This window comes from Hemitrygon akajei, chromosome 2, assembly GCF_048418815.1.
Source record: "Hemitrygon akajei chromosome 2, sHemAka1.3, whole genome shotgun sequence".
In the NCBI taxonomy this organism is placed as follows: Eukaryota; Metazoa; Chordata; class Chondrichthyes; order Myliobatiformes; family Dasyatidae; genus Hemitrygon; species Hemitrygon akajei.
This window is the reverse complement of record NC_133125.1, coordinates 30265322-30553679: the sequence shown is the minus strand read 5'-3', so window position 1 is coordinate 30553679 and position 288358 is coordinate 30265322. Positions and strand designations below refer to the sequence as shown.

At 40.0% G+C, this 288358-nt stretch overlaps 2 protein-coding genes across 5 annotated transcripts in view; one reads left to right on the top strand and one right to left on the bottom strand.

Annotated features, from left to right (window-relative positions):
* Nucleotides 1-113325, bottom strand: part of LOC140740356 (casein kinase I) — a 233163-nt gene extending 119838 nt beyond the window's left edge. For all 4 annotated transcript variants that reach the window (XM_073069505.1, XM_073069513.1, XM_073069518.1 and 1 more), the window contains exons 1-4: nucleotides 113148-113325; nucleotides 106019-106431; nucleotides 57391-57431; nucleotides 45086-45155 (exon numbers count right to left, since the gene is read on the bottom strand). In XM_073069505.1, coding sequence (XP_072925606.1) covers nucleotides 45086-45155; nucleotides 57391-57431; nucleotides 106019-106175 — 268 coding nt within the window. In that variant the 5' untranslated portion in view covers nucleotides 106176-106431; nucleotides 113148-113325. The remainder of the gene's footprint in view (nucleotides 1-45085; nucleotides 45156-57390; nucleotides 57432-106018; nucleotides 106432-113147) is intronic.
* A 70129-nt stretch (nucleotides 113326-183454) lies between these two features.
* On the top strand, nucleotides 183455-275933 carry cep120 (centrosomal protein 120). The gene is made up of 21 exons (XM_073069497.1): nucleotides 183455-183646; nucleotides 186775-186931; nucleotides 187382-187496; nucleotides 187819-187960; nucleotides 191230-191390; nucleotides 196355-196552; nucleotides 202853-203077; nucleotides 206274-206520; nucleotides 206799-206879; nucleotides 210382-210550; nucleotides 212206-212355; nucleotides 215664-215846; nucleotides 224009-224105; nucleotides 225700-225861; nucleotides 228348-228437; nucleotides 228976-229068; nucleotides 235938-236099; nucleotides 239258-239380; nucleotides 247234-247332; nucleotides 265993-266138; nucleotides 274051-275933. Exons 1-21 carry the CDS (start codon nucleotides 183598-183600, stop codon nucleotides 274286-274288), a joined length of 3087 nt encoding a protein of 1028 aa, XP_072925598.1. The 5' UTR covers nucleotides 183455-183597; the 3' UTR covers nucleotides 274289-275933.
* The last annotated feature ends 12425 nt before the right edge of the window (nucleotides 275934-288358 follow it).

Here is a 288358-nt window from a genome sequence, read left to right as displayed (position 1 = left end):
GGGCTAAATTTTTTTTTCAGAAAATACTTGGCAGCTACTTTAAAAAAAACACTGTCGTCGGTAGACATCTAGCATTTCCAAACCACCTCTGAAAACCACACTGCAGCATCTCTAGCACTGAAATAGACCCCCTTGAAATCTGCTGTGTGGGACATCTTCCGTTGTAGCTGCCTTCCCCTTTCTCGAACAACAGTAGCAAGTAAGAAGGTTGTTAAAATTCATCCTGGTTCCACTGATACAGAGAAACACATGGATTTGTCCTCTATGAAACTTATAACAGAAAGTAAGCCAGAGAGAGAACCTCAGGACTTTTTCACCACTGAGTGAAATCATGGCAGACCCAACCTGGCATTGCTGCCACTTCCTTCTTCACAATTATCTTGGACCATCCCAACCCTCGCCCTTCAATCCAATAATCTTTCTTCTGGGAATATATTCAATGATAGCATTCTACAGCTAGAATATCCCAAGGATTCTTTTGATCACATTTCCACTTCACTCAAATTTCTAGGTTGAATTCTAACTGCAGATTTTCTCTTGTTTCAATTCTATTTGTTAGTTTTCTGAACACATTACTTTGCTGTCCTAGACAAATAGCTTTCTTTCCAGTGGTGTACTGCATAGCTTCTTTTGTTTTAAAAGCCTCTCATTATCTTATACACCTCTATCGGGTCACCTCTCATCCTCCTTCACTCCAAGGAGAAAAAGCCGAGTTCACTCAACCTGTCTTCATAAAGCATGCTCTCCAATCCAGGCAACATCCTTGTAAATCTCCTCTGCACCTTTTCTATGGCTTCCACATCCTTCCTGCAGTGAGGCAACCAGAAATGAGCACAATACTCCAAGTGAGGTCTGACCGGGGTCCTACATAGCTGCAACATTACCTCTCGGCTCCTAAATTCAATTCCACGGTTAATGAAGGCCAATACACCGTATGCCTTCTTAACCACAGAGTAAAGTTGCGCAGCTGCTTTGAGTGTCCTATGGACTCAGACCCCAAGATCCCTCCGATCATCCACACTACCAAGAGTCTACCATTAATACTATATTCTGCCATCATATTTGACTTAACAAAATGAATCACTTCACAGTCAACTAGGTTGAACTCCATCTGCCACTTCTCAGCCCAGTTTTACATTCTATCAATGTCCCACTGTAATCTCTGACAGCCCTCCACACTATCCACAACACCTCCACCCTTTCTGTCATCAGCAAACTTACTAACCCATCGCACCACTTCCTCATCCAAGTCATTTATAAAAATCACGAAGAGTAAGGGTCCCTGAACAGATCCCTGAGGCACACCACTGGTCACCAACCCCCATGCAGAATATGACGTGTCTACAACCACTCTTTGCCTCCTTTGGGCAAGCCAAAATAGGAAATGTAGCCACTTCCTTCATCTACATCATTAGTACATATATTCTGGCATACCTCAAGGATGGATGCTTAGCACACTGCTCTGCTCTCTTCACACCCACAAATGTGTAGCTAGACACAGCTGAAATTCCATCCATAAATTTGCTAATGGCACAACTATTATTGGCAGAATTTCAGACTGTGACGAGGAGGCATACTGGAGCAAGATAGGTCAGTTGGTTGAGTGGTTTTGCAGCAACAACCTTGCACTAAATGTCAGTAAGACCAAGGAACTGATTGTGGACTTTAGGAAGGGCAAGTCGAAGGAAAACACACCAGTCCTCAAACAAGGGATCAGAAGGTGAGCAGGTTCAAGTTCCTGGATGTCAACATTTCTGAGGATCTATCCTGGGCCCAGCATACTGATGTAATTACAAATAAGGCATGACCGTGGCTACATTTCATTAGGAGTTTGAGAACTGGTATACCACCAAAGACACAAACAATAGGTAGAGCAGCAGACGTAGTGTATATGGATTTCAGCAAGGCATTTGATAAGGTACCCCATGCAAGGCCTATTGAGAAAGTAAAAAGGCATGGGATCCATGGGGACCTTGCTTTGGGGATCCAGAATTAGCTTGCCCACAGAACGCAAAGAGCGGTTGTAAGACAGGTCACATTCTGCATGGAAGCTGGTGACCAGTGGTGTGCCTCAGGGATCTGTTCTGGGACAGCTTCTCTTGGTGATTTTTATAAACGACCTAGATAAGGAAGTGGAGGGATGGGTCAAATATCTTTTAAAAATTCACATATTTTATATCAACGGATTCCCTCTATCCACTCAAGTAGACACTTAAAGAAAGCTAATAAGTTGGCCATTAATAATTTCCCCTACGTGAAGACACATCCACTGCTTGATTAAATGATGATTTTCCAAATATCCTATTATATCCTTAATAATTGATTCCAACAATTTTCTAACCCTAAATGTTAGGCTCATCTGCTTCTAAATATCTTTTTTTTTGCTCCCCTGTTGAAATAGGGTTGCTACACATGGGTATTTTTCCAGAATCTAAGGATTTTTACAAGATGATATCTATTGCATTCTCTATCTCAGTAACTATGATCCTAGCTCATATTGTACAAGTCCAAGCCATCCAGGCTGAGGGACTTCAACCCTATCAGTTTGCCTAGTTCAGTCAACCCTCCTTATCTGCAGATTCAACCAACCGCGGATCGGGAAAACCCAGAAGTTCTCTCTCCAGGACTCGTTGTTTGAGCATGTACAGACTATGGTTTCTTGTCATTTTCCCTAAACAATACAGTATAACAACTATTTACATAGCATTTACATTGTATTAGGTATTATAAGTAATCTAGAGATGATTTAAAAGTACAGGCAGTCCCCGGGTTATGAAGGAGTTCTGTTCCTGAGTCCATCTTTAAGTCGGATTTGAAGTCCGAACAGGTACATCCAGTATTGTGTAGCGTCAGTTAGTAAAACGTTTGTCTTAGTATACAGTATATATTTTACCTTTCTATGCATATAAAACACTTAAGAAACATATGTACTTCAATAATTAAACCACTGCATTGCTTAGTAATAATTGTAGCTTTCATCGGGGCAGGGCCTTTCACATGCTCCATTAAAATTGTTCTGATCGTTGACCGATGTAGCCGAACGCTTTTCCAATGACCGATGGTGTTTCACCTCTTTCCGATCGCTTTATTACTTCCACCTTATTTTCAATCGTGATCGTGATTATTTAAGTGAACAGAAACACTGCGGATTCAGAGATCCGCTGCCACGTCCTAATGTCCACCACACTGAGACACATTAAATAAGGTCTGGGGTTCCGCTGGGTCCTAAAGACCACCACATTAAGACAGGTGAAATAAGGGACTTGAGCATCCGCGTTTTTTGGTATCCGTGGGGGGTTCTGGAACCAATCCCCCTTGGATGAGGAGGGCCGACTATTATTTCTCATATGATGGCGACAGGATTTAATCCTTACGTAGCATTACGTTCATTTATCTTCCACCATAAAAACAAATGATGCACATCACGTGCTGAACATCTCTGCCATTTCTAATTACTCAGTCAGTTCCGTCCTGGGCACTAGCCTCCTCACCATCGAGGATATCTTCAATAGGTGATGCCTCACTAAGAAGGTACCCACTCCCCCCAACCCATCACTCATGACATGCCCTCTTCTCTTTGCTACCATCAAGGTAGTGGTACAGGAGCCTGAAGGCACACACTCAACATTTCAGTAACAGTCTCTACCCCTCTCTATCGGATTTCTGAATGAACCAAAAACCCATGAACACCACCTCACTTTTTGCACTACTTATCGTTTTCTACTTATTGTAACGTATAGTAATTTATGTTTTACACCATACTGCTGTTGCAAAGTGTCAGTGATAATAAACCTGATTCAGATTCTGATCCCATCACTAAGGGTTGATGATCACCTTGACAACTCTCTTACTGTCAGCTTTTATATTTCATGCCAGAATGTCCTCAAAGCTTAATTTCTTTGATCATTTTTAATTCTCCCTTTGCTGGATTTTGAGTGCACCTAGTCTTCAGATCTGCAACCTTTTTGCCATCTTGTTTATTTTCTCCTTCAAATTAATAACTTCCTTAATTTCTTGGCTAATCTTTGTTAGTTCATTCCCCATTCCCATTCCCACCCCAGCCCACACATCAATATCCAGCCTTTTCTCCTTATAGGGGTATTTTCCTTACTAAGAATAGTGAATATTCTCCTTCAATATCTCCCACTGCTTGTCTTTGTTGTTAATCTGAGGATTGTAGAAGGTGGCATGCATGTATTTTGATAATAAATTTACGTTGAACTTGAAACTAAAAGCCCAGTCTTTTCTAACCACCATTCCTTTCTTAAATTTAACTAAGAGGAATTACAAACTTGTTTCAGATCTGAGTTTTTCCACTCTAAAGATGAATGCTGGACTCAGTCATTCTGCAAACACTTCTTTTTATCCTGAGATCATTTATGAAAACTTTATCATTGCATATAACCAGGCTCCCAACATATTGATCTCCTCAACTATCCCAAATGCACTCCACAAATTCCTTCTTGTAGATACCATTTTCAGTTTGATTAACTCAATCCACAGAAAAATTAAAGTCACCCATGACAGACGTGCTAACCTTCTGATTCCCATTATTTCATGATCTACATTCTTTCCTATATTGCAGGCTCTGTTTGAGAGCAGATACCACTCCTGTTACCAGTCTTCATTCATTTGCTTTTTGCCTCTATCTAAATGGACTCTAAATCTTCCAATGGCAGCTCACGTCCCAGAATCACAGATGCTGGGAGTTTTGATGGTGTTTTTGAAATAGCTAAAGGCAAGCGACTGCATTACATCTTGTAGGCTGTTCACACCGTGCACCTGAAGTGTGGCAAATTAATATTTAAAAATAAGAAAGAGGTACATTTTACAGCAAGCTAATATCAGCATGCCAGGAGCAGCACATGATATACCTACAAATGAGAAGGTTCCAACCAAGAGGACCTCCCACACAGAACTACAAGCTTGATAAAAGGCAAAAATAGTGAAACCCCTTTTTACTGGGTGTCTCTAACGATGCGACTCGTTAGCCCGTCACTAACAGCCTCTGGATTTAGTGGTGAGAAAGCCACCCATCTCAAACTCAGTACATCTAGGGTCAGTATGACCTGCGTCCCACCAAAACCAGGAGGCTGGGACATCTTGACCACCTGAGTCCCGAACTCTGTGAGTCCTGTGTAATTATTGCAATTTGCAGTCTGCCAGAATTAACAGATCGTACACTGCATACAATTATAAACAAAGTTTATTTACAAATGTCAGATTTATCCAACAATTAGCAGGAAAAAGGGGAAAAAAATAAAAAGGGCCCATTACCGTTAAACCAGACCAAATGTGCACGCAAGTTGGAGTTCATCTTGAAATTGTCTTTAACTCGATCGCTGGACCCTGGTCTGCCTGAGAGCACGCAACACCTTCCAAAAAAGTTGCTCAAAATCCACTTTGAACAAGTGAGTTCCCCCACGGTAGCACTGGTTCTTCCTCCTTGAAACCATTCATCTGCACCAAGCATCTTCTGCAACAGGGATGGCATCCTCAACCACCTTCCCCCGTCTTCTCCCAGCTCCTGCCAAAAAGACCTCGACCTCGCACGCTTTGAAAAGGAGAACACAACTACAGCTGTGAAAATACCTGCTGCATTTGATAACCCTGTGATCTCCATCTCAGAGGCCTATGTCAGGCTGTCTTTAAAGAGAGTGAACCCTCGCAAGGTGCAAAGTCCCAATGAAGCACCTGGCAAGACTCTGAAAACCTGTGCCAGCCAACTAGTGGAAGTATTCAAAAACACTTTCAACCTCTCACTGCTACGGGCACAAGTTCCCATTTGCTTTAAAAAAGCAACAATTATACCAGTGCCTAAGAATAATAATATGGTCTGCCTTAATGACTATCACCCGGTAGCACTCACATCGACAGTGATGAAATGCTTTGAGTGGTTGGTCATGACCAGACTGAACTCCTGCCTCAGCAAGGACCTGGACCCATTGCAATTTGCCTATCGCCACAATAGGTCAACAGCAGACACAATCTCAATGGCTCTCCACACGGCTTGAGACCACCTGGACAACATAAAACACCTACATCAGGATGCTGCTCATCGATGATAGCTCAGCATTTAATACCATCATTCCCACAATCCCAATTGAGAAGTTGCAGAGCCTGGGCCTCTGTGCCTCCCTCTGCAATTGGATCCTCAACTTCCTAACTGAAAGATCACAATCTATGCGGAATGGTGATAACATATCCTCCTTGCTGACGATCAACACTGAACACTGGTGCACCTCAGGGGTGTGTGCTTAGCCCACTGCTCTACTCTCTGTATATACATGACTGTGTGGCTAGGCATAGCTCAAATACCATCTACAAATTTGCTGACGATACAACCATTGTTGGTAGAATCTCAGGTGGTGACGAGAGGACATACAGGAGTGAGATACGCCAACTAGTGGAATGGTGCCGCAACAACAACCTGGCACTCAACTTTAGTAAGACGGAAGAGCTGATTCTGGACTTCCAGAAGGGTAATATGAAGAAACACATACCAATCCTCAGAGGGATCAGAAGCGGAGAGAGTGAGCAGTTTCAAGTTTCTGGGTGTCAAGATCTCTGAGTATCTAACCTGATCCCAACATATCGATGTAGTTATAAAGAAGGCAAGACAGTGGCTATACTTTATTAGGAGTTTGAACAGATCTGGCACATCAACAAATACACTCAAAAATTTCTATAGTTGTACCGCGGAGAACATTCTGACAGGCTGCATCACTGTCTGGTATGGAGGAGCTACTGCACAGGACCAAAAGAAGCTGCAGAAGGTTGTAAATTTAGTCAGCTCTGTCTTGGGTACTAGCCTACAAAGTACCCAGGACACCTTCAGGGACTGGTGTCTCAGAAAGGCGGTGTGTCCATTATTAAGGACCTCCAATACCCAGAACATGCCCTTTTCTCACTGTTACCATCAGGCAGGCGGTACGGAAGCCTGACGACACACACTCAGTAATTCAGGAACAGCCTGTTCCCCTCTGCCAACCGATTCCTAAATGGACATTGAATCTTTGTGGACACTATCTCACTTTTAAAAAAATCTATTCAATTTACGTAACTGATTTACTTATTTATGATTTTTTTCTCTCTCTCTCTGCTAGATTATGTGTTGCATTGAACTGCTGCTGCCAAGTTTACAAATTTCATGCCACATGCCAGTGATAATAAACCTGATTCTTAACCACACCTGGGTCCCTCACAAATACCTAGCATTCTCTGGAACCTTCTCCCAATTCCACCATCCTGATTGGCTGACACAACATTCCTAAGTTAAACAACAAAGCCCCTTATCTTTAGCTCAAACCCAAACATGCTGAAAGTACAGCAGACTGCTCTTACCTAATTGCCAAAATGAAACACCTACAGCACAGCAGTAAAAATCTTAACCAGTGTGTATGCTGTAGACAAAGCAAAGTGATAGCACAAGCAATAAATCAGATCAAAATTCTGCAGTCCTGCATGAATGGTTCATTGGATACTCCAACAACTGCCCTATCAGAAGCAAAGTTGGGGGCCAGTACAGAAACGCTGAAACATGTGCAACTAGGTTCAGTCTGATGTACCAGGTTTTACAGGATCCACAGGTTATCAAGAAATGGCTGAGATAACAGAGATACATCAAGAGAAGGGGCGAAGCAACACCTCAACTACTGATAACCTAAAATTTTAGTTTTTCAGGTGCCCATAACATACCCTTCTACACTGCTAGAAGCCAGCCTGCTCTCCTGTATGGACTGCACTGGTAGGGTGGGAAGCATACCAGCTCTAGGGTTACAGACTGTGGGAGTATACATTTCTGCTGTTGATGGCCCACAGTGCTTCACAGCTGCCCAGGTTTAAGTTGCCAAAGCTGTTCTCAGTTCATTCCAATCAGCACAATTTTAATGTCACTTGAAACCATGGAGAGAGCTCTGTGTGAAAACAGTTCTTCATCTCCACATGGGATGTGCAGTAGCCATTTTTACTCATTTCTGATGCATCGCCCACAAGCACACTGCTAAGTGGAAGATCAATTAGATTTATTTCTCACACTGGCTCACTCAGTACCTGCCACAGCCCAATCTGGCAACGATATTCCTCAGGACTCAGCTGGCTTGGTCAGTGATGGTGCTCCAAATCACTCTTGGCAATGGACGTTGAAATTCCCAGCCAAAGAACATCCAGTGCCTTTGCTATGCTGTGCCAAGCAACACTAATTAATCAGCTGAGGGAGAATGGTACAAAGTAATCAGAACTTAGCCTATGTTTTTGACCTGGCGTCTTGAGACTTCACATGGTCTGGAGTTCAGATTGACAGTCCCCAGAGGTACTCCCGCCCATCTGTATACCAACATGTTACCACGTCCTGTAATGGATCAGATGCATCCCTCATTTGGAATGGAGTCATCTAACACACGTTGCCTTTTTGTCTATACTCACTAAAATTCAAATGAATGAAGGGAGATCTGATTGAAACCTATTGAGTGTTGAAAGGCCTCAATAGAATAGATTTGGAAGAAGTTGTTTCCTATGGGGTACGGCAGGGGGAAATCTAAGTCCAGAGGACTTCCTTTAGCCAGGAAGTGGTGAATATGTGGAATTCATTGCCACAAGCAGCTGTGAAGGCCAAGTCATTGGGTATATTTAAGGTAGAGGTTAACAGATTCTAGATTAGTCAGGACATGAAGGGTTACAGGGAGAAGGCAGGATATTGGGGCGGAAAGGGAAAATGGATTAGCCACAATAAAATAGCAGAGCAGATTTGATGGACCAAATGGCCTAATTCTGCTCCACATCTTATAGTATGCACAACCACAACACTCAACTAATCTGCCCAACAGTTCTACCACTCCATTCCCCAATTTTGCAATATTATCTCATCCAAGAATGTCAATGTCACATGCAAATTCAGTGTTGGGTAGCGTGCCCCATTCGGTTTTTTCCACCCAGCAGTCATAGTACAAATGAGGGGATTGCTAAGCCAGTTCAGAATCATTTAAGTATCAACCAGATTGGCGAGTCCAGAATCACATACAGGCCAAATTGGGTAAGGATGATAGGTTTCCTTTCCTGGTGTGTATAAGTGAACCTGATTCAATTTTATGAAAATCTAGTAATGTGTGAATATTAATTAGTTTTTTTAAACATCTGAACTTAAACCTCTGGATTGTTCATGACTGAGCCACAACATCTCTACTGTTCCTAGTGAATTTCTTTTTCCATGTGGGCAGATCAGTCCACATTCATGTTTGAGGAGCTCTCAAGTATTTCTGTTACCAACTTCACAACAATGCGAACTGTCACTAGAACCATGATTTTTCTTTGCAGGCTGACACACTAACAGTAATGCATGCAATTGTTTTATGGGTTTGTTCCATCAGATTCTCTCTGACCTATCCCTCGGGCACACCAATATATTTACTTGCTGTAAGAAGCTCCACAGGTTAGACAAGTCGGCAATTATGGCCATTATTCTCATTTCCTGCAGAAAGCATGTACTTCATGCAATTCATACAAGCAAGTTTTACCACCCCAGTTCAACCAGTGATGAATTCATGCCAAAATGTGAGCACATCATCAGATTTCTGACCCCAACATTTAGAAAAGGTTATTCGTGCACGCATTATTAACCATTCATTCTTTGCTACAGATCACTGGAAGATTTCCATATAAAATGTTTAAAACATGAAAATGGATCTGTGAACAAGAATTTTAGATGACTGCGAGTATGGCCTTACTACTCATTCTTTGCATACATATTAACCTCTAAATTCTTCCCTAACACAGGAAAGCACTAAGCCCTACACTTTAACCAAATATGGCTAAATCTAAGCCGTTTTTTAAAAAAAAGTGAAAAGCTAGGAATACTGACAATTCAGAGATAAATACAAGATTGCACATGGGTACAAAAAGTTAAAAGATAATACGTTTGCCTAATGGTTTGATGGTTTAAATAGCTTAAATAAAATTTTGTTTCAGCCTTACCAAGCTCCAGTTCAAGCAAAGTACAAAGTAAATTTGTTATCAAAGTACACATGTCACCATATACAACCTTTCTTGTGAGTGTACTCAATAAATCCATAATTGAATACTAACATAATAGAATCAATGAAAGACCACGTCAACAGGGCGTTCAACTGCTCTGCAAAAGACAACAGTGAAAATATAAAAAAGAAATAATAATAAATGAATAAGCAATAAATATTGAGAACATGAGATGAACAGTCCTTGAAAGTGAGTCCATGGGTTGTGGGAACACTTCGGTGATGGGGGAAGTGAAGTTAAATGAGGCTTTCCCCCTTCATTTGAAGAGCCTGATGGTTGAGGGATAATAACTGTTCCTGAACCTGATGGTGTGGATCCTGAGCCTCCTGTACCTTCTTCCTGATGGCAGAAGTGAGAGGAGAGCATGACCTGGATGGCCTGGGTCCCTGATGATGATGCATGCTAATTTCCTGCAACAATGTTCTCTGCAAACTTTCTCAACGGTAAGGAAGGTTTTACCTGTGATGGACTGGGCTGTATCCACTACTTTTTGTTGGATTTTCCGTTCAAAGGCATTGGTGTTTCCATACCAGACTGTGACTCAGCCAGTCAATTTACTCTCCACGGCACATCTACAGAAGTTTGTCAGAGGGTTAGATGTCACGCTGAATCTTCGCCAGTTCTGAAGGAAATAGAGGCACCGCCATGCTTTTTTTTTTTAGGAATTCCATTCCATGCTCGGTCCAGGACAGGTTCTCCAAAGTGATAACCAGATTGGAAGTACATGACTCAGTCCCTTAGAATGAATTTTGGAAAAATATAAAAGATGCACTGACCTTGAAAAGAATGCAATGCCTCAAGTTAAAGATTTTGGGACTTAACATACAACAGAAGTAAAAAAAAAAGCCTATATTTCTGTAATTTACAGGTTATAAAGTGATCTGATATTTTTCACAATTTGAAAGGTTTGTTTGTTATTCTAGAGAGTAACTGTTTCTACCAGTGAAAGAGCCTAGGACAAGGGGTATAGTTTAAAAATCACAATTATACCATTTCAAAAAGTCATATATGGGAAATAAAATTAGATATTATTTTTAATCTACATTCTTCACACAGGAGGTTAGAAACAGAGATTACTTGAAATAGAGAGTGGTTGAGGGAGTTTAGGAGTAATTTAGCAAATTGGAAACATTTGTCAAGCAGCTTTGGGGAATACATGCTAGCACAAAAGATTAAGCACATACAAGAACAGAGGAGAATGCATATCAGATTGTTTGTGCTTGAAATGTTACTGTGAGGCAGAGACTTCATGGACAGAATATTAGAAAGCAAGGCACAGGATGTGAGAGACATAACATAAAAGAACACAAGCATGTAGAAGTATGTGAGCAAAACAAAACCATAAAGAATGGGAGAATAACGTAGAGCAAAGAACACAATGTGTCAGAGATCAAAAGTAACCAGAATTCTGGGGCCAAGCAAATCACACAACAGAAAGAGCATGTATCAAAGAACATGAGGAACTGAAAGAATGAACAAGAATACAAGTGAAAATAAATGAAGAGAATATACGCAGAATTGGGAAACGTCATTTAGCAGAGAATATTCTGTACAGTTAAAGTTGCCTATGTTTTCTGGTATGATATAAAACAGCACTGCCTCCCACCATGAATAATACCACTAGAGATTTGCTAAAATATATATATTAAATAAACAAGGGTTAGGATAGACCATGATATTCATAGATATAACATTGTCATTTTTAATAGGCTAAAATAAAATCTCCTTTGATCTGGCATAAACCATTCTTACACTATACCAGTGCAGCCTACTGAAAACACGCAGTCCTACCCATTTTAGCAGCAATTCTGAGCAAAAATATTTGACCATCTATTTAAACCAAGTTAAAATTGGGATTGTATTTTATCAAATAGAACAGCTCTGAGTTTTGGCACATTAGAAAATCTAATGAATTAAAATGGTTCTCTATTATCAGAGAAGAAGAGATTGTTCTGCTTTCAAAAGGAGTCCATTTCATGAGAATAATAATGACAGGACACTAGCAGAATTTCCACTAATGCTGAAACAGGACTGGTTCACTCTTCAGCACTGCCTGTAACACTCATTTACAAATACAATTTTAAAAGATCACAAATTGTAGTATACATTGCTCTACACACTACAAAAATCAACGTGCTTGCATCGTCAATATTCTCCACTCCACCACGGCTGTCGGAATATTTTTTAAAATAAGTGGTGCAATTTGGACAATCTGGCAGAAACTTCCGGAAATGCAAAAAGCCGTGTTTATAAACAACAGTAGTGGGATGGAGCACTGGAGTTAATGCTCCAGGCTGATGTTTTTAGTCATCTAGTCATCTCTAATGATACCTTGCTGTATCAAAGGCAGACACCTGAAAGAAGTTAGCTTTCTACCAATCAAAAGAGGAAACTGCCTCCATGAATGCTAAGTGCAGGACAATGGCTGAAGAATGAGCTGGATTTTCACTGCTGGAGTAAATTCAGGGACACTAAGCAATGTTTTCACCCCTTTGCTAAGGTCTATTCCAGCTGTCCACTATCAGGCCATTTGCAAAATAAAGCATTTTCTGTTTAAAGTTTATGATGTGTGTTTTCACTTTAATTTCAGATCCATGTTTTAATCATAACTTTGATCTATGAAATATTTAAAACAGGTTAAAATTGTATTGCTTACAGTTTGGTAGCTATGAGTGAAAAATTTTCAAATTTGTTTCACTTAGAAGATGCAGTGCTCACAGAACCATGTATTTGTTACACAGGTCAACCTAATCCATTTTCAGCTGCAAGTCTATACACATGCTTACATAACTACACAGATATCATTATTCTATTTGGCAAATGACATCAAAATAAATGCAGGCCTCTTCATAAACAATGTAATTTTCAAGCACTCATTTCAAATAACTGTACAATGAATGTTAACCAAAAGCATTTGCATTAGACATCAGAATTAAATTGGATTAACCACAGTACTTCTCAAAAACGCTCAGATCTAGCTACCTAAAAGTAAGCTTCAAGGTAGCTGGACCTCAACGATACAAACAGATAAGCAAGTGAGGTTCAAGTACAGAACAATTCTGCTATAATTAGGAATAGGCATGGCATGAGATCCACTAAGCACAAATATGCAAACCAATTCTAAATTCGTCCTTATGTTGCAATTTCATTAACTGAACCAGTTTCAGATACCATCAAGAAAAGGAGCTGAGCAGGTCAACCTTCAGTTACCAAGACGCTGGAGGAACTCAGCAGGTCAGGCAGCATCCGTGGAAACGAACAGTCAACGTTTCGGACCGAGACCCTTCATCAGGACTGAAGAGGGAGGGGCAGGGGCCCTATAAAGAAGGTGGGAGAGGGTGGGAAGGAGAAGGCTGGTAGGTGCCAAGTGAAAAACCAGTAAGGGGTAAGATCAAGGAGAGGGGGAGGGGAAGAAGGGAGGGGATAGGCAGGAAAGGTGAGGGAGGAATGAAAGGGGAAAGCACTATGGGTAGTAAAAGGAGGCGGAACCATGAGGGAGTTGATAGGCTGCTGGAGGAGGAGGCAGAGTGAAACTGGGATGGAGGAAGGGAGGGGGAAGGAATTAACAGAAGTAACATGAGGGAGGTGATAAGCTGCAACTTCAGTTACCAACAATGTTTCAATTAACTGACACACTGGATTACCCAGGTAACCGAGTGATTGCTAGCTTGAGGATTTTGTTCTTCCACAGCATGATAAACTGACTTTAAGAAGACATTGTACCAAACATATTGTGGGCAGAATTTTATTTAAACAGCTGCAGGCAGTACCACCAATGTTTGAGCAGTTAAATTCAGGGATTACCAACATGTGGAATTGAAGGACTACAAGGATCTCAGAGGCTCATGGTGGTGTAGGAAGTTACAGAGCAACTTTTTGACCTCTCCACTATACTTGTAGCAGATCCACGTATCACTTTCACCATTGGGAAGAGTGGCCAAATACCAAGACCAAACCCATTGTAATGGCTTGTTACACAAGACTATTTACCAAAATGAATATAATAAACGGTGAGAGTGACAAGCACAAAAGAAAACGAGATACCAACCTAGCAAAGTACAGTCATAACGATAAGCAGTATTGCAAAAGTAAATTCATTGGAACAAGACATATTAGTGGATCAAATTAAAGCTCTAAATTCCTACCATATCCATCTACAAATAAATAGATAAAATTAAGCAATTTACAGGAGGTAGCTCCATGAACATTTGCATTCTCAGTGAGAGCAGAACATAGCAGACAAGGTTCAAATATTTTGCAATTCTTGTCAGTCAGACGTATTAAATGGGTAATCCCTCTTAATATTCATAGGTTACGATCACCACTAGCTACTGTAACGCCCTGGTAGAGGTTTCAGTAACGTAATGGTCTTTCTGTAGAAGCAGCGTTTGGGTTGTGGTTAGAGATAACAGGTGCTTTGGGAGTGTGAGCCGTCCGATCTGGGGAGCGGGTTTTTTTTTGTGCCTGACACCGGTGAGAGCCGGGGTCTTTGTTCAGCAGGAGATAAAGAAAAGACGCCAGAGAGAACTGGTCATAGAATTCGACCTGGTGGGGGACCGTGATTCAACGGAGCAAAGTGCAGAGTTCTACTGAGGATTGGTGAATATGACTTTCGGAAGAGTTGAGCTCCACTTTGTGCACATTTGACTGCTTAATTATAATGAGCCCCTTTTGTTTTTCTTCTTTCTTTACTAACCCTTCAGTTAACATTCATGAATATAGCTCCTTTCTGTCTGTTATTTCTCAGCACTGAGTTGGAACAGGGTAGCAAATTACAGAGCATCTACACAAACCGGGGTTTGGGGTGGGAAGCAGTTCCAAACTCATGGATTTGGCAGGACTGGAGTTTGTATTCCCTCGACTTATGCAGCCCAAGGAAACTGGGGGGGTGGGTGTTCACTATGCTCACAGTGCATCACAGAGGGACCCTCACTGAAAAACCTTGTGTAATCTATCTGGCTTGAACAAGATTTCTCCTTCCACTTCACAAATCCACCCCACCCCCACTTCCCCACTCTGACCTTTTACCTCTTCTCACCTGCTTATTACTTCCCCTGGGTCCCCTCCTACTTCCCTTTCTCCTATTGACAACTCTCCAGTCCTATCAGATTCCTTCTTCTCCAGCCCTTGATCTTTCCCACCCACCCACCTCCTGCCTTCCAGCTAGCCTCTTTGCCCTTCCCCTCTGGCATCTTCCCCCTTCCTCTCAGTCCTGAAGAAGGGTCTCGACCTGAAACATCGACTGTTTACTCTTTTCCATAGATGCTGCCTGACCCACTGAGTTCCTCTAGTGTTTTGTGTGTGTTGCCCTCTACCACAGATGCAATTCCCGTTTCTCCTTCAATTGACCAAAATTATTTTTTTATATTAAAAAAAGGACTGTTTGCAAACATAAAACCACGCAGCTTCAAGGCTTCAACTTCATATTCTGAGATCCATTAATTTGAAAACTAATATAACCCATTCGCCATAGCAGACTTAAACAAAATCACAAGCGGAAAAAACCTTAATAAATGTCAGTCTTACCATCCGTAAAGCAGCAGAGATGTAGATTATGAGTGTAAAGTTTAATAAATGTCGGTCTCACCACCCGTAAAGCAGAAGAGATGTAGAGTACGAGAATAAAGTGATGAGATGATTAAGTGTCCATATGACATAATATTTGCACGAGGATACTTGTTTTGTAGAAAAAAATGTACTCTATAATGCTAAAAACTCTTATTTCTAACAAATTATTTCACTGACCTTTCAAGTCGATGCTTATTGTACAGAAATTATTCAGTCTCATCAAAAGGGATAACAGAGAGTCTGAAGTAGGTTTGCAAGAATAGCTGAGGTAAAAAGTTCAAAGGTGAAAGCAAATTTATGATCAAAGAAGATACATGTCACCAGATACAAACCTAAGATTCATTTCAGTCAGAGTCACAAAACATGACAGCAAAGAAAGAAGCCCTCCAGCTCAACTAGTCCTTGCCAAACCATTAATCTGCCTAGTCCTAGCAACCAGCATCCAGACCATAGCCTTCTATATCCCTCTCATCCACAAGCCTATCCCAAATTTCTCTTAGATTTTGAACTAAGCCCTGATTCCACATGCGCTGCAACTCATTCCACTCTCAACACTTTCAGAAAGAAGCTTTCCCCCCCCGCCCCCCCCCCATTCCCCTTAAATCTCATGTCAGTCTCAGAGACCGAAATCACAGGCTCATTGGGGTTGTGGGAGTTCCTGAAGGTGCCGCCAACTTTTGACAGTCAAAGCGGGCATAAAAGGCATTGAGCGGATCTGAAAGTGAAACCTTGTTGTCACCTATGTCGCCTGGTTTCACTTCGTAGGAGGTGATAGCATTCAAGCCCTGCCACCACTGTCAAGCATTATTCAGTGATTCAACTTTGGTGCGGAAATGCCACCTCGCATGTGGGATTGTTCTCCAGAGGTTGTACTTGCACCTTTTTGCATTTTACAAAGTGCACTGGTATATCAGAGCTATGCACTCAACTCTGCACCAGCATTCAATAGTCTCCAACGTATCACGGACATTAACAACATTGCAAGCACAGATACACTTAACAGCCCAGTGATAGTAAATTACACTCAGAATGCTAGAGGAACTCAGCGGACCAGGCAGCATCTATGGAAGAGAGTAAACAGTCAACATTTTGGGCCGAGACCCTTGGATCCAGAATTCTCTGTGTGTTGCTTTGGAGAAGGGTCTCAGCCCAAAACATCAGTTGTTCATTCTTTTCCATAAATGCTCCCTGGCCTGCTGAGTTCAACCAGCACCGAGTGTGTTGATTTGACTTTCCAGTATCTGGAGATTTTCTCCTTTTAGTACACAAAATGCTGGTGGAACGCAGCAGGCCAGGCAGCATCTATAGGGAGAAACACTGTCAGTGTTTCGGGCCGAGACCCTTCGTCAGGATTTCCAGCATCTGCAGATTTCCTCGTGTTTGCTTCTCCTTTTTATAGTCAGTTGCACTACTAGTAGGCAGCAAAATTCCTTTACTAAACTTCTCCACCTTAGATACAGAGACAAAGAAATGTGTTTCCACTGTGGCACTGTAGGTTCCAAGGTGGCTGGTCCTCAGACCCTGCCACAGTAGCACTGGTAATGCTTGACAATCCTTCTCCAATGCTCTGAGGTGCCTACTGCGCTTTGTCCATGTCAACAAAACAACATGGCTTTGGCTAGCCACCTGATTATGAATTGTCCTGCCATATAGGCTCCAAACCACACATATACACAAAGGTTCCCCTATACCATATATGTCAAACTCAAGGCCCGCGGGCCAAATCCGGCCCGCGGTGGAATTATCTTTGGCCCGCGAGATAATATCTAATTACTATTAAAGCTGGCCCCAGTAATCGAAGCGCCTATGGCGTATGATATGGCTAATGCTGAGTTTATTCAGGTACCAAGTTTTCAGGGTTTTTAGTGTTTATTCGGCAGTCTTCTTCATAAGAAACGGAATTTGTAAAGTGAAACATTTTGTAGTTATAGCAGAGACTAAGACACATGAGAGCAGGCTGAAAAAACGGAGGCAACGAAAGCTGCGTTCGCACGCGTCCGACTGATCCGGCCCGCATGAAGCTGCATTTTGCTCAATCCGGCCCGTGACCTAAAATGAGTTTGACACCCCTGCTCTATACAATCACAGTGTATTGTACAATGCCATAGCAATCCAGTTGCATCCAAGTATTTTCCCCCTTCCAGTGAATAAAATAATCTTCAGCACCATCCTTGGCAAAACTCTCAGAAATATAAATTTAATCAACCAACAGTGTTTCTTTGGTTGGCCAGAAGTTCAATCCTAAAGACTTTACCATACTTCAAAGTTCCAAACAAAATTGCTTTTAAGAAGAAATTAACTATTCACTATTTCCAGCTCAGCAGCAAAAGTTACAGTTGCTTACAAAGAAATATCTATGCTCCCCCATTACTAGTCTCCTAACTTCATTATTGGGCAACTCCAAGTATGAAAGTTCTTCAGTTATAATGAAAAAACATCACTGGAACACACTTTGTAATGGAAAGCACATGACACCAAACGATAGATCATTACTGGCAAATCTGTGTTTCATGTGCAAATGCTTTCTTCGCGTCTGCAGGATGTAGCAAATTCACTGAGAGGCAGACTCAGCAAAGACTGAAGAAGCAAGACACCTCACACCCACAGAAATTTTCTGGTATCTGAAAGAGTTCTCACTGTTCATGTTCAAGCCTTGATTGCAATTCCCAAGGCCATCTGTTGTTCTGAACAACAATCAAGCCTTAATCCAAACTTGTTCAGACCAAGAATAGAGAGCAAATTATACCCACCCCACGATCACACAACACAGCACAGATTGCAGACTTGGTATTTTGCATAATTGCTGAGTATTATGCAATCGGGTTTATGCTACCTGCCTCCTTAAACGAACAATGAATGGTGTGGCTTTGTTCCTAAAATGTTGTACTTTAAATCTTCAAAGTGCACAGCAGCATAACATTTAGTTTGTTCATTGAATCAAACAGAACAAAATTAGAAATTAATACCAAACAATTAACTTCTGGTAACTTGCATCTTGCCAACAGTTCAAAATCTTTTAAAAAGTACGAGGTCAAAATATTGATTTTTGTGCTTCTGAAAGAGAAAATTCCACTGATGAAGAACTTTTTTTTCCCCCCTCACACTTAAGATTAACTGCAAGTGGTTACTCTTGTACTGCAGTGTTTCAAAAACCTCTGTGGAATACCACATTATGATGCTACATGATCTGCTTGTGTTTAAAATGAGTCTAAAGTGGGAAAAAGTTATCATGACCACTATCTGTAATATAATAGGAGATGCCAAAGTGCCAAATGTCTCATATGATTAGACATAGCAGAAGATGATTATGATAAATATCACTACAAATAGACTGTAAAATGCTTTGGAACAGGTTGTAGTTGTAAAGATGGATGAGCAGAGAATAAACTAATTCAGAAGGACATAGGGAAGGATTGAAGGATGCGAAAAGACCAAGAGTAAAGGGGAGTAGAATCAATTGGAATTGTGATTTTAGAAATTGATTTTTCCCTTGCCAATGGCTATTGCCCTATCACAAGCCCAAAAGACCCTTCATCCAACTTAACTTCATATCATAGTGAAGCTATGAAGGCTTTGAGGTATCCTGCCCAAGACAATAAGAACGTGACCAATATGCAGAAAGATCGTTAACTATTCCTCTCAAACTGGCTTTGTCTGCCGCTTCCTCAGCTGAGCTGCCTAGCCCTGTTGCTGGATCTGGCGTCCATAGTCCACTGAGTACCAGTATTAACTCTGCTGTTGGCAGACCAGAAGTAATTTTGTCTAAGAGTTCAGTGGTGCTGTATTCACAGAGCTTTGTTTGACTGAATTCCCTGACTCAAAACTTTGAAACACTAAGAATTTACCACTAGCACCATTACTGGGAGCAAGAGAAGCTGGTGCATCCCTATCCACACGCATTTTTCCATTGTTAATATTGAATATGGAGGCTGAGATTCAAAAAGTGACCAGTACCCAACAACACTGTCACCTTCCCAATCAGAAAAAGAAGCATTAAACGAATTACTGCTCATGTAAACGACTTCACGCTTTACAATTTATTTCAATTTATGGATATTCTTTGAAGTAATTCTCCTTTAACTGCCCACACAAAAGGCGTCACAACAAAACGTGCCTTTGTTTAATCCCGCAGACTATTTTGATAATCTGTGGGCCTGTTGCTGATAATACAAACATGAAGAAATTCATTCTCCACTGGCAATAGACACAGTCATACACAGTTGTCTCTTGAACAAAGTATCAAGAAGGCAGTTGGCACATTGAGCAATTTCTCACTGGACAATCCATCACTAACTTCAGGAAAGGAGAAAATTGAAGAGGGATTTGCCTAGTGTTATAAAGCAATGCAGTGGTTTCTGAAGAACATCAATAATGATAAACACAGAAGGCCAACATGTTCAGAGATTTTTTTTAAAGCAATCAGATTGTGACAGAAGATTGAAGGCAAAGGATAATGCAGATTTGAATCATGCTTCATTAATCTTCAATTTGAAACAAGGAGAGCAGATCCAAGAATAGCAACTGAGCTAGGGTAGTCTGTTGTGAACATTACGTCATAATCCAATTTTGGAGCACATGCTCAGCACATCAATGCACTGAATTGGGTCAGATTCAGTGGAGCAGGGGAGCCTTCATTCAGGGAAATAACAAGTTCCAGCTAATATAATATTTATCAGTTTCAGCTGGTAATATATTTACCAGTTTGACTATATATAGATCTCAGCCAGAAGAGTTAATGGCTCAAGAATCAGGTAGTATCAAGAACAAATAAAAAATCTGTTTGGAAACAAATACCAGGATACTAGCAGGAGTAGGCCACCAGTTACCTCAAACTTACTCCACCAACTCAATACAATCATGGCTGATCTATGTTGGCTTCAATTCCTCTTCCACACCAGTTCTCAATATCTCTACCCTTCATAAATTTACCCTTCTCCACTTTAAATATATCTGATGATCTGGCCTCCAGCACCATCAACAGCAGAGAATTCCAGAGCTCCGCCAGCCTCAGAGAAGAAACCTCTAAGCATCAATCAGCTGGCTCCTTACTGTAACTCCCCACTAATGAAAATATCAACATCTATCCTGTTGAGTTCCCCAAGGATCATGAGTGTCTGAAGAAGGTCATCCATCATTCTTTTAAATCCAAGAAAAATAGATAAAGTGTGTCCAGCCACCTCTAATGGGTAACCCTTCCATCCCATGAATTAGACTGGTGAATATCATTGAATTGTTTTTCCGTTATGGGAACTAAGGCCATCAATGTTCCAGGTGTGCCTTCACCAACAGTGATTAACTATAATAAAACCTCCTTGTTCCTGAACTCCAATTCCCTTACAAGCACGGCTATCTATTACAGCACCAGCGACTCGGGTTCAATTTGACCGCTGGCTGTAAGGAATTTGTACTGTCATGACCCCAGCCCCCTCCTTTGTGAGAATCGCAAGAGAGAGAGAGCCTTACGGTGTGGAATGCAGGCTGGCCGCTCAGTCAGACAAAAGCCTTGGACATACATAGCCATTGTCCTGGGAGACACCTTTGTGGAATAAGGAACGGGACTACGTGCAAAACCTCAGGGCAATGTGAGATGGGTGATGGGGGAAAGATCACCCCACCCCCACCCTGATTGACATCTACAACCCTGCCAGTCCAGATAAAAGGTGGGCTGCCGAGGTGGGGCCTCAGACGCACCAGAAGACACGCTAGAAATCCTGCGACAGCGTTTTGATAGCGACAGCCGGTGGTGGGGTTCGTGTGCGTCTTTTCCTTGCCTGGGATTGGCGACCTCACCACGGAAGAACGGCTTAGCTACAGGGGAGGCCACAGATGAGAGTCCATTCCCCAACGAGACTTCCGACGAACCGAACTCCTACAGGTTGGAAAATCTGTCGGGTAACTGTTTCATTCAATCTCTCTCTTTCTAACAAAAGTGCACCAACGCGACACCACAACAGACGGCAGCTGGTGGAACTGCAGTGGCCGCAAGAGACTTTCAGATATACAGCGAACAATATATACATTACCCCTAGACAACGACAGAGCTTATTTCTGATTGATTATTACTATACCTGTGCTTTAGATTGAGTTGTGACGACGTATATGATCTGAATGTTTTGTATTAACCATACGTTTGTGCCCCTTTATAAATAAAAACGTTTGAAAATAGTAGCACCAGGCTTCAGCGGACCTCTCTATCTTTGCTGGTAAGTCACCCGGTTACTGGGGAACGTAACAGTACGTTCTCCCTATGGCCGCGAGGTGTTCTAGTTCTGTTCCACATTCCAGAGATGTACGGGTTAGTCGGCAATTGGTCATATGGGGGCAAAAGGCAGCAACGGCTCATTGGGCTGAAGAGTCAGTCACCACACTGTATGGCTAACTAATGATAAACAGAATAAAAGCCAACATGTTGTTTAACTTTTAAATTACTTGCTGCGTCTGCTTGATAACTTAGTGTGATTCATGTACTATAACCCTCTGAACTTTACTCATTTGTAATACCCCCCCTGAAATGTAATGAATTTTGAAATATTTCAACAGGTTCATCACCTCTGCAGTCAGCCTGGGCACAGGTCATTTGGAACTGCTGATTAGTCCACCTCTCCTTCATTTACTTATTGGGACAGAGAGTGGAACAGGCCCTTCGGCCCCTCAAGCCTCGCCTCTCAGCAATCACCCTATTTAATCCCAGAACAATCACGGGACAATTTACAATGAACAATTAACCTACCAACTGGTATGTCTTTGGACTCTGGGAGGAAACTGGAGTACCCGGCGGAAACCCACATGGTCACAGGGACAATGTACAAACTCCTTATGGGCAGCGGCAGGTAATGAACTTGGGTCACTCATACGTTGTGCTAACCACTCTGCTACCACGCCAGCTAGCTTTAACCATTTCTCTCATAATAAAATTCGTGATTGGGAATTTTATTAAGTACCTCTATGTTATTTGAAATTCGACTGTATTATTTTAGCAATATTTACAGTGACCCCCACCCTTGGGTGAAGACTGATGCTAAAAAGAACACAATGATGGGACATAGCTGCCATTTATTTACTTCTGCGAGTAATTCACCTGCTTTACTCTTTTTTAATCTCTCACTTACCTCAGCTGCCTTCTTCCTGTTTATATATATATACTCAAACCACCCCAGTGGTTGTGTTGCTATTACATGAAAGTTCTCCCTCAAAAATCAATTTTCTTGCTTCCCCCTCCCCCCCTCCCCCCAGGAAGTCGTTCACTGCTAGATCCAAAATACTTCCTAATCCTTTGGCCTACCATCAGCCCTCAGCACTTTGTATGGCTAATATTTCAGTTTAACATTACCCTTGACCTCCTTTGTTTTCTACAGATTGTACCCCTTTCTCATGGCATTCCCCTTTCTAACTGAGATAAATTCCTGCTGAACGGAGTCTTGCAGTTTTGAGGGGTGGAAGCATCTAATTCTACCATATTGTTGTCATTACCTTCCAAGGGGACCTTTAACCAGAAGATCTCTGATTAATCCTTTCTCATTACACATAACCAAAACTAAAATAGCCTGACCTCAGTTAACTTCTGTAGCAGGGAGCAATCCCTAAAGCACTCGACAAATTTTTCTTCCATAACACTGTTGCCAGTTTTGTTCATCAAATCAATATTTAGTCAAAATCTCCTGTGACAATTACAGTTCCCTTCAAACATGCCCTAGATATTTCCTCATTTATGTTCCACTCTATCCTGTGGTCACATTTCAAGAGAACAAAAGTGAGTAACAGAAGTATTTTAATTTTGATACAAGCTAACTAATATTCCATTCACATACACATTATGAAACTGATCAATTTAAGGAAACTTATTTTTGAGAGCCGTATTCCTCATTATTTGAGCAAATTTCTCATTATATGCCTGTGCATACAAACATGCGTGGATAAATATCACCAAGTTACTCAAAGAAAATAGTATGCAAAATCATTCAACACTTGAAGCAGTCATGCTAAATCATTTAAAATTACAGCAACACACGTTCTAGGTCTGGAAAACAGCAAGACTTAACTACAACGCTCTGCTCCCAGGTTGATTTAGCAATTATGAAACACTTGGATACATTTCAGCAATCAACAATGCATACAAATATGTAAACAATCACTTAAATCAAAAATAGAAGTAACCTAATGTCATTGTTTTTCAAAATGTTACTTAAGATCACACAGTTACATGTTTTACACATTTAAACTGACAAATGGTAATGGTTACTTCACGTGAATTCTCATTTTCCCGTTCTTGCAAAAGTTAATCAAAACATGGTCTGCACTTGTGCTAGATTTTTAACATTATATTCCTTCAATTTGCAGGAAATTTGAGCAAGTTGACAAAATGACCTTTTTTATTTTTATATAAAAGTAATTTCATATTTTTTTTGTATTTATAAATATATAATTACAGTAAGAGAATTCATGGATAGATGGAAACCCCTAAAGTTCTTGGAAGGTACAGTTCTGTTGAATTTAAAAGTAGAACTACTTATTTTGAATCTGTTTCTTGGCCAAAATTATGCAGATTAACAGAATGGGCAGGAAAAACCAAAAAGGCAGAAAGGGGCATTCCAGGACCATAGGGGATATTTATGGTAACTGGGAGAGATTGCAATGAGTTTACTGAAAGAGAGGAGCAGGAAGTATCTGTGGATGTCAGGGAGAAAGATTTGGATGATATGAGAAAATAGGTTCACAGGAATGGTGATGGAAGTGCAAATCAAATGCCAGCAAGAGGTATGTAAAGTGTGTCACACACTTCCCAGTCTGTTCTGGTAGCACCTGCCACTTTATTCTGTTGGGGCTCCCAAACACTGCAAAGCTGATCAAGTGTCAAATCATGCACTCAAGTCCAAGGTAACATATCTTGATTTGAATTAAATGATAATCCTACTGCACAAGAATAGGATGGGGGTCATTTGCCACATCGTTAAAAAGTTCGATGGAGTCACACATTGGAATCCTACCTTCCATATCTTTTCCTGTCCAGACAGTATAAGATGGTTACTGCAGCTGGTTATTTATTACTTTATCTGCACACGTCTCAGGTAGGTCAAGCACCATCAAGTACACTCATTCCTTCTGTTTACACTCCACTTGAGAGTACCTCACTTCTGTGAATTCCTGGGCAAGTTCGACACCAAAATAAATTACCAAGAAATTCCATCAACGCATCAGTTCTGTGGATGCAACAAACAATCTTAATTTTCCACTGTCCTATTTAGCCTCCCATGGTGCAGCCTCTGCACAATTTCAAAATATCCATGACACTCTGCTATTCTGTAATACTACCTGTTCTGCTTGGGTCCATATACCCCTGCTGAACTCGTGCTCTGAAGCAGAGTTACTGAAGGATAGGAAGACGAGGGGGCAACAGTGTGTTGTAGAGCACTGCTTTAGGTTGAAGACTAAATACGAGCATGAAGGAGCACTGAAGGAAGGATAAAGAAGACGCTGTAATGAACTGCACTACCCATCAATCTATAATAGTAACAAGCACTAGAGATAAATAATGGCACAAGCCACTGGTGTGTCAATGTGTTAATAAGGAGATAATTTGGCTCATTCTTTCTAGTGGTTCCAAAAAAATCTTCAACATTCTAGAAAGAGGACAAAAAATGTCATGAATTGCAAGAATGGTATCAAGGCAATGAAGAAAGAACAATACATACAGAAATGCGAAATACCAAGTTTCTCTGCTGACTGCAACAAGAAATGTTTGTCGCTCATAAGCATTTGTTTTTTTAATTTGCAAATTACTTGCAATACAGTTTCTATATTTTGTATTTAAATTCTGAGGAAAATTAACAAAATGAGACACAAGAGGACATGTGGGAAAAAAATTAAATTTTTAATAATTATTTCACACACAAAAACTTGAACACAATGGAAACACACTGAAAGCAGGTGCTGGAAATGTGAAATTAAAAACACTGGGGATACTCAGCCGGTCAGGCAGCATATTTGGAGTAAGCAGCAAAATTAACGTTTCAGATAGGTGACCTTTCTTGAGAATCTGAACATGCTTCATAATAGTTGTGTTTTGTCTCATAGCTTCAAAAGATTTACTGCAATGTTAAAGTAGTGAATATTTTATCTACAAGTTATTTAAATTTTAAAACTTTCAAAACCCAAACCATGCTGCAATTAAATCACGCGTCAATCAGTACACATAGCCAAAATATGACAATAATCTTGCAGATACTTACTGAAGTCAATACTATATTTAAAAAAGCTCTAATATGTAATATTAAGTCAGTAAAATAACTTCAATATACACCATAAAACCCAGAAACTACTAATAAAGTGAGGGACAAAGTCAAACTCAAAGCAAATGATCAAGTGAAATCTAACAGCCTCTGGAAAAAAACAAGAGAATAGAAGTGATACAATAGATCGGAAAAGCCACAAAAATGGCTTTGATTAAAGAAATTTACTCATTATCAACTGAACTCAAATTTACAATATGAAAACAGAGTGGAAAGGAATAAAGTGCACACTTTAAAAAAAGACAATGTTGTGAATGAAAATAAATGAATGGCAAACATGCTGAATGCTGAATAAACTCATCTCGGGCTTCAAGCCGGGTACAGGTATCGATTATAACCCGGCTTGAAGCCCGAGAAGAGTGCATTCATCATATACTATGGGAAAGCACAAGAACCTTTTATCATGTTGAATGATAACTTGTCACTTATTGTCCTCATCTATTTGGGCATAGTAGTTTGCTAAGAATGGCTCCAAGGGCAGTGTTTTGTACTCTGTGTGGGATGTGGGAAGGCTGAGAGACAGTCTCCCAGATTAACACATCTGCACCAGGTGCACCGAGTTTCAGCTCCTGAGAGAACGTATTAGGGAACTGGAGCTGCAGCTCAACGACCTTCAGCTCATATGTGAGAATGAGGTGGTAATAGACAGGAGCTATAGGAAGGTAGTCACCCCTAGGTTGCAGGAGACAGGTAACTGGGTGGCTGTCAGGAGAAGGTGTGGGGTGGGGGGGGGGGGGGGAATGCACAGACAGTGCAGAACACACCTGTGGCCATTCCCCTCAAGAATAAGTATATAACTTTAGATACTATTGAGGGGGACAACCTACCAAGGGGGAGCCACAGTGACCGGGTCTCTGGTACAAAACAGCAGAAGGTGAAGAAGAATGTAGTATTAATAGGAGATGCCTTAGAGGAATACAGTCAAGGTTCTGTGGGGGCAATAGAGACATCCAGATGGTATGTTGCCTCCCTGGTGCCAGGATCAGGGATGTCTTGGATCAGATCCTTGGCATTCTCAAGGGCGTGGGTGAGCAGCCAGATGTCTCAACACATAATGGTACTAATGACATGAGTAGACAAAGTGAGAAGGGCCTAAAGAGAGATTTTAGGGAGCAAGGTAAAAAGCTGAGAAACAGGACCTCCAGGGTAGAAATCTCTGGATTGTTGGCTCTGCCACGTTCCAGTGAGGATAAGAATAGAATGATTTGGCAGGTGAATACATGGCTGAGGAACTGGCGCAGGGGCAAGAGTACAGATTTATGGATCATTGAGATCTCTTCTGGGGAAGGAATAATCTGTACAAAAGGGACAGGTTACATCTGAACCTGAAGGGGGCCAATATCCTTGCGGGCAAGTTGGCTAGAGTTGCTCGGGTGTGTTTAAACTAATTTGGTGGGGGATAGGAAACAGAGTGCTTAAGATGAGGTAGTTGGTTTACCTACAGAGGGGCTTATGATAGGGCAAAACTGCAGTCAACAGGATGAGTTGCAATTTAAAAGGTAGACAATCAAAAAGGGTGAACACAGGACTAAAGATGTTTTTTCTGAATGCACACGGTATATAGAATAAAGTCGACGAACTTGTAGCACAGTTACAGATTGGCATGCATGATGTTGTAGGCACTACTGAATCATTGCTGAAAGAATACAGCTGGGGGCTTAATGTCCAAGGATACACATTGCATCAAAAGGACAGGCAACAAGGCAGAGGGTTGCGTTACTCTGTTGGTAAAAAAATGACATTTAATCATTAGAAAGAGGTGACATAGGGTCGGAAAGTGGTGAATCATTGTGGATAGAGCTTAGAAACTACAAGGGTAAAAAGACCTGATGGAGTTGTAAGCAGACCCCAAAACAGCAGATAGGATGTGGTCTACAAATGGCAACGGGAAATAGAAAATGCATGCCAAAGCAGCAATGTTACAATAGTCAATGGGGGATTTCGATGTGCAAGTAGACTGGGAAAATCAGGTTGGTGCTTGATTCCAGAAGGGGAATTTTCTGGAATGCCCATGAGGTGGCTTTTCAGAGCAGCTCATGGTTGAGCACACTAAGGGATCAACTATTCTGGATTGTGCAATGATCCAGGACTGATGAGAGAGATTCTGGTAAAAGAACCCTGAGGAGAAAATGATGATAGTATGATTGAATTCACCCTGAATTTTGAGAAGCTAAAGTCAGATGTATCAGTTTTACAGTGGAGTAAAGGGAATTACAGAGGCATGAATTGTTTGGAAAAGAACGCTGGCAGGGATGATGGAAGGGCAGCAATGGCTGGAATTTCTGGAAGCAATCTGGAAGGCACAGGATATTCGCATCCCAAAGAGGAAGTATTCTAAAGGCAAGATGACACAACCGTGGCTGACAAGAGAAACCAAAGCCAACATAAAAGCCAATGAGGGCAAGTAATAGAGCAAAACTTCATGGAAGTTAGGGGATTGAGAAGCTTTTAAAAACCAACTAAGAAAGTCATTAAGGTAAAGGTGGAATACAAAAGTAAGCTAGCCAATAATATTAAAGAGGATACCAAAAGTTTCTTCCAAGTAAAAGCAAGGCAAGAGTGGATATGGGACTGCTGGTAAACAATGGTGGAGAAGTAGTAATGAAGTCAACAAAATGGACCAACTGGATAGTATTCTGCATTGGACTTTACTGTCTCCACCACAGTATAGTGGAAGTTCCAGGTGTCAGGGATCATGAAGTGTGTGACGTTACCTTTACTAGAGAGTAGATTCTTGGAAAACTGGAAGATCTGCAGGTAGACAAGTCACCTGGACCAGAAGATGTACACGACAGGGTTCTGAAGGAGGTGGCTGAAAAGATTGTGCAGACATTAGTAATGACCTTTCAAGAATCACTAGATTCGGGAATGGTTCTGGAAGTCAGGAAAATTGCAAATGTCACTCCACTCTTCAAGAAGGAAGAGAGGCAGAAGAAAGGAAACTATAGGCCAGTTAGTCTGACCTCAGTGGTTGGGGAGATGTTGGAGTTGATTATTAAGGATTTGGTTTCACGTACTTGGAGGCACATGATAAAATACAGCATAGTCAGCATTGTTTCCTCAGGGGAAAATCTTGCCTGACATCATCAGTTGGAACTCTTTGAAGAAATAACAACCAGGATAAACAAAGGAGAATCAGCTGATGTTTGTGTACTTGGATTTTCAGAAGGTCTTTGACAAGGTGGCACATGAGGCTACTTAACAACCTACAAGCCCATGACATTACAGGAAAAATTCTAGCATGGATAAAGCAGTGGCTGATTGGCGGGAGAGAGAGTGGGAATAAAGGGAGCATTGTCCGGCTGGCTGCCAATGACCAGTAGTGTTCCACAGGTGTCTGTGTTGGGACCGATTCTCTTTATGTTATGTGTTAATGATTTGGGTGATGGAATTGATGGCTAATGCTGCAAAGTTTGCAGACAATATGAAGATAGGTGGAAAGGCAAGTAGTTCTGAGGAAGTAGAGAGGCTACAGAAGTATGGACAGAATAGGCGAATGGGCAAAGAAGTGGCAGATGGAATTGTAGTGTTGGGAAGTGTACAGTCATGCATTTTGGTTGAAGAAATGAACGGGTGGACCATTTTCTCAATGGAATGAAAATACAAAAAACTGAGTGCAAAGGGACTTGGGAGTCCTTGTGCAGGATTTCTTAAAAGTTAATTTGCAGGTTGGGTCTGGTGAGGAAGGCAAATGCAATGTTAACATTCATTTCAAGCGGACTAGAATACAAAAGCAAAGATGTAATATTGAGTCTTTATAAAGCACTGGTGAGGCCTCACTTAAGAGTATTGTGAGCAGTTTTGGGCCACTTATCTTAGAAAGGAAGTACTGAAACCGGAAAGGAAGTACTGAAACCGGAAAGGATTCCAAAGAGGTTCACAAAAATGATTCCAGGTTTGAACGGCTTGTCACATGAAGAACATTTGATGGCTCTGGGCCTGTACTCACTGAAATTCAGAGGAATGAGGGGTGACCTCATTGAAACCTATCAAATGGTGAAAGGCCTTAAGAGAGTGAATATGGAGAGGATGTTTCCAATGGTAGGAGAGGCTAAGACCAAAGGACATAGCCTCCGAATAGAAGGGTGTCTTTTTAGATTGGGATTGAGGAGGAATTTTAGTCAGAGTGGTGAATCTGTGGGCAGAGCTTGATAGATTCTTGATTGGTCAGGGCATGAAGATATACAGGAAGAAGGCAGGAGACTGCGGCTGAGAGGAAAAATGGATCAGCCATAATGAAATGGCGGAGCAGACTCAATGGGCCAAAAAGCCTAACTCTGCTCCTACGTCTTATGGTCTTTTGGATTACTGTTAATGGAGTGGTTATATCTCAGATATCTGAAGAAAATCCATTTTGAGTCAGGGAGAGAATTCAACAAAATTAACAAATAACAGATTTTTTAAAATGAAGGAGAAGCATTAGAAGAATGTCAGATCCCCTTGAAAAAATAGCTTCCATCTTATAATTCTGGTTGGTGAGAATACTACTGTTATTTTAGACATTACTTTTGCAAAATCATGCCAGTGTATCAGCAGGAAAACTACACATAGGACTCTGCTATTTTTGTTAAGATATCATGTCTGTTGGGAGCTGGTGGGACAGTTGGAAGTGAAACCAGGGAGTTTTGGCCGGTGAGTCCAATGTCTGTGGTAGGAAATTTCAGGCCTACAATTGACTTACTGTCTATAAAATTTTCTATGAATCAGACTGTCAGTCAGCATGCTTTTGAAAAGGATAGGTCCCACCAGCACAATTGAATTCATTAGATGAAAACAGTACATGCAAAACAGTGGGTTATGGAATGCCTAAGGGTGGTATTCATAAGAAATTCCAGAAATCATATCAGCTAGTTTCAGTTAAATTGAATAAATGTCAAACATAGAGTCCCTTCCTACAGATATGTTATTCACCCCAGATGGTTCTGCACAAGCCCATTTCGAGAAAGAAAATAAAGGAAATAAAAGTCACGAACCATCTGACGATAATTCACAAGCCAGAATGGGTAGCAATATTTTGTAACATCTAGATGAAACGTTACCTGAACTGAACACCAAGGAGAAAGGATTTTGATTTTAAGTGGGCTCTACTAAAGGAGAAATGTCTGTGCATTAACATTCTCCTTGTGCTTCACGCCCAAAAGCCACAAATTAAAATCCATATGCAGTCGGCCCTCCTTATCCGTGAGGGATTGGTTCCAGGACACCCTCCCACAGATACCAAAAAACGCAGATGCTCAAGTCCCTTATTTAACCTGCCTCAGTGCGGAGGAGTTTAGGACCCGCTGCCCACAGTGTTTCTGTTCCGTTGACGGAAAACGATCACAATTGAAAATAAAGTGAAAATAATAAAGCGATCAGAAAGACGTGAAAAGTCATCAATCACTGGAAAAGCGTTAGGCTATAGTCGGTCAACAATCCGAACAATTTTAAAGGATATAATGAGAATAACGGAGCATGTGAAAGGCCCTGCTCTGATGAAAGCTACAATTATTACTAAGCAACGGAGTGGTTTAATTATTGAAATACATACATTTCTTAAGTGTTTTATATGCATAGAAAAGGTAAAATATATACTAAGACAAACTTTTGACTGACGCTAAATAATAACAGATGTACCTGTTCCGACTTAGAGAACTTGTTTTTTTTCCGAATCCCAATCCGTGATAACCAATGCACATATACTTTAAATCATCTCTAGATTACTTATAACACCTAATACAATGTAAATGCTATGAAAATAGCTGTTATAATGTATTGTTTAGGGAATAATGACAAGGAAGAAAAAGTCTGTACATGCTCAAACAACAAATGCTGGAAAGCAAACTTCCGGGTTTTCCCAATCCGCAGTTGGTTGAATCTGTGCATACAGAACCCGTGGTTAAGGAGGGCCGACTGTATACAAACCAGCATTTGAATTCCAAGTTTTAAATTATGAGATGAGATCTGAGAAACTCAATAGTTCAATACAGTCGGCCCTCCTTATCCGCGAATTCAACCAACCATGGATCACGAAAACCCGGAAGTGCTCTTCCAGCACTTGTTGTTCGAGCATGTACAGACTTTTTTCCTTGTCATTATTCCCTAAACAATGTAGTATAACAACTATTTTACATAGCATTTACATTGTATTAGGTGTTATAAGTAATCTAGAAATGATTTAAAGTATACGGGAGGATGTGCGTGGATTATCATGCATCAGAATCGAAGAAATCGGAAGCTCTCTTACTATAAGTAAGTCGAAACAGGTACAACCAGTATTATTTAGCGTCAGTTGGTCAAACGCTTGCCTGAGTATATAGTATATATTTTACCTTTCTATGCATATAAAACACTTAAGAACGTATGTTTCAGCACCGGGCTTGGGAACGGAAGTTTTCGGGACTCGGGACAGACGACTCCCGAGTGTGCTCTCCACCATGTCGGGTTGACGTGAGGAACAAAACCCCAAAACCCAATAATTAAACCACTGCGTTGCTTAGTAATAATTGTAGCTTTCATCGGGGCAGAGCTTTTCTCACTTTATCCTTTAAAATTGTTCCGATCATTGACCAACGTAGCCTCACGCTTTTCCAATGACCGACGGCATTTCACCTCTTTCCGATCACTATTATTTCCTCTTTATTTTCAATCGTGATCGTGATTATTTTCGTGAACAGAAACACTGCGCATTCAGAGCTCTGGCGCCAGGTCTTAAATTCACCGCACTGACACAGGTTAAATAAGGCCTGGAGTTCCGCTGGGTCCTGAGGTCCACCGGATTGAGACAGGTTGCATAAGGGACTTGAGCATCCGCGAATTTTGGTATCCACGAGAGGTCCCGGAACCAATCCCCCGCGGATGAGCAGGGCCGACTGTAGTTTCATTTAACATCAGAAAAATGTATACAATACACATCCTGAGATTCTTGTTCTTCGCAGACATCCATGAAAACAGAAGAGGGCCACAAAAGAATGAGCGGCAGCAAAAACATCAGAACACCAAAGCCCCCCAACTCCCCCTCCTGCACACCAGCGGCAAAACAACCCCCCTTCCCCACTTACTTCAGCAAATAAAAGCATCAGCACCCTCCACCCACCATGCAAGCAATAACAAAACCCCCAAGAAAGACCATGATCTGCAGTACAACAAAAACTAATCATTCACCTGACAATTCAACATGCCACAGGCCCTCCCACCCCCCCAAATAAAGGATCTGTACTCCTAATAGTTTACAAATGGGCGACACAACTAAAGGATACAAAGGCTGACTCAGAAGATTGCAGTAAAGATTTACAGATACCGGAAATGTAAGTGTATAACATATCAGGAAATGAAGAAAAGACTGGGAATCTTTTCTCAGGGAATCTGAGGTAGTGGCCAAATATATTTCTTTAAAGTTATTCACCTTTTTCATGCAGTTGAGTCAAATTTGAAGTATGGCCTAACAAGTGGACATCAATTGAAGATAGTCACCAAAATAATCAAACCAGGAATTCAAAGGAAATTGTCTTATGCAAATAATGGTGATAAAGTAAAGGAAATGGTTGATGTCAACAGTGTTAATGCACTTAAAAGAGAAGCCAAGTACAGGAAATGGGGTGGAACAGGGGTGGTTAGGTCACCAGGCCTTCTTCTCTGCCATGCATCTCAAGACCAATAAGACACTAGCAAAATGCAGGTAGAACTTCAAATGACTTGTGGCTTCATAGAGCAAGTTGTAGAAAAGTAACAGAACACGACAAAATATGCTCCTTCAGAAGAGTAACAGCATTTTAAACACGCAGTTACACAAAAAGAATCTAGTATCACCCAAGATCCTGAGGGTCACATCCTGTAAATTGATGATGCATAGACGCTGTTGGCAAGAACGAGCCTGAAGACGAGCAGTCTAGCTCACCTCCCACCAAGCAAATGATGGAGGGCAGCACCAACAGGAGCAGCCAGCCCCACCACGCCACACTGTCTCTACAACTTTCTCGCCTGGGCAGCTGCAACAGGCGACCCCGCGGCATAAAGCCAAGTCCACGCTACAACCAAGGCCAAGCAGGCCCCCCCCACCCCCCCCCCCCCCCGCTGTAGATCTCGCCAATAAACCAGTGAACTGGACTTGCAGCATTCTGTATTACCAATGCACAACAGAGTCTTGTAATCACAACAAAAATGTTCAAAACCAGCTCTTGCCATTAGATTGCACACCACCTTCACAGAACGACTCCAACGCCTTTCTGCACCAAGTCCTCCATTACCCACACTATCGAGCAACTCACTGATGTGGTAGATATGCAGCACTTGAAGTTCTTAATATCCAGCAGGGCGTTGTGATTCTAAGAAATGCTTAAAAAAAGACACTAACACCTTTGGTCGTTAGGAGAGGCTGCTGCATCCAAGCGGCAGCCGTCTTTCCAGAAGGTCTAGGACCATTCTAGAAATTTTCTTCCGAAGCCACTTTTAAAGCTTTGACATCTTTCCATGTTCAAAAATGGACCCAAAAAAAGTGCTTCAAAAAAGGGGTGGACGTTTTTGTTTAAAACAGCCACCTATTTTAGAACTGAACATAAACCCAAGATTTAATTTATTTTAATAAACGTTTTGCTCAACTGTCTTATGTTTTTCAAACACTGAAATGTCCTTAGATATCACTGTTTTTTCTTGTACCCTTATCAAAATTGTAGAATTTGGCTTCCTTACTGCTTATTTTTCCTAGCTTTATGTCAAATTTTGAAATTCTGCTTTACACCAGCCTATGTGTAATAATGAACAGAAGAACTTTAAAATCGATTTTAAGAGATACAGATAACCAATGCAGAGTAGTTAGGGCAGGATTGATATGCTTCCTCATCCGGGTTTTAGTTTAAAAATCTAGCAGCTGTGTTCTGAATGAGTTGAAGTTTGTCGGTAGATTGCTTTGGAAGGCCAGTTAGAAAGTGCATTGAGTAATCTTGTCTATTTGGTATAAAGGTGTGAATTAGTTTTTCAGTATCATTACGTGACAGAAGCGGATTATTACACATCAAAATCAGCTCTGAAAACTCCGAGAAACAGAGGGGAAACTAACATATACTTCCCTGCTCTCTGAAAAACACCCATTTCTTATAGGCTTGTGATTTTCTATTCCTCAGTTATTCCCCCACCCCCATCACAATAGGTTTTAAATCCTATCACAACAGGGGCAAAGTATTACAGAGGTCAAGTTGAAAAGTACAAAGCTGAAGAAGCAGGAAAACTGAAATAAAACAGGAGATACTCAGGAGTCAGGTAGCTCCTGTTGAGAGGGTGGGGGGGAAAAAAGAGTTAACATTCCAGTGATCTTGCAACCAAACATTTTCACCTCCTCCTCTCCCTCCCCCACTCTGCTCTCCACAGGGATTGGCCCCCCTCTGTAATCCCCTTTTCCATTTGCCATGGTAATACCCCTCCTGGCACCTATCCTGCAAGTGGGCAATGTGCTACACCTGCCCATTCACCTCGCCTAACTTCCATTCAGGGCTCAGAAGAGACCTTTCAAGTGAGGCAACACTTGCTGAGAATGGCAAGAACAAGTCATCCGTTCTTACCAGGAGATGATAATGCCCCATCATCTCTGACTTCTGGTATGGCTGCAATAAATAAGTGGATGAACAATAATCTCCTGATATTAAATGAAGATAAAACTGAAATAAATTTATTTGCTCACAAAGCCAAAAGAGATTAACTTCTTGATAAACTTGATAACTTTGCATCCCTTGTAAAATCAGAAGTAACGAGCCTGGGTGTTATCCTTAATTCAAATGTGCATTTTAAATCCCACGTAAACTGATCAGAGCAGCATTTCTACATAGAAGAAATATTGCAAAGATACGTCCGCTTCTGTCACGTAATGATACTGAAAAACTAATTCACACCTTTATACCAAATAGACAAGATTACTCAATGCACTTTCTAACTGGCCTTCCAAAGCAATCTACTGACAAACTTCAACTCATTCAGAACACAGCTGCTAGATTTTTACACTAAAACCCGGATGAGGAAGCATATCAATTCTGCCCTAACTACTCTGCATTGGTTATCTGTATCTCTTAAAATCGATTTTAAAGTTCTTCTGTTCATTATTAAAGCTCTCAATGGCCTTTGACCCGAGGACATCACAGAATCACTTTCATTCTATAATCCTGCTCAAGCTCTCAGGTCTTCTTCCGACGGTCTCTTAAATATAAACAATCTCCCTCAGAAAATAATTGAGAGATCAGCTTTATTGAACTCCACTCTTAAACTTTGGAACTCAATACCTAAAACTATAAGAGGTGCAATCAGTTGAAACTTCTAAACACCTGCTCAAAAACAATTTATTTAACATTGCTTTAAACATTTTTTTGTCTTTTATTTACATGTTTTCACATTATTCTATTATAAAGCACACTGAACTATATCATTTGTATGAAAAGTGTTTAATAAATTAGTTATTATTAAAAGTAGCAGATTTTTGTAAAAGTTATTTGGTACAATTTCAGAGCCACAAATTTGTAATCACTTCCCAGCCTGACCTACACGTGACTCCCAATACAAGCAGTTTGGGCAATTCTTCACTGTACCGTCAATTTGGAAGCAATTAGGAATAGGCGACAAATGCTTGTTTTGCCAGCAATATCCACTTCTGAATTAATAATCTTTTGAGCAGGAAGAACCTGCTTTAACAAACACCTCAGATTGTCTTCTGCACAAATTGAGTGATTCCCTAACTTGCTATACTCATGAAAGACAAACTTTCATTCCTTTTTATAATCTTCATGTTTTAAGTACTCAATGTGACTACTGTAATTCACCTGAACATTACAAGATTGCTGTCAGAAGCTAATCTACTACCTACAGCTGCAAAATAACATCAGCATTGTATTATTCATATGCAGAGAACAGTTCAGTCTTCATTGGTTTATAGAAAGACAACAAATTTATCTTCCTTTTTAAACTAATGGATTAAAAACTGTCAATGAGAGAAGATCATGAATGAAGAGCATATACTTATGCCAAGAACAACTCCACAGATGATTAATAAAGGTATTCTTTTCAATGCAGGCAATTTTTATTTCGAATACCAATCTGAATCCAGAACAGAGAGGAAGTGGAGATACCTTCGACGTGCTTAGTTTATACATAACCCAGTCTTGGTAAATGGCTATGCAGTAAGCTTAAGTGAAATATTGTTGTGGTTTGTTCCTAAAAGCTCTTCTTTTATTGCACATATATTGGACCTTGAGTAACCAAAGCACAAACATTAAACTTCTTTCACAAGTAGACTAGAAATATTTTGCTAAACTACATACATTCCTGGCACATCCAACAAAGTGGAAACACTGAAAGGTAACCAATCTTTGACCAAGCTGTATTGGAAGCCCCACTGAGGCAATTATTTAGCCAAGCAGTTCTGAATGTTCTTAATCAAATTTGCAGAATAGTTGAGCTCTCATTCCAGCTAGGATGCTCTGAGGGTTCCCCAACCTGGAGCCCACGGACCCATTGCTTAATGGCATTGGTCCAGGGCATTAAAAAAGCTGGGAACCCCCGCTCCAGATTGTGTTTGTCCATCTGGCATTTACGTAGCTTCGGCAGATGAGAAATGAAAACACGTGCCAATCATTGCCCAAACCAAAAAAAAGTGAGAACAAATTGAATGATCTCATCACAAAAAAAACCACTTTACAAAAACAAGATAACAATAATTGTAGAGCCAAAACCATGCGGAATTATTATTTTTTAACCAAAAAAAACAGCCCTCAGAACTGCAAAAAGGCATCTGACATGTTTCTCATGAACCATCCAAGATACTGCCACTTGCACGATTCCTTCTGAGAATACTCTTGCAGTACCACACTCTTGATAAATCCATATCTAAATGCATCCATCAAACATGAAAAATCACCAGGGAGGATAATAAAAATTTTTATCTTCCCTGATCATGTGGCTGATATAGAGCCAATGAGGTTGCACTCTGACATAGCAGGAAAAAAAGCAATCAGATTAAATTCTCCAAAACTGTTCCTTGTGAACATGAATGTTACCGATAAAGCAAACGCTTCGGACACACAGAAAAGTTCAGCTAGCGGAGAAAATAGTTGAATTTAAATTGTAACACACATGCACTGAAATAGTATTACTTGAGTTGCCAGAATTTATTTCTCATACAGATTTTTTTTGAAGTATTTCAACTCTTTATCCAACTTCCATGTCCAATGCCTTGTGGGAGCCAGAGACAAGATGTCCAGATCACCCTGTTCAACAGGCTAAGTGTTAATATTCTACAATGGAGTAACTTTTTCCACCCAGTCAACCAATATATCACTCAAATGACAAGTGGATTAATATTATTTTGTCATACAAACTTAGAAGAGTATTTTCTACCAACAGAGAATAAGCTTTTTCGTCCCCACATCAGCTTCTCCCTAAATGAGATCACCAGCTATTGTTAACAACAAACACATGGGACTTCAGCTTGTGAACTTAGATAAAACATTTTCAATCATGTTCTTGGTGCGCAGTCAATGATCCCTTAATAAACAAGATAATCATGCAAATATAAAATTAAACACTCAATATTTTACTTGAACTTTTTAGTTCTGTCCTCCCAAAGACATATTTGTCTATCTATTTGTCCAAATCCAAGTAAACACGAAGCGATTCTGGAAATACCTAATCTGGGCATCACTAAGCACATTGTTGATGGGTAATTTGGGTAGCTTCCAACTGATGGCATGAACATCAATTTCAAACACATGAAAATCTGCAGATGCTGGAAATCCAAGTAACACACACAAAATGCTGGAGGAACTCAGCAGGCCAGGCAGCATCTATAGGGAGAAGCACTGTCGACGTTTCGGGCCGAGACCCTTCGTCAGCACTGGGAAAAAAGAAAATGAGAAATCAGAGTAAGAAGGTGGGGAGGAGAGAAGGAAGTAGTACAAGGTGGTAGGTGATAAGTGAAATCAGAGACAAGGGAAAGGGTGAAGCAAGGAGCTGGGAAGTCGATTGGTGAAAGAGATAAAGGACTAGAGAAGGGGGAATCTGATAGCAGAGGGTAGAAGACCATGGAAAAAAAGGGAAGAAGGAACACCAGAGGGCAGGTAAGGAGATAAGTTGAGAGGCAGAAAAATGGGAATGGAGAATAGTGAGGAGGGGGGCAAATGCCAGAAATTCAAGATTATTGATTTGATGAGCACTGATTTCTCCTTCTGGTAAAAATTTATCCCCCCTCTCTCCTCTTTCCCACTCTGGCCTCTTCTCACTTGCCTATCTCCTCCCCCCGGATCCCCTCATCCTTCTGCTATGGTCCATTCTCCCACACCTCTTTATTCTGGTGTTTTCTCCCTTCCTTTCCATTCCTTCAGAAAGGTCTCAGCCCAAACTGTCAACTGTTTATTCAATTCCATATATGTTGCCTGACCTGCTGAGTTCCTCCAGCATTTTATATGTGTTGCTCTGGATTTCCAGCATCTAGTTAATTTCTTGTGTTTGTTATTGGTAGATGCATTTGATTATAATATCAATAATTCCTTCCATATTTCAATGATGGTGGTAAAGAGGTTAATCATCTAAAAATTAGACACATCTTAGGATTTGGACATGTAGATAAATTTTTACACCAGATATCAAATCACAGCTCTACTGGAACATAATGGTTAATGAAGGGAGACCTGAAGCAGTACATCTATAGAAAATTGCTGACACATTCAAACACTTCTGAATGGTACATGAACCGAACCAAATTAGCTTTTCTGAACAAGAGCACCAAACCAGGTTCCATGGGTGAAAGTCAACTGTCCATTTCTCACCAATGATGCCCCGTGACCTACTGAGTTCCTCCAGCAGTTTGCTTGTGCTTCACAGATGCTGCCTGACAGGCTGAGATCTTCCAATGTTTTGTGCTTTTGTGCCAGATTCGAGCTTCTGCAGTTTTATTTGTTGACTATTAGCATTCACTCTTTCTTTCCCTCTCCAAATGTGTTGCCTGACCTCCTGACATTTTGATTCCCCGCCCCCGCCCCCCCCCCCCCCGATATCTAGCATCTGCATTAGTTAGCTAATGGGTGACTACTCAGTACATCCAATAATTTCTGTAGTTAAGAGTGGTCTCCAAGCTAGATAGTGACAAAGAAATGGTTGATGTACCAGTTCCTGGATTACAGATTGTGAATATTCTGTTGCATTTGATTATCAGAGAAAATTAGAAAAGCCTCATTTTGGAATGTACAATTCAACCTTGGCCACCCCATTTGGCACAGTTGTATTTCACAAAATGAAGGTGTGGACTTTCCTGCAAAAAGCTAGACAGTGGTTAAATGAGCCACGTTGTGTAATCAAATAAACTACAACATAGTCTTCCAACAACTTAATCGACAAAGTGAGGAAGATCCAAGTCCCTGCTCTGGCCATCTGATAACCTTGGCAATATAGACAGTAAAATTTCACCAGCAAATGAAGGGTGCCTATTGATCATCATTATGAGGCCATTTGTCCAGGCTGTACGTACTGTCATGAAACACTATGATTCATTGTGGAGGTCTCCAATGCACATTTCCACCTACCTTGAAAACACTATGCCTCGTTTGTCCCACTGTGAAACTGAACATCAACCTAAGACAAGCTCTGTAAATATACCGACTAAAGCACCATACACAGTTTGGATTTACACAATGGCAAGTCGTATTCCTGTTAACCTTTTCAGAAGCAATAATTAATCCATGAGGTGCAAGTAATATAAAGCAGACAAAATATTGATAGAATAAAATATCAGAATCCCTTCCCCAAGAGTCTAAAACTAGAGGGCACAGGTTTAAGAGGATAATGGAAAGATTTAAAAGGGTCCTGAGGGACAGATTTTTCACTGAGAGCGGTGGGTATATTAATCAAGCTGCCAGAAGAGGTGGTGGAGACAAGGGCAATAACAATGCTTAAGACGATAGGAAAATTTTAGAGGAATATGGGTCAAATAGAGGTAAAAGAGACTGGTTTAGGTGAACACCTGATGGATGATTTGGGCTGAAGGGCCGTTTACTGTGCTCTACAACTCAATACCTCTATATATCCATCAATGAATAAATTGAATACACAATCAACAGGAAGAAAGCTTCCAGTTAGTAGTTTAATTGGACATTGTAAATTGTCCTGTGATTATGCTAGGGTTAAATAGATGGGTTATCTGGCTGGAAGGGCTTAGTCCATTCCATATCTCTGAATTAAATAATACTATACCGTCTAACATAAACATGCACCTCAAACTCTGTCTATCTGTCAGTCTTTAAGCTATGCTTCTCAGGGACTTGTGCCGTTATTTTGTGACTGTGTGCTGGATCGTAACTATGTGTGCTGAGTGTGACTGCAAATGTACTGAGTTTTGCACCCTGGCCCCAGAAGAATGATGTTTTGTTTAGCCATTTACATGTGCATGATTGAATGACAATACACTTGAACTTGAATTTACAGTTGAGTTATCTAACAGGAACAAGCTATTACTACTTTTATTTTAATAATATTGCAGAAGGGAATCCCATTACTTTATATTTGCTTCTGAAGGATTTTACTTTTCCCAATTGGGAATATAATTTGTGGCGCTCTTTGGAGTGTTTCTCAAAGCCTCTTTTTTGTTTTTGGCCACAAAACAGAAACCTGGTTTAAATTAGACAAGTCAAATATACAGTTTCACTACAGCTTTTGTTTATTTTAAATTACTGAATATTATTCCAGGAGTCAGTGGTGGTAAGGGTGAGCAGCTTCAAGTACCTGAGCGTCAACATCTCCAAGGATCTATATTAGGCCCAACAGTTTGAAGCAATCAGGAAAGAGGCTTCCTATAACTCTATAGTTATAAGTTTGAGGAAACTTGGTCAGTCACCAAAGACTCTTGCAGATTTTTACAGATGTACAGGAACATAAGACATGAGCAGAGTTATACCATTCAGTCCATCAAGTCTTCTCAACTATCAACTTCTGCCTTAAATATACCCATAGACTTGGCCTCCACTGCAGTCTGTGGCAGCGCATTCCACAGATTCACTGCTCTGGCAAAAAAAAATCCTCCTTACCTCCATTCTAAAAGGTCACCCCTCAATTTTGAGGCTGTGCCCTCTAGTTCTGGATAGCCCACCATGTACGGTGGAGAGCCTTTCCACTGGTTGCATCACCGCCTGTTATGGAAGCTCTAATGCACAGGATCACAAGGGGCTGATTCAGTTACTGATTCAGCCAACTCAACTATTCTCCCCACCAAAGGACTCATTCATGAGATGATGCCTCAAGAAGGCAGCGTCCATAATTGAGGACTTAGACAAACTTCTACAGATGTGTAGCTGAGAGTATATTGACTGGCTGGATCACAGCCTGGTATAGAAACACCCATGCCCTTGAATGGAAAATCATACAAAAAAAAGTAATAGATATGCCCCAGTCTATCACAGGCAAAATCCTCCCAATCATTGAGCACATCTACATGCATGCAGTCGCAGGAAAGCAGCATCCATCATCAGGTATCCCCACCACCCAACTCATGCTCCCTTCTCCCTGTTGTGATTAAAAGCGCAAGAGCCTCAGGACTTGCCCTACCAGGTTCAGGAACAGTTACTACCCCTCAGCCATTAGGCTCTTGAATCAGAGGGGACAAATTCACTCGCCCCATCACTGAAATGTTCCCACAACCTATGGCCTCATTTTCAAGGATTCTCAATACTTATTGCTTATTTCTCTCATTTCTTCTTTTAGCATTTCTACAGTTTGTTGTCTTCTGCACTCTGGTTGAACGCCCTTACTGGGCAGTCTTTCATTGATTCTGTTATAGCTACTATTCTAAAGACTTGCTGAGTATGCCCACAAGAAAATGAGTTGTATATAGTGTCATACATGCAGTTTGATAATAACATTTGCTTTGAACTTTAAGGACCACCACCATCCAGGATATGGCCACTTCTCATTACTACTGTTAGGCAGGCCTGTAAATCCACACTGAATAGCCATGAACATTATTCCCTTTTTATTCACTATTTACTTATTTTGAAATTTACAGTAATTTTTGGTCTTTGCACCGTAATGCACTGCAGCAAAACAACAAGTTTCATGTCATGTATCAGTGATAATGATTCTGAGGAATATAATGTAGCTGATTTCATTTGCAGCAACTTCAACAGCTACATCACAACTGAAAGCAAACTTGCAATATTCTCTGTTAGTGGTTAACACTGATAGAAGATCAGACCAAGCTGCCCTTTGTCAGTATTTGCAACTATTCAATAAACCTGGGTACAGAACTGAAGATCATCTGAAAAGATAAACTTTGCTTGCTTTCACATAATTAGTAACCCCGCTGCTCACCATTTTCTATGGTAAGGTATTTGAAACAAATTAGATTTGAGTTAACCTTGAATAGTTAATGCATCGTATATTTCTAGAAATAATCTAGAAATTTTACAAAATGTTCGTTTATTGCTGTAATTTCAATGCATTCTCCTCTGCACCAGCCAGTAATGTTACTGGTAATTTCCTTTATTCAATTCATTGTCTGCACCGATCAACTACTGTTATGTATTAATCTTAAAAGAAATGTGTTATGACAAGATCTAAACTTCATACTAATTGAATTTCTACGGTATTTGAAATTGAATTTCAAGGGTATTTGAAGTGCATAAAAAAATCCTGAGCCCTTCTCCACACCCATTCTTAACCATGTTTCATCCATCTCAACTGGTCTTCCCTGCTGCTGTTGGACCACAGACATTATGATTATTTTCAATTTTTTTTAAACTACAAATTTCCATTTCAGTTGCTTCACTGTATACTTTATGTGCTTCAAAGATCCTCTCCAGGAATCATACTGTCTTAAGTGAAATCAAAATAAGCTTGGTCAAATTGCTGCAAACTGTGAGGAGATGCGAACAAAATGCTTCCTTGTATAAGAGAAGAGGCTGATGAGAAAGGTAACGTGCTCAGTGAGAAGCAAATTGAAGAATTCAAACATCCAAAAGAGAAACAAACTGCAGCTTTAAATGTATGCCTTGTGGGAGCAAGGCACAAGGACAAAGGTAACAAAAGTAAAAGCAAACACAATATCCTGAAAAAGAAACGCTGAAAGTGCTCACAAAGAGGTAAGAAGATGACTATCTGACATCCAGATGTGAAAGTCGAAAGTGCACCCACAAGCGTTTAGTGTTGCTCTGCTGCACTCCCACGTTAAGCTTCATCTTTCAAACACCATTAATCCAAATCCACTTGTGCTACACCTTTCTGCAATTTCTTCACTTAAACAATTCTGCACATTTGTTCTTCTCTCCAAATTGAAGAACTTCACATTTTCTCACTGTTTTTCATTTGCCAACGTTTTGTCCATTCAATTTACCCATCAGTAAATTGGACAGTGTTTGAATCCCACTTGAAACACGCCTGTTATCTCAGAAGTTGGTTACCATACATTTCCCTTCTTCTCCCAGGACAGTAGCCTACAATATAAGCAGCTGTGCCTCCAGTACCGACTCGTGTTCCCCCTTTGGTCACAGGTCAGTGTCAATGAATTGACCCCACCCCATCCCCACGCATTGATTCTCATCTCCAACGCTGTTAGCTCGTATTGTGTGAGCTAACATATTGTGAGAAATCTTGTTGAACACCACTTGATAAAAATGCATCTAATGATTCCTTTCCATCCACTCTTAACAAAGCTCCCTGAAAAAAAAGCTCAATTGTTGCTGCTTTTGTAACTGTTTTAAACAATCACTGGGAAAGAAAGTTGCAACAACAGGGCTTCAAGATTTAATCAGAGTATTTTTTTTCTTAATACTAAGTGACAATGACATTATACTGAGGTTCTCTTGAAAGAATACTTCCTCCCTATTTCAAGGGTTAGTAACTGTCAGAACTGTTTGGCCCCCAATTAGCTCAATTCCACTAACAAATTCCATCACGACTGAAATACAGGCAGAAAACACCGTTGCTATGTCACCTCCATTTTTCAAATTACTGATTTGAACAAGGGGTATATTTAGTTTGTAACACGGCTCCAAGCTAAATGATTTGAGCTGCACAAAGTAAATTGTGTAACTTTCATTGTTGTAAAATGCAGTATTGAGCAATTTCTCTTTAAGCACAATTCAAATGACAGCCACTCTATTAAATCAAACACCACAGTCACCATCATTTTTACCAATATCATCAAGATCACTTATCAAGTAACAATACTGAATGAATATTTATATGGAAATAGAACATTAATTTACCTCCAGATCCCAGCTGTTTGTAGAATCTATATTCCAAGTGAAGTTGTGGTGCCCTGGACTTCATTGGTTCCTAAGTGCAAAAAGGATGGGCTTATTTAAACACACAAGAAACATTACAGTGAACTTTGGTAATATTAGTACTGAAATTTTGCTTTGACACATAAATGAATCCGAGACGTTTACACACAACAAAATGCAATGAGCGAAAAATAATGTTGGGATGCTTTACTATGTTAAAGATCACTGTTTCAATGAGGTTAAGCACAGCACAGTGTTTAAAGTAAAAACATCTGCACATGGAATTTAACATTTCCCAGGTTGCAAGTCCCAGGTACCAGATTACAGAAAAGATGCCCCACAAGAGGCTGCAGCACACAGAAAATATTGCATGAGTAGCTTCTAACACACTGCAAGGTACTACTTTTCAGTAACTGGGTGGCAAAGTAGATTAGATACAATAGCATAGGATGCATAAAATCTACGTTCAACAACAGAGCCTCTCACATTTAAGAGGGAACAAGTCAACTGCTATTTCATTTTGTTTTTGATGCTGGAGTGTACTTCAAATGGTCAACAGAATAGCACAAGTACAGGCCATTCAGCCCATCATTTCTGTACCAACTATGATGTCAGTTTAAACTGCACACATGCGAGCAAGCAATCCACATCTTTCAATTCCCTGCCCACGTGTGTCTAAAGGCCAAAGACATTGCTATCATATCTGCATCTACCACTTCCCCAGCAACATATTTTCAGCACCTACCAGTGTGTAAAATAAAGAGCTTGCTCCTAACATCTCTTAAAATTTTACCCTCTCACCTTAAAACTATGCCTTTAGTGTTTGATACTTCCACCCTGGGTTAAAGACTAACTAACCCTATGCCTTACATAATTTAATACACTTCTATCAGGCTGACTCTCAGCCTCCAATGATCTAGAGAAAAAAAAAATACAAGTTTGTCTAGCCTCTCCTTGCAGCTTACACTTTCTAATCTAAGCAGCATCTTGGGAAAAAGTCTCCTGCATCTTCTCTAAGCCTCCATATCCTTCCCATAAGCTGTACACAATATAAAGAATTTGGCTGAACCGAAGTTTTATACAGCTACGACCATATTTCAAGTTTATAACCCACACTCGAGCCAAGAAAGGCAGGCATATCCTACGCCCATGTCATACCCTATTTACTTCCAGTCAAGATGGCACCAGCAGGCAATGCCTTCCAGAAAGCCAATCTCTTCAATTATTTAACTTTCTCTACATCTTCTGCTTGTTCATTTTGTCTTGACCTTGTTTCCAGGAATGAAAGGGTTATCATATGAGAAACATTTGATGTCTCTAGACTCGCTGGAATTTAGAAGAATGGAGGGGGGAAATCTCATTGAAATCTTTTGAATATCGAAAGGCCTGGACAGAGTAGATATGAAAAGGATGTTTCCCCATCATGAGCGAGTCCAGAACAAGACAGCACACCCTCAGGATAGAGCGGTGTTCATTTAAAACAGAGTTGCGAAGAAATTTATCTTGCCACAGGGTGGTAAATTTGTGGAATTTGTTACCACAGGCAACTGTGAAGGCCAGGTCATTGGGTGTATTTAAGCTGGAGACTGATAGGTTCTTGAATGGTCATGACATCAAAGGTTATGGGGAGAAGGCTAGGGAGTGGGGCTAAGGAGGAGCAGGGGGAGAATCAGAATCAAGTTTATTATTACCTGCATGTGTCATGAAATTTGTTAACTTAGCAGCAGCAGTTCAATGCAATACATAATATAGAAGAAAAATAAATAAATTTACAGTCTACGTATATTGAACAGATTAAAATTGTGCAAAAACCAGAAATAATTGTATATTAAAAAACTGAGGTAGTGTTCATGAGTTGAATGCTCATTTAGGAAATGGATTGCAGAGGGAAAGAAGCTGTTCCTGAATCGCTATGATTAGACGGCAGAGCAGACTCAATGGGCTGAATGGCCTAGTTCTGCTCCTTTGTCCTACGATCTTGTAGGATCTTATGGTTATAAGAGCCTTTGACATGAAGTTTGGAACTTGATCGAATGTTCCAGCACTCTGACCCCGGAGAGGACCAAGATTACCAGCTGCCTTGTGAAGAAAACGAGAGACTGGGTCATGATCAACTCTCGGAAGCAAATACAGAGGTTGCTCGACGGTGGTCAGCATTTTTATGGAAGGACTGAGCTCCTGTGTCTGCTCTCCTCCTCAGTGCTGTCGGGAGGATGTCTTCAACATTGAGATTTATGTAATATTTGGACTGTAGTTGCTATCAGTCTTTTTCAGTTTTCTGTGTTTTCTTTCTCAGTGCTGATTGGCGGGTGGGTGATACGTTACTTTTTGTGCAAAGAAGATGCTGGGGATTTGGGGTCTGATGTTCCTGTTGGTGCTTTCTCTGTGTCAGCGATCTGTTAGTTTTTGTGTGCGAGAGCGCGGTTTTGGGGGTTCGATGTAATTTTTTTTCCGCGAGGGAAGGGGTTGGAGGTTTGTGGTTTTTGTGCGAGGGAGGTGGTTGGGGGTTTGCAGTTTGACATTCTAGATGCCATTTTCCATGTGGGCGATCTGTCGCTTTTTTTTGCGAGGGAGGGGGTTAGAGGTTTGTGGTTTTTGATGTTTTCGCTGTTGCTTTCTGGGTGGGTGATCTACCAGCTTTTGTACAAGTGAGGAGGTGGGGCTTGGGGTTTGCAAGTTTTGATTCTTTTTCATGGGGGAGGGGGAACTGACATCCTTTCTTTCAACACCCATGATTTTTCTGTATTTCTTGGCTATCTGGAGAAGACGAAAATCACAGTTGTATTGTACGTGTATGCTTTGACTGTAAAATGAACCTTTGAACTTGAATGTTGCTACTCTCAGGGAGTTACAGACTTGCACCCCACAATCCTGCTGTACTTCAGTCCAAAGAGTACTGCCATATATTACATACTTTCCTTAACTTGACCTCCTAAAGTGCGACAAATCACAAGTGTCCAGATTAAACTTCATTTTGCCATTTCTCTGCCCCACATTTCCAACTGTTCCAACTCGATGAATCCTTCGACAACTTCCTTCAGTTTTTTTGTTTTTCCCACACCATTCTCTGTAAACTCCAGAGACCGTTGTGTGTGAAAATCCTAAGAGATCAGCAGTTTGCAAGATACTCAGATCATCCCATTTGGCACCAACTATCATTCCACAGTCAAAGTCACTTAGATCACATTTCTTTCCCCATCCTTAAGCTTGATCTGAACAACAGCTGAATGTCTGGACTATGTCTACTTGCTTTTATGCATTGAGTTGCTGTTACACGATTAGCAGATTAGATACCTGCATTAACGAGCAGATCTACAGGTGTGCCCAATAGCTACTGAGCGCACAGCACAAACAACAGAGAACCAAGCAGTGACCCTTGAGGAACACCCCCAGGTCACAACTCTCCAAGTCAGAATAATATTGCATGGCTAGAATTGAACAGGACCTGAAATGTTATCTTCAGATTTTTGAGGTTATTTTTGAAATATCCATCAGTAAATCTAATCAGACCTGGATGATGTGCCATTATCAATTCAATGCACTGAACGTTTCTTTACAAGAAGGTTTGTTCAGACATTAAAGGCAATCACTTTTAGCTTATTTCACAATAGTACTACAGAAGGTTTTATTTGGCCTTGCATCACATAATGAAGACTTAAATTAGCAAGGCACTGATGAAAGCCATAGTGATTGCATCTGTATTGGTTAAATTGCACTGGCTGTTGCATTGTGCTTAAATTATGAGAATAACAGTAAATGATCCACACTTCAAATCCCATCATGGCATCGGAGGCATTTAAGGAATCAAAATTTTAAAAATTGATACTTGAGAAAGCTGTATCTATGAAACTGTTTTTGTCCTTCAGGAGAGGAAATCTGCTGACTTTACAAACTTGTAACAAGATTCCAGACCTGCCAATGTGCCTCAACAGCCTCCTCAAGTTCAGGAGTTTCGGATGGACAAACTCACCGTCAAAGCATTGCTAACAAAATGCAATGCTTAAAGAGAAAACAAACTGATTCAGCTTCTCTCCACAGTTCAGCTGTTCGCACAATGAGGGCCAATGTAGCACAATGGTTAGCACAGCTGTTACAGCTGGGGCGTTCTTGAGTTCAATCCAACACCATTCTGTAAGGAGTCTCTATGCCCTCCTCGTGGAATGTGTGGCTTTTCACCAGGTGCTCCAGTTCCCTCCCACAGTCCAAAGACGTACCCGTGGGTGAACTGGTCATTGTAAATTGTCCTGTGATGTGGTTAGGGTTAACTGGGGCTTTGGGGTTGCTGGTGCAGCATAGTTTGAAGGGCCGTCTCCACACTGATTCACTAAATAAAAGTTAAGGGTGCCTCAAACAACGCCATCAAACTGGCTATCTGAAAAATGCATTAGCCTTCTCCGGGCCAGAACTTCAACTTGCCCTTAATTATCTACTCCCATTCAATCACATGTAATGTGAAGGACTTTAAGTTGGCCCAAGTTGTTACTTCAGTGCCAATCTTAATACTGCAGTGAGAGAAAATTTCTGAAAAACACACAACTTGGGTTAAATTATGACCCTACTGTAAACAATTTGGGAGGTGGCTTACAATCATTACCATTCACCTCTCTATTTGCTTCAAATACTCAGTAAGAGAAAATATTTAAACATTAGTGAACATCAACAAATAGTTAAACTGTATTTTTAGTTTTGGGGAGTAGATTTAGGATGGGGAGGAAGAGGAACTGCTTTTCCCAGAGTATAGCGAGTCTGTCAAATTCTCTGCCCAATGAAGCAGTGGAGGCTACCTCAGTAAATGTATTTAAGACATATTTAGATAGATACTTGCATAGTAGGCAAATTAAGGGTTTTGGGGGGAAAAGCAGGTAGGTGAAGATGAGTCCACGGCCAGATCAGCCATGATCTTATTGAATGGTGGAGCAGGCTTGATGGGCAAGATAGCCTACTCCTGCTCCTATTTCTTCTGTTCTTATGTTCATTAAATTCTGATTTTATAGCAATAACCATTGTGCTCCTCTTATGCTGTGTTGGGTTGGGTTATTTAAATCATAAAATAAATTTCATTTGGCCACTTTGCACAAGGGAATTTACCCCAAACAATGATCTGAATTTCAACAATTCATTCGAACTGAACGTAAATTTTAGCAATACAGTTCATTGACCCAGCAAGTTTCTATCTGGAGTAACAAAGGACAACCTCAAACCACTGTCTGCCGTATCCTCATGATCTGCGGGCTTACGCTGACCCACAGACCTGTGTATTCATGAGGTCAGCCATGTACTGCTGGGAACGTTGGTAAATATAGGGCTTGCCTGCAGGGTCATTTTCTGTGGTGCCTGAAGAATGAAATGGATTTGATTTTGAGGTATTGTGCTGGAAAATAGTAAATTATCGACAGTTGTTCTGCAGCTGGGTTGGGGCCTGAGGACGCAAATCCAGAAGTCAGCAACATAGATAGCCTTGCAGTCACAGCTGAAGTCCAGAACGGGGGCCAGAGGCGCTTAGAAGGTGAAACTCGGGTAGAAGTTCTTACATCCATGGAGGGATTAGCTGCTGTATGTCATTACAGTCTTCATGGGAGGTGTTTTTGCTATCCACAGGAAGTGCTTGCCCCTACCCCACACAACTATTAAGAAAGCAGTTTATTTATATGATTTGTGTGAGCAACTCAATTACAGTCAATACTGGATTTGGCTCAAAACAATTACAATATCGGAATTTTGAAACCACCTTCTTCGTTCCAGTTAGAATAAATTAATGAAGTGTTGGCACAATGAATACTCTATTCAGCTGGGGGCGAAACTAATCAACTAGAAATCCAACTGAAAATAATAACAACATTTGAAAACCAAGTTTTCAATAAGATGGTGAAATCATCTTAAAACTACCAGATGAAAATAAAAGTATCAGACTCATGAGTGTTATAATGAATTGTACCTACCTAGCACACCACTTAGTCATGCCAAGATACAACAGAATTTAAGATTAAAAGTTGTTTTGAACATAACAAATTCAAGATTAACTTCAGTTCAATTCTCATTCAACCATACAGATGAAGAGAGGCAAACAAATCAGCATTCCTCTGGGGCCAAGGTGCAAAACGCAGTACCAACAGCACATAGTTAGGATAGCAGAAAAACACATGGTTACAACAAGTATAAGTCCACGAGTGGCAAAATAATTGAACCAGGCGGAGACGCATTTGGTTCCAAAACCAAGCCACAGGTCAAGTACTGTACACAAAGTAACTTCCTTCCCACCATTCACAAAAGTTGAAATCTGGGGCACGGTAAAATATTCCGCATGCACCTGGAAGAAAGCAGCTTCGACAGCGCACACCACCTGGCCCAGTTGACTGCCATCGCATCCACCATTTCCAACGTTCATTCTTTCCACCACTGTATCCTCAGTGCATCCATCACAAGCAGCACGGCCGCAACATCTCCCAGCTCTCTCAATCTGAACCCTCAAATGATACTTAATTGAACTTGAGGAGGCTGTTGAGGCACAATGTGCATTTACACTGGAATTTGACATGTATCGGAGGGATAGGAAGGTAGACAGAGGGGGTGGTGTGGCTCTGCTGGTAAAGAGTGGCATCAAATCAGTAGAAAGATGTGACATAGGATCGGAAGATGTTGAATCCTTGTGGGTTGAGTTAAGAAACTGCAAGGGGAAGAAGGACCCTGATGGCAGTTATATACAGGCCTTCCAGCAGTAGTTGGGATACGGACCGTAGACTACAACGGGAAACAGAAAAGGCATGTCAAAAGGGCAATGTTACAATACTCATGGAAGATTATAAAACTAAGGTAGATTTAGGAAAAATCATGTTTGAAATGGATCTCAAGAGAGCGAGTTTGTTGAATGCCGACAAGATGGATTTTAGAGCAGTTTGTCGTTGAGCCTGCTAGGGAATCAGCTATACTGGACTGAGTGTTATGTCATGAACTGGAGGTGATTAGCCAAGGGAAAAGAACCCTTGGGAACCAGTGATCACAATATGATTGAGTTCAACTTGAAATCTGATAGGGAGAAAGTCTGATGTAGCAGTATTTCAGTGGAGTAAAGGAAATCACAGTAGTGTGAGAGAGGAATTGGCCAAAGTAAGTCAGAAGGAGATGCTGGCAGCGATGACAGAGCAGCAATGGTGTCAGTTTCTAGAGAAAATGAGGAAGGTACAGGACATATTGTATTCCAAAAATAAAGAAATACTCAAACGCAAAATAATACAATTGTGGCTGACAAGGGAAGACAAAGCTAACGTAAAAGCAAAAAAGAGGGCATACAACAAAGCAAAAATTAGCAGGAAGATAGAGGATTTTGAAGCTTTTGAAAACCTACAGAGAGCAACTAAAAGAATCATTAGGCAGGAAAAGATGAATTATGAAAGCAAGGTAGCAAACAATTATCAAAGTGAACAGTAAAAGCTTTTTCAAAGTATGTAAAAAAAACAAGAGATAAGAGTGGATAAAGGACCACAAGAAAATGAGGCTGGAGAAATAATAACAGGGGACAAGGAGATGGCAAATGAATACTTTGCATCAGTCTTCACTGTGGAAGACACTAGCAGTCTGACCGATGTTGAAGGGTGTGAGGGAAAAGAAGCCCAAAAAGCTGAAAGACCCATGGGTACACAAGTCATCCAGACCAGATGAACTGTAACCTAGGGTTCTGAAAGAAGTAGCAGTAGAGACTATGGAGGCATTATTTATAACCTTTCAAAAATCAAGTTCACTTTGAAATTTGAGAAGGAGAAACTAAATTCCAATGTGTCAGTATTTCAGTGGAATAAAGGAAACTTCAACGGCATGAGACAGAAATTGGCCAAATCTGAATGGAAAGGGACACTAGCAGGAAGAGCAGCAGAACAGCAATGGCCGAAGTTCCTGTGAAAAATTAGAGAAGTGCAAGACATATATTCCAAATAAGAACTTTGTGAATGGAAGAAAGACACTACTGTGGCTGACAAGTGAAGTCAGAGCCAAAATAGAAACAAAAGAGAGGGCATACAAAGAAGCCAGAGCAAGTGGGAAGATAGAAGATTGGGAAGCTTTTAAAAACTTGCAGAAGGTCATTAGGAAGAAAAAGTTGAATGATGAAAGGAAGCTGGCGACTAATATCAAAGAAGGTACTAAAAGCTATTTTTAAGTATATAAAGTGTAAAAGAGATGAGGGTAGATATAGGACCAAAGGAAAATGATGCTGGAGACATTGTAATGAGAGACGCAGAGATGGCAGAGGAACTGAATGCATATTTTGCACTGGTCTTCACAGTGGAAGACATCTGCCGTATACAAGACATTCAAGAGTGTCAGGGAATTGAAGTAGGTGCAGTGAAAATTATGACTGAGAAGGTGCTCAGGAAGCTTAATGGTCTGAGGGTGGATAAATCTCCTGGACCTGATGGAATGCACCCTCAGGTTCTGAAGGAAGTAGCTGAAGAGAATGTGGAGGCATTACCAATGATCTTTCAAGAATCCATAGATTCTGGCATTGTACCAGATGACTAGAAAATTGCAACTGTTACTCCACCACTATTTAAGAAGGGTGGGAGACAGCAGAAAGTAAACTATAGACCTGTAAGCCTGACATCAGTGGTTGGAATTGATTGTTAGCAATGAGATTACAGAGTACCTGGAGTCACATGACAAGATAGGCCAAAGCCAGCATGGTTTCCTGAAAGGAAAATCCTGCCTGACTAACCTACTGCAATTTTTTGAGGAAATTACAAGCAGGGTAGACAAAGGAGATGCAGTGGATGTGGTGTTCTTGGATTTTCAGAAGGCCTTTTGGCAAGGTAACGCACATGAGGCTGCTTAGCAAGATAAGAGCCCATGGAATTACAGGGGAGTTACTAGCATGGATGGAGCTTTGGCTGATTGGCAGAAAACAGAGAGTGGGAATAAAGGGACCCTATTCTAGCTGGCTGCCGGTTACCAGTGGAGTTCCACAGGGGTGGGTGTTGGGACTGCTGCTTTTTACAATGTATATCAACTATTTGGACAACAGATTAATGGATTTGTGGCTAAATTTGCCGACGATACAAAGATAGGTGGAGGAGCAGGTAGTGTTGAGGAAAGAGCCTGCAGAGAGATTTAGGTAGTTTAGGGGAATGGGCAAAGAAGTGTCAAATGAAATACGATGTTGGAAAGTGAACGGTCAGGCACTTTGGTGGAAGAAATAAACGGGCGGACTATTAGTTAGATGGGGGGAGAATTCAAAATGCAGAGATACAAAAGGATTTGGCAATCCTTGTGCAGGATACCGGAAAGGTTAACCTCCAGGTTGAGTTGGTGATGAAGGTGGCAAATGCAATGTTGGCATTAATTTCTAGAGGTATGGAATATAAGAGCAGGAATGTGATGTTGAGATTCTATAAGGTACTTGTGAGACCACATTTGGAGTATTATGTGCAGTTTTGGGCTCCTTATTTTAGAAAGGATATTCTGACATTGGAGGGGGTTCAGAGAAGATTCACGAAAATGATTCCAGGAATGAAAGGGTTACCATATGAGGAATGTCTGGCTGCTATTGGGCTGTATTCCCTGGAGTTCAGGAGAATTGGGGGGGGGGGGGGGGGGGAATCTCAAACATTCCAAATGTTAAAAGGCCTGAACTGATTATTTCCCACAGTAGCGGATTCTAGCACAAGAGGGCACGAATTCAGGGTTGAAGGATCACCATTTGGAACAGAGATGCGGAGAAATTACTTTAGTCAGAGGGGGGTAAATCTGTGGAATTTGTTGCCACGAACGGCTGTGGAGGCCAAGTCATTGGGTGCACTTAAGGCAGAGATATATAATTTCTTGATCAGCCAGGGCATCAAAGGCTATGAGGAGAAGGCAGGGGAGTGGGGATGACTGGAAGAATTGGACCAGCCAAGAGCTCAGCCCTTTCAGTGCACTCAACATGCGTATCCCTCTCTGATTTCCAAAAAGCCTTTCGACAAGGATACCAATAAACACAAAAAGTATCATGAGCACTTGGCACCTCAATTGTTCACTAACCTTCGACTTCTGTAGCCTAGGTTTGTAAAGCAGAGTTGCAAGCTTAAACTCCCAAGAAATGAATGAGGGGCCATACTGCTCCCAGTGATTACTAGCATGACCCTTAGTAGTATTTTTTCTCTTCCACATGGATGGAATGCTAGCATGGTCTAGCAGAGGTGCTAGTTTTTAAAATAGTCACATTTGGAGTGGAGCAGGAAACTGGAGCTTATCCCAATTACGATGGCTGTACCTAATCATCATAAGCTACACAATCAAATTACATTCACGATTGCAACAGTTTAATCACAAAGAAAAGCTTCTCATATTTTGATCTGCAAATATCAATATGTAACAAAATAATCTCAATAGATCACACTAAACACAGGACCCATAAAAACTCAACAGTTACTGCCATTGTTCATTAAATTCAGTCTTCTTTTCTAGTTCCAACCTTCATTCCAACTGTGGCTGTGCTCATTTGAGCATTTTCAATTGATAACTGCAATCCCATCAGAAAGAACCTATTAAGTATTCAACAGTTTATTCACCTTAAACTTAAGAATCAGATGAAGGGGTAGGTCATTAAATTAACCAGTAACTTTGCTATAAAATGCTTCCACCCAAAAAGGCAACAAACATAGAAAATAGGTGCAGGAGTAGGCCATTCGGCCCTTTGAGCCTGCACCGCCATTCAGTATGATCATGGCTGATCATTCAACTTAGAACCCTGTACCTGCTTTCTCTCCATACCCCCTGATCCCTTTAGCCGCAAGGGCCATATCTAACTTCCTCTTAAATATAGCCAATGAACCGGCCTCAACTGTTTCCTGTGGCAGAGAATTCCACAGATTCACCACTCTCTGTGTGAAGAAGTTTTTCCTCATCTCGGTCCTAAAAGGCTTCCCCTTTATCCTTAAACTGTGACCCCTCATTCTGGACTCCCCCAACATCGGAAACAATCTACCTGCATCTAGCCTGTCCAATCCCTTTAGAATTTTATACGTTTCAATAAGATCCCCCCTCAATCTTCTAAATTCCAGCGAGTATAAACCTAGTTGATCCAGTCTTTCTTCATATGAAAGTCCTGCCATCCCAGGAATCAATCTGGTGAACCTTCTTTGTACTCCCTCTATGGCAAGAATGTCTTTCCTCAGATTAGGGGACCAAAACTGCACACAATACTCCAGCTGTGGTCTCACCAAGGCCTTGTACAACTGCAGTAGAACCTCCCTGCTCCTGTACTCAAATCCTCTTGCTATGAATGCCAACATACCATTTGCCTTTTTCACCACCTGCTGTACCTGCATGCCCACCTTCAATGACTGGTGTACAATGACACCCAGGTCTCAATGCACCTCCCCTTTTCCTAATCGGCCACCATTCAGATAATAATGGGTTTTGTTTTATATATCTGTTTTTATATTTTTGTTTTAAAATCACAAATAATAACATTAACATTGCAACTTCATACATAGTAAAACATCCCTACATACTTCAAATAAAAAACTGCCATTAAGTTATACAAGTATGTTGGTTTAGGAAACTAAAACCTTGCTCAAAGAGGTAAAAGATGGAGAGGAAACTGCTGTATAGAGAAGGAGGAGAAATTCTGGACAAGAATATTAGTTTGAGCACAGTGGTGATGAAAACTGGAGTTCCTGAAAAAGCTGGAAAAATCTCAAGACGTTGCATGTTAGCAGAGATCACCAAAATCGGTGAGGAGAACCCGCAAAGCATTTGAGAAGAAGGGTAAAATTGTGAAGACTGTGAGCCAATGTCAATCAACAAGCATAGGGATGATGAATGTCTCGGAATATGTTGTGGAAAATTTATTAAAAATTTCAAAGCAAACCATTTAGTCTTGAAACAAGCAAACCAACCATTTGAGTTAAACGAAAGAGGTTTTCTGAAATATGCTGCAGCAACTCAAGGCAAATCCATTTATTTGGTCACACTGATTTACCACATCACAGTTTCAGTTTAGTCCTCTCCTGGCTCACATTTGCTAGGATGCTGCCTCTTAAAAAATAAGTAGGAATGCAAGCAAAATTTACATACTCAAAATGTAACTGAGATGCAAGAATCTAACGTCTTTTACCCAAACCACAGTTTTGTCAGAATACTGAGGTTTGAGTGCAGAGGGAAAAATCATTCATGCTAAAACTTGACTTTTAAATCAAGTGATTTTTAAACAAAAGATCAGGAAGAGTAATACACAATATTAAAATAAAGACAAGCAGGAAATTAATCAGGGCCCAGTGCCTGCAGCAGCAGAGTAATAATTATTATCAACTTACCAATTTAATTGCCACATATTCATTTGTGTATAAGTTTTTACCTTGAAGAAAACAAAGGAACAAGAATTAGACACATTTAATATTTTGTTTGGAATATGACATTTCAATATCACAAATAAAATTTGCAAGTAACTCAAGGCCCTATGCATTCATTAATGACACTTCGGAAGTACCGTCCCCATTTGAAAAGATAGCAAGTATTAGTGTGCATCGTCAGAAAACCCATCACACTAGACCAGAGCTCCCAAACTGGGGTCCATGGTCCCTTCAGTTAATGTTAGGGGTCTATGGCATAAAAATGGTTGGGAGCATCTGTCCTAGACCAAATGCATTCTGAAAATCTATTTATCAAGGCCGGTTACACAGAAGTGATGATGAGAACATGATTCTAGAATCTCTTCCCTGTTTGCACAATTATCAAATATCACCAAAAAGCACAAGGGATAAGAACAGAATTTAGAAGCAGAATCAGGTTTAATATCACCAGCATACATCACGAAATTCATTAACTTTATGAAATATACATTAAATATAGAGAAAAATTGAATTTCATTAAGTATTTGTGTCTATTAAACAATTAAGTTAAAATAAGTAGTGAAAAAAATAACAGAAATAACAAAGTAGTGAGGTGGTGCTCATGGGTTCAATGACCATTCAGAAATCAGACGGTAGCGGGGAAGAAGCTGTTCCTGAATCGCTGAGTGTGTGCCTTCAGGCTTCTGTGTCACCTTTCTAACGGTAATAATGAGAAGAGGGCATGCCCTGGCTGGTGGGAGTCGTTAATGATGGATGCCACCTTCCTAAGGCACCGCTCCTTGAAGATGTTCCTACAGAGGCTAGCACCCACAATGGAGCTGACTCATTTTACAAGTTTCAGCAACTTACTTCGATTCTGTGCAGTAGCCTCCCCCCGCCCCACCCCTTCCCCATACCAGACAGTGTCGCAGCCAGTCAGGATGCTCTCCAAAGTACATTTGTAGAAATTTGAGTGTTTTAGTTGACAAATGAAATCTCCTCAAATAACAAAATATTAGTGGTAAATAATGTAAATATTAGTAGTGATGGGTTTCAGTGGAAGGATTAATGCAATTATTTGCACTTTGCTGTAACATACTGCAATGTTTTGAAAGCTGGAGATGTTAGGTAAAAAAATGCATTATTTCAACTCAAAATAATAGTTGGGACAGAAAAGCAACTAGCAGTCAGATGATAAGAATGTTACAATTAATCTGTAGCTGTGGAAAATAACTTTAAAGCCAAACATCACTGTTGGTTAACTTCTCAGTCATGTGCTTGAAAAGGAGCAGGTGGATTATATAAATGAAGCCACAGTTAGTCAGGAAAATAAGAATTGAAAGAAAAACTGAAAGCACTCTTGAGGAATGGTAGCACATAAAAAGCAATGGATTGTTGATCAGGAATAATCAGTATGGATTTGTGCATGGGAGGTCATGCCTGATGATTTTTTTTTAAAATGGAGTTTTTCCAAAGCAAAATGGGCCGAGGAAAGGCTGATGGATATGTGTGGGGTGATGCATTTTGGACAGTCAAAACAGACCAGTACTTATAGAGGGTACGGCAGGGCCCTGATGAGTGTTGTGGAACATAGATTCTGGGAGGACAGTGCACAGTTCACTCAAAGTGGCCATACTGTAGACAAGCCTTTAGCTTGCTGGCTTTCGTCAGTCAGGGCAGAGTTATGCTGCACTTCTACAAGTCATTGGTGAGGCCACACTTGCAGTATTGTTATAGGAAAGACATTGTCAAGGTGGGAAGAATGTAGAAGAGACTTAAAAGGATGTTGCCTGGACGAGAGGTCTAGAGTACAGGGAGAGGTTGGCAACCCTGCATCTTTATTCCATGGAGAGTAGGAGAATGAGGGGGCGATGTCACGTCAACATCTTGGAAAATAAGCCCTGAGTCAAACACATTGATACAATCGTGAAGAAGGCACATCAGCAGCTCTGTTTTGTTACAAGCTTGAGGAAATTGTCCGTCATCCAAGACATAGAAATTTCTATAGATTGGGAAGTCCAAAAGTAAAGGACACAGGTCCAAGATAGGAGAGAAGAGATTTAAAAGGGTAACGTTTTATTTTCTCCTCGCAATACCTGGAATGAGCTGCCAGAGGAAATGCTAAAGGCAGGTACAATTGCAACAGTTCAGAGGTATTTGAAGAGGTAGTTTGAAGGGTTTTGGGCCAAATATGCACAACTGGGACAAGCAGGAAGGATGCTGAAGCCAGGCTGGAGCAGCTGGGTCTGTTTCCATGTTGTGTGACTCAACAAGCTCAACAATTCAAATAAAAAAAAATCTAGTGCTTTTCTCCCCAGCATATATGAAAAATAAACTCTTCTCGGGCTTCCAGCAGGTACAGGTATCAATTATAAACAACGTTTTGATGACAAACTAAGAAAATAGCAGAGTTTGTCATCGAAACGTTGGTTATAATTGATATCTGTAAACAGCTGGAAGCCCAAGAAGAGTTTTATTGTAATTCAAATAAAACTTTTTAAATACTTAGATTATGAAGAGTGAAGAAGGGGTGTAAGGCAGGAAACTCAGTACTATTAGTTCACACTGAATGGAGGAAAAGACAAGTTTATCAATTTAGCAAGGGATATAGAGCATGAAAAGATGAGTTACTTATAAACAGAAATACAAATAAAGAGCAAGCAACACAAAACGTGGGAATACGCAAATCACCAAGGAAATAAAAGATGAGAACACAATAATTAGCTTTTTAATCCTTTCATTGAAGTAGGTGCCAGAGGCAAGACTAGCAATAGTTACACCCTATCCTCATTATATGCATCTTCAGACTATGCGACTTCAGAGTCAGAGTTATGCGAGGAACCTATTTCTACCAACGTCTCTAAAACTCAGTTATGCGAGGAGCACTGCTTTCCTGCCAGTACAAGTCACATGCACACCCCTCACAGTGGGACGAGAAGCACCACTTTTCCGCCAATACAAGTCAGGTGCACACGCCTCAGTCTCACTCCCGCCAGTCTCACATAGGTTTTGGTAACGTATGGATGTGTGATCTTACGCTCTTAAACTTTTGTTGGTTTTACCTACAGTGCAGTGATTTTGTACTTGACTACGCCTCCTAAGCGTCCGATTTCATGTCCTGGGCCATCAGCCAAGCTTCAGAGAACCGCTTTAACATTTGAAAAAAAGTTGGAAATTATGAACAGCGCGGCATCAGGTAAAGGTAACACAGCTCTGGGATGCTACTGCCGGGAACAGAATCTTGCCTTTAAAGTTCTTCTGTTACTTGACAATGCGCCAGCCCATCTTAAACATTTGGGCAGCATTCATCGTAATATAACAGTGCGTTTCCTGCCGCCTAACACAACATCGATGATTCAACCTCTCAACCAACGTGTGATCCACATTCAAGGCGTTTTTTTTTAAATAGTGAACTATCTCTCAGATGCTACAAGCAACAGACGATTTTGAAAATCCCGGGAGTTTACCAACGGTGAGGGAATGGTGGAAGTCGGAACACTTGGCACAAATGGCGATGGACATGGACCCAAATTTAGAAATGGAGTCAGCATTTCAGTCGTTCCCTGCTGTCAACCCTTCTTCCCTACAAGCAAATTTATGCTGAAAAACAAAATGCTGCCAAGCAAACAACCCTCACCACTTTCTTCAAACCGGTGTCAAATCCTGCTGCCATTCTGTGAGTCTTCCTTCACCCCTTGCTGTGCTCGATGTCCACCTTATCCATGTAAAGCTGCCGACACCACAACAACCATTCAACTCCCGGAGTGAACATACCTGCCACTGTTGGTGAGTGCCGTATGTAGAAAGTATGTTAACTTTCTATGATTTATTACATTGAATATTACCTTAAATTGATTAAATATAATATAAATGTTGCCTTGTGGTACTGCTTTTGTGTCGTACTGGTATGAAATTGTGAATAAATTACAGATAAAACATTTTGGAAGCCCTCTGGAACACATCCCTATTTTCTCCATTTAAATAATTATTCACATTATGTGATTTCGTATTATGCGCCGACTCCGAGGACGGATTCCCCCGCATATAACGAGGATAGGGTGTACCTGTATTTCTTTACACTCCAACCAAGAGCTTTGACAGGCTGTTTCACAGAGTAACAAAATGTTCAGTAATATTGCTGTGGGTCTCATAGGTTGGAAACGGGTAAAAGTGAAAGTATGCCAGGGAATCAAGGAGGCATTAATACCAATCCAGTACTTTCGTGGTTTCTGCTACTGATACCATGTTTTCTTTTCCACCCAACTCTAGAATTATTTAATTTAACTAAATTTAAATTATCCAGCTGCCAGGTTGGCATTTCCCCGGATCATTAATCTAGGACACTGTCTGCTAATCCGCTCACATAACCACAAGCAGCACACACAAAATGCTAGAGGAACTCAGCAGGCCAGACTGCGTCTATAGAAAAGAGTAAACTGTCGATGTTTCAGGCTAAGACCCTTTGATGCCACTTTATCTTTTCATTTTGCAGGGAGGTGCAAATTTAAGAGTGTTAACAAGCAGTAGATTAGACAAGAATGGAAAATATGTACTGAAATGTAATGTACCAAGATGTTTTTTTAAAAAAAGGTAATTTGGTAAGGAGGCAGAATATATTGTTTAAATAAAAGGAACACATCTAAGAATGAAAAAAAGTGTACAAAAGAGGACTTTAGAATCATTAATGGTGCATTCTGAGTTGCACAAAAATAAGCTTGATGCAGCATTTTATAATGCCTCTAACTTTAGGATACACACTCTGCAATCAGATTAAAAAGCGAATGAAGCTAATGATACTTTTTACCAAGGGACACTTAAATTATAATCTCAATACAATTCATCGAGAGATGTAAATGGAATTTTTAAAAATATCCATCTTTAATCAGTGCATTAGCTGATTTTATAAGGCTGAAGTACTGATGGATTCGATTAAGAGTTGTGACGCAGATCAGCCGATGAGTTTTAACGTGTGACGTGTCTACGTGACCTGAGCACAAGGATTAAGATTCAACCAAAGACAAAAAAGAGCTAGCATGTCAAACTGGATTAGCTAAGGGTTTTTTTTGAGAGAGGGAAGCAGTGATCTGACTGAGAAGAAATCAAGCTGGATATATGACATTGTGGGTAAAGATGCTTCTGGACTGAAAGAGTCAGGGGGAGACAGTACATGGGGTAAGGGGAAACGGGTTTGGTGAGCGCTGACAAAAGGTAGATGCATCCAGGTCAGGAGGGTTTGATTGGCAGATGGAGTCAACAGGTTAAGGTGAAGATACTACAGTCGGCCCTCCTTATCCACGAGGGATTGGTTCCGGGGACCCCTCGCAGATACCAAAATTCATGGATGCTCAAGTCCCTTATTCAACATGTCTCAATGCGGTGGATCTTAGGACCCAGCGGAATCCCAGACCTTATTTGACCTGTCTCAGTGTGGTGGACATTAGGACCCGGCAGCAGAGATCTGAATCTGCAGTGTTTCTGTTCACAAAAATAATCATGATAACGATTGAAAATAAAGTGGAAATAATAAAGCGATTGGAAAGAGGTGAAACGCCATCGGTCATTGGAAAAGCGTTTGGCTATGTCGGTCAACAATCGGAACAATTTTAAAGGATAAAGTGAGAAAGGCCCTGCCCCGATGAAAGCTGAAATTATTACTAAGCAACGCAGTGGTTTAATTATTGGGTTTTGGGTTTTTGATCCTCCACATCAACCTGGCAGGGTGCAGAGCGCATTCGGGAGCAATCTGTCACTAGATCGAACTCGGGAACTTCCCGGCACTGAAACATACATTCTTAAGTGTTTTATATGCATAGAAAGGTAAAATATACACTATGTACGAAGACAAACATTTGACTAACTGATGTTAAATAATACCGGATGTACCTGTTCTGACTTACTTAGTAAGAACTTGCGATTTTTTCGATCCCGATCCACAATAACCCACGCACATCCTTCCGTATACTTTAAATCATCTCCAGATTACTTATAATACCTAATACAATGTAAATGCTATGTAAAATAGTTGTTATACTGCATTGTTTAGGGAGTAATGACAAGAAAAGAAGTCTTTACATGCTCGAACAACAAGTGCTGGAAGAGCACTTCCGGGTTTTCGCGATTCACAGTTGGTTGAATTTACGCATGCGGAATTCGCGGATGAGGAGGGCTGGCTGTAACAGATAGCTAGGGGGTGGTATGTGTGGACAACAAAGAACAGGAGATTATGGAATCTGATATCAGCTGAAAGTTAAGAGTGGAAACAAATGAGAGAGCGATGGTGGGCAGATGTCAAAGAATTATGTGCAAGTTCCAGGGGATGCTGCGATGAGCAAGAGTTCTATCCACGTTCAGTCAGTGGGGAGGCAAGGTGAGACCAGAAGTTCAGGTAATGGACAAGATACACATGTTAAGGAATGAAGTGCTGCATGCAAAGGCGAGTGGAGTAAAAAAGTATCTCCAAGGAATAAAAGAAAGCAGTATATAAGAATTGAGAACAATACAAAATGAGATAGCAAATGTGCAGCATATGCTATAAGAGAAAATAAACAATAACTATTTATTAGGATAATTCGAGCAATGTAAAACCTACTGAAATAAAAAAAAACTACAAAAATGTTAAAAATTGAATAAGCAGAAAGCAAAGCATGTAAATACTTAAGAGTAAGGATTAGCGGGCAAGATTAAAGAGAAAAGATAAATTATTTGACAAGTATGGAACTAAGAGGAGGAGACGGGTTCCACAAGGAAAAATCTCAATTTCTGAGAAATATTCATGAAGGTGACTAGTTAGCATTTACAAAATATGGCAAAAGATGTATTTACGAGAACTTTCAATCTGTCTCCATCTCAGGCAACAGTCCCCAGGTGCCTGAGGTCAGCCATCATAGTGCCTGTCCTGAAGAAAACAAACATCAACAATTTGAATGACTATCGTCCAGTTGCCCTCACACCAATAGTAATGAAGTGCTTTGAGAGACTGGTCCTCTCCCACATCAAAGTCACTATCCCTGCTACACTGGACTCACACCAGTTTGCCTATAAAGCAAACAGGTCCGCAGAAGATGCCATCTCATTAGCTCTTCACGCTGTCCTGACACATCTGGAGGGAAAGGGCACTTACATGAGGATGCTGTTTGTTGATTATAGCTCTGCTTTTAATACTGTCATCCCCAGCAAGCTCATCTCCTAACTCCACCAGCTAGGCCTCAGCTCATCACTCTGCAACTGGATCCTGAATTTCTTGTCAGAGCGTTCACAGGCAGTGAGACTGGGCCCTCACCTGTCCTCCACTACTATCTTGAACACTGGTACACCACAAGGTTGTGTATTGAGTCCCATACTCTACTCTCTCTTCACTTACGACTGTGTACCTGCATTTAACACCAATACCATCATCAAATTCGCAGACGACACAACAGTGATTGGGTTGATCTCCAACAGAGATGAATCAGCGTACAGAGCGGAAGTACAGAACTTAGTGAGCTGGTTCTCAGAGAACAACCTGTCTCTTAATACAGCAAAGGCTAAGGAGCTAATTATCAACTTCGGAAAGTCTCGGGATGACGAGTACGCTCCAGTCTACATTAGCAGAGTGTCCAGTTTCAGGTTTCTGGGAATACACATCTCAGAAGACCTTACATGGTCCACTAACACCACAACAATAGTTAAGAAAGCACTGCAACACTTGTTCTTCCTCAGGACACTGAAGACAGCTGGTCTACCTGAACAGATGCTGGTGACCTTTTACCGCTGCACCATAGAGAGCATCTTAACATATTGCATCTCTGTGTGGTATCTCAGTTGTACAGCAGCTGACGGGAAAGCACTTCAGCGGGTCGTCTCTAGCGCACAGAAGATCATCGGGACACAGCTCCCAGCCCTGGAGAACACCTACAGCTTATGCTGCCTAAGGAAAGCTACAAGCATCTGTAAGGACAATACACACCCATGCAATCATCTGTCTGAACTTCTTCCATCTGGCAGACGTTATAAGATTTTCTATGCCTGCACTTCCAGACTGAAAAATAGCTTTTTCCCCAGAGCTATAATTGCTCTGAACCAATCGATCAAGCATCATCCATAAATTTGTTATATTGCTACTTTTAATACTGGTTTTATGGCTGTCATGCATCTGAGTTGCACTTTGGTACTGCTGGACATTGCTTGTACTGGCTAGTTACTTGGTTTTATTTATTGTTTATTTATTTTATTTGTTGTTTTATAGCACTGAGTACGAGAGTTGCAAACTCATTTTCGCTGTATTGGTGCATGACAAATTGTACTATGCAATGACAATAAAGATATTTCATTTCATTTCAAATCCTGCAGTATACTGTGAGTAAGCCAATCAGTGCCACACTACAGGACAAAAAGGAAACGTTAGTTATTTGCTCGGCTATAGAAATACCCAAGTCCTAAGCCCAACAAATTATATCCAAGAATAAACAGATAAATGGGGCAGGAAAATTTGCTTAGGCTCCAAGAATTATATTTTACACTACAAAAGATAATATGCCAGAGGAGTGACGAGTAGAGAATGTCATATGCATTTTTACAAATACAGGCAGTGTATATCTGGATAATTTAAGTCTAATTATCTTAGTATCTGAGTTAAAGATGTGTCCTTTGGGTGTCCTTTGTTTCAAGTGAAATTACCACTATCTTTATGAAGTGCACTTGAAAAGAGAATCATGCCTCATGTCTTCCAATGGATGCAATGCACATTGACTGAGAATGCTGTAGCATATGAAATATTCTGTGGAAGCTCTTAGGCTATGAAATTCAGAAGGAGGATTGTAAACTTTGTCTGCATAGGAAACATTGAATAACAGCAACACAGTGGAGTGGTGTCTCATGATTAATTTCTGGCTCCATTTTGGTTCATTGGACATGTATTCAAAACATTAATAATATGGGTTATAGCAATATCAAAATTTCCATTTAACATTAAGTGAAGAGGAACAGATATTTTCATTAAAGAGCAAATGAAAATGTAAAGTTTAAGAACATCAAAGTAAAAGAAATCACTCAAATACTGACACATTTTATCTGAGTTCGCTCGCTGCAGAACAATAAGGAACTCTGAGGGACATGCTTGAGGAATAAAGAAAATGAGGACATGGTAAGAAAAACTCTAATGGTCTTCTATATTTTGTCACAACAAGTGTGGAATATAAAAGAGACAATGATGTGCCCATGATAAAATCTTAATAGGAATAACTAAGAATTAAATGCAAATATGTCTCCGGGTTTTCTGGAAAGCAATGAGTTCCGATTTACAGAAAATGCATTCAGGTTTTGAAAAGGGTTGGAAACGGGTGTGAAGATCAGAAGAAATACAAATGCAAAAGAAGTAGTACAAATTATGGCTTAATCCACACGAAAACAATGAAAGAATGGGATAAGCTGAAAAGCAGCACACCACTTAAAGTACCGGTAATTATACGATCAATAAAGAGAGATCATGGATACCCAATTTTTATGCAAGTCATTAATAACAAAAAGTAACAAACTTTTTGACACAGTTATTTAGTTTCCTAACACAAGAACTAAATTGAGGTTACTTAAGTATTTATTTTAATGCCATCACCTGGATTTAAGTAATTTTGAGACTAAAGTATTCTTTTCATGGAACCTGTCAAGTTTGAACAGATGCAGATCATTCCAACAAAATTATCAGGAAGTAACGCACATTGGTTATCCACTGTGTCAGATCACTGTTTACTATCAGTGACACAACTATCCAGGCCAACAAGTTCAAAAGTATCAATAAAAGCAAATAAAATTACTCCAGAACTGGAAAACAAACTTCTGGCCCTAATTCATCATTTCACAGCTCCAGCATCTCCTCATCTATTTCTAGTATTTCACCTCCAAGCAGATTTGTTCAAAATGCCCTCTCCCTATTTGGAAAGACACTACATTGTGCATCTACTTCCCAATTCTCCACTCAGTTAACCAACATCTCCACTTTTGCACTTTCTTTTCCAGATAATACAGCAAATTTTTAGTTCACATGATATTGTGAACTTTTCCATTCAAATCGTTTCTCAGTTAATGACTGCGATGATAACATACTTGTTAAGTGAATACACAAACTTTACTATTGCCCAAATTAACAAAGAATAAATAATATCACCATTGAACATTTCCCCAACTATCATCCTGCTAAAAATGGCTTGTTCCTTTTGTTTTTTTAATTCTTTAGTCCAGAGTCAATTTCTGTTATAGACTTAGTAAAGTGCATTGTTTGTCCAAAGTTCAAAGAAAATTTATTATTAAAGTACATATAGATCACCAAATACAACCCCGAAATTCATATTCCTGTGGGTATATTCAATAAATACATAGAGTAAATAATTGTAACAGAATCAATAAGGCACCGCCCTAACTTGTGCAAATGGCACAAAATGTGCAAATACAAAAGGATATAAATAATTAGTAAATACACAATAAATAAAGAACACGAGATAAAGAGTCCTTGAAAATTAGTCCATGGGTTGTGGGCATATTTCAGTGATGGGGTAAGTGAAGTTATCCCTTTGGTTCAAGGACCTGACGGTTGAGGGGTAATAACTGTCCCTGAACCTGGTGGTGAGAGTCCTGAGGCTCCTGTACCTTCTACCTGATGGCAGCAGCGAGAAGAGACCATGACCTGGGCGGTGGGGGTTCCTGATGATGGATGCTACTTGCCTGCAAGAGCATTTCATGCAGTTGTGTTCAATGGTGGGGAGGGCTTTACCCATGATGGACTTGGCCATACACTCCTTGTAGGATTTTCCAGTCAGGGCATTGACATTTCCATACCAGGCTGTAATGTAGCCAGTCAATGTACTCTCCACCACACATCTATGGAAGTCAAGCTGAATTTTCACAATCGCCTAAGGAAGTCGAGGTACTGCTGTGCTTTCTTCATAATTGCTTTTACATGCTTGGCCCAGGACAGGTTCTCCAAAATGATAACACCAAGAAATTTAAAGCTGCGACCCTCTCCACCTCTGTTTCTCCAACAAGGGCTGGCTCATGGACCTCTGGTTTCCCTCTCCTAAAGTCAATAATTCACTGTAAAAATGTGAACTTTCCTTTTATTAAATGACTCTATTTTTGTGCAGCCACATAAAACAACAATGGGTGACTACTTGAGCAAAGAAATTACTAAGTCTTTCCTCCAACAATCCATATTTCCAGTTCTAAGTAAATTGGCAATGTAGGAGCGAGCCAGCCAGTCTATTGAGATTATGCAGTTTCCCCATAGTCTATCCTGTCCACAATGGTCCTATGCCCCTCTCCCCATACCAAGCTGTCCTACCAATTACCTATACATTGGGGACAAATGGCATATAAACCTAATCTCTTGGAGGTGAGGGGAAACTGGAGCACCTAGAGGGCATCTACGCAGTTACCAGGAGGGTGTGCAGACTCTCAAATATCACCCAAGGTCAGAACTGATCTCAGGTTGCTGCAAGTGCAAGCCAGCAACTCCACCAGCTACCCCACAGTGTTGCCCATCGGTCCAGTAACCACACTGCAGCAAAGTAGTAATTCTATGCACACAATTGATATGTAACCATTACTCACCAACCGTATGCTTCTGTGGAAACTGCCCAACTGCAGGTCCAACCCATGACACAAACGCCCAACTTGCGTACAGCCTTTACATATGAGCAAGCATTTGGGAGACTGATGGGATCGATTTGCCTGCTGCTGTGAAGCTGTGGACATCTTCTGTCATGTGGGAACCCATGACACTATCTGAATGGCTTAAATGCACGTGGCCTAGTTCGTCAAAGTTTGACCTAAATACGCAGCCTTTAACTTACTCGAGTTACAAGCAGTTCTCAGGAATGGAACTCTATCATAACCTGGGGAGGATACACAGGTAGTTTCTGCACCTCCTGGAATAAATGCTGCTGTGTTCTGTGTAAATTGACTACGTTTGATGCGCAGCAGTCTATTTGTTTCAAATCATCCACATTTCTTCAGCTCTTTGGTTGGCACGGTGCTATTAATAAACACTCCATTCTTGTACTTTAACTAAACCTCGTTGAGCTGTCTCTGTCTCATATCTGCCTCTCCTGGACCCAGCTACATTAGCTGCAGTCTCCAGTGGGCTTTGTAAGACTGCAGCTCCATCAGTTTGAGCAGAGGGGAAAAAGGAGACTTGACAGATGAAAAGGCAGCAATTGACTCAAATGGTCTTTTGCAACATCAAATTGCTCAGCTCTTGCTCTCAGATGGTAATTAGCCATCTGATTTATTCCACCCCCATTCATTCCACCAATGAACCACTCAATGGAAAGTGCTCACATTGAGAGCTTGTTCAAAGAGAAAGAGAACGGCCAGAGGACAGGCAGCGAGGCTGAGCTGCAAAAAAACCTGTTATTTGCTCATCCATCAATAATGTCACATCTGCAATAACAAACATGCTCTGTCTCGAGCAGATGTGTGTTCATTGAGAACCTTCAGCGCTCAAAATAGATGGCATCAGGCCTGATGGTGCTGTTGTATGTAAACCTAAATATGTGTTGTTTTAACCTAGAAATACAGCAAACAAGGTTATTGATACATATATCAATTTTTATTCCGTGCGACATGAAATAAGAAAGGTATAACAGGCCTGAATATCATTCTTTCCCAGGACATTGTAATTTGTATTCAAAGGCATTACCACAGCAATTTGGCAAGTACCTTGAGGAATCACTCTGAAGTCTGTCCGCAGATAGCTAAAGCATCTCTCCCTGCAGCTGACAGTCACTACAAAGCTATCTAGCCAATGACAACAAAGGCCAATTATAGATGGGCAGACTTAACATACAGAGTTGCTATAATAAAGCAGCCACTAAAGCCACAATCTCACTTCAGCAGATCAAACACAGGCTCAGACAACACCAGCTTACGTTACAAGATTCTTAAACTTCTTTCTGAACAGACACCAGCGAAATTCAAAGTTTATTGCTTCAGAAAATTGTATGACTGGCAACTTCCCGAACAAATACACAAAAAATCTTGGGTTTTCACTTCATATGCAAATCCCACCTTTCATAATTCAGAATACTTGACCATTGATGTGGGATAGGAAAACAAACACTGGTGTGAATTTGTACATACAATGGCAAACCCTCACAATCTGGACATCAAGTGGAGCCATATTGAGCCTGGAATGTTACCCCAGCCTTGGATTTCAGATTTCACCCCACCACCGCCATTTGGACTATTTCCCAAACCTTGGGACGAACATTTCAAATCCCATTGCTGCAATCTTAGGCTTACAGCTACTCTGCAACATCCAAGAGCTGCTATTTCACTGTTTTCTTTTTTCCCCAAATTTCCAATCTAGGAATTAAGATTTTTCTATTCACATTTTGTACTATCGGCAAAGTGAGAAATGTTCCAGCACGTGGACAGTCAACACTTCGCTGAAAGATGAACAGGACTTTTCAAGAGAGGTAGCTACCGAAATGTGAAGTTGTCTCCAAAAAAAGGGTTAAGTGAAAGGATAGCAACTTATACACGGGAGCAACACAAACACCAAATTTTATGGCATTGTCCTAGATCCAATATTCACTCCTTTAACCAGCAGCATGCTAACTGCACAGCTCGTTAACACATTAAAATGAGCAAACAGGAATGGGATAGCATTCACAAAGCACCAGTCCTGATTTCTATCTTAAAAAATATATATATTTCCAGAGCAACGAGAAATGGAATTGGCAGGACTGCTCCACCAGGAATCTCTGTAATGTCGAGATGGTCAAACACTGAAATATCTTCTCTAAGACACACGATTGGTCCTCCTTTCTTCTTCTACCTGACTCTTCACGTTTTTTAAAAATATATTTATATACAGCCCAGAATGAAGCTGATCTTTTATGGCAAAAGTTAGTTTGATATTTCAGTTTGATGATATGATGAACTGACACTACAGAAACATCAAAATGCATGCACAGACAAGTATACACAGTACATGTCTGCACATGCCCACACTTACAGCTCTCCCTTTGGAACAACCCCATATTCCTTACAGATTAAATACTTACAGGGAAAGGCAAAAGGCACAGTTATTTAAAAAAAACACACACACACACAAGCAGAAATTTATTTTAAGTTTCAACAATTTATTTCAAACATTGTTATTTTGCTCCAGTTTCCCTCATCAAACTAAAGGCAATACAAGAACAAGTACAGCAGTTTGTAGAGCTAGTGGACTCATGAACTGGGTTGTGAGTACAAGAGCAAACGAGAAAAGAACAGGAGGAAAAGAAAAAAGACGTAATGGGGTGGACATGATAATGTTAGGGCACAGACCACCAGGATTGGGTTGGAGAGTCTAGGAATTTCATATTTATCTCCAGGAATCTGCAGCAAACAAGACTGAAGAGATAAAAAAGTCAAGGAACATGAAATGCAATTTTTTTCATAATTACCTATTTGTTATTTTTTTAAACTGAAGTCTGTGGAGAAAGCTCTACTTTGCACTGAGCATTCATTATTCAACTAAATAAATCTCAGCCAAGTTTTGAAGACACTATTTCTAGTATGAGTATGCTGGGCAACCAATGCCAAGAAAGCTAATAGTTATACAATTAAATCGTCAAATACACATACAAACAGAAACAGCAACATGGAGATGAAAGAAAACAAGACAGAAATAGATTTTAATTAGCGCTGAATCCCAAAGAGAGACCTGTTTTCTGCAGTTTGCTATGGGCTCTATGTTCACTGCCTTCTACTACCATCCTGCACACTCAGTTTCTCCTCTACGTTGGGAGAGTTCACTCAACACCAAGCTTATTGAAACAACCTACTCAGTCACATACTGAATAGTTTTTGCTGTAAAACACATGGTACTTGGAGCAACCAAAAGTATTCTTACAAAACTTTTGCAACTTTCATTAAGAACTGAACCAGCTGCTCCAGGTACTAGTCACCATTTCTCACTCACATCATCCCATCTCCCAATTCCTTTCACTGATACTAACTGCAAAGCAGTTTGGAACACACCAAGTTCACAAAGGCTAGCACATCAACATACTTTATTATCGCTTGCAGCAACACCAAGGGGATTAACTGGATCCACAAAAAAAACTTCAACATTCAGGCCTAACAATCTACCATATGAATATGGTGCTAAAAAAAAGGCCTACATCATCCTCCTCATGGTTCCCAACATGAATGAAATGAAGGAAGAAGATGCAAGTTTACAGCACTGTGGAACAGTCATTTAATACAACAAAGAATGTGAGAGGGAGTCAATATGTAAGGAATTTGTTGGGTTCTGGGGGTGAAGATGTGGCCAAGTGGTGGCAAAGGTGCCAGGAGAAGAGATGGTTTTACAAAGTGTTGGACCTGGAGACGATTTGGCCCAAGTCTTGCGAACGCTTGGGTATTTAAAATTCTCCAAAAGTCATGTGCATGAATTATCCTTTTGAGCACAGCTCAAGGAATAAATCATTCAACTAGCCTTTTTCATAAGACCTTTCACAAGTCATGATCAACTGAAAATCTTGAATAACTTTTTTTTTAATTTTACAGAATAGGTTATTTTCAGGGCGTTTAAAAATATGCACCTTATGATTATAATAGATTACTGAAGAATCAGCAGATGATCATCAGCGTAGAAAGTGTGCAATTAGCCACAAGCAGTGACATTCACTGCTGACCTTGAAGGAAACTGCCGACAAAGACCTAATGGTCATGTCTGGAGGATACCCTCTTACCTACATTGGTGGCCATCAGCCATCAAAGTTCCAGCTGTCCAAAAGTGGCATCATCAAATAGTCCAAACAGATATCAAAGAATTTTTCAACCAAAAGCAAACTGGGTACAACTATTCATAATTTTTATCTTACATTATAAATGTTTGCAGATGCAACTTAATATTCTGGAATGAGGCAAAATTAAAACCTTTTTAAAAGTAATGTTAAGCATTTTTAATATTTTTAAATCAATTCAATGTCAAAAAATTATCTGAGTACCACAAATCTGGTGACCATTATAGGTGCTTTGAGTCAAATACCCATGGCCACCTCCAAAAAATACACTAGTGTTCCTCTTGCACCGATGTCCATTCCAAAGGTTCACGATCTTGTTTCCAGCTTCAGCAAAGTGAGTAAATATGCACAGCACTGTTTGGTAACAGTGCTGGATTTTCAGATGATTAAACTCAAACAAATCTGAGGGAACACAGATGGGACTTATTAACCTGATTTATGTCCAAGGATTCTAGGTACGTTGCTTCAGTAACCAACACTGATGATTAGGGAATATTTATCAGAATTATTAACATGGACTTCCATTAGGCAATCTATTAAATTCTATACAACCGAAATGAATGAGCACATAGGGAACCAAAAATAAAATTGACAGTAAGGTCAAGAAATGATCAGAATGCAAGTTAGCAAATCAAGTACTGGGATTCAAAGTGCATTTTTTTTTATTGAATACAACACTTGAGATTCAACCTCCCGCAGAGAGCCATGCAACAAAGAAATACCATGGAACACGTTCGGAGAAAACATCAAACATTCAGCACGTGAAAAGAAGAACGGCAAAAAGCGAGTGAACAACACAGAGTATCAATATCAAACCAAAATTCCTGGATTGTTCAGTTTCGTTCATATCAGCCTCACGCTGTAGAGCCAGCCTTGGCTGTCGCGGAGGTGCTTCAGTCCACACTGATTGCCCCGATCGAACCACTCAAAAACAGCAAAAACAAAAACAGAGCAAACGGAATCTAGAAATACATGCAGAATAAACCTCAAAAGTTCCCCAAAATGAGTCCACCCAAGAGCCTCACCGATCGATCCTTGCGACGTGGACACAAGACATCTGCACTTTCCTCCAACAGCAGTGAGAGGGGGCGGACAGACGCAGGCAGATAGTGCTGGCAATTCATCCACACTCCGCTCTCATCTTGATCAACTTTGTTCGACGCCTCAGTCGGGGAGAAGAAATGGATTCAATCCTGGGCTTCCAGGCCACCAAACTCCCTCAGAGACAGCCAAGAGCCAGATTGCTCAATCAGCCCCAAAATACAACTTCAAAATGTAAACCACAGGTTCCAATCACATGCAGCTTTGTAGTAGAATCATATTTGAAAGTAGTAGTAAAGGTAGTTTTGTGAACTGTTAGCAGGACGTCACCGTTAGTCGTGTTGTTTGCTCGTGCTATCTTGATGCTGATGCAACTGATTCTTTTTGTTCAGTACTGAGGTGTCAGATTTTATTTATTTGGAGACACAGTGTAGCACAGGCCCTTCTGTCCCTCCAAGACACCCATTTTAACCCTAGCTGAATCAGGGAACAATTTACAATAACAAATTAACCTACTAACTGGTATATCTTTAGGACTGAAAGACGAATCCAGAGCATCTGGACTCTGCTTTCCATGAGTTGGACATACAGACCCCTTACAGATAATAAGACCATTTGGCCATCAGATATAGGAGCAGAATTAGGCCATTTGACCCAACATCAACTGATTCTCCTTTGTCTATCCTGCTTGTTATTTGTTCAATGAATTCCAACAGATTTGCAGACAAGATTTTCCCTTGAGGAAACCATGGTGACTACACCCTATTTTAACATGTGACTCCAAATGTCCTGAGGCCTCATCCTTAATAATCAACTCCAACATCTTCCCAACCACTGAGGTCAGACTAACAGGCCTATAAGTTTCCTTTGTTCTGCCTCTCTTCCTTCTTGAAGAGTGGAGTGACACTTGCAATTTTCCAGTCTTCCAGAACCATTCCAAAATCTAGTGATTCTTGAAAATTCATTACTAATCCCTCCATAATCTCTTCAACCACCTTCTTCAGAACTCTGGAGTATGCATCTGGTCCTAGTGACTTATCTACCTTTAGACCTTCCAGTTTCCTAACAACCTTCTCTCTAGAAATGGTAACTTCACACACTTCATGACCCCTGACACCAGGAACTTCCACAATACTGCTAGAGTCTTCCACAGTGAAGACTGATGCAAAATACTTATTCAGTTCATCCACCATTTCCTTGTCCCCCATTATACCTCTCCAACTGTCCAATATCCACTCTCACCTCTCTTTTACACTTTATGTATCTGAAGAAACTTTTAGTATCCTCTTCAACATTATTGGTTAGCTTATTATATATTCTATCTTAATCTTCTTAATGACTTTTTTGGTTGACATCTGCTGGTTTTTAAAAGCTTCCCTCTTGACCTCTCTTCAGTCTTTACGTTGGCTTTGACTTCTCTTGTTAACTTACCTTCAGAATACTTCTTCCTCTTTGGGATGAAAATATCCTGTGCCTTCAGAATTGCTTCCAGAAATTCCAGCTATTGCTGCTCTGCCATCATTCCTGCTAGTGTTCTTTCCAATCAATTCTGGCCAACACCCCCTCAGAGGAATAATGTTGGAATTGAACTCTGAACTCCGAAGCTCCAAGCTGTAATAACGCAATGCTAACCCGCGACACTACCATGGATTTTAGAGTTCATTTGTCTTTCACCAAGCACATCTACAAGTCTGTTGATAATAACAGGTTGGGGGGGGGGGGGACTGTAGAATGTGTTGAAAAGAGCAGAAAGTATCTTGTTAAGCTCTGCATCTGGAATTATCTGGCACATGCAAACTAATAGGGGGGTCCATTCACAGTGGATCACAGAAAAACAGATGTGTGCATATTCAATAGAAAAGCTGAAACATTTAGAAATCCTAGTATTAAAATTATTTTAAAATAAATTTTAAAGGCTCATGGAACATTAACTTTTATCTCAGGGAGGCTGAAACACAAAAGGGTAGAAAATATGCTAGAAATACAAGGTCAAACAAGAGAAAATCTGCAGATGCTGGAAATCCAACCCACACACACAAAATGCTGGAGGAACTCAGTAAGCCAGGCAACATCTATGGAAGAGAGTAAACAGTCGACATTTTGGTTGAGATGTGGAAAATATACCACTCAGTCATTTTGTGTCACCTCTCAAGAACGCATCTTCAAGAGGCCATGCCTCAAGGAAGTGGCATCAATCGCTAAGCGTCCTCAATATCCAGGCCACATTTCTTCTCACTACTACCACAAACACTCCCTCATTATTATTTCTGCACGATTCATTTATTTTAGCAACTTGCCATAAGACAATAGATTTCTTGTCATACAAGTCAGCAATAATAAACTGTTTCTGATATACCAAGCTCAGAGCAGACAAGCACAGGTCTACTGCAGTGATGTCAGGTCTGAATGGATTACCTTTAGAGGAATTGGTACAAGACCTGGCTTGTACCTTCCTGAGCATGGAAAACCATGAAGTGATCTAATCAAACCAATCAAGATGTTCAATGGTCTTAATACTATAACAACTCCTCTGTTTATTCAGGGGTGAAGATGTCTTCAAGTTCAAGGGATAATATCAGGAACCATTCCATGCAAACAGATGCAGAGATCTGGAATACCCTTGTCCTTGCTTACAGCAGAATGCTACAGAACCTATTTGAGGTCAGGCCATTTTAGATTTGCTTACGTATACTAAGTTAAGATTAATACGAGATCTAGTCAAAAAGGATCTAGTGGTTTCCCAGTGTATATAAATAAATTCTTCTCAGGCTTCCTGCCAGGTACAGATATTGATTATAATCAACCTTTCAATGACAAATTCTGCCATCATTTTCAAGGATCATTCCTGGGCAAAGTCTCGTCCAGTGGCTTTTATGCCCCATAGTCCATCCCTTGTGATTGGTTAGCCCTCATCCAATCAGGTCTCCTACCTTGTTTACAATCGAACTCCAGTTCTTACTTAGAGCGAGACCTTAGTCTTTATTAAAATTCTTTTCCCTTAGTTTTATTTCAATGGCTTCCTTTACCAGGCAGTCCCAAAAGCCTATGGTGCAGTACAGTATTTTGTGCCAAAGTCAATCCCATGGCCACTGCGACCTACCACCGATTTTTCCGGGTAACCCAAACGGATACACCTCCTGTGCTCCTTGAAGCATGTTTCCACCATGCATCCTGTCTGGGCAGTATATGCTACTCTGTTTTCACAGAGAATCCTGTAAATGCCAACTGACCCAAGTCCCAGGTCATCTTTTGACCCACATAAGCTGTGACTTGAGCTTCCTTGTGGTAGTATTAATCCTGTCTTTCTTCAAGAGCCTGGCGATCCTTCCAGAAACTAGAAATAGGAAAGACAGGTGGTAGCAATAGGTTCCTCTTTGTTGTGAGGTTTCCTGATTTTTCTGTCAGTCCTTTTAAGGGCCCAATTGATTTCCTTCACCTTGTAGCCATTCTGTAATTGTCTTATTTCCTCGGGGAGACTCTCCTGGTCTGAAATAGATTTCACACAGTTAATCAAAGTAGAAAGAACTGCGCTATGTTGGGAGGCGTGACTGTGGCTGGTATTGTTGAGGTACAAGTCCATGTGAGTGGGTTTCCTATAGATTCAAAGTCAGAGGCTATCATCCAGCTTCCGACATATTCAAATGTTCAGGAATGGGAGGCAATCATTCTTCTCCATCTCTATCGTAAACTGAAAGCTTGAATGTACTGTTCAGATGGTCATAGAACTGTTGGGAGGGCCTGGAGTCCATGAGGCCTCACTACAAAGGTATCATCGACGTAGATATGAGGTAGTATTTGGGGTATCAGGGCTATGAATTCAGAACCCTCTCCCCAAAGTCCACCATGTAGAAATTAGCAATAACTGATGATAAGGGCAATCCCATGGCCACTCTGCCCGTTTATTCATAGTAGTTGCCCTTATGGTGGAAGTACAGTCAGGTAAGGGTGTGTTCAACAAAGGTCAACGGTACCCTTATCAAACATTGACTGAGGACCACGCTGTCCATAATGGAAGCTACGATCCTGAAGAATTGCCAGAAATACCAGATTAACACCATCTACAAACCAGTAAGGGATCTCAAATCACAGCAAAGATGAGCTGGGACTCAGGACAGCTGGCATTTACAGGGCTCCCTGCAAGATGGCAGAGTTTGTCATGGAAACGTCAGTCATAATTGATAAGTGCACCCTGCCTGAAGCCCAAGATGAGATTATGAGATCTAGTGTTTAAGAGTAACCTAGGAAGTAGAGATCACAAGGTGGGAAAATTCCAGATGCTTTGAAGGTGAACACTCTGGATCCAAAACCATTGCTCTCAACATAAATAAGGGAAATAAATAAAGCTGTGAGGTACCATTGCCTAGTGTGGACTAGTTAGATAGACAAAGGGATAGGTCAGTGGATAACCTATGGCAGATAATTAAACAGCTAATTCATAACTCACAGCAGATATTTAAGTCAATTAGGAAGAACTTCACTAATTAATGATCCATGTTTAATAATTGAGGTCAAGAAAAATATTCAACTGCAAACTAGATCTTACAGTGTGGCAAGGGGAAATGGCAGACCAGAGGACTAAGATTTGTTTCAGGAACCAGCAGTGACAGACAGAAAAGCAAATAAAGTGGGAGAAAATTAATTATGATTTTAAAAAAGCAAGGACTCTGGTTACATTTATTTGAGGAAGTAACTAAAATGTGTGATGAGGGAACGTTCATGGAGATTATTAACACAGACTTCCAGTAAATTCTACACAAGAGATGGCCAACAAGAATGAGTGCACAGGAGCAGAGAATATATCATTATTGACAGTGAACTGATCAAGATGCAAGATAGTGGTTAAGAATAATAGGGACACAATTCAAGAAACAGGATACAACTAATCCCTTTTGTCTCAATATTGATGTCTCAGATTTTCATTTTATTGAAGATTAGCTTGATAAAAGTGAGTAATGCACAAAATTAATTAATAATACCAAGTTAGATGGGACTGTAAGTGGTACTGTAAGTGTCACATGGTGTGAGCAGAATCATCTGCAGCTTAATGTGAAAAAGACTAAGGAGCTGGTGGTGGACCTGAGGAGGGCTAAGGCACCGGTGACCTGTTTCCATTTAAGGCGTCAGTGTGGACATGGTGGAGGATTACAAATACCTGGGGATATGAATGGACAATAAACTGGACTGGTCAAAGAACACTGAGGCTGTCTACAAGAAGGGACAGAGACGTATCTATTTCCTGAGGAGACTGAGGTCCTTTAACATCTGCCAGACGATGCTGAGGATGTTCTACGAGTCTGTGGTGGCCAGTGCTGTCATGTTTGCTGTTGTGTGCTGGGGCAGCAGGCTGAGGGTAGCAGACACCAACAGAATCAACAAACTCATTTGCAAGGCGAGTGATGTTGTGGGGGTTGGAACTGGACTCCCTGACAGTAATGTCTGAAAAGAGGATGCTGTCCAAGTTGCATGCCATCTTGAACAATGTCTCCCATCCACTCCATAATGTATTGGTTAGGCACAGGAGTACATTCAGCCAGAGACTCATTCCACTGAGATGCAAAAGTAAGCATCATAAGAAGTCATTCCTACCTGTGGCCATCAAACTTTACAACTTCTCCCTTGGAGCGTCAGACACCCTGAGCCAATAGGCTGGTCCTGGACTTATTTCCACTTGGAATAACTTACTTAATTATTTATTTATGGTTTTATATCGCTATATTTCTACACTATTCTTGGTTGGTACGACTGTAACGAAACCCAAATTCCCTCGGGATCAATAAAAAATATGTCTGTCTGTATAGGAAGTGATATCAAAACAAACATTAACAGCTTCTATGAACACATAAAAAGAGTGGGCAGCTGGGGTAAATGTGGGACCATTGAACACTGGAGAATTAATAAAAGGAAACCAGAAAATTGACAACTAAATTAAATCAATTAACTGTGTCAGAATTCAAGTGGAAGCCACTGCAAATATCCAAACGATAACCTCCAAGCTATCTTCAAACAGCATGGAAAAAAGTATCATCACAAACAAGATACTGGAAACTCAAATGACGTCACAGCAAATCGATATACCAAGTCCCAATGATGCACCAAATAGTTTTAAGTGCTGGAAACAGAATTAGGCCATTCAGCTCATCGAAACTGCTTCACCATTCCATCATTGCTGATTTCTCAACCCTAAACACCTGCCTACTCCCCACAGCCTTTGAAGCCCTGACTAATCAAGAACTTCAAATATACCTAATGACTTGGCCTCCACAGGAATCTGTGGCAGTGAATTGCACAGAACCACAGCCTTCTGGTTAAAAAAATTCCTCATCTCTGTTCTAAATGGACATTCCTCTATTCTAAGGCTGGTCCCTCTGGTCCTAGACTCACTCATGATAGGAAACATCCTCCCCACATCCACTCTATCTAGACCTTTCAATTATTCAACAGGCCCACAGCGATCAAAAGCTCTTCAAACGATAAGCGTTTCATTCCCAGAATCATTTTCCTGAACCTCCTTTGAATTCTCCCCAACACCAGCACATTCTTTCTTAAGATAAATTAGAATCATTAGCATATGTTGTGAAACTTGCTAACTTTATGGTAGCAATACAATGAAATACATAAATATATAGAAAAAACTGAGTTACATTAAGTATATATTAAATAGTTAAGTTATAACAAGTAATGCAAAATAACAGAAATAAAACAGATAGTGAGTTAATGTTACTGCGTTCAATGTCCATTTGGAAAATGGTTGGCAGAGAGGAAGAAGCTGTTCCTGAATCACCAAGTGTGTGCCTTCAGGCTTCTGTACCTCTACCCATGGGTAACGGTGTGAAGTCAGCATGTCCTACATGGTAGGATCCTTAAAGATGGATGACACTGACACCTTCCTAAGGCACCACCTTCTTGATGCCTCCCCCTCCCCACCCCCCTCAATACCAGACGGTAACGCAGCCAGTAAGAATGCTCCCCATGGTACATCTGTGTGAAAACCAAATCTCCTCAAACTCCTAATGAGATATAGCCGCCATCTTGCCTTCTTTATGGTGGCATCAGTATGTTGCATCCAGATTAGGTCATCAGAGATATTGACACACAGGAACTTGAAATTGCTCACTCTCTTCACTTCTGATCCCTCGATGAGGATTGGTTTGTGTTCCCTCATCTTATCCTTCCTGAAGTCCACAATCAGCTCTTTCGTCTTACTGACACTGAGTGCAAAACTGTTGCTACGACACCACTCAACTAACCGGTATATTGCATTCCTATATGCCTGCTCGTCAGCATCTGATATTCTGCCGACAGCATTTGTATCATCAGCAAATTTATAGGTGCTGTTTGAGCTACGCCTAACCGCACAGTCAATGGATATAGAGTAGAGCAGTGGGCTAAGCACACATTCCTGTAGAGCGCCAGTGTTAATTGTCAGTGAAGTGGAGCCGTTATTTCCAGCCCGCGTAGATTGTGGCCTGCCGGGTCGGAAGTCAAAAATCCAGTTGCAGAGGGAGATACAGAGGCCTGGGTTCTGAGCTTTTCTCCCTGGGCTGTAGGAATGGTGTGAATATGCTGAGATATGTCAGGATGCTGTTCATTGACCATAGGTATTTGCATTGTCCAAGTGACCCAAGGCTGCGTGAAGAGACACTGAGATGACATCTGCTGTAGACTTATTGTGACAAGAGGCAAACTGCAATGGGTTCATGTTCCTTCCTGAGGCAGGAGTTGATTCCAGCCATGACCAACCTCTCTAAGCATTTCATCACCGTAGACGTGAGTGCTACTGTATGAGAGGCAGCTCACACTGCTCTACTTGGGCACTGGTATAATTGAGGCCCTTTTGAAGCATGTGGGAACTTGCGACTGTAGCAGTTGGAAATGTCTTTGAATACTCCTGCCAATTAGTTGCCACAGGTTTTCAGAACCTTACCATATATAGCTTTCCCCCATTAAATGAAGGTAGAGCATTCCTATAAAACTGTTTGTAAGCCAAAATGTGGTAAAGTGAAGAAGCAATTACCATCCATTTATATGGGATAATTTTTTGAGCATTTCCAGACCCAAAAAATAACCAACTAAATAACACATAAAACCTAAAATAACACTAACATATAGTAAAAGCAGGAATATGATAAATATACAGCCTACATTGTATTACAATGTAGTTTCACTTATCAAAATGTGGAAGACAGTGAGCCAAAATCGATTTGGAGGGAATTTTTTTTTTAAATCGGCACGTACACGCATGCACGCACAACTGCCCGCACAAGGTTTCACAGTCATGGTTGTCTTTCTCGGGGTAAGGGGGGGGGGGGGGGGGGTCTTTTTTTTCGTAAAAGCAAAAATCATCTTTGGTTAGCAAAAACAAGTACTAATGTAGGTCTTTCATAACAGCAAACTGTCGTAAAGCAAACGTTCGAAAAACGGGGACCACCTGTACTCTATCGGGCCCTGCTGCCTCGTGAGGGTTCACCCTCTTGAAAGGCAGCCTGACATTGGTGATGCTGCAGGGATCCTTATAGCTGGGGTTTTATTCTCCCTTTCAAAGCGAACATAAAAGACATTGAGCTCATCAGGTAGAAAAGCCTCGCTGCCATTTATGAAGTTGGGTTTTGCTTTGTACGAAGTAATGTCCTGGAAACCATGCCAGAGTTGACATGCATCCGATATTGCCTCCAACCTCTCCCTGATTTGCTTCTTGGTTCTTGAAATGGCCCTCTGCAAGTCGTACCTAGATTTTTTTTAATATACAGACCTCGATCGCCAGACTTAAATGCTACAGAGACTACAAACTTCCTAGTTCATCCACGGCTTTTGGTTTGGGAACGTAAAGTAAGTTTTTATAGGCACACACTCATCCACGCAGTTTTTAAATGAAGTTGGTGACAACTGTGACATACTCATCCAGACTCGAGTACGACTCCTTGAACACAGTCCAATCCACGGATTCAAAGCAGTCCCGGGAGTATTCCTGCATCTTCCTTATCAATACCTTCTTGGTTCTCACGACGTGTGCTGCAGTCTTAGGTCTCTGCCTATATGCAGGGAGTACAGCCAGGTGATCAGACTTACTCAAAGTGTGGGCGTGGAATAGGGCTCAAATCTACTCATAACACTCGGTGTGGTCTGACCAATGCCTTATAAAACCTCAAAATTACATACTTGATTGTATATTCTAGCCCTCGCAAAATGAAAGCTAACATTGCATCTGTCTTCACTCAACCTGCAAGTTAACCTTTAGGGACTCCTGCACAAAGGTTCCCAAGTCCCTTTGCATCTCAGATTTTTAAATTTTTTTCCTATTTGGAAAATTCTATGCCCTTATTTCTTTTACCAAAGTACAGGACCATATATTTCCCTACACTATATTCCATCTGCCATTTCTTTTCCCATTCTCTCAATCTGTCTGAATCCTTCTACAGATTCCTCGCTTCCTCAACGCTACCTGTTCCGCCACCCATCTTCATATCCTCTGCAAACTTAGCCACAAAGCCATCAAATTCCATCATCCAAACCATTGGCATAGAACGCGAGAAGCAGCAGTCCCAACAACAACCTCTGTGGAACACCATTAGTCACTGAAAGCCATGGGTAATAACATGGGTTGGTAATACAGGAAAGGTATCAGGATATCAAGGTGTCAAAGAACCCAAGGTATCATGAGTTGTATAGATTTTGTGAACTGGATTTCCAAAAGACATTTGGCAAGGAGCCACAGTCCTCCCAATAAGGACATGAGGATGCTTTGGAAACTGATATTCAAATTGTCTGCATAAAGGCTGATTTATACTTCTGCGTCAAATGAACGCCGTAGGTACGGCGTAGCCATGTAACCTACGCTGTACCCTATGCCCTACCCTACGCCATAGCCTGATGCGCACCTCTCCAAAAATGTAACTGCGTGTCACGGCGATGTAGACCGCAATAACTGTGATTGGTCCGCTTAGTAGCATCGCATTTCCTCCTGTCTATAGGCGTACTGTGCGTACACTGATGCGAAATAAATGGTTGGAGACGATGAACCAAATCGTCAAATCTGCCTGCCATCATTCTAAAATATTTGAAATGCATTTCCTCGTCCATGTCTCTCAGTGGCCGGACAAGCACAGAAAATTCACCCTCCTTCTGCCTCAATCCGTTCAATGGTTGTATACACCATCTCCTCCGACGTCTTCTCTTTTTGTCTGCGTTACAGTAATTTCAATAAAAGTAACCCTTGTTCAACATTTATTAGCTCCAACTACAACACGATGTGCTCAGTCGCCATTAGAAACCCCACCGCCAACTAGCGTTTTGGCGGTGAATTGCAGAGCGACACAGACACACCAACACACAGGTATAAATGCTCACAGCGGCGCAGGCCACTTACGAAGGCTGCGGCATAGGCTACTACGCAGAGGTATAAATCAGCCTTAAGAGTCCTTTTAAGTCTAAAAGGCTATAACTACTGGGAGTGACCAAGTTATTGACCCTTAATTATTTACTATTATCTCAATGACCCAGAGCACAAAGAAAGGTATCCAAGTTTGCAAATGACCCTAAAAGAGGTGGAAAGGCAGGTTGTGGTGAAAGTTTTTAAATATATGACAGGGTAGAGATAAATTGACCATGGCTGAAAATTTGGCAAATAATATGAGATCATGCACTCCAGCAGTTGGGCAAGTGTGACAAGTCATCAGGAAGGAAAACTGCATACTAGCCTTTATTGCAAGGGGACAGGAATTTAGAAAGAGGGAAATACTAATGAGTTGCTTTATTGGTAAGCACACACCTGTTGAACTGTGCACAGTTCTGGACTTGAAGAAAAAAATATTAATGATGATGAAGGCAGTCGAAAAGAGAATTGGTAGGCTAACCCCTGAGGTGAGATGGTCACCCTTTCATGAATAGCTTAAGGCGAGTCTATTTTTGTTCGCAGAGTAGAAAATGAAGGGCGAATTTAAGGAAATATTTAAGATCCTAAACAAACACAATAGAGGAGATGTCAAGGCATTTCCAGTGAGAGAGTTTTGAACAAGAGGACTTAATGATGAGTTAAGGGAGCAGTGATTTCAAACTGAGCTGCAAAGAAACCTCTTCTCACCTAAGGCTATAAGCTTCTGAAATCCTCTATCCTGGAGGGTTATGGAGACTGTATCATTGAAGTATTTAATGATACAAGGTAGATAATTTTTTCTTAAAAATCAGGGAATTAAGAGCGATGGGGAGAAAAGCAGTTGAGGCCCAATCAATGAATGGTGGAAGAGTCCTGAGGAGCCATGTGGGCAGCTCCTGTTACTATTTCCTTACATTCTTAGACACAGAATGTAGCTGAGCCTCGATCATGTGAAAAATCCACATAAAATCCATATTTTATGAGCAGACCTCATAAAATAATACTCAGGGTCACTAAACCAAAGAGAATAGGGGAATCCAATTTACAGATAGGCAATGTTCCACCAAACTTGAGAGCCTGAGTGGTGTGCTCCCGATTCTATCATGTTTTGGGACTGTTCTGAATGAACCAAGGAGCAAGTATTCTTACTAACCCAGAATTACTGTGTAACTTTACCTTGTGTGAAATTCTTACATTTCACATTTGCCAGAAAACTACAAGCTCTGAATTCCAATGGAAAATACCAACTCCAAAGTTTATTTTGATATACCATATAATTCTAATAGCATTGAGAAAATAGGATGACAGATACAGGTGTTCTTTTTCTACAACTACCGCAAGGCAAAACATGTTTAAATATTTCATTAAAAAAATCAATTTAAACTTCTGCAGGAAACGGCAGCAAAAGCGAGATATGCATGAGGTTTCCAGCACCAGTAAATGTGATCACTACAGGAAATTTCTAAAAATAAAGTGCATTTCAGACAAAGTTTAGCCTTCAGATTTAAAAGAAACTTCTGCAAAATGGAAACCACCCTGCGGCACTGTTCAAGATTTACATCTACTCTTAAAATTAGGTTCTTAAAATGTTTTTTAAAAATCAAGAACTATTTGACTGGCTCTTCCCCAGACAATATACAGTCTGTTCTATCACAGATAAAACCTAATTCAGAATCAGACAAAAACGTGCAGATCTATTTTTTTTAAAAAAGAGCCATGTAATAGCTCTACAGCTATATATCACACTTTATAACAGTATTACAGAAAACACTGGAGCATCTCCAAAGACAGTTAACTTCGTAAGCCTCAAATCATTCACCAAACAGCTTACTAATCAGATCTTTATGAAAATATTAATCAATACTATTGTTTGTTTTGTTGGGAACCTTGTATCATTGGAGAAAAAACTCTTCGTATTGGACATGCTACAGAATTTTACATTCATTTTAATTTACACATAACCATTACCTACAGTTTAGATACAGTAAACAGCCTTTTACAGTAATCTTATTCCTTTAAATTTTGCTCAGTTTTAGACTTCAATTTTTTTTAATACAGAAAATGACAAGATGCATAGGGAAATTAGAACAGAACGGATATTTGCTCCCAAACTGGTGAGTCAACTGAAATACCGGAGAAAAACTCTCCCAACTCAAAGCAAATTTGACCCAAATTTTCCCAAAAGTTGTAAATAAAACAGAACACGGTGGAAATGCTTCTCAGCTCAATTTGCAAGAGAAAATTCCATGTAGCTTGGGTAAAATTTCAGGGAATTGGAAGCAGCATCTACTAAATCTTTGCTACTATTTGTGCATTACAGCACTTCCTGCCTTTATTTCAGATTTCCAGCAGTCGTGACTTCACTGCTGGGGACCAAGCAGCATTGTATTTAATGAAAATTCAGGAAATTGGCAAAAATAATGCCACAGGATCAAGAGGTCTCAATTCTCCCAATCTAGTGCTCAGATTTATTTTGGCTCAGACTCCCAAACTCCCTAGTTTTATTCTCCTCCCCATCCCAGTCTCAAATTCAGTAGAAATGCATGAACTACCAATCCTTCCATTCAACAACTTCTGACTGGGGGGATAAAAGTCAGGACCTCCCTATCTTTAAAACAATATCCAAGCAAGACGGCTTCCCACGTACTCAATGTGATTTTAATCAACATTTCAATTAGGTTTGCAATTAAACAAATCACATAATCATGAATGAATTAATACAGAAACTATTTCATTTGCACAGTAAACATTCAGCATAAATACTGTATTCTTCTACCCAATAGGGAATTGCCAGCAATTATTTCTGAGGTTTAAAATACCATTTTGACTTCCTAACTCAACAGCTATGTGAAACAAACATTCAGTGAATAACTTTAAGCATTTATTAAAAGTGCTATCTGTGCCTTGTCACACTTTGCCATTAGATCCCATCAGTTACTGATGAGAATTTAACTCCAACCTGTACTGAGCATTTTGTTGCTTTTTTTTTTAATTAAATTCATACAAGGGACATGGGCACCACAGACGCTAATATTCACATGCAAAACCTCCCTCAAGAAAGTGGCAATGAGCTGCCTTCTTGAACCACTTCTGTCCTTCAGATGTGAGTACACCCAGAATACTGTTAGAGAGTCAGCGCCTGGGGAAGGAATTCAAATTGCTGTTGGCAGGTAACAGAAGCGGTGCCAAGCCCTGCAACGTGGCATAAGTACAGCGTGGAAACGATCTAAACATTATGGCAAATATCTGAAGCCTCAATGGTGGCCAAGTTACAAAAATCAATGTGAGCTTTCATATTATCACACACTTAAACGATGAAGAAATCTCACCACTCATTATCCCAGCAAGCCGTAGACGATGGTTCATTCCTTGACCATTCACTTAAAAACCATTTCCTGCACTTTCACTCAACTAATGCAAAATATATTTTTTAGCCATATCCAAATTATTGAGAATTCTGAAACAGCTCCCAATCAATTTGCTGATAAGAGTCATAGAAACATACAGCAAAGAAACAGACCCTTCAGCTCATCCAGTCCATGCCAAACTATTTGAACTGCCTCCTCCCATGGACCTGCACTAGGACAACAACCCTCCATACCCCTACCATCCATGTACCTATCCAAATCTCAAACGTTGAAATCGAGCTCACATGCACCACTTGTGCTGGTAACTCGTTCCACACTCTCATAACCCTCTGAGTGAAGAAGTTTTCCCTCATGTTCCCCTTAAACTTTTCACCTTTCACCCTTAACCCATGACCTCTAGTTGTAGACTCACCCATCCTCAGAGGAAAAAGCCCGCTTGCATTTACCCTATCTATACCCCTCAATTTCGTATACCTCTATCAAATCTCCCCTTACACCCCTACATTCCAAGGAACTAACTACCAACTAATTTGCTGATAGTCAGAGGCATAGAAAAATACAGCACAGAAACAGACCCTGATTTTAGTACTGGTTTCTGTTCATCAACAACAAAAAATCCAAACCACTTGAGAATAGTTAATTTGTCTAGTCACCTTCAAATATTTCCTTGCTTCCAATAAATTATCTTCAATGTTATTTATCTTCATTAGGTTTCTAGTTCGGTGTCTGGACTAGAAGTTCTAGACATGCAAGTATGTTTTGTAGTCTGGGAGACTCACCAAGCTTGTTCAGGATGTGCTCAAGACTCCAGGACAGCAATGTTTGTTGGATAACAACTTCCATGGTCCAGTATATTTGGATCTGTAGTACAGCTCTGTACTAATTAAGTAATTCAAATCAAGAACTAATTAAATTTAAAACTAACTGATCTCTCTACCAATCTATGCTTAATTAACCTACCAGTGCCCAATTTGCATTCTTAGCCAACAACGCTCAGCTACCAGTTTTACTAATATACATAAACAATCAGGTTACCTATTAATCTCAGGAATAGAATCATCACGTAACCCATGGGGTGTCCTCTAATTAAAAAAACAATTCTCCTGCTCGGAGAAAGATATCAAGGCAATAACTGTGGGCAAGCACTGGTCAGGTCTCAAGCATGCCAGACAAGAATTATAACCTGTACTTATTTTGCTACTTGGAAGGTCTGAAACAAAACTTTGACTCTGCAATCTCCCAAGACAAGTAGAAGTCTCAAGCTGTCAGCTCCTAAGCAGTGAAAACTGTTCAGTGCAAGTTTGCCTCAAGCGGAGGCAGTGGCGTAAACCTCCAGCAGCAGAGATGGCAAGGGTTGGAACTTCCTGAGATACAAGCTAGAGGAGCTTTTTTTTAAAAAATAAAAAATTACCTCATTACTATCCTGAAGGAATGGGCATTACTCATTTTCAGTTCCCTAACAGCAGACCTCACAGGAGCAAGCTTTCAGGGTCTGGTTAAGACCTGCTCCTGCAGTTGTGGCCGGTGCTTTCCTGAACCAAACCCATATGAGTAAATCACAAGTGCATCACCAATCTTGTATTACAAGCATACTAACGTCACTCAAAATTTCCCTGCAGCATCCAGGCACAAGACTATTAAACTACAGCCTACAATTTTCATAAGTATAATATGTGAGCACAACATCCAATCACACAGAGCCAATTCCAGATTATATGCTGCAACATACAGAAAAAAATAACATGATATTTCCTGTTTATTTTTTCTCATTTCTCAAAAGACATGATTTTGCAATGTCCAAGTTTCCATCAGACTCTTAAAAGTAGCAATATCCACCTCACCCTCCACAAAATTATAAAAGAAAATTACCAAATACAGTGTATTCCAGTTAACTGCGACACATTGGGGCCAGTACATTTGGCCTAATTAAGCGGCTGCCGCAATTAACCAAAGTTTCATGGAAATAGTTTTAAAAAGGTATAAAAAAGACGAGCCACCATTCAACTGAGTAACAACGTGTATATTTAAATGAAATGCAGAACACATCAGAACACTACCAATACTACTGTTGGTTGTCATATGACAGGAAAACCGTGAGGGAGAGTTTTTAAAGTGGAAAAGCCGAGGTACTGGGGCAGTTCCACTCTCTCGAACTCAGAAGTCTGGGTCCAGTGGGACGAGTAGATGTCACTACAGGGATCTTCCCAGGTCGCAGTAGATGACCATGACATCTTCTGTGGCTCCTCATGCCCTTCACCCTCAATGTAGTGTTGCAGAACCGCCTTCCTGTCCGTTGAATCTCACTGCCGATCTCATCCGTTTAGCCCACAGGAGCTGACTTTACGTCCTAGGAAAGGCTTGCCCCTATCTCAGAGGCATGAGATCCAGCAGCTACCCTTTTTCCAGCAGGGACCAAAGGGTAAGATTCAAGATGATTCTCGATACCTTCAAATTCCTTGTAGGTCGTAACCTGAAGTAGTGAAATAATTCCATTTTCATTCCTGGCTGGTTCCAGCATCTCGGAGCCTGAATGCTTGAAACCATGGCAAGCAGAACAATGCTAAATTGTCTTATTATTTATTTCTCATCAGCTGTCAGTGACAAGGGTCACTTTTTAGCAAAAACTCACTCAACAGACACCAGTTACAAACTGTTAGCTCAAAGCCTGATGGTGCACGCAGCTGACGGTAGTTAGAGACTGTTTGGTAACAGTCTCCTGAACAAATTAAGCGGCACATTGCCCCAAATAAACAAAGGGAATCCCAGCTATTTTCAATATGTTTTTATTCTTTAACAAGTTGTTCCAAATAAGCAGCTGCCACAATTAACTGAAGCTCAATTAACTCGAATCCACTGTAACATATCTCACTAGACCAGGGGTTCCCAATCTTTTTTTCAAAAAAAAACACCATGGACCAATACTATTAAGTTAGGGATCCATGGACCCCAGGTTGGGAACCCCTGCTCTAGACCATACGACCATAAGATATTGGAGAAAAATTAGGCCATTTGGTCCAGAGCCAGCTCTGTCATTTGATCATGGCTGATCCATTTCCTACTCAACTCCATTCTCTTGCCTTCTCCTCGTAACCTTTAATGTCTTGATTTATCGCTAATCTAACAATCTCTGCTTTAAATACACTCAATGACTTGGACTCCACAGCTGCCAGCAGCAATGAATTCTACAGATTTACCACCTTCCAGGTGAAGAAATTCCTCCTCATCTCCATTCTAAATGGATACTCCTCTCTTCTGAGGAAACATCCTCTCCACATCTATTCTAAACAGGCCTTTCAATATTCGAGAGGTTTCAATGGAATTCTCCCCCCCCCCCCCCCCTCCATTCTTCTGAGTTCCAGTGAGTACAGGCCCAGAGCCATCAAACACTATTCACATGATTAGCCTTTCAATCCCAGAATCGTTTTCGTGAACAGCCTTTGAACCCTCTCCAACGTCAGCACACCCTTACTTAGGTACAAGTTAACCGTTAGGAAATCCTGCACGAGGACTCCCAGGTCCCTTTGCACCTCTAATCTCTCAATTTTTTTTCCATTTAGAAAGCAGTCTGCACTTTCATTCTCCTCGTAACCTTTAATGTCTTGATTTATCGCTAATCTAACAATCTCTGCTTTAAATACACTCAATGACTTGGACTCCACAGCTGCCAGCAGCAATGAATTCTACAGATTTACCACCTTCCAGGTGAAGAAATTCCTCCTCATCTCCATTCTAAATGGATACTCCTCTCTTCTGAGGAAACATCCTCTCCACATCTATTCTAAACAGGCCTTTCAATATTCGAGAGGTTTCAATGGAATTCTCCCCCCCCCCCCCCCTCCATTCTTCTGAGTTCCAGTGAGTACAGGCCCAGAGCCATCAAACACTATTCACATGATTAGCCTTTCAATCCCAGAATCGTTTTCGTGAACAGCCTTTGAACCCTCTCCAACGTCAGCACACCCTTACTTAGGTACAAGTTAACCGTTAGGAAATCCTGCACGAGGACTCCCAGGTCCCTTTGCACCTCTAATCTCTCAATTTTTTTTTCCATTTAGAAAGCAGTCTGCACTTTCATTCCTTCTTCCAAAGTGTATGATGATACACTTCATGACACTGTACTCCAACTTTCCCATTCTCCTCATCCAAATCCTTCTGCAACCTTTCTGCTTCCTCAACACTACCTGCCCCTCCACCTACCTTCATATTGTCTGCAAACTTGACCACAATGTCAGCAATTCCGTCATCCAAATCATTGGCACACAATATAAAAAGAAGCAGTACCAATATCGACCCCTGCTGAACACCGTGAGTCACCGGCAGCCAATTAGAAAAAGCTCCCCTTATTCCCACTCCTTGCCTCCTGCCAATCACTCAATGCTCTATCCATACTGGTATCTTTCCTGGAATAACATAGCTCTTTACTTGTTAAACAGCTTCGTGTGTGGCACCTTGTCAAAGGCCTTTTGAAAATCCAAGTACACAATATCCATCAATTCTTCCTTGGTATTTCTGCGAAGAATGCCAACAGATTTTCCTTTAAGGAAACTATGCTGACAATACCCCAAAACCTCATTCTTAACAATCAACTCCAACATGTTCCCAACCACGGCAGTCAAGCTAACTACTCCCATGTAGGAACTTCAAATTTGAAGAAACTACCTTGTCTTGATCAAGTTCCCAGCATCTAATCAAACATATTGATGTGATGGGGATCAACTTACTTTACAGACATGGTATGGGAAAACTTGCTGTTAAAATCACAAGGTTTAAAATGCTTACAAAGCACAGCTCTGTAACAAAGTATGTTAGCATTGTTGACCTCCATTGCTGAGGCAGCAGCAGATACCCCAGGAATTAGGTACAGAAATCTTGGAAGGGAAAGAAAGCAAGCAACAGTAAAAGCAAAAATTGGTAACAATGATAGATTCAAAATAAGAAAACTGAAATATACACAGCAGGTCACATAGCATCCGAGGAGAGAGCAGCCAAGATAACATTCCAAATCAGTGATCCTTCCAAGAAAATAAGTATGTCTTAAGTAAAAGTGAATTATTAACTATTTCAAGTACTGAATTAAGGTTATTGATCTGTTCCTCTTCTCTCTCCTAACAGATGTTACCCGACCTGAGTACTTCCAACATCTTGCGTTTCCACTTCCGTTTTCAATTTCTGCAGTTTTCTGTGGGGGGGGGGGGGGGGGGTATATTCAAGGAAAAGGAAAACGATGAACAAAATGAGTCAGAAGAGGAAACAGATAAAGCTTTTTTCCCTTAAAGAAAGACCTTAATCACACCTGCAAGGAGAGTTAAAAAAAAAAGGGGATGTACAGGTAGTTAGATGATTAATAAGCAGTTATGGTTAGGCTAACCCATTGCCAGCAATCCTGAATCCTTCTGATTCGGAGTGGATTCCAGTCCCATAGAGCTCTCGACTGACATTACAGTGGAAAAACTGAATCACCGCTTGGTGAAACCTGCTACCTCTTCAACGAGGTATTAAATAGAGAGCCCACATTTTCCTTCAGGAAGATTCCACAACACGAGTCTGAAAAAAAAGAACAGCAGAGCTCTATCTACAGTATTCTGTCTAATATTTAACCCTGAACCAATAGGTGGCCTCACAGCCTCAGAAATGTTGGTTCAATACAGACCTCCATTCCAGTCTGTGTGAAATTTGCATTCTTCCCCATGACTGCATGGATTTCCTCCAGTTACTCCAGCATCCTCAACCTACTACATCCAAAGACAGGTCTGTTGGCAGGTTAACTTGCTCCAAAAAGCTAACCCCAATGACAGATTCTTGCAGGGTCGGGGAGGGAGAAAATCAATGAGAACATGGGGAGAATTAAATGGGATTAGAGCAGGATTTGTCCTGAGGAAGTGTCTCGACGTGAAGCATCAGCTATGTATTAATCTGACCTAATGAGTTCCTTCAGCATTTTGCGTGTGTGCTGCTTAAGATTTGAAAAAATTTATCTATGTTCAGCAAGCACTTGATGGGCCAAAAGGTCTCTTTCTGTGCTGTATTCTTCTTTGAGGGGGCTTTAAAATAAGATAGTGTGGCGACCCACTTCCCAGCGCACTCGAACTGGCTCACAAAGCGGTGCGCGCCGGCACTGAGGCTGGTCCCAAAGAGGGCGCCAAGCCTGCTTCACCAACAAGGGGAAAAGCCCACGCGTGGGACGGGACTGTGAATACGCGCCTCCTACAGCATTCCCGCCCGGGGAGGGCGGGATCAGGAAGGCTTTAAAGCGAGGCCGCGAAGTTTGAATAAACCTCTTTTGCAACTGCAGCTCACCGACGCGTCGTTATTTCAGCGCTGTGTGTAGCACACCGCTACAATAGGTCATCATCACCATACTGTGGATTTGAAAACTAACAGCAAAACTGAGGAACTGCCTTTCCTACATGATAATGCTGACTATATTTTTAAAGTCTGAAAGGCATTATATTTCAAAGGAAGGCATCACAATAGAAAAATACTGACATTTCCATTTTGCTCTAAGAATACAAAACAATAGTGCAGCTAAATCACTGAAAAAAGTGGCAGTTTTTAAAATTCAACCCAAATGGCAACAAACATTTCAGTGATATCCTACATTTGTACAAGGTTGTAACTTAGAATTTTATTTCCTACAGTGTAACAAGCGTATGCATTTCTTCATGGTCAGGACTACATTTCTCTTACCTGTGAGATCAGTTCACAATTTGCCGGCGTACAAGCCATAAGCAGTGACAGTTATCAGCAAATACAAGTTGAGCACCCCTTATCTGAAAATCCAAAATTCGAAAGCATCCAAAATCTTCTTGGGCACTGACATGACAGCGCAAATGGAAACTTCCACAAGACGCCGGGAAGGTTCCTAGATAATGAGCAGATCTCTCTGTGCAACACAGACAATTCTGAGAAGTGACCTCACATGCCCTGAATGGGGCCCCGCTGGCACCAGTTGGTTTAGCCAGATCTTCGGGCACTACTCACCATGAGTTTTGTGCATATTCTGTGCTCTGTGCTGCGAAGAGGTTGTTGAAAATCTCAAAAAGGCCTGCAGTTACGCCAATGGGCAAGAGTGAAAAGAAAAAGAGGAAGGATTTATGTTCATCAGGAAAGTAAAGTTGCTGGAAAAACTTGACAGCGGTGTAAGTGTGAAGCGTTTAACAGAGGAGTATGGTGTTGGAGCAACCACTATCTACAACCTGAAGAAACACAAGGTCAAATGACTAAAGTTCTATGCTGACAGTAATGAACAACAGTTATGAAAAAGAGAGAAACACTACATAACATGAAAAATGAAAATCTCATCAGCGGAGTGAACATGTGTTTAACGGTAACAAAGATCTATCAGGATGAACTGAAAACTGACGGCAATTGTGAATATTCAGCAGACTGGTTGCAGAAATTTAAGAAAAGGCATGGCACTAATTTTTTTTTAAAAATGGTTTGCAATGATAAAGTGTCTGCTGACCACAATGCAGCAGAGAAATTGAAGGGCTCTAGCAACGTGCGTTCATTAACAGAACAAGAAATCATGTCAGTTTATAAAATCTTAGGAAGATTCCTACAAGAAAAACCCTGTTAACTGGACGGACAACACTGGAAGAAACACAACGCACAATCCAGCAGGAAAGCCTCCTCATCCCGATAGCATCTGCTTCCTGGTTTCCGAACCCCTTCCGATGTTCCTCTCAATTATGTCAACGACAATGTACCCTCTCCCTCAAGTTTCTCTGACCTGACGTAGCTGTAGTGTTTGGTGTCACATCTATCTTCTTTTGTAAGCAAAAACCATCACTATTTTTGGCAATTGAAAAACACTATTTTTGGCAATTGAAAAACATTATTTTTGCATGAAATCCGAATTTTATCTCCAACTAAAATCCCATCTTTGAGTGTAACATGACCAGTGTCAATATTACGTTAAAAATTAAACGTTGACTTTTTCGCAGTTTTCATTGAATTTCTTTACAGATAATGTAATCTTACATAAAATCTTAAAAAATACAAATATATTGTACTGTAATCTTTTAATCAAATATAGCATTGTAGATGGAGACTGAAAACCTGCTGTTGTTTGCTGATTCAGGTGTTGTCTTCTCATTCTGCTGTGTTGCTTTTGTTACCCTGCACACATTATATTTTCATTATATTAATTGTTGTTCCTCTCCACGCCTCGTGACGCATCAGGCAATAACCTTGCCGTTTTGTTAGCATTTGTCTGTTTTTTTCTTACAAGGACGAGTTGCTAGCTCAACACTCAACCGAGCACAGATGGAAAGTGTAGGAGCTGGTCAGATTCAAATCTGGAACCATTCACCTCAGTCTGGCGCTGATGCCACTACACCACCGGCCGGCTCAAAAAAAATTAATAGTTTGTAATAATTTTTAGTTAAGTACACAAGTGTAACGAACAAGTGCAAGACAAAGACTGCTTACTAACAGCGCACAAGTTCAGAGTCAAAAATTATGACAATGCCAAACAGCCAATGACTGTCCATCTGAGCAGCAGAGATAGTTAATTGCTTAACTTTCTTATGGTTCAATGTACACATTATTGTTTCATACACAAAATTATTAAATATTATAAAACTATATATAAGCTATATATGTAAGGTAAGTGGGTTTTGGGTTTAGACTTGGGTCCCAGCCACAAGATTATATTGTATCATTATACAGATGTAAATATTCCAAAATCAAAAGAAATCCTAAATCCATAACACTTCCGACCCAAAGCATTTTGGATAAGGAGTACTGACCTGTACCACATTTTAAAATCATTTGCATTTTGTTTGAAAATGGTCTATTAACATGGAATTACACAAACATTGCAAAAATGGCAGAAGGACACAAATGTATTTAAATACTCTCAATTTATAACTTTGGAATGTTCCATGCAAAAAAATAACCAAAAAATGAAAACTCCTGCACGTTTCCGTGAGATTTTAAAATCAAGCAGTACTAGCAGTCTTGCATTCCCAGGGAAGGTTGTGGTAATGTTTGAAGTCGGGCACAACAATAAACTAATCATTCAATCCTTCAAATTAGAGCAGAGAGTTGAGTGGGGAGTTGAACAAGAAAGTAAACTCAAATGGATTATACATAAATAAAGTGGGGACTGTCTGCGTTCAGTGCTGCATTCTCTCTTCTCCCACTCCCAAGAGTCAGAAGATACAAAGCTTGGAAACATGGACAACTTTGGTTCTGCTCTCATAAAACAAGGCATTGAAGTTGCATCAGCAAACTCGGTAATACACAATGATGTTTCTCACAACAGAAATGCATCAAAGCTGTACTATTTGTTATGAAGTGGCGGAAACCTAGCTGTTGTCACCTAATGAAAATAGTTCAATACCTGTAAACCAGTCACTGTCAGTTTAATTCTCATGTATAAAAATGTTACAGTGCTAACCCAAGCTAATGATCACTCTCCTATTAACTTCTCTGGATTAGTGTCAGGTTTTCCCTGATTATGCTCCAAGGAACCTTAAATCGTTTCAGTGCATTGAAAACATACTGCACAAATACAAACAAGAGAAAATCTGCAGAAGCTGGAAATCCAGAGCAATATAAATACAAAGCTGTTCCTGCTCAGATGACTGGGTGATTGGTATTTAAAATTATTCTGGAACATGAACTGTTTCATTTTAATCAGTTTCACAAAAGTAGGAGACAACTACATTTTTAAAATTATTCTGGAACATGAACTGTTTCATTTTAATCAGTTTCACAAAAGTAGGAGACAACTACATTTTGTTTTCATCGCTAGTGCCTGTGTATTTTGCTCCTGTTGTCTGTGCACAGAGATTACCAAGTTATCTCATTCTGTCCTGCACTTCATTCTAGCCCTTCAGTTTCAGCTGTATTCCCTTCTCCAATCCTCATGATTTCCCATTCCACCCTCTCAAAAAAAAGCACGTTAAGCAATAAGAGCCTGATTTAAACACATTAGCCCATGCTATTATGTGTGAAATAGACCAGATTTCCTACCCAAAAGATTAGCTTTCACATAGTATACAACATAGTACCTTCTGTACCTAATAACGTGGCCATTGAGAGTACTTTTTTGGTTGTCTGCTGTAGCCCATGCACTTAAAGGTTCCACATGCTGCAAGTTCAGAGATGCTGTTCTACACACCACTGTTCGAATGCATGGTCTGTTGAATTACAATTGCCTTCCAGTCTGGCCATTCTCCTCTGACCTCTTCCATTAACAAAGTGTTCTTGCCCACAGAACTGCGCTCACTTGATTTTTTTAAATCTTATCCACACCATTCTCTGTAAACTCTGGAGACTGTCGAGTGTGAAAACCTCAAGAGATCATCATTGTCTGAGATAATCAAACTGCCCTGTCGGGCACCAGCAATCTCTCTGTGGTTAAAGTCACTTAAGTCATACTTCATCCCCATTCCACTGTTTAGTTTGAACAACAGAACTTTGTGACCATGTTGGCATGCTTTTATGTATTAACTTGCTGCTACATGGTTGGCTGATTAAATATCTGCATTACCAGGGTGTTCCTAATAAAATGGCCACTGAGTGTATGTGTTACAAATAAAAAGGAGGTCTTTCAAAGTTTACTTAGATGATCTCATCTTCCCAACATAGCTTTTCCAATAACCTAACCACAATGTCACTTCGTGGACTATTTGAAAGTGATGAGGAAGTTGTGCATAAAGGCAATTCAAACTTAAAAATTCCACTACCTGAAGCACTTTTTAATAAAGTCATGGTCAACAGGTCCAGGAGATTAACGCCCATGGATCCACAGCAATTTGGTAGCTCAGAAACACAAATGGCTTGCCCATTAAAACAGAATGTAGTGGAAGAAGGGTGTTTTTCTGACTAGAGATCTATGATTTGGTGCCACAGGAATTAGTACTACAACCCCTAATAATCCTGTGTATGGCAGGTGGAACTTAACCTGGAGAGGTGTGAGGTGTTGCATTCCAGGAGATCAAATGTTCGGGAAAATATACTTTTAAAGGCAGAACTCCGAACAGCTTTGAAGTGCAGAGGGACCTTGGAGTCCAAGTCCACAGCTCCCTGAAAGAGCCAACACAAGCAGACGGAACACTTGAAATGGAATATGGCATGGTTGACTTCATTGGTACGGGAACTGTGAAGAACAGCCAAGAAGCGATAGCGCAGCTTTGGTTAGGCCACAAAGTACAGTGTGCATTTCTGATCACACTATTGCAAGCTGGACATGGAGGCTTTGGGGAAGTTTATAAGGATACTGACAGGATTTGAGGGTATTAGCCACAAGGGGGGACTGGACAATTGTGCTGTTTCCTGTCAAGCATGAGAGCCAAGAGGAGACCGAACAGGATGGACAATTAAAGTCTCCACCACCACACCCTGCCACCAAGAGTAGAAATATCAAAAACTAGAGAACATAGACTTGGGGCAAGAGGGGAAACGCTTCAAGATATGCGGAGTAGTTTATATACAAAACACTGGTAAACTCATGACATTTAAAAGAGGCTTTGATATATGCACATGAATATGCAGAGAATGGAGGTAGAAGGGATTCTGAGTCTTGTTCAGCACAAACCATGGATCAAATGGTATGCTCCTGTGCTGCCCACAAGATACAATTTGTACATTCAGACATTGAGCTTTCAGTGTTTTGTTATTTTTAAATTATGTCAACCTTGTCAGTGTCCGGCCCAGTTCATTTTACAAACCCTATTTCCAGAAAAGTTGGGATATTTTCCAAAATGCAATAAAAACAAAAATCTGTGATATGTTAATTCATGTGAACCTTTATTTAACTGACAAAAGTACAAAGATTTTCAATAGTTTTACTGACCAACTTAATTGTATTTTGCTAATATACAAAAATTTAGAATTTGATGGCTGCAACATGTTTACCATTGTGTTACATCACCTTTCCTTTTAATAACACTTTTTAATCGTTTTGGAACTGAGGATACTAATTGTAGTAGATTTGCAATTGGAAATTTTGTCCATTCTTGCTTGATATAAGACTTCAGCTGCTCAACAGTCCGTGGTCTCCGTTGTCTGATTCTCCTCTTCATGGTGCACCATACATTTTCAATAGGAGATAGATCTGGACTGGCAGCAGGCCAGTTAAGCACACGCACTCTGTGTCTACAAAGCCACGCTGTTGTAGCCCGTCCAGAATGTGGTCTGGCATTGTCCTGCTGAAATAAGCATGGACGTCCCGGGAAGAGACGTCGCCTTGATGGCAACATATGTCTCTCTAAAATCCTAATATACGCCTCAGAGTCAATGGTACCTTCACATACATGCAACTCACCCATGCCGTGGGCACTGATGCACCCCCATACCATCACAGATGCTGGCTTTTGCACCTTTCCCTGATAACAATCAGGGTGGTCGTTTTCATCTTTGGCACGGAGAACTCGACGCCCGTTTTTTCCGAAAACTAGCTGAAATTTGGACTCATCTGACCACAGCACACGGTTCCACAGTCTTTCGGTCCATCTGAGATAAGCTCAGGCCCAGAGAACTCGCCGGCGTTTCTGCATAGAGTTGATGTATGGCTTCCTCCTTGCGTAATACAGTTTCAAGTTGCATTTCTGGATGCAGCGACGGACTGTGTTAAGTGACAATGGTTTTCCAAAGTACTCCCGAGCCCAGGTGGCTATAATTGCCACAGTAGCATGACGGTTTCTTAGGCAGTGCCGCCTGAGGGCTCAAAGATCACGCGCATTCAACAGTGGTTTCCGACCTTGCCCTTTACGCACTGAGATGTCTCTGAATTCTCTGAATCTTTTCACAATATTGTGTACTGTAGATGTTGAAAGGCCTAAATTCTCTGCAATCTTGCGTTGGGAGATGTTCCTTTTGAACTGACTAACAATTCTCTCACAAATTTTGGCACAAAGGGGTGAGCCACAACCCATCCTTGCTTGCAGAGACTGAGCCTTTGATGGACGCTACTTTTATACCCAGTCATGATACCTCACCTGCTATCAATTAGCCTGCTTAATGTGGAGTCTTCCAAACCGGTGTTACTTGAATATTCTGTGCACTTTTCAATCTTATTTTAACTCTGTCCCAACTTTTGTTGAGTGTGTTGCAGCCATCAAATTCTAAATTTGTGTATATTTACAAAATACAATTAAGTTGGTCAGTAAAACTATTGAAAATCTTTTCTTTGTACTTTTGCCAGTTAAAAAAAAGGTTCACGTGAATTAACATATCATAGATTTTTGTTTTTATTGCATTTTGGAAAATATCCCAACTTTTCTGGAAATGGGGTTTGTAATTCTAAGTCCGAGACTTGCATGGCTAACAGTAGTGAAAACTGAGAAGAAGCTACTGACATGATGAAGGAAGCCCTGAACACCAACAAATAGAGAACCTTCATTGCTGCCCTAAATGCCAGCAGCATAACAGGAAGTAAAAATGGAACAACCTCTCTCCTGAGTGAAGTCTACGGTAATTCTCTTCAATAATTATTCATTATTTTCCAATATGTAAAAGAGAAAAAATATTTATTTGTAGCTCGCTGCGCATTCCAGTGACCTTTTAAGAGCCATTAAAAAATGAAACATGAGTATTAAGAACATTTTCATGAGCTTCTAATGTTCCTCAATTAATACTGTAGCTACATTTCTAAATAGTACTTGATTGGCATAACGCCCCTCAGAATGCCCCAGGTTGTGAAACAACTACACAAATGGAAGGTCTCTCTTTGGTTCTTGGCTGTCCTTGAAAATAGCCCTTTAACAGCTGAAAATCAGAAGTTAATTGACAAGAGATTTAACACAATCACCCAGAGGCTTATTTTAGAAACTCAAAACTAATCTATAGCACAAGTGCTTTCCACCAAACCCTTCAAGGAAGAGATTGACAAGATCCACGTGAGTACCAGGAGAGCAGTGGAAAAGTGCAACATGTCTTTTGGTCTCCTGAAATAGTTTGTGGCACAGGACAAACAGATGCAAAGTTTTTTGCAGCATTATACTTGTGAAAACTTGTTAACGGGGCAGGGATTTGAAAATAAAACAGAAACAGTCCCAAAGGTAATCTCATAAAATGTTGTTCCTCACTGCCTCTAGCACTTTCAAATGCTCATCTTCTTTGAAACTTGATATTAGAAGAGCAACTCTTAATAGAGAGTGAAGTTAGGGAGCCACCTGACAGGAGCCCGATTCAGGATTAGGTTTTGCAAGCTCCTTCTAGCCCACAATGACAATGCTTTCCTGCTCTGCTCATTTGTGAGATAAAGCTGATTAGGGACATCCCCCGATAGACGGTACCTTCATCCTGATCTTTAGGCTCTGCCTGAAGAGTCTTGTTGTTCTTCCTCAACCATCTTCATTTGCAAAATAAATCTCTGCATCTGTTTGTCCTGCACTGCAGACTATTTAAGGAGACCAAAAGACATTTCCTATTGCGTTCCTAGTACTTAACATAAATCTTGGTTGTATCAGAGCTTGGTTATTTATGATTGGAGAGCACACGAATAATGAGGCAGGAAAGAATTGCACTTATCATACCATAAAAACACTACACTGTCAGTGATGTTAACAAAGAATTCATGGATTGGGCATCTTTGTGAATAAGAAAGCAGTCCCTGGTAGTTTAAGCATGCTCCTTGATAGTTGGAAGGCTGAGTAATCTGCAATTAGTTCAGAAGATGCATGTGCAGGTGTCTCAAAATCAGCATAATCTCCCAGGAAGTGCAACAGACCAGCTTGAAACTACTGATTCAACTGAGATTCCTCCACAATGACTACAACATGGAGCTTTGAGTTCCAGTTCATTTTGGCAAGTCAAGAAATAGGCACAATAATGAAGCATATAAAAGGTTTAGGTATAACACCTAGGAATTACCTCGTCAAATTCTGCTATTTCACTTGGAAATTATCAGCAGTGCAAAATAAAATAAATTATGTGCTACTACTATCTATAAAATTAAATTCTAGGTGATCCAAGTTCAAGACATACTGCCAAATTGTCCACTCACAAGAATGAGATTCAAATTTGCCAAACCGCAAAGCAGAAGTTTAATCATTTAAATTTGCTTTGTAACCCAAATATAGCGCAGAATACAAAGAAAAAAAGTTCTCAGTAAGCTTCCTAGCCTCAAGAATACTTCTGCCTAATGCGCACTGGCATGAGATTTACGACTACCAAAAGCAAATACCACTGACTCTCAAGGCTGGAATTGTGGGCCCAAATCTACAAACAATTAGATCCTGATTGCCTATACAAGTTTTACACTAGGTTTCTTCTCACCAACCAATCTTCACACTGGCATTTTAAGTTTGTTTGAATAGCCAATCTATCAGTTTATACCGTTGAAGACCAAGTTGCTATCTCATAAGAGAAAACCTGTTTCTATCAACAGTTCCTCAGATCTGGTACTGTAAGAGCTCCTGTCTCCCTTTTAGTTATTCCAAAAGCATGACTCCATTCTAAAGCATTTTGTTGAACAGATAGTGTTCCACCAGTATTACTGCCTTGTAACTGAATATTTTCCCTTGATTATCAAAAGAGCTAAGCCATTTAGCCCCAGATTCATTGCACCATTCACTAAGACAATGGGTGATCCGAACTTACTTCAAGTCCACTTTCCTGCCCTACCCCATAACTCTTGGTAATTGAAGGATGTTTGACTGTATCCAAGATTTCAGCCTCCACAGTTTTCTAGAACAGAATTCCAAAGTTTCACAACCCTCAGACAGAACAATTCTTCTTCAATCTTACCTGAATAGCCCCTTATCCTGAAACTATGGCCTCTGTTCCCAGTTCTCCCATTCACTCTTGATGGGGAAATATCCTCTCAGCACTTACCATATAAAATCCCTAAAAATTTTATGTTTTGATGATTAACTCATTTTTTTCAACTCCAGAGAGTCCAGGCATAACCTGCTCAACTTTTCCTCTTCAACCTTTCATTCAAGATCATCTTTCCACAGCGAGGACCACCTTTATGACACCTCAATAATATATCTTTCCTTAAATAAGGGCCCCAAATCTGTACACCGTATTCTAGATATAGCCTTGCTGTTATCCTGTACAGTTGTAGCAAACCCTCTTGAAACAAAAGTCAGTATTCCACAATTTCTCCTATTACCTGCTGTAACTTGGTGCGGTTTCTCCATTTAATATTCTGCGTTACAATCATTCTTTGTTCCAAAAGTGAACATTACATTTCACACATTAATACCGAGGGTAGAAAGTTGGGGTATGAACAATTAATCTTGACGTACACCACTTGCATCTTCCCTCCCAATCCCCACCCTTCTTTGTAATATAAATAAAGATCCATAAATGCCACTTTACCCTCATTTCACTCCAGTAAACCCTACAGGTCTGCACGACCAACACTGATCTTTGTAGCATCCCACTGGTCACCAGCTGCCAAGCTGGAAGTGCTTGGCAGCTTGGAAGTCTCCAACCTCTCTTGCGGCTTCCTGCTAGCTAGCCAGTTGGGAATATTATCCCCAACACTGTGATTACTCATCTTGCAAACTTCTTTTTTTGTTGTCACTTTGGACGCCTTTTGAAAATGCAAATATAATCACACCTGTGGCTCCAGCTGATCTTCCCTCAAAAGATCTCTAATCAGTTTGTCTTCCCTTCTTGAAACCACGCTGAATCTGTTTACGCAGATTATGACTTTCCATATGTTTTACTATTACATCAAATATTTTTCTACTACTAGATAATGGGTTAATTAGTTTATAATCACCCACTTTTTGAATCAAGAGCAACACATTGGCAGTTTTCCAAACCTTCATACCTCTGCAGAATTCAGAGATTTTGGAAGATTAGTGCTGAATTAACAATTACCCCTTCTAGGAGTCTATCATACAAATCCTCACATCCAAGAAACTTGGATCCCATTAGTTTGCCTCAGTGATTCTCTGATTTTGGTGATGGTATTTAATTCCTCCCCTATTATTTATTAGTGGGATTTTGGTGGCACCTTCTACCATAAAAAGCAATGCCAAATATTTAAGTCTGCTATTACCTTTTACCTATAATTATTTCTCCTGCCTCAATCTCCAAAAAGTCCAAGTTCACTTCACTCTGTCACTTGCTTTATATTTCCTGATTATCTGAAATTCATTGACAGACTTCACACTTCTTGCGAGTTTGCGTACACTGTTTATATTCTCCTTCTTTACAACCTGATGGAACGCAATTTACCAACTTAATATTGAATAAAATGTCCCTCCGAGATTACAGTTATCTGAGAGAGGAGTTAACAAATTCTGATGTTCCAAGCATTAGGATTTATCTACTAATAAAGACAAAAAAAAAACACTCAGTACAGCCTTTTCCGAACATCAGGATGAAGCAAATAAATTACAAAAGCAGCTGAAGTGCTTGAACTTAATGAGATTGCCAAACACTTTCAGCCTGGTGAACTCAAGAGATGCTGTTAAAATTTAGCTCCAAAGAGGCACCATCTCAGAAACTCATGCCCGTGTATCACACAGTGAATTCCCACCCCAGAAACATTGATTTCAACATTGAGATTGATACTTCAAACTCAAACAGACAGAATGTTACACTGATAATCCAGTGTCCTCTCTTAGCAGGATGGGAACAAACAAGAATAGATGAGTTCAGTCAAGTGGCCTCAAGTGATGTTTATCAATCAAAAGGTAATGAAACTCAGGAGGAACCATTCTATTCATTTGATTTCACAAGATGAATTTCCAAATGTACTCAAATTTTCTTTTGATGAGATCTTCCCTAAACTCCAACTTCAGAGGGGTTTTTGAATTGTTTCATCTTTTAACCTACACCGCTGAGCTCACATTTGCAGAGAACCCTTTTCCGAATGTTGAAAACATTTGGTCTCTATTGGGTGTTGATTAACACTGGGTTTAAGTTAGTACAGGAGAAACAAAAGATAAAATGTCATCAAAAAGACAGAATCCCAAACCTGCCCGATACAAGAAATTTCCCAGTTTTGTTCATAATCTTATCAGCTCGCCAAAGCTTAATAAAGTAAATTTGGTGTCTTGGAAATCAGAAAATATATGAAACACTTCAGTAATTGCAGAAAAATTCAGACAATTTTCAGTGATATGAGTAATGGAGTTTCTTACCTAATCTAAGTTCTCCAAAATTGCCACATCCTATCTTCTTTCCAACCCTGAAGTTGGGTCCAACCATTAAAACACCAGAATTATGGGCACTTCTTCCACCACTCCTTGTCATTCTAGACCTTTCATCAATTTTATCTTTATCTTTAGTTTTCTCCATAATGAGCTCCGACTTATGGCGATTTTCTGTATGTACTCGGTTATGCAACTTCAGATTGTATAGTTCCACAGCGGAAGCATCATCCGCCACCAAATCAGTGAAGCAGCTCAGCCTGTTCAATCGCTGGCAGAGAATTCAAAAGTCATTTTCATCCCATTCGCAAAATCTTCCTTGGTATTGACAACAGTAATGAACAAGTTCCAACATTTGTACAAGATGGCTGCCCCAACTAACAGTTCACAGAGTCGCTGCAGCCCTGCAAAATTAAAAAAAAAATCAATCATTTGCTGTTGTCACTTTGCAATCTGACTTAATGACACATAAGCATGAATATCTACACTATTAGCTTCTTAAAGCACAAAATGCAGACTATCTCAAATTGACAAATATCAGTTTTATATGGCATTCAAGATATATTAAGAGAACGTGGCATTCTATACACCAGGACGAGTAGCGTAGTGGTTAACTCGATGCTATTACAACTCAGGACACCCTGGAGTTCAGAATTCAATTTCGGCGCCACCTGTAAGGAGTTTGTACGTTCTTCTGAACCTCGTGGGTGTCCTCCCACAATCTGAAGACGTATCGGTTAGTAGGTTAATTGGTCATTGTAAACTGTCCCGTGATTAGACTCGTGTTAAATAGGTGGGTTGCTGGGTGGCGCAGCGCGTTGGACCAGAAGTGCCTGTTCCACACCGAATCTTTAAATAGAAAAAATACATTTTTTAAAATTCTGAATGGAGTAACCGATGTTCTCTCCATAGCAAGTCCACGTACAGCATCAAAAAAAAGCCTGAAAGTTATTTACATACATATTCTTTTAGCTGCAAATGCAATCTTTTTTTTAAATGTCCTATTCTTCGCAGACAACCCTGGTAACTGCTGTAGGTCAATTTTACAGGACAAAACCAATTTCACTTCTCGGAATGCTATAATCTGAGTAATAGAGCAGTTAAGATATTGTTTTACATTCATTTTTACGCATACCCAAATAATTTGCTTGGTGAATGTACTGTGTACAATGGCATCAAGACAGACCGGCCAGACAGATTCCGGGTTCAGTTCCAAACTCAGGAAAACAAGGTCAGGCCACAGCTGCACTGGTTCTACAGCAGTTAGCATTGTTTCCAAAATGGGATTGGGGAAGAATTCTTGTTCTTGAAGGGTATACACTCTGAAATAAAGACTGTCCAGATCAGTGAAGCACCAGAACTTCTAGGGGAAAAAAACTGAAGTCAAAGATATAATTTATGGTAATTTTCCATCACAATCTTTCAACATATTTAACAGTTGGCTGAAATCAGAGAATTCAACTGTGTACTTGCAATAACTTCAGATGACAGAAAACTAAAAAATAATGACAGTAAACCTTCTCCACTTGTGTTTATTTGCCCATTTTTACTCTTCAAATTGAAGAAACCGGCTCTAAAAGTAAGAATTTTTTTTATATAAAAGAGTGAGTGAAGAAACATACCTATAGACACGAAGGACAAATATTTGGAATTTCATTTCTACAGTGCTCCAGCTAATTGAAACTGGTAAAATGCTTTCAAAATTAAAAACTAATTATAACTCAAACAATTGGAAATAATAAATGTGCCTTTTAGAATAATTAAAATGGAAAAACTGCACAATTTTATTATTAAATGAAAAATGCTTTTTATAAGACAATGCCATGCATTGGAACCCTCCAAATTCTCAAAATGGTCTAAAAAGGATTGCAGGATACAAGTTGCTGCTCCAATCAAACTGATTGTAGTCAAAGTCTGTCAGAATGTCAAGTTTAAAAAAAACAATAAAAAAGATCCCTCACTCAGAAGAGATACATTTCCTTTGGGAGAACCTACTGATTCATACACTACAAGATTTGATCTTACCAAATTTTCTAATACATGACTTGGTTCCCAAAACTCACCAGTTTCTGAAACTGATTGTCGTTCAAATAAATTGAAGAATAAAAACTAGAAGTTTACAATCCACTGAGGAAACGGATCTGACAGGATCAAAGTAATTGAATCAAAATTGAAATTTCTTGCTGCAATTCTATCAATGAGTACTCAGACTTGGGTTGAGTTGAAACAGAGAGTTACTGGCAAAAATAAAGCTCAGTTCAAAAGCTATGCATGGTTACCCTGATCTGCTGTCAGGATATTTGCATTTTCTTTCCTTGTTTTCCCCCCTCATCTGAACAGTGGCTGAAAGGAAAATCTCCAACACAAAATGAACACCTTCTGCAGTATCGTCCAAAGCCAAAATAACTTCCAATGCTGAATTTCACAATAGCTTAAGAATTCTTCCATTACAAGGCAATTTTGTACTTTGCTTAATCTTTCCGTAACACGCAAACAAACAAGGTGATCAACTCATAGCTGTTACTAGAGTTCACTCACTTCCTATTGTATGCGTTGATCTGACATTTCAATGATAAGCAACTTTCTTATGAGAAAAGTAAAATTAATTGCAACTACTTGTGATTCACTTTAAAAAAAAACAACTTGGCAAGTAACTCAGCAGTGAAAAATTTATTCGAACTTCAAATAACTTCCAACCCAAAAAAAAAGCATGATTCAGAAAAGAAGTGGGGGGGGGGGGGGGGGAGCAAGGCTATAAAAACCAGTCAGGATGGATTGCCTTCTCTTTAGATCTTTAATTGCATGTGCAACTGCAGCTCCATGTTCACTTCCTCTTCACTGGTGTCCAATTACCTGCCACAAACAGTTTCCCACTGTTGTACTACCTGCCAAAAAACGAACTCTTTCACATAGAACCACAATCCATACAGCACAAAGCCAAATGCATCAGCACAACCACAGAGCATTCAATACTCCAGCCACTGCATCTTGTTCCTCCATCACTATAATCAATTAGATTACTTGAAATATATACACACACACACACCAGATTCAGTTTATATTTTGAAATAGGTTTTTCATTATTTTCATGTTTTGTGATTTTAATTTTAGCCAATGCCTTTTCGGAAAATAACTGAAGAAATAAGAATAATGGAGGAAAGTGTAGAATCAACTAGACTTTAATTTCTCAAGCGCAAACACGAGGAAATCTGCAAACACTGGAAATTAAAGCCACGCACACAAAATGCTGGTGGAACGCAGCAGGCCAGGCAGCATCTACAGGAAGAAGTACTGACAAAGGGTCTCAGCCCGAAACGTCAACTGTACTTCTTCCTATAGATGCTGCCTGGCCTGCTGCGTTCCACCAGCATTTTGTGTGTGTTGCTTTAATTTCTCAAGTACAGGTTTAAGTAATAAAATCCTATTATGAAAGAGCAGATGGCAGTGAGATGGCACTTGTGTCCAAAACTCACGCACAGCTGAAGAATGGAGAAAGAAAAATAGATAATATAATCATTACCACTTTACAGAATCAATGGCCTGTTCAGAGAGGAAATCTCCTGCTGCAAGACAAAGTAAATGCCTCAACATGAAAATGAGTTGACAATGATTCAATCTATCTCACTGCCCGAGGCCAGGCAAATGAGCTAGGATCTGGGAAATTCACAGAAACACCAAGGGCAGGCCTCTGCAATGTTCCCCTTGATTCAAGTGTCCCACCGACACAGAGCATGCAAATTCACTTAGAAATAGACCACAAAAGCACTGGCAGAATCATTTCTTAGTGCAATTCAATTTCTTCAGGAGAGAAAAAGAGAAAACTCCAGGAGATAATTTTAGCCGAAATATACTTGACCCTGTGATTAACTACAGGAGCAAAAGAAAGCGACAGGACACAAAAAAAAACTGAAAATATCCACTTACCAAGTCCACAACTTTAGTAAAAGCAGTATTTTTAAGCTTTAATTTAAAACTTGTCTTTACTCTTTTTTTACACACAATATACCGCTAGTCCCTCTAGCTTGGCATTAGATGCATCAGTATCTACAAGTTAAAAGGCCACAAATTCATTATATTTACAAGTCGAAGAATATACTAGCAAGCTAATTAACCCAGTGTCAGCAAAACAAAAAGAATCCAAATCCCCATGACACAAGGTTCAAAGACAAATCTCTGCCTAAAATCCAGATCCCTTTCTTCGAGACAAACATTTAAACTCACAAGACAACAGCTTAGTTAATTTTCTCTGCAGACTCTTTTGAACTAAATGTGTCAAATGCACATGGATTCAACAAACATCAGTCCACCAAACTCAACAGATGACCACCAATCTCAAAAATGGCACAAGGCAAGTGGAAGAGAAAATGGGAAAAGGGATACGGTAATCATCCTTCATAGGGCAGAAGTTTTATAGCAACTAATTCAAACATAAGACTCATTTAATCCCAATCCAGGCTTTATAAACTTTAAGATTTAAACAAAGTAATCCTCAAGTTAAATTACAGAAGCATGAGTGTACTTACAAAATATCACAGATGGAATACATTTTCAATTGTGGCAGAAGTCATTAAATCATGAACATATAAATATATCTGCTCCACCATAGGAAAAATATTATCCATAATTCTCACAACCTTTCTATTGGTAAAATGTCTTCAATGTTCTTCACAATACAACTTCTGCAGCTTTCTCAAATACAAAGATTCATTATCATCCGCAGAAAGGAATTGTGCTTTGATCTCAGTCCGCAAATGACTTGGACAATTTCCTGACGCAATGTTCCCTAATTATACAATTTCCAGAGGGATCAGAATCTTAACATACACCCTGTGTAGCCCTCACAGTTCCAAAAATTCTTCCATGATATATAAGCAACGTACACAAAATGCTGGAGGAACTCAGCAGGCCAGGAAGCATCTATGGAAAAGAGAAAATAGTCAATGTTTCAGCCTGAAACATCATCTGTACTCTTTTCCATCGGTGCTGCCTGGCCTGCTGAGTTCCTCCAGCATTTTGTGTGTTGCTTGGATTTCCAGCATCAGCAGATTTTCTCTTGTCCATTGATATGTAAACTTATTCTTGTCAACATTCCACTCAAACCTTTCTTCTTCAAACAGCTGCTCTTTTTGACACTGTACTACAAGTACTAACTTAAAGCAAGGTTCCTTTAGCCTGTACTCCAGCTTTCAGGCAAGAATACAGGCAATTACTTAATGTGCTTGTGTTAATTTTCTAAATTCTGTGTACAGGTCTCCCCACATCTCCTCTCAATATTAACATTACTATTTTATTTAGTCAAAACAGGTTGTTCACACTATACATCGAATAACTTCCCATTAGACCTGCCCCTTTTTTGTTCACTCATCTCTCCGTTACCATTATTTCCATTCCCTATACCATTTAGTTCCCCATTTTGTTTTGCGTCGTCGGAAAACCGAGAAACGCGCCTGGGTTTCCTGTCCATTTGTTGCCTGCAGTGGAATATTTTCGAACTACCTCAATGTTTTCTGATCTACTGGTGCATTGGATTAAAGGAAGTACAAATACTCAACGATGCTGACTTTGCCTCTACGAATTCTTGTAGCGTGTATGTTTAAAAAAAAAATTACAGAAGAATGAAGAACTGCCTTGGTCCACAACGCTCGCAGGTCACCAAGACCGCCTGGACCTGCCTCACCAGCCGTGCATCACTGCCGAGGACAGTAAACCTCATCACTCTAGCAGAATGGTAAGGGATTGCAAAAATAATCCGGTGTGCCGCTTTATGTTCCTGCTTCAAATTAACTGCACAGCATACGAGGAAGCAACTGATAAACAGGAGACGTTGCAAAACGATCATTTCTCTCAAACAGCAAAACCAAGACTATGGTCACTGAGCTAGTAACTTCTGTGAGTTAAAAGGAAAGGCCTTGGTTAGCCACAATCAAATGCGCGGCGGGCCTCTTGTCCTTTGCAACTCAGTTCACTTGTTGAATGGGAGAAATCACAATTCGCAGCGGGCCAAGCATCTTCTGTTTGCATTGTCCGGCACTTCCACAACTCGGATGGCTCGCTTTGGGAATCAGCTCCAACAAACTTAATCCAGGCCAATAAAAAAAAAACAGGCTCATAAAAATAATAGAAAGCGACACATAGAAATTCCAACATTCCTACAACGAAGGTCCCTATTAATGCAAGCGCACAGAAATTATGGGGGGGGGGGGGGGAGAACAACTTCCAGGCCTCACTGAGAAAAGGCTATTTAAATACTGCGATTACCAGCCTCACATTAAATAAGACTGCAGTGTAAGAAACCCGTTCGCCAAATGCAATCTCGTTTCCTAAATCGTATTTACAAACATTGTGAAATCATCGGCTCTGACGATTCTGTTTGGAAACTGCCACTTTAACGTCATCGTACAGTAAACTGAGTCATCTGCAGGCTTACTCATTAAAACCTGTGAACAGTGCTCTTTATTGCCGGGTAGTTTTCTCACCGGGAGTTCTGCAATAATAAAACGCAAGCTAGCTACGTAAATTCACAGGCTTTGGGCTCAACCCAAAGCAGTGACAAGCTCAGAGACAGGAAGGAGACCAAGGCTGGGGCCAGTAGGTTTTCTTAACATGAAGCAAGATAATGAGCGCTAGCCACAAAGCACTCTGAAGCACAAGATCCAAGATATGATCAACCTATTCTCTGTCTTATAGTTTTGAATGCCGTAAGTAATCCGACACAAACACATAAAGCTAACTCCAATGGGAAGGGTGGAGTGTCCCATCGGTTCCATTCCCAATGCGGGCCTTAAATAATAATCACTTGCCACACAAAAACTGTAAATCAACCAATATTACAATTCCCCTTTTGCCTTCCATAAATGATTCAAGTTGTCAGCGGAAAATAAAATTGATAACCTTCACTGTAACCCCCCCCCCCCAACACCTCTAACAAACCCCCAAACTGGGATTAAAATTGGCGATTTCCATCGTGCAGGAGAAACTACAGGCAAAACTACACACGGCCAAGACTTCGAAAAAGATATAATGTGCTTACGCACACCCTCCGGTAAACACAAATAGGAAAAGACACACACACACACACACTTCCAGGTTGGTATAAAACTAAAGAGAAACGCGCACAGACCTGGATATTTTGCGGGCGCTCGGGTATAAAGTGCGAGGGTTTAACAGAGTCCTAATCTCCCACGGTCCGAACAGGAGGCTGTAATGCAGCTCCGGCTGGGAACTGTGCTCTGCTGGCTCCGAGTCTGACCAGAGGCCGCGCAGCCGCCAACACCAGGCGCTAGGTTGCTTTTTTTTGTTACAAAATGTTCCGAGTCACAGAGCGCGAGAGCGGAAATCCCCGGGAAAACACTCTGATTGACAGCCGGCTCGCCAATCAGCAGAAAGCAAGCCCGAACTGCAACGCCGGCGACCCACACAAGGGGCAGGCCACCGGGCTAAACGTACAGTGCCGGAGTCCCTGCGCGGAATGGTGTGGATTTTATAAACACTCAGACAAACTGCCTGGAAAAATACCGGGAGAAGATAACACCACAGAATTATTGATAATTATTAGCTACTTGCATCGTTTTAAATATTCGCTAATAGTATTGAATGAAATAAAACGTAAAATGCACTACTCCGAAAAAATAAGTTCGTCTGTTTATAGCTTTGAACCACAGAACACGGAAGTTTCAGTTCTTCCTCGTCTATTAAAGTAAAAGGGTGTTTAAATCAATCTATATTGCAATCCAAAAATGTGAATTTCAAAACTCAATTCAGAAACATACTGTAAGAATTCGTGATTGCAGCTACACTTACATGTAATGCACAAAGTTATACTCTATGGCTCCAATCAAGATGAAAGTTTGGCAGAGTGAATATCAATTGTAAAATGTTCGAGATTACAGTGTTCTGAGGTGAAGATGTATTTACAATACAGTATATAATGGACGATTCGTTGCACATGCCTTCAACCAAGCAGGCATTTAGCCCAACAAAAACATTTCCGCAGCAGAGCTTCTCAGTGCAACCCAACACCCTCCAGTACTCTTTATCTTCAAACACCCGCTACTAATTTTTCTTTCAAAATGATTAATGAATTTTACCCAGATCAGAGAATCTCGGGATCTGCATTTCCTCCCACAGCCTCATCATTACAGATTTTGATATTTCATATTTCAATTATCCCACACTTTCTTCCATACTTCCTTCCAGCAGAGAAAGGTTATTTTGTTTTGGGTCTCAGGGCAATATCATTTCCCCCTTTATTTCCCTGTAACATATTCTCTTGCACGCATGCCCATCATCAACCCCTATCCCTTACGCCACAAATCACCCCAGCTCCATTTACTCTCTAGCTATGTACAACGAAGATAAATTATTGCAACCAATAAACCCAATAACTAGTAATTTTTTGGATGTGAAGGCATCCAAACAGCTACATGGAGAAGGTGCAGACACAATGTCAGAGATGAGAGTTAAACCCGGGTAACTAGAGCAGCCGCAGTAACTGCAGAGCACTGTGCACTGAACGCAAGAGTTAAGAGAAAAAAAGAGACACATCACAGCCATCACAACTTCAAAGATATCTCCCAAGCTATCTGTCGGAAGTTCAAACTCAACAACGCAAAACCCTCAAAACCATGGGGTCTACTGCTCTACTCTCTCTGCACTCAGGGCCATGTGGATAAGCACAGCTCCACTGCCATCTACAAATTGCCAATTTGCCACTGCTGTTGGCTGAAGCTCAGACGGTGCTGAGGAGGCATACAGGAGTGGGATGGATCTGCTGTATTAAGTGGTGTCACAACAAGAACCTTGCACTCAAAGGAAATGATTGTGGACTTCAGGAAAGGGACATCCGAAGAACACTCGGTGGTCCTCGTCAAAGGATCTGTGATGGAAAGTGCTGCAGCTTCAAGTTCCTGGTTGTCAATGTCTTTCACGATCTATCCTGGGACCAGCATACTAATGCATTTACAAAGAAGGGCATGCCAGGGGCTATATTTCATTAGGAGTTTGAGGAGATTTTGTATGCTGCCAAAGACGCTAGCAAATTTCTACAGATGCACCAAGGAGAGCATTCTGACTGTTTGCATCATCGCCTGCTTTGGAGATGCCGACGCACTTGATTGCAAAAGCCAGCTCCATCATAGTAACTAGCATCCCTGCTATCGAAGATATCTCCAGAAGACAGTATCCATCATGAAGGACCCTCTTCTCATTATTACCATCAGGAAGGAGGTACAGGAACCTGAAGATACACACTCAATGTTTTAGGAATAGCTTCCACTCCTGGGCTATCAGATTTATGAACAGTTCATGAACCCATGAACCTCACAATTTTGCTCTCATTTTGCACTACTTATTAATTTTTTATGTACAGTATTCTTAAAAATTTATGGTATTTTTATGTATTGCACGGTACTGCTAGAACAAAACAGCACATTTCACAACACATATTACCGATAGTAAACCTGATTCTGATTCTGATTCATCCAAAATATCTCCCAATGGCCACAATGCGTGGAATATTGCAAAAAAAATCACACTGCATTGATTTCATTGTTTCCACAGCACTCATAGCAAGGGATGCCCAAAGCTTCTGATCATACAGCAAGCACAATCCAGCCTATAGCCTGCAAAAGCACAGCACTTCTCCTTTGCCTACCCCTCATATCTGGGAATAAATCAATCCCGAACAAATAAAATAAAATGTCTGCTGGCTGTACGTGTCTTGATGAAATATATTTGTTTCTGTTCAGTTGCCAGTAGTAATGAATTCTACCTCAGAATGCACGTAACTGATACTAAAATAGTCATCCCATGCAGAATAGATCATGTGGTTTTTTTTAAATATCAAAGGGGTTTCTGTTTCTCAGTGTGGCTATAACACTGCATGATCTTAGAACCTAATTGGGATAGGATTTGAATTGTACATACAGCATACTGACAATCGTACAAAAAAATTTATGCTTTTATATGTACAAAATTAACAATTAAACAGCCTCAGTTTCCATTAAAGTGACAATTCGGCCAGACAATTTGAAAGGAAATTTATAAATGTGATAGGCCATTGATTTGAAGTGTTATGCTCTTTTGCCTTATAGGTGCCCTCAAACCTGTTAAATTTCCTCTTAATTATTAACGAAAACTTAATATTGTGGCATTAATGTATGGTTGGATAAATAAGGGCAGGGAAGGCTTGTGAGTACCATGATCCACCAATAATATGAGCTCCACATGAGGTAATTAGCATTCTCAAATTTGCTTTGTCCATACTCGATCTTAATAGTTAGGGCATGCATGCAACACCATCCAAATATGGTCAAATGTCACTTCCTGGCCCTATCCCCGAACGACTGCAAATAACTTGTTACAAGTGACTGTGTGCACCAACACCTTCTATTTGACAAGACTGTTTTCTTTTGCTTCAGTGTAGACAAAATGCACACAGAAAACATCTTTTTTAAAATAAAGATCTATGAACACCAATAATCAAAGTCACGAACTGTCTCAGCTCAGACAGAATTAGGTTTCGTCATTCCGCCATACTGTTATGTTCTGTCTGTATTGTCACCCAGTCTGTTACATTAGCAGCTCTACATGCTACTTCATGTATGAGGTTAGGTCAACAGATAGAATGTGGTTACTGAAATGAAGCATCCACTATTTCAGAAATACTTTAATACTCAGACTTGGTTTGCATGCCATTTTGGAACAACTTTCAGTTCATTGTTGCCAATAATTTGTCAAAATTATATAATAGCTAATTGATCTCCAAAGGAAATGAAAAGAGGCAGTCATGATCATGTGTGAGCTTCCATTGGATAAGAGCTAGAAGCTGATGAAAAATAGAAAAAAAAAAGGGCCAAAGGTGAAGGGGATATTTTTGCAGGCATATGAGGGTAGTAACTTGAAATTCTCTGATCCTTAGAGAGCAGATGAGGTTTATGGAGAGTATTCTGTAAATTTGGGTCTACCGGCTAGTAGGACAAAGGGTCATGTGATTTCTGGCCACATGCCATTAGACCACATAACAATAGACAGCACATAGAATAGTACAGCACTGTCTGGGCTCTTTGGGACAGGATGTTGTGCCAACCAGTATAAACCTACTCCATGATCAACCTAACCCTTCCCTCCTGCATAACCCATTTTTCTTACATCCAAGTGTCTATCTAAGAGTCTTGTGAATGTCACTGCAATTTTTGAAATCCTGTAGTATTTTGTATGTAATACTTCAGCCCAGCATTACTAAGAATCTTCATGTCTGGTTTTACCCCAGCAGCTGCTTCAGAAGTTCCAAAACCAGGAAGTCAGTGGTAAGCTAGTGAAAGGGCAACTGAATACAGCCACTAAGGAGGTCAAGATAGATAGATAGATAGATAGATAATTTATTCATCCCCATGGGGAAATTCAACTTTTTTTTCCAATGTCCCATACACTTGTTGTAGCAAAACTAATTACATACAATACTTAACTCAGTAAAAAATATGATATGCATCTAAATCACTATCTCAAAAAGCATTAATAATAGCTTTTAAAAAAGCAATGTCTCCATTCTTCCCCACATGTTCCTAGTCTCCATCATTTTCATCCTGAGTTCCATATCACAGTTTCCATTACATCGCAACCTGCATTTGTCATCTTTTCACAGAATATTCTTCCATTAACCCTCGAGCACCCAGTTTTCAACTCCTGTGAAGCAACTATATGAACATTTCCTAACTCCCCACCTGCTAACCCCAATGCTAAGAGTGTCGGTAGAGCTCCAAAATTGAATCTGTAGAGTATTCTCAAATTATACGGTGAATCATGTTGAATATAATTGAAGAGCAGTTGCACAGATGGGGTGAACTTCCTTCAGAGGTAGAAACAGAAACTGATGTCGATATTCAGCAGGTCAGGCAACGTTTGTGGAGAGTTCAACTCAAGACATTCTGCACTTGCTGGAAATCCTGAACAACACACACAAAATGCTGAATGAACTCATCAAGTCAAGCATCATTTATAAAGGGGAATAAACAGTCTAAGTTTCCAGCTGAGACCCTTCATCAGGACCACAGAGATTTGTGGAGAGTTCAACAGTTCTAATGTATCAGTTGAACTGTTTCAGGGGTATATGACAAAGCTGGCAGGTGATGAGATCAATTAATGTTTCCACTAATCTATAACGATTAATGTTTCCTGTGAGTCCTGTGGAAGGCTTTTACTGACTCCAATCTTCTTCAGAAAGAAATTGCTCTCAGGAGGTCTATCATGACAGATATTCAGGGCAAAATCCACACAAGCAGCACCAGAGATCAGGTCAATGGAGCTATGAAACAGCAGTATGAATAGCTGTGCCATTGTGCTAGATTGGTGTGTACGCTCATACCCGGCATACTGTTACCTTGTGCTGTTCATTGCCTACAGGCCACATCTGCCAATGCTTCACCACAGGCCGTTGCACCTCAGGTTATATTTCACATCAGATGCTGGTCAGTTTTTAACTGATGGCTGTGGAAGTGAAGTTGAGTAATGAATGGATTGATCATCACTGTTAACTTCCCAGCACTCATCTGTCAGGGCCAGGACAGATTTGGGGTTTCTGAAATTAAAACGGGTCAAGGCTCAATATAAGTACATCACTTTGGACACTGTTGTGGGGAATGACCAGGTTACTGGCACTGAGCACTGGTCCATGGTACAGAAGAGAAAGGGGGAGAAGAGGAGAGCGGTAGTGATAGAGGACTCAGTTGTCAGGGGAACAGACAGGAAATTCTGTGGACGTGAACAGGACGCCCGAATGGTATGTTGTCTCCCAGGTGCCAGGATCAGGGATGTCTCGGATCGCATCCACAGCATTTTGGAGAGGAAGGGAGAGCAGCCAGATGTCTTGTTATATATTGGTACCAATAACATTGGAAGGGAAAAAAAAAGGTCCTGAAAAGAGAATTTATACAGCTAGGTAGAAAGCTGAGAAGCAGGACCTCCGGGGTAGTAATTGCTGCCTGTGCCACACACCAGTGATGGTAGAGACAGGATGATTTGGCAGATTTATGCATAGCTGAGAAGCTGATGGTTCTTGGATCATTGGGATCTGGGATCTCCTCTGGGGCAGGTATGACCTGTTCAAAAGTGATGGGTTGCACCTGAACCCAAGAGGGGCCAATATTCTCATGGGCAGGTTCATGGGCAGGGGAAGGTTTAAACTAACTAGGCAGAGGAGTGGGAACTGGAGTGAAAGGACCCAGGATAAGATGGATGGTAAAAAAGCAAAGATGGCTTGCAGTCAGACTGTCAAGGAGGTCAGACAGATGACAGGACAAAATTGCAGCCAGCAGGGTGAGTATCAGTGCCTTAGGGATGCAGAATCAAAAACGGTAGCAAATACAGCACTCAAACTGTTATATCTCAGTGCATGGAGTATAAGAAATAAGGTGGATGTTGCACTATTGTTGCACTATTATAGATTGTCAAGTATGATGTTGTAGCCATCACTGAATCATGGCTGAAGGATGGTTGTAGTTGGGAGCTGAATGTCCAAGGTCACGCGTTGTATTGGAGGGATAGAAAGGTGGGCAGAGGGGGTGGCATGGTCTGCTGGTAAAGAATGACATCAAATCAGTAGAAAGCTGTGACATACGATCAGAAGATATTGAGACCTTGTGGGTTGAGTTAACAAACTGCAAGGATAAAAGGACCCTGATGACAGTTATATACAGGCCTCCCAACAGGACCAGATCAACTGCACTCTAGGGTTCTAAAAGAGGTAGCAGTAGAGATTGTGGAGGCATTAGTAATGATCTTTCAAAAATCATTAGCATGGTGCCAGAGGACTGGGAAATTGCAAATGTCACCCCACTCTTTAAGAAAGGAGGAAGGAAGCAGAAAGGAAATTTTAGACCAGTTAGCCTGACTTCAGTGGTTGGGAAGATGTTGGAGTCAATTGTTAAGGATGATGTTATGAAGTAATTGGTGACACAGGACAAGATAGGACAAAGTGAGCATGGTTTCCTTAAGGAAAATTCTTGCCTTTTGAACCTATTGGAATTCTTTGAGGAGATTACAAGTGGGATAGATAAAGGGGATGTAGTTGATGTAGTATATTTGGACTTTCAGAAGGCCTTTGACAAAGTGCCACACATGAGGCTGCTTACCAAGTTAAGAGCCCATGCAATAACTGGAAAGCTACTGGCATGATTAGAGCTTTAGCTGATAGGTAGGGGGCAGCAAGTGGGAATAAAAGGATCCTTTTCTGGTTGGCTGCCAGTGACTAGTGGTGTTCCATAGGGTTTGGTGTTGGGATTGCTTCTTTTAATGATGTACTCATGGAGGGGCAAATAGTGTTGAAGAAACAGGTAGGCTGCAGAAGGACTTAGACATTAGAATGGGCAAAAAAGTGGCTAATTAAATACAATGTTGGAAAATGCACGGTCATGCACTTTGGTAGAAGAAATAAATGTGCATAATATTTTCTAAATGGTTTGAAATCAGAGATGCAAAGGGACTTGTGAGTCCTTGTGCAGAACACCCTAAAGGTTAACTTGCAGGTAGAGTCAGTGGTGAGGAAGGCAAATGCAATGTTAGCATTCATTTCAAGAGGTCCAGAGTACAAGAACAGGGATGTGATGCTGACACTTTATAAGGCACAGGTGAGGCCTCACCTTGAGTATTGTGAACAGTTCAGAGCTCTCCATCTAAGAAAAGAGGTGCTGGCAATGGAGAGGATCCAAAGGAGGTTCACAAGGATGATTCCAGAAATGAAAGGGTTATCATATGAGGAATGTTTGATGGTTCTGGGCTGTACTCGCTGGAATTTAGAAGGATGAGGGGGGATCTCATGGAAACCTTTCGAATGTTGAAAGACCTAGACAGAGTAGATGTGGAAAGGTTGCTTCCCATGGTGGGGGAATCTAGAACAGGAGGGCACAGCCTCAGGATAGAAGGGTGTCCATTTAAAACAGAGATGCAGAGAAATTTCTTCAGCCAGACGGTGGTGAATTTGTGGAATTTATTACCACAGGCAGCTGTAAAGGCCAGGTGATTGGGTGTATTTAAGGCAGCACTTGATATGTTTTTGATTAGACACAGCATCAAAGGTTACAGGGAGAAAGCCAAGGAGTGGGGCTGTGGAGGGAAAAAGAACGATCAGCCATTTTTGACTGGCGGAGCAGACTCGATGGGCCAAATGGTCTAATTCTATTCCTATGTCTTATTGTCTTATGGTCTAAGCTGTGTTTCGGGAAGCTGCAGGCACAAGTAGCAAGTACAAGGTTTAACAAGAGGGCAATCCTTCTGCAGGTGATACTCTCATTTTTGAGTCAGAAAGTTGTGAATTCACATCTCACTCCAGATTCCTAAACACATAAAATGAATCTGACACTTCACTGCTGACTGACAGTGTCAGAAGTCTCATCTTTCAAACAAGACTTTAAACCAAGGCAGGAAACGTAGATGACAAAGACAATCATTCCTTGAAGAACAAAGTGATGAAAAATGATGAAGCTGCAATCGCATTGAATAGATGATCAGATTCGATGAGACAAGTGGTCACCTCTTGTTCCTAATTGGTATACCCCAAGTCATTATCTCCACCCCAGCTCAATTCCCCATTTCCAACTCCCCTGAGAATCTTCTTTCATTATACCCATCCTCTCTGCTCACCAAGTTGAGCCCTGTTAATTTTAGGCCCATGTGATTTCTGACCCCCTTACCTGATATCAGCCTTCCCCACCGCGCCACCAAACCTGACCCAGAGATGGACTATACCTCATTTCAGCAATAGTAGCCAGTGTTACGCCATGTGGAATTTTATTTTGGTCCATAATACTCTGAAAGAAGAAATTTTCTCTTCTTCTCATTCTGAAATGGCTCATCCTTATTCACAAACTTTGATTCCCAGTCTGGATTTCTCAGTCGGGGGAAACATCACCCCTGCATCTCGCCTGACAAACCCTTTGAGAAATTTATAATTGTGAAAGGATGATGCATTAATATTGGAGGCAAGCTTCATTCCATACTCCCTTTTGGTAGCCTATATTATCTGTTTTGTCACCACTTGCTGTGCTTTGAAACTTTCACATTTACCAGGATCTGCGCTTTTTATGCATTATCTCATACATTACATTGTCTCTGTCTCTTGCCTCTTTTGTTGCCAAAGCCTACCCTGGGACTCTGGTTTAAATATCAGGAATAATTCAGAAATAATAAACATTGGAGAGTGAATGGATTTACAGATAGATATAAAGATATCAGAATTTCTATCAGGGTAACAGTTTTCAATCACTGTTATGTTGGGAGGATCACATTAAAGGCAGAATGGGTTCTGTATCGCAGAAATTTAGATATTGGAGCTTGTGAAGGACAATAGATGAAAACTGCTGAGGATCATGAGACTGAAAAATGAAAAAGGTAGGGCAAGGCATTTCAGCAGTGGATTGATGACGTAAGGGCAAAAACAGCAAATCACGGAGGGGGATATAAGACCACATATAAGTAGGATCAGAATTAGGCCATTTGGTCCATTGAGTCTGCTCCGCCATTTCATCATCTTCCCTTTCAGCCCCAATCTCCTGTCTTCTCCCTGTATCTATTCATGCCCAGACCAATCAAGAATCTATCAGCCTCTGCCTTAAATATATATAAAGTCCTGGCCTCCACAACTACCTGTGGTAAAGAATTCCATACATTCACTACTTTCTGGCAAAAGAAATTCCTCATATCCATTCTAAAAGGACTCCCCTCAACTCTGAGGTTGTGTCCTCTGATCTCAGACTCTCCCACCATAGGAAGCATCCTCTCCACACCCACTCTATCAAGGCCTTTCACCATTCGATAGGCTTCCATTCAGTCACCTGTGATTTATCTGAATGATCAATCTTGGATGGTTAAGATTTGTGCATTAAGATCTAGCTTTGAGTCAATCTTCACACTGGCACTAGCCACCTTCATAAATAGACCGGAAGCTGCCAATGACTGCTGAGTGCGAGATTGTGAGTTCTTGGTGAAAGCTGAACTAGATGTCTTGCGGATATGCAATGAAGGATTTTCTTGCTCATTCATGTTTGATTTATCATTTGGACATCATTTTGGTCAGGTAGCCAATGGAGATGGCAGTGAGATATAGTGTTGCAGTGTATTATCAAACTGTATTTCAAAGTTAAAAAGAATGCAAACAAATATTTAAATAGTGATTTTTTTCACAGTCGCAGGACATCCTGAAGCACATTACATTGACTGAAATAATACTTGACAAGTATAGTCATTGTCCTAATGGAACAAATTTACCAGGTAGATTTGTGTAAAAAAAAAGTGTATATGATGTAAGGGTTAGCTTTGAAACAGAAACAAGGTCAAAAATGAATTCCAGGGGTATGCTAATTACAGAGCTCACAGAATGAGAGACTCAGCACCTTGCCTTGCAACTGGAGCCTTGACTTCCTGACCAACAGACCACAATCAGCAATGATAGGCAGCAGCACCTCTGCCGCAATTACCCTCAGTTCTGGTGCTCCACAAGGTGTGTCTTCAGCCCCACTCTTCTCCCTGTACACGCAAGACAGCATGGCCAGATTCTGCGTTCTGCTCTAACTCCATCTGCAAGTTTGGTAACAGATGATACCACCGTAATCTCAATTACCTCAATGGGCCATATCTCAATTAATGATGAGCTGCTTTATAGGAAGAGATAGAGGGCCTAGTGATGTGCTGTCATTACAACAATCTTTCCCTCAGTGTCAGCAAAACTAAAGAGCTGGTCATTGGCTTCAGAAGAGGGGTGCAGCACATGTTCCTGTTCACTTCAACAGTGCTGAGGTCAAGAGGGCTCAGAGCTTCAAGTTCCAAGGAATGAACATCACCGATAGCTTGAACTGGTTGGTCACATTCGTGCCACATCCAAGGGAACTCACCAGCAACTCAACTTTTGCAAAAAGCTAAATAATATTGGCGTGCCCCATTTAGTCCTCACCAATTTTTAATTATGCACTGTATTAAAACATACTATGCTATGGTGACTGTTCTGCCTGTGACTGCAAGAAACAGTAGAGATTTGTAGACATATTTCAGCACATCACAAAAACCAGCCTGCCCTCTATAAACTTAGTCTACACTTCCTGTTGCCTCTATAAATCAGCCATTATAATCAGACCCCACCCACTGCAGAATTTCTCTTTTCTCTCCCCTCCCATCAGGTAGAAGATACAAAAGCCTGAAAACACATACCACCATGCTCAAGGACAGCTTCAATCCTGCTGATATAAGATTATTGAAGGGTTCCTTAGTATGTTAACATGGGCTCTTGATCTCACAATCCATCTCATTATGACCTTCCACCTTATTGTCTACCAGCACAGCATTTTTCTGTGACCCTAACACTTCATTCTACACTGTTCTTGCTTTACCATCCACTATCTTAATGCACTGTTGTAATGAACTGATTTGTATGAATGTTATGCAAGACAAGTTGTTTTCACTATTGCTCAGTTTATGTGACAAGAATAAACTAATTTACCAATTTAAGATTAGAGAAGAAAGTAATTAAAGAGGAAATGCTGCACTGTTGGAGATGGCAGCATTGAATGAAACATTAAACTGAGGCCTCTTTGAATGTCTCTGGTTGAAGAAAAAGCTTCCATTCCACCATTTGTAGAACTTCTTCCAAATCCTGGCTGTTATTTAATCATCAACCAATGTAATTTCTTTCACTATTGGTGTTGAATCCAATGGTAGAGAAATTGGCGATTATGTTTCCCCAACATGACACAACAGCTGTACTACAGAAGTTCACCCATGACTAGAAGCACTTTTATTTCTTCTATTTGTCCTCACAGAAACAATTCTTGTCATAACTTGCCCTAGTACTGAACCCAGTCCAACAATGGTACTCCAATGTGTGACATATATTGCTGATTCATCTATTAAGGGAAATAATCTTAACAACTGAAAAGTGTGTACAATTTTAAAATCTTTTTGTTGAATTCACATTTCAGTCGCTATATTACAATGAAAGAAAAAAATCTTAAATGTTTCTTTCTTTCAAAACTGCATTTTTATTGATGCATCTGTGAGACTTCACCATACACATTGCATGGTTCCAGATTTATTTCCAAGCATTACAAACCATTTTTCAACTGCGGCAGAGAGAGAGAGAAAGGCACAAACTCGAGATCAATTGCTTGCTTCTGCTAATTAACACCCATGTACAATATATGAACTTTCAAAAAGGCGTTTGTTTTCTGGTCCTTGTCAAAGATGTTTGCACCTGAACCCCAAAGCCATTTTGACCTTCCTTGCCACAACTGCATGGACTAACTAAAAATTAATCAACTTCAGGCTGTTATAGCTGGAAGACAAATTGAACTGGATCAACTGACAGAAAAAAATAAATAAAAATTATTTTAAATGCTAAATATCTGAAAAACAGAATTACTGGAAATATTTGGCAGATCTATTAGCATTTCACTGTTTGTTGAATTGAGCTGCAGAGAAATTGACAAATTTTTTTCCTTATATTACAACAACATTGGATAAGGTAGATTTCTGTATAATTTATATCAATTCTGAGATTAAACATATCTGGCAGAAAAATTATGCCATGGAAAATATTCTGTAGATATATTTATATTAAATATGATAAGATGTTTTTGTTACATAAATACAGATGCAGATTCAAACTTCTGCTTAACTTGACAAATGCTAAATTGGAATTTGATACTTGGCAGTGGGAATAATGTTTTAGCCAGTCATATTTTATACGTGCATTGTCACTGAATCAAAGCACACAGAGAAGCAGCAAACAAGCTTACGACAAATAGCTAAAGTTCTGTGTTGTCCAGAACTCTGAGTTAATTAGAAAACTGAAGGAAGTATCATTCTTCAAGCTGATTCATTATGAAAAGGAAAATCATTGGTTCTAGTATAGCTCCAGTGCATTCCCTACACACATAGACTCGGACATCAATAGGCATTGCTATTATGAAGTCCAATTAACTTCAAGATAATGGAATCATTATAATGTTCAACATTGCTTACTAAATAATTTATGTAGAATTATATAAATTATTTAGAATTATATAAACTATTTAGAATTGATGTATCACAATTATATTGTTCTACATTAAATTCTTAGGTATCTCTTTATATAGCTGCAGTTAAAAATATTTCTCTGATCAAGGGCTGCTAAGTACAACAGTAATTTTAATTGCATTAAATTTTGTATAAAAACGTTTAACTGCTGAAGAATGCTTTTTGTATTCCAGGTGTTGATTAACATGAATCACAACCCGTGTTATGGCATATTGGGTAACAGAAATTTGCCCTTACAGAATTCACAAATCACTATCAAAAATTCTGAGATTATGGAATAAAAATTCCTTCTTACAATGTTTATATAAAAAAGTAAGGAAATGGATAACAGCAACTCCTCACTAATAATCAACACAGGTGCACCTCAATGATGTGTACTTAGTCCACTGCTTTACTCTCTACATTCATGACTGTGTGGCTAGACACAACTCAACCACCATCTATAAATTTTCCAATGACACCACTTTTATTAGCAGGATCTCAGCTGGCAAACAGGAGGTACACAGGAGCAAGATAGATGAGCTGGTTAAGTGGGTCACCTTGTGCTTAATTTCACCAAGACCAAAGAACTGATTGTCGACTTGAGGAAGTGAAAGTTGGGAGAGCACACCTCATTGAGTGGTCAGTGGTGGAAAAAGTGAATAGCTTCAAGTTTCTGGGTATCAGCATCTCAGTTAATCTATATGGGGCCCAACACATTGATGCAATCATGAACAATGCACACCAGTGGCTATACTTCATTGGGAGTTTGAGGAGATTTGGTATGTCACCAAAGACTCTCTCAAATGTCTCTAGATGTATGGTAGAGAGTAGTCTTACAGTTTGCATAACCACCTGGTCTAAAAGCTCCAATGGGCAGGATCGAAAGAGGCTGCAGAGGGTTTGACACTTTGACAGCTCCATCATGGGCACAACCCACCCCACCATCAAGGACATTTTCAAAAGGCAGTGCCTCAAGAAGGCAGCATTCATCATTAAGAACCTTCACCATCCAGGATATGCCCTCTTTATTTAATGACCCTCTGAGAGGAAGCACAGCAGCCTGACGACCCATATCCAACGTTTTAGAAACAGCCTTTGCCATCAGATTTCTGAATGAACTGATAAACACTACTCACCATTCCTCTTTTGGACTGTTTATTCAATTTTTGTAACATTATAATTTTCATGTCTTTCGCTGTACTGAAAAACAGTAGATTTCATGACATATGTCGGTGATAATAAACCTGATTCTGAACAAACTGTTTTTTCAACTCACATTTCTTGACGCATGGGAATGTGACATGGACTTGCTTTACAGAAAGTCGCAATACAGACCATCTTCTCAGAAAGTAACCACCCCCTCCATAATTGATTGGGGGTGGGGGGGAAATGTCACCTATATTCTGAACAAAACTGTACTCGCAGAGTATTGAACAGCAGAAGAAATATAAATGTAGAATACACAATTGGTATCATAATATACATAAAGGTGGTAGGCAATACAGTTCCCCACATGCAGTATGAAAATTGAACAGTATAAATAAATCAGTACAGAATAAAATCTTACATTGGTACTATATCCATTAATATTTTTTGTGCTGTATCTTACAGGAGACAAGAGTAGAATATAGTTAACATTTTATCTTAAATTAACCACTGTATGTGCTCAAGTAGATGAAAGGATCTGGGCCTCAACATTTAAAATACATTATGCTCTGTTGTTGATTTCAGTCAAACTTTATAAGTTAAACTATTTCATGATAAATATACAGTAATTACTATTAAAATAACACTGTTATATGTTTCTTTCAATCAGCATTTTTGCACATTTCACATTGTTGCAGTCATCTTGGTTTCCCAGTAGTTCAATAAACAGCATAATAAAATATAAAACATAATTATTTGTCATTTTATTATTCATGCATTGTATTTAGTGCTGCTCACAAGGCCTGTATTTATTGCCCACCTTCGGATGCCCTTGAGAAGGCAGAGTGCTGAACAGCTTCCTTGAACTCTGCAGTCCTCGAGGTGAAGGTACTCCCACAAGCTATTTGCAAGATTTTAACGTGCTGACAATGAAGGAAAGGTGAAATATTTCCAAGGCAAAATAATGACTTGATGGGAAACTTGCAGATGATGGCATTCCCTGTTGCTCTTCTCCTTCCTGTGATTACAGTCTTAGGAGGGACTGCCGACAAACCCTCAGCAAGTAACTGCAGTGCACACACAACAGCTGCCGATGAAGGCAGTGAGCAGTTTCGGGGTGACAATCAACATGTCTTTCAGATTGCACTCATCCAAGTAGGTGGAGATCATATTAAGGAGTTAGGAATGCACACATTACATATCTACAGATCAGATTTTGTAGTAATAATATTTATGTGCTCCAGTTGAGTATCTAGTTGTTAATGAGTAAAGTGACAGCATTGTCCTTGAACAGAAGGGAGAATGGTTCGATCCTCAATTGTTCGAAATGTTAATGTGCTCGCATTGGTTCGACACAAACCTCACTTGCCTGTTTTCAGCACAAACCTGAATGTTGCCTGGGCTTGCTGCTTAACATGGCTGGGCTCAGGCTTCATTCATCAAGAATTTGCCATCTATCATCAGCAAACATTCCCACTTATAATGCAAGGAAAGGCAAGAGTGAGGCTGCTTGATGCAGTTGTGCCCAGCACAATATCCTGAAGAAATCCTGCGGTGGTGTCCTGTGGCTGGCATGTTAGGCCAGAGTTTTTTTTTTAAACATTTTATGAGATAAGGCTCAAAGCTTCACTCCCTTTGACTTCTATTTTGCCAGAGCTCCTTGAGGCCAAACTGCGCCGAAAGTTGCCTTGATGTCAGGAGCACTCACCTTGTCTCCGAAATTCAGTTCATAGTTATGCCAAGTCTGAAGAATGATCTGGAACTAGATGACCCTTATGGAACACAAACCGAACAGTAGTGAGCAGCTTCTTTGAGTGTAGATTTATGACACAAGTCATTACCTCACTGATGATTAAGAGTAAACTGGTGGTGTGGTAATTATACGGGCAGATAGTTGTTAAGCAGCAAAATAATTCAGGTATTTGTGCAACGCATACATTTCCAGCCTCTGCAGTATTTTTTCTGTCTTTAGCTACATATGGGTCTGGAATGGCATCTTCACACTTTAGCCATAGTGTGGAGTCCACCATCCTTATTTTATCTGGTAAACTAAACCATTTCCACATGACATGCAGAAATCAATTTACGTAAAAATTAGTGTTAATAATACTATGGCTCTCAGAAGTCTTATATGTATTCAGGAAATTTGACTGAGGATGCTTATAACTGCTTTTGTTTGGTCTCTTGCATTCACATGCTCAACTCTGACATTAACCTGTAACGAGAGAGCTATGGATGGTGGAGAACCCATGAGCAGAGTAAGGTCTAGAATTAACTTCGACTCAGATAGGCCAAAAACATCTCTCTTGCCTTCACCATACAGTAATCATGGTGGCCATAGACTGATTCATCAAGGTCTGCCACTTTGTACCCCTTCCCAAGCTACTATTGGCTTCAGATACCACCAAGCTCATATTACAGCACATCTTCAGGATTCACGGTTTCTTCTAGGACATAGTCTCCGATCGCGGTCCCTAGCTTGCTTCCTGGTTTTGTAAGGCCTTTTGTGAGCTCACTGGGGCCTCCACTAGTCTGTCATCTAGATTCCATCCACAGAACAATGGGCAAATGGAGAGGGTTAATCAGGATCTAGAGAGAACACTCAGATGTCTAGCCTTGGGGAACACTACCACCTGGAGTGACAACCTGATCTGTTTGGATCTTGTGCACAATACACTTCGGTATTCTTCTGTCAGGATATCCTCTTGAATACCAATTTGTGTACCATCCTCCTCAGTTCCTGGAACAAGTGGAGATGGGGGTTCCATCAGCGGACGAACTTGCTCAGAGCTGGATGTGCTCCTTGGCGGACTGGAAGAAAATGAGTATGTTATCGAGGCAGACAAATACAAAGTGGTGAGAAAGTGAGTTTATCATCCAGGTAGGCAAATACAAAGTGGTGAGAAAGTGAGTTTATCATCCAGGTAGGCAAATACAAAGTGGTGAGAAAGTGAGTTTATCATCCAGGTAGGCAAATACAAAGTGGTGAGATGCACTGGAGCACATCAATGATGAAGGCTTGAAATACAGCTGGAACATATTCCAACTGTAAAGGCATGACTTGGTATTCGTAGTGGCCCAAAGATGTGTTGAATGCTGTTTTCCAGCCATCTCCCTCACAAATGTGAATTAGGTTGTGGGTACTATGGGGTCCAATTTGGTAAATATTGTAGCTCCCTGGAGGATCTCAAAGGCCATTTTCATGAGTGAGAGAACGTACTGATTAATAACAGTGATCTTATTTAGCCCCTATAGTCTAAGCAGGACCTTAGGTGACAAAAGAAAACTTGGCCCCAGTAGGCAGTTGAATAAATCTGGACACCAGAACTTCTTGGATGTAGACCTCAGTGACTTTTCGTCCTGGGGCTGACAGAGAGTAGAGCAATTCCCAAGGAGCACAAGTACCTAGCAGTAGATCGACAGTGCAGTGTAGTCTCTGAGGTGGTAGAGCGGTGGCCTTCTTCTTGCTGGAGACCTCCAGCAGGTCTGAATATCTGGACAAATCAGATGCACTGGGGTTAGAGGTGGAAGGTTCAACCGGTAATTCAGGAGGCATCTCAGAAGCTACTTTGGAGACAGTCTAGCAGGTGGTCTCAGAGGTAATTTGGGAGGTAACTCAGAAGGTATCTTAGAGCCTTTTTGAAGGCAATTTTTTTGCACTGGTTTGATCAGTCCAGAATGATGCTAATAGTCTAATATACTCTTAGGTTGTGGGATAACAACCAGGGATGACCCAGAATATGTGGCATTTCTGGAGAGCAAGTTTGATAGATGTGAAATGGTTGCATATGCTGGCCAATCTTGAGCTTGAGTGAGGATGTTCAGTGATTGATCTGTCCCGCCACAAAAAGCCTCCCATCCAGGGCTGTGGCAACAAGCCGCTGGTTGAGACACAGAAAGGGGATCTTCAATATTCTGGTTAGATGTGGCCCACAAAGCTCTCCACTGCATCAGAGTCAATAAAGGCATCTAAAGAACATTTTTTTGTCTCATCAAGAAAGCAAAACAGACAGCACCACTCCAGAGGGAGCTGGACCAGGAGCGAGGTTAGCAACTATCACAGCCCTCCCTACACTGGATAGTCCTAGGTGTTTCCTGGCAGTTTGGGACAAGAGGTCCGATAATGTTTCGCCTCTCCACAGTAAATGCAACACCTCTGCCTCCTCCTTCTATCTCTTTCAGCTTGGGAGAACCTAGTCCAGCATATTCGTATAGGCTCCTCAGAAGCTGGGGTTGGCAGAGGTCGAGTCCTAGCCCAGTCTTGGGCTTGAGTGGGGAGGACAGTGGGGAAGAGTCTCTTCAGAATAATCCCCTTCGTTGATCCCTTCTCCTTTCCATTAATCAGTTATTGAGTCAAATCTCAAAGTCCATAAGACTTTAGATCCTCCAGCAGTTCTCAGGCTGCAAGAGCATCCTTTAGCTCATCACTCAATCCCTTATGGAACAGAGCAGTTGGTGCTTCTAATTTTCCAACCACTCTCTGTGGCCAAGGTGCAAAAATCTATGGAATAAATGGCCACAGACTGAATCTGCCCAGGTATAAGTTGAGAAGCTTTATCAGGAACCCATGTCTGCTGGTAGGGTGACAGAGCACCTTCCTCAAAGTCTCGGAAAAGCAGTCTGCTCTGGCACAGACTGGTGATCTCCCAGAGTGCAACGGCCCTGGCAAGGAGTTCCTCCAGTAAGAAGCGAGATGATATGAGCTACCTTAGTGAATTCCAACAGAAACATTAACGGCTATAACTCAAAGGAACATTGTGCCAGGAATCCTCAGCATACTTCGGGGTAACTGTCGTTCCGCCTTGGAGCTGACAGGTGCAGCAATTCCTCACAAGTATTGTCAGAGTCCCCAGCTTGAACATGCCTGGGACTGGCAGCACTCTGGCCGAACTCAGATCCTGCCTACTGGAGTTAGAGAGCTTCTGGGGAGTGGTGAGGATCTGCCCACCGTTGCTTCCTGGAAGGCCAATGCAGTTCACAGACCTTCATACTCTGCTGGTTTCCTGATGGCTCAATCATTCTGTAATGAGAGAGCTATGGATGGCAGTGAACCCAAGAGCAGAGTAAGGTCAAAAATTAACTCAGACTCAGAATAAACAAAATGACACAAACAAAATCAAAAGGAAGAATCACAAACAATAGTACTAGAAATGGAAATCCTACAATTGAGCACTGAGTGCTCATGATGCCTTTAAGTACAGACTTTCCATGAAGGAATGCGGCAGGCAATAATTGGCAGTCTGAGTCTTAAAGGGGCAGTGGCAATTAACCATACTCCTGGGAATTGAACTGCTGAAACTTGGATGCCTGCCTCTGTTTATCATGGATCTTCCCACTTCTACTCCTACAACCATTCCATTAATTTTCCACCACCATTCATAACTGGGTTGTAAATATTTAACCTGAGCTTTTACTTGCCTGTATCTATAGCATCATAAATTTGACACATTGGCATATCATTTCTGGGGATTGCTAATGCTGCTGCTACACCTCAGCCTTCCTCTTTGAATCATGCTCGAATGCTTAGCTTAGCAGTCACGAAAGAGTGGTGGATGTGTTTGGCCAAGAGTTGCAGACTGTGCTGAAAATCAATTCTGCCATTTCCAATGGCTTACAGCAAGCCAGGGTGATCCAGTTTTAAACTACTGGATATATTTTTAATCTATACTCAATTAGTACTGCCACACAGCAAGATGAAAAGTTTCCTTGCTGTGAAAGCAGACTGCAAGCACTGTACCCTGTTTACTTCATCATCAGTACAATAAGCTACATTGGAGAAGCCTATCTGAGGGCAGGTCCATGGAAAGGTAAAGTGAATCTCTCACTCCCCAGCTGAGAACAAGATGAGGTTGAGACTCACTTGCAAAAGGTTTCCAGTCACTGGTTAAGAGCAGGCCCAATGAGCGCAGAAGGGAAGTGCAGTTAACTTCAAAATGTACGTTACTTGCTGATGCTTGTCTGTTTCTGTGCACCTTACATATAAAGGAGCCAAAAAAGAGCAAAATATCTGTAAGTCTTACCAGAAAGTGTTGCAACAAACAAGCCACTGGGTTTCTGATCAAATTTGATAGGGTGGAACATAAAATCTTTTTATTCAATAGTGTCTAGCTTGACCTATTTTCAGCTTCAATATGGTTCAACTATGTTGCATTTTGGATTATTTAGAGGACAAATAATTGCTGTGGATCTGGAGTCATAGAGAGGTTAAACCATGTAAGGAATGCTTATTTCCTTCCCTAAATGACTAGTGAACCAGATGATAATTGGAAGCTTCATAGTCATCATTACGAATACTAACTACCCTTTAGTTCCGGATTATATTTGCATAGGAGTTTCCCTGGGAAATTTTTGGCATTCCATGCCCCAAAGGCGTGGAAAAGGCTGGATTATCTGTAGTACTGAATGAGAAAGTAAATAAATTTTGGGAAAAAAACAATTGAGGGCCATGGGGAACTGGTTCAGAGTGGGCAAGAAGCCTGTTGCAGGCGAGCCATGATCATATTGGACAGTGGGGCAGACAAAGGATCAGGTGGCCTTCTTCTGCTCCTATTTTCTTATCTTACTCTGTTAATAAATGTAATTTCCCAGCTTCTTTGGTGGGATCGAAACTCATGTGTTGAATTCTGGATTACAAGCACTCAGTGTTCTGACTTCTGCTTCCCAAGATGCTCCTTGACCTGCTGTATTCTGGTTTTGAATTTAGCGGCCCATTTAAACTCACTGGAATTTAGAAGATTGAGGGGGGATCTTACTGAAACGTATAAAATTCTAAAGGGATTGGACAGGCTAGATGCAGGAAGATTGTTTCCGATGTTGGGGAAGTCCAGAACGAGGGGTCACAGTTTAAGGATAAAGGGGAAGCCTTTTAGGACCAAGATGAGGAAAAACTTCTTCACACAGAGAGTGGTGAATCTGTGGAATTCTCTGCCACAGGAAACAGTTGAGGCCGGTTCATTGGCTATATTTAAGAGGAAGTTAGATATGGCCCTTGTGGCTAAAGGGATTAGGGGGTATGGAGAGAAAGCAGGTACAGGGTTCTGAGTTGGATGATCAGCCATGATCATACTGAATGGCGGTGCAGGCTCGAAGGGCCGAATGGCCTACTCCTGCACCTATTTTCTATGTTTCTATGTTTCTATGTCAACATTTTACCAGTGAAGTGAAACCTCATTTTCTAATTTGGCACAAAACAATCATCATGACTCAACAATTAATCCAACAATTTCAGATAACCAGTTTTTCCAGTTTTACCCGTTGTGATTTATGTTGACTCTATTATTTACTTTCCCCAGATTCTGCCTGACCCGCTGAGTGCTTCTAACAGCATTTTTTTACTTCAGATTTCCTGCATCTGCACTGTTTAACTTTTCCATATTTTGCAATGCAGCAATATTTTTTCCTTTTTTTTCTCTCTTCCCTGCCGTTTTCATTCATCTTACTCTCCTTACACCTCATCCAGTCCTGAACCACCCTGCCTAGCATTCTCCACTTTTGTTGTTCAGCCTTGATCTTCAGCCCGATCACAGACATCTTTATTGTTCTCTCCACACCTCGTTCTTAACTAAGAACATGTTTGATTTCTAACTTCTACTGATCAAAGGTCATCAGCCTGAAACATTCAAACTGTTTCTCTCCCCCTTCTTCCCTGACTGTAGTTTGTTGCGTTTATCTGTAGTTTTTTGTGTTTAAGTTGGTTACTGACCCTGTCAAAGAGAAAAGCAATTGCCAAATGCAAACCATAAAAGACAGCCAAATATGCACCTGTTAAAGCTCTTAGATCCTGATACTTTTGTGATTCAAAGGTTCTTTGGAGGTCAAGAATGAGGCATAAAACGTTTTGCAGGATAACAACCAAGAGTGCTATGTTATGAATCAAGACTGCTATCAAAGCTTTCACTGAAGCACAGATTGGCCTTCGTGCCTTTGTCATGGGATTGACTGTCTCTAAATATGTATCAGAAAAAAAATTGACATTGAGTTACAGAGAAGCTATTGGAACCAAATACTTGGTAGCTTATAAATTGACCAGAAGAGCACGAGAGGGGGATTTGAAGGCCAATGTTCCTGTTGCGTCTTGTGTGGGGGTTTGGGTGGGTGAGGCTGATGATCGCATTGCTGCTCTTTTTGTGCAGGGAGGGTGGGTCTGCTGTTTCTCTCTGAACTGACTTCCACGGTCTTTCTTGGTTTCGTAGCAATCTGGAGAAGAAAAGTCTCCAAGTTTTATACTGTGATAATAAATGATACGAATGAATAAACGAAGGTAGAAATGTTATGAGATGGAATCGCAGAGCACAGCCCAGATAATAAAAAGCCATTCTGGACTGAATCAGCACCACACCTCAGTACCGTATTTGGCTTGATTTGATACTTATGAAAGTGGAGATAGATGATCTTGATGACAGAGAGAATATCAGGTCAGATACTCAGCCAAGGTTAAGTACAAATCCATGTCTATGTGGTTCAGCAACAACCAATGACCAAGAACGGGGTTAGAATTTTCAAATGGTGAATGTAACCTGTCAGAGAGGCTGAAGGGAGGACCTTTATTTTTGTTGTTGTTTAAATGGAGAAAATATTTGTTTCATTTAAAGATTTTGACTTAAGTGCAGTGAAGGATTGAGAGGGTGGGTGCTGTCAGAATGCACATGAAATCTAATGCTCTGGTTTCAAAGCCACTATCAAGGGCAGGAATGCAAATCGGAAATGGGATGAGAATAAGGATTGCAACACACACAAAATGCTGGTGGAATGCAGCAGGCCAGGCAGCATCTATAGGAAGAAGTACAGTTGACGTACAGAAGGGGAGGGGGGCATTAACGGAAGTTAGAGAAATAATGTTCATGCCATCAGGTTGGAGGCTACCCAGACGGAATATAAGCTGTTGTTCCTCCAACCTGAGTGTGGCTTCATTTTGACAGTAGAGGAGGCCATGGATAGACATATCAGAATGGGAATGGGATGTGGAATTAAAATGTGTGACCACTGGGAGATCCTGCTTTCTCTCCAGGATCTTTCAGAGGTCACACATTTTAATTCCATGTCCTATTCTCATTCTGATATGTCTATCCATGGCCTCTTCTACTGTCAAGATGAAGCCACACTCCACACTCTGGAGGAACAACACCTTATATTCTGGCTGGGTAACCTCCAACCTGATGGCATGAACATTGATTTCTCTAACTTCCGTTAATGCCCCCTTCTCCTTCTTACCACATCACTTATTTATTTAGTTAACTATCTATCTATCTTTCTATTTATTTATTTATTTATTTATTTATGTATTATTTTAAAACTTTTTTTCATTTTCTCTCTCTCCTTTTTCTCTCTCTGTCCATCTCACAATCATTCCTTTCCTGCTCTCCATCTCTCTCTGGTGCTCCCCTCCCCCTTTCTTTCTCCCTAGGCCTCCCGTCCCATGATCCTTTCCCTTCTCCAGCTGTGTATCCCTTTTGTCAATCAACTTTCCAGCTCTTAGCTTCGTCCCTCCCCCTCCTCTCTTCTCCTATCATTTTGGATCTTCCCCTCCCCCTCCCATTTTCAAATCTCTTACTATCTCTTCTTTCAGTTAGTCCTGACAAAGGGTCTCGGCCCGAAACGTCGACAGCTCTTCTCCCTATAGATGCTGCCTGGCCTGCTGCGTTCCACCAGCATTTTGTGCGTGTTGCTTGAATTTCCAGCATCTGCAGATTTCCTCGTGTTTGCGTGAGAATAAGGATTGATCCATTGGGGAGTAGCAAGAGGATTCCATGTGTTAGTCCAATACAAATTAATGTGTGGGAGAGTAGAAAAAAAACCAAGAAAACAAACATAAGAAGATATAATTAGCCTAACACCTATTCCATAATTCTGATAGTTACTCTCACCTTCCCTCCATGCATCCTCCTTAGAGAGGGTGGGAGACCAGGGTTTTGCCATCACCCCTCTTGCTGGTCTTTCTCTCTTGAAAAAGAAAACAGAAAGGTCCAAATTCTGTTTACATGGTTACATCAATTTGCAGTTCCTTGCATGCGGCCGTAGTGGCTGTGATGACATGTGCATGGACAGGCAGTTGAACATTATGACCTCATAGGATGACTTTACTCTCACATTACTTTTCAGTTGGCTGAAAGCATCTTTGAATATGAACAAAGCAACACAAGTATAGGGCATAGCATGTTTAAAGCACTATGCAATCTTGTAGGCATTGATGGCAAGGTATTAATGGATTGCCTTCACAGAATTGTAAACATTTACTGCTCAATTTGTCCCATATTGAGCATTCTGACTAAAGATGGCTAAACCTATATCCATTATCCTTTTAAAAAGTAGTATTTGCAGCATTTATGCCAATTGTTTACAAGTTTATTGAGCCCATACTTATTACTGATGATGATAAGGCATGATTTTAACAGCAATGTTTTTGAAAATAACTATGAGCTTTAGTTAATAAGTTCAAAGTTATGCTTCTAAGATGAATACACGTGGTGGGCTAGATCTCCAAATTCCAAAGGCTTTCTTCAACACCATTTTGTACATCGTTTCACAGCATGACCATAATTATTCATATGCTCCATAGCGTGGCCAAGTATACAAGTTAAATTTCAAAAGGTTATGATTGTCCTTAAGGCTTCAGGTCCTTGACAAGAACTTGACTCACATCTAATTTAAAAGATCAATGTTCATTCTCCTTCATAGAATCGTACAGCAAAGAACCAGGCCTTTCATCCTAACTGGTCGATGCTGACCATGATTCCTGTTGTCAACATATAGCCCACATCCTTCCAACCCCTTCCTAATCTTGTACCTGTCCAAGTTCCTTTTAAGTGCTCAGGCACCTTCCTCAACTACTTCCTTTTGCAGCTCGTTCCATATATTGACCACTCTTTGGGTGAAAAAGTTGCCCACATTAAATCTCTCCCATCTCGCCCTAAACCTATGTGTGTCCTCTAGTTGATTCCCTAACCCTGAGGAATATAAACTGCCCACTCAGTGTATCTGTACCTCTCATGATTTTATACATGCCTAGATAATCACCAGACATTCTCCTTCTCACCATGGATTGAAGTCCCAACCTGTTCATTTTCTTCTAATCAGCTCCTTAAGTACTGGCAACATCCTCATAAGTCTCCTGTGCATCAATCTTGCAGCAAGGTGACCAGATCTGAATTGAGTGATCCAAATGTAGCCTCAACAACATTGCATATGAGAATGACATAACATCCCAGCTTCTATAGATAGATAGATAGATAGATAGATACTTTATTCATCCCCATGACAACAGCTGTCCTTTCCATCCTGTCTACCTGCGACACCACTTTTAGGGAGCCATGTACTTGTCCTCCTTGGTTCCTCTGTTCTATAGCACTCCCTGGAGACCTACTGTTCACTGTGAAATTCCTACCCTGATTTGTCTTTGAAAAATACAACACCTCACACTGATCTTAATTAAACCATTTGCCAGTCCTCATCCCACTTACCCAGTTGACCTAGATCCCTCTGTAATTCTTGATAATCATTTCACCGTCTATAACACCACCTATTTTAGTGTTCACTGCAGACTTTTTCACCTGACTTTGTACATTCTTATCCAAATCATTGACATTGATGACAAATAGCAATGGACCTAGTACACTCCCCCCAAGGAAACACAACTGATCACGAACCTCCAGACTGTAAAACGACCTTTCACCTTCCTGACCTCATGAGTTCTTCCAGCATTTGTGTGTGAACCTTTCACCTTCACCCTCTACTTCTTATCATCTAGCTAATTACGTGTTCAGCTAACCAGCTCTCCCTGGATCCCATGTGATCTAAACTTCCAAAGCAACCGACCAAGCGGAACTTAACCAAAGGTCTCACTGAAGTCCATTCGGATTACAGGCAACACACACAGAGTGCTGGAGCTCAGCAGGCCAGGCAGCATCTATGGAAAAGAGTAAATAGTCAATGTTTCAGGCTGACCCCCTTCACCAGGACTGATGCAGTGAGATTACATCCAATGTAGACCTATTGTGGTGATAGGCAAATTGTAGTGGGTCCAGATCCTTGCTCAGGCAACAGTTGATTCTGGCCATGATGACCAAGCTCTCAAAGCACTTCATTTCAGTAGATGTGAGTGCAACTGAATGTCAGTTGTTCAGGCAGCTCACCCTGCTCTTCTTGGGCACTGGCATGATTGTCGCCCTTTGGAAGCAGGTGTTAACCTCTGCCTGCAGCAGTGAGAGACTATTGATGTCCTTGAACACTCCTGCCAGCTGGTTGGCACAGGTTTTCAGTGCCCTACCAGGTACACCATCAGGACCTGATGCTTTGTGAGAGTTCACAAAGGTGTCCTGATGGCAGCCTCTGAGAAGGAATCACAGGGTCGCCACATGCTACAGGAATTCTCACAGGTGTAGTTTTATTCTCCCTTTTAAAGCATGCATGAAAGGTATTGAGTTCATCTGGGAATGAAGCATCACAGTCATTCGTGATGTTAGATAATGACCTGCAAACCCTGCCAGAGATGACATGCATCCAATTCTGACTCTAACTTCAACTGGAATTGTTTATTTGCTCTAAAGTAGCCTTCCATAGGTTGTACCTGGACTTCTTGTATAGTTCTGGATCACTGGTCTTGAACGTCACAGATCTAGACCTCAGCAGACTATAAATCCCCTGGTTCCTCCATAGGTTTAGTTTGGGTGTGTCCGATATGTTCTCGAAGGCACACACTCATTCACACAGGTCTTGATGAACTAGATGAACTCTGTGGCTTATTCATTCAGACTCAAGGAGGAATCACAGAATATTGTCCAGTCCACCGATTCAAAGCAGTTCCACAACTGCGCCTCCACCTCTCTTTTTTGTACCTTTTTCGTTCTCACCACTGATGCTACAGTCTTTAATCTCTGCATATATGCCTGGAGTACAGTCAGGTAATCTCAATAATAAATACATGATCAGACTTCCCAAAGTGCAGGTATGGGATGGCATGGTAAGCATTCTTGATGACAGTATAACAGTGGTCAAGGGTGTTGGCTACTATGGTTCTACAGGCAATACGTTGGTGGTAGTTATTCAAAATCTTCTTCTGGCTGAAATTCCCACAATGATAGGGAAGACTGTACATTCACCGGCTGGATAGTTAGGAGTGGGGATCGAAGGTACAGGTACTCTGCATTTTAATCAGACCTGTAGACCAGTGCCCCTTCTCCATTTCCTTTTTCTGAAAGGGGAACTGCACTTGCCACCCAAATCTGCTGTCCAGGTCTGCTGATTTTCAGGATTGATAGATTATTAAAACACCTTACAACGATGATGCTTACTGAAATACCCATGGCTGCTACTGTAGATTTCTGCTGTAGTAGTCCTAAACGGGAATCTTGGACTTTAGTGCAAAAGCATCCAAGTGGGAATTTTTACAGGATTACAGTGAGATAACACTTGGCATACAGATTAGGTTTTTTTTAGGATAGATTATTTTGGAGGCAGTTCAGAGAATCTTCTTTGATTCCTCTGATAAAGGGGGTTATCTAATACTTGTCAATATATAGTGTGAATATATATATTTTTTTTTACAGAAGAGAAAAATGACTTTCATTGATAGTAGAATTAAGGGCTATCATGAATTGGCAGGAAAATGAAGTTGTACCCAAGAAGGGGTCAGCTGTAATATGACTGGAGAAAGCTTGGGGAGCCGAATGCTCCTGCTCCAGTTTATTCTGTTCTTATGCTCAATACCACCTTAACACGGAGGTCTTTTCTGATCTTCTCAGATGAAGTTCACCAGCTGTTTATGCTTTTAATTAACCTGACTCTCAAAATTGGCTCCGTTTTCATTTGTCCAATGGAATTTCACTTAGCAGGCAAAAACAAGCAGTTATTATTACAGGAATATGAAGATTAATTGCTTCATTACAATTACTATTTGAAGCATCTGAACAATGTCTGAGCACCAGCACCTCCCCCAGTCCAGGTCTGCGTGCTGAGCCCACTATTGTTCACACTGCTGATGCACGACTGTACTGTTAAATCCAGCTCCAACCATACCATTAAGTTCGCTGATGCAACAACAGTGGTCGGCCTCATGAGAGACAATGAGGAGTCAGCAGACAGAGAAGAGACAGAGCAGCTTTTGCACAGCTGCAAACACATCTTGAGTTACACCGTGGACAAGACTAAAGAGATGATTGTGGACTTAAAGAGGTTGCAGCTGACCACACCCTGCAGCATATCAACAGCTCCTCTGTGGAGGGAGTCAAGAGCACCAAGTTTCTTGAAGTGCACAACATGGATGTCCTCAGCTGAACCCTCAACACCACCTCTTCAGTGAAGAAAACCATGGCAAAGCTTCCACTTCCTGAGGAGACTGAGGTGAGTGTGCGTCTGCACTTGCATTCTAACCTCATTCTACTGGAACACCAACAAATGTCTTGACCAACAGCATCACCATCTGGAATGGGAATTGCAAGGCATCTGACTGAAAGGCCCTGCAACAGATTGTGAGGACTGCTTATAAAATCAACACGGTCTCTTTTCCCAACATCCAGGACATATACCAGAAGCACTTCATTTGCAGAGCCCTCAGGATTGTCAAGTGCCCCTCCCATTCGTCGTATAATGTCTTTGACCTCCACCCATCAGGCAAAGGTTACTACAGTATAAGAACAAGTATCGTTAGGCTGGGTAACAGCTTCCTCCCTCAGGCTGTGAGACTTCTGAACAACCTGCTACCACCCATTGCATATTATTTATGACGGTGTCAGTAGCAGTATACCATTGTATATTTAACTATATATCATAGATACACTTCATGTCAATTTGTATGTCCACAGAATACTTTTTATCTGTTAGTATTACTGTGTTAAATCTATTTTATGTGCTATATGTGATATTTGTATGTACTGTGTTTTGCACCTTGGTCCCTGAGGAACATTGTTTCATTTCACTGTATACGTGTGTAAACTTGAACGCGATCGTCAAGCTAACTAGTTAGTTTACTTTTCCAGTTATGACATTGGGACTGAGAAAATTGTTTCACTTTTCACATAATCTATTGAGCATTCCCAGAATTTTCTATACTTATTTTGGATTTCCAGCATCTGCAGTTGTTGTTCTGATTTCCAGATCATAAGACAGTAAAATATTGGAGCAGAATTAGGTCATTCAGCCCATCGAGTATATTCTGCCATTTTATCATGGCTGATCCATTTTCTCTCTCAGCCACATTCTTCTGCCTTCTCCCTGTAAGCTTTCATGCCATGACTAAAATAGATCCAATGACCTAATCTTCACAGCTACATGTGGCAACAAATTCCTCAGGTCCACCACCCTCTGGCTGAAGAAATTCCTCTTAATTTCCTATGTACGTGGACATTCCTTTATTCTGAGTCTGTGCCCTCTGGTCCTAGACTCCCCCTATACAGGAAACATCCTCTGTACATCCACTCTGTATAGGCCTTTCAACATTTAATATGTTTAAATGAGATCTCCCCCCTGCCTGCTTCTAAATTCTGGTGAGTACAGGCCCAGAGCCATCAAACACTTCTCACACAATAATCTTTTCATTTCTGGGCTCATTCTCGTGAACCTCCTCTGAACCCTCTCCAATGTTAGCACATCCTTTTTTTGATATGGGCCATAAACTGCTCGCAAGACTCCAAGTGAGGTTTCACCGATGCGTTATACAGCCTCAACATCTTCATTTTCATATTATTGTCCTCTCAAAATGAATGCTAACATTGCATTTGCATTTCTTACAGCTGACTCAACCTGCAAGCCAACCTTTGGGGAATCCAGCAAGAGGACTCCCAAGTAATTTTGCACCTCAGAATTTTGAATTTTCTGCCTCTTTAGAAAATAGTCTATGCCTTTATTTTTTCTGTCAACAAACACAGTTCCCTGCACTATATTCCACCTGCCACTTCTTTGCCCACTCTCCCAATCTATCTAGGTCCTTCTGTAGGCAGCTTATTTCCTGAATGCTACCTGTCCCTCCATCTATTTTCCCATCGTCCACAAACTTGGCCACAAAGCCATCAATTCTGTCATCCAAATCATTGAGATATAATGTAAAGAGAAGCGGTCCCTACGCCACCCCCTGAGGAACGCCACTTGTCACCAGCAGCCAATCAGAAAAGGCTATATTTATTCCCACTCTTTGTTTCTTGTCAATCAGCCAATCCTTTATCCATGCTAGAAAGTTTCCTGTAATATCATGGGCCCTTATCTTGTTAGGTAGTCTCATGTGCAGCACATTGTCAAGGACTTTCTGAAATCCAAGTACACAGCATCCTGTTTGTTATTTCCTTAAAGAATTCCAAGAGATTTGCCAAGCAACATTTCCCCCTGAGGAATGAATTTGGCTTACTTTATCATGTGCCTCCAAGTACCCTGAGACCTCATCCTTAACAATTGACTACAAATTTTTCACAACCGCTGGACAAGCTAACTGGCCTGTAATTTACTTTCTTCTGCCTCCCTCCCTTCTGGAAAAGTGGAGTGACTTTTGTACTTTTTTAGTGCTCTGGAACAATGCCAGAATCTAGTGATTCTTGAAATATCATTACTAATGCATCCACAATTTTTTTCGGAACCTCTTTCAGAACCCTGGGGTGTAGTCCATCTGGTCCAGGTGACTTATCAACCTTCAGACCTTTCAGCTTCTCAAGCACCTTCTTCCTAGTAATAGGAATTCTACTCTCTTCTGCTCCTTGACATTCTTGAACTTCCAGCATACTGAGAGCGTCTTCCACAGTGGAGAACAGGTTGTGGCCAGAACATGTGTGCTGGTGAAAATTGCTACAAGATGGTATATAATGGTCCTGCAACATTTATCAGCATGACTATAATCTTCATGGTTGGTTGCAGCAAGCAATTATGTTCACCTACATCTCCTCATGACCTTTAGTGCTGGGTGAATTAGCCTATTGATAGTGGATTTTATCTAGTTCCCCTAATTATTCCAAAGATCTGATGAAACGCCTGTCTGGAGTTTCTTCTAACCTTCCATTAATAGTGGAATTCCCTATCTGACCAGGAAAATGTCGCAAGGAAATTCCCAGCGACTATGTCACCTGATGTGTGAATTAATGTCCTGGATGCCTAGAAGAGCATTAACCATTAACTTTGGGAGGGACGTCCTTTCAGATGAGATATCCAGTAGAGCAATATATGAGAGATATAATTGTTCACACAGACATTATGATAGTTCACATGGTTGAAGGCAACCTTTGTCCATATTACTGTTCACAATTTTCTGTTCTGTATCTGTTTTAAAAACATAAGAAATAGGAGCAGGAGTAGGCCATCCGGCCCATTGGGCCTGCCCCACCATTCAATAAGATCACCTGTCCATAAACTCAGTTCCATCTACCTGCCTTTTCCCCATAAACCTTAATTCCCCTACTATGTAAAAACCTATCTAACCATTTCTTAAATATATTTAGTGAAGAAGCCTCAACTGCTTCCCTGGGCAGAGAGTTCCACAGATTCACCACTCTCTGGGAAAAACAGTTTCTCCTCTTCTCTGTCCTAAATCTTCTCCCCTGAATCTTGAGGCAATGTCCCCTAGTTCTAGTCTCACCTCCCAATGGAAACAACTTTCCTACTTCTATCTTATCTATCCCTTTCAAAATTTTCCTTCAATTAGAAATGAATACTGTTGAAGGACGTTTTAAAATGCATGTGACGTGTTACCTAAGACGCGTGAGCTATAAAGGTAAGCCTCCGTTGGCTCTCTCAGGTGGGCAATTAAGATCCTTTGGCGCCATTTTGAAGAAGAGCTCGCGAACTGGTTTAATCTGCTTATGCTGCATCCTGTTGGAAAGCCTACCCAATTTATTCCACCACCTCCAGTTACGTGATACCATCCAATACATGCAACTAAAAACACACAATGATCAACGTGTTACTCAGATTATCGAAGATGCATTGTTACGTGGCACTCAGTTCTGGGTTTCAGCAGAGTGAAGTTCTGATAGTTGCACCAACATACCTCCACTTACCCAGCTATTGTGTAAATAGTTCATACCAATTTTTCAGGTTTTTGCAAAAGCACAGAGCACATACATACATTCTTCTATTCTTTTCATATTTTATTTAAAGGAAATCTGCTTTAACATGACATGCAGAGGCAGGGAAAATAAGAACTTAAGATGCAAAATTCCACTTGGTTTATATTTATATCCAGAGGCTCATCTTTTCTCTTCTAAACTTTGGTTTTGGATGAAAGTACGTATATGATTTTTACTTTGTCTACTGCTGGAAGATGTGGTGAGAGTAGACCAACACTGCTCCTGTATTTTTCCCGATAGTACTCCTGATGTTTTTGTTACAGTCAACACTCGAGCTCCCAGGATTTTGGCAGCATTATAGCTGTTTGCAAATCTGCAGATCCTCATGAGGATTTCAGAATCTTGGCCTGCTGACATCATTTGATTGCCTGTGCAGTACAAAGACCCAGATAGTACTTCTCTCCACCTTTCTCCTCGGGCTTCGTCCTCACTGACTGCAATGATGGGGATGGTAGGAGGATGTTGTTGTCCTTAACCACATACTTTATTGCAAATATTCCCTTAAGAGTCCATGGTGATCTTACAGCACCCTGTAATTCTGCTTGTGATTTCTTCAAGCATAATTACCTACTTCATGTAGGAGTTTAAATTCTTATTTGCCCCCGCCTCTGCACGTCATGCTTAGGTTAAAACAGATTTTCCTTTGAATAAGATATATATGATTTCCAACTTGATTTTTAAATTGAAGGCTGGTGTAAGATTGTTGAACTTGTTTTGGTAAAAAAGGATTTAGTGCTTTCTCACCCACGTCAAGGAGCACAGGAGGTGTATCCATTTGGGTTATGCAGAGAAATCGGTGGTAGCAGAACACTGCATTTGCAATGGCCATAGAATTGACTTCAACAGTACAAAACTACTGGGCCACGCCAATGGGATTTGGGACTGCCTGGTAAAGGAAGCCATTGAAATAAAACTAGACGAAAAGAATTTTAACCAAGATGAAGGTCTCACTCTAAGTAAGAACTGGAATTCGATTGCAAACAAGGTGGGAGAACAGAAACCTGATTGGATGAGGACTAGACAATCAGGAAGGATGGATGTCGGGGATATAAATACCACTGAACTAGACATGCTCAGGCATTATCCCTGATGAAGATGGCAGACTTTGCCACTGAAACGTCAGTTAAAATTGATTAACTGAGTTTATAGAAGAGTTTATTTGTTGTGGTATTTTGTTGTTTTTTTTGAAAAGGGGGCATAAATTTGTAATGTAAGCATTCCTTACTGTTTTGAAGGTGACTTCAAGTCAGGCCCTGTCTACTTTATTCCACTCATGTGTGATCCAGGGTATGATGGATGGATTGTAGCTGAGACCTGAAAGAAGTCTGGTTAAGAGAGACGCAACAAGTAGGTAACAGTAATGGCAGTAAATGAGAAAACACAAGTTATTCCAGAAAGTATGACTGAAGAAAAACGTAGCCCTTCATACAACACAAATCAATGGTGCCACTGAAGAATTGGGCATCCTGCTTACTTTGGAATCAGAGATCAAAATTGTAAATTGGATGAAATGTCCTAGAGTTTCATATAGCTTCAGACACTATGATCTTGATGCTCTGAGAACAAATAGAAATAAAGTCTGGTTAGGCTTGTGAGTAAGTTGCTTTCATCTGTTGATTGTGGATACCTCAAATTGATTATATTTTTACTAAATGTCATTCACAATTCACAAATTGCCACATGACTCAACTCTATTTTTAAAATAAACACATAGCTGTTTTGCAAACAGACAGGTGAGTCTGGTTGGGGCAGAAGTTATTTGGATTTAAATATACTCACATCTGTTAAATGTACAAGTTTGTTTTCTATCCATTGAATTCTTTGTCTTGGCAATAGAAAATATGCTGATGTAGTTAATGCCAAAACACAACACCTTAAATTATTCATATCCGCAGATTGGTGGCTTTTATCTCTCTCTGAAGTGTTAGTGTGCTTACTTAATGTACAAAAGGGAAATAAAAGTATATTGTAGCTTCTCTCATTTCTGTTGTACTGATTATTCAAAAAACCACCCAAGTTTAATCCTCAGTGTGTACAGATTTAACCAAGGCACCATTGGATATACTAGGACTAATAGCAGCACCTCTTGGAATGGAGCCTACTGACTCCCACCTGATCAGATTTGTGTGGAATGCTCAGAACCTCAAATAACCTATTTTAACTCTAGTGTGCTGTAAGTTTACACCAATGGAAAGAAAAACCCCTGACGTGTTCATGGTGGGATAACATTCACACAACCCTGAACTCAACTGGGTTGAGTCCATTCCAGTTGAAAAGTAAAACTGCTGGCAAAATCTTCATTCTGGTAATATCAGTGGGTATGAAAAGATGTATCTTCTGACAGCTTTTAATAGGTTTCAGGAACGAAAACTGCTTTGCAACATGACTTCAGCCACTGTCAACCAAGAATCTGAATTGGCAGTCATCCATTGCTTCAGCACTGACAGTGCTTCCCTAAAATGTTACACAAACACGAATTTCCTCTTGTAGGAGGTAGGGTAAGACCCCTGAAGTAAATTATGGAAGTGGCAAAAGCTAATAAGCTCAGTGTGTGCCTTATACTTCCATATCAGAACGTTGTTTGACTGGGGACTTGAAGGTAGTGTTTGCCTGTTTCTGTTTGCTTTGTCCTATTAGATGGTAGAACTTGCAGGTTTGGAAGGTGTTTCTAAGTAACAATGAACACCTGCAATGCATTTTGCAGATGATGCACACTGCAGCCAATGCAAGCGATGTACTTCTAGTGTAGCTGATGAGATGCCAGTCAAGCAGACTGCTTTATCCTGGAGGTCCTCGGACTTTGTGGGAGTTGCTGACACTGGATATCCATCAAAACAGAGGGCATTTCATTGCACTCAAGAATATGGTCTGGGATTGGAAGAAGATGAGTCCTTCTCTGAAGGATACCTAACCTTTAATCTGCTCCTTGGCCACGGTATTTACGTGGTTATTCCAATGAATGTTTCATCAACAGACATTTCCATACGTTGACAACAGGGTGACAGTAATTTCATTGAAAACTAGGAGATGTGAGACTCTCCTGCTGAATACAGACATTGCCTGTGTCTTTTGTGACATACGTGCTACTTGCCATATCAGCACCTATCAGGCAATCTAAAGCTCAGTCAGGAATAGGCTTACGAGGGAGCTGAGTCTTATGGTGTGGTACTTTGTTGGTGAAATTCAAAAAAACCCAAGTGATATGGACAGGTATGAATATAGCATGGGGAAAATTGGTAACTCGGTTTCTTATTTTCACATGTACTATGGTGCAATGAAAAGCTTTGTTTAGCTTGCCACCATAAAGGCATTTCATTACAACAGGGCACTGAGGTAGACTAAGGGAAACAATGACAGAAAACAGAATGAAGTATAACAGTAACAGGATGTTCCATTCAAGGGCATTGATGTTTCCATACCAGGCTGTGACGCAGCCAGTCAATATACTCTCCATTACACATCTATCGAAGTTTGTCAAAGTTTTAGATGCCATGCCAAATCTTCGCAAACTCCTAAGGAAGTAGAGGTGCTGCAATACATTCTTCATAATTGCACTTACATGCTGGGCCCAGGACAGGTCCACTGAAATAATAACACAGAGGAATTCCTCCAGTGAGGAATGGCTCGTGGCCCCCTGGTTTCCTCCTCATGAAGTCAATAATCAGCTCCTTGGTCTTGCTGACTTTGAGTAAGAGGTTGTTGTTATGGCACCACTCAGACAGATTTTAAATCTCCTTCTTATATGCTGATTCGGCACTTTTGATTTGGCCTGTGACAGTAGTGTTGTCGGTAAACTTGAATACAGCATTGGAACTATGCTTGGGCACACAGTCATAAGCATAAAGTGAGGAGAGCACGGGGTTAAGCAAACAGCCTTCTGGTGCACATGGAACCGCTGCAATTTGCCTATTGCCACAATTGGTCTAAAGCAGATGCAATCTCAGTGGCTCTCCACTCAGCCTTGGATCACCTAGACAATAGCAATGCCTACATCAGGCTGCTGTTAATTGATTATCACCTTTTGATATAAAGGGCTCAGTGTCCAGGATTGGAAAAAACTGAAGGAAGTTGTAAACCCAGCCAGTTCCATCGCGAGCACGAGCCTATCCATCATCAAGGGCACCTTCGAAAGGCAATGCCACAGGAAGGCAGCATCCATCATCAAGGACCTCCATCAATCAGGACATGCCCTCATCTTGTTCCTAACCTCAGGGAGGAGGTTCAGGAGCCTGAATACACACACTCAACATTGCTGGAACAGCTTCTTCCCCTCCACCATCAAATTTCTGAATGGAAAATGTACTCATGAGCACTACCTGACTATTTTTGCTCTCTTTTTCCACTGTTTACTTTATTTAATTTTTATATATATTTCTTCTTGTCATTTAAAATCTAAAAGAAAATTATATACAGAAATCTACTGCTGTCACAAAACAGCAAATTTCACTATATGTGCCAGATTCTGGGCATGCACATCGCTCGTCTTCCTGAAGTAAATAACCTGCTCTTTTGTTCTGCTGATGTTGAAGTGGCAGTCAAGATACCGTGTCACTGGTTTCTCTATCTCCTTCTTGTACTCAGACTCATCGTTTGTCAGAACTCGTCCCGCAGCGGGTGTGTCATCTGCAAGCTTGCAGATGGAGTTAGAACAGTGTCTGGCCACACAGTTTACTGGGGGAATAGCAGGCAGATGAAGACAGAGCCTTCTGTGGCACTAGTGCTGAGGATAATTGTGGCAGAGGTGTTGCTGCCAATTGTTACTGATTACAGTCATTTGGCCAGCAAGTCAAGTATACAGTTCTAAAGGAAGGTGCTCATCTCAGGTCTAGAAGTTTGGAAATTAATTTGTTTGGAAGTGTAATACTGAAGGCAGAGCTGTAGTCAATATACAACCATATAATGTAGGTAACTTTACTATCCAGATGTTCTGGAGGTGAGTATAGGGCCAGAGAGATGGAAACCACCATGGACCTGTTTCAGTGGTAGGTGAATTGTAGGGTCAAACTTATCTAGGATCCTGAAGCTGATGTGTGCCATGTGCCCTTTGAAGTTTTGTGATAATTGATCTCATAGCCACTGTGTGGTAATTAGTAAGGTGCATTACGTTATTTTTCTTAGGTACCAGGATGATAGTAGCTGTATTTAAACAAATAAAATGGAGGCATTGATTAACTCGGAGCCAGTGTAGGTCAGCAAACAATTTTTGATTTTCTCAAATTCAGGAAGAATGCAAAGAAAACCACCTAAGAACATACTGGAATAGTTGAGTCTGAAGGTGCTTAAGGAATGGATTTATTTTTAAGCACCTGATGAACTGAGATGTGGCAGAATATTACAAAGTTACAGAAATGGGAATAGATGGTCTGAGCAAATGGAATAGATCTGAGGTCAAACTCAACCTGGTGGAGAATATGTATCAAAATTCAAAATCAAATGACTCAGATTCTGACCATTGCTGAGCACAGGGAATGTGTTGGTGGCAGGCAAATGAAGTTTAAGAGACTTCAATCCTTCCAATGTCTATTTGGAGGAAACTGACCCTGTAAAGGAAATCAAATCAAAAACTGCTGACTTTGTTTTAAAACTGGGACATGTTTGGCTAATTATGAGAATTGAGTCATAAATCTCAATGTCAATTGTTCAAATGCAACCATGTTGATTTGGTTTTAACGATTGAGCTATGGGTTCATGGGCTTTTTGATCTTCCCAGAATTCAAAGGTGAAATCAAGGCAAAAACAATGGCAGCTGCAGGGGCTGAAGACAAGACAGGGAAATATATTTAATGAATGCTGCAGCTGCTTTCTTGCCTTCTTCTGTGGAAGGCTTTGTATACAGGACTTGCACTGAGATGTTGCATTGGCATGCTGGAAGATAAATTGACAACTTTGAAAAACTGGGCTGCACTTCAGAATTCTGATGCATCAGAACAGCATGGCCCCTAGTACTGAAATATTCATCTGCATTGTACGTTCATGTCCTGGAGTAAAAATCAAAGCAAAAACGTTTTGACCGAGAGGCAGGAGAGTTCGTTTCTCTTCTGATGAGCTCAGTTCCTCTGGTCTCCCCTTGCAATTAAAGGCATTCAGTAACCACCGAGGGGAGAAGGGTATATGTAATATATTTGAATTAGTCAGAATCACAAATAAAAAAGTAATCTGTGAAGTTTACAGAGTTAATGATATTTCTTTGCTTCTGTGTGGCATGTTACATTGTACTATCTGTGCTTCCATCCACTAGTTTTTACATTCCTAAGAAATGTTTACTTTAAAGAAATGTATTTCTGAACCTACATTCCTCTGGTGTTTGTTCGATTCATACGCAGTATTTCTTTTCTTCTCTGCATGGTAACAGTCAAGTTCCGTCCACATCTCAGTCCACTATGATGCTTACTCATTTTTCCTGTGTGAAGGGATAGTATTTTGTCCAGTATAAACCTTCAGGAAGAACTCCTCCACAAGGAGAGAGTCATCTCCGTTGAGACCAACATCAGATGTTATTGTAGCAGGACCAACTCATTGAGAATACAAGCAATTGCTTGGAAATTGGATCCATTAGCATTCGTTTTTAATGGACAAATAATGCATTCAATCATTTTCCCCTGGAACTGATCATCCCAGGAATCATTTCCATGTGAAATATTACCCATCGGGAAATTAGACTAGATGTATCATGAGCAATTTGTGCTGGTACTGACTACACAATTGTAATTTGTATCAATTTCAGGGTGCAACCTGTAGTGAACATTCACAGTACCATACCTGGATGATAAATGTGTTCCATTTCCACAGACATCCATAAGGTGATTCTGTTGTTATGTTGGAAAATAAATGTAAATCATTTGATATAGTAGCCATCGCTCCATAACATTGTAATGAATTACATCAAAGGCACATAAAAATAATTAAAAATAACTATTACTAAAATGGGAGGGAGAGGAAACTAGTTCTGCTGTTCTTATGTATGCTGGACATGTGAATTAAATATTCCGGGAGATTTTTCATATGCAGGGGATGTCATTAAATTGAGTGTTCGTAACCCAAGGATAGCTTGTATCAACAAAAAATTCATGATATTTTGTTGCATTTCTATTTGTTTACAAAGTTACTGCTGGTATCTGGAGACAGCTTCAGGACTTGCTGCAAATGGCTGAAACATCTCACAAATTTCACAGAATATGTAACAACTTCATTTCCCTCTCATCCTGCTGCAGATATATTCATTAAATGGGTGTTGTGGTGGTCACATTGATGGTATCAACAGAAGGCATTTTTTATGTCAATCATAGGCCACTCAGGGTGGATGGGGACCACAGGGCAGAAGATAACGACAAGCCCATTAGCAATTGTCTATTTCCACATGGTCCTTGGAGAATCACGTTCCACTTAAACATTTTTAAGGCTGTCATCACTGATGTGAGACACTCTGTGGGAAAACCTCTAGCCATATACTGTTTGCCAAAATGCTTTTCTTATTGGCGTCAAGACAAAAATGACTGTTAACTACTTTTCCCAATGGCTCTGCCATGTATTACTTGGGCTGTCTATAAGTTCTCACCTACTTTGATTTTTTTTTGGGGGGGGAGAGGGGGCATTTCATTCAGTATGATTTGCCAGCAAGGATAACTTTTCATGCTTGCATCCTTCATCAATGAACTACCTGTACCTTCAAGCATAAGGTCAGGACAAGGAATGCTCGCTGATGATTTCACAATGTTCGTGTTTCCTCAGTTAATGAGGCAGTCCACAACTGAATACAGTTGGATGACAATATCCAAGCCAGGCCAAGGCGATAGGTAGTATTTATGCCCCATAATTGCCAAGCAAAGATGACATCCAAGAAGAGAAAAATTCAGTTATCACCCACTGACACTCAATGGCATTATTGTCAATGTATACCCCGTATCAATGTCCTGGGGGATACCATTGACTGAAAACTAAAATAGAGTAACCAGATATACAACATTGCTGCAAGTGTAGGTCAGAGGTTAGGAATCCTACTGTAAGAAACTCACCTCCTAATTCTCAAAAACACAGTAAGTGTGGAGACTTTATCATTATGTGCAACATGCTCTGCAACCTAGCCAAACAAAGAGAGAAGATGGCATTAGATCAACCAGCACAAAATGTTGGAAGAACTCAGCATCTATGGAAATAAATAAACAGTTGGCATTTCAGGCCGAGACCCTCCATCAGGACTGGAACGGAAGGGGGAAGATACTGGAATAAAAAGGTGAGGTGAGGGGAAAGAGGACAAGTGGGAAGGTGATAGGTGAAGCCATATGGATGGGAGAGGAGGTATAAAGTAAGGAGGTGAGAGATGATGGGTGGGAAAGGAAAAGAGCCGGAGAAGAAGGAATCTGACAGGAGATGAGGGTGGACCATGTGACAAAGGGAAGAAGGAGGGGCACCAGGGGGAGGTGAGAAGAGGTGAGTGACCAGAGTGGAAAATAGAAGAAGAGGACAGGGGCAAGGAAAATATAATGGAAACAGAAATTGATGTGGCATTAGAGGAAGAGCAACATGCAGAAAGATGCAGATTCAGAATCTAAGGGATATGAGGAACAAGCTGAAAGCAGCAGGAAAAAAGAGTACAAGGAGGATGAGAAAGGCTGCAGGATGAAGATTCAGGAGGACGGTGCCAGCTACATCTCCCAGTGAAATGGAGGATGGGGGAGTCACTGAACATCTAGGCTACTATAGACTCCCAGGCGGAAAGACACTTTTCCCATCACCTTGCTAAATCATAGACACCACAGTCAGGTAAAGTGAACTTCTCTGCACTTGAATTTGAATACCAACAAATTCCATCAATTATCAGTAGAAATCATGCAGATCATGTGATAATTTCTACAATCTTGCTGATAAAGACTACCTGTGCTATGTAGAATGGTTCCCTGAAAATAACCATCGCTGACTTGAATCCAGTGATTGATATTTCCTGATGTGTAACACCTTACTTATGAACAAACTGTACTTTTCATGGACCTGTTCCACTCTGCAAGTCTAAATACTGGTCAAAATCTTGAACCCTTTTGATTGCCCCTAGCATTAGTGATGGCTATTTACCTTTATTCTTAAAGCAGTAAAGATCAATGCACATAACAGGAAAAAAATATAAGATTGGCATTTAAAGGAAATTGAGTATGCAAAGTTATTCAACAAAGATCAATCCATCCTGAGATTCTACCTGGGATTTATTTTAAGCCATTACACAAATTGACTATTCCAATGTGCACAACAGTGCACAACCTGTGTGTTATCAGCATTCGATGGATTACTTTTCAATCAGCTGACAACAAATTGATCCGATCAATGGAACACAAATAAAATGGCAGGTGCTGGAATCTGAAACATGCTGGCAGAATTCAGCAAGTCAATAAATATCTATGAGTGTTGCATACCCATGTTAATGACTAATCTGTTCACCAGAAAGCCACCACATGGACTTCTATGCTGCTTGTAGGTACAGGACATTTAGAAACCAGCTTGAGCAGGTATTGGGTTGCATCAATCTTTGGACGCTGGACTAAAGCACCCATCATTCAGATTTTGTTAAATAAATATATAAGAAGCAGGCAAGATACTTTCTTCATATTCGTGTTTACTGGCAGGAAAAGTTTGGGTGAAGCACATTGAACATTCTTCAACCTCATACTACAGGGATCATTAGAAATGAATTAACAGATACCATAAATCACCATAATATTCTTTATACATGAGGCGGATTAACAATACTGGCAAAAACTAATAGAACTTCCATATACCTTGGGATGTAGATGAGCCCAATGGAATTAACAGTAAGAAGCTCAGGTAATATTAACACAATTATTTTGTATAGGCTGAAGACAATTGTGTTGATTATGACAAATGGTTCTTGAGCACATAGAGATTAGCAAAGCCTTGAGTTGAGTAATATAACAGTCTGTTCCTTACATTGTTTCTGTTCCTTGTTTCATGGTGTTACGTACCCTGTAACTGGGTCACTTACCAGCAAAGATAGAGAGGTCCGTTGAAGTCTGATGGTACTATTTTTAACAGTATTTATTGATAAAAATACACAAAATAATATCAATGCAAACATACAGATAATATACTTCATCAATACTAAATCTAAAAGCGCGGGTATAATAATAGCTCTAGAAATAGCTATTTCTAGAAATAGAAATAGCTCTATTGTTGTCTAGGGGATAATGTATTGTCCGATGGAAATATAAAAGTCACTGTAGTTCATTCAAGCTGCAGCTTTTTGGTTGGAGAGAAAGACGGGTTAAAACTTGCCCATTCCTTTTATGATGTCAATCCTTCGAGAGTCGTTGGGAGTTGATTTCCCCGTTGTTAGCTAAAAACCGTTCTTCCGTGGTAAAGGGCCCACCGATTCCGGGGCAAATGGAAAAGGATGCACGTGGCCTTTCCACCAGTTTTTGCTATTACGGGATCGCTAGCGTTTCTTCTGGTGCGTCTGAAGGGGCTGTTCCCCAGACCCTCTTTTATCCTGACTCACAGGGTCTCAGATGTCAATCAGGGTGGGATGATGCAATCCCTCCACCAACCCCCCCTCGGTTCATTGCCTGGGGGCTTCGATGCATCGTACAGGATTCAATACACAATCCCGTCTCCAAGAGACAATAGCCGTTATCCATGGTTCCGCCTTTCGGAGGCCAGGACACATTCCAAACTCTTTGTGGATTCTGCATGTCTTTCTCTCATTTCCTGGGTCTCCTGAACTGACTTAATAGTGATCTTGCGATTCTCAAAAAGGAGGGGGCCACGGACGTAACAATGGGAATAGCATAACAGAACAATCTTGAAACTTAGCTGGGTTAAACAGTAGTGCTCTAGGATTCGTCCAGGGAAATCGATCACTTCTTGGGGATAACACACATAGCCACAATGGAGCTAAAATGCAGTTCAGTTCAGTTGTTTACTTACTTATGCAAAAGTTACAGGTCAGTTAACACATCCCAGCAGAACAGTCCCGTTCTCCAGTCCTTATTTTCTCTTGTAGAACTGAGAAGTATTATCTCACACATGTCCTTTGATATTTTTTGTCTGTGACTTAATTAAAGGGAAATTTACAATAACAAGTTAATTTACCAAGATTTGGGATGCAGGAGGAAACTAGAGCAACAGGCAGAAACCTACATGGTTAAGGAGAGACCATGCAAACTCCCTGAGGACAACAAACCCAGTACCTGGGGCTATGGGACAGCAGCACAGCGCCTCCTCTATTGAATGTACTTGGTGCTGCTGCAACTTCAGATCACATGTTTGCTTTCAAGAACAATATGGACAAATGCCAAGTATAGAATGCTTACTTTGTCATTCATCTTTGGACATAATTAGTGTTTGTTAAGGAGCGCTCTCAAATCTGGACACCACTTTTATTAATAAGTGAACAGTTTCAACTAGGAAAATTACTTCAGTTCCTATTCCCATCAGTAAACTATAAATAACAACCTAACCTTGGTTGTCAAAATTTCCAGCAGGTTCATAAATAAAAATAAATAGGATGCAATAACATCACTGTAACCCTAGCATTTTGAAGTGATGCTTCAAAGAAGGTGGCATCCATCATTAAGGACCTTGATCACCCAGTGCATGCCCTTTTCTCGTTGCTACCATTAAGGAGGAGGTACAGGAGCCTAATGATACACACAGCATTTCAGGAACAACTTCTTCTCCTCCATGATCAGATTTCTGAATGGACAATGAACCCATGAACCATTAATTTGCTTTCATTTTGCACTACGTACTTTATTTAATTTTTTAAATTGAAATGTATAGTATTTTATTATTAGGTATTGCAATGTACTGCTGCTGCAAAACAAATTACATGACATATGCCAGTGGTATAGAGTCATAGAGTCATGGAAGAGTACAGCATAGAAACAGGCCTTTTGACTCACCTATTCCATTTCAAAACAACTTAAACAGCCTACTCCAACAACCTACACCGAGATCAGAGGCCTCCATATCCCTACGATCCATGTACCTATCCAAACTTCACTTAAACATTGAAATAAAGCTTGCCTGGACCACTTGTGCTGGCAGCTCATTCCACACGCTCACAGTCCTCTTATTGAAGAAGTTTCCACTCGTGGTCCCCTTAAAATTGTCACCATTCACCCTTAAGCCGTGACCTCTGTAGTCCCACCCAACTTCCGTGCAAAAAGCCTGCTTGCATTTACCCTATCTATAACCCTCATAATTTTGTATACATCTAGCAAATCTCCTTTCAATCTTTTACATTCTAAAGAATACAGTCCTAACTTATTCAAACTTTCCTTGTAACTCAGATCCTCCAGACCCAGCAAACATCCTTGTAAATTTCTCTGCACTCTTTCAACCCTGTTTACATCCTTCCTGTGGGTAGGTGACCAAAAACTGCACATGATACTCTAAAGTAGGCCTCAGCAATCTCTTATACAGCTTCAACATAACATCCCATCTCCTGAACTCAATACCTTGATTTATGAAGGCCAATGCGCAAAATGCTTACTTTTTGACCCTATCTACGTGTGATGCCACTTTCAATGAATTATGTACTTCTATTCCCAGATCTCTTTGTTCTACCATACTCCTCAGTGTCATACCATTCACTGTGAACTACCGAAGTGAAAAACCTCGCACTTGTCTGCTCTGAATTTCATCAGCCATTTTTCAGCCCATTTTTCCAGGTGACATAGATCCCTTATCTAGCCATGAAAGCCTTCCTCGCTGTCCACTACACCCCCAATCTTGGTGTCGTCTGCAAATTTGCTGATTCAGTTAAGCACATTATCATCCAGATCATTGATACAGACGACAAACAACAAAGGTTCCAACACTGATCCCTGCAGCATACACTAGTCACAGGCCTCCAGTCAGAGAGGCAACCCTCTACTACCACTCTCTGGCTTCTCCCACAAAGCCAATGTCTAATCTAATTTACTACCACATCTTGAATACTGAATGACTGAATCTTCTTAACTAGCCTCCCATGCGGGACCTTGTCAAATGCCTTATTAAAGTCGATGTAGACAACATCCACAGCCTTTCCTTCATCCACTTTTCTGGTAACTTCCTCAAAAAAACTCTAAGATTTGTTAGACATGACCTACCACGCACAAAGCCTTGCTGACTATCCTTAATCAGTCTATGTCTAATCAATTATTTACATATCTAGTCCCTTAGAATACCTTTCAATAACTTTCCCACATATTAAACTTAATTCTGATTCTGATTCTGATTAGCAGTCTTCTAGGTTAAGCCTGACAGATTCACCACAAAAAAGGAAGGATTTCGTAAAGGAAAACCCACCTCCAGTCTTTAGGATATACTGAAATCTCTGAGCATTTATGATTAGTAAATTGACAAGACCTTCCAGGACCTGGAAATAACTTTATTCTGATTTGTCTGATTTACTTGACCTTTTCAAGCATTTTCAGCTTATTATGGTGTAGTTTTGATACTTCTTTCCAGACAAAAGTGAGAGGTGGATGAGCTTTTGAGATTTCACAATGAGACTCATCACAGCCATGAAGTCCCCTTCATCTAAAAGGGACTGGTCTTAATCAGCACAGATCAGGTTGAACTGATGAAGAATCACTTAAGGTCATAGATGCACAAACTATGTTTTTCTCAAGACTGTGTAAAGGAAATCGCTGGAAGCCAATGAAAGCAGAACATTGTTTTTAGTGGAACTTAGAGGATTGTGTTATCGGGAAAAATGGGATGAGCTCCAAGATGTGTTCTTTTTGCTGCAGTTTTTTTTCTTTATCATCATATTTTGGGATTTTTCATACAATTCCCAACTACTTTAATTTTCATTCTCAAAACATCTATTCTCCACTTTGAGGTTCTGCTGAGAATGACATATTTTCCAACTGGATGTTCGACCTTTCCAAAGAGTGAGCTGTCTCTAAATAATGTTATTTGTACTAGCTGCACGCCTGATGTGGACTAACTGCAGAACCCGATTGGGTGGATACTATGGTGATTTTAAATCAGGTATGGAAATTAGACCCGTTTTTTGTATCAAGGGTATATATTTTTTTTCTTTCTGTAATCATTTGAAAACTCAATAAAAAAAGTTTAAAAAAAAAAGAAATGATCACTTCAACAGAAGCAAATAAATGTGCAGTCTGATGATATGGTATTGCAGCACTTCATAATTTTTCTTCAATGTTCTTGAAATTGTTCAAGAAATTTAAAAAAGTGTGGCCTAGATAGTTTGAAAACACGGCTGCAAAAATTAACACCAACACATATAGTGAAAAATTACACAATACAAATAAGTTGCCTGACATTTGTCACATTAAGTTGAGAATGTAATCTTAAAATATAACTTGAGAACATAATGTTCTTGGCTTAAAATACATAGTTTTTTTCAAATCTGCTTTACATCAGCATGTATAATTATTTAATTATTCAAGTATTTTAAATTTCTTTAGGACACAGTTGTTTCTCAATTTAGATATGCCCATCAAAGATGTCATCAGAGTAACAAAATTATGAGCAAATGTTTCAAATGTAAGAAATATATTTGTGAAGTAACAGGAACCTACTTCCAATTCAGTCTTTGTGGCTTGTCACTTGCACTCTTTTCTCTTGCAATGGGCAAAGGATAGACACATGAATTGTCATACATACGCTAATAGGCGCAGTACATTTGCTGAAGGTGTCCATCAAGGTGAAGCACCACGTAAAACGCGATGAGCTTGAGTCAACCTGGTAATGGAGTTACATAAAAAGGTGGAAGGCAAATGAAAGTGAGGCTTATTATGAAGTAAATTTATTCATGGTTGAGGGAGGAGGCATGGGTAATGTGCACAATAACATATAGGGGTCGATGCAACACAAGTGATCATACCTCAAAATTATAATGGGATTGAAGCAGTCCATTTGGCCCATCAGCCCTAATCAGTTAGCGCAATAGACACATTCCTCCTCTCTACATTTCCCATGTACCCCTGAAACTTAGCTTTCTCATGCATGTCTCACTCCTCCCTGACAATCAACACACGTACACCTCAAGATGCATACTCACCACTGCTCCAGTCTTTCGACAGTAATAACTAAGTGGCTGGGCACAGCTCAAATGCCATCTACTATATAAATTTGCTGATTTTACTTCTACAAAAAGTACCTTGGAGAACATTTTGACAGGTTGCATCACCATATGGTATGGGGGGAGATCTACTACACAAGATCAAAATAAGTTGTAGAAACTTATAAAATTAGTCAGCTCTATAATGAGCATACTGGTATGGATAGAGGAATGCTGACAGGCAGGAGGCAGTGAGTGGGAATAAAGGGGACCTTTTCTAGTTGGCCGCCAGTGACTAGTGGTGTTCCTCAGGGGTCAGTATTGGGACCACTACTTTTCACATTGTTTGTCAATAATTTAGATAGATGGCTTTGTGGCAAAGTTTGTGGATGATGCAAAGATAGGTGAAGGGGTAGGTAGTGCTGAGGAAGCAATGTGATCGTAGCAAGACCCAGATAATTTGGAAGAATGGGCAAAAAATGGCAGATGGAAGACAATGTTGGGAAACGTATAACAATGCATTTTGGTAAAAGGAACAATGGTGCGGACAGTTATCTAAATAAGGAGAAGGTCAAACATCAGAGGTGCAGATGACTTAGGAGCACTCGTGCAAGACTCCCAGAAGGTTAATTTACAGGGTGAGTCTGTTGTAAAGAAGGCAAAGGCAATGTTGGCAGTTATTTCAAGAGAAATAGAATATAAAAGCAAGGAGATAATGTTGATCCTTTATGAGACACTAGTCAGGTCGTACTTAGAGTATTGTCAACTGTTTTGGGCACCAGATCACAGAAAGGATGTGTTGTCATTGGAGAGGTTCACGAGGATGGCTCTGGGAATGAATAGGGTTAACATATGAGAAGCATTTGGCAGCTTTGGCCTGTACTCACTGGAATTTAGAGGAATGTGAGGTTTTCTCATTAACACTTACCGAATGTTGAAAGGACTAGATTGGGTTGATGTGGAGAGGATGTTTCCTATGGTGGAGGTATCCAGAACTAGAGGGCACAGCCTCAAAATTGAGGAGCAAGAACAGAGGTAAGGGGGGGGGGGGGATTTTTTTAGCCAGGTGTTGAGTGGGATCTGGGATCAGCCATGGTGAAATGGCGGAGCAGACTCGATGAGCTGAATGGCCTAATTCTGCTCCTATTTCTTATGGGTACCAACCCCTGTAGTATCCAAGGCATCGAACCATAGAACACCTTGAAGGAGCAGTGCCGTAGGAAGGCGACGTCCTTCGTTAAGGATCCTCACCACCCAGGACATGCCACATTCACACAATTACCGCCAGGAAGAAGGCAAAGAAGCCTGAAGGCAAACGTTCAGCAATTCAGGAACAGATTCTTCCCCTCTGCCATTCAATTTCTAATGGACGTTGAGCCCATGAACACTACCTCACTACCTTTTTATTTCTGTTATTTTCCACTACTTATTTTAACTTAACTATTTAATAGACATAAATATACCTAATGTAACTCAGTTTGTTTCTCTACATTTATTTATCAAGTATTTCATTGCACGACATATGTGGATGATACTAAATCTGATTCTGATTCTAAATCTGATGACACAACTGTTATTGGTAGAATCACAGATGGTGAAAAGGAGGTGTACAGGAGGGAGATAGACAAGTTGATTGAATTGTGGTGCAACAACTAACCTTGCACTGAACAAGGAAATGATTGTGGACTTCAGGAAGAGAAAATTAAGAGAACACATATCAGCCCTCATTGAGAGATCAGCAGTGAAAAGAGTGAGCAGCTTCAAGTTCCTGAGCATCGACATCTCAAAGGATGTATTCTGGGCCCAGCGTACTGATGCAATCATGAAGATAGCACACTCACAACTATACTTCATTTTGTTCTTGTAAAAATTCTGTGTAACTTTATGTTTTTCATGTGAAATCTGCTTATGTGATGTTACTAACCTGTAATGCATCTGTGCATACAGTGGCATGCAAACATTTGGGCACCCCGGTCAAAATTCCTGTTACTGTGAATAGCTAAGCGAGTAAAAGATAACCTGATTTCCAAAAGACATCAAGTTAAAGGTGACACATTTCCTTAATATTTTAAGCAAGATTACTTTTTTCTTTCCATCTTTTACAGTTTCAAAATAACAAAAAAGGAAAAGGGCCCGAAGCAAAATTTTGCGCACCCGGCATGGTCAGTACTTAGTAACACCCCCTTTGGCAAGTATCACAGTTTGTAAACACTTTCTGTAGCCAGCTAAGAGTCTTTCAATTCTTGCTTGGGGGATTTTCCCCCATACAGTACTTCCTTGCAGAAGGCTTCTAGTTCTGTGAGATTCTTGGGCCATCTTGCATGCACTGCTCTTTTGAGGTCTGTCCACAGATTTTCGATGATGTTTAGGTCGGGGGACTGTGAGGGCCATGGCAAAATCTTCAGCTTGTGCCTCTTGAGGTAGTCCATTGTGGATTTTGAGGTGTGTTTAGGATCATTATCCTATTGTACAAGCCATTCTCTTCATCAGCTTTTTTTACAGACGGAGTGATGTTTGCTTCCAGAATTTGCTGGTATTTAATTGAATTCATTCTTCCCTCTACCAGTGAAATGTTCCCTGTGCCACTGGCTGCAACACAAGCCCAAAGCATGATCGATCCACCCCTGTGCTTAACAGTTGGAGAGGTGTTCTTTTCATGAAATTCTGCACTCTTTTTTCTCCAAACATACCTTTGCTCATTGCGGCCAAAAATACTATTTTAACTTCATCAGTCCATAGGACTTGTTTCCAAAATGCATCAGGCTTGTTTAGATGTTCCTTTGCAAGCTTTTGACACTGAATTTTATGGTGAGGACTCTTCCATGAAGGTCATATTTGTGCAGGTGTCGCTGCACAGTAGACCAGTGCACCATACTCCAGAGTCTGCTAAATCTTCCTGAAGGTCTTTTGCAGTCAAACAGGGGTTTTGATTTGCCTTTCTAGCAATCCTATGAGCAGTTCTCTCAGAAAGTTTTCTTGGTCTTCCAGACCTCAACTTGACCTCCACCGTTCCTGTTAACTGCCATTTCTTAATTACATAAGGAACTGAAGAAACGGCTACCTGAAAACGCTTTGCTATCTTCTTATAGCCTTCTCCTGTTTCGTGGACATCATTTATTTTAATTTTCAGAGTGCTAGGCAGCTGCTTCGAGGAGCCCATGGCTGCTGATTGTTGGAACAAGGTTTGAGGAGTCAGGGTATTTATAAAGCTTTGAAATTTGCATCACCTGGCCTTTCCTAACGATGACTGTGAACAAACCATAGCCCTAACAAGCTAATTAAGGTCTGAGACCTTGGTAAAAGTTATCTGAGAGCTCAAATCTCTTTGGGTGCCCAAACCTTTGCATGGTGATCCTTTCCTTTTTTCCCCCACTCTAAAATTGTACAAAACAAAAATAATACACTAATCTTGCTTAAAATGTTGAAAAGAATACTTCATCTTTAACTTTATGACTGTTGGAGATCAGTTCATCTTCTACTCACTTAACTATTCACAGTAACAGAAATTTTGACCAGGGGTGCCCAAACTTTTGAATGTCACTATTCATATAACAACAAAATATACTCATCTTTAATGAGTAAACCAAGGCTCCTGGAGTGTGAAAACTGTAGCACTAACAGCAGCACTGATTTGACATACTGTTCATAACAAAATTTTGTCATTTAAACTCTTCCAGTACGGAGTCCTGGAGAATGACCTAACATTCATGGTGGGGAATTTCCTACCAAAGAGTCGTTGTTTTAACTTTGAGTTTCTTCCTACCTTTGATGAAAGGCCATTTCTTGCAAACTTCTCATTCTCTCTTCAAGGAGGAGAGTATGAAAGAATATGCTCATTCTGAATCCATTTTCTCAGTTCATCCTCTCATGTATTCAGTTTCAAAATCTTCCATTATCCATCTTTGGCCATTTAAAGAATGGAATTAAGATTGTGCCATGAGACATCAAAAAGATAGCAACTCCTGCAAATTAATGCTGAAACCAGAAATATTCTGGCTTAATTAAACTGCCTTACTTATTTCTGCATGTCCTAGGTGATGCATGTTTCCCTTCCTTATCATATGCCCTCTTTTTCAAATCCCACGGCATCCTTTGGCTAATATTATGTCCAACATGTCAGTCCTGACAGAAACAAGTCAAGCAGATCTTGGTCCTACATTCCTAAGCAACGAAATTAAACTAATATGACAAAGTTGCACATTTTAAAAGCTTTAGATTGATTTTCATTGTTCGATATTTCATTCTTAAAACACCATTGGTTCTTTTCAAAGAAATGGCTAAAATACTGTAAATTATTTTTAAATCCTTTCTTTATTTTGATGAGTTGTTGTATGAAATAATTTGTGCATAATTTTCCCTGAAAATAAATGGAAAGATCCAAATTTAAATTGAACTACTAAACTGGTTTAGATGTATAGTTATTTGATGCCTGCAGAACTTTGTTTATAGAAAATATAAGGGAACAATGATCATTTTAGGTATTAGTTTCTTATTAGACATCTTCTTTCTTTGGCAGTACCTTGGGATAAATGATAACTTATCTTGCCGCCATTATTATGGGTTTTGAGGAAGTAATAAGGCCAATATGGGAACTTTAAATTATCCCACAGAGAGGGAAAGATAATGGCTGAAAAAGCAGGTAAGTGAATTCATTGCTTTTGTCTCTCGTGCAGGGTTTCAGCATACATCTGATGCATGGCTTTTTGTACCGTTCCAAATGCTCTTTCTCCCTTGTACATGGTTGTGGGCCAAATATTCCCAGAATTCAGTGGGATCTTTGCATCTCACTGTGACAAAATTCATGAGGGAGTATTTTGCTAGGCATGCAAATAACATGTCTCATCCAATGTAGCCAATGGAGATTAATCTAGAACTCAAAGCTAGAAATGTTCATCTAAGAGAGGAAAATGACATTGGTTTGCTTGTTCTTCTAGTCTTCCAGGTTGGAGGACTTTCTGGAGAAAGTGTGAATGTTTTTTTTTTCAATGTCATGAAATACCAGCCGTAAGTATGAATATGACTGTAGATGGCAGAGTTTGTCAATGAAAAGTGGGTTAAAATCGATACCTGTACTTGGCTGGAAGCCCAAGAAGAGTTAATTTGTGCCAGGAAAGCACTAGATCATTTTCCATCCATAAGTAGTTGAGGTCTCAGAACGTAGGAGGATAAGAATCACTGCTGCTCATCTGCCCATCATTTTTGTGCCGAACCCGAGGTCTTTATCTTAAGATAGTCTTTTTCTCAATTGACCAAAGATTCTGTCAGCATATTGAAGGTGGTGAATTTTAACATCAATGTTTCCTTTCAGCAGGGGGTGGGCTCCTACGATAAAGTTAGTTCTCCCATGTTATTCAGGACCTTACAGACTCTCAAGCAGTGTGTTACAGCACGTACACATTGGAGGAGAAATTTTGTCTTAAAGAAGTTGATTTTTAGGACCATTATTTCAGATGCTTGTGGAAGTATTGATGATGAATGGCAGATTGGCCTCTGAATATGCAATTATCTATCTATTGCAGTTTGACTACTAAGGTTGGATGACCTTGGTTCTGGAGTATCATCTCTGTAGACTGAACAGTTTCTCATTAGTTCTGAAAAATTAGTTCCCTTCCATGGAAAGTTATTAGTATTCATTGCTTTATTCTGGTTCATTAGTGACCATAATACACAAAGGTATTTTGAAATATGAATTAAATACTTTGATGAATTGCTTCAAGCATTTTTCAGCAACCGTGATCTAGTTCTGAGAATTCCTTCATCCTTCCTCATTAGAATTACTGACTGTATTTACTACCAGTAACCCTTTGTTTCCTGTAGATGTGACATCAGTTTCCTTCAAAGCGCATTGACTAAATTTTCTTTTACACCATTCACTTCTTGAATGCAAAATGTCAAATAAGTGCTGTTTTCTGCATTCTATGTTAACAAACCAAAATAGAATTACCAGTTGCAGTTCATACAGTAGGATCTTAAGTAACATTAACCTCATTGGCACTTTGTTGCTTATTTTTTTTTACATGAAGTGTTCAGTTTTACATTTGCAGCACAAAATAAAATTCAACAAGTACAAATATAATTGAAAAAAATCATCTTTTAAATGCCATCATTTACAGATTTTAAATGTCATATATCCAGCATTCTACTTTTCTAGTTCTACCAAATCCACGTTTGTTAAGCAGACTTACATATGACCATTTGGATGAAGGGCTAAACTCATGGGAGATATGTTATGAGTATTGGTGGGTTTCTGCTGTCACAACCTTATTGTAGAAAAAACAAATTTTATTCTGTACTGTGTCAAGAAGCACCGCAATTTTAGCAGAAAATCCATTGAGGATGACAGCTAGGCCTCCCATTGAAAACCAAGGCTTTTTGTTTGAATACTTACTCTGCTTTCCATATTTCTGTTTGGACGTTCTTCCACATAGAAATCCTTGAAAGCACCTATACGGTAAGTGTGATGACTACAGAAATATCTGGAAGGTCCAGAAAAGGGTGCAGGAAAATCCAATTAAAGCCAATTTACCTCCTGAATTTGATTAATTCTGGGAGGTTTTTGGAAAACTCTCCATTATACATTATGTGGACTTCAGAAATTTAAGAAAGTTCACTCAAGAGATCAGAGCTGATCCGACCTCAACCTTAATGCTCCATGTCAGCCGGTTCCTCATCGATGCTCCTATAGACCATAAACCTACCAAAACCTTAAATATATCTGACGATTCAATTCCATAACTGTCTGGGATAGAGGATTGTAAGGATTCACAACCTTCTCGGAGAACATGTTCCTTATCTCTGCCTTAAGTGGATCATCCATTTTTTCCTGAACCTTTGCCTCCTAGATCTACTTTGCCCCACTCTTGTAAACTCCAATGAGTAAAGGCACAAAATTTTCAACCTTTCATTATAAGACAATTCCTTCATTTGAGTAAATAATGTAGAGAATGCCCTTAAAGCGACCTCTCATGCAAGTAAATTCCTTCCCAAATAAAGTAACCAAAATTGCACACATTGGTCCATATTTGAGCTCACCAATGGACTGTAAAGTTGCAGTAAAATTTGTTTGCTTTTATATGATGCTTCTTTTTGTAACTTTTATCCTCTGCAAAAGCAAAAATATCAGCAAAAATTCACATTCCCAAAAGGAATCAAATGGAGCTGTCTGCCAGAAATGCTGCTTATGCATCGTGATATGTGATGCCAAGATGACCTGGAGAGAACAGAGTGGGTAAATTCACTCACCCAAATTCTTATTTGCCGATTTTGAATTTTAAGGATATACAATTGTACCCTTTAAAATACAGTGGATTCTGGTTAATTGGAACCAGTACAATTTGACCCAATTAAGTGGTTGCCCCAATTAGCCAGACTTTCATAGAAATAGTTAAAAAGGTTGATGCACCATCAATAACTCTCGGAGACGTGAGTTAAGGTAGGCTTTTATTGGCTGGAAGAAAGAACAAGCAGCAAGTGACCACCACACAACATCCTGGAGACTGAGGAAGGGTCTGTGCCTCCAATCACCTTTATACTGGGGTCTGTGGGAGGAGCTACAGGAGCAGTCAGTGGTGGGGGGGGGGGGGGGGGGCGGTCATGTCCAGACAGGTATATGTAGTTCACCACAAAGGTATAAAAAGACAAACTACCATTTAACTGAGTAACAAATTATGTATGTAAATGAAATATAGAACAACTTGGGAAACTATCAAAACCACTGTAGAATTATAGGCAAGAGAAAATCTGCGGATGCTGGAAATCCAAGCAACACACACAAATGCTTGAGGAAATCAGCAGACCAGCCAGCATCTATAGAAAAGATTACAGTCGACGTTTCAGGCCAAGACTCTTCACCGGAACGGAGAGAAAAAGATGAGGAGTCAGAGTTAGAAAGTGTGGAGGGGGAGGAAGAAACACAAGGTGATAGGTGAAACTGGAAGCGGAGGGGTGAAGTAAACAGCTGGGAGGTTAATTAGTGAAAGAGATATAGGGTTGGAGAAGGGGAGATTGGATAGGAGAGGACAGATGGCCATGGAAGAAAGGAAAGGGGGAAGAGCACCAGAGGAAGGTAATGGGCAGGTAAGGGAATAAGGTATGAAAGAGAAATAGGGAAATAGGAATGGGGAATGGTGAAGAAGTTGGGGGGAGGGTGCATTACCAGAAGTTTGAGAAATTGATATTCATCCTATCAGGTTGGAGAGTACCCAGAGAGAATATTAGGTGTTGTTCCTCCAACCTCAGTGTGGCCTTATTCTGACAGTGGAAGAGGCCATGATAGACATATTGAAATGGGAATGGGAAGTGGAATTAAAATAGGTGACCACTGGGAGATCCTGCTTGTTCTGGCGGACAGAGCGTAGATGCTTGGCGAAGCGGTCTATTAATCTACGTTGGGTCTCACCGATATACAAGAGGCCACACTGGGAGCACTGAACACAGTATATGACCCCAACAGACTCACAGGTGAAGTGTCGCCTCACCTGCAAGGACTGTTTGGGGCCCTGAATGGTAGTGAGGGAGGAGGTGTAGGGGCAGGTGTAGCACTTGTTCCGCTTGCAAGGATAAGTGCCAGGAGGGAGATCCGTGGGGAGGGACAAGTGGACAAGGCAATCGCATAGGAAATGATCCCTCTGGAAAGCAGAAAATGGGGAGGGAGTAGGGAAAGATGTGTTTGGTGCTAGGATCCCATTGGACATGGTGGAAGTTATGGAGAATTTTGTGCTGGATGTAGAGGCTGGTGGGGTGGTATATGAGGACAAGAGCAACCCTATCCCTGGTGGGGTGGCTGGAGGATGTGGTGAAGGCAGATGTGCGTGAAATGGAAGAGATGCAGTTGAGGGAGGCATTGATGGTGGAGGAAGGGAAGTCCTTTTTTTTGAAGAAGGAGGATATCTCCTTTGTTCTAGAATGAAAAGCCTCATCCTGAGAGCAAATGCGGCAGGGACGGAGGAACTGAGAGAAGAGGATGACACTTTTACAAGTAACAATATGGGAGGAGTTACAGTCTAGGTACTGTGGTGCTGGAAAGCTTATGAACCCTGTAGAATTTTCTCTGTTTCTGCATAAATAGGACATAAAATGTGATCCGATCTTCACTTAAGTCCTAAAACTAGATGAAGAGAAACCAATTAAATAAATAATACTAAAACATTAATTAAGTATTATTTATGTACATTTATTTATTGAGAAAAATGAACCAATATTACATGTATTTGTTGGAAAGAACATGTGAACCTTTGCTTTCAGTAAATGGTGTGACCTCCTTACACAGCAATAACCTCAACCAAATGTTTCTAGTACTTTTGATCAGTCTTGGAGAAATTTTAGGCCATTACTCCTTAGAATGCTTCACTTTTGGAGTGTTGGTGGCTTCTGTGCGTGAACTGCTTGGTTCAGGTCCTTTCAAAGTATTTCTATGAGCCTGAATGCTTGAAACCTCAGTGAGACAAACTGTTCTGAATTGTCTATTCCAAAGGATTAAGGCCAGGACTTCGACTTGCCCATTCTAAAACACAAATTTTCTTCTTTTTAAACCATTCGGTTGTTGATTTACACTTGTCTTTCATATCACTGTCTTGTTGCATTATCCAACTTCTATTAAGGTGACGGACTGCTACCCTGATCTTCTCCCGTAAAATGTCTTGATACAAATTCGAATCAATGATTGCAAGCTGTCCAGGCCCTGAGGCAGCAAAGCAGCCCCAAACCATGATGCTCCTTCCACCATGCTTTATAGTTGGGATGAGGTTTTGATGTTAGTGTGCAGTGCCCTTTTCCCTCAAAACAGCAATTTCTGCCAAAGAGTTCAACTTTTATCTCATCTGTCCACAGAATGTTGTTCCAGCAGCATTGTGGAACTTCCTGGTGGTGTCTTGCAAACTTGAGACGTACAGTGGTTTCCTCTGTGGTGTCCTTCCATGAACATCATTCTTGTTCAGTGTTTTTCAAATTGTGGCCACATGGGCAGAGACTTTATCAAGTTCTAGAGATTTCTTCAGGTCTTCTGCTGTTACCCTTGGGTTCTTTTTCACCTCCTTCAGCATTGCACGTTATGCTCTTGGCGTGATTTTTGCAGGACGCCCACTCCTAGGGAGAGTACAGGTAACTCGGGTTCAATTCCTGCTGCTGCCTCTAAGGAGTTTGTACATTCTCCCTGCAATTGTGATCGTGTGGGTTTCCTCTGGGTGCTCTGGTTTCCTCTCACTACTAAAGATGCACCCGTTGGGAGGTTAATTGGTCATTGTAACTTGTCCCATGATTAGGCTGGGATTAAATCAGGGGATTGCTGAGTGGCTTAGCTCGAAGCACCAGAAGGGCCTATTCAACACTGTATCTCAGTAAATAAACGCATAAAATTCACAAATGATGCCGTTCACTCTCAGCACAGTGTAGTGTCTACTGGCCACATAGATTCATGCCACTAACATTATTTAGAAACTTCTTCTGGTCCAATTAAGCAGCAAAAAGGAACCTTGGCTATGTTCTCGATTTGTTTTCGTTCTTTAAGAGTTCTCCCAAATAAGCAGCTGCCGCAATTAACCGATGGCCCAATTAACCAGAATCCTCTGTACTAAAGGGAATAAGGAGTCCACATTGATTTCCTGTAAATTATTCACTTCAGGCAAAAGCTGCTAGTCTGGTGTTCAAACAAATATTGAAAACTTATAAAGGTTTGATAAAAGAGCTTTGCATCATTACATGTGTGAAAAAATTGCTGTGCCATGGAACTGAAAGCACTCCATAAAGTCTTAATATTTACTTATGTTTAACTGATTATAGCATTAAACGACAATTATGTACCAGGAAATGATACACAGGTTCCAAAGAAAATATCCTACAAGAAAATCATCCAAGCTAAATAATCCCTACCGCTTTTATATTTATTATACACTCAGTGGCCAATTGATTAGATACATCGGTACACCTGCTCATTAATGCAAATATCTAATCAGCCAATCATGTGGCAGCAATTCAACGTATAAAAGTTTGCATACATGGTCAAGAGGTTCAGTTATTGTTCAGACCAAACTTCAAAATGGAAAAGAAATGTGAGTTAACTGACTTTGATCATGAAATAATTGTTGGTGTTAAATGGGGTGGTTGAGTATCTCAGAAATTGCTGATCTCTTGTGATTTCCATGCTCAAGTTGTTGGAATTTACAGAAAATGTGTACAAAACAAAAATCAACCAATGAGCGCCAGTTCTGTGAGTGAAAAATGGCTTTTTAATGAGAGAGGTCAGACGAGAATGGCCAGACTGCTTCAAGCTGTCAGGGAAGCAATAGTTACTCAAATAACTACATGTCACAACAGTGGTGTTGCAGGAAAGCATCTTTGAACACACAACATGCTAAACCTTAAAATCAATGGGCTACAGCAGTGGAAGACTATGAGCATACACTCAGCCACTTTATTTGGTACAGAACTAACCTTTTAATTGTATCTTTTAATTTTTTTTCTTTTAATTGTATGACAACGCAGTCAGCATTTGACAAATTATACATGCAGTATTAATTGTGTTAAGACATAGCATTAATTATGAATTTGCTCAGAAACTGTGACTTGAAAAGGCTTTATTGGGTTAAATTTACATATAGCTGAGCTTTAGTTTGCAGAACACCTCATGAAATGTGTTTTATGCATTTCAATTAACAGAATATTTCCTGTAATGTCCTGCTATTTTGTAATATATCAGATGAATATTACTTACCAACTAATTAAAGTACTGGAAATATTTTGGCATAGTTTTATAGTTGTAGTTATTAAATTATAATGTATATAGTTTCCAATATTTTATGGTATCAATAAAGCAATTACAGATGAAAGTACAGATCTTCATTTATTTTCATTGTTCCGTCAAACCCAGATTGAAATAAACATTCAAGAACTTAAACATAAAGGGAGCCACTAGCATGCTCCAATGTCCATGTAATGCTGTTGCAAGTAAGATTTTCATTACACCTGTGCATACATATACTCGTGCTTATGACATTGAACTCAACTTTGACTTTCACTTTGATCAATTTCAATTTAAACTGATAAAACAGTTTCTTCCCCCATTGTTTTAGTATAGCTCATTATATCATTGTTCCTACCTATCAGTATCTTGCATTCTATTACACGGGAATTCTCTCTCTTTTGTCTCTTGTCACTGGAAATTGTAGCTGTTACATATTTCTCATAAATCATGTCTTTCTTGATAAAATAACATTTCTTATTGGAAAAAATCTTGCTGGCCCAGTTTCTAAAGAAACCAAGTTACTCCAGAACTACCAATTGCCAGCTGCCAAAACTTCAGCAAATCTCTGATGCTTGTGCATGTGCACAAACAAGAAAGTCCAGGATTCATTCACTGATAGATACCACTACATAATCTGTCATAATATCTGTCACAACTCTCTGTCACTCGATACTGCATTGTATCTAGACTTGCGATTCCCATGAAAATTACCATTCTGATCGCCTGTCAGGTGATGCTAGTGTAGGATCTGAGCCCACATTAAATTCAATATGCATTCCAGATCTAAATATTTGGAACCAAGGGGGAAAGTAAAGCTATGCCTGCCTTTTTGTTGGCTGCGTAGAACAGTCCATGTTCCAAGCTTACCCTGGTAATGCTCCCTGACTCTTCCTGCACTACTGTGATGTCTACATTGCTGTTTCTTCATGCACCTATGCTGAGCTTGTTAGTTTCACCAACTTTGCCTCCAACTTCCACTCTGCCCTTAAGTTCACTTGGTCCATTTCTGACACTTCTCCCCCCTTTCTAGATCTCTCTGTCTCCTCTGGAGACAAGCTGTCTACTGACATCTTTTATAAACTTACTGATTCCCACAGCTATCTTGACTACCCTGTCTCTTGTAAAAAATGCTATTCCCCTTTTCCTGTTCCTTTGTCTCTACTGTATCTGTTCCCAAGATGGGGCTTCCCTTTCCAGTACATCAGAGGTGTCCTTTTACTTCAAAGAGCATGTTTTCCCTTCCTCCACTATTGATGCTTCCCTCCCCGCATCTCCAATATTTCCCAGACGTTTACACTCATCCCATCTCCTCACTGCCTTAACAGAGACAGAGTTCCTCTTCTCCTCACCTACCAGCCCATGAGCCCCAGCATCCAACACATCATTCTCTGCAATCTTTAACATCTTCAACAGGACCTTACCACCAAGCACAATTTTACCTCCCTCCACTCTGCTTTCTGCAGGAATTCCCTTGTCTATTCATCTATCCTCACATATCTAACTCCGGGCACATATCCCTGCCGGCGACAGAAATGCTACACCTGGCCATTCACGTTCTTTCTTTCCTCCACTCAGAGCTCCAAACAGGTGAGGAAACACTTCACCTGTGAATCTGTTGGGGGAGTCTATTTTATTGGGTGCAACCTCCTCTGAGACCCAAAGTAAATTGTGGGACTGCTTTGTTGAAAAAGTTGTATCGGAAGTGGAATTTCCCAGTGGACAACCATTTTAATTCCTATGCCCATCCCCATTCCAACATGTCAGTCCATGGTGTTCCCTTTTGCCATGATGAGGCCAGGAGGAGCAACACCTCATATTCCATCTAGATAGCCTCCAACATGATTGCATGAATATCGATTTCTTCTTTAAGTAATATTTTCCCCTCTCCTTCTCTCTTTTTTTTATTTCTCACTCTGGCTTCTTACTTGTTCTCTTCACCTGCTTCTCACTTCTCCCTGGTGACCCTCCTTCTTCCCTTTCTCTCATTCTCCTCTCCTGTCAGATTCTTCTCCATCACTTTACCGTTCCCACCCACCTGGCTTCACCTATCACCTTCCAGCTAGAACTCCTCTACCTCCCCCACTTTTTTATCCTGCTGCCTACCCCCTTCCTCTCCAGTCCTGATGAAGGGTCAATGCCTGAAATGTAGACTGTTTGTTCATTTCCGTAGCTGCTGCCTGACCTGGTGAGTTCCTTCAGCATTTTGTGTGTGTTGCTTGGGAATGTAAGAATCTTTTTTTTTTGTTTTAGTTAAACGTTTAAATTAGTGTTTTTGCTTTTGATAAACCTTAATTTTTGATATTTTTAAGTTTTTAAAAATTACTTACTTCTTAAATGCCTTTGAATGTCAGTGACTTTTAAAATAGATGGTTGCCTCAAAGTTTGGAATGGAGACAAAGCAACTTGATAGCTTTGCCTCCTGCAAAAGCCTATACCAGACTACATTTTCAGTGCTGTTCCACCAGAGATGTGGTTGTCACTGAGGCCTTGCAATGTGCTTCAAAGACTCAGAGGGTCAATGTAATTGGCTGTCAGCATCCAAACCAGTTGATTATGGATGTGCAGGAACCACGGCCACTTCTTTTTGTAGTTTGGTGCCAAATTGCATCTGTAAATATTTCTGTGAAGTGCCTGTGGCTATTTTTCTGAATTAGAGGTATTATGCAAATGCATATTGTTAAAGTTAGGTAAGATGATGGAAAGAATTTCAAATCAGTGTGTTCTTGACAAATACTGCTATTTCAATGGTGCTATTTCTTTGCAGCTCTTCATCCACTAATGCTATTTCCTGATAAAGTTCCGCTGGAATTGAATAGAGGTCTAAAAAGATATCTTTAGACTTTAAACCAAGGTGAGTAGATACGTGCCCCTAATTTCTGTGAAGCCTGATTCCAGCAGCTGCACTGCCTTGGGCTGCATTTCCTTTCCGTTTCTGTAAATAGTTGTAGGATTCCTTATTGGGCTTCCAAAGTACTAAAAAATATCAATATGCTACAAAGTTACATGAGTCCTCTACAGAAACACAAAGTAACCTCATTATTATATCTTCCTCATGGATAACCTCCCCTGGTTTACACATTGATTTATAGAGAGGAGATATCTACCTGGTTTGGATCTAGAACAGAAGTTGAAAAAATAGTTTGCAAATGACAGATTAGTGGCGTTGACCTAATTTACACAGGGCTTCCATTAGTTCTAAAAGAGATTATTGTGCTTTTTGAAGGGGGTATGAAGGAAGAATAATCCAATTAATTATATTTATTTCCAGACAGGAAAATTTAGGTTAGTCTTATATTTATAAAATTTAAAAAAGCATTGTTGCAGCTTTTTGTTACTTTACATGCAGACAGGATATTCAATGTTATTATGCAAAGATAAAATCCAGTAGGTTATAGCCCAAGTTACCTCAATGATCTTAGGACGGTATTCTCCTCCCGCCTGATTACTTTTTGTGAATTTATTCTTGATTTAATTTTGATTTTCCAAGCACTAAAGGAAAAACTGGGCAGTAACATTCAAACGCTATATTGGCATGCTTACCTAATTGAAGTACTGTATAGTGTGTGTGTGTGTGTGTGTGTGTGTGTGTGTGTGTGTGTGTGTGTGTGTGTGTGTGTGTGTGTGTGTGTGTGTGTGTGTGTGTGTGTGTGTGTGTGTGTGTGTGTGTGTGTGTGTGTGTGTGTGTGTGTGTGTGTGTGTGACAAAGCCTAAGGCTGAGTGGACTCCCTCTGGTAGGTAGAACATTAACAGCTTTTGTCATATTATTGGTGTCTTTTTGTGAGTTGAAGGATGTAAACATCAGAATCACATTATTATCACTGACATATTGCTCTCCTCTGCCAGTAGTACAGTGCAAGACTTACAAGTTACTGTAACTTACAAACGCATATGTAGTGCAAAAGAGGATTACCAGAGTAGTCTTCCTGGACCGTTCAGAAATCCGTTGGCGGAGGAGAAGAAGCTGTTCCCAAAATGCTGAACGTGAGTCAGCTGTACCTGTGATGCTTCTGTACCTCCTCCATGATTGGTAGTAGAGAGAAAAGGGCATCATGAGGATGGATGCTGCCTTTTTGATGGTTCTGCCTGTTGAAGATACCTTCGATGGCATGGAGGGTTGTGCCCGTGACGGAGCTGTCTGAGTCTACAACTCTCTACAGTCTCTTTCTATCCCGTGTGCTGGAGCCGCCATACCAGGTGGTGACGACTCCAGACAGAATTGTTTCCACCGTATTTCTGAAGAAATTTGTTAATGAGGAAAAGCTGCTGGCATGCCTTTTTTATGTTTGGTCCAGGTATTTACTTTTGAGATATTGATCCTAGGAACTGCTCACCCTTTCCACCATTAACCCCTCATTGAAGAGTAGTCTGCGTTTGCTAAATTCCACAATCAATTCTTTGGTCTTGTTGATGTTGAGTGCAAGGTTATTGTTACGACACACTCAGTCAGCTGATCTATCTCACTCCACTAGGATCCATCTCCATACTTGCACTTGCTTCTCCTTAAAAAGATAAACAACCAACAGCTCAGCAAAATTATAACCATGAACAAATCCAACCTGTCAGATCTGATTGCAAAGAAGCTGTTTTGTGTTATTTGTTATTTTAGGAAAATGGGGAGAATGCAAACACTACGCTATCTCAGCATGCGAAGCATAATCTCCTGCTTCTGTCCTGACTATATATTCACACCACTTAATGACTCAAATCTCTTATTCACACTCTCATTCTCTGTACCTGCATAGAGCACTGGACAGTTATCACACATTAATAACAGATTCCTCCCGCATTGACATCAAATTCGGTTTAGCTGTTCGCTGTTATATTCATTTATGTTGCAATATTAGAATAATAGAATAGTACAGGTAATTGAAACCATTGCAGGAAGAAGCTCCCAAAGAAGATAAAGCATCTTTCCTAAATTAACTAGCTTTTTACCTCAATAAGCATCAAAGTTGTGTAAATCCATGAACACTGGCTACCCAATAAGTACATTCCTGAAGGAAAAATCTTCAAGTTCTGGCCACACCTGAGTAGGTTAGGCAGAATCAGTGGAGAGAGAAACTGTTAATGTTTCAAGTTGGTAATCTGCCGAGGCTGAAGTTAAAGAGAATGAATGCAATTATTCGACACAAGTTGTGCATCAGACTTCCATTTCATTGGCTTAAATAAATATAACATAATGATTGTCACAAATAAATAAGTAAAAGGCAAGAAACAAAAAGGAAGCCTTATTAAGACTGAATTGGGCATTGGACAGATTTTCGTTTAGAGCACCATGGACAGTTTTGGACTCTACATTGATATAAGAATTACCTATTGGACATTGGGTTTAATATGATGTTTGCAACAAGGGGATAGCCCAGTGATGGAAGAGAGAGATTGCCTTACTTGCACTTGAATTCAGAAGAATGGGCAATAATCTCATTTGGACATACAAGATTCTGAGAGCCTAGAAAGGTAGATGCCAAGAGACAGCTTCTTCTGGCTGGGAAGTCTCAAATAACAAGGCACCTTCTCAAGATAGGGATTTAGCGATTTAACAATGAGAAGAGAAAATAATTATTTGCACAGAGGGTAGCAAGTCATTGGATTTTTTCAATTCAGAATGCAGTGATCTAGACTATTTAGATATTCAAAAACAGGAACAGGTGGATTCCTGAATATTCAGGGATTGGAAAAAGCTGGCGATAAGGAGGCAAAATAAACTTTAAATACAGGATTATAGGATTATCTGCAACGTGAATGAATGGCGGAGCAGGCTTAATATATCCTATTCACACATTTATTTCTTATGTTAACAGCAGCATTCATTTTATTGCACTCAATGATGAAAGTTCCTGGACTTGAAACATTAACTGTGTTCCATGATGGTATCGGGTTTGCTGATTGCAAAGTTCTGAATTCAAATGAAGACCTTAAACTCTATCCGATATAAATAGCCATGAGTATTCTTACTAAAGGGAGATTATATTGTAACTACCTGACTACTTCCCTGCTTATTCTCTGTGGCAAGTTTAGCTGCCAAAACCCATTATTTGAGCAGTGGGTCCTCATTCCCTACAAAGGAGAAGATACTTCCAGCTAACAAAGTAGTTTAAAACACAGTTTAGTTATTTTCAGTAATACATATTTAAATCTAAATAACACACTTAAAATACATTAAAAACTCACAGAGGATTTCTATCTTAAACATTTCCAAATTATAAATAATTTCTAAACCACAATACATTTCCAAAACAAAAATATTTCTTAAATATAAAAGAATACAGGATTTCCAATACATAAGTACAATTCCTATAAGGAAAAAAAGACATGCCACGATGCAGACGAACAAGTCTGTCCATCACAGAAACCAAAGCTGGAGGAATGGATTCTAGTTCACTCCATGTTTCTCAATGTTCTTCTCCCATTGCTAATAAGCCTGAACTACTCTCTTCACCTTTTTTCTCCTGCTTCAGTGACTTCATACACATAGGATATTACTTCAGATAACTTTTTAACAGAAGTGGTCAAAATACATCTTTCAGACATTGACCTCAACTAAGACGGTAATTGCTGTGAAGCTAACTTCCTTGAGCACAAAAGCCTCCCAATCATAAACATATCAGTTATTTGATATGCTAAATAATATTATTCATCTGGTTTGCAAGCTTCCTCAAACTAAGCAACTTCAGAGTCAGCTTTTCTGTTCGAAACAACAAAAATGAAAGAACCCATTGTCTTATAGTACACCTTGCAAAGTAAGACAGGATATTGTGAGCTAGCATTTGTTTTTCTACGGACCAACCAGCTTCAACCATTTGGTTCTAGCCTTCAGTTATCTAGCTGCCTGTAGTATTTAGTATCTGTTTTCTCTCATTTTGTGGCCCCTTGTGGCTTGCTATTTTTGCAGTCTATTATGAAAGTTATTAAAGTTATCGTGCATTACTGAATCATCTCCACTGCTCTGCATTTGGGTCAAGCCTCCTCAATATTTCCTGGTGGGATGGATGAAGTGATGATTGACCCAGCAGAGTCATCAATCCCATGCCAGTTAACTGCCTCCCTCACAGCCCTGGATTCTGGTGTCCGATGATTCGATGGGTCCCCAACCCAATGCTGGAAATTCTTGTCCCAATGTGTCTTACAGTTGGAGCTTCAGCCATCTCTGTATTCTACAGACTGAGTCAGAATTGCCTTTGTCATCTCTCTCCTAAATAGTAATAAATGGTGAGAACATGAGATACTGAGATAATGACTCCTTAAAGTGAGATCACAAACGAGAGAAAATCTGCAAATGCTGGAAATTCAAGCAATGCACACAAAATGTTGGAGGAACTCAGTGGGCCAGACAGCATCTATGGAAAAGAGTACAGTCGATGTTTCAGGCTGAGAACCTTCATCAGGACTGGAGAAAAAAGGATGAGAAGTCAGAGCAAGAAGGTGGGAAGGGTGAAGTAAAGAGCTGGGAAGTTGATTGATGAAAGAGTTACTGGGCTGGTGAAGGGGGGATCTAAAAGGAGCGGTCAGAAGGCCATGGAAGAAAGAGAAAGGGGAGGAGCACAAGAGGGAGACGATGGGCAGGTAAGGAGTTAAGGTGATGGAGGGAAATGGGAATGGGGAATGGTGAAGGAGAAAGGGGCATTCCTGAAAGTTTGAGAAATCAGTATTCATGCCATCAGGTTGGAGGCTACCCAAACAGAATATAAGGTGTTGTTCCTCCTTCCTGAGTGTTGCCTCATCACACCATGGACTGACGTGTCAGAATAGGAATGGGAAATGGATTTAAAATGGGTGACCACTGGGAGATCCTGCTTTTTCTGGACAGAGCGTAGGTGCTTGGAGAAGCAGTCTCCCAATCTACGTCAGTTCTCATCGATATACGAAAGGCTACACCGGGTGCACCAGATACAGTAGATGACCCCAACAGACTCATAGTTAAGGTGTTGCCTTACCTGGAAAGACTGTCTGGGGCCCTGAGTGATAGTGAGGGAGGAGGTGTAGGGGCAGGTGTGTATCCAGTGCTCCCGGTGTGGCTTCCTGTATATCGGTGAGACCCGACATAGTTTGGGCAACTGCTTCACCGAGCACCTATGCCTAATCATCTCCCAGTGGTCACCCATTTTAATTCCATTTCCCATTCCCATTCCAACATGTCAGTCCATGGCCTCGCGAGAAGGCCACACTCACCTTATATTCCGTCTGGGTAGCCTCCAACCTGATGACATGAACATTGATTTCTCGAACTTCCGGTAAAGTGTTCTATAAATAAAATCTATTGTTGTTACTGTTATTATTGTTATCCTCTCCCAATGAGGACCAGACAGGAAGGCGTACACTTGTGCCTTCTTCTCAAGCAAATTCAACTCTACGCAGCACCATTATGGAGTGGCACCTCGCTATCAAATGGGCTATGGAAGAATGGCTGGAAGGAAAACCCGAGCCCTTTCTGATCTGCTCTGACCACCAGAACCTCATATCCATACACCAGACCTGCTAACTGAACCCATGTCAGGCTGGCTGGGCCCTCTTCTTCGAGCAATTCAACTTCACCATCTCCTACCAACTTAAGATCCATGGACACTAAGGCGGATGCCCTGTCACAACAGTGTTGTCTTGCACACTGCTCATACAGACCAGATCATTACACAGGGCATTGAGACAGAACAAGGTAAAACAATAGGAATGCAGAATAAAGTGTAACAGTTGCAGAGAAAGTGCAGTGAAGATAAACGATAAGGTGAAAGTTCATAATGAGGTGGATTGGGAGATTAATTCATTCGACTGGGTTACCAATTAACACTGAGGTAGAAACTGCCTTTGAACTGTTGGTCGGAGCTTTCAGGCTTTTGAATCTTCTGCCTGATGGGAAAGGGGAGGAGAGAGATTGTCCGGGGTGGATGGGGTCTTTGCTTATGCTGGCTGCTTTCCTGAAGCAACAGGAAGTATAGACAGAGTCCATGGAAGGGAGGCTAGTTTCTGTGATGTATCCACAACTTTCTCCCCAGAAGAGTCATCCCAAGCTTCCAGTTGTATGTGATTTCAATTCCCCTTCTCATTCCTACACTGACATGTCCACCCTCAACTTTCTCCACTGCTCGGGTGAAGCCCAACACAAATGAGAGAAACAGCACCTCGAATTCCACCTGAGTAGACAGATAGATAGATACTTCATTGATCCCAAAGGAAATTACAGTGCCACAGCAGCATTACAAGTGCACAAATATACAAGTGTTAGAAGAGAAGTAAGAAAGAATAAATAGTAAGTTACCTTAAACAGTCTAACAGGAGGGGTCATCTCTTCCCCGGCTATAGGTTGACCCGTTATAGAAGCTAATGACTAAGGGTAAGAACGACCTTATATAGCACACTTTGGAGTAGTGCGGTTGTCTTAGCCTATTACTAAAAGTGCTCCCCTGTTCAGCCAAGGTAATATGTAGAGGGTGAGAAACATTGTCCAGAATTGCTAGGATTTTCCGTTAGGTCCTTTGATCTACCACAGCCTCCAGTGTGTCCAGTTTGACTCCTATAACGGAGCCAGCCTTTCTAATCAGTTTATTGAGCCTGTTGGAATCAATTGCGTTGATGCACACCACCACATAGAAGGTTGTTCTGGTGACAGCAGCCCGGTAGAACACGTGAAGGAGAGGTCTGCATACTCCAAAGGACCTCAGTCTCCTCAGGAAGTAGAGGCAACTCTGGCCCTTCTTGTACACAGCCTGTGTTGGTGCTCCACTCAAGTAGATCGTCCAGGTGCACGCCCAGGTACTTGTAGGTCCATATAATACAATGGTGTGAATGTTGATTTTTTTCAATTTCACATAACCCTCCCCTCTGGAATCTTTCACCCCTCCCCCACCCCTCCTCTTATTCTGATAGTACTCTGGTACTCCCATTTTTATCCACTTACCATCCAACCCCAAAGTACACCTCCTACCTCCAGCTTCCCATCACCCATTTTCATTTCCATCCTCCATCCCCTGGTAATTCCATCCATCTATGACACACACATTTACTCCTCTGGTTCCATCTGCCATTCCCCTCTCCCCTAATGGTTCACATTGTCATCTTCCCTACTTATCAGATTCCAACACTGGTAACCTTTGTGTTTCTGCTTATCTCCACCTTCACCTCCATTCCAATCAACACCTCCACCTGCTTCTTTTCCTTTTGCCTCCCTCCATTCATCATCCACATGCCTCTGTATCCTGTTCCAACCTTCCCCTCACGTACCTGACTCAATCTACCCGTCACCCTTTACCCTTCTTCAATCCACCAATCACCTCTGGCTCCTGTCTCACCACCCCGCTTCTTGCATCAACATCCCCTCTAAAGTGTGTATGTTTGAGCATGCGCATACCTTTTGCTACTAGCACACAAAAGTTTGTCACCCTTTACCTCATAAGTATATTAAGTATATTCCACAATTCGATAAAGGAAAACATTTCCTCTTCCGGTTTCTGATGTGGTCAGTGTGACAATGTGGTTTGTGATGATTTGTCTGCAGATTTTAGAACTGGTTTATTTATACTGCTTTTACTGAAGAAGTTATTGATTCACTATGTCAAATTCCAAAGAAGCAAAAAGTGTGAAGTGCAAAAGAACTGTGAGTTCATTTAAAGGAGAATGGCTTAATGAAACATTAGAAACTGCTACACAGAAAGCTCATGAGGTCAGGAACATGCAGATACAAGGAATACTTATGTACAAATACAGAAACTGGTGTTACCTGTGTGTATTGTCAGGATGTAAAAGTTGCTAGAGAATTTGCAAGTGTGAAGAAATGGAGTGATATTTGGAAACGTTGACTCTTTAAAATGTCATTTAGCAAGTGAATCACATATGGACAGTGTGCAAAAGCTCCAGCAAGAAAATCTTTCATTACCTGCTACAGGTCTACTATGTGAATTGTGTGAGAGTGCAGATGAATGAGGGTGAAAATGATCAAACCCAGAGGAGATCGAAGTTCTTATCGACTGTGTTTTATTAGCTGTTAAAATGAATACCTCTATCTATAAAATTCAGAGCACACGTTGCTGCCACTGGGCCAAAAATTGCACAGCACGAAGTTTTTGCATACACTGGTCATTGCAAATTAGAGGGAACAGTGCATACAATTTCTTCTCTCAGTCCTGACGCAGGGTTTTGAGCCAAAAGATTTACCATTTCTTCCACACCCCATCCACAGATGCTGTTCAACCAGTTGAGTTCCACCAGCAAGTTATTTGATACACAGAATTTTGGATAGTGCCTGACCGGTGGATTTTCTGCACTACTGAATGCAATTTTTATCAATGCACCCACATTGTAATTAAATGCTACGAGATTGTGTAAGATTAATCGAGTGCGGTAGAGAAGCTACCGGCGACAATGCGCCGCCGGCCCTGCAGGGGGCGCCTGTGGGGAACGCTAACGTAATTTCCGTTTAGGCCGCGACTGTTGGGACCGGAAGGTGAATTCTTTGAACGTAGAGGCGGCAAAAGATGGTGCAGCAGCGGGGAGCTGACGGCCGAGGGGGCAGGGCGGTGGGGGGTGCGGCGGAGGTAGGGCAGCCGGCATTGAGTGACGATTGACTTTCAGCTCGGGACGCGGAGCGCTTCGCCGTACGATGGGCGCCAGGTCGGAGCAGCTGCTGATCGTCGTGTCCGTCCTGGAAGGTAAAAGGGGCGCCGAGAGCAGGCAGGGAGCCCAGCCGCAGTTCACATCTCCTTTGCTGCTTCCGGGATCGTGATCTGACAGCTCCCCACCAACCCCTTTCCCCTCGCTCCCTCCGCTCCCAATTGCTGGCCCTCCTCTCCCCTCCCCCCTTTCCTGGATCTGCCCCCACCCCTTTAACAGTGTTGGCTCCATTTCTTTTGCTCACTGTTGTCGTGTCGGGCTATCTATCCACCTGCTGTGCTCTACCAGCATTTTGTGTGTGTTGTTATCCACCTTTTACTTGTTACTAGTTCTGCAAACATTTTCCCCATGTTGCATCTGTCTCCCCCCTCATTTTTGCTTCCTTTTCATGAGACTTGGATCGCTCTGCCTCTCCATCCCCATCTGTCTGTCCACTTTGTTCCGATTACCTCTCTTTACCTTGAATTCATAGCTTTAATACCTAATCCTTTGGTCATAGATTCTTTTTGCCCCTTCTCCCCACCTTAGCTCTTGCCCCTGCACCTTCCTACCCCCAATTGAAGGTTTAGTTCTTCCGTTCAGTGCGGCATTTATAATTGTCTAGAATACTCTCCTGGGAAATGTAATTCACTACTCTGGATTTTCCTCATTAACATCGTCTAGAAGCCTCCTGTGAAAGTTAAAAATGCTATTTCATGAAGAAATGGCGACTGTCTTGCAACTTTGATTCTTCTCTTCCGAGGTGGTATTTGTTCAGAAGTTTGCATTATTCATATTGGTAAATTTGCTAAAGGTTTGTAACTAATTGCATTCATAATATCAAATTTTCCCATGTAAACAATGTAGCATTATGTTCAAATGCAATATTTCATACAGATGAAAAATTTAAATAAAAATTACATTAGTCTTAGTAAATAAAGTGAATGATTTCTGATCTTTTCAAAGCCACCTAACCCTTGTAATTGACAGTATTACTCTGCTACATTTTACTGATTTCTAGACATTGAGATCAATTTTTGTTATCAGCCAAATTTGGCACTTTAATCCATGCATGCTCCGATTTGAATGGCTAGCTTACTACCTAGTGCACTGGTCCATTATGAATTTCCCCACAGATTGCAATTATCTTTAGCAATTTGAGCTGTGATGCTCAAATAAACTAATAATCAGAACTTGTCTGTAGTTGTTAGATGATGCAGTTTGAAGTTTTTGAGCAGTACGCTCTATTTATAATAACTTCTTCAAACACTCCACTGATGTTTCTCGAATCAGAATCAGGTTTAATATCACTGGCATTTGTCGTGATTTTTTTTGCTTTGTGGCAGCAGTACACTGCAATACAAAATACTGTAATAAAAACTGTAAATTAGGATTAGAAATATGGATGACACCATTAAATTAAGTATTGCAAAAAGAGAGAGAAAAAATAATGAGATAGTGTTCATGGTTTCGTTGCCCAGAAATCTGATGGAAGGAAGATGCTGTTCATGAAATGTTGAGTGTGTGTCTTCTTGTTCCTATACCACCTCCTTCCTTGTTGGTAGCATTCAAAAGAGGCCACGTCCTGGGTGATGGGGTTCCTTAACGATGGATGCTGCCTTCTTGAGGCATTGGCTTTTAAAGATGTCTTTAATGCTGGGGAGGCTTGTGCCCATGATGAAGCTGGTCGAGTTTGCAAATTTCTGTCCCTTTTTTTGCTCCTGTGCTGTGGAAATTTGCAAGTTTCTTTGATGATGTACCAAGTCTCCTCAAACTCCTAATGAAATATAGCTGTTGTTGTGCCTTCTTTGTATCAATCTCTTGGACCTAGAGGTGTTGACACCTGGGAACTTGAAACTGCTCACCCTTTCCACTAATGATCCCTTGAAGAAGACTTGTATAGTTCTGGATCGCCAGTCTTTTATGCCACACATCTAGTCCTCAGCAGACAATGAATCTCCTAGATCATCCACAGCTTTTGGCTTAGATCTGTCAGTAAGTTCTCAAAGGCACACACTCAACCACATAGGTCTTGATAAAGTTGGTGAACGCTGCAGTGTTATCATTCAGAATTGAAGATGAGTCCCTGAATATAATCCAGTCCACAAACACAAAGCAGTCATCCCCCCCCCCCCCCCCCCCCACCTCCCCCACCTCCCTTGACCATACCTTTTTGGTTCATATCTTTGGAGCAGCAGACTTCAGTCACTGCCTAAATGCTGGGAGTAGGAGTACAGCCAGGAGATTGTAATTTCCAAAGTGTGGGCATGGGATGGCTTAGTAAGTGTTCTTGATGGTTGATTGACAGTGGTCAAGTGTGTTGGTTCCTTTTAATTCCAGTGCTGATATCAGAGGCTAATTCAAGCTGGCTTGGTTAAATTGAATTCCCCAGCAATGATCGGGAAGGTGTGCTGCTTCATGACTGCTTTCACAGTGCTTACCTTTTGCAGTGCCTGCCTGACATTGGTCTGAGGTGGAATGTACACCACTACCAGAATAATGGTGGAAAACTCCCTCGGCACATAAAATGGATGACATTTGTTCGCTAGATGTTTCAGGTCAGGTGAGCAGGGTTGAGACAGAACTGCCACGATGAATTAATCATAAAGCATACTCCTCCTCCTCTACCTTTTAAAAAAAACTTGGCTGTCCTGTCTTTACAGTGAACGGAAAAGCCATCGGGCTGGAGTGTTCCGTCAGAAATGGCATAAGTGAGCCACATTTCCATGCAGCAAAGTACACAACAGTATACGATAAGAGCCAGAAGAAAAGATTTTAAGTGTTTGTGATTGTAATTGTGACCCAGTGCACTGTATGTACTTGATATAATCTTTTCAAATTATATGGCACAACTGGGTGTTGCATTACTTTAGGCACCTTTTTCTTTTACTACCTGGGTTTAATTGCTGAAGAGATGTGGCTCTGAACTCACTATTTGTGAAACTTCATTGAGATGTCAACTTGAACAGTTTACTTCAGTTTATAAATAAGTTGTGTATGTAATTTTTTCACCAGTTGGCGACAGAGATTTTATTTGAATCTAATTTTTCAATAGTGCTGCTGGTTTACAATAGATTGAATCGTAAGCTGTCAAGCTACAAATTCAACATTTGCCTCCTGGTTTGTGGTATCAAGGAATTGTTGATCTAGGATTCTTATAACATTCTTCCTGTTGACTCTTTCTTAGGACGCTATTTTCCAAAACGTTATCGACACAAAATAGTCGTAGAAGCCCGATTTGATGGAGAGTTGCTTGCCACGGATCCAGTTGACCATAAAAGTCAGCCTGACTTTGTAACAGAGCTTGCATGGGAACTAGACAGAAGATCATTATATCAGCACAGGTACAGATAACAAGTAAAAGTGGAAGTTGTGTGTACATATATTTGCTTTATGCAGCAAGTAAAACTTATTGATTGAACACTTTGAAATCAGCTGCGAATTACCAAACTATTTTGTTATTTAGACAGAGCAACACAGACAAAATGCTGGAGGAACTCAGCAGACTAGGCAGCATCGATGGAAAAGAGTAAACAGTCAACATTTCAGCCCATGACCCTTCTTCAGGATTGACGCTGCCTGGCCTTCTGAGTTCCTCCACTATTTTGTGTATGTTGCTTTGGATCTCCAGCATCTGCAGCTTTTTCTTGTTTGTTGTTATTTAGACACTTCAGTTGGCCGGCTTTCTACGCATGAAAGCTTGCACCTGCTAATTAGAGTTACTGTCCCTAATGGATTTACTTTATTATCTTGCAATTAAGTACCTAATATACAGATGTGTGGCTCCTTCATAGGTTGCAGCGGACGCCAATCAAGTTGTATTGTTATGCAATTGATTCTCTGACATTAGCAAAGGAATCTGTAGGCTACATAATTTTGGATCTGAGGTCTGTTCAAGAGGGTAAGCAGGTGTGTTGCTTTGTTTTATTTAAAGTGCCAAGGAAACATTTCAAAATGTGCTTATTTTTACCAGATTACTAATCCACATGGTATTTTTACATGAACATTAATGGCTTTTTTTCCAAGTAAGTGTTTGACTTTTGTGGATAATAGGTATTCTAGCATCCGTTACATAATGCTACTAACTCAATGTAGCCTAAGGCCATTATTGAAATACTGTACATACTTATCAAAATACAGCAAGTAGTACTTGTGTTGCTACCCATAAAATCTTAAATTGTACAGTGTTCCCAGTACAAATTTCATAATCAATTTGATATTTTTACTGCAGGCAGTTAAATGGTATCCCTTGCTTAGTAGCAAGTACACAAAAAGTAAACCCGAGATCAAGATTGGCATTGTATTGGAGACTGATACTAAGCCACAAGTGGAAGCTTTTAAAGCCAGAGAGGCACCACCAAGGGAGGGAAGAGGTAGGTGTATTTCTTCGTCATTAATGGTGTTCTTTGAATCAGTATCAAGATTAAGTTTAATTCTGAAACATCATGCTAAGAATATATCATCAGCAAAACTATTGCATGGCCAAAATCATATCTATTGGCTACAAGAAATTGCTGGAGTCACTCTATTGAAGATTGTTAAGGTATGTGGGTTATGACCAAAGGAAATGTGGCTGGAGTTACTTAGCACTTTAATGCAAGGGTGTTTGTTAGGTGCATCAAAAACCAAACTTACAAAAATGAGCAAAAATAGTGAAAAGAAAACTGTCAATATTTACAAAAAGATATCCACCGGAAAACAAATAGCAGCTCCAGCTGTGAACCCCTGGAATCCCTGATCTCTCTTACCTACTGAGGTTGAAGAGGTGTTTTGTTAGGCGCTAGGACATACCATCTTTAATTACCAACAAAGTTAACTTAAGACTACACATGAATTGGAATATGATGCACAATGTAGTTACAACAATATTACCAAATATAACAGAAGCATCTACCTTAAGTACAGTATACAAACAACATACACATTTACATATCCCCCTTACCAAAGAAATGAAATATTGCACCGTATATGGTGGGAACGGCACTGTAGTGCCAACTCGAGCACATCAGCTCAGTTTTAGGACCCGTTATGAAAATATACTGTGGAAGATATTGAAGTGAGAGCAAGTGATACTGGACTCAGAGCGACAACAGCGGAATGACAAGGCAACTTGTGTAAATGTGTGTAAGGAGCGTGTTAACTGTGTGCTGTCCATCGCAAAGGTGCACCTGGAATTCAGTTGGTTAGGAAGTCCTGCGATTTAGAGCCATCATAATTAGTAACTAATGATATTCCAAGGTCAGAATGGTGTGGACCCTATTGGGTAACAATGATGTGGTTGTTTCCATACATCAAATGCTCTTGTCCTCCTGGGTGATGTAAGTCATGGTAGAGGTACAGTCAACAATGTATCAGCTGTTTTGCATGTAACTGCAAAACAATTTGTTTCATGATACAGCCTCATTCACGTGGAAAATATACCTTTGTGTAGGTTGTAGGTAATTGAAGGTTTTTGTGGGCTTGTGGTGAGTCACTTAACCGCGGGATATCTAGCTTCTGGCCTATTCTCATAGCCACAATGCTTATATGGCTGGTTTTATTGAGTTTCTGGTCAATGATGACTTTCAGGGTGTTGATACTGCGGAACATAACAAAGTAATATTACTGAGTTAAATTAGGTGTCTATCACCACATCCAGAGTTTGAGAAGCATTAAATTGACTTGGCCGGTCCTAGCTTTCATGTTAAGATAATTGAAGCAGAATTAAATTGCTTTCCATTCCAATAAGACAAAGCCATGCAAAGTCAACCAAAATTTATCATTGTGAGGAGAGTGTAAGAGACAAAGGTCCTCTGGTATATGCTCTGATGATGACATGCTCCCATTTCCACAGTACGCATGTTCCTGTATTGCTGGGGAGCTGCCTACTGAATCCACCAGCTTGCACACTGACTAATGTGAGAATATGATCTGTCGATATTGGATGGTGCTTGGGATTGGGGAAGTGGCCTTGAAGAGATAACAAACAGTCAGCAACTGGGTGTAGGGAGGGATATGAGAGAATGGAGCAGGACAGAGACTAAAGGGAAGGGTATTAGACATAAGGGATAAGATTTGGTGAGAAGGAGGGAAGGAGGGATTGAAATAAAAGTTACAAGTAAGTTGTGTGTGGTCAGAGTGTGTGGTATTAGCATTCATTTCAAGAGGACTGGAATATAAAAGCAAAGGTGTAATGCTGAGACTTTATAAAGCACTCAGAGGCCTCACTTGGAGTATTGTGGACAGTTTTGGGCCCCTTATCTGAGGAAGGATGTGCTGAAACTGGAAAGGGATATGCCAGAACCGGAGAGAGTTCAAAGGAGGTTCACAACAATGATTCCAGGTTTCAACAGCTTGTCATATGTAGAACATTTGATGGCTCTGTATTCACTGGAATTCAGAAGAATGAAGGGTGACCTCATTGAAAGATATCAAATGGTGAAAGCCGTGATGGAGTGGATGTGGAGAGGAAGTTTCCAATGAGAGTCTAAGACCAGAGGACAGCTTCAGAAAAGAAGGGCTTCCTTTTAGAACAGAGATATGCCGGAATTTCTTTAGCCAGAGAATGGTGAATCTGTGGAATTTGTTGCCACAGGCAGCTGCGGAGGCCAAGTCTTTATGTTTATCTAAGGCAGAGGTTGATAGATTCTTGATTGGGATACTCAGGCAGGGGGTGTGAAAGGCAGGAGATTGGGGTTGTGATGAGAAAAATGGATCAGCCATGATGAAATGGCAGAGAAGGCTCAATGGGCCAAATGGCCTAATTCTACTACTATGTATTATGGTATGCATGCGCATGTCTTGGCTAAGTCTTTAAAGCGGAGGCTGATTCTAACTTGTTTAGGATATATGCCTTCAGATCAAGGCCTTGCTACGTCAAGTTCATGGGATAGATAGTAAGCAATAGCAAGTGTTAAGTACATTGTGCACAGGTATGTGCTGCTTCTCAGAACTAGAATGGTAGACAATAATCCTCAATTCTGTGTCGCCATAAGAGGAGTCAGTGGTTTTTTCTATAGCCACTGATCTCATAGAAGCTGTTGGTGTCATGGTTTCAAAATATAAGCAAGAATGCAGAGGCTTCAGATCAGACAGAGACTTTATTGTTACTCTTCATGAGATCTGTTTTGGTGGAATGGAATAAAATTAGTAAAGATTTTGTTTGCACTTGTTGGAAGGTTCCAGTCTAATAAGTGTGATGTCATTGCTTTCATTCCATAAAGAAACAAAATATTCAGTTCTGCTGCCTCTTTCACTTGTCTTTTGTTTAGCTGGTATTTTTTCTCATCCTTTTCAATTTGTTAATTATAAATGCTACAGAGGGTAACAATCTTTTTGTCTACCATAATTCTGTGTTTGTTTAAAATTATTATTCAACAACTTTATGGAGAAAGTAGATTGATGTTAAAGATGTGTATCCTTAAACATTTTAAATTTAAATTGTGTTTGCTGTTTGACATCAAATTCAATGGCTTATTTGGAATTTTTATTTTTAGAAATGATCTAACTTGCTGAACTTTTGGGTGAATCACTTTTCAATATGTAGTTTACTGATATCCATGAAGTATTTATTAAATGTTAAAATATTAACTTTAGGTTTAAAGTAACTGTTGAAAAATTTGAAAAATCAAAGTCCCTTCTCTGCTACTTTCATATTTCGTAGTGATTGAAACGTTGCCGCCTTCCTTGCTGGATGTAAACCCCAAATCTCTAACAGCAATTCTGAATGAAGAAGAAAGCTATTATCAGATTGGTCCGGCAGACTACTGCACTGATTTCTTTGTGCTTTCTGTGACCATTGCATTTGCAACTCAACTAGAACAGGTTGGTAACAATATTAGAAGCAAAAATATGAAATATTAGTCAGGTTATTACCTTTGAATTTTGTGTTTCACTGATTTTTACACAATGTAAAGATATATTTAGCAGTAATATGCCAGCGTTGCTTGATTAATGAAAAGGTTGCATTCCTGCAGAATTTTTTAGACATTAAATGTGCTTTACCATCAGGAAAGACATGAAAACTTAAGAACTTGAGATAGTTAATGGGGATATCTTTGGAATAGTCTGTATTACAACAGAGGAGGTATTGAATGTCTTAAGATGTTAGAAAATAGATAAATCTCTGGGGCCTCATCTCTCACTATGCAAAATTGAAGAAGAAATTGTGGGAGCCCTGGGGACATATTCTCATGGCTACGTTATCATATGTGATGGGCAAAGTAAGAAAAGACTGAAGGTTGGCTAATGCAATGCATTTATTTGAGATGGGCTGCACAGAAAAAGCTGAAAATTTGAGGGCAGTAAGTCTAATATGCGTGGTAACTAAGATACTAGAGGGTATTTTATAGGATAAGATAGATATGCATTTGGAAAGTTTGATGTGGAATAGTCAGCACAGCTCTGTATGGGAATTACGTCTCACAAATTTGATTGAGTTTCTTTGTTTAAGTGGCTGAAAAGGTTGATGAGGGCAGGGTGGTAGATGTAGTTTATGTGGACTTCAGTAAGGGCTTAGATAAGATTCCACATGTAGGCTATTTTGGGAAGTTAGAATGTGTGCGATCCATGGAGAGCTAACCAACTGGATACCCAATTGACCTGATTGCATAAAGCAAAGAGTGATGATAAAGGTTGATTTTTGGACTGCAGGTTGTAACTAGTGGTGTTCACCAGGGATCTGTAGTAGTCCCACTGCTATCTGTAATCTGTGTCATTGATTTGGATGAGAATTACAGATATGATTAGTAAATTTGTAGATAAAATAGGCCTTCTTGTAGACAATGACAATGGTTATTGGGATTTACAGAGGGATCTTAAGCAGCTGGTTAACTGCACTAAAGAATGACAGATGATGCTTATTTCAGGTAAGTGTGAGGTTAGGACTTTTTGAGTGAATGACAAGACCCTGTGGAGTGTTGCACAACAGAAGGGCGAAGGTGTACAAGTACATGGTTTCCTGAAAGTTGCATCATGGATAGACAGGATGAGGTAGAAGCCTTTTGGTACACTGGCCTTCATAAATCAGAATGTTGTGGTTGTGAAAGATGTTGGTGAGGCCACATTTGGAATATTCTTTGGTTTTGGTCACCTTACCACAGGAAATGTGTCTTTAAGTTGGAAAGTGTGTATAGGAGGTTTACAAAGATGTTGCCAGGACTTGACTGAGTTGTGGAGAGAGGTTGAGCAGGTTGCAACTTTTGTCATTGGAGGCTGGGAGATACTCTCTTTGAGGTGTATAAAAATAATGAGGCAGATAGTTTGGGTGAGAGGGATTCGTGTTCGTGTTCCTATTCGTGTTGTAATAGGAATTTGAGGGGCAATTTTTTTTACCCAGAGGTGGTTAATACATGGAAGATGAAGCAGCTGTATTAACAACATTTAAAAAAGCACTTGCACAGGCGCATGGATAGGAAATATTTAGAACAGGAGTTCATAACCTGGGACCCATGGACCCCTTGCTTAATGGTATTGGTCCAAGGCATAAATAGTTTGGGAACCCCTGGTTTAAGCAGTATGTGTCAAACACAGGCAAATGGATGTAGCTTAGATGGGAATCTCAATCAGCATGTGCAATTTTGCACACCACAGACCCGAGGAGATACGGATTGCTTGGTAGAGTTCAAAAGAAGCAAGTGGGAGCAGATGGAGTATTTTGTGATCCACATTCCCAAGGAGACACCAGATTGCTTGGAGGGAGAGAGAGCTTAAAAGAAGCGAGCAGGGGTAGTCAGCATATTTGTGCTTCACAGTCCCAAAGACACATTAGATTGTGCATAATTAGTCACTTGGCAAGGACCAATAAAAAAAAGTTTTGGTTTAAGTGGAGCGGCTATTGTGTGAGTGGGCTATTGTTGGAATGGGGAGTTGAGGCTAGTGATCTCAGGCCAAGCTTTGGTGAGGAGACGGTAGGCCTTAGGTAGACTTTTTTTTCATTTTTTATTCTTTCTTTATTTCTTGCATATTTAGAGCAGTGGGAATGCCAGGAAGGAAACTGGGATGCTCCTCTTATGTGTCCCTGATGACCACACCTGCAAAAAGTGTGTCCAGCTGCAGCTTCTAACAGACCGTGTTAAGGAGCTGGAACTGGATGAACTCCGGATCATTTGGATGGTTAAGGAGTTGATAGACAGGACATATAGGGAGGTAGTTACCCGTGTCCCAAGGTGCGGGACACAGGTAACTGGGTGACCATCAGGAGGGGGAAATCAGGTTGGCAGCCAGTACAGAGTATCTCTGTGGCTATTCCCCTCAACAACAGGTATATCACTTTGGATACTACTGGGGGGTGTTGTAAAGGAAAGTCACAACAGTCAGGTGTTTGGCACTGAGTCTGACTCTGTGGCTCAGAAGGGAAGTGGGGAGAAGAGACGAGCTGTGGTGTTTTGTGGGGGATTTGTTGGTTCAGGGAACAGAAGGTTTGAGTTCACAGCATTCTGATGTGGGAGGGTGAGCAGCAAGAGGCTCTTGGTCCAGATCGGTACCAACGACAAGGGTAGGAGGGGTGATGAAGTCCTGCAAGGTGATTTCAGGGAATAGGGTGCTAAGTTAAATGACAGTATCTGCAGGGTTGTGATCTCAGCATTGCTACCCATTCCATGTGCTAGTGAGGCCAGAAATAGGAAGGTTATACAGTTTAACATATGGCTCAAGGAGTTGATGCAAGATGATTTTTGACCCATTGGGCTCTCTTCCAGGGAAGGTGGGACCTGTATGTGAGGGATGGTGTACACCTGGAAGACTGAAAGGGGACTAATTGTGGGCAGGTTTGCTCGTGGTTTGTGGGGGGGGGGTGGTTTAAGCTAGAGTTGCAGGGATGGGAATCTGAGCATCAGAACAGATAGTGAAGTGGTTGTGGAGAAAGATACTAAGCCTACATACAACATCAGGCATCTAAAGGTTGAGCATGGTGGGACTAATGTTTCGAGCTGCAACTTTTTCAATGCCAGGAATATTATGGGAAAAGTGGATGAGCTTAGGGCATGGATCAGCATGTGGAATTATGACATTGTAGCTATTAGTGAGACTTTGTTGTAGAAGGGGCAGGAAAGAAATGTTTAATTGTTTAAGGAAAATGAAGATTTTTTTGCGAGAGTTGCAGCTCATTGAAATTCTCAACCACGGACCTATGAAGGAAGAGCCATCAGACATATTCAAAGCAGGTTTAGATATTTGTACTGTTTTGAGACTGCAGGTTCGTTTGCTGTGAGTGTCGCTTTAAGTGCCTGAGTGAGGCGTGACTATGACGTTAGTCACAAGCTGCGGCAGTGGGCTTCAGACTTTCACAGAAAGAGAGAGAGAGAGAGGGACAGGCTGTTAGAACTTCATCTTGTCACTGCTATGGTTTGGAACTCTTCCATGCCCAAAGGATTGGGTTGATCATTGGCACGCAGTGCACAACAGATGTGTGACTGTCACTTCGTATAATCCATATGTGTGGATTTGTTGGAGTATCCTGTGGTATCACTTTTGTTGGCCCTTACCTGGAATTGGGGTGTTGTGGTAACCACTTGAAGACGATATTCCTGTCACTGTCACCTGGTGATATTTCTAAGTGGATTTCGGAACAACTCGATAGATAAGAACTTTGACGACTGCTATTTTGTTTACCCAGCGTGGAATCTGAAATTCTTCATAATTGCCTTTTCTCTACATTTTCATGTGAATTAACAAATCTGTCCTCTCATTCACTTGTTCTGTGGATTACTGAACTTTTCTACTTTACCATCTTAAGACTTTAAGCATTGTTTCCCAAGCTTGATAGTTTGGGAGCTATATACACACATATATACGCCTAACACTGTTAACTCCTGTTTATTTTGTTTATTCTCTTATATTTGGAGTAGATACTAATAAAAATGCAGGCCAGGCAGTATCTATAGGAAGAAGTATAGTGGATGTTTCGGGCCGAGACCCTTTGTCAGAATGAAGGGTCTCGGCCTGAAACGTCGACTGTACATTTTCCTATAGATGCTGCCTGGCCTGCTGCGTTACACCAGCACTTTGTGTGTGTTGCTTGAATTTCCAGCATCTGCAGATTTCCTCGTGTTTACTAATAAAGATAGTAGTTTTAACATCAAAAACCAGACTCTATTAGTGATATATTGCTGGTGGTACGTTACAGTACCACTTGGTAGTGAAACGGTATAGAGAGAGAGCAGGAGAGTGGTGTTGAGGCCAGGACATGATCAGACATGATCTTATTGGCTTAAGGGGCTAATTGATCCATTGCATGCTTTTTATGACTTTGTCTTTGTGTTCAGAATTGCATCGGCATTTTGAAGTTACCTCATGCACAAAATTCATCCAGATGAATCCCCGTAACAAGTAGTGTGTTGTGATTTTCAAAAGTCATCAAGGTCTGGGAAGAAATACTTGGCAAAATACATTATTGTCAGAGAATGCCACTGTTGGTTGTAGTGAGAAAAGCTTTGTAAATCAAGGACATGTTCTACAGAGTCAGCAGCATTACAAACATCAATTCAATTTAAATGTTTGTTTAAATCTAGATCTGTTTGTGACTTTTACACATTTGACAATTTCTGATGCAATCATAACTCTAGAATGCCTAACTTGCAAGTGAGTTCAGAAAATATATTCTGTAATGTGGGGGAAAAACTAATGGCTCCTTCATTTATTTGATAAGTGAGCGAGCATGAGAGGTTGATGATGTATAGACATTTAATTTTTAAGCACCAAACAAAATATTTTATTTTTCCATTCATAGACATTTATGCAAAAATCTTTTCATATAAATGAGTATTTTTTCCCCTTTGTTTTATTTTTAGTTAATTCCAAGCACAATTAAGCTGCCAAATGAGAGACCTGAATTTTTCTTTTACTATACTTTGCTGGGAAATGATGTCACCAATGATCCTTTCACTGATCTGATAAACCCAAATTTTGCACCTGAACGAGCTTCAGTGAAGATTCGTAGTCGGAGAGAAATTCTACGTTTATTCTTAGCTGCTCAACCAAGCCTGCAGGTAAAGGTTGTGTTTTGTACTTCAGTTCACAAGATATAGTAATTACATTACTGGACTAATCATTGAGGTGTCTTGGTTAATGATCTTGAGACCAAATTCAAATTCAATTTGGGATTTAAATTCATTTAATTCTATTAATCTGAAACTACAAATAAAGGCATTGGTAATGACAAAAAAAATCTACCAGATGGTCTTCTTGATGCTGAAAGTTTACCAATGTATTTTAGCTAAAGATGGAAGTCCAGCTAGCTTGTTCGAAATGTGTCTTCAGTCCTATGTGATTAACTTGTCATTTGCCCTTTTAAGTAGCGTTAGAAGTCACATAGATGGACTTGGGATTGGGAAATAAAACAATGAGTAAATGAAAATAAACTTCTGCCTTGAATATTAAGAAATATTGTCATTAGGATTATTTTTGTATCCAAACTAATAACTTATGTACAGTGCCTATAAAAAGTATTCACCCCCCCCCCTCATTTAGAAGTTTTCATGTTTTATTGTTTGACAGCATTGAATCACAGTGTATTTAATTTGGCTTTTTGACACTAATTAAAATAAGACCATGTGTCAAAGTGAAAACAAATTTCTACAAATTGTTCTAAATTGATTACAATTATTAAACAATAATTGATTGCATAATTACTTATTCCCTTCAAGTCAGTATTTAGTAGATGCACCTTTAGCAGTCATTATAGCCATTCTTCTTTACAAAACTGCTCAAGCTCTGTCAGATTGCATAAGGATGGTGAATGAACAGCCCTTTTCAAGTCCAGCCGCAAGTTCTCAATTGGTTTGAGATCTGGATTCTGATTTGGCCACTCCAGAACATTAATTTTATTGCTTTTAAGCTATTCCTGTGTAGCTTTGGCTTTAATGCTTGGGGTCATTGTCTTGCTGGAACACAAATCTCCCAAGTTGCAGTTCTCTTGCAGACTGCATTAGGTTTTCCTCCAGGATTTCCCTGTATTTTTGCTGCATTCATTTTGCCCTCTATCTTCACAAGCCTTCCAGGGCCTGCTGCAGTGAAGCATCCCCACAGCATGATGTCGCCACCACTATGCTTCATGGTAGGGATGATGTGTTTTGGGTGTGTGGTGCTTGGCAAACATAGTCTTTAGTCTGATGGCTAAAAACCTCAATTTTGGTTTCATCAGACTACAGAACATCCTTCCAGCTGACTTCATAGTCTCCCACGTGCATTCTGGCAAATGCTAGCCGAGATTTCATGTGAGTTTTTTTGAACAGTAGCTTTCTCTTTGCCACTCTCCCATAAAGCTGCAACTGGTGAAGCACCTGGGCTACAGTTGTATGTGCAGTCTCCAGTCTCCCCCATCTCAACCATTGAAGTTATGGGTCTCTTGGTGACCTCCCACACTTCTTGCAAGGTCACTCAGTTTTTGAGGACAGCCTGCTCTAGACAGATTTACAGCAGTGTCATATTCTTTCCATTTCTTGATGATTGACTTAACTGTACTACAAGGGATATTCAGTGACTTGGAAATTTACTTGTGTCCATCTCCTGACTTGTGCTTTTCAATAACCTTTTCGAGGAGTTGCTTGGACTGTTCTTTTGTCTTCATGGTGTAGTTTTTGCCAGGATACTGACTCAGCAGCAGTTGGACTTTCCAGCTACAGGAGTATTTTTACTACAATCAATTGAAACACCTTATCTGCACCCAGGTGAACTCCATTTAACTAATTATATAACTTCTGAAACCAATTGGCTGAACCAGTATGATTTGGTGTGTCATATTAAAGGGGGTGGATACTTATGCAATCAATTATTTTGTGTTTTGTCTTTGTAATTAATTTAGATAACTTTGTAGAGATCTGCTTTCACTTTGACACGAAAGAGTCTTTTCTGGTGATCGGTATCAAAAAAGCCAAATTAAATCCACTGTAATACAATGTAAAACAGTAAAACATGAAAACCTCTGGGGGATTGATTACTTTTTTTAATAGGCACTGTATATTATTGTTCTGTGTTTTAAGCCCTATTAGAATCTTCTCCAACTTTAGAGTTGCATTACCATCTCTGAATTTTGTTTCTTAGATACTCTTCAGTGCATCCTGCCTTCTTTTCGTTGGAAGGCGAGCTCTGAGTAAATAGTGCCTTGCTCATGGGAATATTCTCCGTAACTCTTAAGTCTCCATGTTTTCCTTTTCACAAAAAAATACTAAATACTTAAGTTTTCTGTTAGGCTTTGTTAAAAATTTTCTTTGGAAAGTTATTAATAACTTTATGCATTTTCAATTTGTCACTGAATTCAACAGCTTGTACAGAGGATAGGACTGATGCTCTTCTCAATATTTGATGAGACTTATTCAGACTGTTACTAGTGGTGTTCTGCAGCTATCTGTGCTGGGACCCTGGTGGTTTGTCATACACGCAAATGATCTTGATGAAAATAGATAAGGGTGGGTTATTAAGTTTGCAGACAATATGAAAATTGGTGGTGTGTACAGTGCAGAAGACTGGCAAAGGACACAATGGGATGTACAGAAGATCATTTGTATATATGGACAGTGAAATAGCAGGTGGAGTTTAATCCAGCCAAAAATTTGAGTGGTACCATGGAATATAAAATGTAAAGAGATGGTACACTGTTAATGACAGTGTTGATGTGCAGAGAGAGCTTGGGACACCGGTTCATAGGTCCCTGAAAGTGGTTACGCAGGTTGGTAGAGTGGTAATTAAAAAATATGACATACTTGCCTTTATTAGTTGAGGAACTGAGTTTGAGTTGGGAAGTTGTGTTGCAGCTTTAGTTTGCAGCTGGAGTATTGCATTCAGATCTGGTCACCCCCATACTAAGAAAGATGTTGAAGGTTTGGAGAGAATTCAGAAGAGGTTTATCAGGGTGTCGTCTAGACAAGAGGACATGAGCTTTCATGAGAGTTTGAACAAACTTGGGTTATTTTCTCTGGAGTGGCAGAGGCTGAGTGAGATCTGACAGAGGCTTATAAGGTTATGGGAGGCATAGATAGAGTGGACAGCTGGTATCTTTTTACCAGAGTTGAAATGTCTAAATCCAGGGCATGTGTTTAAGGTTAGAGTGTGTGAGTTTGAAGGAGATGTGTGAGAGTGGTGGGTGCCTGGAATGTGCTGCCTGGGGTGGTGGTGGAGGCAAGTACGACAGAGGTGTTCAAGAGGCTCTTTGAGAGGCCAATGAATATGCAGCAAATAAACAGGTATGGAGGCTGAAAGGATTAGTTTAGTTGGGCATTTGATTACTAATTTAATTAATTTGCTACAGCATTATAGCCTGTAGGTTCTGTTCTCTTCTGCATTATGTGTCTAGTTTGCTTTTTGTGTTGTCCTTATTTGTACTTGAAAGTATGACCTTGGCTTTGCGGATAGGAATAAAGCAGTTGATAATGCCAGTTATCCTTTTATCCCTTTCTGAACTTCTGTGGCTTGCACTTAAGACATCTCAATTATTACTTTTATCTCTGGTTAAAGACACTTCTGAAAATCCTTTTTGACTTGCTAGTTCAAATTTCAATACAAGTTTATTGTCATTCAGCCAATACATGTATACTGCCAAATGAAACAGCGTTTCTCCAGTCCAGGTGCGTAACAGTATATATAACTCCTACAATACGCAAAGTAATATTACCACAAATAAATTAACAAATAATATAATATATTCCACAAGATTAGCATTTAGCATAAGATGCATTTATGACACAAGCTAAAAAGTAAACAGTATAATGCTTCTGGCACTTTATATGTGATGAGATTGGGTGGTGGCAGAAAATTCAGTGGTCTCTCAGCCTGGCTGGAAGAAACTGTATCCTATCATAATACTACGGTACCTCCTACTGGATGGTAGGGAGTTAAAGAGATTATGAGACGGATGGGAGAGATCCTCAACAATGCTAAGAGCTGTGTGTATGCAGCACTCCTGATAAATATTTGTGATGGGTAGAAGAGAGACCCTGATGATACCTCACAATTATTGAAGGGTCTTGGAGTCTGATACCTTGCAATTCTCCTACCAGATGGTGATACAGCTCAGGCCACTCTTAATATTGCTCTTGGAAAACTTGACTAGAATTGGTGTATGGGAGTGGGTGAGGGAAGCATTGCTCGCCTCAATCTCCTCAGCAAGTGGAGATGCTGCTGTATTTGACTAAGGAGGTGGTGATGAGGGACCTGGTAAGATTGTGCTTCGTGTGCATTTCCAGAAGCTCAACTCTCTCCATGGAGGAACCATTCATGTGCAGTAAGGAGTGATCAGCTTGCATCTATCTAAAGTCCTTAGTCATCTCTTTAGTCTTATCCATGTTGAGAATCAGGCTGCAGTGGGCTGGGCATGCAGCCCTGGGTTCGCCAGTGCTCAGAGACATGGAGTTAGAGGTGTTGCTGCCAACATGGACTGACTTTTTTTTGTCAAGAAGTCCAAGATACAGTTAACGGAGAGAGATGTTGAGGCTAACAAGAAAACGTTACCCACCAGCTTCTGAGGGTGATCATTTTAAATGCCAAGTTGAAGTTCATAAACAGCAACCTGGTGTATGAGACACCATTTTTTTGGTGGGACAGGACGGAGTGGAAGGCAGAGGCTATGGCGTCATCAGTGGACTGATTTGAGTGATAAACTAACTGGAAAAGATCAAGTGTAGCAGGAAAATGGGATTTAATGTAATCCATAACTAGCCACTCAAAGAACTTCATTATTGTTGAGGTCAGTAAGACTGGAAGGTTGTTATTGAGGCAGGTTACCATTTGCTGTCTTGGCCACTGGGATGATGATGGCTACCTCGAAGCCTGAGGGGACAGTGGACTGTTGCAGTGAGATGTTGAAGAGTCTGTTAGAACCTCTGTTAACTTACTGAGCATCCGACCATGAATGCTAACAGGCCATGCAGCTTTACTTGAGGTGACCGTGACTCGGGTTTTCCCTCACATCAGCTGTGGCCAGACAGTGTCTGCTCCTTGGGGTGGGGGGGAATTCCATGCTGGCACATCATTCTGTGTATCAAACTGTGTGTAAAAGACACTTAGCCTCTCAGGAAGAGAGGTGACACTGTCATTGATGCACAAGGTGGGCTTGTAGTTCGTTATGGTCTGAATGTTCTGCCATATGCACCCTGTGTCTCTGGTGTCACAAAAATTGCTATATATTTTCTGTGAATAATCTCGTTTTGACTTCCTGATGGCATGGGAAAACTCAACTCTTGTTGACCTAAGAGCTCTTCTTATTCTCCGAATTGAAGGCAACAGTCCTATCATGCTGAGGTTGCTCCTTCTGGCCAGGTCTTTATCTCTCTTTGAATTGCTTTGACTTGTTTATTCAGTGGTCTGTATGCAGGAATTAGCCTAAATAGAAAAGTGGTCAGAGTATCCAAGGTGGGAGCAAGGAGCAGCCTTGTATGCACCACAGATGTTGGCATGTAGCAGGTCATAATGTGTTCCCGCCCCTCAAAGCAAAGTCAACAGATTTTTAGAATTTAGGCAGGACTGTTTTTACATTAGCATGGTTGAAGTTGCCAGCAACAATAAAGAAGCTGTCAGGGTGTGTGGCTTGGAGGTCACAGATTGCCTGTATATCTCATGTAGTACTTCCCCAGTGTTATCACATGGGGGAGTGGTGTATACAGCCACAGTCACAATGGTAGTGAACTCCCTCGGTAAAGAGAAGGGCCTGCACTTCAGTTTGTATTGGTTGCCTCAAGCTTTGACTTGCCAGGAAGTAGAAAAACTATGCATATCCTTACTTCAATCAAATCATTTAATAATTTTAAATTTCTCCTTAAGCACAAACTGCATCCTTTTTTTTGACCTTATAAACTTATAGGTATCAAATTGAAAGCTTTATTTTCAGTTTGAACTTAAACTGTAGAAGTTGGTCTGGGCTTTCAAACGCAATCAGAACTGGCTGTAATTTTATTTAAATACAGCCGAGGAATACGCATGCAGTTTCTCATTTTTATTTATGAGAAGACCTGGTCATTCAACATGGGTTAGATACAGAACATGAAACCTACAAAATCTATTTGCTATGAACTATTTGCAGGTTATTCATACCAAGCCATTGTTTAGGAATTTTGTCCCAAAATTATTTAGCAAGGAAAATAAAAGACATGAAAAAGTAGAACTCTGTATTCATGCACTATATCTATTTATCCAGTTCTTACAAGTACTGTTAGTAGTAACAAATTACTGTCAGCAATAAATGAACAGCATGTTTTTAGCAGATAAATTTCTTGGCAATATCTTAATATGTTTTGAATGCATAATAATGTACCTGAATGTTTAAATGTAAATTAATTGATTATCTTTTTAAAAATTAGATACATTTGTGCTGTGGTGATAGGTCACTGGGCAGTACGGAGGTGTCATTAGGAGGATTATTAAAAGAAGACCATGAAATAGATAAGCATCCTGCTGCAGTTGAAGGAGCATTTACTCTGGTGCCACCTGAGAGAACAAAACAGAAATTGCCTCCTCTGCCACTTGAGTTATCTCCAACAGTGGGAGTGTCAGTTGCACTTAGAAAGGAAGGAATAATTTCTCAGGTAATTAATCTTTGCTTTATTTCCAATGTTATTTTCAGTCGTGAAATTGAAAGGATGGTAAATAGTAAGTATAAGTTTTGGCCATTTCTATGCCTTATAATTCTGAGGAAGAGTCGTGATTTGAGGTGCAAAATTCATTTTTGTTTTAACCCTACTCATGTTCTGATTTCAAGATGCTGAATATACATATGGATGCACCGGTCATGGATGCCCTAGACCATATACCATATTAGTTGGGGGCATTAGTATATATCTTCAATTAATAATGATCACAGTGTTAATCAGTGTGCAGTACTGATTTAATGCTATTGTGTATTTTCAAGTTCAGTACTCTTGCTTGCAAGCATGTGATCTTCTTTGTAGTTTTAGTATTGTAGTGATTATCCAAGTTGCATGCATCATATATTTCAAAACAAGGTCATGAGTTGAAGGACTTTTTGATGTCTTAAGGATATTGTACAAAGCAACTAATCTCACGTGTGAAGTACTTCATAAGCAACAGGGGACATGTTTCTTGCCTGACGCATAGCCCAAATGCATAATGTATGCAATATTGGCACATGTAATATGATTGAAATAGACACTCTCGATGAAGAAACCATTTGTCCATTGGGTAAATTTCTGTGAAGGAACCTTTCGTTGCTTTGACTGGATATCTAGGTCTTTGGTCTACTACTTGCTATCCAACTACTCATAATAATGGTACAGTCGATTTCAAATCTCTTGCTATCTCTTCTTTTAGTTAGTCCTGACGAAGGGTTTCAGCCGGAAAAGTCAACTGTACTTCTTCCTATAGATGTTGCCTGGCCTGCTGTGTTCCACGAGCATTTTGTGTGTTGCTTGGATTTCCAGCATCTGCAGATTTCCAGTGCATAGTAATGGAGTGTTTGCCATATGCCTAATAGTGAGATCCTGTAGTCTGGAGAGGGAGGAAATAACTCAAGTTAATCTCTTTCCAGCTAGATGCCAATGAATTATCTAATTTGGAATGACACAAAATGGATTATTTGTCTTGCATTCCTGCTGGTACTAGTCATCACAAACTGAGGGCCAATATACAAAGATCTGATCATCTTTGTGTATTAAACTGGTGCCTGGCTAAGTGAGATTGGTCGAAGTCTTTTCCATGAAAATGGCAAAACATGGTCTTGTGGCATGGTTGAACAATTCATGGACCAGCTTTGGACTCCACCGCTGTCAGTGTTGGCAGCTTTCTGAGCTGGGGGCTGGTAGACTGCCAAACAGTAATGAACATTGGCATCGTGACTCTGGAAAGACAAATACTGATATCCCGGGAGATGGCATGCATTCCATGTAACTATTGCCAATCTATTTTTTAATTTGCTTTCGGGAGCTGGGTGTCACTTGGCAAGGCCACTGTCTTGTTCCCCCTTGTCATGAGCAACCTTTAAAACTGCTGCAGCTATTCAGGTGAAGTTACTCCTGCCAGCCTGTCAAGGAGGGGGGTTCTAGATTTTGACCTGGTGCCATTGTAGGATCATGTTTGGTATTGTGCTGTCAGAGTAGCCTAGTTGAGTAACTATGTTGTGCAAAGTAGGTCCCACAATCACTTCTTACATTGGTGGAGGAAGTGAATATTTGTCCTGGTTGAATGGATGCCAGTCAGTTGGTATCATCATAGATTGTGTGTCTTTTTTTGGTGCCACATTCACTTAGGCTATTGTAATTGGTGGTGGCCACAGTGATGGTGCACCCCAGACAATTTGTTCTTGTTCCGTCTGATTACCTTGTATTGCAAGAGAGAGGGCAGCATGTCAGTCAATAATGTGTTGGGTGTGGTGATAATAAACGAGATTCTGTGGATGCTGGAAATCCATAGCAACAAACATAAAATGTTGGAGGATTGGTGAAGATGGACTCTGATAGGAGAGGGATAAGTGCCAGGAAAGATATTAGAGAGGACTGACGAATGAACAAGGGAATCACAGATGGAATGATCCCTGTGGAAAGCAGAGAGAAGAAAATAGTCCTTTGTTATTGTGTCACCTTGCAACCTTTTCAGTGGAAGTCTGCGTTCCTCTATTTCTATCTTCACCTCTGTTTATAATTCAGAATCTCTTTAAGAGGTGCTGAGTGGTTTTAAATGACACACATTGACCTTAATTTTTGGAGTACTAAGGTATGCAGTCACTCATAACATGATGAGTTGTTGTTTTGTCTTCCGTCCTGCAGTGGTGTTAATTACCGTAGTACAAATTAACATGCTTCTACAGCATATCGGCGACAATAAGCACAAATTAATTGCACATTGCAATCTCTACAGCTTTTTTTAATAGATTTTGCAATGCAACTTCAAAAGGTTTGTTATTTACTTACATAAAGCATGTTGGTGCATCTGTCATCTGTATTAATAGACTATTTGCAGGTGCATCTGTTCCTGTCATCTTTACCATTTCAAGATCCTACTTCTACATTTATTAGAAATGATAACAGGAAATTTTCACACTGTAATTGCACTCTCCAGCCAGTGACTGTGCTGTAACATGATCACTTGAAAGAATATAATAGCAGTATGAATCATTAATATTAATTACTTCCATTATAATTGTGTAAATATAGAAATTCAGAATGTGAGAAAAGCATAGATGCATAAGGAAACTGCCAGACACATCTTGGTAAATTAAAACAGTGCAGATGCTGGAAATCTAAAATAAGACAAATTGCTGGAAACACTGAAAGGTGGCATCTGCGATAACATTATGACTAATCTGTACAGAGTCCCCTACAAGTTGCTATTCTATTTCTAATTATCTTAAGCCTTCTAAACTTCTGCATGTTATTGACTCCTGCATGTTATTGACTCCATCGGTTCACACTATAAGCAATAAAGTACTACGTAAAATGGTTAGTGATGTTTTTTTTTCCCCTGAACACACTGAGCTTTAATTAGAGTCATCAGTTTACTCAAGTGTTAATTTAAAAAATGCTATTTGTTTTTTCAGTCATGAACAATAATTTCAAAATATAACAATTTTGCATTGAGTTATAATAATTCCAATAAGATATTGGAATTAGTAATTAAAATTCCAAGTGATGTTTTTTGTCCCTTTTAGTTAAGTGTCAAATGGGCCTTCTAAGTGTTGAGGTTCAATTTTTCATTGTTAAAAATTCTTGGGATTTGTAGATGATGTGTAGAGTTTACTTTTCTGTTATTGACTGAATAACATTCTTAAAGCCATCTAGTCCAGTTAAAGTGGAACCTGAACCCAAGTCTCCAGTTATGCAGAGAATTGTATCTCCTCAAACTGCTAAGACTTCCATTCCCGAGCAGTACAAGTCTTCCTTTGCCGAGCAAGCAACAAAGATAGTGGAAGCCGGCAGCATGACTCCTGAGCGCAGTGACTCCCCTCCCAGCAGAGATCAGGCAACAGAAAATGAGGTGAATAGTCTGCAAGAAGACGAGAACCAAAGGACACAGAATGGTGAGTAAAAAAAATAGCAAAGTCAAAATGCAGTATTTCTGTGGTCTTGTAGGAACGTTCGCAGGGCTTACTTTCAGAAGGTCATAAGGTGACTGTGCTGTAGCTTACTGTTGTAATGCTAGGTTGTTCACTTACTCTGATCCATTATTCCATATGGAAATATCCAGTTAGTCCTATTATGTTGAAAATAGCTAATTATCAGGTATCCATATTCTTGCACTGGTGACTAATATAATTTTTCTTTCATCCAACAATGACTGATTTTGATGAGGATACAGTAAAGCAACTAATGGAACAGAATACTGGTTCAGCATTTAATTCCAAACCAAAGTCACCTCGAGCTGCTAAACCTTCCCAAGGTAAGGCTGAGTTTCATACAGTTTCAATTATTTACATAAAATTTGTTTGAAGAGTCTCGTTAACTTTGTATCAATGTAGTGTTCATATTTCATACGGACATGTGTGACAAAATAAGTAATATGAGAGAACACATTTGTCTATTTTCTTACATTTGTATCTTAGTTTTTCAGATCTTGTGCCTTACATGTAAGTTCTTGCATTTTGACATTGACCTTGTCAAATTCTGCTAGATTTTCTGAAAGAGATTACCTTTCATTCTGAATTCTGCAGTATGATATATTAACGTGTCAGATCAATGACCTTTCAGAGACCTATTAACTGTTTTCTCAGATGTTGATGCTCTACTATTTTGAGCATTTAAAGTTACTTTGGCTTTCTAATATTTACAGTTATTTTGCTCTTGGCCAGGATCACATGGCAGTCATTTGTGCTTTTTAAATCAAAAAGGAGAAAAATGCATCCTACTTTTTAACTGCTTTCAGTTGTGTTATATTTTACCATTTTCTATTATCTATTAGCCATGCAGATATTTTCAGAATTTTCATTGATTATTTTGTATTTGATTACAAATATTTTAGTTGGAGCATGTGGCTGTCCATATGTTCTCGTATTGTTGCAGTACTATTTTAAGTATGTAATATTTTATAACGCATTATTAAATTTGTGAAGCTAGAGTTGAAATGCTGCTTGAACGACACACTTTGCAGCTACAATTGGTTTAAAAGTTGCCTGCTTATCAGTGTCTTAAGTAATGCTTTAGTTTGAGAAATACTGTTGAGACTTTTAAAGCTTTTAAGATGCAGTAGGAATAATGTTAGAATTCTGTGAAAGGAAGTGGTAAAGATAAAAAATAATTTTGGAGAGACGTGAATTTATCAAAGGGTAATATAAGGTGGTGTAATTGTGAGGATGTAGTGAGTAGAGTAGGTGAGGGCAGGGCTGTTGATGTGTATTTGGAGTTACAACAAGGCCTCAACTGTTGGACAAAAAATTATTTTAAAAAATTAATTTGTTGGTAGGGTAATATGTTAGTATCTTCTGTGGATTGGTTAATGAATGGAAGTCAGAAAGGAAGAATAAATAAGACACTTTCATGTTGGGGGACTGTGGCCGTTGGCAGTGATAAGCATTCATGCCTGGGGCCTATCAATTAGACCATAAGATATAGCAGCAGAATTAGGCCATTTGGCCCATTGAGTCTGCTCCACCATTTCATCATGGCTGATCCATTTTTTTCTCTTTGTCCCAGTCTCTTGCTTTCTCACTGTATCCCTTCATGCCCTGATCAATCAAGGATCTATCAACCTCTGCCTTAAGAATACATAAAGACTTGGCCTCTACAGCTGCCTGTAGCAAAGAATTCCTCAGATTCATCACTCCCTGACGAAAGAAGGTCCTCCTTATCTCCATTCTAAAAGGACACCCCTCTATTCTGAGGCTGTGTTATCTGGTCTTAGACTCCCACTGTAGGAAACATCCTCTCCACATTCACTTTATTTGATAGATTTCAATGAGGTCACCCCTCATTCTTCTGAACGCTAGTGAATAAAGGCCCAAAGTCATCAAATGCTCTTCATATGACAAGCCATTCAATCCTGAGATCATTTTCATGAAACTCCTTTGAACCCTCTTCAGTTTCAGCGCATCCTTTCTCAGATAAGAGGCCCAAACCTGCTCATGATACTCCAATTGAGGCCTTACCAGTGCTTTATAAAGTTTTGACAATACATCCTTGCTTTTATATTCTAGTCTTTTTGAAGTGGATGCTAATATTGTATTTACCTTCCTCACCACAGACTCAACCTGCAAATTAACATTTAGGGAATCCTGCACAAGAACTTCTAAGTCCCTTCGCACCTCGGTTTTTTGTATTTTCTCTTCATTTAGAAAATAGTCAGCCCTTTCTTTTCTTCTACCAAAGTGCATGACTGTACTGTCATTTCATCTGCCATTTCTTTACCCATCTCCTAATCTGCGTAAGTCTTTCTGTCGCCTGGACTTCTTCAAAACTTCCTGTCCTTCCATCTGTCTTCATCTGGTTTGCAAAGTTTGTAACAAAGCCATCAATTTCGTCATCCAAATCGTTGACACATAAAGTAAAAAGAATTGGTCCCAACACAGACCTCCTCTGGAACATCACTAGTCATTGGCAGCCAGCCAGAAAAGGCTCCCTTTAATCTCACTCTTTGCCTCCTGCCAATCAACCACTGCTTTATCCATGCTAGAATCTTTCCTGTAATACCATGGGCTTGTAGCTTGTTAAGCAGCCTAATGTGTGGCACTTTGTTAAAGGCCTTCTGAAAATCCAAGTACACATCAACCAATTCTCCTTTGTCTATTCTGCTTGTTATTTCTTCAAAGAATTCCAACAGATTTGTCAGGTAATATTTTCCCTTGAGGAAACCCTGCTGACTACGGCCATGTGCCTCCAAAAACCCTAAGACCTTATCCTTAATAATCGATATTGATCTTCCCAACTACTGAGGTCAGACTAACTGGCCTGTAGTTTCCTTTCTTCTACCTCTCTCCCTTCTTGAAGAGTGGAGTGACATTTGCAATTTTCCAGTCTTTTGAAACCACTCCAGAATCCAGTAATTGTTGAAATATCATTACTAATGCCTCCACAATCTCTTCAGCAACCTCGTTCAGAACTCTGGGATGCAAAATTCCTTCAGGGATTCAAGATTGTTTAATGTTATTTCTGGTATACAAGTGTAAAGAAGACAAAATAGTTTCTACTCTGATGCAAGCAGCACAACAAAAAGAAAAAGATCATAGTAATAATAGAAAACACAATAAATGTGAATATGTAAGATGGCACAGATTGTATGTACATGAATAGTTTGTCCATAAAGTAATGCCTGGTACAGGAGTGTCTGTACATAAGGTGACTGTCAGGAAATGATAAAGTAGTGGTGGTTGGGTGTGTGGAGGGGTGGGTTCACAGGTAAAGCTATTGATCAGCCTTACTGCTTGGGGGGAAGTAACTGTTTTTGAGCCTGGTAGTCCTGGTGTGAATGCTGCATAGTCTCCTCCCTGATGTGAGTGGGACAAACAGCCCATGACTAGGGTCGGTGAGTGGGATCCTTCATGATGTTACAGGCTCTTTTCCAGCACCTTTCTGTGTACTTGGCGGGTTGGCTGGAGCCATTGGTGTTGGGTAGTTTTGACTACCCGCTATAAAGTCTTCTTGTCTGCTGCAGTGCTGTTTCCTCTAGCTATCATCTCAAAATAAGGTGTTAACCATTCAGGACAGAAATGAGAGGATTTTTCCCCCCTAAGTGGCAGATGAATATCTAAACTAAAACACAGTTCTGATTTTTCAAAGAGACTGGAGACATCAAAGCAGATTTGTAGGTATTAAGGTAATCGAGAGGTGAAAGATTAGCCAGGATTTTATTGAATAGTGCAGGGAGCAAGAATAGTTAAGTATAACCTTGTTAATTGTCAAATATAAATGTGAATATTTTTATTGTACTTTCTGAAAACTAATGGCAACAGGTCCTGCATTGGATTCACAATTTGGTCACGCTCCTGTTTCAAATGAATCTGATTCTACGTCAGCACCAAAGATCTCCATTCCAGCATCAGCACATCACTTCTGCTTTGCTCTGGATATAAGAAGTATTGCACGGTTGGATGTCAATTTTGCCATTAACTGTATAGTAAGGTAAAAGAATTTAGTTTGAGTTAATTTTTTTCCAAAAGATACAGAAATATTTCCAGTCTTGATGACGTAGGTTACTTAAATTGACAACTGATTTGCTTGTGATCTTATTTATTCATCCTTTGACCACTTTGGGCATCAGTGTAGGTATATTAAAAATATTCAAGAGCTTACTTATTGAGTAGATTATGTGATGGCAAAAAGGAGCCTGGAGTAACAGAAGAGAAAATCATATTTCACAGGATGCATACACTATACAGTATTTGCAATACAACTGTTACTGTGGCCACTCTGTGCTAGAAAGAGCTGTCATTTGTAAGCTTCCTGAAATTGAATGCTGAAAACTTATAAAAGGGTGCATAATGTTTGGCTGTAATTAATCTGACCATCTTGGCTGTGGCCTGGTATTTTGCAAGGACAAGAGAAATAACTGTCAGATGTAAAAACAAACACACAAATGAAATGTTTTTAAACACAAGGTTCTGCAGATGCTGGAAATCCAGAGCAATGCACATAAAATCCAAAGAAGTCATAAGGGGGTTTCTTCCCGCCTTCCTTTCCAGTCCTGATGAAGGGTCTCAGCCAGAAATACCAACTGTTTATTCCTTCCATAGATGCTGCCTGACATCAAAGTTTAAAATAAATTTATTATCCAAGTACTTAACTGTCACCATATATAACTCTGAGAGTCGTTTGCTTGTGGACATATATAGTAAGTCCAAGAAACACAATAGAATCAATGACAAACTTTCTCATACACATTCCTGAATGATGGTGCTCTATTTCCACTTAGTAATGTAGAATGTTTGCAAATTATATTTATTTTGTGATTGAATGATATCTTGTAAATGATAGATTAAATAGATGAGGCTCATGTATTATTATTTATAACAATTAATCATTAACAATATGTTTCTCTTGATATTGAGCAGATATATAATTGGAATGAAGTTTACCACTGTATCAAACACACTATTAATTTTCAGATTATCTATACTCCAGAATCCTGTAAATGTTGAGTTTGGCTTTTACTGTCTTCTCCAGTGTAAACCTTCCTACTTTCCTTTATCATTCTGTTTAGCTTGGATGCCTTTTTTGTTTAATTGTACTTTTCTTCTTTGCAATGCCAGATTGTTACTCTAAACAATCTTCTCGTCAACTAGAAGAGTACAAAAAGTTTAAATAGTTCATGGCTAAATTATTACTTAAACAATGTGGGTTGGGTATACTATCAGATTAAATTAGTGAACCACATCTAAAAATGGTTCATTTTTATTGACTATTCTCTGAATACATCTGCTTATGTTGTGTAAATATGACCTAGAAAAATGATTTACTGTTTTAATGCATAATTCCATTGGGTTCTTTGTGTCTGCTTTACCTTTTAATAAGGTCATGGATAATGTTTTTTCAAATCAATGAGGATACAAACGACAATTTTTTATGTTACAATTTTCAAGTTTCAGAAGGTTTTACATTGGAATAAAATGCTACGGTAATTAACTTCTGCTGTAGATTTAAAATTTAGATTTTGTTGGATGTCAAGGCATCCAAAAATGAGTTTAGTGCTTTTTTTTTTCAAAGTTTTCTGAAATAATTTGTCGGTCTATATTTGTTAATTATGGTGAGACTCTCTTTGCTTTCAATTTGCTGATTAGATACACCTACCCATTTTTTGGTACTGCGGCTCCAATCATCACGAATCCTCCAGTTGAAGTAAAGAAAAATATGGAAGTGATCTTTCCTCAGTCATTTTGTGCATTTGACTTTGCAGTATTACCTCATCAACTGAAAGATACATTTTTCAGGTACAGTTATCAATCATTTTCAGATATTTTATTCTATTACACTATTATGCAAAAAGTCTTAGGCATGTATATATAGTTAGGGTGCTTAAGACTTTTGTAGAGAACTGGTAATTTTATGTATTGCACTGTACTGCTGCTGCAGAGATAAATTTCATGATATGAAAAATGATAAACATGATTCTGATATAACTCTTTTGTGGTTTGAGAGTGGGAAGGAGAATCATGGTTGGGAAAAGGGGAAGGGAGTGGGAAATGCCAGAGAGACATTCTTTAATGATAAATAAATCAATTGTTTGGAATCAAATTACTTGCTTTGTGTTTCAGGGCTGGGAGAATCTGCAACCCTGTCCCTGGCACTCCTTCTCGGCCCCCTGTCCCACACCCCTCCTGTGTCACTCTAGCCTTACCGTCCTCAACCTCCTTTTCTCCCACCAGAGTTACAAACTCACTGCTCCACACTGACAAATACAGTACTATGCAAAAGTTTTGGAAACACTAGCTATATAAATGTGCTCAAGACTTCTGTACAGTACTGTACTTAAAAGAACATAAATAATTATACTCCCTTACGAGTCATGAACTAAACATGTACTTGTTTTCCTTAATACCATATTACTCTGCTGGGAAAATTTAGGTCAATGAACTGAAAATTGCAGCGAATTCTGATGTTTAAATTTGGTTTGACATTTGAGAAATTGCTGTTTTCACTGGATACACTGGATTAATGTTCAGAGATCTGGATTATTGACCAGAAGATCAAAATTGAATCCTACTTTAGCATCTGGGGAATTTACTTGCAAAAACTTGAATAAAAAGCTGATATAATTTAAGTTGACTTTGAAACTACATTGATATTATGTACATGATTACACAAAGGAAATTTGCTATCCTGAACTGGCCTTGACCATATATTTACTCCAGCTCCAGCAATGTAATTGACTATTAGCTCAAATAATGTCTTAGCCAGCAATGTCCACCTCCCATGAATGAATTTACCGTAGATTTCGCACTACAGAGCACACCTGATTAAAAGCCGCTGGCTCTAATTTTAGAAAGAAAATCAATTTTGTACTTGTACAAGCCGCACCGGATTTTCGGCCGCAGGTGTCCCACGTTGTAATATGAGATATTTACACAGAAAGATATTACACGTGAGGATTTTTTAACTTTTAATTAAATCCATATGGTAACATAAACAAATACATATTGCAAATGCTTTTTTTCGAACCGTGCCTGTAACGCGGCTACTTTTAAATATACGTTGCGTATACTTTTTTACTGAACAACATTCCAATATCTCCTAACGACTGGTAAAAAATATATATACTGCAGCCTACCAGGAAAAGTTATTGATCGCCTTTAACTTAAAAGCAGCGTTCGCTCAGATCTAATGCCGCTCGCGTAATGCGCTCGCCCCCCCTCCTTCCCGTTTCTCCAAACCGGTATTTTTCCCACAAGACGCGGCGAAACCGGGTGTGATGTCATAGCATCCCGCGATGTAGTACAGAAAACAAATATAGTTAAAACACTTCTAACTTTAACTAGAAAATGAATTACTAAGCAAAAATATTATAAACTAAATAACTGCCATAAAGGCAGCACAATGCTTTTCTTCGAGTGTTTTCCATGTTGATGAGGGTGAGTACAAATGACTGATTTACAATAATTTAATTGTGAAAGTGCGCTTGATTTATCGTACAATTTCATTGGACCTCTGTGAACTACTCATCAATTTTATTGGTCTACTGTTACGAGGCAAAATGTTTTTGGCGGCATGAAAAAAAATCATGAATTAGCCGCACCGTAGTAAAGGCCGCAGTGTTCAAAGCTGTTCAAAATGTGGGGAAAAAGTAGCGGCTTATAATCCGACATCTACGGTAAATAAATGTGGTGTCCTGTGATACTGAATTGTAGTAGGTGATAATGCTGTCTTTGAATGAGCTATTCAGTTTTGTTCTCTCTGTTCTGCAAACATTTCCAATTTAAGTATAATTTATCTGCTCCTTTGAAGTTAGCAATTTTTGATATGAGGATTTCCTTTTTTTCTGAAGTTATGTTATTTTTCGGGTCTTCTCCAAACGGTGGTAATTTCATGTGTGCCACCTACCTTCTGAGGTATTTAAGTGTCTGCTATTCATGTATGAATCTTGCAATTGCTGCTGGGGTATTCACCTTTGGAGAATTTATTGAGGCTACTCGTGCTGATTCCCCTCAGAGTATTTAGCTTATTCTTTTCTGGATAACAAAGTTATTAATTTGAAATTAGAAAATGAGAATCCTGTTTTGAACTTGATTTTTTAAAAAAAAATCTACTGTGCTAATATTATGCCAAGTTAGATCATTCAACATTAATTTCAGCACCTAACATTTTGTTTCTTGTCCTTTGGGTTTTGTTCTAAAATTTAATACAGTGTATTCCAGTTAATTGGCCCATTGGTTAATCGAGTCAGCTGCCTATTTGGGACCACTCTTAAAGAACAAAAACTAATCAAGAAAATAGCTGTAACTCCCTTTGTTTATTTGGGACACTATACCGCTTAAGTGAGACAGGAGACTGTTGCTGAACAATTTCTAAGTCACATGCACTTGTGTGGCTGTTAGGCAGTGCGTTGTGCTTGGAGTGAATAGTTTTAAAATAACATTTGTTGCATGTGTTTGTGTTTGAAAAGCAACGATTTCTATCACTGATAGTTGCCGAGAAATAAGCAATAAAACATTTCAGAACTGTTTTGCTCACTATGGTTTTAAATATCTGGAGATCCCAGAAACAGCCAGGAATGAAAATGTAACAGTTTAGGAACTACAAAGAATATGAAGGTGTCTACAAACATCTTGAAGGCTATGACGTAAATGAAGATTTGGAGGATGCAACCATCAAAAGCATTGTATGAAAGCAGTCCATTATCTGCACTGGTTGCCTATGCTGATTTTGTTCATTTAGTCAATCAAAAACACGCCAGTGTACACTGGATGAATTCTTCTGTCAATAACTATTAGCAACTAATACATAGTTTTAAAGTACTATAGTGGTAATGTTTTAATTTGTTCTCTATTTCATTTAAGTATATAATGTGTTACTCAGTTCAACGGAGTTTTGTCTTTTAATACCTTTTTTAGTTACTTCCAAGAAACTGGCCAATTGGGGCCGCTGCTTAATTAGGCCAAAATGTACTGGTCCTGATGTGTCCCAAATAACCAGAATCCACTGTAATATTAGTTTCTAATTTTGCAGTGTTATTTGAGCTTGATTTTAAATAAGAACATACCAGTTGATATGCTATATTCTGAGATTTATTTTCTTTCTGTAGGTTGCCCTTGTTAATTGAAGTATGGCACAAGGATAAAATGACTAAAGATCTGCTGTTGGGTGTAGCAAGACTGAAGCTGTCAAATGTTCTAACAGCAGATAAAACCCGCTTCTTGGGTCCATCAGGTGATCAGTGCTGGCGCCAAACCTATAGTGAAAGGATTCCAGTTATATCAGCACAAGGGCAAGTATGATTTGCTGATTTAGTACTCTAAATCATTAACATGAACAATAGTTACATATTCACAATCCCATGTATATGTGTATTACATAGGAGGTTGAGATTTGTTTTCGTCTTCCTATCCTTATCTTTCACAGGTTGCAACAACATGAATTTTTATCACCAGGAATTTTTTGTGTGTAATCTCTAGATTTGTTACGTGGTCTGAACTGCAACTTTAAGGCAATATTACCATGAATGAAACTGAGCCATTTACTTTTGCAAATATCTATCGAAAATATTTTCCTGGGTGTTTTATTATTTTTGTTTTAACAGCTTTTAATTTCCTGCTTTTATTTTTGTCTTGGTGCATTAACATTTGGAATTTATGAAGCTTGCATGTCTTTGTGCCCTGCTCTCTTTATCCATTGAATTTGATCAAATCTAATGTAACTCTTAATACTTCATTGATTTTCCAAGAAACAATTTCAATCAAACAACTTTAATCAATGTACAGTTTCGACAGCGTCACAATACACTTTTCATTAATTACTCAACTTAGTTGTTGGATCTAAAAAAAACAAATGTCTTTGGATCAAAGATGAATCAGAAAACTCTGAAGAAAATGGCAGATAAGAAACAAACAATTTCTTCTGCCTTACCCTTGTTCCTCTGTGGATCCTTCAAATTGGCAAGTACTATGGTGCATTTTTGCAAACTCAGAAATTGGGTGATCATTGTACACAAGTCACCTGACCTGTAATTTAGTTGAAGAAGTTAGTTAAAATTTTACGTTTCAGCATGAGAACTTGACAGACTCTTGATTTTTGGCAAGGTTTGTACAATCAAATATAGATGATAGATTATACATTACATTGACTTAGCTTCCTACAAGTTTTGCTCTGCCATTTGGTCAGGGAGCAGCTTTTTGCTAAGGTTGTATGTTTTTTCAATATTAGTGGTAGAAAGAAATTATCAGATTTGCAAACAATATTGGAAAATGATCATCCAGTAATCTCCATGTCACTGTGTGATGGCATATTGAGTGAAGCTGCACTAGGGGGCAGTGTTCACATGCCTTTCCAGTCATACTGCTGTAGTAATTTGTGCTGCTGGTTGTTGCTTGTTGACTTAGCTGAATGATTAAGCTTGTGCTATACCTTCCATAATAATAATGTTGTCATTTGATAAGGTATTTCGTAAGGTCCCTCACGATAGTTTGATTCAGAAGGTAAAGATGCAAGGGATTCAGAGTGAACTGCAAGATTAGATTGCCCATAGAAGACAGAAACATAGAAAACCTACAACACTATACAGGCCCTTTGGCCCAAAAAGCTGTGCCAAACATGTCCTTACCTTAGAAATTACCTACGGTTACCCATAGCCCTCTATTTTACTGAGCTCCATGTACCTATCCAGGAGTCTCTTAAACTTAAAAGACCCTATTATATCCACCCCCACCACCGTCGCTGGCAGCCCATTCCATGCACTCACCACTCTGCGTACGAAAACTTAGCCCTGACATCTCCTCTGTACCTACTTCCAAGCACCTTAAAACTGTGCCTTCTTGTGCTAGCCATTCCAGCCCTGGAAAAAAGCCTCTTGACTATCCACACGATCAATGCCTCTCATCATCTTAGACACCTTTATCAGGTCACCTCTCATCCTTTGTCGCTCCAAGGAAAAAAGGCTGAGTTCACTCAATCTGTTCTCATAAGACATGCTCCCCAATCCAGGCAACATCCTTGTAAATCTCCTCTGCACCCTTTCTATGGTTTCCACGTCCTTCCACTAGTGAGGTGACCAGAATTGAGCACAGTACTCCAAGTGGGGTCTGACCGAGGTCTTGTATAGCTGCAACGTTACCTCCCGGCTCCTAAACTCAATCTCACGATTGATGAAGGCCAATACACCATATGCTTTCTTAACCACAGAGTCAACTTGTGCAGCCTTTTTGAGTGTCCTGTGGACTCGGACCCCAAGGTCCCTCTGATCCACACTGCCAAGAGTCTACCATTAATACTATATTCTGCCATCATATTTGACCTATAAAAATGTACCACCTCACACTTACCTCGATTGAACACCATCTGCCACTTCTCAGCCCAGTTTTGCATCCTATCAATGTCCCACTGTAACCTCTGACAGCCCTCCACACTATCCACAACACCCCAAACCTTTGTGTCATTAGCAAATTTATTAACCCATCCCTTCACTTCTTCATCCAGGTCTTTTATAAAAATCATGAAGAGCAGGGGTCCCAGTACGGATCCTTGAGGCACTGGTGACCGACCTCCAATCCGCATATGATCCGTCTACAACCACTCTTTGCGTTCTGTAGGCAAGCCAGTTCTGGATCCATAGAGCAATGTCCCCTTGGATCCCATGCTTCCTTACTTTCTCAATAAGCCTTCCATGGGGTACCTTGTCAAATGCCTTGCTGAAATCCATATACACTACGTCTACGGCTCTACCTTCATCAATATCACATCCTGAAAAAATTCAATCAGGCTCATAAGACACGACCTGCTTTTGACAAAGCCATGCTGACTATTGCTAATCATATTATGCCTTTCCAGATGTTCATAAATCCTGCCTCTTAGGATCTTCTCCATCAACTTACTAACCACTGAAGTAAGATTTCCTAGGCTATCTCTACTCCCTTTCTTGAATAATGGAACAACATCTGCAATCCTCCAATCTTCTGGACTCTCTCCCATCCCCATTGATGATGCAAGGATCATTGCCAGAGGCTCAACAATCTCCCCTCGCCTCCCACAGTAGCCTGGGGTACATATCACCCGGTCCCGGTGACTTATCCAACTTGATGCTTTCCAAAAGCTCCAGCACATCCTCTTTCTTAATATCTACATGCTCAAGCTTTTCAGTCCATTGTAAGTCATCCCATCCCTGGGGTACTTCTTGTTCACTGTAAGAATAGGGATGGAAGACTGTTATTCTGGCTGGAGGTCTGAAACCAGTGATGTTTTGCAAGGATCAGTGCCGGGACCTCTGTTGTTTGTGATATACTGTGAATCTGTTGATTTGGGTGAAAATATAACTGAATGGATTAGCAAGTTTGCAGATGAAACCAAGACCAGTGGAGTTGTGGACAGTGAATGTCGAAGAATACAGTGGAATATAGATCAGTGACATATTTGCCTGAGAAGTAGCATTTGGTATTTAATGCAAGTGATGCTTTTGGAGGTGAAATGAAAGTGGGCTGCTTAATAGCATTGAAGGAAAAGGGGATCTTGGGGTTCAGGTCTATAGACAACATTGTTCTGATCACCCCATTATAAGAAGGATGTGGAGAAGCTACAGAAAAGATTTACCAGGATGTTGCTTGTTTTGAGGGTCTGAGCTACAATGAAACGTTAGACAAACTTGGGTTGTTCCTAGAGCGTCAGAGGCTCAGGAGAGAGCTAATACGTATTTTTAAAATTATGTGAGGCATGGATAGGGTGAATAGTCAGAACCTTTACTTCAGAATTGAAACGTCACGGGGGGGGGGGGGGAGTTCAAAGGTGACAGAAGAAGCAAGTTCTTTTTATGAAGAGAGTATCTTGAAAAGGATACCATAGGTAGTAGTGGAAGCAGGCAGTTTGGTGGAGTTTAAGAGGCTTTCAAATAGACACATTAATATGAGGGTAAGAAAAGGATGTGGATGATGCACTTAATGTAAATATAAATTGGTATCAAGATCGGCACAACATTGTGGGTTAAGTGACATGTCCGGTGCTGTACTGTTCTACGTACCACATTTTGAATTTATAGTTGTTAACTGGTAAACCAACCTAGTAGGGAACTGAGAAATCAAGCACTTCAAATTAAGTGGCTCTGTTGAGTTTGGTGTGCCTCTTGGTCAGATAGCCTGTTCTTAATTACTGTTTCCTGAATGGTAAATATCATCTATTTCATTGTGAATTGACCGCTATGTGTACAGAATGGGGATTGTTTAGAGATGGGGTAGCGAATATTGAAGATAGAGAGTTGATTTTGTGATTAAATATATGGAAGAGAAATGACAAGAATTTTAGATAAATGGGATAACAATAGAAAATGACCTTAAGTAATAGATACTGGAGGGACTCATTGGTCAGAATTGTTTTCTGCTTGTCATCTACATATTTAAATCAAAGGTTAATTTGGTTTTCTGTCAATTGTGTCTGCAGCAATGCTTGAAAGGATAACTTGTCCTGTCCAATTAGTGAGCTCAGCAGCTAATTTGTATTTCTTCTTGATCTTAGATGATAGAATGGTTGATTGAGCATAGGAAACATGCACTTTTAGAAACAGCAAATAAACAAAGTCTTTGTAATGAAATTGGTGGACCTATGTACTTTGATTGTTTCAAAGGTACATTTAATGTCGGAGAAATGTATACAATATCCATCCTGAAATGCTTTTTCTTCACAACCATCCGCAAAAACAGAGCAGTGCTCCCAAAGAATGAATGACACTTAAATGTTAGAATGCCAAAGTCCCCCCAGCTCCCTCCTTCCGTGTGTAAGCGGCAGCAAGTAACAATGGCCCCCTCCCCCCCACCAGCACAAAAAAGCATCGGCATCCACCACCGAGCATTCAAGTGTGCAGCAAAGCGGCAGCAAAGACACAGACTTGCAGTGCCCCAAAGACTACTCGTTCACCTGGTATTTGTTACGCCTGTGCCCCCTCCTTTTTGAGAATCGCAAGATCGCTATTAAGTCAGGTCAGGAGACCCAGGAAATGAGAGAGAGACGTTTGGAATGGCCTGGCCCTCAGCGATACAAAGCCACGGAACAGGTCATTGTCTCTTGGAGACGGAATTGTGTATTGAGTACTGTACTTCATGGAAGCCCTCAGGCAACGTGGGCTGGTTGGGGGATGGCATCATTCCACCCTGATTGACATCTGAGACCCTGTGAGTCAGGATAAAAGAGGGTCTGGGGAACAGCCCTTCACACGCACCAGGAGAAACGCTAGAAGTTCCGTGACAGCGTTTAATAGCGATAGCCGGTGGAGGGCCCACGTGTGTCCTTTCCCGTTGCCCCGGGATTGAGGCCCTACCACGGAAGGCGGCTTAGCTAAGAAAGAGATCACCACCGACGCCATTTCGAAGGTTCGACATCATAAAAAGGAAAACCGGGCAAGTTCTAAACTCCATCTCTCTCTCCAACCAAAAGCTGCAGCCTGAATGAACTTGAGTGACGTTTATATTTCCATCGGACAATACGTTATCCCCTAGACAACGATAGAGCTATTTCTTATTGATTATGATTATACCCGCGCTTTTAGATTTAGTATTGATGACGTATATTATCTGTATGTTTGCATTGATATTATTTTTGTGTATTTTATCAATAAATACTGTTAAAAATAGTACCATCAGACTTCAACGGACCTCTCTATCTTTGCTGATAAGTGACCCAGTTACGGGGTACGTAACATATTCGACATACCACAGGCTCACCCTCTCCCTAATAAGGGAAAAAGAGGTGTCTCCATTTCACAGTGAGAGGGGAGACATAACAAACAACTCGCTGGTTTATGATGTTAAAAGTCCGTTGCATCGCTTTTTCCAAGCTCTGTGTCCAAAGATCATGGGTCTCTGGGCACACAGCCATCGATCTTCCGACTCCCACGACACACTGCTCTTCTGCTGGGACACTGACCTTTGATCTACTCATCTCCAGAGCCATGGGATCTCAGACCCCCGAAGGCGAGGTGAGCTCTTAGGCCGCATCCTTGGCATGTCAATTAAAGGCCAGTCTGAAACTCTGAGAGCTGGTCCTATTCCTGCAAAAACCGAAGTCAGCGTGTAACTGCAGGTCAGGGTTTTCAAAAGAACCCTGTATGGCCAAAATAGAGATATTAAAGATGTAAGTAGAATTGTTTCCAAAGGTGCATGTAAAGGAGTCACCTTTTAGCACCACTATGACTAAGCTCCGCCCTCCAGACTGTTTTTTGTATCCTTGAAATTTAACTTTCTTGGACTTCAATGTCTTGAACTACAATATTATGAAATAGGTTTTGAGAGTGGTTATTCAAGTCATCAAGTCACTTTTTATTGTCATTTCAACCATAACTGCTGGTACAGTAAAAACGAGACAGCGTTTTTCAGGACCATGGTGCTACATGAGACAGTACAAAAACTGCACTAGACTACAGACCTACCCAGGACTGCATAAAGTGCACAAAACAGTGTAGGCATTACAATAAATCTTAAACAAGACAATAGGGCAGTAAGTTGGTGTCATTCCAGGCTCTGGGTATTGAGGAGTCTGATAGCTTGGGGGAAGAAACTGTTACATAGTCTGGTCGCGAGAGCCTGAATGCTCCAGTGCCTTTTCCCTGATGGCAGGAGGGAGAAGAGTTTGTATGAGGGGTGCGTGGAGTCCCTCATAATGCTGTTTGCCTTGCGGATGCAGCGTTTTGTGTATCTGTCTGTAATGGTGGGAAGAGAGACCCCGATGATCTCAGCTGACCTCACTATCCACTGCAGGGTCTTGTGATCCGAGATGGTGCAATTTCCGAACCAGGCAGTGATGCAGCTGCTCAGGATGCTCTCAATACAATCCCTGTAGAATGTGATGAGGATGGGGGGGTTGGTGGGAGATGGACTTTCCTCAGCCTTCGCAGAAAGTAGAGACACTGCTGGGCTTTCTTTGCTACGGAGCTGGTGTTGAGGGACCAGGTGAGATTCTCCGCCAGGTGAACACCAAGAAATTTGGTGCTGTTACTGAGGAGCTGTTGCTCCCTTGTTATATCCCTTATTTATCCCTTATATCCCTAATCATAACCATAGATCCATGAAAAATGGTTTGCTTGTGTTCCTCGAGCCAAGTGTGTAAGAAATGATGCGGCCTTTTGCTCTTATGCATCAAAAATCTGGAATATTCCACCAACTGACATATGCCAAGCTAGTAATGCGGAACATTTCAAAATGCTCCTGAAAACCTACTTTTTAAATTTGGCCGACTTATACAATCACTTAATGCCTGTTAATGATTATATAATGTGGTATATTTGACTATATTTTATTCTATGTAATAATTGTCTTAAGATTTTTAATTTTGTCTCATAGTTTTAAGATTATATTGATTTATTGTTGCAATCTCTGTAAACCACTTTGGGTTTGAATCTTAATGTATGAAAGGTGTTACATAAATAAAATAGTTATTATTCTTATTTCTTCTTAGTTGGGTATGCATTGGAAGCTTATCTAAGTTTTGAAAATTGCTTGTTTATGTTGTGGTTCCTGAGAGTAGTCAAGGTAGAATGTAAAGGAATCAACTTGCAAAAGGATGCAAGTTTTCATTCTAAATATCCTTGAGATAAAGTTCATCCATGCTGGCCCACTTACTGAGTTTGTGCTTTGACAACCAACACTGTTCTGAATGTATTATCTACTTGTGGAGATCAAAGATCTCTGATTTTAAACCTATGAACAAATTTTAAATGCTGAAGAATTTTCCCTGGTTATGGAAAAGCTATATCTTAAATAAAAGGAAAAAATGAAAACACTTCAAAAAAAAATCTCCAATTGTATGATTCTATGTGATAGGATAATACTGCTGTCAATGTGCCTGTATTTTCTCTAGAGCATCTGAGATTCTGAATATTTTAGCATAATACATTAAATACCTTCATTTATTGGAATCAATGCGTGTATACTGTAGTTCATCTCCATCTCTCTATCTTGTGTGAGGGAAATAACTATTGTAAAAACCTTCCATTTAGTTGTTGGGGAAGAGAGCAGTAAAGGAGGTGAATAGGGGAGGGGGTGGGGTGAAGATGTGGTGATAAAGGCAGTTTCTTTGGAGCAGGGATAAGATGAGAATGAATGTCGAGATGAAGAAAAGTCAACTCTATTTCTATTTATAGATGCTGTTTCTCTTGCTAAATTCCTCCAGCATATAAACACTATTTTGCTCAGAATGCTAGATAAGTTAGACCATAATTTTTTTTTAATCAATATTCACTGTTTGAAAGGGGTTTATTGCATCATGAAATATGAGCTAATGTCATTAACGTAAACAATGAAGCCAATGTTTAACGGTTGGAAAAGTAAGGTGATTGTTGAGAGTATTTATTATCCATTCACAGTCATCTTTATTGATGAGTATATTTTTAAATTTGTATACTTAAGAACAGATTTCTATGTTGGAAGTATATTTGCTTAAACAGTTCCACTATTTTAACAGGCCAAGTAACCAAATCGCTGAACTTTATTACTCTATGACTTTGGAGGATTATGGTTTTGTGAAAACTCAGCATGTCACTATAAGTGATTCTTCTCAGGTATGCACAGGTCTCATTACATGATTTTAGATGTGCCTTTTATAATTATGAAATTGATATATTCAATCTTAGCTACAGTTCTTAAATGCTGTAATTTCACCAGCTCTGCAAATAAAGTTGTGAAGTACTCAGGTTGTAATTAAAATATAATTAGACTTTGCAAATATCTGTAAACATTACAGAGCAAGTTGAATTTGACTGCTGTTTATATGTCTGGTCTAAAATATTTATATTCAGGAAGAACAGTACTCATCCACTCTGAATTTTTTATACATCGTATTTCTCACAGAAGGAGACCATTTGACACATCAAGTGTTATGCAGATTACATGCATTCTTGCCAGTTCCATTCTCCAAGCAATTTCTGCATAACATATTTTCTCTCTTATGCCCAACTGCTTCCACCCACTTAATTATCTGCCATCCTCTGCACTATGTAATGAATCTACCATCACATCTTTGGGGTTTGTCTGGAAAAAAAACCTAAAGAAACTGGTGGAGACTATCTGGTTATTAGGAGAACACACAAATTCCACACAGATGGTACTCAGGGTTACGGATGATTCCTGGTCACTGAGCAGTTTGGCAGCAACACCAACTGCTGCGCCGCAATATTGTTGTCATTTTGTGCACTTTGTTCCAAATTATTTCCTAGACAAATAAGGTAAAGAAATTTGAATGGGAAAATAAGTTTTATGTACTCTAATGTGTGTGAAGTAAATGAAAGAAAATGTGTTAGTACTTTATTAAAAGGACTATTGACCTATCTTCAGTGTGTTACTGATTGCTGTATTTATGCTCTGAATGTGAACTAAGTCTAAAGTTCAGTTTTTCTTCCTTATCAATCAGCTTATTTGACCGTTTATGCAGTTTTGCATATTTTATAATGAGAATTTTTTTGTTTATTTAAATAAGTAAGGCACTTCCCACCTCATTACTTCATTGTAGAATGTAATTATGAGTAGATATGTGGCATATTCTCTGATTTTTCAGATGTATCTATGGCATGGCAATAAATATAAATTGCTGTTCTAGTGCTTAGGATCAGTAAGTGCACAATTTTATAAAAACAGGTTGTTTCTTTTTTGTGTCAATTGCATTGCAAAGTTTTTGGAGGTGGTTTAGGAGGTATACTGGTTTGGGTTGATTCTAAGTGCCAAAATTAAAAAAAAAAGTGATAGAATTTTAGCCTTGATCCCAACTGGCTCAAGTTATAAAAGGAAGGAAGTTATGCCTCATTTGATTAGCTACCATCTTACATTCTGCAGCCAGTTTTTAGCAATCCCAAAGTGATAGTTTGTTCTTCAGTTGAGTTTAGACTGATTCCCAGAATAAAAGGTTAGATTAGGTTAGGTTGTATCGATTCAGCTTCTATTCTTGGAAGGTGTTGTAAAAACTAAGAAGAATTAATTAGGCCACATATAGAAAAACTATCATTAGTTGAGGAATTAAGAAGAGGGCATTTAAAAATTAGATCCAGTATATTTGAGATGCAAATCTAGGAAAAAAAATTTCATACTGAGAGTGGTGAAAGTTTGAAATTTTTCAAAATGCTGGGTACTTGTATAATTTGGTGAATGCTTGTTTAACATTAGAGCACAAATATTGGACCACAGCAACCAAGTGATCTTCCAGCTAAGCCAGTACAGCCTTCAGAACCAGTCCCTCATCCTGAACCACGAGATTCAATGGAATATAAGGCTGCCTTGGAGTTGGAAATGTGGAAAGAGCTGCAAGAAAATTTGTTTGAGAACCAGGTAAATCCTTTCCTGCACTAAAGTAAACAGATGATTTAATATGGTGGTCTTGAGTCCCATAAACAGGAATTAAACCTGGGGCTGGACTGTGTTTATTTGGATATTGTGGAAAGCAGGGAAGGTAGTTGCTATAGCCCTAGTGGAGATCGTCATTCACCATGGGTGAGGTACCAGATTCAAGAAAAAAACCTTTTAAGAGAAAAAAACCTTTGAAATTCAAAAACTTCTTTAATGCATTGAGACAAATACGAATGAATGACTTCAGCTGCTTTTTATCAAAATGTAGCTTTAAAAAATTTTATAATTGAATAATTTACCTACTGTCTGCGGGTTTGGTTTTAACGCGAAGTCATTACTTGATGGTTGATTCAAGATATATAAAGATTTTGGCATTATGAGATGATTTTTAACTCTGAGATGTAACCTTCTAGCCAACATTGATGAGACTCCTCGACTCTGAGGTGTAACTTCCCAGGTAACACTAATGCGAATCCTCAACGCTGACTCGGGCAGCGGGAGACTGGAGTGTGCTTGGGGCAAACATTACTACCACTTCTCAAGGCACACTGGCAGCTGGCTGAGTGATGACTCGTGGCTCACCACTCAAGGACACAAGCCACTCTCTGTCGCACTCCCTGAAATTCCATCTCACACCCCCGGGGGTGCGGGCACCCCAGGTTGGGAACCCCTGCTGTAGAAGATGAGACTACATGTGGAATATTGTCTTCAGTTCTCATCCCATACCTTCAAGTAGTGATTTGGCTAGATAGGGTGCTGAAGAGATTCACAGAGATGTTGCTGGGACAGGAGGGCTTGAGTTATAAGGAGAGAGTAGATAGCCTGGGAGTGCTTTCCATGGAGTGGAGGAGGCTGAGTGGTAACCTTAGACAGTTTATAACATCATGAGGGGTATAGAAAAGATGAAAAGCCTCTGTCTTTTTCCTGTGATAGGAGAGTCTAAAACTGAGGGGTATTGGTTTAAGGTGAGAGTGGAAGGATTTAAATAGGATCTGAGAAACAGTTTTTCTCACAGAAGGTGATGGGTTTATGGAATAAGCTATAGAGGAGGTGGTAGATACTGGTAGAGTTGCACCGATTATGACATGTAGATGGGTTTGTAGATATGAAAGGCCTAATGCAGGTAGATGGGACTAGCTTAGGAATGCACCATGGTTGGCAAGGGCAAGTTAGGCCACAGTGAGACCTGTTTCTGTGTAGCATGACTGGTTTGAAAGGCAGAGTAGCTTTCTGTCACTAATTATAGCACTGAGAATACTGCCTACTTAATTTTACTGCATTGAAATATATTACAGCATGATTCAGCTCATGTTTTTTTTATTGAGTGTGAATATTCCTTTTGCTTTTTAACTGCTTTATGGTTTTCTCCAAGACAAACTGGATTCATTAACTGAAAGCAAGTCCTAAAGAAGAGGCTCAGTGTGAACCATTGATCGTTTGTTCATTTCCATGGATGCTGCCTGACCTTCTGAGTTCCTTCAGCATTTTAGACCTTAAGACGATAAGATACAGCAGCAGAATTAGGCCATTTGGCCCTTTGAGTCTCCTCTACCATTTCATCATGGCTGATCCATTTTTTTTCTCTTTGTCCCAATCTCTTGCTTTCTTCCTGTATCCCTTCATGCCCTGAACAATCAAGAATCTATCAACCTCTGCCTTAAATATGCATGAAGACTTGATCTCCACAGCTGCCTGTGGCAACGAATTCCACAGATTAACCACTTTGTGGCTAAAAAAAAATCCTCCTCATTGCCATTGTACAAGGATGCCCCTCTTTTCTGAGGCTATGTCCTCTGGTCTTAGACTCTCCCACCATAGGAAACATTCTCTCCACATCTACTCTATCAAGACCTTTCATCATTCGATAGGTTGCAATTAAGTCACCCCTCCCCCATCCATTCTTCTGAATTCTAGTGAATAGAGGCCCTGCGCCATCACATACTCTTCATATGACAAGCTGTTCCATCCTGGAATAATTTTCTTGAACTTCCTTTGAACCCTTTCCAGTTTCAACACATCCATTCTAAGATAAGGGGCTGAAACCTGCTCACAGTATTCTGAATGAGACCTCACCAGTGCTTTATAAAGCCTCAAAATTACATCCTCAAGGAAAAGAAAATCCGCAACAAAGGAAATCCAAGCAACGCGCACAAAATGCTGGAGGAACTCAGCAGGCCAGGCAGCATTTATAGAAAAGAGTATAGTTAATGTGTCAGGCCTGAGGAAGGGTCTTGGCCCTAAACATTGACAGTACTATTTTCCATTGATGCTGCCAGGCCTTGTGAGTTCCTCCAGCATTTTGTGTGTGTGTTGCTAACATTACATCCTTGCTTTTATATTCTAGTCCTATGTTGTGTGTGGTGCTCTGGATTTTCAGCATCTGTAGAATCTCCTGTGTTCTGAGTATTGTTTTTAATTGTTGCAATTTATTTTTGAGTGAATAAGAAGTGTTTCTTTTTTGATTATAGTTGAAACAAAAAGAGCTAGCACATATGCAGGCCCTTGCTGAGGAATGGAAGAAGCGAGACAGAGAAAGGGAAGCTCTTGTGAAGAAAAAGGTAAAGGCAGCAGGAGGAAAAGTTGTGTGATAGCAAAATAGCTTGAATTTCTTTTATATTTTGTTCCCTACACCTGTTTGCATTTTCATAGTTTTGAAAGCATGGTGACTTTTTTTTTACTATCAGTTACAAGAAATTCTGTTTTATAAGAGGTTGGGTTCCTAACTCAGTCCTGAATGGCTGTTGCAATAGTTTTACTGGGAGTAGGAACTGCAAGACTTTATATTTAATGTCCACTTATTTCCTTATTGTCAAGGACACTTATGAATGCATTAGTCAGACTTTTTGGGGATTTGTCTTTTTTTTTGTCTTCAATGCATTGATGGAGTACATTGAAAAAGACAGTAAACACATGCATTGTTGGGGACAAACACATTCTGTCAATGAGTAATTAAAAACTATTAACAATGAATTAAAATAACTTGTTAATCAAATCTAGTTCAATGAGTATTTTGATAAAGAGTATTACCATGTGTTGTGGATTGTCTTTACTATTGGAAAAGAATTCTACATCGGCATGTCTTTTTATTAATGTCAGGTGATTGAATATGCTGCGCTTGAGGAACAGCTACAAAAAACATTAGCTGATTTGGAGAAAAGAGAACGCCACCTTGCTAATGGTGAAATGGAGGTAATTATGTTTTCAAATTAGAATTCAAATAGAGGCAATTTCAGTAATTCAGAGAATCATGAATGAGAAATTATTTTCCTCTCAATTTTGAACGTCTAACATTTGACTCAGAGCCCAGTTGTCTCCAGTTTGAGACTCTCAAGTTCAAGTTCATTGTCATATGTGTGTATACACAAGATACAAATGGCATGAAAATAAGCCTTTTTGCTTTTGCAGTACAGTACAGTTCAAACATGACAAATGTAAGTTAACATAAACTTAAATTAACATAAATTGTACATGCGTGAAAAAATAGACATAACACCAGTGCAAACAGAGAGAAAACAATGTAGTTTGTGATAGTGTTAGAGTTTTTCAGGTCAGTTCAAGAACTTAATAGCAGTGAAAAAGAAACTTATTTTACCTTGGTGTGTGGGTCTTCAGAACCTTGTAACTCCTATTTGATGGCAGCATCAAGGTATGGCTTAGAAGATGGGGTTCATAAATGCTACTTTCCTGAAATTTTACTTCTTTTCAATGTCCTTGACAGTCCTTAGCTCTAGAGAGCTGTACCCACTGTTCTGTGCCCCTCTGGTGTTCTTGCACTCCTGTGCATTCTAAGTTAGGCAAAAGGGTTTCCACTATACATCTATAGATATTTGTCATATTCTTGATTAGATGCCAAATCTCCCTAAACTTCAATGGGAGTAGAGCCATTGGCACATCATCTTCATAACTGCATCTGTATTATGAGCCTAGGAGACTGTCGGTTTTCTAGATGTGGGCACACAGGGATGTGAAGTTGCTCAGCATTTTCACTGCAGACACTTCATTGAGGATTGGTGTGTGTTCACTTGACTACTGCTTCCTAAAGTACACAGTTCTCTGGTTTTGCTGATGATGAGCACTTGTCTGTTATGACACCTCTCAACCAGGTGAGCTATCTCACTTCAGTATGCTACCTTGTTACATTCCTCGGTTCCACCAGCTGCGATGGTGTCATATAGATGGTGATGGAGCAATGCTTTATCATGAAGCTGTAGATATAAAGAAAATTAAGCGGTTCCGATCTGCAGTCTTGTAATCTAATGAGGTAGTGGATCCAATTGCAGAGGGAGGTAGAGAAGCCCATTTCCTGGAGCTTGATGATGAGTTTTGATGAGGGTGATGGTACTGAGAACAGAACTGTAGTCAATGAACAATAGCCTGACACGTGTTCTGGTTGTCCAGATGGTCAGAGCAGAGTGGAGAGACAGTGAGGTAGTGTTTGTTGGAGATTTATTATGGCAATAAGCAAATTGGAGCAGATCCAGGTTTAGAGGAAGTGACCTGTCAACGTCTGTCCTGTCAAGTGTTCTGAATTTTGCATGGTTCAGTGAGGTTCTTTCATTCTTCTCAACCCCAATGAACAAGAGGCAATTTTGCTTAAAATTTTCTTACGGAGGACAGTTATGTCACTGCAAAAATAAATCTAAATCTGTATCGCCATGCTGGTTAGTATATGTTTCCTTTGTTAGTACAGAACTAAACTATATACCAGTATGATTTTTAATAAAGCTTTTACATGTACACCAAAAATTCTTCCCTTTGTAATTATGAGTAACATATCATTTGACCTATTTTCTGAGTATCCATTTTTTTGTGTTGCATAAAAGGACATTGAACTAGTTGGCATTTTTCCCTAAAAATAGAATGTAACTGTTTTCCTACATTATACTTGTTGATTTACTTAAGTTGACTATAAACTTTCCAGTCTCCATTTGTACACCCTCATTACAGTTGCTTTCCCACCTGGATTTCTGGCCTGGTCTGTCTTGGTCAATAATATGTGGCATCCAGATTGTAATACCCCATAAAAGTGAATTAAATACTGTTATTCTGACAGTTCTGCCCTTTTGCCAATGCTGTGGTAAATGTGAAAAGTAGTACAGTATTTTAACAACCTATGTTGCTATGTTCGTGTTCAGCCAAGAAGCTTGTTTTCACCCTGTATTGCTCAGTGACTTTATATTGAAAATTAATAACACTTTTCAGAAGTATTCTTTTGTGCATTTCTTCCGTCATTGGGTTAACATCTGTTTGAGTTGACCACTGTCTTTGCTGTCAGCATGGCCTTGTGAAAGTTATTGATAAAGCAGGGACATTGGCCAAGGCAAGAGCCCTGGGTGCAGCAGAAAATAATTGAAAAAGGGGATGGGTATTATAGCACTTAACCCCCATCCTTTTGGTTTAACTAACTGCCTGGAGAACTCAATTATGTACCTAAATAATGTGGTTGATGTCCTGGAGCAGATTTCCTAATTTAGAGAAGTTAATCTTGTTAACTAGCATAGATTTGGATGGATGAGGTGAATGTGTCCCTAAAATGGAATTAATTTGGGCATTTCACCCTGCCTCTAAAAATCAACCATATACCGTATATTCCGGAGTATAAGCCGACCCCCCCCCCCCATTTTCAAGGTTAAAAAGTGACTTTTTTGTGTCACCTTTGTATAAGCCGACCCATTTTGTAGAGGTTTTGGTTTTAACCGGAAAAGATCACAAGATCTCACATGCCGGTACCCAGCTTTGCCGGATCCGGAACCTGGAAATTTTGTGAACCAGTACCCGCTAAGAAAACAGGCGTACACATTGTGGAGCGTTATAAGCAAATTCTTAATAAATAAATCAGGGAGGGAAATTTTGGATTAGGTTTCCAATGGAACAGAATCCTCTGAAATGTAACCCCCGTGAAACCATTTAGCGCCCATCGTAATCTCATTAAAACATAACACGGGGTGGTGGGATCAGTACGTGTACTCAGTATTGAGTTTGCGACCACCATGTACAAAAGATTAAAACGAATGCAATATGATGCTGACTTCAAGCTGAGGGTTGTTGATTTTGCTAAAGGAATAATTCTGCAGCTGCTAAGAAGTTTAGTGTAAACAAGAAACAAGTGAGAGAGTGAAGAAAGGCAGAGGAGGCGCTGAGGGAAATGTCAAAAACGAAATGTGCAAACCATGGGAAAACATGCCAGTGGCCAGAACTTGAAGAAAACGTTTTAGAGTGGATGAATCACTACAGACAGCAGACATACTTTATTGATCCCGAGGGTAATTGGGTTTCGTTACAGCCGCACCAACCAAGAATAGTGAAGAAATATAGCAATATAAAACCATAAATAATTAAATAATAATAAGTTAATCATGCCAAGTGGAAATAAGTCCAGGACCAGCCTATTGACTCAGGGTGTTTGACACTCCGAGGGAGGAGTTGTAAAGTTTGATGGCCACAGGTAGGAATGACTTCCTATGATGCTCAGTGTTGCATCTCGGTGGAATGAGTCTCTGGCTGAATGTACTCCTGTGCCTAACCAGTACATTATGGAGTGGATGGGAGTCATTGTCCAAGATGGCATACAACTTGGACAGCATCCTCTTTTCAGACACCACCATCAGAGAGTCCAGTTCCACCCCCACAACATCACTGGCCTTATGAATGAGTTTGTTGATTCTGGTGGTGTCTGCTATCCTCAGCCTGCTGCCCCAGCACACAACAGCAAACATGATAGCACTAGCCACCACAGCCTCGTAGAACATCCTCATTATCGTCCGGCAGATGTTAAAGGACCTCAGTCTCCTCAGGAAATAGAGACGGCTCTGACCCTTCTTGTAGACAGCCTCAGTGTTCTTTGACCAGTCCAGTTTATTGTCCATTTGTATCCCCAGGTATTTGTAATCCTCCACCATGTCCACACTGACCCTTTGGATGGAAACAGGGGTCATAGATGCCTTAGCCCTCCTCAGGTCCACCGCCAGCTCCTTAGTCTTTTTCACATTAAGCTGCAGATGATTTTGCTCGCACCGTGACAAAGTTTCCCACTGTAGCCCTGTACTCAGCCTCATCTCCCTTGTTGATGCATCCAACTATGGCAGAGTCATCAGAAAACTTCTGAAGATGGCAAGACTCTGTTGTAGTTGAAGTCCAAGGTGTAGATGGTGAAGAGAAAGGGAGACAGGACAGTCCCCTGTGGAGCCCCAGTACTGCTGACCACTCTGTCTGATACACAGTGTTGCAAGCGCACGTCAGTGTGCTTACCTGCCAGTCAGGTAATCAATAATCCATGACACCAGGGAAGCATCCACCTGCATCACTGTCAGCTTCTCACCCAGCAGAGCAGGGCGGATGGTGTTGAACGCACTGGAGAAGTCAAAAAACATGACCCTCACAGTGCTCGTCGGCTTGTCCAGGTGGGCGTAGACACGGCTCAGCAGGTATATGATGGCATCCTCAACTCCTAGTCAGGGCTGATAGGTGAACTGGAGGGGGTCAAAGTGTGGCCTAACCATAGGCTAGAGCTGCTCTAGAACAAGTCTCTCCAGGGTCTTCATGATGTCTAGTGATCATCTAGATACAGTGTTACCAGAGAAATGGTTTGAGTTCAAGCGTTGAAATGGGCTGAAAAACACCGTGAGGTCAGCGAAAATTTCAAAGCTACGTGAAGTTGGTGCACTCGATTTATGAATAGACATGATCTTGTGTTGAGACAAAAAACAAAGATTGCTCAGAAAATTCCCACTGGGTGTTGTTTACCTCCAAAAACGCTGCTGGATGGACGAAGTGGGTTGCTTGAAGTTGGTTAAAGAGGTGTGGCATCAATGTCCCGAAGGTTTCGGGAAGGAAAAGTCGCTACTTGTCTGGGACATGTTCAAAGCGCACTTGTCAGGTGAGACAAAAGCAGCATTGAAAACTGAAAATACGGACATTGCAGTCATCCCAGGTGGTTTGACGTCCGTGATCCAGCCACGAGATGAGTTTAAATGAACCATTCAAAGAATTCATGCATCGACAGTGGAACGGATTTGACTCAAAAACAGCCAATAAATATGACCTGTCTTCCGTGTATTCATTTTTCCAAAGTTGGCACCCTCTGTATAAACTGACCCCCTAATTTTAGTACCAAAATTTAGGGCCAAATTCTTGGCTTATACACCAGAATTTGCTGTAAGTAGACAGTTTGGAGGAGCGGCCATTGGAGCTCTGAGTTGGTGCTAGAGCCTTTAACAATGATGCCTTAATCAGTTTGAATCCATTCAGGGAAGGCTCTGCTGTTCGTGGCCAGAACTGAATTTACCACTATATAACCTGGCCAACGCCAGTTATTGATAGTATATTTGTTTTGTATATTGTGTTTGTATATGTGTGAGAATATCATAATTACTGTTGCTTTGAGCCAATAAATCTCTCAATTTTTTGTCCTAAGTTGGCATTTATTTTGTGTTTGACTACTTGTTTTGTAATTTTCTTTCTCTCATGTCTTGACAATGATCTTAAATTTGCATTCTTGCATTTTTCTGGTTCTGTTTGAATTGGTTCCTGTTTAAGTGGTGGTGAGATTTTGAAGATGGATGTGTTGCATTTGTTTCATGCTGTTGCATTCGCTGTCACAGTTCCTGAGTTATATTTTAATGGTCATTGTTGTCATTTAGGCAAATGCGGGCACCAATTTTGCATGCCAATGAGAACTGGTATCTAAAGGGTTAATTTAGGCCATGATTTATGCTGAAGGTTTACTCCACGTATGAAATTATTGGTGTTATTTGTTTGCATCCTGAAAAGACACATGGGGTTTTTGTCTGAGTAAAATATAAACCACTGCAAAAACTAGGTTGTCCAGCCTATGTTTGCTCTTGCTGACGTAAAGGCTATGGATTTTACTTTAATGTATCGTTTTAAAGCAATTTTTAATTGAATCGATCATCCTATTACTGGAAATAAGCTGTTGGAAATTTTTCCTCCATCTATTCTGCTATCATTATTTGTTAAATCACTAACTATGGCTCTGTTAAAATTCACTGTGAATTTTTTTTGAGAGATCACAAATCTGAATGCTGCATGGAAAGTTTATCAGACATACTACAAAGCATGTTTTTTTCTTAGATATTATTGAACAGAATTAATTCTTGGATTATAAATTAAATATTCTTTGAAAATTCTTCCATTTCATATAATAAATGCAAGGCATTAAAATTGCTGCATTGCAGACTGCAATATTTGTATATTGTGATTTCTTAAAAGTGTAACTGAAAAATCAAATCCTTATTTTGTTAACAAATCAATAACGTGGAATTATGAATTAATTTTTGCCATTTTCTCCCCCATAATGCTACTATATTCATCACAGTTCATGAAAATAACATTAAAGTCTTCAATGTTGTAGCTTCAGCATTTCTTTTTGATAAATGACTTTTGAAGAACAATTTCCTGTGTCTGTGCTATTAATTGCGCATGAACAATTTTTCGATACTTTAATAATACTGAAATTACATTTCTAAATTGGAACTCTTCACTGTTCTGGGAAGTGTAATCACTTGAGGAACCTCATGGTTAGCTACAAGGTTGCCTCCTTGTGCATCATCATGTAAAAACAGTTATCATCAAATTTGGCTAAGATGCTTGTTGCCACTGAACCTATGCCTGGATTATTGGTGCATGATTCTGTCTTGCTTAAGCTGTTTTTTAATGAGCTTATTCCAATTATATCAGTTTTGCTTGAATCCTAACTGTTAGTTCCTCTTCACCCATTACACCTTTGCTTGCAAATCTTAATTGTTTTCCTTTCTAGAATTTGATTGCTCTTTTTAGAATGTCATCCTTGCTTTCAGATGTTTCAGTTGGTTTCTCATCTCCTTTGTTCAACTCTGACAGTTCCACAATCCTCCAAATCTGTGCTTTCCTCCAATTCTCACGACTGGTTTATTAACTTCCATAAGCTGCTATGATTTCAGTGAGGAAAAATGATTAACTATTTCTTTAAATACATTATCCTTATATTAGTGATCTTGTTCACCATTTTATGTTTATTGGAGAGATTTCAAAATAAAGTCTTCATGTTATTCTGTGCAAAGCTTCACAGACTGCAAAAAGAATTACAAGATGATCATGATCGGAACTTAAGAGAAATGCAGGACAACACACGGCGCTCCATTGCAGATGCTGCGCATCAGGTGGAATTGGAAAGGTCAAAGTTGAATCAGTTGCAGGATGATAAGTTGCGTTTACAGCAGCAGGTAAGGAAAAGTGTGCTAATCAAAGGTGAATCTTAAAGGCAAAACTAAGCCTAACTTGTTAGTAATGAACAAAATGATAGAGGAACAGAGTAGGTCGAGCAGCATCTGTGGAGGAAAATGGACAGTTGTCATTTTGAGTCAAGACCCTTCATCTAAATTGGTTGTGATTATTCTTTATGCTCATCATTCTAGTAAAAATGTTTAATTTTATTGCAGTTATGGCTATGACGCATTAATTCTAGGATGTATTGTTCTGGCATATTTCCATTTTTGTTTACATCTAATTTATCTTATAGTTTTCCCTATCATAAAATTGTCCATCTGCTGATGAATCCTTTACTTGTGTCTTTTTACTACTACTTCCTGACCTTTTATTCTATTTCTACACGAGATTCTTCAAAGCTGCTGCTCATCACTACCCACAACTTTCTGAGATGATATGCTCCTCCACTTCTGGCCTCTTGTCATCATTGAATTTATTTTCATTAGTTTTGTCAGCTGCAAAGGCTCTAAGCCTTGTTTTTTTCTCTCTCAATGTATTTGACTTATTCTTGTTTGCTGTTTTGAACATTTCCATTTTTATTAGATCTGACTAAGCTGTTGGTCATTTATCCCAAACATTCCTTATGTGGCAAAATGTAAAATTTTCTTTGTAAAGTCTTACACTGGTAAAACTATTACATAAATTAATGTTATACTGCATGTTCAAATGTGTCTGAAATGTTTATTTATTTAGTATGTGGCTTGATGTCAATATCTTGTTTTCAGATGTCAATTGATAATTCCTCAATATTTTCTCACCTTTGTTGCCTATTCAAGGAAAATAATCATGCTTAAAATACCAGAGTAGCATTCATCATTTCTTCATTGACTGTGAATTTATAGGACCATTTAAAAGACCATCTGTTCAAAATATTTGTATTTATCCTTGGTCTACCAAAAAATCACATTACAGGCAAGATTCTAACTACTCAGAAGAACAGGAAATTCCTTTCTACTCTTTGTTTCAAGTATACAATCTAGATTTATAGTTCAGTATCTAAAGTATTTTCACAGTGCTTATGGAATCATGAAGTCATACAGCACGGAATCAGCCTCGTTGCCTCACTGAATATGCAAAACCATCAAACACCTATTAACACTAGTCATTTTCTGTTCATGAAGCTATGTTTAAGATCCCATGCCATTAGAAAAGCAAAGATGTTCTCAAGCTGAAAGGTGGGATGAATATAGAACTAATTCAAGTTTTTGTTTGAGACAATTTGTAGATTCTACCTGATGAAAAGTAATATTTGGTTACATATTCAACAAAAGTCTGTTATGTAATAGTGGGACCCCTTTGTCATTATCAGTAACACTCTTCCATGCAACAAGGAAAAGATTAAAGTTCAAAGTATATTTATTATCAAAGAATCTATAAATCATACACTCTTGAGACTTGTTTGCTCATAGATGGCCGCAAAACAAGAAACCCAAAAGAACCTAAATAAACAAACAAATAAATAAAGACAAACACTCGATACACAAGAGGAAAAAAAAACAGAAATCATGCAAACAATGAAGCGAACTACAAAATCCAAGCCAAAAATTGAATCCTCAGATCTGAACCCCAGAGTCGGCCCAAAGCCTCACTTAACAGTTAATCATATTAGCGGGCACAGAGCACAACAGCCAGGGCAGTCTTCATAGCCTCAGCGCCATCGAGAGAGAGGAGTGACCATTACAGAGAACGAGCAAAATCAGCTCTCACCCTAGATCCCAGCAAGCCTGTCTTTTCAGTCTATCTGGGCCAGTGTTTGACCAAGCAACGGAACAGCTAAAGGCCCCAGCCTCCCGAAGAGAGCAAACATCGTGGAGAGTGAACAAAATTGGCTCTTGCCTCCAAACTGGGCTGGCGTTTAAATTGTCTAAACAGCATATCGTGCCTCCTACTAGAACCCGGGCACCGCGGCTACGAAAGGCCCCATGCCACCCAGCGACTCACTCAAATCAATTCTAATAATAATTACTCTTTTAAAAATTGTTGCTTAGAACAAAGCCTTGCACTTATTGTTTATAAATTGGATCAAATGCCTTTTATTTTCTCATGTAGTTGCTATTTTATGAGTTTTATTTGACAGCTTGTCTGGTTTGAAATTAGAGCTTGCACTGCTCTTAAGTTTTTGTTATCCAGATAGATTACACCTGAAACAAATAGCCTGAGCTATAATTTTACTGCATTGGCTGTCAGTTTATGATGATATTTTGACATTGGATAATAAAATATCAAAATGTGCATTGAGTACTTACTTTTAACATTAAACCTCCTAATCATTTTAAACTAAATCCAGACTTTTCGACCTTTATGGGTTTCAAGGCTGGCAAATGCATTTGTACAACCTTGCTATAAATGTCAGAGTTTGCTTTCCAACTGCAGTGCTGTTTGAAGTAATATTTTTAAAACATATTGGATAGCTTGCTAACCATAGTCGTCTACATTTTGGATTGTAATCGGATACATTTCAGTTGTTCAATTGCCAGTAGCTTTCCAGAAACTTTGTTTTTTTAATATTTCTGCAAACTGCACTTATTTTAATTTTAGTGTTTAATTATTGCCAAGAGTTCAAAAGCAGATTCTTTTTCTGGAATTCATTGTGTAGATTATAAGGTCAGAGGTATTGGGAATTACACAATTAATCAATAACTATCTTATGCTTTAAGTTATTGCTTAACTTTTGGCCTAAAAAAAATCCCAGAAGAATAACATCTGAAAGTGAAGTTTGCAGTCTCCTAGTCGGACTTTTTAATGTTACAATCAGATATTGTCTTTATAAAAAGTTAAAGTGGTAATAATGTATAAACAACCAGAAAAGTGTTAACTGAATAGATGGATAAATAATGATCTGTTATGCAAGGATTAGCCTGTTATGTGGCGCTGCTTTGTATCCCCGCCTGCTTTGTCAGCAGGATGTAAACAATGAAATTATTCACTCATTTTTAAATCGGAACTTGATCAGTGTTCAGATTTCTTGCTGTTGTCTGCTTGTACTTTAGTTGGCTTACAAGTCCATTTATTTTGAATGTGAATTTTTAGAGCATCTGTTTAGTGTCTGATGGATAAGCTGACTTCCTTTGGTTTCTTAAGTCATTTTTTTTCCACTTCCATGAACTCTACCCAGCTCCACGAAGCAGAACAGAAGTATAAATTGCTTGAGAAGGAGTTCCATCAGTACAAGGAACAGCAGAGCAGCAAGCCTGAAATTCGACTTCAATCAGAGATCAATCTATTAACTCTAGAAAAGGTAGAATGAAATTGGATGTCAACAATATATTTTAAGTTTTTTTTCCCATAAGATATTATAACAAAAACAATGCTTAGCTTTTTAGAATGGTATTGGATTGAATCCCAATGTGCATTGTCCATTTTTCAGATTTGTGCCCTTAAATTCATTCTGTTAATGCTTCTAACTTTTAAGACCATGCTGCTTCTTCCAACATGTTGGTGGACACCTTCTACAAATTGAAGCTAACTTTTGTTGTGTTCTTTATATTCATACGTACCATGGGTTACTAATGAAGAAACATCTCCTGGAAGAAATAGAACTTTTATTAAACAACAACCACAACGTGTTTACAATGCCATGTTTTCTCGATCTTTCTATCATTTCTGTGCATGCTCAGAACTCTCTCCAGTCACATTCTTACACGTCATATCACCACATCTTCCTTTCCTTAAAAAGAAAAATCAATTAGCAACATTGACCAGAGCAAATGCATAATTTAACATGTCTCTATCAGTCTCTCTGGAGGTTTACGAACACGAGTAGACCTTCTAAGTGGTTCACACAGTTCTTGTGTTTCGTTGTTACTTCCATGTTTAGTCTGGTCTGTATCAGTTAACTGAAACTAAAATTGGCTCTTTCTTGAGGTCTTTGCGATTTCTTTTTAACACTACTACTCCTTCTGTTTGGACCATGTATAATCTGGGTTGTACTTCAAGTACTGTAGCTTTCTGTGTCCATGTGTTCGTTTTGTCTTGTATCCTTAATTCATCTCCTTGGTGCAGTTCAGGTAATGGACGAGAACATCTGTCAAAGTATATTTTCTGCTTTGCTTTGTGTTCATCTTTCCATCTTTTCACTTGTTCACCTCCCTCCATTCTCAGAAGGCTCTCATCTACTGACAGATTGGATCTCAAACAGTGTCCCATCAAGAGCTGAGCAGGTGAAAATCCACATTCAAGTGGAGTACTGCAATAGGCTAACAAAGCTTTATAAAAATCACCTCCACTATCTTTTGCCTTGTGCATCAGTTTCTTGACAATTCCTACCGACTTCTCAACTAATCCATTGGACTGAGGGAAAAATGGACTAGATGTTGTATGAACAAAGCCCCATTCATGAGCAAAATGTCCCATGCATTCACCATTGAATTGTGGACCATTGTCTGTGAAAATGTCATCAGGTACACCATGTCTGGAAAATAACTGATTTCATGCATTTAATTACATTCTCTGCAGTTGTTCTGCTCAGACCGCACACCAGGATACAATGAGTAGTAATCTGTTATTAGTAGATAATCTTTGTTGTCAGTTACAAAAAGATCAACGCCTACCTTCTGATAAAGTCATCTGAAGACTAGGATGTGGATGCAGTGGCTCCTCAGGGTTGCTAGGTTGGTGTTTAAGGCATATTTGACAAGATGACACCAATTCTGCAATTTCTTGATCCATCCTGGGCCAAAATGTCACTTCCCATGCCCTTTTACATTTTTCAATACCTAGGTGGCCTTCATGAATTTTCCCAAGCATTTTTTTTCGGGGACTTCTAGAAATCACAATTCTGCTACCTTTGTACAATATCCCATCCACAACAGCCAGTTCTGATCTGTGGTTCCAATATTCTTGTACTTCTGAGGTACAGTCATGCTTATTATCTGGCCATCCATCCATCTCCACTTGTATTACCTGACTGAGAATTTTTTGTCTTTCTCTGTCTCGACGCAGCATTTCCAACTTTTTGGGAGCAACAGGTTCAGTCTCTGATCATATCAACAAATGCCTGAACATCAACAGCGTCCCTGTGACTGTCTTTTGTTGTTGGATCTGGAAAGTGTGTCAGCCGTGTACATGAATTTTCCAAATGTGTTTGACACATTCAGTGCATATCTTTGCTATTTGATCATCATTCGCTGAATTCGCAAAGGACAGTCACTTAAAGGTTTGTGAAACAATGTAATCAGTTTCAGCATCAATAGATTGCCCTGACACAAACTGATGAAATCTTGCAAGCAAACATAATGCTGAGCAAAATAAAAACACAATGCTGGCAGAACTCAGCAGGCCAGACAGCATCTATGTGAGGAGGTAGTGATGACGTTTCGGGCTGAAACCCTTCATTAGGAGTGAAGTAACATGGGATGGTCAAGGGGGGATAAGAAGTGGGGGGAGGGATAAAGTAGAGAGCTAGGAAGTGATAGGCTGGAGGGAAATGGGCTAGGGGGAAGGTGGAGAATTATGGGAAATAAAAGAGAAAGAAAGGTAGGGCTGGGGGCAGATTATAGTGAGGGGGGAAAAAAGAGAGAGAAAGAGAACCAGACTAAAATAATAGATAGGGATGGGGGTAAGGGGGGCAGGGGTATCAACGGAGGTCTGTGAGTTGAATGTTCATGCCGGCAGGTAGGAGGCTACCCAGGCGGGAGATAAGGTATTGCTCCATCGACCTGCGTGTGGCCTCATCTTGACAGTAGAGGAGGCTATGGACAGACATGTTGGAGTGGGAGTGGTCTGTGGAATTAAGTGTGTGGCCACAGGGAGATCCCGCCACTGCTGGAGGACTGAGCGCCGGTGTTCGGCGAAACGGTCTCCCAGTCTGCGGCGAGTCTCCCCAATTTATAAATAGCCACATCAGGAGCACCGGATCGCCCCAGTTGACTCGCAGGTGAAGTAGTGCCTCACCTGAAAGGACTGTCTGGGGCCTGGGATGGTGGTGAGGGAAGAAGTGTGGGGGCAGGTGTAGCACTTCTTCCGTTTGCAGGGATGAGTGCCTGGAGGGAGGTCGGTGGGGAGGGATGGGGGGATGAATGGACAAGGGAATCGCGTAGGGAGTGATCCTTGCGAAAAGCCGAGAGTAGGGGGGAGGGGAAGATGTGGCTGGTGGTGGGATCACGTAGGAGGTGGCGGAAGTTACGGAGCATTATACGTTGGATCTGTAGGCTGGTAGGGTGATAGGTGAGGACCAGGGGGACTCTATCCCTGGTGGGCTGGCGGGGGGATGGGGTGAGGGCTGAGGTGTGTGAAATACGGGAGACGCGATGGAGGGCAGAGTTGATAGTGGACGAAGGGAAGCCCCTTTCTTTAAAAAAGGAAGACATTTCCTTTGTCCTAGAATGAAGGGCCTCATCCTGAGAGCAGATGCGGCGGAGGAATTGAGAGAAAGGGAGACGGTGGGAGGAGGAATAGTCTAGGTAGCTGTGGGAGTTAGTAGGTTTGTAGTAGACGTCGGTGGATAGGCTAATAGGTGGATAATGCTGAGCAATTCTTTTTCAATTTGGACACACCTTGTTTCTGGATCAGATAATGAACGAGATGCATATGCCACTGGTAGCCATTCCTTATCATGTTTCTGGAATAATACTGTCCCTAAGCCTGCCTGAGATGCATCACATGAGATTTTGATGGGTCTCTCAGCATCATAGAATTTCAACGCAGTTTCTTTAGTGAGCACTTTCTTGAGATTTTGTCATGCCTTCTCCTGTTCATGATTCCAGCTCCGTTCGTTTTTCTTTTCTGTTAGCTGCCTCAATGGAGTAAGCTGTTCCAAAAGATTTCCCATGTAGTTGACCATTCCCATGAACCTTTGAACATCCTTTTTACATTGAGGTCTTGGCATGTTTTCAATAGCAGAAACCTTCAATGGATCAGGACACACACCCTCATTGCTGATGATATCACCCACTAAAGTAAGTTCAGTCACTCCTAGCTAATGTTTGTCTTTATTCAACTTCAGGTTTGCCTTGCGTGTTGCCTCAAAGACTTGTCTGAGTCTGGTGTCATGCTCTTGTTAAGATGATCCCCAAACAATAATATCATCCATGGAAGTATCCACGCCCTCAGTGTGCTCATATAGCATGTGAATGGTTTTTATGGTACACTTCAGGAGCTGATGCAATTCAAACGGAAGCCAAAGAACACAATATCTGGCAAAAAGAGTGTTGAAGGTACACTACTTTGAACTCGGTTCATCTAGTTTAAGTTGCCAGAATACAGAGGATGCATCTAATTTACTAAAGTACTTTGCATTAGCAAACTGTGACATAATTTCTTCAGGAGTAGGCAATTTGAAATGCTTTCTTTTAATGGCTCAATTCAAGTCTGTTGGATCTAAGCAAATCCTGAGTTTTCCATTTTTCTTATCAACAATGACAAGCGAATTGACCCATTCAGTCGGTTCATCAATTTTTTTTATGACTCCCAGTCTTTCCATTCTGTCAAGCTCTGTTCTCAGTTGATGGCATAATGCAAAAGGCACTTTTCTATATGGATGTACTACGGGTGGCACTGTGTTGTCAATTTTAATCGTGTGCTGTCCTGGAAGACAACCAAGCCCTTTGAAGTCCTTATACTCTTTCATCAAGTCACTGTATTTTGATTCTATGTCACTGTCCAGTACTAACACTTTTCACCAAATTCAGTCTCTCACAGGCAGATAAACCGAGTATTAACCGTACATTCCTTGGCATCACCGCAAATGAAAGCGTGTGCATAATATTTTTGTGTGATACTTTTGCCACATATGTTCCTTTAACTTGGATGTCTGTATCTGAATACCCAGTCACTTTTATATTTGTCTTATGTAACTTTGGTGTTGGCTTTAATGCATTAAACTCAGATTCTGCAAGAATATTTGCTTGTGCTCCAGTATCAGGTTTAAACAGAATATTGTTTTGGTTCAGTTGCAGTGGAATAGTCCAGTCACTCATACTTTGTTTTCACAAAGCACAGCTATATAAAACTCCTCAAGTTCATTTTCAAGCACTGCATTTATTTGTTTTATTTTCTTTCTACTTCTGCAACAGTGTGAAAAGTGATTACTCATACCGGACTCATTGCACATTTTCCCATACGCTGGACACTGTTTCGGCAGATGTTGCTGATAACAGCAATCACATTGCTTTGTTCTCTCAGATGACGTCTTGCTCTTTCTTGTTTTTGTTGTCGTTTTATTATTTTTTTCTAATATGTTCACGCTTGTCTACGTCGCAGCTGACGTCGCGTTCTCTGAAGCTTTGCAGAACCTCAAAGCTTTTTCCAAGTCTAAGTCTTGTTCTCTTGACAGTCTTTCTCTCAGACCATTATCTAGAATGCCACAAACAATTCTGTCTTTAATGAGAGTGTCTGTCAGCTCGCCAGACTCGCATGTTTTACTCTGGTGTCTCAACTCAGCAACATATTGATCAATAGTTCCACTAGCTGTCTGCGTACATGTCAAAAATTTATGCCGCTCATACGTCACATTATGGTTCGGTATACAAAATGCTTCAAATTTGTCCATTATCGATTTTAACTTTAAATTATCTCCATTTTCAATAAATAAATGATTATATACCTCAACTGCATCGTCACCTATTACGTGGAGTAGAAGCGCAGCTTTTGTTTTTTCTGGTTTTTTATCCCCTTCAATTGCTGATAAATACAATTCAAAACACTGCTGAAATTTTCTCCAGTTCTCAACTACGTTCCCAGACAATTGAAGTGTCGATGGAGGCTGCAAACCTTCCATTTGTAAAACTGTTAGCAACACCAAAACAGTTCGAACTCTTTTTTCAGAAAATTATTTTCAACTCTCCCATGTTAGGAAATGTATTATTCTTCCAGACCGACTTCTGACACCATGTTGTGTTCTTTATATTAATACATACCGTGGGTTACTAATAAAGAAACATCTTCTGGAAGAAATAGAACTTTTATTTAACAACAACCACAACATGTTTACAACGCAATGTTTACTTGATCTTTCTATCATTTCTGTGCATGCTCAGAACTCTCTCCAATCAACGTTCTTACAAGTCATATCACCACAACTTTAGCCAATGATTTGGATGTAGCCAGTGAAAAGTAAGGTTCTGCACCGGATTGCCATGGCGTGCTTCTGAAATTATCTGTTCGAAGGCCTTTTACATTAATTACATTGTCTGATGTAATTAGAGACAGTTCTAAACAGTTTAAAAATTGATAAAAATATCTTTTTTTAACAGAAAATAATAAATTTAAGTGTGCTTATGTTTTGGAAATTAATAAAATATAAAGAAGATTTGAAATAACAAAAATCAAACCACATACTATTTTAATGAAAGTCAACTACTATTTCATGTGAGAAACACCAGCAATGGCCAATGTGCAACTTGAGGACCAGCCATGGCATTTGTCCAGCACCACAGAGAGATGCTACAGAAAGTCGCTATATTTGATAACAAGTCCAAGGTTGGATGACAGGTCTCTGCAGATTTGCCAACTAGCTGTCATCACAATGCAGTCCGGTAGTTAACACTGAAATACTTCATTTGACTGTTTTATTAAACAAAGCTCGTTCATTAATACCAAACTTAGTCAGCTAAACTTGATAAGTAAATCATTAAATTACCAGAAAGATTTGGTACTTGGATACTTACATGTTGGGTTATGAAATTTTTATTTTCCTTGAAATTTCTAAACATTTGAATTTTCAATGGTATTCTGTGAATGAAAATCAGGATGGTTATTTTGGATTCCTCTTCAGGTTAAACATGGGGAATTTGCATGATGTTTTAAATAGTTATTTCATATCAATTGCTTCAAAACTAGAATTGTGAAATGATTTTGCTTTGAAGTAATGACAGTATTTCAGATGAAACTACCATGTTTACCTTTCTAGGTTACAATAGATACACTCAATGTTGCTTGTCTGACACGTCTAGAATACAAAAAGTCTATTTGCATGTTCCAAGGGGAAGGAAACATGCCAATGATTACTTGTAAACAACATGAATAATAGATGTCAAGTATGGTATATTCATTCCCCCAGCAGTTCCACATTTAAAAGGAAATGCATCTCTTGAACCAAATATGTACTGAAATTTCTATGGTACCAAAATACTACTACATCTTTCCCCTCTTTAATTTCTACATCACTTCAGTATTTTGAAAATGGAAGTATTATTTCCTGAATCTGCACGTTACCCTGCTCTCCCACTTCTTCAGCGGCCATGGTTGAATCTTCCACTGTTCCTTTGTTGTTCCCTTTCTTGAGCCTCGACTGCATGCTTTGCTCTTATCCTCTAGCTGCCTTAATTTATTTACTTTTCTTGGAAGCTTCACATGTGATGCATTTCCAGATTTCATTACTGGATAGAACCAAGAATTAATTCAGAAGGCAAACAACAATACAAGTTGCACTGATTCTTCCGGTCCTGATAGTAATACAAAGTAATTTTTTATACACATCAATGAAATAAATCTATTTTGAGATGATATTGTTTTGGTTGACCATACTGAGTCCAGAAATAAGACTTGCTTCTGGCACAGTGGTCATTTAAAAAAAAATCAATAGTTACTGAATATCAAATCCATTTGGAAATGTTGCCATCATCAAAGCTGTGACCAAAAGTGGGCATGGTATTTCATTTGGGATAAAAAGAATTTCATTTCAGTTTAGGCCACCTGGAAAATAGGAGAGTGAATTGCAGGTTCAGGAAGAAACACCTCAAATTAATGGTTTGTGTTTTTTTTAATCATACACTAAGCATTAAACACTATTATGAAGTATCTGTCGTCAGAGATTGCTAATTGCCTCATATAGATCAATAGAAAATAGTGAAAATGACTGGCATTTTTCAGGATTCTGTGCTGTATCTCAATAAATAAGTAAATCTGGAATGTTAACATTTGGAGCTCTAAGTACAAATGAAACTAATAATAGTCCTTTTGTTTTAATATGTTCAGCTGTCTGAAATTAAAAGAAATCCATCCAAAGTGAAATTTAAACAAAACAGCTTCTTGAATAAGAAACATTCCCTTTTTGCAGATTAGTGGATATTTGAAAGGGTTATTAAATTGTCAATCATTTTTTGTGATAGTATTACAATACTTTAAAAAATTTTGTCCTCACCTTTTTATTAGGTGGAACTTGAAAGGAAATTGGAGTCAGCCACAAAATCCAAACTGCATTATAAACAACAGTGGGGGCGAGCCTTGAAAGAATTGGCACGCTTGAAACAGGTAACATATCTATCATTTCTTCCAGTGATAACTGAAATGATCACATAACATAGTTGACATTTGACTTCCATATTTGAAGTCAAAATGATCTTTTTACATGTTTGTGTTCTATTCATATCTTTGTATATAAACTTGTCAATTCTTTTACCATAAATACTCAAGTTAATTGACCTTCCCTTTCTGTTTGCCATGAAGTCAGTTATACATTTAGAAGTCAAATAAAACAACTAAAATCTTCCCCCGCCCCCATCCCCATTCAGAATATGGTTTCTCATAGCAACTGAACTGTTAAATGGTTTGGATAGATACTTATTTGCAATAATTATTTGTCACCATCAGAAGTAATTAACTATGAAGAGTTTCAGGCTTCAACTGTTAATTCGGAGTTTTCTTGGTGCTAACTGGCAGAGTTTATCTTACAAAGGCTGAAACACTTTAGAATAGGCATACATCAATAAATTTCAGAAAAAAATGCTCTTCTATTAAAGATGGTACATGGAATATTACTGATTTCTGAGTCAGTAATATTTGTGCAATTCTCAAGTAAGTTTTTTTAATATTAAGAGTGTTTAGATTTCTGGATCAAATGTTTAAATCCTTTATATATAGAGATGCATAAGATTTAGTTTCTGTGCACCATCACATTGACATTAAAACTGATGGATGTACTTGAGCATGGTTAAGTTTTCTGGCGTTTCAGTTTAGATTTTTAAAAAAAAATGTCAGATGGTCTATACTACATTACTAAGGTTATGCTAAATTACCCTCACCTACCACAATAGCTGTCGGTTAGCTATTTCTGGCATTACCATTTTAGTATAGGAAATTAAAAATCAACTCTCAGTTTTGCTCCTGATGTTCCTTGTGGGTTCTTCGTGCAAAAGGAGGTCAGAAGGTAATCAAGATTTGGCAGCCCTCCTGCTTTTGCTGCATTGTTCAGGAAGGAATCTCTTGCGTGCAGGGAATAATACAGCATGGAAGCACTGATTGGCAGGGAAGAAAGGGAGCCTTTTCTGGTTGGCTGCTGGTGACTAGAGGTGTTCCACAGGGGTCTGTGTTGGCACCAATTCTTTTTACATTATATGTCAATGATTTGAATGATGGAATTGAGGGTTTTGTTGCAAGGTTTGCAGACAATATGAAGATAGGTGGAGGCGGCAGGTGGTTTTGAGGAAATAGGCTACAGAAGAACGTAGACAGATTAGGCAAATGGGCAAATAAGTGGCAGATGGAATATGATGTTGGGAAGTCTATAACAAACCTGGCTATTGTTCTTGATTCAGATTGGGTTTTAAATCTCACATAAAGAAAGTGACCAGAGCAATATTTCTACACTTACTGCAAATATTGCAAAAGTATGTCTGTTTCTGTCACATAATGATGCTGAAAGACTAATTCATGCCTTTATATCAAATAGACTAGATTACTGGAATGCATTTTACTTGCCTTTCAAAGCAATCTATCGACAAACTACAATTCATTCAGAATGCCGCTACTAGACTTAAAAACCAGGAAGAGGAAGCATATCATTCCTGTCCTAACTATTCTGCATTGGTTTTCTGTACTTTTTAGGAATGATTTTAAAGTTATCTTGTTTTTAAGTTTTCAGTGATCTGGGTCCAGAGTATGTCATGGAATTTGCTTTATAATCCTTCTTCAGCTCTCAGGTCTTCTTTCACTGGTCTCTCAAATTTAAGCAATCTCCTACAAAAGATAATTGGCAGGTCAGCTTTTTTTTAATCTCTGCTTCTAAACTGTGGAACTCAATACCTAAAACTGTAAGTGATGTAAACAACGCACACAAACTCTGCCCTGATGAAGAGTCTCAGCCCAAAAAGTCAACTGTACTCTTCCATAGATGCCTGACCTGCTAAGTTCCTCCAGTGTGTTGCTTGGATTTCCAGCATCTGTAGATTTTCTCTTGTTTGTGAAGGGTTACAGACTCAGTTGACAGCTTAATGCCAGCTTAAAACTTGTTTATTTAACCTTGCTTTGAACTAACATCTTTCTGTCTTTTATTTTCCTGTTTGCACTTTATCCTATTGTAAAGCACTTTGAACTACATCATTTGTATGAAAAGTGCTCTATAAATAAGCTGTTATTATTATTAAGTGCAATCTTGTCAATGGCTTGTATAACTACAGTATAATGTTCCTACTCCTAAACTTGATTGTCTTGATTGATAAAGAGCATTCTACTAAATGCCTTTTTCACCAGCATGTGTAGTTGTGCAAACACTTTCAGTGAATTGTGCAGTTATATTCTCAATTATAATTTCCAGTTATAATAATTGGCAGTCCCCTGCTAGTTACTGTATAAGTCCTTCCTTGGTTTGACTGTCCAAAATACATCATCTCACACTCATCTGAGTTGAAAAGCATTTGCCATTCCTCAGTCTATCACCATAACTGATCAAGATCTCTTTGTAATTCATTGTAACCTGCTGCTCTATCAATAGGACCCCTGATCGTGCCATATACATTCAGATCCAAATCATTTACATAAGTAATGAATAAGAGATCCCAAACACTGACTCCTCAGGCACCCAACTTGTCACGGGCCTCCAGTTGGTGAATCAACCTTCAACCGTCACCCCTGCTTTCCATCATCAAGCCAAATCTGAATCAATCTGATAGTTCCCCCTGAATCCCATGCAATTCAGACTTTCCATACCAGCTTGCCATGTGGGTCTCATCAAAGGCTAAAGTGCAAATAGACAACATCCACTCTGCTGCCTTCATGTATTTCCTTAACTACCCCTTTATAAAACTCCAAACTATTCAAATGATGACAGATCTTGTTCTTCAAAATTCCCTCCAGTAACTTCTGTAAAACTGAAGTCAGGCTCACCAGCCTATAGTTCCATGCCCTGTCCTTGCTACCCTTCTTGAACAATGGAACAATTTTAACCACCCTCCAGTGCCTAGAACTTTGCCAGTGGTTAACAACAAAGCAATTATCTCTACCAAGCCCTCTTATGATTTCTTCCCTGACTTCCCATGAGGTCTGGGGATGCATTTGGTCTGTACTTGGATTTGCCCACCTAATGTGCTTCAAGGCTGCAAGTACCTCTTTCTTCATAATATGCATATTATCCCAAGACTTCACTACTTCTTGCCCTCATTTCTTTGCTATCCATGATATTCTCCTTAGTAAACACTGAAGAGAAATAGATATTTAAAAATCTCGGCCATTTCCTGAGACTCCTCATAACGACAGTCCTAATGGCCTTTAAGAGGACCTAGTCTCTCCCTCATCATTCTTTAACTGTTAATACACTTGAAGAACCTCTTTGGATTGCCTTTAACTTTGCCTGACAAATCAATCTCATACCCTCTTTTTGGCCTCCTGATTTACCTCTTAAATTTTTTATTTGGGAAGAAATTCATTTCGTACCCAGCTGCCTAAGCAAGATGTACACTTCCTTACATCATTAAGGGCCCCCATCACCTCTTCTCATTGCTGCCATCACGGAGAAGGTACATGAGCCTCAAGGCACACACTCAATGATTCAAGAACTTCTACCCCTCTGCAATCAGATTTCTGAATGGACATTGAACCCATGAACAGTACCTTGCAGTTTTTTGTAATTATGTATTGCAGTGTACTGCTCCCATTTGACAGCAAATTTCATGACATATGCCAGTGCCATTAAACTTGATTCTGATTCTATTTCCTTATCAGAGCCTCTGTCTCATCAGTCAGGGTTCCCTGAACTTTGTATGTCTAACCTTCACCCTAACGGGAGCATGCTGCTCCTGGTCTCTTGATATGACCCTTTTAAAAGCCTCCAAATTGCTAACTTTCTATCGCCCAGTTAACTCCAGCTAGATCCTGCCTTAAAGATGGCTGTGCTCCAAGTGAGCAAATGGACCTGTTCTGTCTTTCTTTATAACTAATGTACTTTAAAACCAATAGAACTGTTGATGGCCACTTGTTACTTGACCTGCTTCATTTCTTAAGAAGAGCTCCAGTATTGCTATTTCCCAGGTAGGTTTCACTATATGTTGCATGAGGAAACTGCCTTGGATACACCGCACAAATTCCACCCTATCCAGGCACTTTACACTCTGGGTGACCCAGGCAATTGAAATCTCCCATTAGCAGTACCCTACTATTCTCAAAACTGCTGACCGTTGGGATGTCTATAATAAGGCCCTATGAAATGACAATTTTCTTCTAATTTTTACGTTCTACCCAAACGGCCTTATTAAATGATCCTTCAAGAATATCCTGTAAGTACTGCTGATGTATCCTCCCTTATCAAAAGGACAACAGCTCTTCCATTAGAAAAACACTGCATTAAGTAAAAGATAAAGATCTCGATCATGCATTGAAAGAATGGATTTGTCAGCGCTGGAGTGAACATGTGCTTCTTAATGGCACGGTGATCGTGAAACAAACAAAGATCTATCACCACAAATTGAAAATTGATGGTAGTAGTGAATCCTTAAAAATACAATATACCTTTTAATCAAAAAAATGGTATTGTAGATGGAGACATGTTATAGTTTCATTATGTTAATGGTATGTAATAAATTTTACCGTTATGTGTGATGAACAACTGTAAGGTAAAAACTACTTGTCAGCAGCACTTAAATTTAGAGTTGGAAATGATGGTAATTCCAAGCTTTCTCATTGTATATTCCAAAATCCAAAAAAAATTGAAATCCAAAACACTTCCAGCCCCAAGTATTTCAGATAAAGGTTACTTAACCTGTATCACTTAGCTCAAAAACTGGGGTTGAGCAGTAGCATGTGGAATTTAATCCATACAAGTGTGAGGTAATGTTCCCTCTAAGGTGTGCAAGTGTGTGCACGCACACATCTTTTGCTACCAGCGAACAAAGGAATTTAAACTACATACAAAAGGTTGTCACCCTTTACCTTGTTGGCATGTTAAGTATATTTCACGAGCTGTACACCGTGAAACTGTATTTCACGATGTGTACACTGATGTGGATGGTGTTGACAACATGGAGTATGCAATGATTTGTCTGCAGATTTTAGAACTGGCTTATTTATACTGTTTTTATTGAAGAAATTATTGATTCACTATGCCGAATTCCAAAGGAGCAAAGGGGCGTGAAGTGCCAAAGTACTGCTTCTTCATGTAAAGTGGAATGGTTTAAGGAAACAGTAGAAACTGCTACACTGAAAGCTACATTGAAATGTACAATACAGAAACTGGTGTTGCCTGCATGTATTGCCGGGATGCAAAAGTTGCTGGAGAATTTGCAAGTGGATATTTGAAAACATGACTTTTTAAAGTGTCATTTACCAAGCAGATAATATTTTGGGCAGTGTGCAAAAGTTTCAGCAAGAAAATCCTTCATTACCCATTACAGGCCTGCTGTGTATGTTTTGTGAGAGTGCAGATGAACAAGATTGAAAATGATCGAACCCAGAAGAGATCAAAGTTCTTATTAGCAGCGTTTTGCTAGCTTTTAAAATGAATAACTATCTGTATAAAGTTCAGTGCACAGATGTTGTTGTCACTGGGCAAAGAATTGCACAGTTCAAGATTTTTGCACACCCTTGTCATTACAAATTAGAGGGAACATTAGTGTGAGGCGATGCACTTTGTGAAATTATAATGCCAAGGAATTTAAAGTGGCTGACCTCTCTCCACCTTTGATCTCCTGATGAGAATTGGCTCATGGAACTTCAGTTTTCTCAACGCACACAAAATGCTGGCCGAACTCAGCAGGCCAGGCAGCATCTATGGAAAAAAGTACAGTCGACATTTCGGGCCTAAATGTCCTGCCGAAGGGTTTCGGGCCTGAAATGTCAACTGTGCTTTTTCCCTTAAATGCTGCCTGGCCTGCTGAGTTCCTCCAGCTTTTTGTGTTGTTGCTTGGATTTCCAGCATCTGCAGATTTTCTCTTGTTTCTCCAGTTTCCTCATCCTGTTGTCAATGTCAGTTCTTTGATTTTGCTGACATTGAGTGAGAGGTGGTTGTGGCACCATTTAGCCAGATTTTTAATCTCTCTCCTATGTGTTGATTTGTTATCACCTTTGGATTGGCCCCAAGCAGAAGTGTCATCAGCAAATTCAAATATGGCATTGGAGCTGCAGTTAGCATCACAGTCATAAGTATAAAGCAAGTAGAGTAGGATGCTAAGCATACGGCTTTGTGGTACACCTCTGCTAATGGAGATTGTGAAGGAGAAGTTGCCAAGACAAGCTTGAATCCTTGTTTCAAAAAAATCATGTTCAATTGACCACTGCAGCACCAAAACTATATACAATATAGTTGTATAATATCTTTTGGGTTAAGAATCAAAAACCTGGCATTTGCTGCCATATTTTTTTTGTCCAGCCACAGAAATCTATTTGGTTTCAAGAGTTTCATAATTCTTGAGGAAAGCAGCATCAAAATATGATTAGCCCTTTTCACTCACTATGACCGTGACAGGCTTTGCATTCTTGCTGAATTCTGGTGGGTCTAAAATATCAGTCAGTGACTTGAAACTCCCAAATCTTTGTTTTCTGTCAAACATTACCATAAACTATTACATGCAGATAGAAGTTTCCAAATTTCTCAATAAACTGTTCATGACGGTATCCAGCTGTAGCCTGATGGGAATAGACATGTAATTTTGATTTTATATGCCAGAAGATCAATGTGAAGACATGTTTGTTACGACCCTATGTTTAAGTTCAGACTGTTGCTTTGTTCTGGTGAAATAGTTTCTTATTTTCTTGTTTCTGCAATCTGTTTTCTTTACAAAAATTAGTTTTGTGAATAATAATTTTTGAAAGCAAGATGTATTTATTTCTTTCAGAGAAATACAATTTCTTATCAATTGGTACACATCTCCCTCCTGGTTTCACAATTGTGAAATAATTAACCTGATTAATTTCTGAGTAATTTCGCCAAGTCTGTTTAAATATCCAGAAAAAAGCACTTTGAGGTTCAGTCTTGAAGTCATCCAGGACTTGCAACCCTCTTGTCAGCTGTGGGTTATTTTCAGAAAACTACACTTGAGTTTTTCAGCTTCTGCCAAGAGTTATTCCTAATGTCTTCAATCAGTGGGCAGTGTTTGACCATTGTTTAGTCTAACTGCATATTTACATCTCTTAAGATTTATGAGCGGCACTCCCATGTAAAGATGTTTATTTACATGATAGAGAGTCCTCTTAGTGCCACCTGTAAGCACGGGTTTCATTTTTTTTCAGTTTTACAGTCCCTTGTTTTAAGTTTGTTATTTTACAATACTTATGCATTCAATTTTTTTTTTCTTGCCTAGTGACTGGATATTTCACTAGTTTATATCAATAAGCAGGTGTCTTTTACTATTAGCTACATATGATTCTCTGCATTTAAAGAATTAAGTCTGTTTAAAAAATTTGAACTTAAAGTTTCAAATATCTTGGATGTGCCTGCAGCAGTGGTGATCTTGAAGTATTGCATATAGTCTGCATGTTCAGTGGGTTTTTGTTTATAAGTATTGTTACGAACCCAGTAACTGGGTTACTTACCAACAAAGATAGAGACGTCCATTGAAGTCTGATGATACTATTTTTAACAGTATTAGTAAAAATACACAAAAATAATATCAATGCAAATATACAGATAATATACATCGTCAATACTAAACCTAAAAGTGCGGGTATAATAATAATCAATAAGAAATAAGCTCTATCGTTGTCTAGGGGATAATGAATTATCCGATGGAAATCTATAGTTCATTTCAGTTCATACAGGCTGCCGTCGTTTGTTTGTCGCTGTGTTGCAATTGTTGGAGAGAGAGAGAGATAGAAGAATGGGAACAGTTACTGCTAAGTGTTTTGCCAACCTTCCTTTATGATTTCGATCTGTCGGTGTCTCGTTGTTGTGGCCGTTCAAGTATGACCTCTCCTTTAGCTAAACCGTTCCTCCATGATGAGCCCGCCACCCAGGCAAGGGAGGACACACATGAGCTCTCACCGGCTTCACTATAAAACGCTGTCACTGGATTTCTAGCGTTTCTCCTGGTGTGTCTAAGGGGTGTTCCCCAGACCCGTCTTTTATCCTCACTCATGGGGTCTCAGATGTCAATCAGGTTGGGATGATGCAATCCCTCAACCAGACTACTCTGGTTGTCCCCTGAGGGGTTTCAAAGAATAGTACAGTACTCAATACACAATTCCTTCTCCAAGAGACAACAGCAGTAATCAGTGGTTCCGTTCCGCTTATGTCAGGAGACATTCCAAACCTTGTGTATTCTGCAGTGTCTATATCAACTGCCTTTGCTGTTATCCTGTGTCTCTCCCATTACTGACATGCTGTGTATCTCTCTCATTTCCTGGGTCTCAGACCTGAAATAATAGCGATCTTGCGATTCTCAAAAAGGTGGGGGGGGGGGGCGACTTTGCTCCCTTCATTCGTAACAGTATGAAAATAATTTGACTGGTACCAGCCATCTTTTGCTTAGCCTTTTGCCGCTATAAAATATAAAATCCTCAATATTCAAAACTATATACTGTATATTTAGTTTAGTCTTGAGCTTGAAGCATAGAAATAAGAGCACCACAACATTTTGACGCATCATCAGAAAGTACATTTTGATAGAATAGAAAGCTGCCCTCTTATTTCCAAGTGCAGACAATTCTCAGTTTAAATATATTCACTCCAGTACTTTTGACTCTTTAGGTTACAAGTCCACAAGTTATTTACCATGAAGGGAAAGTGTACCGGATTTTGCATTCCCTCATGTTGTTTTCTGTACCTTCAGGTCACCGAGCTCAGTTTATTTTCAGAATTTATCACAGATTATGCTGTGCAGCCTTTTAGATGGGTTCAAGCTCTGAGAATTAATCCTTGCAGAAATCAAGGCAAGCTGCAGGCATTAATACTCAGCCAAATGTAATTAACAGAAATGAAAACCTCATTTTCTGGGCATCAGAAGTTTGATAAACGTGGTATCATTGATAGTGGGCAGTCCTTAACAACATGGGCCAAATATAACTAGGTCCTCAAAATAGTACTGCTAGGAATCTATAGCCTCTTAGAAAGGTCAGAAATATTACAATGAAAATATCAAGTTAAAGGTTGAGTACATTGTTAGATTAGAATCAATGGCCTGATCCCCCCTGAGCTCACTGATGATCCAGGAAAAAGGAGAACATGAGGCAAGGCTTTAAAGATGCGGGTTGGGAGGGGGGTGGAATTGCAGATCTTTTGATTGTGTTAATATATACAAGATCACCAAGCCAGTTTTGATTGTGTCAAGAAATATTAAAGCCCACATAATATTCACCTTGTGCAGATACCAGAACAAGGGAAAATGTTCCCAAATAGCTGAAACAAAGCATTGAGCAAGGTGGCAACTCTCCCAAACAAGTGCTTGCCATGGGTGAAATGGAGCTTTATTAGTGGAGTTGTTATACATTTTCCATTTTGAGTGATGAGAAACCATTGCAAGGTAGTCACAGACTGCTTTCTTGGAAGAGATGAAGATAACTGTAAGCTTAAGCCATGATCAGTCTATCACTCAGAGGATCTGAGTGCCCTAAAAGAATTGGTGATTTAACAAAATGCTTGGATAAAGGCTCTGCTCTTTCAAGATTTTATCATGCCATTTCGATCCCCCTTCACATTGTTTTGCAAGAAATAAATTGGACAACAAAGCCTTGCTCATTGTCAACAACACCTGTGCTCACCTGATTGACATCATGGCCATGATCAAGAACATTTGTATGTTGTGCTTTTGCCCAATTTTTTGTTGCATTCAAGGCATATCATCTGTACTCTGCCAGCACAAGTTGACCAGCACTAACAAACCAACTTTTCAGGAAGTTTAATGGAATTGCAATATCAAGATAGCCATGGATTACATTGGTGCCCATTGGGATGATGTTGCCATACAATTTTGAAAGGTAAATGGAGATGACTATGACCACTGTGTGTGAGGATATGTTTGATGAAGTAAATCAGCAATTATGTACAAGAGTAATTACAGAATCAAGGTCAAAATTTTCCAAATAAGTATCCAATAGAGGTTGAGCAACTGAGGTCACAAAGAATGTGAAGCTCACCTCTTAGGGTTGCTATCTTCAAAATATTCTGTTGTGAAAAGGCTATCAAAGATATTTTTCAACATCAAGAAAGATTATTATCTGAACGGTGGCCGATTAGGAAAAGGGGAGATGCAACGAGACCTAGGTGTCATTGTACACCAGTCATTGAAGGTGGGCATGCAGGTACAGCAGGCGGTGAAAAAGGCAAATGGTATGATGGCATTCGTAGCAAAAGGTTTTGAGTACAGGAACAGGGAGGTTGTACTGCAGTTGTACAAGGCCTTGGTGAGATGGCACCTGGAGTATTGTGTGCAGTTTTGGTCCCCTAATCTGAGGAAAGACATTCTTGCCATAGAGGGAGTACAAAGAAGGTTCATCAGATTGATTCTTGGGATGGCAGGACTTTCATATGAAGAAAGACTGGATCGATTAGGCTTATACTTGCTGGAATTTAGAAGATTGAGGGGGGATCTTATTGAAACGTATAAAATTCTAAAGGGATTGGACAGGCTAGATGCAGGATGATTGTTTCCGATGTTGGGGAAGTCCAGAATGAGGGGTCACAGTTTAAGGATAAAGGGGAAGCCTTTTAGGACCGAGATGAGGAAAAACTTCTTCACACAGAGAGTGGTGAATCTGTGGAATTCTCTGCCACAGGAAACAGTTGAGGCCAGTTCATTGGCTATATTTAAAAGGAGGTTAGATATGGCCCTTGTGGCTAAAGGGATTAGGGGGTATGGAGAGAAAGCAAGTACAGGGTTCTGAGTTGGATGATCAGCCATGATCATACTGAATGGTGGTGCAGGCTCGAAGGGCCGAATGGCCTAATCCTGCACCTATTTTCTATGTTTCTAAAGCAAATGATGACTGTCCCAGCCTTAATGTAGCCACGTACTAGGAAACACTCTGCTTTGCTCGAAAGACTGAATTAAATGTAAAGGCTTTCCATCAAAAGCTTATAAGAATTATTCATCAAAGATCCAGTGACATGGGTAAAGCTCTCAACATGAGCATTGCAAACCTATTAAACTTGGATTTACCATCACTGTCACCATCCATCTGTTACTGAATAACTGCCTCCCACTTGCTCCTGCTATCACCTTAACAGTCAATGAGAAAAGTATCCACCAGATGAGAGGAAACATCCTCTGCACATTTGCTAATCAAGACATACCATGATCTTGTACCTTAGGAACCCTAAAAGTTTTCTTTTTACCTTGATGGGTGATGTAATTATTAATAACCTGATATTTGAGACTTAACTGTAAAGAAAAATATTTTGATATTCAAATGACCTTTTATTCATTCTTCCAGTCATTCTGATATTTTTATGAAATTAATCTATCTCAAAGCAGCTAAAAAGGCAACCAGAATTCCCATTCAAAATAAGTCATTAAATGTCTTCTGACAAAATTATTAATGCACTTATATTTTATGGAGGTAGTTAATTCATCATGAAGCCACTGGAAATCAGAAAATCTTGCTATAAAGAAACAAAGTTGGCTTGAGTTTTACTGGCTATTTTTTATGTAATATAATGAAGTATTGGAATGTTGTCGGAATGGAGAATTATAATGATCAAAATGTCAATATTGTGAGTTAATAGATGTGGGGAAAGAGAATAAGAAATAATGAAGTGTAGGCAAATATGAGCTGCAAAACAAACATAAATATAGGAAAGCAAGTAAAAATGCAGTTGATGGCAACTGAAGCAATAACAAATGCTGGATGAACCCAAGTGGTCAAGCAGCATGTGTGGGAAGAAAGCAGTTAATGTTTTCATTAACTGCTTTCACCTGCCTTGGATTTTGTTTGACCAGATGAGTTTTTGCAACATTTCTGTTTTTAAAGTACATTGAATAAAGTACAAATAAATTAATTTTCCTCTGTTGCAGTTTCATTTCTACTTCAAATTACAAGTGATTTTTTAGTTTGGATAGACATGCATGTGCAGCAAACCTTGACAGCATTCATGCATGACCTAGTAATTGACATGAAACAATCCAGCCAGTGACTATCACAGCAGAGGGAATCTAACCACCTTCATTTGATGATAATCAGGATTAATTACCACACCTTCAACATTCTGGAATGAGTTGGGGTGAAAGCTGGTCCTAATGACTGGAAAAGACAACAAAAAAGCAAACGAGAAGGCAAATAATATAGTAAAAAATAGTGAAAAGTTAGAAGATTGGAAAGGTTTTAAAAAGCAACATTTGGCAAATAAAAACAGCCATCAGGAGAGAAAAGGTCAACAGGGCACGCCAGCCAATAATACAAAAGAGGGTACAAAAAGTTTTTCGGATCTATAAAGAGAGGCAAGAGTGAATATCAGACGGCTGGAAAATGACGCTGGATTGGTAGTAATGGGGGATAAAGAAATGGAGGAATTTAATAAGTATTTTGCATCAGTCTTCACTGTGGAAGACACAAACAGTATGCCAGAAATACAAGAGTGATGGGCAGAAGTGAGTGTGATTGCTATTACTAAGGAGAAGGTACTTGAGAAGCTGAAAGGCCTGGAGTGTTCTGGACCAGATGGACTACACCCTAGGGTTCTGAAGGAGGCAGCTGAAGAAATTGTGGAGGAATTAGTAATGATCTTTCAAGAATCCCTAGATTCTGGAATGGCTCTGGAGGACTGGAAAATTGCAAATATCACTCCACCTTTTAAGATGAGAGGGAGGGAGTGAAAAGGAAATTATAGACCAGTTACCCTGTCTTCAGTGGTTGAAAAGATGGAGTCCATTATTAAGATTGAGACTTAAGGGTTTGTGGAGGCCGGATAAAATAGGCCAAAGTCAGCATGGTTTCCTTATGGGGAAATCTTGCCTGTCCAATCTGTTGGAATTCTTTGAGGAAACAACAGGCAGGATAGAGAAAGAGTCAGTGGATGTTTACTTGGATTTTCAGAAAGCCTTTGACAAGGTGCTGCACATGAGTCTGTTCAAAAAGGAAAGCACCCATGAAATTACAGATGAGATATTGGCATAGATCGAAGATTGGCTAACTGTCAGGAGGTAAGGAGTGTGAATAAAGGGGGCCTTTTCTGGTTGGCTGCTGGTGCCTAATGGTGTTCTGCAGGGCTTAATATTTGGGACCTCTCCTTTTCATGTTATATGTCAGTGAATAGGGTGCCAGAACTGATGACTTTATGGAGAAGTTTGCAGACAGTACAAAGATTGGTGGAGGGATAGGTGACGTGGAGGCAGCAGCAAGTCTGCAGAAAGACTTACATTGGGATAACGTGCAAAGAAATGGCAGATGGAGTACAGTGTAGGGAAGTGTATGGGCATGCACTTTGGTAGAAAGAATCAAGGCATAGACTATTTTCTAAGCAGGGGGATAATTCAAAAATCAGAAGTGCAAAGTGAATTGGGAGTCCTCATGCTTAGATTCCCTAAGGATTAACTTGCAGATTGAGTTGGTGGTAAGAAAAACAGATGCAATGTTAGCATTCATTTCAAGAGACCAGAATAGTAAAGCAAGGATATAATGCAGAGCCTTTTAAGTCATTGGTCAGACTGTATTTGGAGTGTTGTGAACAGTTTTGGGCTCCTTATCTGAGAAAAGATGTGCTAGCATTGAATAGGGTCCAGAGGAGATTCACGAGATTTATTCTGGGAATGATGGGTTTAACGTATGAGAAGTGTTTGATGGCTCTGGGCCTGTACTCAATGGAATTTAGAAGAATAGGGGGGTGGGATCTCATTGAAACCTATTGAATATTGAAAGACTTGTGTTGAGTGGATGCAAAAAGGATGTTTCCAGTAGTGTGGAGTCTAGGACCAGAAGGCATGGCCTCAGAATAGAGGATGTCCATTTAGAACAGTTGAGGAGGAATTTCTTTAGCCAGAGGGTGGTGAATATTTGGAATTAATTACCCAGATGGCTGTGGAGGCCAAGTCATTGCATATCTTTAAAGCAGAGGGTGATAGATTCTTGATTAGTCAAGATGTCAAAAGGTTATGGGGGAAAAAGGCTGGAGAATGTACTTGAAAGGGAAAATGAATCAGCCACGATGGTATGCCAGAGCAGACTCGATGGGCTGAATGTCCTAATTCTGCTCCTGTATATTATTTGACTGCATAAATGCTATCACTGCAAGTGTTTGGTATTTTTGGACAGATACTTTCCTCCCAACTCTCCAGACCCTTGGTGTATATATTGGGCACAGAAGTTGAAATACCCTCAACTTGCCTGAATAGTTAATGACAATTATAACAAGGTAATAAGCAGTTGAACAAGTGGAGTCCAAAATTGTTCTGCATAAAACACAGCCAGTTTTTTTTCCCCCAAAGCCCTGGAAATTATTTCTTTTCAGATTCAATTTAAATACTGTGATTAAATCCATTAATATTATGGTGTTGTCCAGCTCCTAGCTAGTGTTTGCATTCCAAAAAAAAATTCTTGTTTCACTTTTTATTTTGCCACTCATCTTCATTCGCTCTCCATTGATGCTGGAGCCCTTGAACAGTTTCTCCCTATCTGATCCCTTAATATTTTTAAACATTTTTTTCTGTTAGATATCCTCACAGCCTCCTATTATCCAGGGGGAACAACCCCAACTTCTCTATGTCACTGAAGTACCTCATCCCTCAATAATTTGGCAAATCTCGATGCACTCTTTCCAAATCAGTCTAAGTTTTCCCACATCATAGAACCCAGAAGTGGGTTAAATGCTGCAGCTGTGACTAAATTAATGTTTCATTATGACTGTGTGTATACACACACACCACTTTCTCAACCTGTCTTGTAAGTTTAGATCAAATAAGTACATATACAAAAACATAGATATGAGGTACCTCTTTTAAAATGATACCTTTTATATGTCCTCTTTTTCTTATTACAATGTAACATTTTGCATTTAACAGCTTTAAATTTCAACCACTATTCTTCCAACTGTACTGTTTATATCTCTTTAAAGCCTATTAATACTTCCCTCAGTCCACTATGCTTCCAAGTTCAATGTTATCTTCTATTCTGGAGATCAGTTTGTGTATACCCCAAGTTCAAACCATTAATCATATCTTTAAGAAAAATGATTTTGTATAGACCCTGGAAAATGTCAGTGTGCACTTCCCTACAGTCCAACTGAAAACCTTCCATTTGTTGTTACTTTGCCATTTTTCTATTGATTCTGCTCTGGCCCCTATTACTCCATTCCTCTCCGACTTAGTGACAGGTTTGTCATAAAAATGTGGTACCTTCTCTGGTACCTTCTGGAAATTTAGGCTTGCAACAATAATTACATTTCCTTCATTTTTCACTGCTTCACTAATTCAGCCAAGTTAGTTGGCATGATTTGTTTTTAACAAATTTATGCTGGCATTCTATAATCAATCCACCTATATCCATATGACTGCTAATTTTGACCCTAATTTCTGTTCCTGGAACTTTCAGCACCAACATGGTTAGTGGTCTATCATTATTGGATTCATCCTCTTACTATTTTGCACAAGGTTAAAATATATGCAAATATTATAATTAAGGAGGGGTTAATATGATGGGATTAACATAATGAGGAAATAAAAGGTCTAGTATCTTTGAAGATAAATAACTTGTTACATCTGAATAATCACAAACTGAAAAGCAGTAAGGGAGAAAATTTTGAAGACACTGGCCATATTTTTTTCAATCTTTCTCAGCTACAGCAGAGGTATTGGAGGATTGAGATAATAGAGTAGTTATAGGCCAATCAGTTAACCTTTGGCAATGGAGGACAAAGTAATGGATCAGTTCCAAGGGATAGTCCAAACCATCTAGATCAGTGGTTCCCAACGTGGGGCGTACGCCCCACAGGGGGATAATTTGATTTTTAAGGGGGGCAATTCGAGAATGAGTTATTAACAGTGAATTTTTTCTAGTAAGTCTGTGTGAGTATGAGTGTGTGTGCGCGAGTTAATACATATGTGTATATACAGTATGCATACATAAAAATACTTGTGTGTATGTACATGTGTAATTGCGTATGTACTGTATATATAGTGTATCACCATCATTACAACCATCAAATGGCTTTCATAATTAAATTAATGAATTGACTGATGTAGGAAGGAACGAATGAACAAGTCCAAACGCGTAAGAAACTCGTACGAGGTCGCGCCAATGCTGCTTTTTGCAGTAGCTTTCGGTTCTTGGTGGTGTGAAGGTGTGTACATTGCGTCATCTGTTTTAAACGGTGTATCTGTCTTTGTATGCTGTAGAAACGAATCGGCATTATTTTATTTATTTTTTATTATTATTATTTTAATATCACTTAATGTTCTTTTTTTTTTTACAATTTCTTAGTAATTTCTTCCTCAGTACTTTAACAGTCCTTTGGTTCTTTTATTTTTCTCTTTCATGAATGCCATGTTCTTTGGAAGCTTGTTTAAACCAAGTTAATGGTCTTTTAGGCTTCCTCCAGGTGAATAGGAGTTCACTTTTTGAATAATAAGAATTACATATCACCACAGGGGGCATCAGGATTTTAGAGGTGATTAGGTGGGGCATGGCCAAAAAAAGGTTGGGAACCACTGATCTAGATCAATTGAGGACACTGTTTAGATTGAGCCATCAGACTTTTAAAACAAAATGGGATAACTTTATTTGACTCATCATTGAGGCATTTCCACAACCTATAAGCTCACTTTTAGGGACTGTTAATCTCATGTTCTTAATATTAATTGCTTATTTATTATCGTTAGTTCTTTTTGTATTTACTGTTGTCTTTTGGTTACAGGTTGAACATCCAAGTTGATGTGGTCCTTCATTGATTCCATTATGGTTGTTATTCTATTATGGATTTATTGAATATGCCCTTAAGAAAATGAACCTCACAGTTGTATATTGTGACATATATATACTTTGATGATGATAAATATACTTTGAACTTTGCTAAAGAAAAGCCATTTCTCATATATGGGCCCTTTGAGTCCATGCTTGGTCTCACCATCGCAGCAATCCTGATTCGCCACTTCAAAGCTCCTGTCATACACTAATACGAGGAGCAATTTCTCTTCCTAACTGAAGCGATCCCATGCTTTTTAGTTGGTATATCTCTGGATTAAACTTTTCTAATGTTAAGGTTTTAAACAAAAATATTTTTTCCACTTATTCTCAATGCTAATTGTGAAATAATTTTAGAAGTATCATTGATTCTGTTTGGAACATGTAGCAGACTAGTGTTTGAAGTATAAATGAGCAACAAATATATCAAATCACGAACAAGGGGAAATCAACAGATGCTGGAAATCCAAGCAACACACCAAATGCTAGAGGAACTCAGCAGGCCAAGCAGCATCTCTGGACAAAAGTACAATCGATGTTTCAGTCCAAGACCATGCGACAGGATTGGAGCAGAAAAGCTGAGGAGTAGATGTAAAAGGTGGGGAGGGGAGAGAGAGAAACACAAGATGATAGGTGAAACCAGGAGGGGGAGGGATGAAGTAAAGAGCTGGGAAGTTGATTGGTGGGAGAGATACAGGGCTGGAGAAGGGAGATTTGGATATGAAATAACAGAAGACCATGGAAGAAAGAAAAGGGGGGAGGAGCACTAGAGGGAGGCAATGGGCAGGCAAGGAGATGAGATGGAAAAGGGGATGGGGAATGTTGAGGAATGTGGGCATTACTGAATGTTCAAGAAGTCGATATTCATGCCATCAGGTTGGAGGCTATCCAGACGGAATATAAGGTGTTGTTCCTCCAACCTGAGTGTGGCTCCATCGCGACAGTAGAGGAGGCCATGGATTGACATACGAGAATGGGTGGCCACATGGAGATCCTACTTCTGGCTGATGGAGCGTAGGTGCTCGGCTAAACGGTCTCACAATCTACGTCAGGTCTCACTGATGTATATGAGGCCACCAGGGAGCACTATTGGTGGGGGTGGGGGGTGGGGGAGGAAGGAAAGATGTGCATGGTGGTGGGATCCCTTTGGAGATGGCAGCACATTCAAGAACATTCTGGATTAAATTTTTCTTTTGAATGTTGTTAGACTCATTCTTCACATTGAATTTCCAAGAATTTGTTTTGCACTGAATGCTCTTGTAATTAACTGCTAAAAAGTATATTTTGTATTTAATAGTGTGTGTAGTTCAGTCAATCTTTAACCAACTGAATTGAAAACAACTGATCTAAGCAGTGCTAGAAATATCAATGGTATAATGGCTCAAGAAATTAATGCCTTTAATGAATTTAAATGATAAATCAAATCAGAGTTTCTGTCTTTGGGAAGCTTTCAGAGGAGACAAGCTCCTTTAATGAATGATTTTATATTTCTATGATACTTGTATTTTTTCACTGATAAAAGATTGTGCCTATTTACACATACAGTCTGACTCAATGTATAATTGTGCATTGTTCAATTGAGATAACTATTTGTGACTGAAGACTTCTTATTCTTTGGAGTATGTTTTGCTTCAGAATTATGGAAGGATAAATGTGCCCTATAATAAAATTATGCTTTCATTTTTTGATTTGTTACACCCTAAATATGCTCTTAGTGCTTCCTAAAATTCACAATAATATGTGTAATTTAAGTTTCAAAGAATGCTAATTTCTTTTAACCATAAGAAAGCTGCAAAATTAGTTATTTTCTGGTTAACTATTAATCAGCTATTTTTAACTGAACTCAGAGCAGTTGCTGACTTGACAGTATTCTGTTTGTTCCAGCGCGAGCAAGAAAATGCCATGGCAAGACTCAAAAAGCAACAGCAAGAACTAGAACATATGAGGTTACGATATCTTGCAGCAGAGGAAAAAGAAGTGGTTAAAACAGACCGACAAGAATTGGAGGAAATTAAGAATGAATTGAACAGGTACTAGAGAAAAATGAAGTGCAGTGTCTAATTAGCATTGTCTTTGGTTTTGATCTTAATGGTATAAAATTTAGAAAATTTGATCTATGCATGCTATAAAGAGAAATTATATAATGCCAAGAAATTCTGTTGTTTTTCTCCTGTAGATTTCTACTTGTCTTTTTACCTTGTTTTAAGTTTTCCTCTCCTGGTTATTTCTTTCTGCATATTAAAACTTGCTTTTTACTATAACTATTGAGTTCTGATCCGAGGTTGTTTACCTGAAGTGTTAGCTGTTTTCCTCAGACATGCTGCCTGAAGTGCTAAGTATATGCAGTATTTGTTGCTTTTTACATCTTGGATTTCCACTATCCCTATATTTTGCTTTTCTACCTATGAGTCTTTGCTGGTAGCATATGGGTGCACTCATTAAGAAAATAAACAATTTAAAACCGAGACAGATGCATGTCATATTTTCATCTAGCATTTTGGCTAGGGTAAAATGCCTGTCATTAGGATAGAAAGTTGGGAGTGGATTAATCAACTCAAAACTTGGAAAGCTTTACAGAAGAAAGAGAAAATTACCAGTTCTTAACCAATGAGGACTGCCCAACGTTTTGCTTAATCATTGTATCTTTAATTGCTTTTTTATTTCCGTTATAACTGAACCATTGGTTGTCCAACATAATTTTCCTTTTAGAATTTCAGGATATTTTTGGTTAATTGCTCTGTTGGTATTTTCCAAGTCTCCTTGTATATCCTTTAATACAGTCCCTTAATTGACTGGTCTATAATTCCCCCTCCATCCTTTTATTAAATAGTGTGGTTACATTTGGAACCCTTTCATTTGTAGCAACTATTTCATGATTGCAATCTGTAGGCTTCTGGTAAACAATTAACCAATCATCCGCTATTTCCACAGCTATTTCCATTTGTACTCTAGGACAGCAATGTGGCAGATAGGGCATTGTATTGCTTGCCTTTAGCCAGTAATTCTGTTGAGAACTGCTGGTTACGTGTCATTGTTCTTTAGTTTGTCTATCCCTGTCACTTGAAATATGGAATCTAGAAATCAGCAGGTCAGGTGGCAGCCTGCCCGATTCCCGGCTGACTGCTGTACTTGGAATTTGGAGAGGCATCCAGTGCCTGAACTCCAAGAAGTACACTTCCTTTCATTTGAATAAAAAGGGAAGTCATTTCTCATGTGTTTTATTTATTTTAGTTTTAAATTTGTCCATTTTTAACTAATTATTGAAGTTTATTTAAACTGAATGTCACTATCAGAGATATTGGAAAACTGTTCAGTGTAGGGTGGCACAGCTGGTAAAGTTACAGCTTCGCTGCTCAAGGTACCCAGGGCCACCTCTCCTCCAATGCTGTGGGTGTGGAGTTCACACATTCTTCTTGTAGCCACATGGGCTTCCTCCCACAACCTAAAGACATGTAGGTTGTTAGGTTAATTGTCCACTTTAGATTGCTCCTAATGTGGAGATGAGAGGAATCGATGTGAATAACTAATGTGTATAACTCTGACTGTATGAATATAGAATAGTGTAGCACAGCTAAAGGCTCTTTGATTCTTCATGCGTGCATCAACCATGGTGCCACTCTGGGCTAATTCCTGTATACTGTATTCCTGTTCATGTCTATGTCTGAATGCCTCTTTGCTTGTACAATATCCCCTGATGCGTGATCTAAGCACCAACCAGTCTCTGCTGAAATAAAAGCTTGTCTTGCAAATCTCCTTTTAACTTTACACCTCTCATCTTAAAGCTATCCCCTCAAATATTTGATGATTTCACATGAGGAAAAGACTCTACCCTGTCTATACTAATCAGGGACAACATCACAGCTGTGCTCAGAGGGGACATAATGGAGGGCTCGTCCACTGAGCCTATATGGGTAGAACTCAAAAACAGGAAGGGTTCAATTGCTCTGGGATTGTTCTACAGACACCCCAATAGCCACTGGGACTTTGAGGAATAGATATGCAGGCACATTACGGAAAGGTGTGAAATCAATAAAGTTGTTGTCATAGGAGACTGATGTAAAACTGGGACCTTCTTAGTGCAAGAGGTTTAGATGGTGCAGAATTTGTTAGGTGAATCCAGCAGGGTTTCTTAAATCAATACGTAGATAGTTCAACAAGAGGAGGGACTGTACTGGACCTTGTGTTAGGTAATAACCCTGGCCAGGTGACTGCCCTTTCAGTGAGTGAGCAGTGAGGGACCAGTGGCCACAACCCAAGTTTTAAGATAGCTATAAAATACGGATAAGTATTGCCCTTTTGGGAGGGTACTAAATTAGAGTGGGGCAAATTATGAGAGCATTAGGCAGGAACTTGTGGAAGTTAATTGGGATCAGCTATTTTTGATCAAGTCCACATCGAATATGTTGAAAGTATGTAAAGACTAAACTGCACAGAATACATGGCGGATATGTTGCAGTCAGAAGGAAGAATAAAGATGGCAAGATAAGAGAATCTTGGACTTCAAGAGAGGTGATGAATTCAGTCAAGAAGAAAAAGTATGTATGTAAAGCTTAGGAAGCTAGAATCAAACAGAGCCCTCGAGGATTATAAAGAAGACAGAAAAGAACTCAAGAAGGGAATTTGGAAAGCCAAGAGGGGCCATGAAATGTCATTAGCAAGTATGATTAAAGAAAATCCCAGGGCATTCTATAAATACATTAAGAGCAAGAGGTTTGCTAGGAAGAGGGTAAGACACTCAAGAATAAAGGAGGAACATTTGCTTGGATGCAGAGGATATGAGGACCCATTGAGTACTTTACATCAGTATTTACCAAGATGGACATGGAGGATCAGAAGATCAGTGCTGGCCAAATGTGAAGTGTTGTATCTTGGTAGATCAAATTTAAAGAGACAGTCCACTGTTAAGGGCAAGACACTTAACTGTTGAGCAGAGGGTTCTTGGGGTCCAAGGTCATAACTCCCTGAAACCAGCTGCATAGGTTGATAGGGTGGCTAAAAAGGCATATAGCATGCTCGCCATTATTAGTTAAGGCATTGAGTTCAAAAGTCAGGAAGTTTTGTTGCAGCTTTATTAAAACTTCTTCGGCCACATCTGGAGTATTGCACACTGTTCCAGTCATCCATTTATAGGAAATATGTTGAAACTTTGGAGTGGAGCAGAAGTGCTTTACCAGGATGTTTCTGGATTACAGAGCCTGTGCTATAACAAGAAGTTAGACAAACTGGGAGCAGTGGAGGCAGAGGGGAGATTTGATAGAGATTTATAAGGTTATGAAAGGCCAAGGCAGTATCTTTTTTCCTAGGTTTGAAATGTCTAATACCCAAGGGCATGCAGTTGGAGTGAGAAGTGGAAGATATGAGGGGCAGGTTTTTTCACTGAGCGTTGGGTGCCTGGAATTTGCTACTTGGGGTGGTGGTAGAGTCAGCTACATTAGGGACTTTTTTGAGATATTTAGATAGGCACAGGAATGTGAGGAAAATGGAAGGACATAGGCAGAAGATACCAGTTTAGTTGGCCATTTGATTTACTAATTTAATTCAGCACAAGGTTGTGGGCTGAAGGGTCTGTTCCTGTGCTGTGTTGTTCTGTGTTCTCTCTATGCCTTTCATAATTTCATTTACTTCTATCATATCATCTATCTGCTTCAGATGCTCAAAAGAAAATAATCCAAGTTTGATCCAACCTTTCTTTAGAGATAATAGACCCCAATCCAGAAGACATCCTGCTGATCCTCTTCTGCACCCTTTCCAAAATATCTACATCCATAAGACATGGGAGCAAAATTAGGCTGTTCGGCCCATCAAATCTGCTTTGCCATTCCGTCCTAGATCATCCTTCTCAAAATGATTCTGCTGCTTTCCCCCTGTAACTTATGCCACTCTTACTAATCAAGAATCTATCAACCTCCATTTTAAATATACCCAATGATTTGGTCTTCACAGAAGTCTGGAGCAATGAGTTCCACAGATTCACTACCCTCTGGCTGAAGAGATTTCTTCTTATCTCTGTTCTAAAGGGATGTCCTTCTATTTTGAGGCTGTGCCCTGTGGTCCTAGATTCCTCCACTATAGGGAACATCCTTTCCACATTTTGTCTATCTCGACCTTTCAATATTCAATAGATTTCACTGAGATCCCCCGACATTCTTATAAACTCCAGCGAGTAGAGGCCCAGAGCCATTCGTACGCTAATCCTTTTATTCCTGGGTTCATGCTCATGAACTTTCCTAAAAATATGGTATCCAGAACTGCAACCAGTTCTCCAAAAGTGACCAAATCAAAGATCTATGCAACTGCAACAGTTTGTACTCAATGCCATGACTGATGAAGGCAAACATGTCTTTTACCACGCTTTGCACTTGTGTTCCCACTTTCAGGGAGCTATAAGCTTACATGCTTAGATCCCTCTGTACACCACTATTCCAAAGGGTCCTGCCCATTTACTGTATACTTTTCAGAATGCATCACCTTATACTTGTTGAGATTAAGCTCCATCTGCCATTTCTACCCACATATCTGTATCCGTTAATAACCTTCGTTGTCCATTACTTCAGCAATTTTTGTGTTACCTGCAATGTTACTGATCAGACCATCTAAATTTTCATTCAAGTCATTCATGTATATGCTCCTTGCAGAATAGCACTGGTCACAGATCTCCAATAAGAAAAATGCCCTCTTACCAAGCCAATTTTGGATCCAACTTACAAACTCACCATGGATTCCAAGCGATTTAATCTATTGGAGCAGCCTACCATGAGAGGCCATGTCAAATGCTTTTCTAAAGTCCATGTAGACAACATCCACAACCCTACCTACTCTCAATAATCATTTGTGTCACTTACTCAAACCTGAAATGGGATTATGATAGGATTATTTTACGTGGTCACATGTACTCTGTATTGAAGGGCTTTTTTCTGTACTATGTGACTGACCTTTGATATTCGAAAGCCATCAAAGAATGTCAGCAAGTTTTGGGTGGGTGAGAGAGGGGAAAGCAAGTGCCAGTGCATATTTCCTGTGTCCTAGCTGCCACTTGTATCACTGCTTTATGGGACTGCTTTCTGGTAGTGTGCCAGTTATTCATTTATTTCGTGATATAACATGGAGTAGGCCCTTCCAGCCTTTCGAGCCATGCCTCTCCAGCAACCCTGACAAACCTGCTTAACAACAACCTAATCACGGGACAATTTACAATGACCAGTTAACCAACCTGGTATGTCTTTGGTCTGTGGGAAGAAGCCAGAAGACCCAGAAAAAACTCTCATTCCACAGGGAGGACATTCAAAGACTGCTTACAGAACGGCAAAACTGGACTCTGAACTCCGGGATGCCCCAAGCTACAGTCGCATCTGCTAACCACTGCGCTACGTGGGCTGAAGCAAATTTGAGTTATTGGTGGCCAGTTTGGGCAGCAGACCATGGTCAGCACAATTTGGCCAAGTATCCTGTTGGTCCAACATGATGGTAGCTCCTCATGCCACTCCCCCCCCCCCCCCCCCCCACTCCCTCAAGCTTTGTTTGCAAATGTGCCTTACATTGGCCACATTGCTGCAGGAAAAATTGAGCTCAAAAACTGGCACAAATCCCCACCATTTCACTGCCTCATCGTGTATTTAAATAATGCCAATTTACATGTGTCATTCTTTTTGGTGCTTCTTCCTATTATGAGACCATAAGACATAGGAGCAAGATTAGGCCACCTGGCCTATCGAGTCTGCTGTGCCATTCAGTCATGGCTGATCTGGTTTTTTTCTCTCCTCCTCACCCCTAGTTCACAGCTTTCTCCCCATAACCTTTGATGCCGTGTCCAATCAAGAATCTATCAGGTTCTGCCGTAAATGCACCCAAGAGCTGCATGTGGCAACAAATTCACCACACTTTGGCTAAAGAAACTTCTCCACATCTCTGTTTTGAAAGAGTGCCCCTCTGTCCTGAGGCTGTATCCTCTTGTCCTATACAAGTAGCCTCGTGTAGCATCTTGTCAAAGGCCTTCTGAAAGTCCAAATATACAACATTCATTGCATCCCCTTTTTCCATCCTACTTGTAATGTCCTCAAAGAATTCCAACAGGTTCGTCAGGCATGATTTTCCCTGAAGGAAACCATGCTGACTTTATACTATCTTATCCCGTGTCACCAAGTAATCCATCACCTCATCCTTAGCAATTGACTCTAACATCTTCCCAACCACTGAGGTCAGGCTAACTGGTCTATAACTTCCTTTCTGCTGCCTTCATCCTTTCTTAAAGAGTGGAGTAACTTTTGCACTTTTCCAGTCCTCTGGCACCATACCAGAGTCCAATGATTTTTGAAAGATCATTTCTAATGCCACAATCTCTAACGCTACCTCTTTCAGAACCCTAGGTTGCAGTTCCTCTGGTCTGGGTGACTTATGTACATTTAGGTCGTTCAGCTTTTTGAGCACCTTCTTTCTTGTAACAGTAACTGCACCCACTTCTCTTCCTTCACACACTACAACATCTGGCACACTGCTAGTATCTTTCACAGTGAAGACTGATGCAAAATACTCATTTAGTTCATCAGCCATCTCCTTTTCCCCCATTATTATTTCTCCTGGCTTATTTTCTAGTGGTCCTATATCCACTCTCATTTCTCTTTTATTTTTAACATACTTGAAAAAACTTTTACTCTCCACTTTGATATTATTTGCTAGCTTGCTTTCATATTTCATCTTTTCCCTTCTAATGATTTTTTAGTTTCTCTCTGTAGGTTTTTAAAAACTTCCCAATCCTTTATCTTCTCACTAATTTTTGCTTTGTTGTATGCCCTTTCTTTTGCTTTTACAATAGCTTTGACTTCCCTTGTCAGCCACGGTTGTACTTTTTAACATTTGAGTATTTCTTCAATTTTGGAATACACATGTCCTGCACCTTCCTCATTTTCCCCCAGAAACACACACCATTGCTGCTCTGCTGACATCCCTGCCAACAGCTTCTTCCAATTTACTTTGGTCAACTCGTCTCTCATACCACTGTAATTCCCTTACTCAACTGAAATACTGCTACATCAGACTTTACTTTCTCCTTATCAGATTTCAAGTTGAAAATCATATTGTGATCACTGGTTCCTAAGGGTTCTTTTACCTTAAGCTCCCTGATCACCTCCAGTTCATTACATAACACCCAGTCCAGTATAGCTGATCCCCTAGTAGGCTCAATGGCAAACTGCTCTAAAAAGCAATCTCTTAGGCATTCAACAGACTCATTCTCTTGAAATCCATTACCAACCTGATTTTTCCAATTGACCTGCATGTTAAAATCTCCCATAACTACCATAACATTGTCCTCTTGACTCGCCTTTTCTATTACCTGTTGTAATCTGTGGTCCACCTCCCAGCCACTGTTGGTTGGGAGGCCCGAATATAACTGCCCTCAACATCTTTTTACTCTTGCAGTTTCTTAACTCAACCCACAAGGATTCAACATCTTCCGATACTATGTTACACCTTTCTACTGATTTGATGCCATTCTTTACCATTAGAGCCACACCACTCCATCTTCCTACCTTTCTATCCCTCCAATACAACGTGTAACCTTGGACATCCAGCTCCCAACTCAACCATCCTTCAGCCACGATTCAGTGATGGCCACAACATTATTCCTGGCAATCTGTAATAGTGCAACAAGACCATCCACTTTATTTCTTATACTACGCACACTTAGATACAACACCTTGAGTGTTGCTATCCTTTCTGATTCCGCATCCCTAATGCTTTGATACTCAGCCTGTTGGCTGCAACAAAGTCCCATCACCTGCTTGCCCTTCCTGACAGTCTGACTGCATGCTACCTTTATTTGATATCTAAGCGGTATCAACATAGCTACAGCAGAGAAAAGTTGAGATAGCCAGAGCTACATTGAAATTGCTTTTGTGATTTTAAGAAAACGTTCTCAACTGTTAATTGTTTATGTTGATTTATCAGGTTAAAACTGCAAGAAGATAAAAAACAAGCCTCTGTGCAGCGACCTCCTACTGGTGGGGAAGAGGCTGGAGATCATGTTCAACATCCAGATGAAGCCTTGGACAATTATCTCACACGGCTTATAGAAGAGAGAGACACTTTGCTAAGGACAGGAGTATATACGCACGAGGACCGGATTATCCGTGAACTTGATAGACAAATACGTGAAACTATGGTGAGGCGAGGTGGTCACACTTGAGGATAGTGGTGTTTCATTGTAATCTTTGGACAGAGCACTCACATTATCCCTATTGACACTGATGCTGTTAGCTAATTGTTTACCTTCAGTATAAAATCAGCATGTATTATGAAGACTCAAATTAATCTTCTGATATCATTTTGGTTTATTTTTTGACTCTTATGAAACTTTGTTTTAGAAAGCATCATTTTACACTGAACTAGAAAGTGTTTTATATGTACAGTGATTTTCTACAGAAGTGTTTTTAATCAATCTGTAAATAGCTATATTTTGGAGAGCAAACTTTATTCGATTCCTTTACAAAGTAATAAATTTTAAGTATTTTTCTGTAAATGTAAATGGATCTCTAGGCTGATAAGCCAAATAAATACAAAACAAACCTGTCCATAAGGACAGTGTTTGATCCAGAGAAAAGCATTTATTTTTGGAGCAGAACAGGGAAGTATGGTGATCGCTTTCACAGAAGGTTTGTTCCAGGTAAAAAGCAATAAATCCATAAGTAATAATTCAAACATACTTTTGCAACATTACAGATATTTTAATTCTGCCTTTCACAGAACAAGATGGATTAGCTTCAATTGTTATACTTTATGAAGGTAACTCCACTTGGAACACAAGATGCCTTGTTGACTATAGTTAACTGTCCTTAATCACGTGTTGTTTATTTACCATCTTTTACCCTGGAATACGTTGAAATGTGACTTCTTTAAGACACCATTATGATTTGATTTACTACAGTGATGCATTAAGGAAAAGTCTTGATAATTTAAATTACTTATTTGTGAAAATATTTCAAAGGTTGTTAAGCAAACTAGAAAATAGCACACTCATTCTCAAAGCCTAAAATAAATGAGTATTGGTACTTATCAGTATAGATTTTACCAGGACCCACTCAAACACAAGCGTTAAAACATTTAATTATGATAGTTTGGTTTCATAGCAAATGAGTTTATTTTCTGTTATAATTATCAAATGATAATTTGTTCTCAATATACAATAACCTTGACGCCTGGCTGCAAGTTGGGGATGGAGTAACAAAGTGGGAGTAGTTAATAAGCCCAAGTAATATCAGCTTGCCTAATCCTTAGAAATGGTATTCTGGTTTAGATTTTATGTGGCAAAGAATGGGAGATACTACTGAAATTATATCCTAATTTTATAACAATACGAGAAGTTATCTGACATCTGAAAATCAGGGAATTGTATACAGCAATTGAAATTTCTCTCAGGACCATTTCCTCTCCTTCCAGCAAAAGTGCACACATTTTATTAAATTGTAACTAACATTACCAGCAATAAACATTGAGACTATGTAGTAAAATCAGGATATATCATGGTACTGTGAAGAACAAAACCTGCTGTTTAAATCTCAATTTACGATGCTTTTGAAGCTCCGTTATCAAGCAGCAGAGGGAGCTGCACCTTCAGAATAATCCTTGTCTTTGAGTATGGTGCATGTGAAATTCTACACCTTAATCCTGGTTTTGTTTGCCCTTTCCGTGGAAGTTGATACTGTTGAATATAAATGTGAACAGACTTAAAATTTGCTAACTTTCAATGTGATACTTTGTACTTTAATTGTGTTGATGTTTGCTTTTGTTTTATAAACGTGGTCGGTTTCAATAAATTAATTTGTTGCAAGATATTTTATTGAACTGTCAGTGTTTCCTTTGGAGATTCCCTCACAATATTTTAATCACTAAACTCAACTGCTAGATGACATTATCCAGTGTGAATTTGATAAATTTAGGATGAATAAAAACAACATTATGGTGTGATGAATATTTGAATATTGCTGTAACAGTTTTCCCTGGCTGTAGTTTGATCTCTGGCAAACATTGACCTCCAGCATCCAAAGGTTGAATTATGAAGAAAGCCTGAAAGCAGCTGCAATCCTGCAATCTTAGAACCATGTACATGTAGACAAGATGGTAAACATTGTGCAGGGTTAACCTGGAGCCTTCTTTCAAAAGGATTCCATGATACCAGAAGAGAGGCATAGATTGAAAGCAATGAAAGGGAAACTTCATGCAAAGAACTAGTACATCACATTTGAGACACAGGTGGATTGTTTGGTACCAGTACCTGATTTATGTTTTAAAACAATGGAACATAGAACAGTTCTTGGGGCCCATAATGTTGTGTGGCCCTTTTAACGTAAAGTGGTGCTAGAAAGTTTGCGAACCTTGTAAAATTTTCTATATTCCTGCAGGAATATGACCTAAAATGTGACCAAATCTTCACGCAAGTCCTAAAACTAGATAGGGAACCCAATGAAATAAATAACCAAAAACATTATACTTGTTCTTTCATTTGTTGAGAAAAATGATCCAATTTTACTTGTATTTGTTGGAAAAAATTGAACCCCTGGCATAATGCCTTCAACTAAACATGTTTGGAGCCAGGTGTTCCAATCAATGAGATGAGATAGGAGGTGTGAGTTGTAGAGGTGCCCTGCCCTCTTAAAGAAAAGACGCACAAAGGTTACTCAAGGAACATCTGTTTATGTGTACCGTGCCCTGATTAAAACATTTCAGAGGACCTTAGAAGAAGATTGTAGAGATGCATGAAGCTAGAAAAAGCTACAAAGGCATTTCTAAAGACCTGAGTTGTTCACCAGTCCTTAGTAAGAGAAATTGTCTAAAATGGAGGAAACTCAGTTCTGCTGCTACTCTCCCTAGGAGTGGGCATCCTGCAAATATCACACCAAGAGCACAATGTGAAAGGAGGTGAAAAAGAACCTAAGGGTAATAGCAAAACACCTGCAGAAATCTCCAGAACTTGCTAAAGTCTCTGTTCATGTTGTCCACTGTAAGAAAAATACTGAACAAAAATGGTGATCATGGAGGAAACCAATGCTCTCCAAAAAAAAATATTGCTTCATGTCTCAAGTTTGTAAAAGATCATCTGGATGTTCTACAATGCTTCTGGGACAATGTTCTATAGACAGATAAGTCAAAAGTTGAACTTCTTGGCAGAAATGCACATTGCTATGTTTGGAGGAAAAAGGGCTCTGCACACCAACACCAAAGCCTCATTCCAACTGTGAAGCATGGTGGAAGGAGCATCACGGTTTGGGGCTGCTTTGCTGCCTCAGGGCCTGGACAGCTTGCAATCATTGATTAAAAATTGTATCAAGACATTTTACGGGAGAACGTCAAGGTAGCAGTCCGTCGCCTGAAGCTTAATAGATGTTGGATAATGCAACAAGACAATGATCTAGAAGGCAAGAGTAAATAACAGAAAGGTTTGAAAAGAAGAAAATTAGTATTTTGGATTGGCCAAGGCCAAGTCCTGACTAATCCTATAGAAATGTTGTGGAGAGGACTGAAACAAGCAGTTTATGCAAGGAAGCCACCAACATCCTAGAGGTGAAGCAGTTTTGTAAGGAAGAATGGCCTAAAATTCTTCCAAGCCGATGTGTAGAACTTATCAACAGTTACTGGAAACATTTGGTTGAAGTTATTGCTGTATGGGGGGGGGGGGGGTGGGGGTGCGCACCAATTACTGAGCGCAAAGGTTCACATACTTTTTCCAACAAATACATGTAATATTGGATCATTTTTCTCGGTAAATGAACAAATATGTTTATAGTGTTGTTTATTTAAAAGGTTCTTGTTATCTAGTTTTAGGACTTATGTGAAGATCTGATCACATTTTAGGTCACATTTATGCAAAAATAGAGAAAATTCTACAGGGTTCACAAACTTTCTAGCAGCACTGTACTCTAAGAGAAATCTAATACTTGCCTCCCATATATCACTCCATTTTTCTTTAATTCATGTGCTTATCTAATCTTAAATCTCCCCAGTGCACCCATCTCTGACAGTGCACTCCACGTGGTTACCAGTCTCTTTAAAAAAAAAATCTGCCTCTGACATCCTCTCCTCCAGACTTTCCTCTGATCTCTTCAAAATTATGCCCTCTTGTATTACTGTAGATTCCGGATTTTAAGCCGCTACTTTTTTCCCACATTTTGAACAGCTTTGAACTTTGCGGCCTTTAATACGGAGCGGCTAATGCATTATTTTTTTTCATGCCGCCTCGTAAACATTTTGCCTCGTAACAGTAGACCAATAAAATTGATGAGTAGTTCACAGAGGTCCAATGAAATTGTACGATAAATCAAGCGCACTTTCACAATTAAATTATTGTAAATCAGTCATTTGTACTCACCCTCATCAACATGGAAAACACTCGAAGAAAAGCATTGTGCTGCCTTTATGGCAGTTATTTAGTTTATAATATTTTCGCTTAGTAATTCATTTTCTAGTTAAAGTTAGAAGAGTTTTAACTATATTTGTTTTCTGTACTACATCGCGGGATGCTATGACGTCACACCCGGTTTCGCCGCATCTTGTGGGAAAAATGCCAGTTTGCGATAAACGGAAAGGGGGGGGGAGCGGCGGAGCCAAAACACTGCTTTTAAGTTAAAGGCGATCAATAACTTTTCCTGGTAGGCTGCAGTATATATATTTTTTACCAGTCATTAGGAGATATTGGAATGTTGTTCAGTAAAGAAGTATACGCAACGTATATTTAAAAGTAGCCGCGTTACGGGCACGGTTCGAAAAAAAGCATTTGCAATATGTATTTGTTTTTGTTACCATATGGATTTAATTAAAAGTTAAAAAATCCTCACGTGTAATATCTTTCTGTGTAAATATCTCATATTACAACGTGGGACACCTGCGGCCGAAAATCCGGTGCGGCCTAAAATCCGGTGCGGCCTTTACAAGTAAAAAATTGATTTTATTTCTAAAATTAGAGCCAGCGGCTTTTAATCAGGTGCGCTCTGTAGTCCGGAATCTACGGTAGTCATTTCGTACCCTGGCTATCCAGTCTATTTGTGCCTCTTGGAAGGCCTTGGTAGTGTGGGCATGGAGAGGATGTTCCCAATAGTGGGAGAATCTAAGTCCAGAGAGCACACCCTCAGAATACAAGGATGTTCCCTTAGAACAGATGAGCAGTAATTAGCTAGAGAGTGGTGAATCTGGAATTCATAACTACAGACCACTGCGGAGGCCAAGTCATTCAGTATATTTAAAACAAAAGTTGACAGATTTTTGATTAGTAAGGGTGTCAAAAGTTACGGGCAGAAAGAGGGACAATGTGGTTGGGAGGGGAAATAAATCAGCTATGATCAAATGACAGCAGATCTGATGGGCCCAATGGCCTAATTATACTCGTAGTCTTATCATCTTGTACCATAGACCTCCATGAGTAATGTCTCATCTTCCTTCATTCCAAAGAGCTTGCTTAACATGACTTCATTAGACATGTTCTCTAATCCAGACAACATCCCGGTAAATCTCCTGCACCCTTGTTGAAGTTTCCACATCCTTCCTATAAAAGACAAGACTGAACACGATATTCCAAGTGTGTTCTAGCCAGTTTTATAGAGCTGCAACATACCTCTTGCCTCTTAAACTCAATCCTTTGACTTATGAGGGCCAACAAAATAGAACTTTGTTTTTCTTGCTTTCATGCAAATATCCACCAAGATTTTTTGTTTGCTCAGTCATTTTCATAACCATTTGCTGTGTGTTACATGCTAGTCAATAACCATATATTTCTAGTCATGTGATGAGTTGAGTGATTATGAGTAAAAAAAACCCTGTATTTATTTAATGCATATAGTTATTTAAGATGCCCCAAAGGATTTTACTGAAGTTAAGTCTAACTTTTAACTATAATCTTTGTTGTAGACTGAATAGTACATGTTCCTGCAGGATAATGAGCCAGTGAATTTGCAAGAGAGTGAGTTAGTAACTGCATTGAATTTTCCTTTTTTGAATTTCTTGATCACTTCCATTTTGTTTAGAAGAAATTATATACAGCAGGAAGTCTGGTTAATGTGTGGCCTAGTCTAAGTCAATTAAATAATATCCATGGTTTGTTACGGACAGATAAATGTCCTGCGTATTTTCATATTTGTCCTTCATATGCAATATGATATCATTGGAGTCCTGGGCCTAGCACCCAAGTGCAATTATGCAGAAGGCATGGCAGCACCTCTACTTCCTTAGAAGTTTGAAAGATTTGGCATGGCATCTAAAACTTTGACAAACTTCTATTGATATGTAGTGGAGATGTCTAGTGGCTGCATCACAGAGTGATATGGTAACATCGATACCTTTGAACAGAGAATCCTACGGAAGGTAGTGGATATGTCCCAGTCCATCCCGGGTAAAGCCCTCTCAACCATGAGCACATCACATGAAACAATGTTGCAGAAAAGCAGCATTCATCATCAGGGGCTCCACCACCCAAGACATGCTCTCTTCTTGCTGCTACCGTCAGTAAAAAGGTACAAGAGCCTGAGGACTCACAGCCCTAGGTTCAGGGATAGTTATTACCCCTCAACTATCAGGCACTTGAACCAAAGGGGATAATTTGCTCAACTTCACTTGCCTCACCATTGAAATATTCCCACAACCAATGGACTCTCTTTCAAGGACTCTTCATCTCATGCTCTCAATAGTTATCGCCTCTTTTTGTATTTGCACAGTTTGTTGTCTTCGACACTCTGGTTGAACAAATTGGATGGTATTTCATCAATTGTATTATGGTTATTCTTCTATTGAGTATGGCCACAAGAAAATTAATCTCAGGTTTGTATATGTACTTTGATAATGACATTAACTTTGAACTTTGAGAGGAATATGATTGCATTGGGGAAAATGCAGATGAAATTTGCAGATGTTGCTAGGGCAAGCAAATTATTCCATTGAGATAAGTTTCCATAAGTCAATATTCTTTTCTGTGGATCAGAGGAGGCTAAACGCAAATGAACTGTATCGATTTGGAAGGAATTTATGGAGAGTAAATAGGGACCTGAACACCTTAGCAGAAAATGAAACATTTCAAGTAGTTGATAGAAGGATTAAATGGGTTCTGGAACCTACTTCTAGGAAAGGTCAAACCAGAGGTCCATGAACCAGTCCACGTTGGAGGATCAGAGGTGGAGAGGGTCAATAACTTTAAATTTCTGTGTTATCATTTCAGAGGACTTGTCCTGGGCCCAGCACATAAATGCAATTATGAAGAAGACAAGGCAGTCAACAAGGTTCTTGTCTGATCCTAGTCAGACCCCACTTGGAGTACTGTGCTCAGTTCTGGTCACCTCACTACAGGAAGGATGTGGAAACTATAGAAAGGGTGTAGAGGAGATTTACAAGGATATTGCCTGGATTGGGGAGTATGCCTTATGAAAATAGGTTGAGTGAACTTGGCCTTTTCTCTTTGGAGTGATGGAGGATGAGTGGTGACCTAATAGATGTGTATAAGATGTTGAGAGGCATTGATCATGTGGATAGTCAGAGGCTTTTTCCCAGGGCTGAAATGGCTAACACAAGAGAGCACAGTTTTAAGGTGCTTGGAAGTAGGTACAGAGGAGATGTAAGTTTTTTACGCAGAGAGTAGTGAGAGCGTGGAATGGGCTGCCAGCAACAGTGGTGGAGGTGGATACAATAGGATCTTTTAAGAGACTCTTGGATAGGTACATGGAGCTTAGAAAGATAGAGGGCTAAGGGTAACCCGAGGTAATCTCTAAAGTAAGTACATGTTCGGCACAGCATTGTGGGCCGAAGAGCCTGTATTGTGCTGTAGGTTTTTTATGTTCTATGTAAGCAGAAATCCTTATCACATTTTGACAGTGTTTGTGTGTGCACTTGGGGTTTGGAAGGTAAGATCAGCTGGAGAATACATTCTCAGCTGGCATAGACACAATGGGCTGAAGGAACTATGTTAACATTTCATGATTCTAGTTGCTAAGGCACATTATCTTTTTTCTCTTAGGTTATGAGATGATAGTGGTCTTTTTAAAGCAGGTGGGATCTGCTTCAATTGCAGATTGAAGCAATAAGAGACAAAATTATCTGTAAATACCCTTGTGAGCCGATCTGAAAACATAAGCTGGGGCACAGTCCAGGCCAGATGTTTTCCACAAGTACACGCTCCAAATCTTGCATTGGTGACTGTGGGTTCAGGTGCATTGGAAGCTGTTGGAATGGGTGGTAACATACCTCTTCACTTCTCTTCAAATCATTCATATAATGTGTTGAATTCATTGGGAAGGAATGAGCTGATACTACTAATACATTTTGATGTTGCCTAGTAGCCTAATACAGCATGAGAGCTGCTCCACAGCTGGTCTAGGACTCACTCGTACTGTCTCTTAGCATCTCTGATAGCTTCACAGAAATCGTATCTCAATTTCGATGAAATCAAGATGTGGCCTCCGTGTAATGGCCACAGTTAGATTTCACTTAAAGCAGGTGGGAACTACAGACTGAAGCAAGGAGAAGTTAAAAATGACTGCAAGTACCCCTGTCAGCTGATCTAAAGACACAGCCAGGGGCACAATCCGGGTCAGATGCTTTTCGCAGATTCACTCTCCAAATCTTGTTCAAGACCTTTAATTCTCTCTACTAGTTCCCACCAGTAGCCGCTCCTTAACTGCACAGGCTTCAGTTATGCTAATATATGTTATGTGCTTCTTCCTTAAAGGCTTTTTGAAACCCTATATACACAGTGCTATCTGAACTTTTATCATAACTCCAAGTAACATCATCAAGAAACTACAAATTATTGATGTAAAAACTTGGATCAGCCACGATGAAATGGCAGAGCAGATTTGATGGGCCAAATGGCCTAATTCTGCTTCTATACCTTATGGAATAAACTAGATTATGTGACCTGCTTAAGTATATGTTTATGTTATATACTTTTGAGAAATATACATTCAAAGTTGAATTTGGATTAGTGGAGAGAAGTTAAAGGTCTTGAGAATTATTTTGGAATTAGTCATATATTGAAATTAATTGACCAATTATAAACTTTTTTTTCCATTACAATTGATGTCAGTGTTAAAACAATTGAAAAGCAAGGTTGCAGTGGTTATAATTTGTTCTGAGCAACAAGAATAGGCAGTTCAGTCCCCAGGGTATGTTCTACAATTTAACTAAATCATGCTCTTTCTCTGAAAGTGCATTGAATTAGTGGTAACCTTATGACAGGGGTTAGGGAAAAAAAGTGCTATTGTCTTTGGTAAGTAACCAAATGAAAATATGCACAAATACCTTGTAGTTATTTTTCTTTAATTACTTGTAATCCTCAAGTGATTTGGCCACATTTGGAGGGAATTTATTTATTGTAATGACAGCTGGCTGAGTAGAATGTCTGATTAAGCAATTGTGTTGAACTGCATCTGTGCAATTGAACTTCTTGTATTAAGCATGTAGGAAAAAAGTGCAATAAATGGAGTGCAAAACCTCCCAAACAAATGAAAGCAAGAGAAAATGGGAAATTTAAACTGGAATGCAGAAATCAGCACTAACAAAATAATGACCATAAGACCATAAAAATAGGAGCAGAATTAGGGCATTTGACTTTTGAGTCTGCTCCACCATTCCATCAAGGCTGATCTATTACCCTGCTCATCCCCATTCTCCTGCCTTCTCCCCATAACCTTTGATACCCTTACTAATCAAGATCCTATTAACCTCTGCTTTAAATATACCTAATAACTTGGAATATTGTAGCAATGCATTCGACAAATTCGCAACCCTTGGCTTAAGAAATTCCTGTTCATCCCTGTATTCTGAGGTTGTATCCTCTGATCTTAGACTCCCCCCCTATAAGAAACATCCTCTCCACATTCACTCTATCTAGGCCTTTCAATATTTGATAGATTCTTGTAAACTCAGGTGAGTACAGGCCCAGAGCCACCAAACATTCCTCATACAATAACATTTTCATTTCCAGGATCGTTATCGTGAGCCTCCTCTGGACCCTTTCCAACGCTAGCTCATTCTTTCTTAGGTAAGGGGCCCAAAACTGCTCACAATACTCCAAGAATGCCTGACCAATATCTTGTAAAACCTCAGCATTTTATCAGCATTTCAATGATTCTTGAAATAAATTTAAAAATTAATGTTACAATATAAGCTCAATAACTTCTAGAAAGCAATAACATGGAATGAAAAATGCAACCTTTTTTATCACGTTGTTGTCACTTAGTTCATTTTTATATTGATAATGAATAAGAGCAGCGTTTTGCAGGATTAGGATTTGGATTGAGCCCTGCTGTAGTCAGAGGTTTGCTGGCAATAGAACAGAACAGGGTAATATAAGCTCTACAACTCTTTGTTACTTGTGATTAATTTCCTGCCATTTCTATAATGCAAACTCAAGTTAAAATTATTAAACAGTTCTTAATCAGTAGTTCTCATTGAAGGTGGGATAAGCTGGGATGATGTTGGATCCGTTTAGCGGTATAAACTCAGAGACAAGCTGACCTATTTTATCTACATACACCTGAGCAAGACAATTGTCAATTTTCTGTGGATAAGTGTTCTGATTCTGATGAAACTTAGAAGAATATACCTTGGAAATAATGTTATTTCATTGATTGCAGATAGTTATACTGTTTGACCAGCAGGACACATAACCATTGTCACAGTTCCTAAATTGTTCTTTCAAGTGGTTCAGTCTCAGAAATATTCCTGAGTGTGCTTGATTGTCCTAAATTTTAAAAAAATGCTGAAAACACCCAGCAGCTTAGTCAGTATCTGTGGAAATAGAAATGGAGCTAGAGCTTCGAGTCTGAGACTGTTCATCAGACTGTTTCTAAACATTTGCTGTTATAAACCCCTTCTTGCAAATGGGGTAAGGAGCAAACAGAAATTATAGAAGAAGTTCTAGTATGTTAGGCTGCTAATGTTACTTGCTGGGAATGTGATGGGCTGAGGTGGGGAGGTGATCTTGTACTTTAATTAACATGAATAATTTTGACATGTCAAGTTGATTTATGGCACAATGCTTGTTTTCTTCAAGTTCATTGGATTTGATCTTTTGTAGAGTTTTGCCACTTTAAAAAAAACAAATGCCTTTCTGAATAACTCTTCTTAATATGTGTTGATTTTTCCATGTACTTTCTTTGGCATTGCACATTTTTGTTTCTCTGTTATTTATATTACAAAATGAGGTTTAGGTCCATGACACAAGAACACCACAGAAATACCAGCTTGTAGCTTGGCTCACTAAGGTGCATTTTATGATAGCTAAAGATATTTTAAATAATTACATTATGTGATTTGGAATGAAATACATAAAATGTTTAGTTAACTGAAAAATAAAACAATGGCTCCGTCAATTGTATAACATATATAACTAAATAATAGAAATAATCAATTGTTTCATTTTGACATCTCCAATGATACTGTGCATTCACTCTGTCTGAGATACATGGTATTATAAACAAATTGATATTAAGACCAATGTTCCACTGGGAATTGCTGTCTTCGAGTTCTGTTTCTTTCTTTCACCCTGCCTTCAGGCATGCAGATGGGAAATTTCATTTATGAGTTTATTTATCATTTTTTTAACCCAGTGAAATAGTTTCATGGTACAATAACTGTATATGGAATGAAGAATTGCTCTTGGATTTATATTAAATAGCCTTAATTTCCCCGAGTGTCCATATCTGAACTATTTTCTTTAGAAATATTTTCACAGATGTTTGCTTACCAGATATGAAGGCTCTGTGAGTGGACTGACTCTGAACCTTGGCGTTCAGGGTGAAAATAAAATGAAGGGACTGTTTATTATTCTGAAGACTGTTTTACAAGGATGGAATTTATTGGGTTGGTGATATTTTATTGGCAAATTTATTGCAAATGGCAAATAAGCTTTTGTTCTCACTTAACCTTATTTTTAAATTTTAACATTGAAAGGCAATTATACTTCTTAGCAGATTTATAGGTATTTTATATGACAGACTAAATTAATGACTTTTAAATCAAACAGCACATTATCCCCCCAGAATCTACAATCATCCATAGATATATTCACATTGTAATAACTGTTCTAAAGCATTAGAACTGAGGAGTTGTAAGGAGTTTTGGCTGATGTATTTAAAACCACGAACAGAGGAGGTACAGGAGCCCAAAAATGCACACTTAGTGATTTAGGAGAAGGTTCTTCTATTCTGCCATCAGGTTTCTGAATGGTCCATAAACTCATGAATACTACCTCACTATTTTGCTCTCTTTTTGCACTGTTTATTTATTTTTGTATATTCTGATTGCAATTTATAGTACTTTGATGCATTGAACTGTACTGCTGCCACAAAACAACTAATTTCATGAATGTCAGTGCTAATAAACCTGATTCTGATTCTGACAGATAATGAAACTGCTCCATTGACAGAAAGATCAAGAGCAATGGAAAATAAAATGAATAGTGATTTGAAGATGAAATGTTTTATGCAGCAAGTGGATATGATCTGACAGGGTAGGAGCGAAGGAGGATTTGTTCATGTAGTATTGAAACAAGAGCTAGAAAAGTATCTGAATAGAAAAGATTTGTAGGGTTGTGGGCAGAGCTGCATATAAGCAGTGGCTCCAGAGAAGGAAAACAAAGAGTTTCTTGCGGGAGGCAGAGGAACAGCTACAGGATTGCTTCGAGTTGTTGGACTGGGCTGTGTTCAAAGACACATCAGTGGATCTGAATGAATAGACCACAGATATCATGGACTTTATAAAAACAGCTGCAGACCAATTTGTCATCACTAAGTTATTCAGAGCCTTCTCCTACCAGAAACCCTGGATGAACCATGAGATCCACAATCTGCTGAGGGCCAGATCAAATTCATTCAGGTCTGCCGACCAAACAAGACACAAGAGGTCCAGGAACGGTCTCTGGAAAGCCACCTCATGGGTGAAGTGGCAATTCTGAATGAAACCTGAATCAATAAAGGATGCTGGACAGTTGTGGCAGGGCGTGAATGCTATCACCTCTTACAAAGTGAAATCAAGCGACATGGGCAACAACAGGGCTTTCCTTCCAGATGAGCTCAATGCTGTCTATGCACTCGTTTGACCATCAAAACAGGGAAGAAATTTCATGAATTCCCACAGCCCATGATGACCCTGTGATTTCACTCACTGAGACTGATATGAAAGCATCCTTCAGGAAGGTGAGCCCACGAAGAGTATCTGACCCAGATGGAATGCCTAGCCACATAATAAATATCTGTACTGATCAGCTGGCTGGAGTGTTCAATGATATCTTTAAACTCTCACTTCAGCAGTCTGAGGTGCTCACCTGCTTCAAGCAAGCTTCAATATACTAGTGCCTAAGAAGAATGTGGTTACCTGTCTCAATGACTATCATCCAGCAGCATTTACATCCACCATGATGAAGTGCTTTGGGAGGTTGGCGATGAAACACATCAACTCTTGCCTGAGAAGCAACTTGGATCTGCTCCAATTTGCCTACCAGCACAAGTCCACAGCAGATGCAGTCTCATTGGCTCTTCACTCAACCTTGGAACATCTGGACAGTAAAGGTGCATACATGAAGATGCTCCTTATTGACTACAGCTTGGCATTCAATGCCATCATTACCTTAAAACTAATCAATAAGCTTCAAGAGACCTTGGCTTCGATACCTCCTTGTGCAATTGAATATTTGATTTCTCACTTGAAGACCCCAGTCAGTTTGGATTGGCAACAGCATCTTCTCCACAATCTCCAAAACATAGGTGTATCACAAGGCTGTGTGCTTAGCCCCCTGCTCTATTCAGTTTACATTTATGACTGTGAGGCTAAGCACAGCTCCAATGCCATATTTAAGTTTAGAAATGCCACAACTGTCGTTAGTTGAATCAAAGGTAGTGATGAATCAGCAAATAGGAGGGAGATTGAAAATCTGGCAGTATCTCACTCAATGTCACCAAGACCAAGGATCTGATTATTGGCTTCAAGAGGAGGAAACTAGAGGTCCATGAGCCAGTATTCATCAGGGGATCAGAGGTGGAGAGGGTCAACAACTTTAAATTCCTCAGAGGATGTGTCCTGGGCTAAATACGTAAGTGCAATTATGACAAGAAAGCACAACAGCGCCTCTACTTCCTTAGAAGTTTGAGAAGATTTGGCATGACATCTGAAACTTTAACAGACTTCTATAGATGTGTAGTGGAAAGTATATTGACTGGTTGCACCACAGCTTGCTATGAAAACACCAATGTCTTTGAACAGAAAATCCTACAAGAATTAGTGGATA

Bases quoted from the DNA above. Each gene is read 5' to 3' on its own strand.
- cep120 (XM_073069497.1), top strand. From the start codon at position 183,598: ATGGGCGCCAGGTCGGAGCAGCTGCTGATCGTCGTGTCCGTCCTGGAA. The intron at 196,553-202,852 runs GTAAAGGTTGTG...TTTAAAAATTAG, and splicing joins CTGCTCAACCAAGCCTGCAG to ATACATTTGTGCTGTGGTGA. The intron at 206,521-206,798 runs GTGAGTAAAAAA...ATGAGGATACAG, and splicing joins GAACCAAAGGACACAGAATG to TAAAGCAACTAATGGAACAG.